At 44.4% G+C, this 288,358-nt stretch overlaps 3 protein-coding genes across 3 annotated transcripts in view; 2 read left to right on the top strand and 1 right to left on the bottom strand.

The window, feature by feature from the left end:
- LOC137438237 (ATP-binding cassette sub-family C member 2-like) overlaps positions 1 to 45,023 on the top strand; it is a 94,549-nt gene extending 49,526 nt beyond the window's left edge. Inside the window, exons 17-28 of the mRNA XM_078766242.1 lie at positions 5,525 to 5,651; positions 6,756 to 6,960; positions 14,859 to 15,013; positions 15,725 to 15,880; positions 16,354 to 16,553; positions 33,081 to 33,207; positions 39,495 to 39,596; positions 40,715 to 40,858; positions 43,013 to 43,171; positions 43,315 to 43,481; positions 43,598 to 43,792; positions 43,943 to 45,023. Of these exons, the coding sequence (XP_078622368.1) occupies positions 5,525 to 5,651; positions 6,756 to 6,960; positions 14,859 to 15,013; positions 15,725 to 15,880; positions 16,354 to 16,553; positions 33,081 to 33,207; positions 39,495 to 39,596; positions 40,715 to 40,858; positions 43,013 to 43,171; positions 43,315 to 43,481; positions 43,598 to 43,792; positions 43,943 to 44,072 (1,867 nt within the window). The 3' untranslated portion in view covers positions 44,073 to 45,023. The remainder of the gene's footprint in view (positions 1 to 5,524; positions 5,652 to 6,755; positions 6,961 to 14,858; positions 15,014 to 15,724; positions 15,881 to 16,353; positions 16,554 to 33,080; positions 33,208 to 39,494; positions 39,597 to 40,714; positions 40,859 to 43,012; positions 43,172 to 43,314; positions 43,482 to 43,597; positions 43,793 to 43,942) is intronic.
- A 59,158-nt stretch (positions 45,024 to 104,181) lies between these two features.
- Positions 104,182 to 228,951, top strand: LOC137438238 (ATP-binding cassette sub-family C member 2-like). Its single transcript, XM_078766457.1, has 26 exons — positions 104,182 to 104,373; positions 105,462 to 105,586; positions 106,252 to 106,429; positions 115,527 to 115,781; positions 125,742 to 125,807; positions 125,937 to 126,074; positions 126,299 to 126,445; positions 133,983 to 134,067; positions 134,172 to 134,238; positions 134,420 to 134,546; positions 160,299 to 160,475; positions 160,593 to 160,760; positions 161,233 to 161,428; positions 162,037 to 162,091; positions 172,176 to 172,302; positions 173,414 to 173,618; positions 194,963 to 195,117; positions 195,924 to 196,079; positions 196,584 to 196,783; positions 213,274 to 213,400; positions 224,271 to 224,372; positions 225,419 to 225,562; positions 227,707 to 227,865; positions 228,009 to 228,175; positions 228,292 to 228,486; positions 228,637 to 228,951. The coding sequence occupies exons 1-26, from the start codon at positions 104,182 to 104,184 to the stop codon at positions 228,764 to 228,766; spliced, it is 3,843 nt and encodes a 1,280-aa protein (XP_078622583.1). The 3' UTR covers positions 228,767 to 228,951.
- Positions 228,952 to 273,868: 44,917 nt separating this feature from the next.
- SYF2 (SYF2 pre-mRNA splicing factor) lies at positions 273,869 to 283,358 on the bottom strand. The gene is made up of 7 exons (XM_068133326.2): positions 283,305 to 283,358; positions 281,841 to 281,942; positions 281,236 to 281,361; positions 281,028 to 281,145; positions 276,261 to 276,351; positions 275,228 to 275,326; positions 273,869 to 275,069 (listed from the first exon to the last, which is right to left on the bottom strand). Exons 1-7 carry the CDS (start codon positions 283,320 to 283,322, stop codon positions 274,904 to 274,906), a joined length of 720 nt encoding a protein of 239 aa, XP_067989427.1. The 5' UTR covers positions 283,323 to 283,358; the 3' UTR covers positions 273,869 to 274,903.
- Positions 283,359 to 288,358: the final 5,000 nt, after the last annotated feature.

Here is a 288,358-nt window from a genome sequence, read left to right as displayed (position 1 = left end):
AGAGATGGGAGACCAGTCCAGATGATTGATGGCTGCTTGAATACCATGCCAGTTGGCCTGAGTGAAATGCCAGACTCGTCGATGTTGAGGAGGCTCTCTGAGAATGGTCAGAGAGATGTCCACTTTTACAAGCACTGGATCAGATGAGGCGATTGGAGCAGAAGAAGAGCAGCAGACATTTTCAGGGAAGTTAGTCATAACCAAGTCCAGAAGAGAAGATGCTCCGTTGACTGAGATCCGGGTCATGAAATTGACAGATTGTGTCAGTCCCAGTGAGTCACAGAAGTCCTTTGCTGAAGAGCCATGGCTGGTGAGAGAGGTACCCACACCCAGCCAACTGGCATGGTGACAATTGAAATCACCACATATGAGGAAGATAGAGTTGGGATGGGTAGATAGAAGTTGGTCCATATAAGACAGCGAGATGTAGATGGAGTCATCACTGTTTGGTGGACGGTACAACACACATATGAACAAAAGGTGGGAGCGAAGGGGAAGCCGTAGCCAAAGGTATTCCTGGGGGTGAGGTGGAGAGAGGGCAGTGCAGGGCGAGTGAGGAAGAGTTTTTTTATAAAGATAGCAACCCCACCTCCAGGACGAGGCTCAGGTCTATCATACCGGAGGAGGGAGTAACCCGCGAGAGATACTAAGGAATCAGAGACATCATGAAGGAGGAAAGTTTATGTTAAGCAGATCACATCTGGTTTGTCAGAAGCAACCTGTATGGAGAGATCAATCAAGTTTGAGCGAAGGCCCCGGATGTTTGAGGTCCATACTGTTAAAGAAGAGGAAGGGGAAGCATCGGATACAGAACGGGGGGGGGGGGGGCGGGGGGAGCGGTAGGGTAAGAGGAGGAAGAGGTAGGGAGAGCTGTTGAAGGTTTCAGAGATTTCAGAATAGCTTGGAGAAAGGGAAGAATGGGGCGGACAAAAGGTTTGATGGTGATTGGGTGAGGCCCAGTGAGGTGTTATTTGAGGAGGGGGAAGAGTGAGGCAGAAGGTTGGGGGAGATGAAGGTGAAAGTTGGAAGGGGGAAGAAGCGGGGAGGATGCTTTGAGGAGGAGGGGTGAGAGGGGAGTCCAGGAGGGGAGGAGCGAGGGAGAGTCTTGGAGGGGAGGGGTGTGGGGGAGTTTAGGAGGGAAGGGGCAAGGGGGGAGATTTTAAAGGGATGGGTGATGGGGAAGATTTGGAGGGGAGGGGCAAGGCGAAAGATTTAGAGGGGAGGGGTGATAGGGTAGTTTTGGAGGGGAGGGGTGATGGGGAAGTTTTGGAGGGAAGGGGTGATGGGGAAGATTTGGAGGGGAGGAGCAAGGGGGAAGATTTGAAAGGGATGGGTGATGGGGAAGATTTGGAGGGGAGGGGAAAGGGGGAATATTTGAAAGAGATGGGTGATGGGGAAGATTTGGAGTGGAGGGGCAAGGGGGTAGATTTGGAGGGGAGGGGTAAGGGGGTAGATTTGGAGGGGAGGGGTGATTGGGAAGTTTTGAAGGGGAGGGGTGATGGGGAAGTTTTGGAGGGAAGGGGTGATGGGGAAGATTTGGAGGGGAAGGGTGAGATTGCATTTTGAAAAGTGTACGATTAATGGGAAACGAACATTGATTGCAAAATGAGTTTCTTGAGACCTTCGAGTCAAAAATACGTTTGAGGATGCTGAAGGATGGGTGGAGTGCTGGAGAGTTTAGGGAATGTATGAAAGAGGCACTGTAAGAGATGGAATTTTTTTTTGGAATGAATAGATTTGGTGAGCAAGTCTAAAGCATCCTTTTATAGAAGAAGAAGAAAAAGGTGTTATAGTATACGACAGAATACAGTTCTTCAGGGGACAGTTTGAACATTTTTAACAACGTGATCACGAACAACGTTGTCGAAGAACGAACGAACGAACGAACAAATAAGAACGAACAAATGGATAAGAACAGAGAAGGAAAAAAAAATTTTTTTTTTTTTTTTTTTTGAAGACATTTTAAACAAGGAAGTATGGGGTGAAAAGACCGGGCAAAACAGAGACCGAAAGTAATTGCAGCGCAATCGAAGAACCGCTGAGACAAAAACAAAGCCTCAAGCCAAGGTCAGACATGGTAGCCTACTACACTAGGCCTCAGAATACGCGACACGAACTAACCGACGATTCTGTACACAGGTATGAAAAAGCAACACCGAGAATCCCATTAAAGACACACCAATAGGTACACACACCGAAAGAAAGATAGTTTTGACAAAAACACAATTGTGAAAAATTACTTAACTTCGAAAGCGTGAGCGCATGGACAGCTTTGAAGAGACGTGACCTCCAATCGATGTTGAAATATGTATGTTGAAAATGTCAAAACTTTACATGGGGTGTACTTACTTTTTCACGTGACTGTAACCCCACCCCTCGTCATCGGGACGAAGATACACTTACGCGACATCCGGTCTAACGGATTCCCTACTTATGGTACATGGGGGGGGAGGTTCTTCTTCTTCATCGTGACATTTGGAGCATGGTAATCTATACACTTCTACCCGGACTAAGGTATTTCATTGCCTAACCCCACTGTTGTGGAAAACCATTCAGGTCCGCACAACTTTAGTCCAACGGTTTGGTTTAATTGCATTTAGATCATCACATCATTCCTGTAAGTAGAAATACACAATAAGCATACGATGCGACATCTCATAAAGCCATTCATATCAGTCAATGCAAGCAAGCTAGTTATTCTATAAAGGCGTACCATAAACGAGGCTACAGATGTAACATGTCACAAGGGAGAAGTCTCGGAGCACTGACACAGCAACGGGTCTTATAGTCACGCCCCTAGCGGTGACAACAATGACAGCGAGCAGCGAGCATCCCCACCCGGGTTCAGTACGGATACGATTTCACTACATTCACCCCCCCCCCCGTCAGAATTATACGGCCGCGTGGCTAAAAGCGAGTGAGCGTCAGCATGAATAGGGCGCGGAGTATCAGTCGGCCCAACCGTAGCGGGCCGGGCGGCGAATTTCTCTGCCAGCACGCGTTCGAAACTCCCCGGGTACGGCGTCTCGTAACCCTGTATCCCCGGTGTCAGAGGCGTCAACAGGGTCGGGTGATGAAGGGGGTAACGCCAAGTCGTCGGACCCGGGCAGTCTCGACGGGGGGAGGGTCGGTGGACTGTCGGCGATGGGAGCGTCGGGAGAGGCCATAGTCTCATAGATGGGTTCGACCGGTTCGTCCGATTCCCTACTAAGGTCGTCGACCCCGCAAGGGGCAAGATGACGAACGGAGACAGTAGTCTCACGACCATCAGACGTCATCACACGAGCATGCTCAGGATTAGCCTGGAGAATCTGCACTTTGTCCACAAGGGGGTCGTACTTGCTCGCGCGAACCGCCCGTTTAAGGTAGGCCGGCCCGGGCCCAGCGAGCCAACTGGGCAAAGACCGTATACACCCCGAGCTCCTGGGGTGGTGGAAAAGTCGCTCGTGGGGAGTTTGGTTAGTTGCCGTACTCAGGAGTGCCCGGATTGAGTTCAACGCCGCAGGTAGCGACCAAGCCCATTTATCGAGGCCCCGGCCGTGGGTCCGGAGATGGAGCATGACGGCCCTCCAGATAATCCCGTTGAAGCGTTCGATCTGCCCATTAGCCTGGGGTCTGTACGGCGTGGTGTAACTAGACGCAATGTTGTTTTGGAGCAGATAGCCGCGCACCTCCTGAGACAAGAAGACTGCACCCCGGTCGGTATGGACATAGGCCGGGTAACCGAACATTGAGAACAAGTTCTGTAAGCATCGCATCACCGTGGCAGCAGTCATGTCCGCGCACATATAAGCAAAGGGGAATCGTGAGTACTCATCAACGATAGTGAGCAGATAGCGAGAGCCGCTCGACACCGGCAAAGGGCCCTTGAAATCCATCGCCAAGCGTTCCCACGGGCGTGTAGCCTTCACCAGAGTCCCCATAGGAGGGTTATAGAAACGCGGTTTGATTTCCGCGCAGATAGCGCAGTCGCGACAGATACGGCGGATATCGTCAATCGAGTAAGGGAGATTCCCACTCCGCACGAAATGAGCGAAACGCGTTACGCCGGGATGGCCCGCAGTAGCATGCAGCACCCGTAGGCCCTCCAACGAGGTGATACCAGCACATGTAGTCGGGCGTGATAAGGCATCGGCGGCCTGGTTATCCTTCCCTGGGCGATATTTGATGGTGTAACAGAAGTCGGCGAGTTCGATACGCCAGCGAGTGATTTTCTCGTTCTTAATGCGCTGGGCGTGTAAGGTGTCGTACATGAACGCAACGCTTTGCTGGTCCGTGATGATTTGGAAGCTCCGCCCGAGTAGGTACGGGCGCCATCGCCGAATAGACTCGACGATCGCATACGCTTCCTTTTCAACGGACGAGTGCCTCCGCTCAGCGGAGGTAAGAGTCCGTGAAAAGAAAGCCACGGGACGTCCCCCTTGGGAGAGGGTCGCCGCGATGGCCTGATCCGAGGCGTCACTTTCGAGGACGAACGAGCCGCTCTCGTCGATGGTCGCTACGGCGGCTCGGGCGATGTCGGTCTTAAGACCTTCAAAGGCCGTCAATGCGGCCGAACTCAGGGGAAAAATGTCGCAGGCCACAAGGGGGCGAAGTTTCGCGGAGAAATTTTGCACCCATTTGGAGTAATGGGCGAACAGCCCAAGGGCGCGTTTCAGGGACGCCCGATCGCAGGGAGGGGCCATGTCGAGCAAAGGTCGCAGACGTTCCTTATCCGGAGAGACAGAGCCATGGGTCACGGTGTACCCCAGAAGATCTATGGTGCGTAGGGAGTATCGGCACTTATCCTCGTTCATAGTCCCCACCCGGGTTCAGTACGGATACGATTTCACTACACCCACAAACAACAATATTTAATATCATGTCACCACAATCACCGTGTTTGAAGTTGTAGTACTTAGAACTTCCTTATCATTACTCATCAATGTAGAACCAACTCAGATATAATCAATATGGAATGTTATATTTTTTGTCACTTACAATCTCTCTAAAAGTAAATAAATCAAAAACCCACTTCCGCCAACAGTATAATCGTCGGTCGATTACCTCAGTCGTCTTCTTCCTCACTCCAATTTCTTCAGCCACAAACATTTCATACAACTTTCAAGAACACAGCAATGAACAATTGGTAAATCTGAAAGAAGAATGACAAATATTGCATTTCATCGTCCACGTATTAAATTTGTTATGAACAAAGTTTTTCGTATTCTTTAAATTTAAATATATACAGCAGTTGAAAACAAGTTAATTCACCTTAAATATACTTTATATATACTCCCTGAATAGGAAACGACATAATTAGATTACAGTTTCATCCATAAGTTCAGTTTTCAGTCTCCAAATGCCTTTAATATCGGTATACATGAATCTTCTCTTGTTCATCATAAAATGAAATCTGTTCACCGACCACTACGTATCGCATTTTAATGTGTGCATTGACAAGAACTGAACAAACATGTCTGAATTGATATTAAAAAAGAAACCAAATGTGTCTGATATGAGAACATGTCACTTACCTTTGCAGTGTCAGCAGCACTGAAAGCTCCGAGTCGAAATCGAGGAAGAAGTCTCTATCCAAGGATGTGGCAGGACACAAAAAGAACGTAGCGGGGCAAAAGTTGATTGAAAAAGAGACCATGGATATCGGAAATGTAAAAACAACAACTCCTTAAAACCTACCCTCTGTTTTCAACAATTACAAGGATAACAATCAAGACTATTCTTCATGTGCACACATCAGAAGCTTGTTCTTTTCCACATAATTATCAACTATCTCTATCTAAGATACAAAGCTCCATTTGTGTTTACTTATTTATTTATTTATATATGCTTCAAAAACTTTTTTTTAAAAGACTACTGAACCAAATCCAACCAACTTTTGCAGGTTGCCTCGGGGTACCCCAAGTATGGTTTCTGCAGGGTAGCTTATCTGAGGGAGTGGGTTCATGGTGGGGTCAAGACCCCAATTCTCTCTATGTAAATGTGTACCGTGTATCGCACCCCCGGGGGTATCCAGTATTACAAATCACCTTATATCAAGAAAGTTTAAACAACTTCACAAAATGCATTATGATATTATTGAAATCTGAATGAGAACAATTCGAAATTTTCAAAATGTTTCATTTCACTCATTTTAAGCGAAGGTTAAAACCAAAGAATCCAACACTGAGCTTCACAGTGAAGCAGATTTAATTTTTGTTCACGCTATTTATAATCGGCAAGGATTTCTGATGGTGATGTCAGCTGACTTCCAAACAGATGGAAGATCACCTCAGCAGATGGAAGATGACCTCGGGCAAAAGACAGAGTGAATAGAGCTCAATTTTTGTGACGTACAACATGTTTTTTTTTTATTTATTAAATCCGCCAGCAAAGCGATGGTGGGTATTTTTGATCATAGCTGATAAAGCTCAGCCATCCCACACTTCTTGAATAGTAATTGCCCAGCATGGCTTGTTTGCTCATATACCTCAGGAGCCATTGACAAGTGTTCATCATATGTTGGATTAGCTAGAAGAGGTTAACTATGTTCATTAACTCTTCGCAAGCTGAAAAGTGAAAATGACGAGCTCACAAAACATCTAAAAAGTATTTACTTTTCCAGGTTTATAAACATTACCTTTTATTGGGTAAACAGTTTATCCATTAGTTCACTATTTGCCCAGTTGTGTTGTGATCCACAAGGTATTTGGTACCTGTGTTCTACCTTGAGATGAACTCTGAAACCTGATATTGTATGACGATTGTTCCTGCAGGTGAAATTGACCATGTACACAAAATATTTTCGTACTTGGGGCTGGACATTCTCGTTCATGGTTCTGATTGGGATGGCAGGGCAGAGTGCAGCAACCTTGGGGCAGAACCTGTGGCTCAGTGACTGGACTAGTGAGTCAATGAACAATTCCAACTCAAACCTTGGCCTTCGCCTCGGAGTCTACACTGCTCTCGGACTTGCACAAGGTGAGGGATATTTAAATGGAAACATTTGGTGGAAGACATAATGCTCACCAGGCGAGGCAGAACTCGTACCAACCAAATTGCAGGTTACAGGTACCAACACCCACCCTTCAAATCATCCCTAAATCTTCCATGAAGAGGTTATTTATATATAATGGAGCAAATGTATGTATGTATGTATGTATGTCCGCACTTCACCCATTGGTTGGACAGCTGAATTGACGTCACCCACAATTGTAACCTGAAATACTTAACCTCGAGGACCCAAAAGACCCCCACCCCAGTCCCCCTGAGGACCCTGAGAACCAAAAATACCCCAAAGACTTAAAAGACCCTAAAGACTGGAAAGACCCAAACCAAAAGGCCCCGAAGACTCAAAATACCCCGAAGACCTAAAAGACTGAAAAGACCCGAACACCGAAAAGACCCCGAAGACCTAAAATACCCCAACGACTGAAAAGACCCCAACGACTGAAAAGACCCCAAAGACTGAAAAGACCCAAAATATTGAATGGACCCCAAAGACCCAAAATATCGTGAAGACCCCAAAAAGACCCCAAAGACCAAAAAGACCCTGAAGTCCTAGAATTTAAAAAAGACCCCGATGACCAAAAATATCCTGAAGAGCCAAAAAAAAAAACCCAAAAGCCCCCCAAAAAACCGAACACCGAAAATACCCCGAAGACCCAAAATATCCTGATGATCCTGATGACCCTGATGACCCTAAAGACCCAAAATATCCCAAATACCCTTAAAGACCCTGAAGACCAAAACACCAAAAAGACCCCAAAGACACCAAGACCCAAAAGACTGAAAAGACACCGAAGGCCCAAGAGACCCTGAAAGGGGAACCCAAAGGCAAGTTTTTTTTCTTCTGAAAACCATTGACCATCATTAATCACAGTCTAATTTGACGGGGATTTTATTTTATTTGTGAATCATAAAGTGCCAAAAAAAGCCCTAGAGTGTCGATTTACGAGTTTGCCAGTGACATCACATTGTCGACTCACTGTGATCCTGCCGGCGACAGTACATAGAGACAGTGCATTCTGAGCGGGATGTTGGAGGGGGCGGGGTGTGTGGGTCGGTCATGGGTATTGTTAGCTAGGGTGACGGTTGTTGGGGGGATGGTGTGGGGTGGTCGTGAGTATTGTTAGTTATGGTGATAGTTGATGGGGGATTGTGTAGGGGTGGTGAGGGGTGGTCGTGGGTGTTGTTAGCTCGGGTGACAGTTGATGTTTGTTTGTTTTCTGGAAAATTGAGATGCCTCAAAAACCAAGGCCCCCTAAGTTGAACAGAGAGCCAGCAATATTACCAAAGGAAATCATCAATAAATCAGTCAAGGCAATTGTATCAGCAGAAATTATCCTCAATAAGAGATGGCAGAAAATGTGTTGTACGCTTGGAACAAGATTGCCCATAGGGTCGCCCTTGGGGCGGCTACTCTGCTCGTATAATTCAATAATAATAATAAACAGTATCTCTCAAGGTATCACAAGGTGTTGAATAATCAATACATAAAAACAAGGTTAAAATTTACCAACAAAGGTTTGAAAAATATAGCTGAGATTTAAGTTTAATTTTAAAAGCAGGAAGGTACCTTAAGGAGCGAGTATTCAGAAGCAGATATTTCCAGAATCATGGGATGATCTTTGAAAACGCCCAATAAGCTATCTTATCTTCAATCTGGTTCTTGGCAATGTGAGAGGTTGGAGAGTTGCTGAATGAAGTTATAAGAGGGTGAATTCTCAGAGACCCATTCATTGATGTGCAGTATGTGGGTGCTAATCCTCAATGTATCATTAAAAATATGAATAAAACTTTGAAATCGCCACTTTCCAATATGGGAAGCCAGTGTAACTGAGCCAAGTCCAGGAAATACGATCGCATTTGAAACGTGATTTTTTTTTTCATCTCCACCAGCTGATACAGGCGGACAGGTCCTCGGTCCAATTAACATCCATCTAAGGCACTCTGCACTCTGCTCTGCTTTACCTGCCTGTAAAGCACCAGTGCAACGGTTTATAGTCAGGTTAAAAACAAAACCCAGACGAGACTGCTCAAAGTAATATGGGATTCCGTGAAGATTCGTGAGTCTGCACCGGTGGACAATTTGAATGATAGATTTTATCAAATATAAGTTGACAAACGCATGATACCTGTCGTGGGAATGAAAGTAATGGCAACTTAAAGAAAATCTACAAGAGCAAAGTTCAGTTGACAGTGGGATAACAGGGGAAATAATTGGGCACAACCAGCAAGGGAATAACCAACAGGAAATGAAGAGACAGAGACAGATACAGACAGACAGACACTGAAATGAGCAGATAGGAAGGACAAAAGGGGTAAAAATTATTTTTTCGGGATGGAGATGACACGAGGTTGTGGTACACTGCCTGCTTGAAGCCCTGGAGAGAAGAGTGAGACAGAAGAACCTATGGGAGGTGGTTCTATAGACTGGAGAAGCGCCGAACAAAGGAGTTGAGGTGAGTATATAGTCGGCCTGGATTTTGGAACTTTAACCTGGAGGGGGTCACTGGAAGAACACATGCACCCTGGAGTTGCTGGGGAGGGTCGGAGGACTAAGAGAGTCGAGGGAGCAATTTGGAGAATAGACAGTATCAAACAGAGAACCCGACTTGCCCGTGACTTGAGAGCAACACACCTTGTCCTTTGGAGACACACTCCACCAAAATTGGAGATTCCAATATCCATGAGAACTTTATCTTCCACAGAATCCAGAAGAGATATACAGTATGTGATTCTGGCGCACTAGTGCAAAGTGGAAAGCATTACTCCATTGAATTATGAACAAAGGCCGTGTAGACTAAGTCATTCTGATTTTCCAAGGAAAGACTTGGATCGACAGACGATGCCCAATCTGTGTCTGGATTTGGAGGCCAGCTTTGCTTTATGGTCAGGCCAGGAAAACTCATCGCCGATGATGAGGTCTAGAAATTCAAGAGACTGAACCTCTTCCTGTCGATGATCAAGGAAGTAGATAGGGGGGTTCATTCTTCATCTGTTTGACGACCTTTCCAGGGTAGACAAAGGGGAGGCAAGAACGAACGGTAGAACAGGATTTGAGAACATTGGCAGTGTTGCTATCTGGCCTCGTTGCAGAAGCAGGGTCAAGGCTGGACAGAACTTTCTCTACCTTCTCAGATGACAAGGACGCGGAGTCCCATACACAGTGCATACATTGGGGTAAGACTGGGACAGAGCAGGATGGGTTGGGTACATGATATTTGGAGGCAAAGACAGTTAAGACACTGCCTTAGAAATTCGGTATTTAGAGATGGGATGAAGGGGGAACAAACACCAGAGACAGACTTGACCAGGTGATACTATGACTTGGAGGAAGGAGACTGGTTAGAACGTTTGGCCCTGAGATTGCAAGATGTTTTATCTTTACTCGTGAGGTACCCGTGCTATGCACGGGTGGGAGGCCAGAAGCAAACAGACAATGCAGAAACGGCGAATGCTAAAGCATGTAACCAATAAATTCCACATTCCTGTAGCACCTTCAGTCGCACGTCAGACATGGACAGCAAGTTCGTGAAGGACTTCCATGAAAAACGTACCCGCACGCAAATAAACGGGTACGTTCACATACAGAAACATCGATCGTGGGGCCGTGGCGAATCTGCATATGGCGATCCGCGAAGTTCACGTTTAGAAAGTAGAAACCATCACGGCATTTCATCATTCACTTGAACTCGATATCTTTTTTTCATTCCAAACTACATAACTCCAATCACAAATTAAATAGCATTAATATAAAAAATAAACTTTTAACAACATTGTTAATGTTTCCTTCATTGTAAAAACTACCAAGTCAACAGTTAAAAGGATTTTGAGCCGATAGGTGTTACGGCCTCGGCAAGATCGATGAGACAGTGATCTGTTAGCGTATACACCGCCCAAATGGCTATGTGGAATTCTCTCATGTAGAGATTAAACCCACGTCGTTTGAACTTTGGCCGAGGTCATTATTTACTTTTAATGATGTTTACATACGAATCAAAAAGAAGATAATTGGTTTTGGTTCGTCCTTTCTGCATATCTCATGGGATTGTGAGTTGGAGAGACGATCGTGATGGCTGGGAGGGGGTTGGCATTCTCTCAAGCAGGGATTCAACCCATGTCCTCATAAAAGGTCTTTGTCCGAGGTCATTATTTTTAACTGTGTTTTCATTCGTCAGGTTGTGATTGTGCGGTACCCGTGTGGTACCCGCAGCCGTACGTGCGGTACCCGGGAAAATAACGTTTTGCGGGAGTCCAAACCTTAAAATGCTGGAGACCATTGATGAAATTGGAAAAACAATATAGCCTATTTTACTCCAGGGGGTCCCAGGATTATCCACCCAAAATATCGTTGCGATCGGTTCAGCCGTTTTTGCGGTACCTTCGAACGGACGAACAGTCGGACATTTGATGAATTATAGGCAGAATAGACACACTTGTTGCGAGCCTTTCGTCGTGAAAGAAAATTACCCTCATTCAGGTTAGTTTTCCTTGATGAGAAATCAAACTGATTGAGTCTTCTAACTGCCTCCCTTCAAGCTTCATTGTACCAGGGTTGAGGGAATGGAAAGTCACAGATGGGATGGGATGGGATAAACTGGTGCATGAGAGAAGTGGACTTTTGTGAAAGTATTCCAATGCAGTATCAATATTTGGTGTCTTGTAGATGGTGGTCCAAACCTTTTGTGAGAGGGTAGATTGAAGTCCCTGCAAATAGACCTGTGCAGAGAGCCATATCACATGGCAGATCCAAAAAATAATAGTGACCTGTCATCCTGCATCGTTGATGTTGCTGTCTTACAATAGCCAGAGAGATATGGGCCTTGACAAGGTGATCAGAAGAGCCAATGGGGGCAGGAGAAGAACAAGAGAGACTTTAAGGAAAGGTTGTCATTATGAGGTGCAGGTGGGAGGGGAAGTACCAGTAGGAGAAATAATTTTTGGGAAGTTTACAGATTGCACAACGACTTTAATGTATAAGCCACTCATCAGAGCAAGTGTCGACTCTGGATGTGATAAGGGTTAATCCCTGAAACGTCAACGTGATATTGCTTCACACAGCGGTTGGCAAACCGTCAACTTTCAGTACTGTGCTCAAGGGCAGGTATGCTACCTCTTCACCATCCTGGTGGATTATCAGTTAAATTGGTTGGATCATCCATGTTACAGTGAAAGGTGAGGAATATCTCTGCTGCAGGAAATGAGAGCTCGTCATCAGAGAGAGTGTGTGAGTGAGAGTTTGTGTTTGTGTTCCCGTGTGTGTGCATGACCACGTGGGCACAAAGCGTTTGGATGGGCCGCCAATGATTTATGATGGGAAACCTATGCTGTATGGTTTTGGAGCCTTTATTGCATACACGTGCCTCAGTGATATACATTATCAACCCAATGTCCTCTGTCCCATTTCCCTCTCTCTTGACCCTTTCCTTCCTGGACTCCCTTCCTTACTCCCCACCCTTTTTCCTCATACGGACACTCCTTCATTCACTTTTTCCCAAGGGTATATTTCCAGGATTAGAAAATGTGTCCAGCTTGGTCTCATTTAAAATCCACTCTGGTTGAATTGTCCGACCTCTGAGCCTTTGCTCTCAGTTAAAATTTAGAGTTGGTTAATTAAAGGTGAGACCTTTGCTGAAGTTCCATGGCTGGTGAGAGGGGTGCCAACACCTCATTTTTCATCATTTCAATTTGCAATATCTTTATTATTTCAATGAAAATTACATTATGGATGCAAACTAAATATACAATAAAAAGGAAGTATAAGTAAGTTGAGAGAAGACTTGTGTTTGAGCCTTAAGGAACACCAAGAGATAAAACATAAGTTTGGAATGAATGCTTAAAATCAGGCTGAAAATGAACTAGAATGGCACTCAGTAGAATGCATACCTTTGCCAGGATGAACAGTTTAACTTCAACCCCTCACTCTCGGTACCCATTTTTCTGTCGAACCCAACTGCTCCTGGACTCTGTGTGAATGTATTTTTGCATTTTTGTCCCCCGTCGCACTGTGTTTGTCCCCCGTCGCTCACAAGTCGTCGAAAGGGCGACTATGGTTTTCCCCTCTGTCCATGTGTGCGGGCGAACGTGCGTGCGTGCATCCGTGCGTGCGTGCGTAAGCGAAGGACCGAATTCTAATTTGGTGTGTGGGTGCAACCCACGTCAAAATCCAAGATGGCTGCCGCCATGTATGTCTGACGCCATGTATGTCTGAAAATTGTGAGCGGAATATCTTTAAAAATAAGCGCTGTACCAACTTCTAATTTGGTGTGTGGGTGTATCTCGGCATAAGGAAGAACCCTATTGAAAATTGGGTCGCCACGTCAAAATCCAAGATGGCCGCCACCATATATATTTCTGAAACTTGTGAGCGGAATATCTTGAAAAATAAGCGAAGTACCAACTTCTTATCTGGTGTGTGGGTGTATCGCGGCAAAAGGAAGAACGCTATTGAAAATTGGGTCGCCACGTCAAAATCGAAGATGGCCGCCACCATATATATGTCTGAACCTTGTGAGCGAAATATCTTGGAAAATAAACGAACTACTAACTTCTAATCTGGTGTGTGGGTGTATCTCGGCATAAGGAAGAAGACTATTGAAAATTGGGTCGCCACGTCAAAATCCAAGATGGCCGCCACCATATACTGTATATATGTCTGAACCTTGTGAGCGAAATATCTTGAAAAATAAACGAACTACTAACTTCTAATCTGTTGTGTGGGTGTATCTATGCATAAGGGAGAACGCTATTGAAAATTGGGTCACCACGTCAAAATCCAAGATGGCCGCCTTGAGTCTTCCACTTTGTCAACTCACATCACTTCAACGACAGGGGACCTAGGCGTAACGCTTGTTGCACCTGAGAAGGTGGGGTTGTTTCTTACAACCCTTGACTCTGACTCGACTACTGGACTGGATGCCATCAGCCCACGTGTCCTAAAACCTGCTCTTCCTCTCTCTGCCCTTTTCACCCTGTCATTTGTGTTAGGTCATCTTCACCTGCTTGGAAATCTTCCAACATCACTGCACTACATAAACTAGGATGGCACTCGGAATAGCGCATACATCCGTCTGGCTGAACTGTTTGTTTTGTAACCCACTGATAGGCCGGATCTGATCTGGACATGAACCAAAATCTTATCAGCCTGTCATTGTCACCTACCCAACTCACCTACCTAGTTTTGTCATAATCAATCCACAACTGTTTGAGATATTATGCTATTTTTCGTTTTTAGCCCTCTCTCAATGGTAAAGAAACACTTTTTAAAATATCATATGTAGATCCGGATTCAGATCTTCACCAACATCGAATCAATTCGTCCTTATCACACACCCAACCTGTCCACCAAGTTTTGTCCGAATCCGATCACAAATTTGAGATATTCTGCTCACAGTCAGACAGACGAGTATTTGTGAAATGATTCTAAAAATATAATAAAAGACAAACGGGTGTAAACATAACCTGCGGTCACCCTCGATGGCAGAGGTCATTATTGTTGGTTCCATTAACATGTCAACTTTTCCATAAACAGGTCTCCAATGCTAAAATTGCTTTGGCTGCTTTGGCTCCAGTTTTGTTGTTGTTGTTGTTGTTGTTGTTGTTGTTGTTGTTCAACAGTATTGACAGTGCAGACTTTTTTTTTATCAGGAACAGTTTGGATTCAATAAGGATTGAAATGTCGGTGATGATCAGAAAAAGGACATTGTCCGATGAAACCATGACTTTTGTGTATAAAGAATAGTTGGGAAGTCTACGTAGAAGTACCACTCTGCAGTAAACTATAAAACACCAAATACAGCTTTGTATAGTTTCAAAGTTCCCTCAACGATAATCTGAGTCATACATTTTGTCATTTCTCTTGTGGGGACATGCAGGTCTTTTTGTGGTCCTTTCAACAGTGAGTATAGTAGTTGCCGCAATCCATGCATCTTCCATTCTGCACAGCAGCTTGCTGGAGAATATCCTCCGGCTACCGCAAACCTTCTTTGAAACTACACCCATTGGGCGCATCGTCAACCGTTTCTCCATGGTAGCGTTGAAAGTGCCCTGTATTGAGCGACGTTTTATTTTTGCTGTAACATGACAATTATTTTCCTACAATGTAACAATCGCTATATTGGTTCACGAGTTATCAAGTGACCACGATATTCGTCGTGTGTGTGTGTGTGTGTGTGTGTCCACAGCATAACTACCCGATATCATCCTATCTTGATGAAACTTGGGTGGGAGGTTGATATCATGATCTAGTTGTGTCCTGCCGAGAGTGGGCGTATTGCGCCCATTGTGGGCGGAGCCACGCCCGAAAAAGATGTCTTTTTAGGGGGTAATCGAGTTCAAGCTACATGTTCTCCGAGGGGTTTGGTGGAATCTGACAGGGGTTTGAATATTTGGTCAGGCCAATGTCATGTGTCTATCCCCACGGAGCTCGATGTTTCATTTTTTTTTTTTTTTTTTTTCCCCTTTCTTTCTTTATTTATTCCATTTCATTTTTCAACCGAATTTTCGGTATTGTGCAGCCAACTAACCTCATAACTGATTATACATTATTTTCTATCTCATTTCAAGGTCAGTAACCTTCATTTTGACATTTCCAGGCCTGGCCTGTCCGGGCCTGTTTTGGTTATAGTCCGTCCTTTGTCATTGAATACCGCTCGCTCGTGAACCATCGTCGTCTCCTGACTTGTCATATGTCAAACCCCTTATATGGTTCTGTTTGCTGATAGGTTGACTCTCTGTGCAGGATATGGACACAATTGATCAGGTCATCCCCGTCGCCCTGCGCTCCTGGCTCAGCTGTGCATTTGGAGTGCTCTCCACCATCATAGCTATCACCATTGCCACACCAATATTTCTTGCTGTTGCAGTTCCCATTGCAATCTTCTACTTCTTTGTACAGGTCTTTGCAATCTTCTACTTCTTTGTGCAGGCCTTTGCAATCTTCTACTTCTTTGTGCAGGTCTTTGCAATCTTCTACTTCTTTGTGCAGGTCTTTGCAATCTTCTACTTCTTTGTACAGGTCTTTGCAATCTTCTACTTCTTTGTGCAGGTCTTTACAATCTTCTACTTCTTTGTACAGGTTTTGCAATCTTCTACTTCTTTGTGCCAGTCTTTGCAATCTTCTACTTCTTTGTACAGGTCTTTGCAATCTTCTACTTCTTTGTACAGGTCTTTGCAATCTTCTACTTCATTGTACAGGTCTTTGCAATCTTCTACTTCTTTGTACAGGTCTTTGCAATCTTCTACTTCTTTGTACAGGTCTTTGAATGCCATCGATCTGTGGCCTGTCTGTTTGGTTATTTTCTATTTTTGTTTTTATTTTCAAGATGGGCATAAATATTAACATAACTTGTTATCTCTGACCTTCCTCAGCGCTTTTATGTGGCGACATCACGGCAGTTGCGACGGTTGGACTCGGTAACCCGCTCTCCCATTTACTCCCACCTTGGAGAGACCCTCTCGGGGCTGCCTGTAATCCGGGCGTACGGACATGCAGACAGGTTCTTGGAGCACAACCGCAAGATTGTTGACACCAACCTGCTCAGCGTCTACCTGTGGATTGTTGCCAACAGGTGCGACTGATCATCACTAACGATGTATCTGATATTTATATTGCTTGGTACAACTGCTTCCTGCAGTGTCTGGATGCAAAGCAACGCTATCCATTAAAGCATGATGGACCAATCAAACAATTGCATGTTCATGGCACAGCCAACTCAAAATACTATAGAACCACCTTTCATGGCCATTTTTCCCCGCAGAGCAGGGGTTGGCCTTTTTTGGGCACCGTGGTCCCCTTTTTTGAAGCAATGTTTTATGGCCGGATGCACTTCCTACCACCATCCCTGTTGGTCGCCTCTTGCGACACGCACGGAATTACCAGTGAATTGGAACTCGATTTGCCGACCTCGGAAGGATGACAGGCTGAGTCAACCCCCTGGTGTTAATTCAGCGATCGACTGGGATTCAAACCCAGGATCCTAAGATCTCAAGCCGGCACCCTAACTGCTAAGCCAATACCAACTCAAAATACTATCCGGGGCTTAATTGAAGTCAATGTTTTTGACGGGGTTTTTTTTTTTAACACAAACCTAGAGACCAGCTCGTAGTTGCTCAAAGCTCGGATAGGTGTTATCCTGTGGATGAATTACTTATTTACTGGCAGATAAAATTTATCCACGAGATAATTTTCATTGCTCAAAGCCTAGATAACTTTATCTGCTGGATAATTGGTGAATTTCCGGAAACTTTATCTGAGTCTCTGGTCCAAGTAACGCCTTATCTGTGGTTACTAAGGTATATGTAGGTTTGTCAAATTAAAAAAGGCATGCAAGGCATTGTTGCAATCGCCAACTATGCCTTCCTTCCTCTTCTCATCATTTGTTGCGGTTTTAGAAAATGTACTCCTGATGACCGTTACATACTGTCGCGTCCTTAGCCGATGAACACCAGCCTTTGACGAATAGCCAGAACGGTCATTAATTTTGTGGTGCGTAGCCGAAATTGGCGGTTGGTCCATCGCACGCGGGTTGAAGGAAACAAGCACTTACCTGAACAGAATCACACGGGTTTAATCCGAAACCCACAATGAACAGGCACAACACGGCACGACAAATAAAATGCAAACAATAATGATTTAATGAAAATAGAAATCAAGGAAATGAAAGTGTCGGAATAAAAATTGAAGTAAAGACTAAAATTCTACTTTGAGTTATCTCCACTCGGTCACAAATACGACACACAGGGGAAAGATAAAGAAATAAAATGTTTTCCTTTTAATCGGCTGGCACTCTGCTTTGGTCCAAAATGGCTTTTAGGAGCTTGGTTGTTGTTGCAGCCGGTGTAGCCACTTGCGCAGGAAGCGCTCCAGAAATGGCGCCGGCACTGCGCGTCAAATGCCCAGGCGTGAAGCAAGTGATCAAGACAGCCCTCTTTCGCTCTCCACTCTGTCCGAAGCACCAAGAGACTCACAAACCGCCGCCAAGACCTCCTCCTCATGATCGAAATTGCCAAAGTTCCACCAGCTCCAAACAAAGCTCTCCTCACCAGCCCTCACAACAATGGCTGAACCTCCTCCTCCAGCACAAAAACCCAAGAGAGAAAGACTCTTCTTCCAACGGTCCTTCTCCCTTTAATTTTCTCGCTCTGATGTCGCACTGGCCAATTGTCGAGCCCCATTGAATCACCCCATATTCTTGCTCGACCAGTGACGAACTTCGGGGCGTGGCCTGCCGGCTTTGCTTGGCATGAGCATCATTAAGGCGTGGCTTACTTGCCAATCGGCAATGTTCGGGTATTGTCGGCATACGTGGAGGTCCAATGGAAGCCCTGCATGGCCGGCTTTGTTATAGTTGTAAAAACGAAGGGAAAAATCACTGAGGGCAATCACATACTGTGGGAAAACTAATCTTAATCCCTATCTAGTTAAGATTCAAGATTCAATTCAAGAGTCTTTATTATTACATGTCCCATACAAATATAAGGCAATAAAATTCTTAAATATTGGCTCCTCGACTTTGCAGTAACAATAAATAAAATAACAATATAAAATAAGAAATAGCAACAATAATAATATATAATAAGAATAAAAAGTAAGTAGCAGCTCTAATTATAATAATAAGTAGCAGTTTTTCATTAATAAAGTGATAACAGCAGCAATAACATAAGAATAATAATAGTAAGTAGAGAATAATAATGGTAAATAGCAGCAACAATAATAATAAGTAGCAGCAATAATAAAGTGATGAACAGTGATAAAGTGATAACAGCGGCAGTAATAGAAATATAAGTAGTGTGTAGCAGTCAAACAGGCAACAGGTCACCGGCAATCAGTGTTCATTGTTCATGAGCCTGGTTGCCTGAAGAAAAAAAACTGTCTCTTAGCCTGTTAGTTTGGGCCTTGAGGCTGCGATACCGCTTGCCAGACAGCAGCAGCTGAAACAGTCCGTGGTTGGGGTGGTTGGGGTCTTTAATAATCTTTACGGGCTTTTCTGACACACTGTCTATTGTATATATCCTCGATGGAGCTAAGCTCACATCCACTGATGTGCTGGGCTGAATGTACGACCCACCTCAGCGCTTTGCAGTTGAGGGCAGTGCAGTCCCCATACCAGGCAGTGATGCACCCAGTCAGGATGCTCTCTATTGTGCCTCTGTAGAAGGCCCGTAGGATATTCGGCCCCTTGCCGAACTTCTTTAGCCGTCTGAGGTGGAAGAGGCTTTGCTAAGCCTTTTTCACCACTAGAATCGTGTGCTCGTTCCAAGTGAGGTCCTCTGTGATGTGGACGCCGAGGAACTTGAAGCTGCTGGCTCTCTCAACAGCAGACCCGTTTATGGCGATGAGGTCCAGCCTCTCTCCTCTCTTCCTGAAGTCCACGATCAGCTCCTTTGTTTTCTCGACGTTGAGAGAGAGGTTGTTTTCCTGGCACCACTGTGTCAGGTTGTTGACCTCTCTCCTGTAGGCCGTCTCGTCCCTGTCGATGATCAGGCCTATCACTGTTGTCGTCGGCGAACCTATTCACTGAGTTGGAGCTGTGCGTGGCCACGCAGTCGTGGGTGTACAGGGAGTAGAGGATGGCAAGACATCTTCATCCCTCGTGTGAAGATGCATAAATAATCTTGAACTCCTGTTGCCCTACTTATATACATCAACATGTCTCATACGTGTCCATGAGCCATGCTATTACTATACAGTCCTATCTTTACTATGGTATTCCATCATCTACCCCCACAAACGTAACAATACTCTCGTCGTCTGACACAACATATCCCGTTTGGTAAAGTTTGCCTTCCTGTTTCTAGGTAGACTGTCTTCTGCCACCATGATTGTTTTGCCAGCAGTCGGCAGCAATGCTTTGTGGGAAACCATGTACCTATCAAAAGTTTATCCAGGCTTTAGCCTGCAGATAGCTATCCTACCATTATCCACCCTTTGAACAACCATCGTTTATCCTTCGGTTTGTTAACCCTCGGATAAGAATTTTATCCACAGGATAGCTCTTATCCAGTGATTACATAATCCGAGTTTTGATCAACTGGGGCCAGGAGGCAATTCCCTGATGACCTAGAACTGAGAAAGTGTGATCACCATGCAGTGCATAGGAAAAGGAGGCAATTCCAAGCATCTATATTATAATAGCTGTAGATGATTCTGTCTGTCTGTCTGTTGGGCGTCTGTACGGGGTGTGGCTTACTCGGTTTGCAGAGTAGCTCCACCCATTCTGGGAGAGGCTTCATATAATTATAAACAAATATCCACCATTTTATTAACTCGCATAGCTTTGAGGCCTGTTTTGTAGGCCCGTGGTGTCTTGCTCTCTCTCCCAGTTTTATTTCAAATCAAATTCGATTTATCATTTCATTTTTCACAGTCGCTAACATAGTTTTAGACTCGGTTGAAAAAAAACGGGAAGAAAATCCCATGAAAGTTGCCGTTTATAGAACGAAATGAATTCTCAAAAGCCTGTAACTTCAAGGCCATTGAGTCTCTCTCACGCCTTTATCTCCAATCTAACTCACCATGATTTCATTTTTATCGATGGTTTTGGACTCGGTGTGAAAATGCAGAGATATATATTTAAAAATACACCATATCACCGCCCAACCGCCAACAACCGCCCAATATGTATCATACACCGCCCAACATGTATCATACGCCGCCCAACATGACAGACGGCAACATGTCGACATTATCGCTTTTTCTTTAAACCGAGTGAACCGAGCCGAACCGAATAAACCGAGTGAATTCACCATTTACTTTTTTTTTTTTTTTTTTTTTGTATACTCAATCGAGGCTCGTGAAAGAGCTAACATTTATTTCACAAACAAATCAACAAGACAAACAAAACATACAAAAAGAGGGAGCGGAAGACAAGATGGGGAGAGGAGGGGAAGCACACAAACACAACACCTGAGAGCAGGGAGAAGCGCGGGAGGGAGAGGGCCTGGGGCGAGGAGGCGTGGGAAGGGGGGGGGGGGGGGAGATGTATAAAACACAAGGAGACCAAGGACCTCCAGGACAGAAGTTGGTATTTCAAAAAAGTGTAGGATTTGGGGTGAAATTAGCGGGGGTAGAAAAGATCAAGGTTTTGGATGGGGGAAGATAAGAGATGGTGGCGAACAGCTATTTTAAAGACCTGGAGGGTGGAGTGGGATTGAAGAGAGTGAGGGAGTTTGTTCGGGAGGCGGGAGAAAAGAGGAATGAAGGAGTGAAGGTGAGCAGAAAGTCTTGATTTTGGCAGTTTAACCATAAGAGGGTTGCAGGCAGATCTTGTGTGACCTGTAGGAATATTTGGGGGACAGAGCCCAGAGAGAGCTGGGGGAGCAAGGCCAGAGAGGAGTCGGTAGAAGACGGAAAGACCACCAACCTGTCTGCGGTGAGTGAGTGAAAGGCCCTTGGAGTTAGCTTCATCGCGGGAGATTCCAATGATTCTGAACGCTTTGGTTTCAACAGCGTGAAGACGAGCTAGGTGTGAGGCAGGTGCACCAGCCCAGAGGGGAGAGCAGTATTCCATTGAGCTGCGGATAAAAGCCTTGTATGTGGTGAGGAGCTCAGGTGTGCCAAGGAAGGACTTCGCACGACGGAGGATGCCCAGTCGGCGACTGGCTTTGGAGGCCATATTTGAAATGTGGTTTTCCCAGGAAAGATCATGGCAGATAGTGAGACCCAAAAGCTTGAGTGACAGAACTTCTTGGAGAGGATTATTCAGAAAGTGGATGGGAGGGTTGTCCAGTCGGTCTTTTTGGAGAGACATCGTAAGAGTGTGAGATTTGTCAGGATTGAAAGACATGTTCCACTTGTTTGCCCAGTCTGTGATTTTGTCCAGGTCTGCAGAGAGTGAGGAGGCTGCAGACTGCCAATCTGAGGGATGAGGAATGGAGCGACAGAGAGTAGAGTCGTCAGCAAAGAGATAGAGAGGATTTTCAAGAGAGTCAGAGCCCTCTAACCAGTAGTACAAATTTAACCCATTATGATCCATATTTACATCCACCACCGAAGGTGGATGGAGGTTATGTTTTCACCATTGTCTGTTTGTATGTCTGTTTGTGAACAAGATAACTCCAAAAATTTGTGGACGGATTCGAACAAAATTTGGCAGAGAGCTTGGGTGTGCGATAAGGACGAAATGATTAGATTTTGGTGAAGATCCGGATTCAGATCTGGATCTGAGAATTATTCAAATGACTCTTCACCATTGAGTGATGGGGCTAAAACCGACACATAGCACGATATCTCAAAACGTTATGGACAGATTTGTACGAAACTTGGTGGACAGGTTGGGTGCGTGAAAAGGACGAATCGATTCGATTTTGGTGAAGATCTGAATGTGGATTCGGAAACGAGAATTATTGAATTTTTAAGTGATTCTTCACAATTGAGAGCTCGGGTGAAAAGCGATATAGAACATGATAGGGCAAAGTGGAGCATTAAGCTCCAGGGGGCATTAGGCTCCACTACATTGTAAATCTTGAAGGTAAATATGCATTTACAATGTCGTGGAGCCTAATGCCCCCTGGAGCTTAATGCCCCCCTTTGCCCTATATAAAAAAGTTATGGACGAGTTTTGACTAAACTTGATGAATGAGTTGGATAGGTGACGAGAACAAACCGATTAGATTTTGCTTCAGGTCTGAATCCAGGTCCGGCCTATCAGTGGTTGATGACAGTCGTCACAAAACGACATATATTTCTTCGTTTTTATTTCATTCAACATTATTAGCCGGAAGTAAAATATGGTTCAGGAAATTACCGAGAGATATTGCTTCGTTTCTTTATTTATTAGATATTGCGCATACACTTTAAATAGGTTTATTTGAAATCTTTAATTTTCACAATGTAATATATTTGTCATTTGATGATGACGAGACACTTCCTCTTGACTCGTGACAATTCATGCATTGCGTGGAAACTTCCATTTCCAAAATGAATGACACAGTCGATGAAGAACGACTCGGTGTCAGCAACGCGGGAAAATGCAGAGATATATTTTTTAAAATACACCATATCACCGCCCACCGCCCAACCGCCAACAACCGCCCAATATGTATCATACACCGCCCAACAACCGCCCAATATGTATCATACACTGCCCAACATGTATCATACACCGCCCAACATGACAGACGGCAACATGTCGACGTTATCGCTTTTTCTTTAAACCGAGTGAACCGAGCCAAACCGAGTGAATTCACCGTTTACTTTTGATGACAGTCGTCACAAAACGACATATATTTCTTCGTTTTTATTTCATTCAACATTATTAGCCAGAAGTAAAATATGGTTCAGGAAATCTTCTTCGAATATTCCGCCACCATATGACCGCCCAACACCGCCCAACAGCCAACAAGTATCATACACCGCCCAACATGACAGTCAGCAACATGTCGACATTATCGCTTTTTCTTTAAACCGAGTGAACCGAGCCGAACCGAATACACCGAGTGAATTCACCGAGCGAATTTCATCCAATGCCACTGAGTTTCATGAAACCGAGAGATATTTCTTCGTTTTTATTTTATTAGTTACCAGCAGAAGTACCCAGTGTTGCCGGGCGGGGGAGGGGGGAAGGGCACGTACACTTTAAACATGTATATACATGTGGGATGTGGGATATATACATGTGGGACGTGTGTGTGTGTGTCTGTGTGTGTGTGCGTGCGTGCGCGCGTGCATATGTGTGTGTGTGTGTGTATATATGTGTGTGTATGTGTATGTAGGCTAACCCCTGCTCTCGCAGGGAAAATGGCCTTCAAATGCATGTTGTTGTTGTATGTGTATATATATGTCTGTGTGTGTGTGTCTGTACGTGTGTGTGTGTGTGTGTGTGTGTGTGTGTGTGTGTGTGTAGATGTATATATGTGTATACATATTTGCGTGTGTGTGCGTGTGTGTCGATGTACGTGTGTGTGGGTGTACGTGTGTGTGTATATGTAAACATGGGCCGGTGTGTGTGTAAAGTGTGAGGAGGTATTGGAGAGGAAAATGCAGAGATATATATTTTTAAATCGCGCCATGATGATAAACGAAAATACACCGCCTAAAATAACAGTCGACATATATTTAAAATTCGTCGCACACATCCATGTTGTTGGGAATGACATATATGACATATATGACATATATATATGACACATATGAATGACATATATGGGAATGACATATAATTCACCGAAACGTTGAAGCAACCGCATAATATTATGGTGATGTTTAACTCTGAGTGAGAATAGTTCTAAATTTTAAAAACTTTCTTCTGATATTTGTGATTTCTTTCAAACAAACTGTATTTCCCATCTACACGGGCATGTATTCCTATTAACGTTATGTAAAGTACATAAATTGTGTGGATTACATCATTTGTGGATGTGATCAATTGCCAGTAACCATTTTATATAACTGAATGTGCAGATGCAGCATCTAACTCAATATGTCGAAATGTCACACACATCCATGCCCGTGGGATTCCCACGGGTGACCCCGCAAGTCTATATAATAATACCGTAAGGACTCGACTTTGTTATCCCTTTACGCCGCACCCAGTGACCCGATGCCCACGGCACTAATGGATTTACGATCTACGAACCGCGCTCTTTGTTTATCATGTACAGCCATACTCGAAAAATCTGAATTCGCTGACGTTGGGGCCCAAAAGCATCCGATTAACTGCCGATACGACGCCATCTTACGATGCCATCGTATTGGCGTCTGCTGGGCGAAGGCGAAGCGAGCCGTCTGCTGATTGGACAGTCGAGTGGTGTGAACATGGGTGGTGTGAACCAAATTGTCCTTTTATTCCCTTGAACATTTTAAATTAGGATACATAAGGAAACGTCTTTATCATCATTTTAATAAAGTTAAATGGAGTGACGTTGCGATACTCGGGGTGCGTTGCATAAATCCTCGTAACTCAGAGAGGTGTAGCGGGTGGCGAGACGTAAGGAAGCTTAAAGATAACGAGCTGAAAACAGACGAACGATATGTCAATCTCTTTCTACACCGAACGGAAATAAAAGTATGAGAGCGGGAAGGCATGGCCTGAGCACTTCGAACAGAGAGGACTGATTGGACTTAACTTAAAGAGAAAAAATTGGAGCATAATGGAAAAAGAAGATCCCATGAGCCCTCCCCGATGCCATCCATAATGGTACACTCTATCCATACACCACATCCTCCCTTCCGTGGATGTTCCACGGGTTTCACGTCTTTATCGTCATTTTAATAAAGTTAAATGGAGTGACGTTGCGATACTCGGGGTGCGTTGCATAAATCCTCGTAACTCAGAGAGGTGTAGCAGGTGGCGAGACGTAAGGAAGCTTAAAGAAAACGAGCTGAAAACAGACGAACGATATGTCAATCTCTTTCTACACCGAACGGAAATAAAAGTATGAGAGCGGGAAGGCATGGCCTGAGCACTTCGAGCAGAGAGGACTGATTGGACTTAACTTAAAGAGAAAAAATTGGAGCTTAACGGAAGAAGAAGATCCCATGAGCGCTCCCCTATGTCATCCATAATGGTACACTCTATCCATACACCACATCCTCCCTTCCGTGGATGTTCCACGGGTTTCGGCTAGTCTATATAATAATAGCGTAAGGACTCGACTTTGTTATCCCTTTTACGCCGCACCCAGTGACCCGATGCCCACGGCACGAAGGGATTTACGATCTACGAACCGCGCTCTTTGTTTATCACGTACAGCCATACTCGAAAAATCTGAATTAGTCGACTTTGGGGCCCAAAAGCATCCGATTACCTGCCGATACGACGCCATCGTATTGGCGTCTGCTGGGTGAAGGCGAAGCAAGCCGTCCGCTGATTGGACAGGCGAAGGCGAAAGCAAGCCGTCCACTGAGTGGACAATCCAGAGCATGCATTTGTGCCGGTGTCGTCGATTGCGTTGTACGCTAACCTCATCAGGTGGGTTTACCATAATTTCTTCCATATACTGTGATTACAACGAAGTGAAACCGATCAGCAGCCCATCAGTATCATATAAAGCAATAAATACCAAGGCATCAGCTTCTGAAAGCTTAAAACAAAGTGTACTTCGCCGACGAAACTGACGAAAAGTAGGCGTAGGCGTAGGCCTAGGCCCCTACCTATCCAGTTGTGTTTCCATTGTGGCCATGATCTCAACAAATGGCGTAGGCCATGTGGCGTAGGGTAGGTCATGATCAGCCCCCCCCCCCCCTTTCGTTTCTTTTACATGTACCTGGGGCTTCCTGTTTCGATGACATTAAAACTGTTGGTGGTGTCATGGCATCTTCATTCAAGGATGCCTATTTTATGCGTCACCTTTTGTCAGACGATGATGAATGGGACAGTGCACTAACACAGGCTTCTTCATTCCGAATGCCTTGTGAATTGAGGTCCCTCTTTGCCACAATATGCATCCATTGTCAGCCACAAGATCCAGTGACACTTTGGCTAAAGCACAGAGAATCGCTCATTGAGGACTTTCGTCGTTCCAGTGATTTACAAGTGGCTGAATTGCGTGGTCTGCAACACGTTCAAGCAATATTGCTCGATGCTGGTCTTACTTGTGCTGCTTTAGGTTTTCCAAATCTCCCAGACGAAGCTGAATTAGACTACGAATCTGGTTCCTTTCCACATGCTGAAATGGCAAAAGCTCAGATACCCCTTCTGAAAACTGAACAGAAGGTGCTATTCGATGCTGTGTGTGCTGCAGTGGTGGAGGTTCAGAGTAAATCACCACGACCTCGCTGTTATTTTCTCGATGGTCCTGGCGGTAGTGGCAAAACTATGCTTTACAATACGTTGATTTCATTTCTCCGTGGTCAGAATCTCAGAGTTGCTTCAAGTGCATGGACAGGCATTGCCGCCACACTGCTCAACGGTGGTCGGACTGTTCACAATCTGTTCAAGCTTCCAGTCCCTATCATTGATACGTCTACCTGCAATATAGACCCAAACTCTGCCCATGCTGAATTGCTTCGATCAGTCACCATGTTTATTGTTGATGAAACATCAATGGTCCCCTGACATGCTTTCAATGCCATCGATATAGCACTGAGAGATATAACTGCTACAGACGTTCCCTTGGGTGGAAAAAAATTTCTTCTTGGTGGTGACTTCAGACAGGTACTTCCAGTTGTCCCGAGAAAGCCGCGTGCAGTCATTGTCAAAAACTGTCTGAAACGTTCTCATCTTTGGCACCATTGTACTGTTGTAAAACTGTGGAAAAACATGCGAGCCAACGAGGACCAACAAGATTTCGCTAAGTGGCTGATTGAACTTGGCAATGGTCAACTTCACAAGCCTTTGCCCGACACTCACCCGGAATGTATCGTACTTCCCTCCAAATTTAACATTGTAAAGGGAAATATAATTGACTATGTTTTCGATGATGTATCAGAAGCAAATCTTGCTCAAACGGTTATTCTGAGCCCCACCAACGAACATACTCTGAAGCTAAATGATGAGGTCTTGGACAGAATTCCTGGTCCAAAGACAGTCTACTACAGCACTGATTGCGCCATTTCTGATGACAATGAAGAGGCTCAGAGCTATCCAATTGAGTTTCTCAACAGCATAACACCTTCGGGGATGCCGCCCCACCGTCTAAGCCTCAAACCAGGGACTATTATAATGCTTCTCAGGAATCTCGATATTCGTCAAGGTCTTTGCAATGGCACTAGACGTCGCCTTCACCACCTTCATTCTCACGTACTTAATGCAGAAATACTAACAGGTGCCCACCAGGGACAACGAGCTCTTATACCCCGTATCAGACTCGCCCCATCTGATGCCAGTTTACCCTTCGTTCTACAGCGAACTCAGTTTCCTGTTCGCCTGGCATATTCAATGACCATAAATAAAGCCCAGAGCCAACCCCACCAGGGACAACGAGCTCTTATACCCCGTATCAGACTGGCCCCATCTGATGCCAGTTTACCCTTCGTTCTACAGCGAACTCGGTTTCCTGTTCGCCTGGCATATTCAATGACCATAAATAAAGCCCAGGGCCAAACATTCCGTAAACTGGGTATCTATTTGCCTGCTCCTGTCTTCTCCCACGGCCAGTTATATGTGGCATGTTCAAGAGCACGGTCGTTCAAAGATGTGTATATCAAGGTTGATAATACGAGTACGCAAGGAGTCGTCAGAGGCTTGACTATTACCCCAAACATTGTTTATCCAGAAGTTTTAAAATAATTTCAACCTCTGATACTGCGTTCATTGTATTATATTCCTCCTGCTCTGCCTTGACATTGACGCTTACCAATGCGCCAGTATGGGGCTAATTCCAGTCGATTTACTAAGCCGTTCATTTTTTTTTAAGTCTATGGTTCTACTGCTGTTCCTTTCCAGTGACACATACCACTGCGCCAGTGTGGCCAGAGTGGTGCTATGCCGATTCCTATTACGAATCCATTCATTTTTCAAAAGTATATCATAGCGTTGTCATTTAAGTAGATTGCAATAAATACGTTGTTCATATACGCACTCTTCATTCTCATCTTTCTTCCTAACTCTTACTCGGACAAGCAAATCCCCTATGCCATCCATAATGGTACACTCTATCCATACACCACATCCTCCCTTCCATGGATGTTCCATGGGTTTTGGCTAGTTCCAAGTAATAGAGGAAACAAACAAAAGTTTAATATGTGATTATTACGGGAATATTGTAGGAATAATGGAAAAAAGGAAAAGGTGAGAAGTGAAGAAGCAAGTATACAAAGCTTTTTGTCGTGTTGCTATTGTCCACCTTGAATGGTCACTGTACCAATGGAATTGAGCCTGACAATGATGAGTCTTCGTCGGAAGGAGAACGCATGTCGTGGGGTTAATAAGCACCTGGTCGAACTCGGACAGTGTACAAAAGATTTATTAATTATAAAAATAATACATGCATGTGAGATGCTGAAGTGGCGTGTAGGACAGTAACACTAGCCACCAGACAAAGCCCCCCTCACAGAGAAACAAAACAGTGTGTTCCCTGCCAAATCACACAAGATGCCCAACCGCACACGCAAGCTTGTTCATGATCTCAACAACTAACACATATTACTCGAAGGTCACCTTGCCCACCCTAGATTTAGAATGCACATGTTTACCGCAACTTCAATCTTTGAGTAGAAATCTCAAACCATCTCAAAATGTCTTGTCGGGGAGGAGGGGGGGGGGGGGGAGGGAGGGGATGGTCTTGTCCACCAGCTCACAATTCCGCACTCCAACCTCTATCACTCTAACTCGATAACATCAAATACTAACATGACCATGCATGAGAATCCCACAACATGTGTGAATCAAACCGCAGGCAGCCGCAATCTCCCCTGCAGGCACACCTGTCTAGACATTATCAGACTGTCCACAAAGTCACATTCATAATATTTTCACACCTTATGCACACTATGTGAACTGAATCACTTTACGCAAACATCAATACCACTCCAACCTCTCCCCACTTGGCATGATTTCCGCTCTCACATCCTGCCCCGACTGAACCAACCAACAGGAGACAGAGTGTTATGGAACAGGTTTTGGGTCTCTCTTGAACAGCTGGTGGTCTTTTGAGGGACTCGTCTTGATCATAAATCACTCAGCAAGTCGCTCCAGCCCACGAGAGTACTCAAGCTCAATTTCTCCTTCCTAAAAAATCGTGCCACAGAATTCGTGGTTTTGCAGCTTTGTCCCCCTCCGTGTCCCTGCTCCCGCCTTTCTGTACGCGTCCTCTTTGAAATCCGTGTTCCATCAACATAACTCCGTTGCCGGCTGCACGAACACAGCCGGACAGACAGACAGGGGCGAAATCATAACCACAATTAAACCACAATTACCTGCATTCCATTTTCTGCATAGGTGTTACAATTCTGACATTTCCCCTGTCACCTTCTGACATTGAAAGCGATCCAACACAATGACGTCATCCCCCTTCAAAAACTCAGCGCATGCGCACTCAGCACACATCAATGGTACATGTGACGAATCTCAACCCAGAGCATTCACAGGTCTAGAACCCAAAGTCTGGGTGTCACCATTTTAACCTCCTTCACACACCTTATGCACCCCACAATAAACTGTCATCCCAATGTTTCACAGGCAGGGCGACCCAACAATGTGTGATCCATCCCTCAGATAGACGTTAAATAGGCATCCCGTCTGCCAGCACTCGCCCCGCCGGTGTCCCTCACAAAGAGTAGGCGAGCTATCGCCGGCACCCTTGGCACAAATTGTAAATTCTGTCCTAACACGCAGGGGGCACTGCATCAGCGGCACAGCCGCACCCTTATAAAGTACCTTGGTATGTACGTTCCTGCAGTCCATCTATGTATTACATATGCTCGCCAGTGAACGACGGCTCCGAGGGAGACTGGCCCTTCACGTCTCTCCGATTTGCCACGTTCCTATTTTTGTATTCAACACGAAGCCAAAGCTGATCGCACCTTTATTTGACAAGTCCAGCAATCGCTGCATACAGTGCGTATGAGATCAATTCAAAACATAACTCGATGCCCGGGTTCAGGGCAAGTGATCGCTCCACTTCCGGTCCGAATACACAGCAATTAAATGCGCATTCCTTTCTTTTGTGATTCCCTGCTGGCTCGTGGCTCATTGCCAAGGGAACCAGACTGTCCACTCCGATCGCCTGCTGATCCGTGCGAGGGAGGAAGGTAGGGCCATAAACACCTCCCACCCGAGGGCTGCTCGCGACAATAATACTGTATTCAATACAATAATACGACAATGAATGAATGAATGATCGTTTTAAGGCCATTTTCCCTGCCTGAGTGGTGGTTAGCCTTGCGGGGCCCATGACAATCATGGTTCCCTGTTTGAGGCAATGTTTTTATGGCCGGATGCCCTTCCTGACACCAACCCTTGGTCACGCTCTTACGGTGCGCAGGGATACGGTGTACCTATTCTGAATCCGGGTACACACCGTGATCATTCATCCCAGCAAGCTGGGACTCAATTTCCCGACTTCGGAAGGATGACAGGCTGAGGCAACCCCCCTGGCATTAATTCAGCGATCGACCGAGATTCGAACCCAGGATCCTAGGATCCCAAGCCGGCACCCTAACCGCTAAGCCAACACCAGGCCTCCACAATTAATACCACAATATGACAATAATAGACAATAATATCCGATTGCTAATACTGTATTCACGAATCCATACATTAAGCTCACATTCATTAGAGAACGAGCTGGGTTCGGCTAACTTTGGTAGCCAGACACTCAACTTCACACGAATCATCCGAATCAATGTGTCGTACCTTGTTCCCAGATGTGGAGAGGCCTCCTTGGACTTCATGCTTCGTGGGGACTTCATGGGGAGGGATCTCATCTGTGTAGCACACGTCTCAGGAACATCATGTTTCCAAAATATCCAAAACCTACCTCACATTTCATTTGAGTGCCCGATCTGACTGAATCCCCTGTCCTACCTACCTATCATCTTCTCAACGGAGAAATTTCTCAGCCCACCAGCCGAATCGCTTCCAGTGTACCTTAGATTTGGTGATCATTTTTCTTCTCCTTTCACCAGATGTTCCTTGTTCATTCCCCATCTTACTGGCATTCTTCCCTTACTCCGCAACCCGTTAGGTTAAAGGAGGCTCCCCTTATCCGGCTTCCTCCACTGACGGATGCACGGCAATACCCGTAGAATGTTGCCGTCGTTCAGGTCCTCAAGGCAGAGTGCAGCGAGCGTCCGAGTGTACCGGTTCTACCTGTCCCTTTAAGAGACATTCGCAACACATCCAACTGTGACATTCCTGCCAGACCTCCCACACGTGCGAGTGTCCAGACTTTCTTTCAAGGCTGTCTCTTTGAAACACTCATAGTGTGTCCGAGTGTCCAGGAAGCCTGGAAACACTCAGGTGCTCAGGCCCCAAGCCACTTGTATCTTACCTCCTTATTTTAAACAAATAAATCTCTGCACCCTATCCGTTCCCCTTTAACTTTCATTTGAATCTGCGCCAGAGATAAAGCCAAGACAGGATCCTTCACTCAATTGCGGCAGAAGTTACCATTCTACCGAAAAAGTTCTCACCATTTGGTGGGCGCCCGGAAAACTTGCTGCCATCGAGAAACAACCCAGTCCCTCTCCCCTCCGGGCTAGATCCCATCCTCGTCGCCATCTGTTGTGGGTTTAATAAGCACCTGGTCGAACTCGGACAGTGTACAAGAGATTTATTAATTATAAAAATAATACATGCATGGGAGATGCTGAAGTGGCAGGTAGGACAGTTTTTTTGTTTGCCCTCCAATTTTTTGTTTATTTAAAGTCTGATGATTATGTTGGTATGATTGTACTTGCTGCCCTGCCTTCTAGCAAGCATTGAAATTGGTTTAAAATACCTTTAGTCAGTGCAGTATACTTTTTATTCTACCAGGTGAGTGCCAGGGGTATTGACCCTGTTTAATTGGAAAAAATCTACTTTGGATTATTCAACTTTTTTATTTTTTATAATTGCACTTTAACCCCCAACCTCAAGCCCACCTTCCAAATTTCCAGCTTTTCCTTCCTGAGAGTTTGCTTCTGGAGCCATTTTGTACACCCAATGCATCCTCCCTCAACCCCATTCCTCCCCACCCCATTGTTTGACCAAGTCTCCCCCTATTTTGTCCTTGAACCCTGTTGTTGGTGTTGTTGGTCCCCCCCCCCCCCCCTCCTTTCTCTCCCTTTCCTCCTACTTCTCTCTCTACTGTTCCTTTTGTCCTGTTACGTCTTGATCCGTTTAGTGTTCTATGTATACCTCTTCCACGAGCCTCAACTCTGTATACAAAATACCTGGCACCTATATTCTTCAAAAATAAATCTGTTGGATTATTTCAAATTTTCAAGTGGAGATGGTATTTCTCCCTGGAGCACAAATATCATATGTTGTATATTCCAAACTCTCACAAATGCATGATAACAGATATACAAGTACATCCGGCCAAATTATAACCTTTCCATGATCGGTAATGGTTGTCTTGGGGTTCCCTCCCCACTGATCCCAACCAATCAACATTCTGCTTTTTGTATATTTTAAGAAACCTTCCTTGATCATCCCTTAAGTGTTTCTTTAGTAATTGATACAACCCAATCACCATCATTTGATGTCATTGCATGTTGTTTTTCTATGCAGATGGCTGGCAATTCGGCTGGAGCTGGTGGGCACGCTGTTTGTGTTCTTTGCAATGCTCTTTGCTGTGCTGTCCCGTCAGAGCTTGATGGGTGGTATCGTCGGTCTTTCCATCTCTTATGCTCTCAATGTGCGTTTGTACATGTTTATGCCTCAGTTACCGAAGTCGCCAGAGGCATTATGTTTTCAGGTTGTCCGTTTGACTGTCCGTCCATGATAGGTTTTCGTTACCACGATAACTTGAGAAGGCTGCGGGGATCTTTGTCAAACTTAGTGCAGGTATGTATGAGGAGGTAAAGATGACAATGATGACATGGAAAGATGAAGAATGACAGAGATCTGTAATCTGGTGGTGAAAGAAGGCCGCATTCCAGTGGATTGGGAACTGAGTACCCTCGTCCCTCTATACAAGGGGAAAGGTGACCCTCTGGAGTGTGGCTCGGACCGAGCGATAAAGTTATTGGAGCATGGAATGAAGTTATTGGAAAGGGTGTTGGAGAGGAGGATAAAGAAGAAAGTGAAGATTGACGAAATGCAGTTTGGATTTATGCCAGGAAGAGGAACGACAGACGCGCTTTTCATTGTGAGGCAGTTGCAGGAGAAGTACATGGAGAAGAGGAAGAAGTTGTTTTTTGGGGTTTGTTGATCTGGAGAAAGCATTCGATAGGGTTCCACGCAAAGTATTGACATGGCCATTGAGGAAGTTAGGAGTGGAGGAATGGTTGATCAGAGTAGTGATGGCAATGTACAAAAGAGCGTGCACAGCTGTAAGGACGAAGGACGGGAACAGTGGTGAGTTTGAGGTGAAGGTGGGAGTGCATCAGGGGTCGGTACTAAGTCCACTACTATTTGTAGCTGTGATGGAGGTGCTGGCTCAGAACGTAAAGGAGGGTTTACCGTGGGAGTTGTTGTATGCAGATGATCTGGTGTTGATTGCGGAAAGTATGGATGGACTGAAGGAAAAGATGAACAAGTGGAAGGAATGTATGGAGACAAAAGGTCTGAAGGTGAATATCGGAAAGACGAAGGTGATGGCAAGTGGTAAAGCATGTGGTGAGGTGGAAAGAACTGGGAAGTGGCCCTGTGCTGTGTGTAGGAAGGGTGTCGGAGTGAATTCCATTCAATGTACAATGTGTGCTGAGTGGGTTCACCAAAAAGGTAGCGGTCTGAGAGGGTTATTAACCAGTGTGGCAGCTACATTCAAATGTAAGGTGTGCACAGAGGGAGCTGCAGATGGAGGAAATGCTGAGATGGATCTTGGAGACGGCGTGAAGCTGGAAGGTGTGAAAACATTTTGATACCTCGGAGACATGCTGAATGGGGAAGGTGGATCAGACTCGGCAACCGTTGCTAGAGTGAGATGTGCATGGAAGAAGTTTCGGGAACTGAGTGGCGTGCTGATGATGAGGGGAGTGTCGTTGAAGCTGAAGGGAAAGGTGTATGCTGCATGTGTGATAACTGATAAGTGTTATGATTTATGGGAGCGAGACATGGGTAATGAACATAGAGCAGCAACGAAGGTTGGAAAGGGTGGAAATGTGAATGGTTCGACGGATGTGCGGAGTATCGTTGAGAGAGAGGAAGACAAATGATGAATTGCGAAAGATGATGGGAAAAGAGCCTGTGATTGATGCTGTGAAGAGGAACAGGTTGAGATGGTTTGGTCATGTGTTGAGGAAGGATGAAAGTGACTGGTTGAGAAGAGTGATGGAAATGAATGTAGAAGGAAGTAGAGGACGGGGAAGACCGAGAAAGACTTGGCTAAAGATGGTCGAAGAAGAAATGCAGGCAAGGGGGTTAACAAGGAGAGATGCAGAAAGTAGGGCAAAATGGAGAAGATTGTCATGGGGACCGCAAGGCTAACCCCCGCTCGAGTCGGGAAAATGGCCTTTAAAATGCATGTTGTTGTTGTTGTACCGAAGTCGCCAGAGGCATTATTTTTTCAGGTTGTCCGTTTGACTGTCCGTCCATGATAGGTTTTCGTTACCACGATAACTTGAGAAGGCTGAGGGGATCTTAGTCAAACTTAGTGCAGGTATGTATGAGGAGGTAAAGATGAACTGATTAGATTTTGTGGTCATGAGGTCAGAGGTCATGTTAGGTAAAAATCCTGTAACCGTGATAACTTGTGAACCAGTGAAGGGATTCTGACCAAATTTGGTACACTTATGTAGAGTGATGTAAAGATGAACTGATTAGATTTTGGGGTCAAGAGGTCAAAGGTCAAAGTCTCTAATATGTCTATAACTTGAGAATGGCTAAAGTGATCTAATTCAAACTTGGTACAGGTATGTATGATGTAAAGATTAACTGATTAGGATTTTCGGGGCAAAGGTCAAAGGTCAAGGGTCAAAGTCCGTAATAAGTCTATAACTTGAGAACAGCTGAAGTGATCCAATTCAAACTTGGTACAAGTATTATAATGATGTAATAATGTGGGCGGAGGCATATCGGTCGATGTCCTGACGTCGAAGAGTACCGTTCTTGTTACCTCCACCACCAAAGGTGGATGGAGGTTAGGCCGAGAAAAATATATTTCCGGTCTCTGGTCAGCGCGCGCATCAATTTTGGCCTTGCGCGTCAACAATTTTTTTTTTTTTCAAATTTCCAATGGTGCCGACAACAGTGCGCGCTGTCTATATAATATAGAGCACATCATAAATTATATAGCACATTAAACATAAACAATGCCGCGCCACCTCAAGTATTCGCGTATACTTGAGGCGGCGCCAAGATGAGATAATTGCCATTAAGTGAGCCGTGACGTCACGTTCTCGCCGAAAACGCGATTTCGAGAGTGAGGAGCCATATAATGTATGCATGTTGCCAGGCCGGCGCGCTATCTCGCGAAATACGGGTCTGTAAGGTCGCCATTGGTATCGACGTTCGCGCACGGTTCTCCCCTACAAAACTACGTTTAGTTTGTCCAAATCCAACCAGCGGTTCCAAAGATATGAGTAGTTTTGTGTGCCGTGACGTCATGAATCCAATCGGCTGGATATTGTCATTTATTGAAACGAAGACGTTCTTTGTCGGGTTTGTGTGAAGCAACCAGAAGGCCTAGAGAGCTGCAGGCTACACGATGACGTTTACAGCGTCAAAATCGATTCAGCGATTCGGCAGATAAATGACTAAATGTAATCCATTTACGCTATGATGTCATCACGTGATTCTGAAATGCGTGTCCTGCGTAAATACGGATCCATTTTTTTGAAAATAAACATCGTCTCGCGGTTCGTCCAGGATATCTCTACAACTACAACCACAAGGCCCCAACCACAAGGTCTTAAAATTTGTGCATTTATTCACACTACACGAAGACCTTTACGGCGTCGAAATCCGACCGGTGGTTCGGGATATAAATGAAGAAATGTGATCCATTTACGTTATGACGTCACCACGTGCCTCGTGTCATCCCGTACGCGAACAGCTTTCCAGCGGGTGTAGTCATTTGCGCATGCGTGGTTCTTTCAGCGTTGAAGTCATTCAGACCACTTGCACATGCGCAGTGTTGACGCGATCGACGCATTGGAATGTTTGACGGTACGGCGAGGCAAATTCAAGAACGAAATGGCAGTCTACCATATGCTTGAAGAACTCAATGATTTTCAGAATAAATACATTTTAAAATAACTTAAGCTTGTGTTCATTATTTACAAAAAGGCCTACCAGTCGCATTGCCTGTCTTAAATTTCTCTCTGGACGGCACCATGGCAGATGAGGAGGACCGCCAGGTATGAGGACACAAAAAACACCTTTATATGTGCAATCCATGCTTTTAAAAAAACCAAAAAAAAAACCATCGCCACATCAATTCTGGAACTTTGGTCTGGCCAGAGACCAGCAATATATATTTTTTGGCCTAATGTTTTCACCCCTGGCTGTCTGTTTGTTTGTCTCTGTCCGGTTGTGAACAGGATATCTCAAAAAGTTGTTGACGGATTCGGATGAAATTTGGCAGAGAGGTTGCATGTCTGACAAGGACAAATAGATTCGATTTTGGTGAAGATCTGAATATGGATCCGGCTACAATAATTATTTAATTTTTAAGTGATTCTTCACCATTGAGAGATCGGGTGAAAAGCGATATATAACATGATATTTTAAAAAGTGAGGTATGAGTTATGAATAAACTTGGTGAACGAGTTGGGTAGGTGACAAGAACAAGCCAATTAGATTTTGATTCATGTCCGAATCCAGATCCGGCCGATCAGTGGGATACAAAACATAAACTGTTCACCAGGCGGAGGTATGCTCTCTACTGAGTGCCGTTCTAGTTATTGCTTATAATCATACAGGGGAAAGTAATAATCACATTACCGTCTAAGTTGGTGTATTTTAACTTTCTACCTTACAGATCTGCCAGCACGTACGTAAGTGATTTCCTATGAATGTCAATGTACTTGATGCGACACATTCACTCAGACTACACTTATCTCTATATATAAAGGAGGAGTGTCTGTGTGTCTGTCTGGATGTCCGCTTATGACTCAAGAACTACACATCGGAGAAAAGTTTTAGACACAGATTCGGAATCAGCATAAAATTCCGGTGGTTATCGGCTACTTTTTATTTTAATATCAATGGTCTAAAAAACCGCGCCAGCTGCAATTCCATGGTGCAGTTTGTGGCGGCGCTATTGCCCCTTTCCGATCCCATGACGCATTGCTGTTCCGATTCGCGATAAGGTCTATGCGTTATCACCGACACTTTTCCACCTTTTCCATACCTTTTAATCAGATTTACCTTATCGTCCATCGTAACCACATTACGCTTGGAAACACTAGCATTATCCTTCTTCGGACCCATGGCTAACACAGACACAGTAAAGGAATACTGTACGTCGCCTCTGTTTTGAATGAGAATCAGCGGTTGTGCGCACACACAGTATACTGTACATACATACATACATATTTTAATGTGCTTTTTATTGTATTTTAAATTGTTTTTTAGCTTCTTTTATTGTTAATTTATGTACTATTTTATTTATTTTAAATATATTTTTAAGGAAAACAAATGTTTTCACGTCCGTAGGAGTGATGTAATGTCACACATAATGACGTTCGCTGCCCGGTCATGAAAGAAATTATGATTCTCTTGACAAAGTGACATGCAGATCAGGCAGGAAACCTCCCAACTGAGTTTCTCAATAGTCATCAGCCTCAATTCTAAAATCCTTAATTTTCATCCTATTGACTTGAACTTTGAATAGGATTTACATATCGGCTTACTGAATTAAACCACCAACTATTTTTGAGATCGGCGTAGGCCAAAAGGTCAACGTAGGCCAAAGGTCAACCACTTTTTTTTTTAGTTTCTAAAATCCTCAATTTTCATCTGATTCACTTGAAATTTGAATGGGATTTACATATCAGCAAACTGAATTCAACCAACAACTATTTTTGAGATCACCATAGGCCAAAAGAGCAACATAGGCCAAAAGTCAACAACAATTTCAAATTTCTAAAATCCTCAACTTTCATCTGATTGACTTGAAATGTGAAGAGGATTTGCATATCAGGTCACTGAAATTGAACCACCAATTCTTTTTGAGGTCAGCATAGGCCAAAAAGTAAACATAGGCCAAAGGTCAACAACTTAAGGTGAAGTTTTAAAAATCCTACATTTTCATCCAATTGACTTGAAATTTGGATAGGATTTGCATATCGGGTAACCTAATTCAACCACCAATTATTTTTGAGGTCTAAAGGTGAAAATATCAATATGGGCCAAATTTCTAAAATCGTCAATTTTCATCTCATTGACTTGAAATTTGAAGAGGATTTGCAGATCAGATCACTGAATTAAACCACCAATTATTTTTGAGGTTAACCTAGGCCAAAAGGTCAACAACTTATTTCAGGAATATTTCAAGACATATTTCTGGCGCAGGGGCAATCAATGAAGGTTGTAGGCCTGAACTTCACAGAACAAGTGTTTTCCCATGGCCAGCTGAACGTGGGCCGCTCGAGGGTTGGAAAACCAAGCAATCTTTATGTCTTGGCACCAAGTAAGAAAACCAGAAATGTTGCATACCCAGAGGTTTTGGAAAATTGAAAAAACGTCATGTAGGAAATGTACTGTGATATTGCTCTAAAATATACATGTTCTTTTCATCATATATTTGTATTATTCTTCTTCAACTCGGGCGAAGCGGGGTACCTCAACTAGTCTATATATAAAAGGAGCTCGGCCTGCCTTCGTCCGTGCGAACATCCACAATGGGTCTTGTATTCTATTCCTCATTAATTACTGATTTTTCAAAGTGAAGTCTTATTTACTCTTTACTATCTTTAACTTTGAAGACCCAAATCTGGAAGGCAGGAGAAATAACTCAAGTGAAAATAATCCAAGTAAAGTTTCCTACAGTCAACTACTTCCAATTCACCTGAGTTGAATATGCATGTTGCTGTGCAGGTGACCCAGACGTTAAACTGGCTGGTACGTCAAACATCAGAGCTGGAAACGAACATTGTCGCAGTGGAGCGTGTGGTGGAGTACAGTCAAGCCGAGACAGAGGCAAGTTCTGGATTAGAACGGTCATTGTCGACAAGCCTGAGTTTTGTGCATTGGGCTGACTGGAGTTTATCAAACCATATAATTTTTGAAAATAAAGTACCAACCTCCACCACCCCAAAACCCTCTCCCACTTCCTCCCCTCCCCCCACCCCTATCCCCCAGACAATGACCAGACACAAAAAAAAGTCAAACAAAATCTGCATTCACGACATTTTTGTGCCTGGAGTAAAACAGGAGTGGATGCTGCAACTAATATCTCAGTCAGGTGATCTGTTTTCTCTCTATCTTGTAGTTGTCGCTCCTTGAGTCCAGTCCCAGGTTCCTTCATCGTTGATGTTTGTCCTCTTCTCTCTCAGGGGCTGTGGCGAAGGCTTAGAATCCATGTTCCAGAATTGTCTTGTTTCACAGTTTTTGTTAATTGTCGGCGTTATGTATCGTATTTGCGCATCTCATTGAATGTCCTCACATGTACCTTTGTGCTGGGTCCATTTGTCCTTGTCCAGGCTCTTGTGGGCCTCGTCTGGGTCTGTTGCTGGGTTTCCTCCCTTTTCTCTTTTCCTGTTTGTTCATTCTCCGCTGGCAGTGCATTGCCCTTTTTCCCCTTTATCTCCTCACTGTTCCATGTGCCTCAATTTTCTTGCACATTTTCCTACGCACACTCACCTCTAGGCTATCTAACCTGGGTTTGAATCCCGACCCTGCTAAAAACTGTCATCCCGGTGTTTCACGGGCAGGGTGATTCATCAATGCGTGCGCTGTCCCTCGGATGGACGTTAAACGGATGTCCAGTCTGCCAGCATTCGATGGTGGACGTTAAAAATCCCATGGTGTCCTTAACGAAGAGTAGGCGAGCTATCCGCCAACACCATGAACAAATTACAAATTCCTGAGCTACCCACAGTGTTGCATACGCCCGAAGAAGAAGAAGAATTTAAGTTGTGAGTCTTTCAGAATTCAACATCCTTTGTGTTATATAGTTCCTCTCAACCCCCCACCATCCGCACTTGCCCAACCCAAAACAGACACTACAGGTGAGAATACAACTGTGTAAGTGTTGTGTTGAGGATTCCCACAGAAGGATACAACACAAGACATAACAGACTTTTGAACCCTTCTAGGCACCATGGGTACTGGAGAACCGTCCATCACCCGGATGGCCTCAACATGGAAGGATCACCTTTGAAAACTACTGCCTGAGATACAGGCCCGAACTGGAATTGATCCTTCAAGATATCAGTTGCCACATCTACCCAGGAGAAAAGGCAAGCGTGTTTTCTGTGTTTTGCTAAAGTGAAATTAGCAAGGGAAGAGCGGAAGTTTGATGAATAAGGTATTGCTGTAAAATTGAGATGGGTTTCTCAGGAAGAGATGTCTATGATGAAATGAGGAAGAAGATTCAGTCAAACCTTATGCCAATATGAACCAAGAAAGAAAATTGTGAAAAGAAAACTCAGTTATTTTTAACCTGTAATTCATCACCGAGTATTCAGAAGCCATAATAGTGATTTAACAAATTGTAAATATTTGTGGTTTCTCTGAACGCATTAACAGAATAATACATTTGTAAGGTTGTTGTAGAGCGGATACTCAAACTGCAGTTTCACAGCAAGTAAAATACGCTTCACATCAAATGACTTACCTGTGATGCCCTCAAAGGTAAAAATACACAAACATTTCAGTTTTTACCCTAACCTGTTTCTGAAACGTCATATTAAAAAGCAAATTGCAACCTGATGTCTAATCCCGATGTTTTCCGACTGGTAAGCTTCACGTATTCAAAAGTTTTAATTTGTTGCATCAGATTTTAAAGAAGTATGAGAAGCGTTAAAAATGTTCGACATTTGCTCACAATTGTCCAAGATATACCAAGAGTATAAATGAAGCATATTAACAGTGCGTCTCAATAAAATGTATTCAGAAGTTAATATATATAAAAAACGGGGGGGGGGGGGGCGGTGTTGAGTGAAACGACTTTGGACGATGGAGGATGCCCAGTCCAGGCTGGCTTTGGAGGCCAATTTTGAAATGTTGTTTGCTCAGGAGAGATTATGGCTGATAGTGAGACCCATGGGTTTGAATGACTGAACCTCAAGGGGATTGTTAAGAAAATAGATAAGAGGGATGCAAGACAGTCCTTTTGGAGAGAGTGAGTGAGAGTGTGAGATTTGTCAGGATTGAAAGACGTATTCCAAGTGTTTGACCATCTTATGATTTTTTTTTTAATGGCTGAGGAAAGGACTGCTTGTCTGAAGGATGAGGGAGATCATGGCAGAGAGTGGTCACCAGCAAATAGATAGAGGATTTTCCAGAGAGTCAGAGAGATCATTTTTTAAGATCAGGAATAGGACTGGGCCCAGAATACTGTCTTGGGACACTGCAGCATTGACAGGGAGGGCAACACGGCATTGACAACATGTCCCTGTTAACGGGAAAGGATCCTGAGAGAATCCTGAAAGGATCCTGAGAGTCTGAGAGAGTAAAGTCAGTAAGACACTTGTGGAGTTGGCCTTGATAATTCCATCGGCAGGAGTTTGGAGAGCAAGACAGGATGCCAAACTGTATCAAAAGCACTAGATATGTCCAGAGTGACGGCCCTCATATTGAGGGCCTACATCCATTGTTGGGCGAGTATAAGCAGCATCCCCAAGGTAGAGTGACCTCGTCTGAATCCAAGTTTGTGATCTGAGAGGAGGTTGTTGGAGGAAAGGAAGGATTTTATATCAACTGCGATGATGGATTCCATGACCTTGCTGATGATTAGAAGTAAGCTGATTGGACTGAAGTTGAGGGGTTCCGTTTTTGCACTTTTTACGTCATGCAGTGACGTTGGTGGGTTTCCAAGCAGATAAAAGATGATCTAGCGCAAACGACTGGTTGTAAAAGGGCAGAGAGAGGATGTGCAACAGCAGCAGGGTGGGGTTTTAGGACACGTGAGCTGTTACTGTCCAGTATCAATCAGTCGAGGGTTGAAAGAAATTTCTCCTTCAGGTGTAAAAGACAGAGTACAGGAGCAGTCAGGTATGACTGGAAAGGTGGATGTCGAGAGTGAGGGGTTGGGGACACAACATCTGGCAGCAAGCACAGAATTGAGGCATTTGGCCTTCTCAAATACTGCCGGGGGTTGCAGAATCTGGCTACCTGCTTGATTTATGTCAAGAAGTGTGAAAAGCATGTCAAGTACTTGCCGATACAAGTTCCAATTCATGAAGAAATGTGATTTGACATTACGTGACAACTAGCAAGTGCTCGGTTTAAATCAAGACAGGTACATGTGGGGAAAAAAATCCAGCCAAAACAAATAATTGTAAAAAATATCAAGAGGGGGAAGAAACGTAATCTCCTTTTTGAGTTTCCAATTTTGAGAACAAAGAAAGCAGAAATGCATCGACGTAAACCTGGTACGTCTTCTCGTTCAGGTGGGTGTGGTCGGGCGTACAGGAGCCGGGAAATCCTCGGTGATGAATGGTTTATTTCGTATCCTGGAGGCCGCTGCAGGAAGAATCCTGATCGACGGCATTGACATTTCATCCATCGGTCTACACGATCTCCGCAAGCAGCTCACAATCATCCCACAGGTCACCTGCTTCTCCCAAACTTTTTCTTGCTCACTTGATAGGTGTTCAAATTGCTCCAAAAAATCACTATCATCTGTGGTGAAATGTTAAAAACTTTGTCGAAATTGTTTTAAACGGCTTGAAGTGTTTTTTTGTGATATAAGGAACCGGTACTCTTCTCTGGCTCTCTACGTATGAACTTGGACCCACGAGGCCAATACTCCAGCATCCAGTTGTGGCACGCACTGGAGATGGCACATCTGCACCATCAAGTGCAGGAGATGCCTGGAGGACTCGATTGCCCAATCTCTGAAGGGGGTGACAATCTCAGGTGCTTGGGGAGAATTTGTTGCCGTTTTTATTTCAGGTCGGCTGGAGGTTAAGCCTCGGCTTACCCATTCCCGTAATGCTGAACAAGGCCATGAACTAACGGAGTGGTGCTTGCAGTGTGGGACAGCGACAGCTCGTTTGCTTGGCACGGGCGTTGTTACGGAGGAGTCGTATATTGCTGTTGGACGAGGCAACAGCTGCCGTGGACCTGGAAACGGACAGTCTCATCCAAGAAACAATCCGCAGCGAGTTCGTGACCAGCACCGTGATCACCATTGCTCACCGCCTGCACACCGTGCTCGACTACTCTCGGTTAGACAAGGCCATTGCAATGTTGCTGCAACTCTAATTGTACACCACTGCTGCGATTGTATTTCAAATGGCCGATTAGGGTTGCGGTAGCTGGATGTATTACATTCTTTTTTTTATTTTATCCTTGAGTGACCATTTTCATTATTCCAGAATTTTGGTGCTTGATCGAGGTCGGATCATGGAGTTTGACACTCCTGAGAACCTCATGGAAAGGCAGGGCCTTTTCTTCAACATGGCGAAGGATGCTGGCATCGCTGTGATACAGTCGACAGCGTTTTGACCCGAGATCATGGACGGCTGAGCTTCATTTGCTAAAATGTTGTCTCGCAATGCAGTTCAAACATTGTTTATTTGTTTTTTGTGAAAGTTTATCAACGATTATGTTTACTGTTATCGATGAACAGGAAGATGATCTGATTAGTGTAGAGGAAGTTGAGAAAGTGAGTAAATTTGATGGAAGGTGTATTATGGGAGTAAATTTGATGGAAATTACAGTTTGCATCCCAGGTCTTTGGTATGACTTGGGAGGTGTTGAAACCCTAGACCTCCCAAACCCAGAGCGGACGCCCCACCATTACGCCACAGAGGCTGATCAAAGGATGAACCACGTGTCTGGCACTTGCAGAATGAACACATGTGAAGCGAGTTCCAATTTTGAAAAAAATGTGATTTCACAGTTTGTGAACTAACAAGTGCCAAGTTTACTGGATGTGACTTTGCACGTTGTGGAATTATAGATAAATATATAATTCATATTTATAATACAATTTATAAATATTAGTTAAATTGTACTTCAATGTGAATCTTGTTCTTAAAGCATGCAAAGTAAATGTGCAGGGAACCTGGAGCAAGCAGCCGACCATCTGTGAAATGACCCAGTGACCTCTAAGGATGTGAACGGAGGGAAGAATGCTGATTCAGCTCGGAGTTGGAATGTACCACTTCATTAGTGGGGCTAGGGGAGTGACCTTATCAGCTTTTGTGTCCTCCGTAATGATAAACATATGGAGTTTGGCGCCAGAACGGCTGGCTCTAAGTGACCTCAGAATTCCGACCATTGTAGATCAGAGCAAATTAGTTTTGTATATAACAGGACACTCCGAGGCTGCGAGGAGAGAATTCTCCCCATGGAACGACGCGTCGTATTCGGTCTGTAATTTGTGTAAAGTATAACTGCAACAGTGTTGGATTCCCTCTCCGCAATATCTGAATAAATCTCGATTTGAACTGAGTGAGTCTCGCTGAGTCTGACTGAGTCTCGCTAAGAAAGGTGTCTGAAAAGCAGCCACAACAACGTGTAGTACATTTCTCCAGATATTCATCGAGAATATGCTCCCAGATTCTCAGTACGGGTTCAAAAAATGTCTAGGATGTGTTAAAATGCTTTAATACATGTCTTCATTGGGTAATGAGCATATATACGAGGCCACATGAAAGACTTAATATGTCACAAACATGAGTGAGATCTCCCCCTTCCACTGGCTCCACCCAGCCTCCTCCCCCTCACCCTTCCACCTACTCCACTCACCCTCCCCCTTCCACCTACTCCACCCACCCTCCCCCTTCCACCGACTCCACCCACCCTCCCCCTTCCACCTACTCCACCCACCCTCCCCCTTCCACCTACTCCACCCACCCTCCCCCTTCCACCTACTCCACCCACCCTCCCCCTTCCACCTGCTCCACCCACCCTCCCCCCTCCACCTACTCCACCCACCCTCCCCCTTCCACCTACTCCACCCACCCTCCCCCCTTCCACCGACTCTGCCCACTGTGGTGGATTTCAATTAATTAATTTAGCCTTTAAATGATTTGACAAGACTCAAGAGAATGAAATGTCCACACTCGTCTCAGAAGACAATTAATGATTTAATGACACATGGGAATACTTGATTCACTTTCACCAAAGGTATTTACAGAATACACTTCACTTTCAAGTTACACGAATAAAAGAAATCACCACGCTACATTCTACACACATTCAAACAAGAAAATGAACCAAGTTCTCGTCGAGGGTGCTGTGGCATGCCTTTTTATGGTCAGAGATCCAAGAGGGGGTCAGGTAAGGTTCAAAAAGATAGCAAGCATTGCGTGAGTCTTCAACTCCTCGGTCAGCTCTTTTCTTTCTTCATATCCAACTCTCCGAGCCATAAAATGTTATGTCATCGAGAAAACAGAGATTTCTAACATCTTACAAAATAAACAAAGCCTTCTGCTTCTGATCGATTAGCGTGACTGAGGACATCGGTTCTTTGTCAATCTCGAAGAGAAAAACAGGGTCGGAGAAAGTTCGAATCAGTGAGGGTTGCACATCATTCTTTTAAGTTCTATGTATTAAATCTTTTTACCACATATGTGTATATAGGTGTATGAAAAGTCGTATCACATAAATATACTATTTATACAATATCAGGCTAACAAGGGACTTTAACACTGATTAATATATGTATTAAGTTTACGTGTTGGCAAGGTCAAGGCTCAGGGAAATCCACTTGCTTTACACAAATTACGTACGCAAATTAATTTTCTTCTTCGACACCACCCTCCCCCTTCCACCGACTCTGCCCACCCTCTGCCTTCCACCAACTCTGCCCACCCTCCCCCTTCCACCGACTCTGCCCACGCTCCCCCTTCCACGGACTGACTCTGCCCACCCTCCCCCTTCCACCGACTGACTCTGCCCACCCACCCCCTTCCACCGATTGGCTCTGCCCACCCTCCCCCTTCCACCTACTCCGCCCACCCTCCTCCTTCCACCGACTGACTGCCCACCCTCCCCCTTCCACGGACTGACTCTGCCCACCCTCCCCCTTCCACCGACTGACTCTGCCCACCCACCCCCTTCCACCGATTGGCTCTGCCCACCCTCCCCCTTCCACCTACTCCGCCCACCCTCCTCCTTCCACCTGCTCTGCCTACCCTCCCCCTTCCACCGACTCTGCCCACCCTCCCCCTTCCACCGACTCTGCCCACCCTCCCCCTTCCACCGACTCTGCCCACCCTCCCCCTTCCACCGACTGACTCTGCCCACTCTCCCCCTTCCACCGACTCTGCCCACCCTCCCCCTTCCGCCGACTCTGCCCACTGTCGGGGATATTTTCCCTACAGTAGTATGTAATATATGAAACAAGAAATTCAATGTCAATCAACTTGTCAGAAGTCACAAATTTAATTCCCGAGGAGGACAACACTTTCTGTCTTCAAAAATACAATTCACAAAAACACACAAGGAAGATTTACAACAAATCTTCGATCAAAAGTCCAGGGTGAAAATCCTGGTACAGTAGGGATGCGCAAGGGAATATCATACCAAACACCAGCATGCCTAGAGTACAGTTAACATACAGTGCAAACATACAGAATCATAAGGATACAGTAGCATGCATAGAATACAGTTAACATAGTCTGAACATACAGAATCATAAGGATACAGTAACATGCATAGAATACAGTTAACCTACAGTATGAACATACAGAATCATAAGTACAGCAAACCAACATCCTACAGACCCAGTGCTAATCCTGGTCATTTGGTCATTCGTTCTGATTTTTAAACCATTTCAAGTGGGAGGAGCAAGAGGAGGGGGGAGGAGCGAAGAGGGGAGGAGAGCAGCCGGATTGGTTGGGTAAAAGTTTGGGTGGGAGGGCGCAAGGATCGGGGGATACAATGTGATTGGTCAAGTGAAATATTGGGATGAGAGTGCTCCCTGCTGGGAGCAGATCTGCATTTACAAATCCTTTAATGAGAAGAATGTGCTGCTCCAGACTCTTCGGCACCAAGCAATCATAACGATGCGTAAACGTTGCAGCGACGTTTTATAATGCCATTGCAGGGACATTATGATTTAATATTTTGAAAATATACAATGAGAAAGTCCTTATTTAATCACTCAGTAGCTCTGACAATCACATCCTTTTCCAATCTGCAAATCACCTTTTCCCTCATAAGTCAAAAGCATACTGCAATCCCACAAAAGATTTTACTGAGAGAGAGAGCTAGCCTACATGGATTTTATACTTTATTATTTCCGAACCGTTATTCAGTTTAGTTTTATTTTAATACTCAATACTGCACACAATTTTTAGTTCTATACATAATTTTCTCAAAACCTAGTTGTAACATTAAATTGAGAATGGACATCGGAACTACCATCCCCCAGAAGTCACGTAGGCGAAAGTGGGAGGGGACACACCCTACAAATATTTACATCTAATTTATTGAAACAATGGTAGTTTGTTAAGACTGAAACAATTTGTCATAATGACCATTTGTTTACCAAGCGCTTTGGCAAGTAAGCCTCGATAACCCAGCAAATCACTTCAAAGGGCCTCGGTAAACATTATGGCTCCAGTTGTATTATTATTTAATTTTTAAAAGAAAACAATACCCTTTTCTCCAATTGATAGACCTTTGGTTTGATGTTCAATTCAATCAATTTGATAGATTTTGATAGAAATACATATTCCCCTATTTGTAATAATGTTTCATCAGTCATTGATGGCAATATGTGCTCCGCCATTGCCTCCACTAAGAATTTTACTCTCCTCGAGCCACGATTCTGGGCAGTGCCAGAGATAACTTGTCAACTGCAGGGAGATCGCAAAGCTTTGCATGGAAACCATAAAAAACACCCGCAGACTAGGAATAAGGGTTGAGGCTCATAAAAGTTGCTTGCTTCATAAATGTACACTTCCACAATCACTCCTCTGGTCCTGTATCCAGGACCACAACATAGAAGTGTTCAATTTAGTCATCTGTCACAGGTTGACCCTGTTTTGAGGAACAATCATTCAGAATTTTAACCCTGCTCTACCTACGGCATGCATACACCATCCTGATGGAAAAGTTCGTTTGTTATTAGGCATCGTCTTGCTTGTTGAATCCCTCCATCGTTGAGAGTTCAGTCTGTTGCAGAGCTCTTTCCTTCAAGTGATCCTCTGTAGCAGGATGAACGCTGGAACTCTGTGCTCCTGTCATCAAGGAGTGATCCTTACAGGTCACAATTTTCTCTGTATCTTGCAATGCACAATCTGCCATGTTTCAGCAGCACACAAGCCATTGCACGTTGAATCACCAATATAGTTGTGGATGGGAAAGATCACAAAACGACCCTGCACAGCAGGCAGTATCACTGCCATTCTTGCAACAAGCATTAGCAGATCTTCACCAAGGCTGTCGTCCAGTTTCGTCTGACCTGCCCTCTCAAGAAGAGAGTGTGAGGAGCTGCACAAATCTAGCTCAAACAGCAGAATTGTGTGAGGTGAGGACCAAAGCTGGAGGTGCATCGATGAAGGCTCCAGGATCATGATGTCCAATTGATCCATGATGCACACCATAAACAGCCAGCAGAGCCATGAAGGCCCAGTGTCCAGCACGGTCCAGCAGTCCCTTCCAGGACTCACCCTCCTTTGGCAATCAGCAGCGTGATGTGATGTTGGAACATCAGGAGTGATGCACACCAGAAACAGCCAATGGAAGAAGAAACTTTGGCAGTTGATGTGAGCTCCAAAACAGGTGTGCACTGAAACAGGTGGTTGCTTTCAACCCACATATAACAATGTGGTTCAGGCAAATGGTCATCTTGAAACTCCAGCAAGGGTAGGTGAACCACAATTTTCCATTTTCCAAAGGAAATTGTCTTTCCATGTTTTGGAGGTACATGCCATAATAATTTCATCTTGAGCCAGCCAAATTCACGAATCAAAATCTCCAGTAACTCTTCCAAAGCCTCTTTTTGATTATTACAGGTGGGTTACTCTCCTCTTTCATTTAACCACACCAGAGCCTGTTTTCCAACACACTGGATCAAGCAAATCATTTTAAGAACATAGAATTAACACATTATAACTGACAATGCAATCAATATCCCGATTATGTCCAACCTTATAACAATTTACATTGGTTCACAAGTTCCCCTAGAACATTTGAAAGATTATATTTCATGTGTAACACCCGAACAAACATATTAAATCAGGGGTGTACATGTTTCCAGCATAACCAAAGTGCATATGAATGTATTCAATAAATCTTCAAAATTCTATTTCCCTTTTTCCTCACAAAAAATACCCAAAATTCAATCACCCAGAAATCTCAAATATCATGTATTTCATCACATTTGCACAATCATGTGGTCCTCTCAACAGAAGGTGAGAAGGAAATCAATCTTACTGTAATTTTAAATAATTCGTCTTCTTTCTTCAACCTTACTTTCACATTTTACTTCCAAAATGTCTCGTGTAATTCACAGGTGCTCAACCAAGCATTAGCAAATCTTTTTGCAAATCAAATCAAAGCAAGAATCCAAAATTAACCATTTATGTGTTATCATAATTATCACAGATCTCCTTCGTATCAATCTTCCAACAAAATAAAAAATGTCTGAAACACATAATTATATGATTCACATTACTTTCAGCACATAATTCCTTGAAATCATCATTACCTCTCCTTTTTTACTTTATTTTATAACAAATAAACAAAAAAAAATAATAATAAATACAATGGGCCTTAATTTCCCCATCCTTAACAATTTTCTTTCACATTATTTTCATTATCTCACATTCATTATTTTACAAATCTGTTGCCAAGATCTGTATTTTCCTCCTCTCCTTTTTATTAATATCAACCATTTTCTCTCGCCATGGAATAGTCCGTTATTCATATAAATAATCATAAGAGTTCTGTAGAACATCTTCATTTTTTTTTTAACTTAGCCAATTATTTAAACGACATGTTTTCCCAAAATAACAAGTCACATTCTTTGTATATTGTCAACATTGTTCATCGTTTTAGTATCATCCAGAACTAAAAATATTTTTTTATAAACCATCACCTTGTCGATGCATTTATTTATATCCCATTAACCCAAGAACTCTCAATTGCTTGGTTTCTTTTAGTAATGCCATATATCCATATTTCTTTTCAAAATGTTCCTAACATACACATTAATCCCATTAAACCTCAAATAACCTACAATCCGAAAAATAAATTTGTGACATTTCAGCAATGATTACAATATCATTGTACTTCTCATCCGTAACAGTTCATTCAAAGGACAGATAGTAGCTATGGAACAGGTGCATGTATATGTAACAGGTGCATGCCCCCAGGGCACCGTTTCCTTCCCTTTTCATCCACCTCATAAAACATCAACACCATTCATTAAAAATAATATAAATACCACATAATTCCACTCTTCCTTCAGTGAGGCCAGTTTTCCATCTGGTTCAAGATTTACATTTCATTCCATTAATTTGGAGCATTAATTCCATTAATTTATCATGGCTTGTGATAAACATTGATCATTTGAACAAATTTAATCAAACAAAACACTTCCATTAACTTGACATTCACTAAATAAAATGAATTTTATGACTTTTCTCATTATTCAAAAAGTTTACAAAATGTCCCAAATCTGTATATTATTTTATACTGTGGTTACATTGAACCATATATATGTTCATATCTTAATCCAATCAGAAAATTGTCAATTTACCCCTAATATATGTCTGTACCCACATATGTCTGTATATTTTTTTTTACAAAATCCAACTACCATTAAACTGAAAAATTGTTTTGCTGGACTCATGCAAGATCCCTTACAAATTTTGAAAATTTTCCAAAGATATAACTTCCATTTCCTTTGACAAATCCTAATAATTTTACCCCAAGATTAATAGCAGATATTTTCACATGCCAGATAACAACAACAACAACAACAACAACAACATGCCTTTTAAGGCCATTTTCCCTGCTAGCGTGGGGGTTAGCCTTGCAGTTTCCATGACAAACTTCTCCATTTTGCCCTATTTTCTGCATCTCTCCTTGTTAACCCCCTTTGCCCGCATTTCTTCTTCCACCATCTTTAGTCAAGTCTTTCTTGGTCTTCCTCATCCGTCCTCTACTTCAATCTACATTCATTTCCATCACTCTTCTCAACCAGTCACTTTTATCCTTCCTAAATGCATGATCAAACCATCTCAACCTGTTCCTCTTCACAGCATCAACCACAGGCTCTATTCCCATCATCTTTTGCAATTCATCATTTGTCTTTCTCTCTCTCAACGATACTCCGCACATCCACCGAATCATTCGCATTTCCACCCTTTCCAGCCTTCTTTGCACACACACACACACACACACCCTCACACATGCAGCATTCACCTTTCCCTTCAGCTTCATCCTATGACTTCCATGTGAGAGTCAAGTTATTATAAAATTTCATGCGACTTTCATGGCGTTCTCATTAACTGGTAAATCAATTGCTCCGAAAATTGTCTTTCAGTTCTATTCCCCATGATGCCCCCCCTAAACACACGTATTAGTCCAATACAGGGTCTTTTAATTTTAATTTTCCACAATTTCCAATTCAAATTTATTCTCTTCCTTCCTATGAAATCTTTTGTGAGAATTTTATGGAAAGTCACTTCTTTTTCCCAAATTTACTGTAAGTTCTCCAACGATCACGTCCGACCTTTAACATTCCACGAATCCTGCAACAAATTTTCTCATACACACTCACATTAGATCCATTTCACATATCTGTTCATGAAATTTCATAAATGATCACACAAGTAATGATCACATTGTAATGACCTCTAAACATTCCTAAACCAATAAACTTGCCTGGCGATGCCAAATACCCCACACTTCTGTCATCTTAGAAGTCACTGTTTGCTTTAGACAAGTATTTATCAAAGCCTTCAGACATATTATTAGCAATATTATTCCTAGGATTAAAATTATTCGGATTATTATCAAATATTTATCAAATATTAGGATTATCATCAAAACAATGAATGACTCAATTTTTAATGATTGCACATCCAAACCTATATATTTTGAGTTCTGTAACTTTAATACCTCAAATTTTCCATTTCTTCATTGGTTTTTCAACAAAACGACATGTGGAAAAACATGGAGATTTCATCAGGACTATATTCCTTTAAAAAACAATTTTTGTTTATGTTCTGTGCCTTATTAGTGACACAGAAAGATTAATATTATAAAGTCCCATTGGATACGAGTGAAATAATGTGATCCCCATTTCTTATTTCTTTCAACTTCCATTTGTCGAAGATTCCTATATGACTCTCCGAAAGTAGGTGTAGCCATGAAGTCTTGGAGGCGTAAAAACCCAACTTTGAAACCCTAAATCAACAAGCACCCAACAACCACTCCGCCATATTTTGCCTCATTATGTCCGTAAGTCTTCAGATATATTTCTTCTAGGTAACTACTGTCACACCAACACCGAAAATATAATTTCATCTCATAGCGATTTTATATTAAAATAAATAGTATGTCATTTCTCTTGAAGCAATCCAGCCATAAACATTATTTGGAAGTCTTTTGCTGTCGGAACACAATTTCTCTGCTGTCAAAGGCCAAAGCCCGGCCTCAGTGACTCCTCAGCCAATTGTCACTTTTTTCTTGACAAAAACAAACATCTTCTATATTTATCCCATTAAAATCCCATTACAATCCCATATCTTGTCACCCTTTGCATTGTTGAAAGCAATTAATTCCATAACTCAATCTTACCTCACATCCTTACATCCCTACACCCACTTTTGTCCACAAATTTTTTAGAAGTGAAACAAAATTTGTCTGTACTTTGTCTCATAGAATCCATAGTACCAGCATCGCAACCTCCCATCTGTCGAAACCTTGTCACAACTCCAATTCATTCTTCAAGTCACAACCCAGAGTGATTTGAGAACTATACCCAGAGTTCTATACTATACCCAGTTTCAGAGAGTAAACAATTATATACTTTTTCATTCTTTTACCATTTAACTTGTTCAAAGAACATTCATTTCGCAAAATCGAACCAACCACAACCCTCGCCATTAATATCTATTGTAAGCGTGCCGAATCAATAAGTATCAATTTTTCTATGAGCCTCGACCAGAGGGTGGTTGTTACTCACAAACACTCGTCGCTAGCTGTTCCATTGTCTGTTGATTTTCATTCTGCTGCCGATTTCAATTGAGCCAGCAGAGTGGAATTTGGAATTTTTTATTTCTCTGAGCTCATGAAAGTGGTGACATTGGTTGGTTTGCCATTGCCTTTCCACAAAAGCACTTAATTATTGTCTTTCATTAAGCGTGAAGCATGTCACAAAGCTTAGTGATGGACATAGACAAAATTTGGAAGACAGATTTTGGTGCTCAACAAAGATAATCGGAACATGGGTTTAGCCCATCATTTTGACAGCATTCCAATTCATTATATATACTTTCACCTTTCAATAAAAATATATGTACCAACCAAATCTGTTTTCCTGAGCCTGGACCTGCATATGTACCAAAAATATATATATATACCAACCAAATCTGTTTTCTTGATCCTGGACCTGCATACAAGCCACCTGTTCCTTCAAGGCACATAAAACATGCAGGAATTTACACAAACAACATCGTATCTCTCCCATTTCAAAAATTATGTACGCATTTTTTGCCTGTTCGTTAAATTCCCATCATTTGTCATGCAATAATCCTAGATATTTGATTTTGAACCAAAGGTCCCCATGCAAATCACACAGAAAAGCTGGCATCTTTAACATTGATCATGAATTTTGACATTTCTGAGTCGTCACTCAGAATGTCTGCCAGATCAAAAATACTCAGCCATTTCTGTTAGTGATGTCACCTTTTTGCATCCTTTTGTCATAAATAAATTCATTCATATGAAGGTCAGCTTCAACCCCCATCCGAGTGAATGTTAGTTGTCAGCCTGTCTGTAAAACAACAAAAGCATTTCACATTCACACTCAAGGTACACACAGCCTAATTTTAACAGGTGCACCTGTCTACCTGAGCAAATGTCATGCACACCTGCAAACACAATATTTTCACCCATATCTCTGACACACCATACCATTTCAAAGCACACTCTGCCACACACCAAAACTCACTCTTGATACTTCAAGACATGCACACAATCGTTTGAGCTCATGACAAAATACAGGGCACTCTTGATACTTCAAGACATGCACACAATCGTTTGAGCTCATGACAAAATACAGGGCACTCTTGATACTTCAAGACATGCACACAACAACGAACAAGTGTTCACCACCGCTTAAGTGAGTGAAGACAGTTGGAACCACCGCTTACAAAATGCGGACACCCGTGCAACATCACCACTCTTTCTGCAGAAGAGTGCGTGACTGTTCAGAACCACCGCTACAAAATGCGGACATCCGTGTTTTATCTAGTCAAATCTAGTGGCCAAACCCACATTGACAAAAACACTCCTGGGGTATTTCACGCGATCAACCGTCTGGTATACCCACGAACCATATAACCAACCAAATAACCAATTAAACTAAACCAACCAACAACCAATTAAACAATAACACACCACACTGCAAATTTATGCAAGAACAGACAGACAGATGAGGCAAATAGTTAACACAATACACCACCCTATGACCATAATACCATAATACTCGGGAATCAAATCTGTAATCGGTTCGTTAAAATGCGTTACCAGCGACAAGGGGAAGCGGAGAGTACAGCTTTGTGCTCGTCTTTATTTCCCAGGTCGTCCTAGATTAGCAAGAGGTCACGGTCGCCATCTTGTCGGGGATATTTTCCCTACAGTAGTATGTAATATATGAACCAAGAAATTCAATGTCCATCAACTTGTCAGAAGAGTCACAAATTTAATTCCCGAGGAGGACAACACTTTCTGTCTTCAAAAATACAATTCACAAAAACACACAAGGAAGATTTACAACAAATCTCCGATCAAAAGTCCAAGGTGAAAATCCTGGTACAGTAGGGATGCGCAAGGAAATATCATACCAAACACCAGCATGCATAGAGTACAGTTAACATACAGTGCAAACATACAGAATCATAAGGATACAGTAGCATGCATAGAATACAGTTAACATACAGTATGAACATACAGAATCATAAGTACAGCAAACCAACATCCTACAGACCCAGTGCTAATCCTGGTTATTTGGTCATTCGTTCTGATTTTTAAACCATTTCAAGTGGGAGGAGCAAGAGGAGGGGGGAGGAGTGAAGAGAGGGGAGGAGAGCAGCCGGATTGGTTGGGTAAAAGTTTGGGTGGGAGGGCGCAAGGATCGGGGGATACAATGTGATTGGTCAAGTGAAATATTGGGATGAGGGTGCTCCCTGCTGGGAGCAGATCTGCATTTACAAATCCTTTAATGAGAAGAATGTGCTGCTCCAGACTCTTCGGCACCAAAATCAATGTTTCATTCTCAATCAATGTTTCTCATTCTCGCAATCATAACGATGCGTAAACGTTGCAGCGACGTTTTATAATGCCATTGCAGGAACATTATGATTTAATATTTAGAAAATATACAATAAGAAAGTCCTTATTTAATCACTCAGTAGCTGTGACAATCACATCCTTTTCCAATCTGCAAATCATCTTTTCCCTCATAAGTCAAAAGCATACTGCAATCCCACAAAAGATTTTACTGAGAGAGAGAGCTAGCCTACATGGATTTTATACTTTATTATTTCCGAACCGTTATTCAGTTTAGTTTTATTTTAATACTCAATACTGCACACAATTTTTAGTTATATACATAATTTTCTCAAAACCTAGTTGTAACATTAAATTGAGAGTGGACTTCGGAACTACCATCCCCCAGAAGTCACGTAGGCGAAAGTGGGAGGGGACACACCCTACAAATATTTACATCTAATTTATTGAAACAATGGTAGTTTGTTAAGACCGCGAGCTGAAACAATTTGTCATAATGAGCATTTGTTTACCAAGCGCTTTGGCAAGTAAGCCTCGATAACCCAGCAAATCACTTCAAACGGCCTCGGTAGACATTATGGCTCCAGTTGTATTATTATTTAATTATTAAAAGAAAACAATACCCTTTTCTCCAATTTGATAGACCTTTGGTTTCATGTTCAATTCAATCAATTTGATAGATTTTGATAGAAATACATATTCCCCTATTATATTTGTAATAATGTTTCATCAGTCATTGATGGCAATATGTGCTCCGCCATTGCCTCCACTAAGAATTTTACTCTCCTCGAGCCACGATTCTGGGCAGTGCCAGACATAACTTGTCAACTGCAGGGAGATCGCAAAGCTTTGCATGGAAACCATAAAAAAACACCCACAGACTAGGAATAAGGGTTGAGGCTCATAAAAGTTGCTTGCTTCATAAATTTACACTTCCACACCACCCTCCCCCTTCCACCGACTCTGCCCACCCTCCCCCTTCCACAGACTCTGCCCACCCTCCCCCTTCCACCGACTCTGCCCACCCTCCCCCTTCCACCTACACCGCCCACCCTCCCCCTTCCACCTACTCCACCCACCCTCCCCCTTCCACGGACTGTCTCTGCCCACCCTCCCCCTTCCACCGACTGACTCTGCCCACCCTCCCCCTTCCACCGACTGACACTGCCTACCCTCCCCCTTCCACCGACTCTGCCCACCCTCCCCCTTCCACCGACTCTGCCCACCCTCCCCCTTCCACCTACTCCGCCCACCCTCCCCCTTCCACCCACTCTGCCCACCCTCCCCCTTCCACCTACTCCACCCACCCTCCCCCTTCCACCGACTCTGCCCACCCTCCCCCTTCCACCGACTCTGCCCACCCTCCCCTTTCCACCGACTGACCCTGCCCACCCTCCCCCTTCCACTGACTGACCCTGCCCACACTCCCCCTTCCACCGACTCTGCCCACCCTCCCCCTTCCACCGACTGACTCTGCCCACCCTCCCCCTTCCACCGACTGACTCTGCCCACCCTCCCCCTTCCACCGACTGACTCTGCCCACCCTCCCCCTTCCACCGACTCTGCCCACTCTCCCCCTTCCACCTACTCCGCCCACCCTCCCCCTTGCACCGACTGACTCTGCCCACCCCCCACCCCCCTTGCACTGACTGACTCTGCCCACCCCCCTCCCTTGCACTGTCTGCCTCTGCCCACCCTCCCCCTTGCACCCACTGACTCTGCCCACCTCCCCCTTGCACCCACTGACTCTGCCTACCCCCCCCTTGCACCCACTGACTCTGCCCAACCTCCCCCTTGCACCCAGTGACTCTGCCCACCCTCCCCCTTGCACCCGCTGACTCTGCCCACCCTCCCCCTTCCACCGACTGACTCTGCCCACCCTCCCCCTTCCACCGACTGACTCTGCCCACCCTCCCCCTTCCACCGACTGACTGCCCACCCTCCCCTTTCCACCGACTGACTCTGCCCACCCTCCCCCTTCCACCGACTGACAAATTTCAGTCATACAGTCATGTGAAAAAGTACGTACACCCCATGTAAAGTTTTGACTTTTTCAGCATATTTCAACATACAGCTATTTGATCTTCATTTCAACAATATTGATAGATAAAGGTGATATATCATGAAACATTTACATTTTGTAGTCCATTGTATAATTTAAATAAACATAAATGCAAATTTCGCATGTGGGAAAAGTAAGTACACCCTTGGCTCTAATAGGTGGTATTGCCCCCTTTGGCAGAAACAACCTCAAGTAGGCCTTTCTTTTCACTGTCGACCAGTCTGACATCGACTGGGAGAAATTTTTGCCCACTCCATGCAGAATTCTTTCAGCTGTGCGATGTTTGAGGGGTTTCTTGCATGCACAGCTCGTTTCAAATCCCCCCACAACATCTCGATGGGATTTAGATCCGGGCTTTGACTTGGCCATTCCAGAACCCTCCATTTCTTTCTTTTCAGCCATTCCTTGGTGGATTTACTGGTATGTTTAGGGTCATTGTCATGTTGCAAGGTCCACCTTCGGTTGAGCTTCAACTTTGTGACAGATGGCCTCACATTATCCCCAAGCACCCTCTGGTACAATGAAGAATTCATAGTGGAATCTATGATGGTGAGCTGCCCCAAACCATAATATTTCCACCACCATGCTTTACAATTGGTATCAGGTTCTTGTGGTCAAATGCTGTCTTTGGTTTTCGCCAAACATGTCTTATGGTACTGTGGTCAAATAGCTCTAGCTTTGACTCATCTGTACAGAGCACATTGTTCCAGAAGTGCTGGTCCTTGCCTCGGTGTTCATTGGCAAACTTTAGTCTTGCCCTGATGTTCTTTCTGGACAGCAAAGGTTTTCCTCCTGGCACACCTCCCATGTCGATCAAATTTGTGCAGCCTCTTTCTAATGGTAGACTCGTGCACTTTGACATCAACAGTGGCAAGAGCTACCTGTAGGTCCCGTGATGACATTCTGGGGTTCTTAGAGACTTCTTTCAGCATCTTGCGGTCTGCTCTCGGGCTGAACTTGCAGGGGCGGCCTGGCCTGTACAAGTTGGCAGTTGTTTGGAATCTTCTCCACTTGTGGATGATCTTCCGGACAGTCGAATGATTGATTTCAAATTGTTTGGAGATCTGTTTAAATCCCTTCCCAGACTCCTAGGCATCTATAACCTTCTTTCTGAAGGCCCCAGAGAGCTCTTTTGATCTAGGCATGGTGATGCCGCACACTTCAACAACAATGAGCAAACCAAACTAAATGTCTCAGGTTTAAATAAGACAGGTTCCTCCAAGATTCTCTCTAATGATGTTGTCATCATTTGCACCTGAGTTGGTGCACCTGATTCTAATTTTAGGTATTTGAAGTAGTGATAAATGTAGGGGTGTACTTACTTTTTCCACATGCGAAATTTGCATTAATGTTTATTTAAATTATACAACGGACTACAAAATGTGAATGTTTCATCATATTTGTTATATTATATCACCTTTATCTATCAATATTGTTGAAATGAAGATCAAATAGCTGTATGCTGAAATATGTTGAAAAAGTCAAAACTTTACATGGGGTGTACTTACTTTTTCACGTGACTGTATATGAAACTTTACAAAAGTTTAAATTTTTATTGCTTTTCAATCCTCTGAAAGGATAACGTTATTGCACTTATTTAAGGCTCTCGGACTGGGTCCGTGGTTCTGCAGCATGAAGCTCGAAACTATCGACCTTCTTACTATAATTCACCAAATGTCTGTCCGTCCGTTCGAAGGTACCGCAAAAACGGCTGAACCGATCGCAACGATATTTTGGGTGGGTAATCCTGGGATCCCCAAGAGTAAAATAGGCTGTATTGTTTTTCCAATTTCAGCTTTGGCCTCCAGCATTTTCAGGTTTGGATTCCCGCATAACGTTATTTCCCCGGGTGCCGCACAAACTGCTGCACCGATCCGACTCGGTGACCTCGGACAAAGACCTTTTATAAGGACACGGGTTGAATCCGTGCTTGAGAGAATGCCAACCCCCTCCCCGCCATCACGGTCGTCTCTCCAACTCACAATCCCACGAGATATGCGGAAAGGACGACCCAAAACCAATTATGTTCTTTTTGATTCGTATATAAACATCATTAAAAGTAAATAATGACCTCGGCCAAAGTTCAAACGACGTGGGTTTAATCTCTACATGAGAGAATTCCACATAGCTATTTGGGCGGTGTATAAGCCAACAGATCGGTGTCTCCATCGAACTTGCCGAGGCCGTAACAACTGTCGGCTCAAAATCCTTTTAACTGTTGACTTGGTAGTTTTTACAATGAAGGAAACATTAACAATGTTGTTAAAAGTTTATTTTGTGATTAATTTGTGATTGGAGTTATGTTGTTTGGAATGAAAAAAGAGATATTATCGAGTTCAAGTGAATGACGAAATGCTGTGATGGTTTCTATCTTCTAAACGTGAGCTTCGTGGATCGCCATATGCAGATTCGCCATGGACCCACGATCGATGTTTCTGTACGTGAACGTACCCGTTTGTTTGCGAACAGGTACGTATTTCATGGAAGTCCTTCACGAACTTGCTGTCCATGTCTGACGTGCTAATGAGGGTGCTGCAGGAATGTGGAATTTATTGGTTTCATGCTTTAGCATTCGCTGTATCTGCATTGCCTGTTTGCTTCTGGCCTCCCACCCGTGCGTAGCATGGGTATCTCACTAGTAATCATAATACACCTCTGGACCAGAAGAACACGTGGGAAACGGGAATAGACTGTGAACAAACACCAGCCAGGTGAGATGTTGAATCGAGGATGCAAGCTTTCTGCCTTTGATATCATTTATGGAGCATCAATGTGATGTTTCACTCCCATGTGTTTATTTGTGATCACCTGTCTGTATGACGGTGTGCTTTATACAAGATCCCTGGTGTTACAATTCCTGTTGTAATGGCTGTAAATTGTAATAGCTCATTAAAACAATTCCTGTTGTAACACCGACTCCACCCACCCTTGTTGTTAAAATAAATGGCTGTAAATTCTTCCTTTACTTGTATAAAGTCTTGTAAAAAGTCCAGATTGTATAAAAATGATAATTTAACAAGATCGGTTGTAAATAGTTATCTTCTGGATGCTATTATCCAACTTGTCATGGTTTACCACTTGTGTGATTAAGCCTCTTGGAATATAATATTATAAGCTCAACTGGAACGAAGTTCAGGTGAGCTTATGCGATGACACGTCGTCAGTCCGTTCGTAAACACTTGAAACTTCTCCGAAACCGCTGATGGGATTGCGACCAAATTTGGCACAAATGATATTAGTTGTGTTGTGACTAAAGTTTGTTCACGGCATTAAAAAAAAAACATCGGGATCTACTGGGGGTCAAATGCATCCAGGTTTAACCCCCCGAAATAGGAATTTGCTTTTTCTCTCTGAAACTACACACGCAATTTCGATGAAACTTGACAACAACCTTCATCACCCGTGATGCACCAAAGTTTGTTGACGTCACAAAGAAAAATCGAAGTTTAGAGGGGTATATTGGGGGGCGAAGTGGGTCCAGGTTTGACCCCCCCCCCCCCCCCCCCCAAAATAGATATTTGCTTTCTTCTCAAACTACACACACAATTTCAATGAAACTTCACCACAACCTTAATCACCCATGATGTACCAATGTTTGTTCAACGCATTAGAAAAATTGGGGTCTGAGGAGGTATACAGGAAGGGAAGGGGTGTGGGGGGGGGGGGAGGGAATCCAGGTGTTGCCCCCCAAAATAGGTATTTTTCTTGTTTGTTTAAAGTCTTGTGATTATGTTACTATAATTGTACATGCTGCCCTGTCTTCTAGAAACCATTCAAATTGGTTTAAAATACCTTTAGTCAGTGTCGTCTACTGTTTATTCTACCAGGTGAATGCCAGGGGTATTGCCCCTATGTTTATCCTGTTCACATCGGTGGGGACTGGTAGTGACAACACTGTGTGGATGTGCATGTTGTACACCTGGGTAAGACAGTTGTTGGGTATACACCTTGACTTTTTGCCAGTATGACAATCAAGAGGTAATGCAAGACTTTCAAAATGACATAATCCACCATAGAATGCTTGGTGCGCATGTGCAGAAACCTCAGGAACCTGCCATGTTCGGGGTGAAATACAGTACATTGTGTCCAGGTTTAGCATTCGATTTATTGGTTCATCATTTGGCATTCACGGTTTGCTCTTGGCTTCCTACCCATGCAGAGCACGGGTACCGTACCAATTGAGGGCGTATGTGCAGAGCACGGGTATCAATTGCAAAAACTCATTGGTCCAATAGTTGAAATCCATAATAACAAAACTCGGTGCTCATTAAACTCGGTGCACTCGGTGCATTACTCGGTACCGTCCACCAAACAGTGATGACTCCATCTACATCTCGCTGTCTTATAATATGGACCAACTTCTATCTACCCATCCCAACTCTATCTTCCTCATATGTGGTGATTTCAATTGTCACCATGCCAGTTGGCTGGGTGTGGGTACCTCTCTCACCAGCCATGGCTCTTCAGCAAAGGACTTCTGCGACTCACTGGGACTGACACAATCTGTCAATTTCCCGACCCGGATCTCAGTCAACGGAGCATCTTCTCTTCTGGATTTGGTTATGACAAACTTCCCTGAAAATGTCTGCTGCTCTTCTTCTGCTCCAATCGGCTCATCTGATCATGTGCTTGTCAAAGTGGACATCTCTCTGACCATTCTCAGAGAGCCTCTTCAGCGTCGACGAGTCTGGCATTTCACTCAGGCCAACTGGCACGGTCTTCAAACAGCCATCAATCATCTGGACTGGTCTCCCATCTCTACCGCCTCTGACATCAACTCATCCTGGGAATTCTTTCAAAGTAAATTGCTCTCTCTCATGCACAGATTTATACCATCTCGTCTTCAGTTGTCATACCCTTCCTCCCGTCCATGGTACACGGAATCTTGTGGTGAGGCTGTTGCCCTGAAACAACTTGCTTTCGTCTCCTGGAAAGCAAATCCAACGGAAGGAAATCTCATTTCCTTTCACAAAGCCCGAAACAAGTGTGTGTCCACCCTCAGGAGAGCCAGGAAACAATATCTCACCATTCTCAAGACCGAACTCTCTTATCTGTCTCCCTCTTCCAAATCCTGGTGGCGTCTAGTCAAATCTGTTTCTGGTGTTTGTTCCCCCTCCATCCCCTCCCTCACCTCAAACGGCTTAACGGCTGACTCCGCACGTGAAAAAGCTGAATGCCTCAACTCTGTGTTTGCCTCTAAATCTTGTGTCCCAAACCCATCCCTCTCTGTACCCACCGTACCCAGTCGTACCCAGCTGCTCCTGGACTCTGTGTCCTTTCCTCCTGACAAGGTGGAAAAGTTTCTGTCAACCCTCGACTCTGATTCTGCAACTGGACCTGACGGCATCAGCCCACGGGTCCTAAAATCCTGTTCTTCTGCTCTTTCACTCCCTCTCTCTGTTCTCTTCACCCTCTCTTTTGCTCAAGGTCATCTGCCATCTGCTTGGAAATCAGCCAACATCACCGCTTTGCACAAAAAAGGTGCAAAAACAGATCCCAGCAACTACAGACCAATCAGCCTTCTCCCAATTATCAGCAAAGTCATGGAATCCATCATTGCTTCAGATATTAAATCTTTCCTCTTCTCCAATGGCTTGATCTCTGATCATCAATTTGGTTTCAGACCTGGTCACTCTACTCTGGACATGCTGCTTCTGCTTTCTCAACAATGGATGGAGGTCCTCAACGCCAAACAGGAAATTAGAGCTGTCTCCCTTGACATTTCACGTGCCTTCGATACGGTCTGGCACCCTGCTCTGCTCTCCAAACTCTCCTCCTTTGGTATCCATGGAAATCTCCACGCATGGCTGGCGGACTTCTTCTCTGGTAGTAGTCAACGTGTGGCCCTGAATGGGTTTCTCTCATCTCCTCTTCCTGTTCAGGCTGGAGTTCCCCAAGGTAGTGTTCTGGGCCCTGTGCTTTTTCTGGTCTTCATCAATGATCTCTCTGCCTCTCTTGAAAATCCTCTCTATCTCTTTGCTGACGACTCTACTCTCTGTCGCTCCATTCCTCATCCCTCAGATCGGCAGTCTGCAGCCTCCTCACTCTCTGCAGACCTGGACAAAATCACAGACTGGTCAAACAAGTGGAACATGTCTTTCAATCCTGACAAATCTCACACTCTTACAATGTCTCTCCGAAAGGACCGACTGGACAACCCTCCCATCTACTTTCTCAACAATCCTCTCCAAGAAGTTCTGTCGCTCAAGCTTTTGGGTCTCACTATCTGCCATGATCTTTCTTGGGAAAACCACATTTCCAAGCTGGCCTCCAAAGCCAGTCGCCGACTGGGCATCCTCCGTCATGCGAAGTCCTTCCTTGGCACACCTGAGCTCCTCACCACATACAAGGCTTTCATCCACAGCTCAATGGAATACTGTTCCCCCCTCTGGGCTGGTGCTCCTGCCTCACACCTTGCTCGGCTTCACGCTGTTGAGGCCAAAGCTTTCAGAATCATTGGAATCTCCTGCGATGTAGTCAACGCCGAGGGCCTTTCACTCACTCACCGCAGGCAGGTTGGTGGTCTTTCTGTCTTCTACCGACTCCTCTCCGGCCTTGCTCCCCCAGCTCTCTCTGTGCTCTGTCCCCCCAATATTCCTTCAGGTCGCACAAGATCTGCCTGCAACCCTCTTATGGTTAAACTGCCAAAGTCTAGGCTCTCTGCTCACCTTCACTCTTTCATTCCCCTTTTCTCCCGCCTCTGGAACAAACTCCCCCACTCCCTTCAATCCCACTCCTCCCTCCAGGTCTTTAAAACAGCTGTTCACCACCATCTCTTATGGGATGGGATGGTTCATGGTTCACCACCATCCCCCATCGAAAACCTTGATCTTTTCTACCCCCGGTAATTCACCCCAGAGTCCTTGCAGTGTTCATATGTTTTAATCCTCTCCCACCTCCCCCCAAGTCCTCCCGATGTCCCTGCTCTCAAATGTTGTGTTTGTGTCCTTCCCCCTCTTCCCCCTCTCTTTTGTGTCCTTCCCCCTCTCTCCCCATCTTGTCTGCCGCTCCCCTTGTTTTTTGTGTTTTGTGTGTCGGTTGACTTTTTTTGTGATTGATGTCAGCTGTTAAACAAGCCTCGATCTTGTTTGCAAAAAAAGGCACGTTTCGAAAGGCCAAAACAAAATGGCGGCTTAAGAACCCAGTGGTGGGACAGAGGACTGACGAAGATGTCGGACTGCCATTTCAGTGAGGCTTTTTTTTTTGTGAGCACCTCGTAAATCATCTTAAAAAGGGGTGTTTAAACACACCCAAACACCCAGTTTTCATTCATGCATTCCCTTGGAGTTTGAGAAGTATGCATTCGTGGAGGTGTCAGAACAGAATTCGGAGTCGATACTGGACAGCAAAAAAGTCGTCCCTCTGTCCCCAAACAATGTAACAGAACGGCACGCTTTCGGCTCATAGGCCAAGCCTCACCAGCGGTGTCAATCACAAGTAAGTAGTTCTCAAACATTTTCTGCCAAGTCGGGAACGGAATCGCAGGTTTTCTCACGCAGGGGTAGAAACGGTGCAGATAAGGGAACAGGAACATCCCATCCTCATCGCCAATTTTGTTGTGTTTGAGAAGTATCAAGGTCCGGACCATATCCATCCATAATTTTTTGAGATATCCTGCTATATATTGTTTTTGGCCCTATCTCCTAATGGTGAAGAATCACTTTTTAAAATTCTAGTAGCCGGATCCGAATCCAGATCTTCACCAAAATCTAATAATTTCGTCCTTGTCACATACGCTACATCTCTGCCAAATTTCTTCCAAATCCATCCACAACTTTTTGTGATATCTTCACAGACAGACAGAGAGACAAACAAACAAGAAATATGTCGTGCATAGCACGATACTTGAGAAATCCCTAAAATAAGTTGTTGGCCTATGATGACCTCAAAAATAATTGGTGGTTGAATTAAGTGACATGGTATGAAAATCCTCTTAAAATTTCAAGTTAATTGGATGAAAATTGAGGATTTTAGAAACTTGGCCTATATTGACCTCAAAAAATACTTGATGGTTGAATTCAGTGACCAGATATGCAAATCCTCTTCAAATTTCAAGTCAATCAGATGAAAATTGAGGATTTTTTTTTCTTTTTCTTTTTGTATACAACATCGAGGCTCGTTTAAGAGCTTGCACATTAAACACGTATTAGCACATACAGTGCATTCAGAAAGTATTCAGACCCCTTCACCTTTTTCACATTTTGTTATGTTGCAGCCTTCTGCTGAAATCGTTTAAATTCATTTTTTCCCTCAACAATCCACACTCAATACCCCAAAATGACAAAGAGAAAACAGGATTTTAGAAAGTTTTGCAAATTTATTTAAAAGAAAAAATTGAAATATCACATTTACATAAGTATTCATACCCTTTGCTATGACACTTGAAATTTAGCTCAGGTGCCTCCCATTTCTCTTGATCATCTTTGAGATGTTTCTACACCTTGATTGGAGTCCACGTGTGGTAAATTCAATTGATTGGACATGATTTGGAAAGGCACACACCTGTCTATATAAGGTCTCACAGCTCACAATGCATATCAGAGCAAAAACCAAGCCATGAGGTCGAAGGAACTGCCTGCAGAGCTCAGAGACAGGATTGCGTCGAGACACAGATCTGGGGAAGCCTACATAAAAATTTCTGCTGCAATGAAGGTTCCCAAGAGCACAGTGGCCTCCATAACTCTTAAATGGAAGAAGTTTGGAACAACCAGGACTCTTCCTAGAGCTGGCCGTCCGGCCAAACTGAGCAATCGGGGGAGAAGGGCCTTGGTAAGAGAGGTGACCAAGAACCTGATGGTCACTCTGGTTGAGCTCCAGAGATCCTGTGTGGAGATGGGAGAAACTTCCAGAAGGACAACCATCACTGCAACACTCCACCGATCTGGGCTTTATGGCAGAGTGGCCAGACGGAAGCCAAACAGCTCAATCTTGGTTTCATACACGTTACAAAACAAACTGACACTACAAGGAATTTCAGGAATGAAGTCGGAGATTGAAAAATGTGGATTTGGGCTGTGTTCATGGGGGTAGAAAAGATCAAGGTTTTGGATGGGGGAAGATAAGAGATGATGGTGAACAGCTGTTTTAAAGACCTGGAGGGAGGAGTGGGATTGAAGAGAGTGTAAAAGAGTGAAGGTGAGGAGAGAGTCTTGATTTTGGCACTTTCACCAGAAGAGGGTTGCTGGAGTTGGGGAGGAAGCAGAGGGTGGACAAGATTTATTTATCGTCTCCTCTGATTTGATAGGCTTGAACCACACCCGAGCAGCATAGTTGCACTTTACATCAATAACTAAATTTCCCACTGTCCTTGTACTGAACTTACACCTCCCAAACCGCAGGACTGCCTCTGGCTACGACTTCCCTTCCGCTCCCACCTTTTGTTCATTTGTGAGTTGTACCGGCCTCCTAACAGTGACGACTCCATCTGCATCTTTCTCTCAGACAACATGGACAAACGTTTAACGACTCATCCAAACTAACTCTCTTTTCCTCATATGTGGCGATTTTAATGGTCACCACACAACTTGGCTAAGTGTTAGGATGGTGACCTTTGGTCTATGTTGACCTATTAACCTTTTGACCCCAAAAACACTAGGCTTCTTGCTTATGACGAACTCTACCATTTTGTGAAGCTTCGCGAAGATCGGTTGAAAATTGTGACTTGAAGGCGACAAACAAACAGACAGAATAACGCACAAGACCAAACAATATACTCGAACAATCTTCGATTTTCGCAAGTAAGAAACGGACAGGGGTGAAAACACAACTTCCATCCACCTTCGGTGGCGGAAGTAATAAAAATATGAACCGGACACCACATAAGTATAAGTAGTGTAAGTAGTATCAATAGTATGTGACGATCCACGGGTGAATGCAGAAACGAACTAGAACGGCACTCAGGTGAGAGCATACCTCCACCTGGTTGACCATATCAGATTATCACTCAATGGTGCAGAATCACTTAAAAACTTAAATAACTCTCATATCCGAATCCAAATTCAGATCTTCACCAAAATTGAATCGATTCTTCCTTGCCAGACACCCAACTGGTCCACCAAGTTTCGTCCAAATCCATCCATAACTTTTTGAGATATCCTGCTATGTATCGTTTTTGGCCCTTTCTCACAATGGTGAAGAATCACTTAAAACATTCGAGTAGCCGAATCCGGATCGTCACCAAAATCTAATCATTTCGTCCTTGTGACATTCGCTACATCTCTGCGAAACCTCGTCCAAATCCGTGCACAACTTTTTGAGATATTCTGTTCACAAATGGACAGACAGACAGACAGACAGGGGTGAAAACATAACCTCCATCCACCTTTGGCGGTGGAGGTAACCAGTTGGTCTCAAACCTTCGTGTGGGACATTACATTTAATGCAGTGCTTTTGTATATTACAAATCACAAGCATCATTTTATTCGTGAACATACGGTGCAGGGATAATTAATTCACTAACCTTGTTCCTTATTCACAAACTGACGCTCCCGACAAACTTTATGATGGGTGGGCGTGGTTTAAAAACAGGAGCAACCAATCAACTCCCAGTACCATATGGAGGGTTGATTGAGAGGAGGAAGAAGAAGAGGTTGTGCACGCGCGTGAGGATCGATGCGTGGAGGGTGAGTCTGCTCTTGGCGGGATTTCGACTTTAGAGCTTCAAGACACGTGTCGTGGAGTTAGATATCGGTACCGATACTCCACTGTTGTTTTTGCTTCCTGTGGAACCTCTGGGCGGAGTTCCCCGTTCTCCCCCACTCCCCCACGACCCGCGAGGTACTCACGTGGACCTGATGAACTTTTCTACTTGCCGGTATTTTCTCTCACGAGTCACGACGGACGTTACCGTGAGCGCGTTTATTGTATTTGTAATTGTTGGATTGCCTTTAGCTGGTGGAATATCCATCATGACCACCACACTTTTCACCACAACTGAATATTCATGTTTCCCACCGCTCGTTTCACTGGAACCCGCCCTGGGTGCCCTCATGATCCCATTAATCGAAAAAAAAATTTAATCGGAAAATCGAAGACATAGCGATCCTGCGGACTATCTAGTTACTAGTGGAAGGGCTGTGTCGGGTTTCAGAGCAATCGGTTGGTAATTAAGGGACAAGTAGGGATCTTGAGTTTCAGGGGGTAACCCTCCCTGGGGCTGGGAACCCCCATTAATCCAAGTTTCAGGGGGTAACCCTCCCTGGGGCTGGGAACCCCCATTAATCCAAGTTTCAGGGGGTAACCCTCCCTGTGGCTGGGAACCCCCATTAATCCAAGTTTCAGGGGGTAAACCTCCCTGGGGCTGGGAACCCCCATTAATCCAAGTTTCAGGGGGGTAACCCTCCTTGGGGCTGGGAACCCCCATTAATCCAAGTTTCAGGGGGTACCCCTCCCTGGGGCTGAGAACCCCCATTAATCCAAGTTTCAAGCGGTAACCCTCCCTGGGGCTGGGTACCCCCATTAATCCAAGTTTCAGGGGGGTAAACCTCCCTGGGGCTGGGAACCCCCATTAATCCAAGTTTCAGGGGGGTAAACCTCCCTGGGGCTGGGAACCCCCATTAATCCAAGTTTCAGGGGGTAACCCTCCCTGGGGCTGGGAACCCCCATGAATCCAAGTTTCTGCTGATATAAGAAAGTTTCTTCGATCTGACATTTGTGCAAAAATTAAGTTCAGCATATAAATGGACATGTTTCTGTGTGACCTGTAAACATTGCAGGTAACATCTCAAAAGTTAACATTTGTTTGTTAGGAGGCTGTTTGTTACTCGTATGGTAAATTAAGTGACATACAGGTATTTGCAGGTATACTGTCCCTTTGATGCACGGACTCGATGAACAACATTAGAGATTACCGGGACGGACGATTCTTTTTGTTTTTTCACAGTTACCTTTCCATGATCACTAACAATGATAAGCCCTTTGAAGATTTACTTTGTTTTAATCCAAAGTTCAGATTAAAATCCCACGTGATGTTCACCCATAATTCCAGTACTACAGGTACATCTATATCCATCAGGTATCGTTATGATTTACCTTTCATACAAATTGAACTTCATTAAATTCACTTGTATTTGCATTACGTAAAGACCCGTACCTACATTTTAAACATAAGGGCAATACCCCTGGCACTCACCTGGTAGAATTAACAGTATACTACACCGACTAAAGGTATTTTCATCAATTTCAATGGTTGCTAGAAGACAGGGCAGCATGTAGAGTCATACTAACATAATCATAAGACTTTAAACAAACAAAACAATACCTTTTGGGGGGCAACGCTTTCTCCCCCAACCCAATATACCTCCTAAGACCCCAATTTTTCTAATGCCTTGGACAAACTTTGGTACATCATGGATAATTCAGGTTGTGGTGAAGTTTCATCGGAATTGCGTGTGTAGTTTCTGAGGAGAAAGCAAATACCTATTTTGGGGGGCAACCCCCCCATAGACACCCAAAGGGGAAGGTTTTTTTAAACGCCGTGAACAAACTTTAGTACATTACGGGTGGTGAATGTTGTGGTGAAGTTTCATCGAAATAGTGTTTGTAGTTTCAGAGGAAAAAGCAAATTGCTATTTTGGGGGGTCAAAACTGGATCCACTTTGACCCCGGTAAACCCCCTTAGACCGCGTTTTTTTAATATATATATATATATATATATATATTATATATATATATATATATATATATATATATATATATATATATATATATATATATATATATATATATATATATATATTGTTACAGACACGACTTTGATGTTAGGGTGGGCCGAGCGGAATGGCCGCCGTGTCCGCACAAGTTACCCGATTATACTCGAACGTTGACTAAATCGCGCTATGCTAAATCAATGATGGAAAAGACACAACGGCTGGATTAAAATGACACGACACCAAGGGTTCAGTTCTCAAGACCTCCGGAGGAGGTTATATTAGGGCGGAAGGTCAGATTACAACTACAAGAGGGACAGCATAGAAAGACAGGCACTTAGACACACTTATCTTATTCCCTGACAGACGACAGATAAACAGGACAAAAACTGACTCACACGGGGATTGATGGCAAGGAAAGCGGGCAGTCGATGGCTCAAGGTGCACCGTTCTCGGAGGGGGTGCACCGTTCTCGGAGGTACTGCAATACCGGGTCGATGCGTGGAGCTCGCTCAGCGCTTGGAGGTGGTGACTGGCTCTTCTTCAAGCTGGGGGCGCATCTCACGTCACGTCCGGTAAGTGGCCGCGTATATCCGGCGGGGAGTGACACGCCCTCGGCTCGTTAGCTCCGCCCCAGATGGAATCGGCCCGTTGCTTCTCATTGGGTGCGTGCGGGGGGGGTTACCTGCTCCGCCCTTGACGAGGGGCTGACAGGGAGCCCCTTCGTGGTAACCCCGTCGGAGCGCACATGGGTAATGGCGGCTAACCGAGCCGGAGTGAGGACGCACACTCCCCGCGCGCGCCGTTGTTGTAGTTGTTGTAGTTGCTGTTGTAGTTGTTGTTGTGTTGTTGTAGTTGTTGTTTGGGGAAGAAGATGGGAGGAGGTATGGGAAGGTCCTAAACTCACTACTGGTGCCATATAATCACATTCTGGTGCAACGAAGAGTCAGAATTAATGGAAACGAGTCCTTAACTGACATAGACTAAGAATAACTAGCAAGATGTCCGAAAGTTGTCTACGTGAGATGCGGTGGACCTGGGCACGACATTTAATGGGGGAAAAAGGGGAAGGTCGGTTCTACAGAGTGTTATTTACAGGCAATGGGACTAGGGAATGGGGGATTGGGGATAGTTGGGGAGTATTGGGGAAATAGGGGAATATTTACAAGCGGATCTGGAGGCCAAATGCCATATCCGCAACAATATATATATATATATTAATGCCGTGAACAAACTGTAGTCACAACACAACAAATATTATTGGTGCCAAATTTGGTCGCAATCCCATCGGCGGTTTCGGAGAAGAAGTTTCATGTGTTTACGGACGACTGATTGACGGACGACTGGCGGACGGACGACTGACTGGCGGACGGACGACTGGTGGGCGGACGACTGACTGGCGGGTGGACGACTGACTGGCGGACGGACGACTGACTGGCGGACGGACGACTGACTGGCGGACGGACGACTGACTGGCGGACGGACGACTGACTGGCGGACGGACGACTGACTGGCGGACGGACGACTGACTGGCGGACGGTCGACTGACTGGCGGACGGACGACGACGACGACGACGACTGACGGACGACTGACTGACTAACGGACGACGACTGACTGACTGACTGACTGACGGACGACGACTGACTGACGGACGACGACTGACTGACGGACGACGACGACTGACTGACGGGCGACGACTGACTGACGGGCGACGACTGACGGACGATGACTGACTGACTGACGACGACTGGCTGACGGACGACGACTGACTGACGGACGACGACTGACTGACTGACGGACTGACTGACTGACTGACGGACGACTGACTGACTGACGGACGACTGACTGACTGACGGACGACGACTGACGGACGGACGACGACTGACTTACGGACGACGACTGACTTACGGACGACGACTGACTTACGGACGACGACTGACTTACGGACGACGACTGACTTACGGACGACGACTGACTTACGGACGACGACTGACTTACGGACGACGACTGACTTACGGACGACGACTGACTGACGGACGACGACTGACTGACGGACGACGACTGACTGACGGACGACGACTGACTGACGGACGACGACTGACTGACGGACGACGACTGACTGACGGACGACTGACTGACTGACGGACGACGACTGACTGACGGACGACGACTGACTGACGGACGACGACTGACTGACGGACGACTGGATGACTGACTGACTGGATGACTGACTGACTGGATGACTGACTGACTGGATGACTGGACGACCGACTGACGTACGACCGACTGACGTACGACCGACTGACGTACGACCGACTGACATACGACCGACTGACGTACGACCGACTGACGTACGACCGACTGACGTACGACCGACTGACGTACGACCGACTGACGTACGACCGACTGACGTACGACCGACTGACGTACGACCGACTGACGTACGACCGACTGACGTACGACCGACTGACGTACGACCGACTGACGTACGACCGACTGACGTACGACCGACTGACGTACGACCGACTGACGTACGACCGACTGACGTACGACCGACTGACGTACGACCGACTGACGTACGACCGACTGACGTACGACCGACTGACGTACGACCGACTGACGTACGACCGACTGACGTACGACCGACTGACGTACGACCGACTGACGTACGACCGACTGACGTACGACCGACTGACGCACGACCGACTGACGGACTGACGCACGACCGACTGACTGACGCACGACCGACTGACTGACGCACGACCGACTGACTGACGCACGACTGACTGACTGACGCACGACTGACTGACTGACGCATGACTGACTGACGGACCGTACAACTGACAACTGACGGACGGACTGACGGAGTCCTCTGGGTGGGAGTGCCCTTCTCGGCCCACCTTCGCTGGGCAAGTGAAAATGCACGTTATAATTTTAATCATTTTTTAAAGAATTTTTAATGATCACAACATTATACAGTACTCCATATCATAAGATAAAGGAAGATGATTTATAATATCGGCTACCAACAAAGATGGCGCTATTTCTGCCACATCAATTTGTGAGTTTTGGTGATGTCCACGTTTGCTCCATTATACTACGGGGGGATTTCTCCCGCATTCAGCACCTTCCTGTCCTTCCCTACACACTTTTGTCTCTATTTTCCCAATGTTTTCCTACCTTTCCCCATGCTTTGATTTTTCACATTTTCTCCTAATTCCTTCCCAATTGCATATTTAGTGGGAAGATGGCGCATGACGATGATCGGCAATAAGAATACAACATGAAATGGAGTAACCAACCTGTTTTATACTCGCGGATGATCAGAACAACTGATTTCAAATGTATCCATGGTAAAGAAAGATGTCACCAACTCTGAAGTTTATGTCATGTAAAGGTGGAAAGGTAAACAAGTCACCTCGTGTCTGGAATCACCTCCACTCGACTGCTTCAATCCCAGACTTCCCTGCATAATAGGAATGATAGCTCACAGATTATTGTTATTCTTCATGTACATCCAAGGCCTTGTTTAATAGAAACACTCCCTCCAATCCCATCTGCCTCTCATCCATCTTTCTGTTGAAGATAATCTTTTTGTTTTAACTCTTCCATGAGTCTTTACACCTCCAGAAATTATGAATAAAAAGTACTAACACAATTGTCTGGTTGTGTTGTTGTTATTGTTGTTGTCATGCAGACAAGTTGTCTCCTGGCATGCAGTTTATGATCTACAAGTACGTGTTTGTGTATATAATGGTTGGTTTGCAGGCTTTCCTCATCTATGGCACATCTCGTTATTATAAGGACGAGTTAACATGTACCCTATACAATGGGAGATGTGGGTTTGTTTGTGTGTGTTTGTGCAGGCGTGCATGGCACAACTTTTTTTTTTTCACCATTTGAGTTTTGTCATCACATTTTTAACAAAGCTTTATAACTCTCGCCAGAGGAGAGGGTAGTAGTGTAATAATGTTGATCCTGGACCCCCATTGACTTGCATGTTAATTTCCCTCAAAACAAACACCCCTATTTCTTCACCCTCATTTCCCCTGAACACCTTTTTTTTCCCTCCCACCCTATCCTCAATCCTCCTTCATTAGACCACTCAAACAATGATCCTTCTATATGATGAACCTATAATCCTTCTGGCCTTATGAACCAAGTATCAACGATCCTAGACCACCCTCTAATCCCCATTAACACCCATCCTTAATCCTCCTTCATTCGACCACTCAAACAATGACCCTACGAATATTTACCCCTACCCCCTATGATCCTTCTGGCCTTATGAACCAAGTATCAACGATCTTACATCTAATATATTTTAAATGAGTGTCTACACCTTTTTAACCTCTACTCTTTAGTCTGGTTGATAGGGAAAAAGGTGGCGGTAGCCCCTTAAAATCCCTAACCCATTATATATATATCTTATCCCTTATATCTTATCACTTGTATACTTATGACCATAAGGGAGACTATCAATTCCATTTTTTAAAATAAATCTCTTGTCATCAAAAGCCCCCAATGCTTTCTTATTTATCTCTTCTGAATATAATTTATGTTTATAACTTCTTATTCCATTAATCTTTCTAAACTCTTCTTTCTTTGTTGTTAAACATGTATAATAATTATTAAAAATTATAGTTTGTTTTATTACACTCTTTTTGATACCCTTCAATTTCTTATCCTTTAACTTCTTATCAATCTCTCCAATGTATTTATAAGCATAAGCCTTGGACCTCAATCCCACAAATTCATTCATAACACGTCCTCCTAATTCATCCTTGAACTTTCCAATCACCTTTTAATTATCTTTTGAGAACAACTCACTCTCTTCACTATAATTACTAGTGTCATAAGTATTAATGTCCTTTTTCATGTCTGAATAAACATCATCAGTATTAATTTTCAAAATAAAACTATCTGTATCCATATACAACAATGACACATTATCCTTATACTTTGGTTTTAGATTATTATAAAAGTAATTGTACATCAAGGACTTTGATAAATCAAGTATTGAGGTACCAATGTAAATAGGTTTGTCAATCTCAATGCTTTCTTTCATCAAATGTACCGCACAAAAGTTTTCTGTAAAAACTTCTACTCTCGAGAAGCTTGGTCTGTTGATCAATTTTGATGCTTGTTCCCATGATGTTGATATACGAATGTTTTGTCTCTTTCTGACATTCTCCATCGTTTTTCCAAATACAGAGTTAATCATCAGCTTATAAAAGTTTTTCTCAAAGTTATTTGTAGCATTTGTTCTCATTTTGGTGTTGTAGTCAATGTACTTTTTCAACCAATGACTGATTGAACTTGAGAATCCTATGTATCTTTTCAACACGGAGACCCTTTGAAAGACATTGTCTCAAATTTCTTTGATGGATAACATAATTTTTCTTTTCATAAAGTGTAGTAAGAAGTTTCTCTGTTGATTTACCCTTTACATTAAATGATTGTTGATAATCACTTAACCACTCCTTCTTTGGACTTTCCTTTTCACAAGCTAATGGGAGATCTTTGTGTAGGTTATGGAGTTCCTCTGGGTATTTCAAATCAACTTCAAAATAATAACCAACTTTTTCTTCGTCTAATTCAGCTTGTGTAGATACACATAGATTCTCAAAGACTTTTTAAAATTCTTTTCTTTAACCCATTTTAAACCACCACAAGGAAGTGCTTGAGACATTGCCCACCCATACAAGCTATTCGCATCATAATACATCAAGTAGGAGCTCTCTACCGATGGATCATAATTTGGAATGTAATTGTTATTTGCTTTAACATATCTCTTTGAACAGACTTGTGAAATTCCTCCTCTCTTTGCCTTCTCAATCATCAAGAGCATATCAACATCGATCATCAAATCCAATTTTTGTTTTGTCATTTTCAACATCGCACTCCAAGCCAATCCAGGAGCAGTGTAATAGTGAGCAGGATCCAATCCATATCCAGAATGACAGATTGTTCTGAAAGCCTCAGACACATCAGCCAACAAAAGCACATCGGTTTTTAGATACAAATCGTGATACTCACCAAGATTCTTGATGTTATATTTTTTCCAAACGTTTTGTGCATGTGCATAATTTTTATCTTTTAAATGTTTGTCATTTAATTTGTTGTAGAAATTTTCTTTTGATGGAAGCTTTGTCTCATTAAACTTCTCAAACGAATCCATTTAGTCATAGGGATAAATTCCCTTTTTTGTAAGTAAATCATTGTCAGGAAAATATTCGGAAAGACATGGAAACTCTTTGATATTTTTAACCAATTCCTTCAGTGAATCACCCATGAATTTAAATGTCAAGAAATCTAATATTAGTCATATCATAAGTATTTTTATTTTTTTAAATGTTAAATCCTGTTTTTATAAAGATTGTTTTTGTGAATGAAATGTATTTCTGATCCGTGGATGGAATGGCACTTATAGACCCAGGGGTCTTTGAAAGTTCATTAATAAATAGATGAGTATCATAATTAGCATTGTTATGAAGAAAGACATGGATGAAAGAGGGGAGTTTATAATTAATATTACAACTTTGATGAGCCGGACCTCTATATTTACCAGTGAGATGACAATGATCTCTAACCTTTGGACCTTCGCTAATTTCCTCCTCACAAATATGACAGGCAGCCTTTGGCTGTCTAAATTCCCTTTTCTCTTCACTCGTCAAGGACATTGGTTTATTGGTTTCTCTCATTATCTTGGTTAATCGAACAGTCTTTTTCTAGTCGTCGGACAAACTCCTCTGAGGTATTTGAGCCTCTATACGTCTCTAACTTGTTATATTCATCACCAACGGATGATTTGATATAATAACCAAAACTGCAAGGAGTATGTTTTTGATATTTATTTGTGTATGATTCTTTTGGATCTGGAGAAGCAGTGTCAATTTTTTCTAGGATACTTTAAAAAGCAGCATATATAACAAATGGATGTTTGATCGTTTTATTTTTGATCTTTGAATGAGATCTTTGAGCCTTTTTTAGGCATATTGATTACCGTTGATTTATGTTCACCACAATACTCTGAGTGTTTATCCAATCTTTCTTGTGAATGGAAAAAGTTAAGACAACGCATACAAACAAATATTTTATTTGTCCTTTTACATACTTGTGGTCTTATTAACTTCGCAATATCTTTGATGTATGCATAATGTGAATTTTCATCCGATTTAAAATATAAAAGATTAATATGAGTTTGTTTACAATTGTCAGAAAGCTTTAAAACCTGAATGTTGTTTGTTTCTGTTAGACCATAAACATTAACTGATAAATTATTTAACTTTTCGAATTTAGGAATATCATTTAAAGCCATAGGAAACTTTAGATCTTTCGTATTTAATGTATTCTCATATATTTCATAATGAGATACTCTTTCTACATGATTAGTTTGTGGGTGTAGATGTGCCAGGATAGACCAGAGAAAACATTTATTGTCTTTATTTTTGATATTGATAACTGCTTTTCTATTTTTGATAACATTGGGTAAATTAATGTAAGAAGCAGCTTTTAGTGGATCTGATTTAAGAATATGAATATCAATATATAGTATCTCATCTATATTCCAACCACTTCCAGTAATAGTATGCTCAAGTTTTTGTTCTTGTGCAATCAGTTGGCCGTAGACTCCTGATGTTTTAAAATCTTGATATGAAGATATAAAGTGTGCCTTAGTTCTCATGTAAGCCTCATCAATGTAATAATCACGAGTGATTGGATCTGCTTTTGAGATTTTCATTTTAATACCCATATAGAACTTGATTGGATTCAATTCTAGAAGAGTCTTTTCAATAAGGTCTTTCACAGAGGGTTTGATGATATCCACAGCCTCAACAATTGAGTTGGGGCCAGGAGGATGAAAGTTAAAGATTCGAATCCTGATATGTCTTTTGAAAGCACCATCAGTATTTTTAATAGTAAACAATTTTGACAAGTGTTTGTTTGTTTTAAGATGGGCTTTAAACCCCTTCTTGAGGATGGTTGTTTTACAGTCATTACAATATTTTTGTTTTAGGTGGAAGGGGGGAAAGTTTGTTAAGAATGTTGTATGTATGTTTTGCGGTGAGAATATGTTGTTTATAATATTTTACTTCCTTCTCGCAAGTATCGCAATAAACCATATTTATAGCGTGAGAAAACAGAGTGTTTTATATATGAAACTATACTTAAACTAAAACACCTTTTGACAGCTCGTTTTTATATATGAAGCTATACTTAAACTAAAACACTTTTTCACATAACTATCATTTGAACCTAATAGTTTTTTGAGGAGTTTCAAGTTTTTCCCTCAACCTACAACCCCCTTCACCAAGGCCCTGAAAGTATTCCTCCCACTCTTTCATACACCCAACAAACACCTTTCCATCTCCACCCCTTTTCAACCCCCTTATCCCATCTCCATCTAGAATATTTACAAACAAAACCCTAGAGGATCTATTCTTCTTTTGAGCTTCTATAAAATGATATACTTCTCTAAGTGATCTCGTTTGAGATCCACTTCTTCCACATATCATTTTCAAATTAAAATAAACTGTTAATCCATCAATTATTTGAAAACCATCAAAGTTCTCCGTCCACTCGTAATCCCTTTCATAACCAAAGAAACCAGTCTTAATATTTAACCTCATATATGTTTTAAGAATCTTTTGTTTCATTATCATCTCCAACTGTTTAATTTGGTACTTTTCACACTCATTATGTTTTCCATTAATATACCAATCCTGTCTCATTCTCCACTCCTTTGTTTGCTTCTTAAAGTGGATAACATCAACATTACAGGTATCACAATGTGTAGTTTTCTTAGGAAGTAGATGTGTCCAAGTCATCTCATGTCTGAGAAAACTTTTGAGTGTCTTAAAATCTATGTTGCATTTTGTACAATACATTGTATTTGGTGTGTAGGAAATCATACTGTTTTTTTTTTTTTTTTTTACTTAAACATAAATCGCAAGAAGCCCTTATTCTGATTCATCACTTTCTTCCATACTATTAACATCAGAGTCTGAATCATCAATAAAGCTACTCTCATAACTATCATTTGAACGTAAACTATTAGTATCATAACTTTCATCTAAGATCAATGAAATACTATCATCTGAGTTAAATGAAATAGTAAAATCTTTATAATGACTCATATTTAATTATCAGAAAAAAATATTCCCATCAATATCAATATACTTTCTTTCATTAGCGGATTCAATCTCTACATTTTTAATATCGAAAGTTATCTTTAAATAATCCCTAACTATCATAGAACGAAATAACATTTCACCAGAAATATTAACATCTTTCATTTTACTTAGATCTACACCCTTTGGATTATTAAAGTAAATACAAATTTCTCCACAAGTATTGTTGGTCTTATCATTCTTTTTCAAAGTATCGTGATCGATCACTTTTTCAAGCTTTGAATAAGTTGCCAGGAGTAGAGGAGAAACTTTTGTTAGATTTACTTTAATGGATGTCTTTCCAGGTATAGTTGGAGCTCTTCCTTTAAATGAAATAGAGGGGCTCATGTTATTTTCCATAACTGGTTTTACCCAAAAATTCCCATATTTATCTTTGTTCAATTTAACATCTTTGACATATTTTTCTATATCTTCCACCGAAGTAGAGATTGATTGACATTTGTCTTTTGTGTTTTGAAACATTGTATTTATTAGCTAAAAAACTTGCGTTTAGTTTAAGTAAAAATTTACTATATAAATATGATAGAAGGATATTTAGAATTTCCAGACTCTCCATATGATAATTTAGAAATCTGTCGTCGTTGTGATAGAATAGGGCTTAATAATGAGGGTTCATATAAACAATGTATTTTCTGTGATTTAATTTTAATTAATGATAAAATAAAAAATATATAAAAATATATAACTCTTTTAAATTAGAACCAAAAATGAATTACTTTACAAGATTAATAAGAGAGATGAATGTTAAGTATTGTGATGATAATACACCATTTCTTTCAAGGGAAGAGACTATTTGTATTGAGGAAATGTATAAGGGTTTAATGATATTTATTATTCAAAATAATTTTAATGGAAATGTTAATACAAGATACTATATAAATAAAATAATGAATTATTTTGAAATTAAACCTGAACTCAGGATAAAATATAGAGTTTCTAAAATAGCTCAAAAAAAGTGAGATGACTTGTTTTCCAAATATATAAATGAATGATTTTTTTACCCGTTTGGGAAAACAAGATAAAATTTAATAACCATAAAAACATTCCAAATTCATTGAGATGTTTAATAGTTGGTTCAAGCAGATGTGGAAAAACCTGTTTACTTTTAAAGATGCTCCTTAGTCCTAATTTTTTAGATTATAATAATTTAATAATTTTTACAAAGTCAAGTTTTCAACCTGAGTATCAACTACTCTCACAGGGTTTTAATGCGGGTCTTAAAAAGGAAGACATTATCGGTTTATTTAAACTTCAAAACAAATTAAATGATTATAACATTGAGGATATAATACAATTATTTTGTGATACACAGAAATCAAAATCGAAACCAAAACCCATAACTTGTATTCTCAGTGATAATACAGATGATATACCTTCACCTCAAGATTTAGATAAATCAAAAAAGAACCTCGTTATCTTTGATGATTGTGTTAATGAGAGAAACCAAACAGTAATGGATAGCTACTATACAAGAGGGAGACATTCTTCTTGTAATTGTATTTATCTTAGTCAGTCATATTTTCAACTCCCTCGACGCTCAATAAGAAACAATGCCAATACTTTTATTTTATTTAAGTTAAATTCAATAGATGTAAATAATTTTTGGAGAGATAATTGCTCTACGTTATGTAGTAAAAAAGAATTTGAAAATTATATGAAACACACGATTGGAAAATATAAATATATTGTTGTGAAACAAGATGAGATACTAACTGATATTTTACACACATAAATGACAACTATTATTAATCTTGTGGGTAAATCTGCTTCAGGATAGAACTTTCATAAATCTAAACTCTTGAATAGTAAAAATGAAAAGATTGTAAGTTTTTTTTTAAAAACACCCTATGATTCGTTTTGTGGGTACCACAACCAGAGCAATGCGACCAGGAGAAGTAGAAGGGAAAGATTATTACGACATTTCAATGGAGGAACATATGCGATTGAGGAACGAAGGTCAAATATTTGAGGAGGTCTCTCTTGGTTCTACAAAATATTCACATTGTAAGAGTGAGTTAAATAAAGTAAAATCTAATGGTCTTGGGATTTTAGAAACTAATCCTGAAGGAATGAGACAAATTATTAAACAATTGCGTGGTGATGGAGTTAAGATTTTATCATTCGGTTTTGATATCGATGGAGACAACGCAGCAGAGATACAAGTATTAGTGAAGAAGAAATAACAACTCGTATTAATACCAATGAAGAATTTGATGAAATATTTAAAGAAAAGGATTTATTTCAACACATTTACTATAATGATGAAGAAAAGGAAAATTTTCCCATTGACCTTGACAATTCATTAAATGATATTTTTCAATAAATAAATACAGAAAATGAATACCGAAGAAAGAGCAAGAAAGTTTAAAGAACATCAAGATTTGGTTTCAAAAGTTGTAAAGCAACAGGAAGAGATAAAGAAGAAACGGAGACAGAAACTAACTGGTGAAGAAGCCTTTGAAAGAAAACAAGAGAAATTTTTTAAACCACTTTTAAAAACTCAACAAACGATTTCACCTACAGTTCCCACGTTAGAATTTACTCCGAAAAAACTTCAAATGCTCAAAGATTTTAGTCAAATGACAGAGCAAGAACTTGGAGAATTAGAATATGATGAAGGATTATTTCGGAAACTTGATGAGGTAAATCAACCCCCTAATTATGTTGTGGAAGCTCTTCAAAACAATGAATATTCGGTGGGTTCAAAAACCAGAGCAGGTCTCATTCCAACAGAAGAACCAGCACAGTTCCATCTTGTGAAAGAAAAGTTATTGATATTTAATGATAAATTGGTGTTCTTAAGTTCTGCTCAACCAAATGTTGAATTAACTCCAAGATTAATGTTTCTTCCAACAAACTCCGGATTTAGCGGTTCAAAATATTTTGAGGAACCACTTCATATGGAAAGAGAGGAAGATAGAGAGTATATTGAGTTGCTAAATGCACTTGATTATGGAGTTTCTGTTGCTGGTAAAAGTAAGAAGAATGAGAAGGAGAAACATATTATTGATGCTTTAAGTAAGCTTGGTTCGGGTGTTAGCTTTCTTCCAAATGACCCATCACAATTAGTTAATAGACGATTATTGTTGTTAGGTAGTAAGAAGGCTGGAAACAACAATTGTTTTAATGAAACATCCGCCATTTTAGACCAGTTGATAAATATGAAAATAATTAATAAATATCAATACAAAGATATTTTATTAGATATTAAATAAGATGAGAAGCACAATTCTTAGTTTTAATTTCACGAGTGATTACACAGCATCATTCCCTGACCCACTACAACTTGACCCCACAAAAGAATTTGAGGCATCTTTATTGTCGATGGAAACTTATAATACCTTGTTGTTTTTCTCTGTGATATTAAACAAGTTTAGTTATAACCCAGGAAGTGGATATAAAACTATAACCGTTTCACCCGGAGCTTACGAGATTTCTCAAATATCTTCTGAAGTCTCTCGCCTTATGAAAGAAGAAGGTGATGAACCAAAAAATATGGTAATAGATATTCAAAAACACACTTCAAAATCAACTATTAAACTTTAAAATAATTATAAAGTTGATTTCACGATTGAAAATTCGTTTAGAGAGCTATTGGGTTTCTCTTCAAAAAAGATTGAAACTAACGGGACGTCTTACAGTGATAATGTCATTCAAATATCCTCCGGTATAAATTCAGTATTAATTCATTGTGATTTGATTGATGGTGCTTATAATGATGGAATAAGAACAAATACAATATTTTCATTCAGCGCATACTCAACCCCGATTGGTTATAAATTTAATATGGAACCAAAAAATCTTGTCTATTTGCCTGTCAGGAAAAACCATATACAGAGTCAATTTTAGGATAACCGACCAAGATAATCGTATGATATCCTTTAATGATGAAATTATATCCATCAGAATTCACCTATGTGAAGTTTTTCAATAAATAAATAATGGTTATTGTGAGAAAACACGAGTTGGGAAAATATAAAATAATTACAGGGGATGGAATGTTCCTTTCACCATACTATAAGGGTGAAGGTATGTTTCTTGGTAGAGGATACTATAAATCAGAGACAACGGGGTGTGGGACATCAATTTAGAAATAAAGGAGATGGGATAATTGATACTCTAATGGGTATTGGTTCAACCATCCTTAAACATAAAGACCTAATTGGTTCAACTGCTTCTGCCGTGGGCTCAGTTGCGGGTGCTATAAAGAGTATAAAAGATGCTCAAAAGGAGTCATAAATTACAAGCAATCAAAGAAATTAAAAAAGGTAAAACTCAACTATCTTCACAAGAACGACAAAAAATCATTAAAATACTTGGGTCAGGGTTTCAACAATTTTAATGCTATATAAATACAAGTATGGAAGCGATTGATAGTATCTATGATTTGGATGATACGATTATCATTTCAAACTCCACTAAAAAGGAAGACTATTTTAAGGTAAATGCTATAACAGGAACAGACTGGAATTCAAACGGAACAAAAAGTTTTGAAATAAATAATCAACAAACTTACTTGAATCTAGCTGATAGTTTCTTGCTGTGTAAATTTTAATTCACTAAGGCTGCGAATAATACTAATGCTACACTCGTAAATGATTTCTTCTGGAAAATGTTTGATAGTGTCCGCCTGTATATTGGAACACAAGAGGTTGAAGCGGTTGATTATGTCTCTGCTACATCTGAAATGATGAAATTTACACTATATTCGTTTAGTGATAGAATGGGTAAGGGAGCTGTTGAAGGTTTTATTCCTGATATGTCAACGGGAACAAATGCTGACCCTGGTTATAGTCAAAGGAAGGCAATGCATAATGATGAAACAAAAGCAGAGAATAGTTTTACCGTAGCAGTACCTCTTAAAGGTATATTTGGATTTTGTGATTATGATAAAGTTTTGTATGGTCTTAAAATTAGATTTCAAATACAAAGGAATGATAATGTAAATAGGTTGCTTTTTGGGGCTGAAAATGCTTTTGGAGACCATAATAAATTTGTTATTAATGATTTGTGTTGGTAATTAGTGAATATACTCCTAATCTTAAAATGGAAGAGATGTTAAATAGAAGACTTAACTCAAAGAAACCGCTAAATGTATCATACCTTAAAAGAAGATGTCAACACGTTAAACTGGAACACACCACCTACACTTGGAATTTGGGTGTTCTTCAAGGAAAGCCACGATACCTATGGCTCATTTTTAAAAAACCAGATGGAGAGGACGGTACTGATAATAATGCGCTGAGTGATAATGCTAAGGTGAAACAACTTCGGGTTTCTCTTGATGGTACATTTTATCCACGAGATAGATTGGAAATTGATTGGGAAAAAAATGATTATGCGGAAGCCTACAAGTCTTACCAAAAGGCATGTGAAAGCAACGGTAATAATGATCCTATTTTGGATATGGTTGCGTTTCAAAAACTTTATACAATCTACGCAATTGACCTGAGTTCTCAAAAAGAAACTATAAAGTCTAATAGAGTGGATACTTCTCTATACATTGAAAGAGGGGAGAGTGAAGAGGTTAATACATATTGTTTGCTTTTGGAAGAAACAGAATTACAGATTAATACAGATAATGGTGTTATGATTAATATCACATAGATTTTTTCTCATAAATAAATGAGTAGGAAAGAACCGGTATATGTTAATCAAATCAATCTTAATAAATTAACATCTTGTATTCAAAATCAAAAGCCTTGTATTATTAATGTTAATACAATTCAAAGAAAAGGAGCAGTAAGAATTGATGTTTTACTCACAAGAGAGCAGGTAAAAACACAATGATGCTGGATCACTTAAAATTAAAATGACAAAACCTATGTTAAAGAAATATTCAATACAAGAGGGAGGATTTCTCCCGTTTCTAATTCCTTTATTTGCTGGTTTAAGTGCGGCGGGAGCATTGACTGGTGGTATTTCAGCAGCGGTAAAAACTGCTAACGAAAGGAAGGCACAACTAAAATCTCAAAAAGAATTGGAAAGACAACAAGGAGTTGGAGAAACAAATGAGTGGAAGTGGTGTAATTGTGGATTTTGCTCAAAAACTTGAAAGTTTACCTGATAAAGCTAGATTGTTGGTTGGAGATATGCTTTCCTCTATCACTCAAGCGGGTGTTAAACTAACTAAAAGGGGGTAATGGGTTATAGTGTAGCAGCATAGCAAACCTGTTGTGCATTTTGTGATACAAGCACCAAATTTGGCACAAATGTACATTAATATGTTGCGAACATTTTCAGATATTGGGCCACTTGAAATTCCGTAATTTTTTGTTTCAATTTTTTTCAAATTTCGTAATTTCAAATTTTTCGGGTGACACCGTCACAATTTCGGTCTTCGAGGCCGGCCGATATAGTGGGGCGGCTTAGCCCAAATATTCAAAAGAATTGTGCATTTTGTGATACAAGCACCAAATTTGGCACAAATGTACATTAATATGTTGCGAACATTGTGTGGTCAGCAATGAAGACCAGAGTCTGAATTACATGTATGCAAAAGACCTTGTGAACCAGTGAAGCAAATACACAGGTAAGCATGAATTAAATCTAGGGCATGATATAATTTCCATGATGTTTACCTCTACACTCAATGGTGGAAGGAGGTAATGTTTTGATCCCAGCTTGTCTGTATGTCTGTTTGTCTGTTAGTCCACAAAATTCCAGACAAAGCTTGTAGTAGTGGTAGTTGTAGTGGTAGTGGTGATAACAGAAATTGTTATATAGAACTGAACTTATATTATTATTATATGCAGAAAATAACTTCATTTCTATATGCCCTGCAGTGGACAGGTTAATTGGTGTATGCACTGAAGGGGTCACACTGGTGTGCACTGCTGTGTTCTGCCTCACTGAGTTGTTCAGGTATGATGTACTCAGCACAAGCTTCCGGTCGGCCCGGAGGTGGGGGTGCGGGGCCTGTCACGGAACGTCAAAACAAACGGCCTGCCGGGGCCGCCCAAAAGTCGGGCGTGAGGGGCGCGTCCACTAATGGAACGCCTCTCGCTTCCCAGATCGAGGGCCACGTGGTCAGGAGAACCTCGTCCCTTCCGGTCACACTTTGCCTATCGGCCGGCCTCGAAGACCGAAATTGTGACGGTGTCACCCGAAAAATTTGAAATTACGAAATTTGAAAAAATTTGAAAAAAAAAATTACGGAATTTCAAGTGGCCCAATATCTGAAAATGTTCGCAACATATTAATGTACATTTGTGCCAAATTTGGTGCTTGTTTCACAAAATGCACAATTCTTTTGAATATTTGGGCTAAGCCACCCCACTATTATATCTTTCTCATAAATAAATGGATAAATGGTTTAAACAATTTGGAAAGAATACAACGTCAAATATAGAACTTGCTACGTATTGTAAAACACTAAAAATTGATAATGTGGCAATCTGTATGAGAGATGAATTAACAAAGTTGTCCAAGAATACAAAGAATATTATTATGAATTTAGACACCCAGAATGGTTCTCATTGGGTTTGTATTCATAATAGTCAGGATAAATATTATTTTGATAGTTATGGTATGCCACCACCTGTTGAAGTAATACAATTCTTACAGAATGGTGTTTATCAAACATTTCAAGTTCAATAAATTAATTCTAAATGTTGTGGTCAATTATGTTTATATGTATTATTTCAATTTAACAATAATGAAAATTTTTATGATATCATTTTAAATCTAATATAAATGACTTATGTCGGAAAAGATGGTTCTATCTTTGGAGAATCCTCTCAGGATATTGATTTATCAAATTATTATACAAAGGCACAGGCTGAACGACAAAAATATAGTATAAGTAAAAATATTAATATGAAGAATACTTATAAATTAATCAATTATCCAAACCCTACAGATGCGAATGATTGAATTAGATTCAGTGATTTATCACAATATATATCTTTAAATAAAACAGCACGTTTTGTTAAACAAGTAAAATTTACAACCACAACACCTGGTTATACTGACCATACACCTTTCCTCATTCAATTTAACTATCTGCTTACAATTGAATTTTATAAAGAAGGACATATAGGTAATATGCGAATTAATAAATGGGGGTATGATATGCCTGATTTAGGGTATAATTGGTCTTTTTCAATAAACTTAGAAGACTCACATGATTTTAATCAGTCTCGTAAAGAGGAATATTATCCGCTTGGTGAGGATAAGGATTTATGTGGAAGTACAATTAGTTCCCAACAAATACATGATTTTAAGAAAAGAAAAATATATGATAGTATAGCGATGGTTAGCATGACAAAAGGAAGGTAATGAGATAAGGATAGAAAGCCGAGGAATACATACCGATTTGGTAGTGGGAAGATGGGGTTACCTGTCATCTATCTATAATTCCAGTAATCTCTGTGTGTATGTGTGTGTGTGTGTCTGTGACCGCTGTTTCTCGACAACCACGGGTCCGATATACTTGAAACTTGCCAGGTATATTGCTGGGGACCCGAGGATGTGCCTTTTCAAGGTTTCATATTAATCGGAGAAGTAGTTACCGAGCTATGGCGATTTATTTACCAAACTCCGCAAGCCGTTCGCTTTGGACCAAACCATTTCATGTAAATAGAGGGGGGGGATTGTCACCGTACTCGCAAGCCGTTCGCTTTGGCTTTGCGAATGGACCAAACCATTTCATGTAAATAGAGGGGGGGGGGATATAATTTTAGATATATATATATAGTACGGGCATGCCCTAGTAATATTAATCTCACATATATTTCTGATACATAAATGGCAGGAAAAAGACTACAAGAGATTTATAATTTTTGTATTCAGGGATACCTACAAGAAAAGGGTGCTCGGTATTACATACCGTATGAATTGGAACATACACATGGAAATTTTATCATTAAAAACTGGCCTTATACTGATATTGTTAAACCCACAAATAGAGACTTGTTTAAAATGTTAAATAAAAATAAACTTCTCAAAGTTATGAAATATAAAACTCTTTTAGAAACCATCAACAAATCTTATTGGTATCCTATTATGAGAAAAATAATTACAGATACAAGAATATCTCAAAATCCAGGTGAGTATATGTATAATATTATTTGGGGTTCAAACCCAAGGGTAGCAAGGGATGAGGAAGGAGTTGAAGAAGAGAAGGGGGAAAGGGAGGAGAAGGAGGAAAGGGAGAAAAAGGAGAGGGAGAAAAAGGGGAAGGAGGAAAGGGAGAAAAAGGGGAAGGAGGAAAGGGAGAAAAAAGAGAAGGAGGAAAGGGTGGAAAGGGGGGAAAGGGAGAAGGAGGAAAGGGAGGGAAGAGAGAGGTGGGAGAGGGAGAATGAGAAGGAAATGAGTGAGATTCGTAAAAGATTTAGTGTATTACGGCAAATAGATCTATTTCAACGCACCGAAGAAGAAAAAAAAATTAATATCTCTTATGAAGATAATGAGGTTAAAAATAGCTGAGAGAAATTCAGGGAGGAGATTTAAGCGAGAAAGTGGGGAAGAAGAAGAAGGAAAAGATTATGTGATTGATGATGTTGGTGTTATTGACTTTAGTTAGTTTTATTTGTAAATAAATGGAGGAGAGAGTGAAGGCATTCCTTAGGATTCTTTATGTTTTAAAAATCAAGATAGAAATGTATATGTTGAAAACCAAAAAGGTTTTGATACTATGTAGGACTTTTTCTTATAAATAAATATGAGTTATTGCCTCAAATGTAAAAAGAGAACTAAATCTAAAAGTGTATTGTATGATAAAGCTAAAAATAATAGAGTTTATCAAAAAGGAATATGTCAAGTGTGTGGCTCTAAAAAGTGCCAATTCATCTCTCCTAAAAGTGGAGGAGACATACAAAAGTTTCTGCCGGGAAGTAGATTTACAACAACTGGAATTCCTGGGGAACTACATCTACCTGGATATTCTTTCTGTGGCCCTGGAACAAACTTGGATAAAAGATTAGATGAGGCTGACAATCCTAAACCTTGGTCTAAACCAAAAAATAAGGTTGATGAAGTGTGTATGAAGCATGATATTGCTTATGGGAATACCATGACATTGGATGAAAAAAATGAAGCAGACAGAGAAATGTTGTATAATTTGTCTTTGATACGAAATCCTACGTTGAGAGAGAAAGTTGAGAGGTTTATTGTAAAAAATATGATAAGTGCTAAATTGAAACTTGGTCTTGGTTATTCCCCAAAAAACTATTAGGCTCTAATGATGTCATCAAGACTGAGGAGCTTTTGGCTAATGAATTACACAAACCTATAATCACAAAGTTTAAAAGAAGGAAAGTTTATTCTAAATACACCGACCACATATGGTCCGCTGATTTAATCGAACTAAATAATGATAAGGGATACAGGTATGCTTTAACCGTTATTGATTTGAGGAGTAGATTTGCCTGGGTTGTTCCTTTAAAAAAATAAAAGGGGTGATACTTTAATGTTAGCATTTAAGCTAATATTTGATCGGGATAAAAGAAAACCAAAGAAACTGTGGACCGATGAGGGAACAGAGTTCTATAACAAAATATTTATGAAATTTCTTAAGGGGGAGGGTATTAAATTATACAGCACCTTTAATGAAGGAAAGGCAGTTGTTGTTGAACGTTTTAATCGTACTTTGAAAGAAATTATATTAAAAAATCACACAACTCGGTTTTCAACAGTGGGTATATTTAATTGAGGATATTGTAGATAATTACAATAATACAGTTCATTCATCAACAAAATCAAAACCATCGGAAACATTTACAAAATTAGAATATGAAAAGGAGATTAATTTGAGAAAACCTAAGTTCAAAGTTGGTGATATTGTAAGAATATACAAATGGAAAAGCCATTTTGAGAAAGGTCATGCACAAAAATGGACTCGTGAATTATTTAAAATTGTTGATGTAATGGATACAGTCCCTTGGACTTACAAATTATATGATATGAATGGGGAAGAAATCTTGGGTTCATTTTACTCAAAAGAATTACAAAAAACACAAGTAAACAGATAATAACAACAAAGAAAGAAGAGTTTAGAAAGATTAATGGAATAAGAAGTTATAAACATCAATTATATTCAGAAGAGATAAATAAGAAAGCATTGGGGGCTTTTGATGATAAGAGATTTATTTTATAAAAAGGAATTGATAGTCTCCCTTATGGTCATAAGTATATAAGTGATAAGATGTATATTTATATAATGGGTTAGGGGTTTTAAGGGGCTACCGCCGCCTTTTTCCCTATCAACCAGACTAAAGAGTGGAGGTTAAAAAGGTGTAGACACTCAGTTAAAATATATTAGATGTAGGATCGTTGATACTTGGTTCATAAGGCCAGAAGGATCATAGGTTTATAAGACTAGAAGAATCATAGGTTCATAAGGCCAGAAGGATCATAGGGGGTAGGGGTAAATATTCGTAGGGTCATTGTTTGAGTGGTCTAATGAAGGAGGATTAAGGATGGGTGTTAATGGGGATTAGAGGGTGGTCTAGGATCGTTGATACTTGGTTCATAAGGCCAGAAGGATTATAGGTTCATCATACAGAAGGATCATTGTGTGAGTGGTCTAATGAAGGAGGATTGAGAATAGGGTGGGAGGGAAAAAAAGGTGTTCAGGGGAAATGAGGGTGAAGAAATAAAGGTGTTTGTTTTGAGTGAAATTAACATGTAAGTCAATGGGGTCCAGGATCAACATTATTACACTACTGAGGGTGTTGCATTTGAGTCTGTCTGTTTGTCCGCAAAGAATAAATATGATTTTCTCTGCAACCGTTGGTCTGATTGACAGGAAATTTTCACCATCGGTGCACTTCCTCCTGTAGAATTTTAAAATAATTATGATGCCAGAGGTCACATGTTATGGGCACCATCTTGGAAAAACTGAAAAATTTGCACCTCTATATTCCCAAAAGCGCTGCATTGAAAAAAATTGGGCATTGCTCATTGTAAAGAACTCTCAATGGGGAATAACATATGTTAATGATTGTCATAGGTGTCTTCATTATGACATCATAATTCGACAAGTTAAAACTTCATCCAATAAAGATGAAATTTCTTGAGTGTCATCTAAATAAATGAATTGGAGGATAATAAATTGGAGGATAATTTTTTTTTTTATGATGTCATCAGTCACTTTGATCGGCCACCATATAAACCACTAAGAACATGTCCTGGTGAGGGTTTGCAATCTCTGTTTGCTCTTTCTTGTTATGAGAATGTGGAGAAGACAAATTCATAATTTGGTCAAAAGATCAAAGGTCGGTCAGCATCACCTAAAATTCTCAATTTTCATCCAATTGACCTTAAATTTTAAGAATTTGCATAGTGGGTCACTGAAGTGGTTCATCAATCAAAAGCTAATAGGCGATTGTTTTTTTTATTTTGTTTTTTAGGTCAAGGTTGCATAAAATATCAGTTACCTAATTGTCATATGACCTAATTCCTTAAGTGTAACCTGTGTTCTGTCAAGAAGGTCAATAGGTCAATGTCACAATCATCAATTTCCATCTGATTGACCAGAAATTTGAGCAGGGTTTGCATATTTGGTCACTGAAGCCTATTGCTTCTGAGGTCAAAAGGTCAAGGTCTCCTCAAATCGTCAATATTTTTGTATTTTTTTCTCGCTGCTTTCATCATGTTTAGCATACAGAAGAAGAAGTCTGAATACAAAGCTGATGGGCTTTGCATTTTCAGATGCTTTCTAGTTTTCTGTTGCATGTTTTTCATCTGTGGTAGTCGCAATTTCTGCCACTGTAGAAGCTCCAATGATTTGCAATGATTTTTATATTTATCACAGGTGGCAGCGTACTTTGCAGCAGCTAGACTGACATTTAACACCTTGCACAGTGAATCCAACAACATGGATGCATTTTGTGGTTCAGAATTTTGGGTAAGTCAGGGCAATAGTATGAATTGTCACATTTATTTGTACTGTATTTAAATAATCATGCGGTATTAAATTTTCCACATCTCCTTTGACCAGAATGGCTCTCTGCTGGACAGGGCAGACCCAGACCTAACTATCTGCTTCGAGCAGACCGTTCTAACCTGGGTGCCAATCGGCTTCCTTTGGCTTTGTTCGCCAGTCATGCTTATTCACCTCTGGTGCAGGAGGGTGCCTCCACCCCGCAACCCCATCTCTTGCCATTATGTCTTTCGCCAGGTGAAATGATGGTCTCTTATCATGCCACTCTTGTTCCACTGCTCTCTTTAATCTCTGCTCTACCACCTTACTTGCATACACCGCTTTTCCTTGTCAATGAAACGTCTGCAAATCCCCGTGACCCTTTGGTGTAAGGGTCTGTAGTAGTGACGTGTAATCATTGATGTCCTTTTGTGTTCATATATTTACCCCACGTGCACGAAACAAAAACCAGGGTTAAGCAATTGGTTCACTTTGTCTGTCTTCCCACAGACGGCAGTTTATGAACGAGGAACAACCTGATTTCAATTCAATGTTGTATATTTGAACACAAATCGGACCATGCATCCAAAAACGAACCTACCATTTAGCATAACTTTGTCTCCGAATTTGGCCCGATTAGCATGCACATACAACAACAACAACAACATGCATTTTAAGGCCATTTTCCCTGCCAGAGCGGGGGTTAGCCTTGCGGACCCCATGACAATCTTCTCCGTTTTGCCCTATTTTCTGCATCTCCCCTTGTTAACCCCCTTGCCCGCATTTCTTCTTCCACCACCTTTTGCCAAGTCTTTCTCGGTCTTCCCCGTCCTCTACTTCCTTCTACATTCATTTTCATCACTCTTCTCAACCCCCGGTGTGTACCCTGGTTAGAATAGGTACACCGTATCCCTGCGTGTCGTAAGAGGTGACAAAGAGGGTTGGCGTCAGGAAGGGCATCCGGCCATAAAAACATTGCCTCAAAAAGAGAACCATGACAACTACAACTACATATGGGCAGGGTACAGCCCGAAGTGGAGATCGGTTTCTGAGGTTTGGGACATGGAATGTAGGGACAATGACAGGGAGATCAGGAGAAGTGGTGTAAGTATTGGTCAGTAGAAGAGTGGACATATGTTGTGTGCAAGAGACGAGATGGAAGGGAAGTGGTGTGAGAATGGTGAAGGGTAGGCAGGGACAGAAATACAAGTTTGTGTGGCAAGGGTGCCCGGAGGGCGTGACTGGTGTTGGTGTCCTGTTTTCTGAGGAGTTTGTAGACAGTGTGGTGAGTGTGACTAGAGTTAGTGATAGGTTGATGAGGGTGAAAATGATGATTGGAAAGCTCTTGGTGAACGTCATCTCTGGATATGCTCCGCAGGTTGGTCGGAGCGATGAAGAGAAGGACAAGTTCTGGTGTGCGATAGAGAAGCTGATGGAAAACGTGAAAGATGAGGAAGTTGTTGTGGTAGGAGGAGAACTAAATGGACATGTGGGAAGGAGTATGGACGGTTTTGAGGGAGTTCATGGGGGTTACGGATATGGTGTGAGAAATGGAGAAGGTGAAAGGATTTTGGAGTTTGCTGATGGAGCTGATTTGTTGATTTGTAACACTCAGTTCCAGAAAGGGGATAATAAGCTTGTTAAATACATGTCAGGTGGGTCGACGACAACCATTGACGACCTGATGGTGCTTAGGCGAGATAGGGGGCACCTCCGGGACACAAAGGTGATCCCGGGGGAGGAGGCTGTTTCAAAGCACCACTAGGTTGTCTGTGACATAAGGGTGAAAGGTGCGAGGAGAGCTCGGCGGGTGAAGTACCAACCGAGAATGAAGGTGTGGAGGTTGAAAGAGGTGACAGTAAGGGAGGCATCAAAAGAGAGGCTGAGTAGGGTAGAGGATGATGTGGTTGAGCTTGAAAGTGGTTGGATGTCAATGAAAGCTAGTCTGTTGGGAGCCGTTGGTGAGGTATGTGGCTGGACAAAAGGACCACCGAGGCACTCGGAAACATGGTGGTGGGATGATGAAGTTCGAAAGAGGATTGACGAGAAGAGGAAGAAGTTCAAGGAGTGGCAGAAGGCTAAGGGTACGGGAGCAGAAAAAGCAGAGCATGAAAGTTATAAGGCAGCCCAGAAGGCTGCAAAGAAAGAGGTAGCAAAGGCACAGGAGGCATGTAGGAAAATGTTCGGAGAACACTTGGATTCGGAAGAGGGTCAGAGAGCGGTATTCAGGATTGCAAAGCAGATAGCGAAAGAGAGGTGTGATGTGATGGGGTGAGTTGCTTGAAGGATGAATTGGGACAAATCGTTGTGGACCCAGATGGAATTAAAGGAAGATGGAAAAGATATATGGAAATGCTGTTGAATACAGAGAATGAATGGGATGGCAACATAGAGACTAATCCAGTTTTAGGACCGGCAGAGAAGATAACTGAGGAGGAAGTTGAGGAAGCGATAAAAGCAATGAAGAGTAGAAAAGCGGGAGGGCGGACGGGAGTTGTGGGAGATATGTTGAAGGCAGCAGGAAGTTGGGGTGTGAAGAGAATGACAGAGATCTGCAATCTGGTGGTGAAAGAAGGCCGCATTCCGGTGGCTTGGGAACTGAGTACCCTCGTCCCTCGATACAAGGGGAAAGGTGACCCTCTGGAGTGTGGCTCGTACCGAGCGATAAAGTTATTGGAGCATGGAATGAAGGTATTGGAAAGGGTGTTGGAGAGGAGGATAAGGAAGAAAGTGAAGTTCGACGAAATGCAGTTTGGATTTATGCCAGGAAGAGGAACGACAGACGCGCTCTTTATTGTGAGGCAGTTGCAGGAGAAGTACATGGAGAAGAGGAAGAAGTTGTTTCTTGGGTTTGTTGATCTGGAGAAAGCATTCGATAGGGTTCCACGCGAAGTATTGACATGGGCATTGAGGAAGTTAGAAGTGGAGGAATGGTTGATCAGAGTAGTGATGGCAATGTACAAAAGAGCGCGCACAGCTGTAAAGACGAAGGACGGGAACAGTGGTGAGTTTGAGGTGAAGGTGGGAGTGCATCAGTGGTCGGTACTAAGTCCACTACTATTTGTAGCTGTGATGGAGGTGCTGGCTCAGAACGTAAAGGAGGGTTTACCGTGGGAGTTGTTGTATGCAGATGATCTGGTGTTGATTGCGGAAAGTATGGATGGACTGAAGGAAAAGATGAACACGTGGAAGGAATGTATGGAGACAAAAGGTCTGAAGGTGAATATAGGAAAGACGAAGGTGATGGCAAGTGGTAAAGCATGTGGTGAGGTGGAAAGAACTGGGAAGTGGCCATGTGCTGTGTGCAGGAAGGGTGTCGGAGTGAACTCCATTCAATGTACAATGTGCGCTGAGTGGGTTCATCAAAAATGTAGTGGTCTGAGAGGGTCATTAACCAGTGTGGCAGCTACATTAAAATGTAAGGCGTGCACAGAGGGAGCTGCAGATGGAGGAAATGTTAGTTTGGATCTTGGAGATGGCGTGAAGCTGGAAGGTGTGAAAACATTTTGCTACCTCGGAGACATGCTGAATGGAGAAGGTGGATCAGACCCGGCAACGGTTGCTAGAGTGAGATGTGCATGGAAGAAGTTTCGGGAACTGAGTGGCGTGCTGATGAGGAGGGGAGTGTCGTTGAAGCTGAAGGGAAAGGTGTATGCTGCATGTGTGAGAAGTGTTATGATTTATGGGAGCGAGACATGGGTCATGAATATAGAGCAGCAACGAAGGCTGGAAAGGGTGGAAATGCGAATGGTTCGGTGGATGTGCGGAGTATCGGTGAGAGAGAGGAAGACAAATGATGATTTGCGAAAGATGATGGGAATAGAGCCTGTGATTGATGCTGTGAAGAGGAACAGGCTGAGATGGTTTGGTCATGTGTTGAGGAAGGATGAAAGTGACTGGTTGACAAGAGTGATGGAAATGAATGTAGAAGGAAGTAGAGGACGGGGAAGACTGAGAAAGACCTGGCTCAAGATGGTGGAAGAAGAAATGCGGGCAAAAGGGGTTAACAAGGGGAGATGCAGAAAATATGGCAAGATGGAGAAGATTGTCATGGGGACCGCAAGGCTAACCCCCGCTCTAGCAGGGAAAATGGCCTTAAAATGCATGTTGTTGTTTCTCAACCAGTCACTTTCATCCTTCCTCAACACATGACCAAACCATCTCAACCTGTTCCTCTTCACAGCATCAATCACAGGCTCTATTCCCATCATCTTTCGCAAATCATAATTTGTTTTCCTCTGTCAACGATACTCCACACATCCACCGAACCATTCGCATTTTCCACCCTTTCCAGCCTTCGTTGCTGCTCTACGTTCATTACCCATGTCTCGCTCCCATAAATCATAACACTTCTCACACATGCAGCATACACCTTTCCCTTCAGCTTGAACGACACTCCCCTCCTCATCAGCACGCCACTCAGTTCCCGAAACTTCTTCCATGCACATCTCACTCCAGCAACCGTTGCCGAGTCTGATCCACCTTCTCCATTCAGCATGTCTCCGAGGTAGCAAAATGTTTTCACCCCTTCCAGCTTCACGCCATCTCCAAGATCCAACTTAACATTTCCTCCAGCTGCAGCGCCCTCTGTGCACACCTTACATTTGAATATAGCTGCCACACTGGTTAATGACCCTCTCAGACCACTACATTTTTGATGAACCCACTCAGCGCACATTGTACATTGAATGGAGTTCACCCCGACACCCTTCCTGCACACAGCACAGGGCCTCTTCCCAGTTCTTTCCACCTCACAACATGCTTTACCACGTGCGATCACCTTCGTCTTCCCGATATTCACCTTCAGACCTTTTGTCTCTATACATTCCTTCCACTTGTTCATCTTTTCCTTCAGTCCATCCATACTTTCCACAATCCACACCAGATCGTCTGCATACAACAACTCCCACTGTAAACCCTCCTTTACGTTCTGAGCCAGCACCTCCATCACAGCTACAAATAGTAGTGGACTTAGTACCGACCCCTGATGCACTCCCGCCTTCACCTCAAACTCACCACTGTTCCCGTCCTTCGTCCTTACAGCTGTGCGCACTCTCTCGTACATTGCCATCACTACTCTGATCAACCATTCCCCCACTCGTAACTTCCTCAATGCCCATGTCACTACTTCGCGTGGAACCCTATCAAATGCTTTCTCCAGATCAACAAACCCAAGAAACAACTTCTTCCTCTTCTCCATGTACTTCTCCTGCAACTGCCTTACAATAAAAAGCACGTCTGTCGTTCCTCTTCCTGGCATGAATCCAAACTGCATTTCGTAGATCTTCACTTTCTTCCTTATCGTCCTCTCCAACACCCTTTCCAATACCTTCATTCCATGCTCCAATAACTTTATCGCTCGATACGAGCCACAGTCCAGAGGGTCACCTTTCCCCTTGTATAGAGGGACGAGGGTACTCGGTTCCCAATCCACTGGAATGCGGCCTTCTTTCTCCACCAGATTGCAGATCTCTGTCATTCTCTTTACACCCCAACTTCCTGCTGCCTTCAACATATCTCCCACAACTCCCGTCGGCCCTCCCGCTTTTCTACTCTTCATTGCTTTTATCGCTTCCTCAACCTCCTTCTCAGTTATCTTCTCTGCCAGTCCTAAAACTGAGTTACTCTCTATGTTGCCGTCCCATTCATTCTCTGCATTCAACAGCATTTCCTTATATCTCTTCCATCTTCCTTTAATTCCATCTGGATCCACAACGATTTGTCCCACTTCATCCTTCAAGCAACTCACCCCCATCACATCACACCTCTTTTGCTATCTGCTTTGCAATCCTGAATACCGCTCTCTGACCCTCTTCCGAATCCAAGCGTTCTCCGAACATTTTCCTCCATGCCTCCTGCGCCTTTCCCACCTCTTTCTTTGCAGCCTTCTTGGCTGCCTTGTAACTTTCATGCTCTGCTTTTTCTGCCCCCGTACCCTTCGCCTTCTGCCACTCCTTGAACTTCTTCCTCTTCTCGTCAATCCTCTTTCCAACTTCATCATCCCACCACCATGTTTCCGAGTGCCTCGGTGGTCCTTTTGTCCATCCACATACCTCACCAACGGCTCCCAACAGACTATCTTTCATTGACATCAAACCACTTTCAAGCTCAACCACATCATCTTCCATCATATTCAGCCTCTCTTTTGATGCCTCCCTTACTGTCACCTCTTTCAACCTCTACACCTTCATTCTCGGTTGGTACTTCACCCGCCGAGCTCTCCTCGCACCTTTCACCCGTATGTCGCAGACAACCAAGTGGTGCTGTGAAACAGCCTCCTCCCCCGGGATCACCTTTGTGTCCTGGAGGTGCCCGCTATCTCGCCTACGCACCAGCAGGTAGGTCAACGGTTGTCGTCGACCCACCTGACGTGTATGTAACAAGCTTATTGTCCTCTTTCTGGAACTGAGTATTACAAATCAACAAATCAGCAAACTCCAAAATCCTTTCACTTTCTCCATTTCTCACACCATATCCATAACCCCCATGAACTTCCTCAAACCCATCCATACTCCTTCCCACATGTCCATTTAGTTCTCCTCCTACCACAACAACTTCCTTATCTTTCACATTTTCCATCAGCTTCTCTATCGCACACCAGAACTTGTCCTTCTCTTCATCGCTCCGACCAACTTGCGGAGCATATCCCGAGATGACGTTCACCAAGAGCTTTCCAATCATCATTTTCACCATCATCAACCTATCACTCACTCTCATCACACTCACCACACTGTCTACAAACTCCTCAGAAAATAGGACACCAATGCCATGCACGCCCTCCGGGCACCCTTGCCACCAAACTTGTATTTCTGTCCCTGCCTACCCTTCACCACTCTCACACCACTTTTTTTCCATCTCCTCTCTTGCACACAACATATGTCCACTCTTCTTCTGACCAATACTTCCATCACTACTCCTGATCTCCCTGTCATTGTCCCTACATTCCATGTCCCAAACCTCAGAAACAGATCTCCACGTCGGGCATCAGACGTTTTTTCGTCATAAATGGAATGATTTCCACCCTTGTTTCGATCGGGTTCCCCACCTTGAGTGTTTTGACGAGAGGGAGTGGGGTCCCCCACGGGGTACTTCGTGTTGTACCCTGCCCATATGTAGTTGTAATTGTCATGGTTCTCTTTTTTGAGGCAATGTTTTTTCTGGCCGGATGCCCTTCCTGACGCCAACCCTTTTAGTCGTCTCTTACGATACGCAGGGATACGGTGTACCTATTCTAAACCGGGGTGCACAACGGTACGCATGCACATAGAGGAATGATAAAAAATTTTACTCTGGCAGTCAAACCAAATTGTAAATCATTCCAAACAGGAAACCTATTGTTTGAAGGATGTCATTAAGGACACAAACAACAGGTATGAAGAACTAATGTTCCGTGTTAAATATGGTGGTGTAATAGATGCTGCATCGACAGCGGTTTTAACTTCCGAAAGTTCTTTATTTTTTTTATTTTTTTTATACGTCCTTTAAAATACTTATTTTGTTTAAATTGAATTATATACGTGAACACCATAGAACACAAATCACTTTATTAGCACTCTCAAACACCTTCCTTTAGCAGGAAAGTCGGATCCCGCTATTTGCGGGTTCTGCGTATTCACGGTTGATAAAATGCGACCTGTTTCTCTATTCACTGAAAAGTGTCCGGCGAATTCGCAGTTTTTTTTTTGTTCTATTCGCAGCCGTGTCCCACGAATTTTTGTTTTTTCTCTGGCGCAAAAATTTTTTTCCGCGAGTTGCTATCTTTACACATTTATAAAACACATCTTTTACCAGCCATGTGCAAAGCAGCTGGACGTACACAAAAATAAACCCTCCATTCGCGGCGCTGTGCTTCACATTTTCATGGCTTTTGCGGGATATTCTGCCATTCACACTGAACAGCTTCACGTGATATCCCACTGGCCACTGCCGTTCACAGGTAAACAATGTTTCATGGGATATCCCGTCATGAGCACTCTGAACAGCTTCACGTGATATTCCATCGCCGTTCACAGGTAAACAATGTTTCGTGGGATGTTCCGCCAGCTGCATAACACGTCATCCCCACAAGTTACTGTTCAGAATGAAAACACTCCACAGTACCTGTTAATGCAATTAACTGTCTCTCTTTCCGCATTGAAACAATGGCATGGCATGGCATGCATTCGTGGATTTTCATCGACATTCGTGGGTTTTGCCTCGCCATTTCCAGGACTTTCATCGACATTCGCTAATTATCGTAGCCATTCACATGATTTGCCTCGCCATTTGTGGATTTTTGTCTCGCCATTTGTGGTTTGTTCCTTGATATTCGTGGATTTTCACAATTCAGGAACCAATCCCCCCTTTTCCCATTGAAACAATGCCCCCCATTCGCGGTTTGTGGCATTTTCCAGGAACATATCCCCCGTGAATAGCGGAGTCCGACTGTACTTGGCCAAAATATTACGGCAGTTTACATCATCTCGACCAATGACATTTGCTGCACAGACCCTGCCCATGTCCTTTTTTTCCCCCCCCCCCAAGATTGTGAGGGAAAGTGTTCTGTGAACTCTAGTTATTGTAAGAATCACCTTTCCAAACTTTCTACAATTCACCTGTTTTCATTTGGTATTTCATCACCATTGAAAAAAGAAGAAGATTCTGGAAACTGAGGAATTTTATGATTCTAATAACCTCTCCTTTCTCACAGATATTGGTATGTCTGCTTCTGGCTTCAACGGTAGCTCAGCTTGTTATCACAATAATTCAACAAGTTGAAGACAACAGGAACATTCCACCTATACTGTACTTGAACCCGCTGTTGGACATCATCTCCTGGGTAAGAAAGTCACCATTTTCACCACAACTTTAACGGTGCCAGGACAACTCCATTGGAAGCATGCTCACTGGATGAAATCAAGAGGATGTCGATTGAAGTATGCGAACCGCCGTGGGAAGCAAGAAGCTGATGTTTCAAGCATTAGGCCTTTGTCGGAGCAAAAAAGGACAACAGACTAACGTTGTGGTGGAAACAAACCTCTTTTGCTCCAATGAAGGGTTAATGCTCGAAACGTCAGCTTCTCCTTGCTTCCCACGGTCGTTGGGTATACCTCGATTAATATCCTGTTGATGTCATCCATTGTTCTACCTGTCTGCCCAGGTAGATTGACCCTAGCCTTCACCAGCATGACTAGTTATTCATTTTCATGGCATGCTCACCTCTGACTTGCCTAGTTTTAACTTTGATGTTTGACTGAAATTGCCATCCAGTGTTAGTTCCCATTAGTTGGGAGCACACCATCCGAGGAGACATTAATCAAGCTGTCGACAAGCAATGGGGATCGTCTTTCACAATGACTGGGCCTTCTTCTTGCTGTACAGTAATGGCTTCTGTCTGACAGCTGCTGGTGTTGGTGATAAACAAACTTGGATGCCGAGCTGAGATGAAGACCTCGGGAGTTCTCTTCATCTTCTGGCTGTTGTCGGTTCTCACGGGGATTTTTCTATTTCAAACTCTTATTCGCAAAGCGTTAAATGAGGTATTTATTGATATTACAATTGGTGAACCTTGTGACTTCCATCATATCTTGTTTTGATTGCTTATCCAGATCGTGACCCTTCCGTTTGATGTGTACAGACAGCGGTGTATGAAACTGGGATGTTTTCCCTCTTCTTCATATCCTACGGGCTCCAGTTTATCAGCTTTATTATTTCAGCTTTTGCTGACGTACCACGCAAAGAGTCCCAGCAGCTACCTCATGGTCTCCACGTGAGTCCTCATTTTGTATTTTAAAAAAGGTCAACAGCTTTTTCAAGGAGTATGTTATGGATGAATAAAATTTGATTTATTTGAATTGCACAAAACTGGTTTCTTGTTCTTTGTTTGCTCCAACAATAAATACAATTGAAAAAAGTTTGTTTCAAAGGTGAGCTTTGGTATGTTTACAAGAATGATGTTTGAATTTTCTAGGTAACAGAGTAGGAGGGATGATCAGTTTGTTTGTGGCCCTACATACTTGTAGACATGGTAGGATGATGAAAATTATAGAATATAAAGATCTATCCTCGTTATTATCCCCCTCAATCACCTATACTAACAGGTAGACAAGATAAGAGCCACTCTCTACTCACCTGAAATGTATTAGATGTTAGTCTGACAAGTGGAGCATGTCCTTCAATCCTGGAATATCTCCCAATGTCACCCTGTCACTCAAGAAGGATAGACACATTAACCCTACCAACTAAAACTCGTGTGTGTGTGTGTGTGTGTGTGTGTGTGTGTGTGTGTGTGTGTGTGTGTGTGTGTGTGTGTGTGTGTGTGTGTGTGTGTGTGTGTGTGTGTGTGTGTGTCGGTGTGTGTGTGTCGGTGTGTGTGTGTCGGTGTGTGTGTGTCGGTGTGTGTGTGTGTCGGTGTGTGTGTGTGTCGGTGTGTGTCGGTGTCGGTGTGTGTGTGTCGGTGTCGGTGTCGGTGTCGGTCCTTGCATTTGCCCTTGCCCTTTCCTTGAGTCCCAAACCTGACCCCACTGCCCCTCTATCCATTTGTTGCATTTTTACCGTCTATCATCTCACCCATCCTTGATCCTCGATCTTGTATTATTAAATTACCTAGACTAACTGTTCACCTCAACTCTTTTATCAACCCCTTCTCTCCAACATTACATTGCCTCATCTAGTCCCTCCAATCGTGTTCTTTTCTCCTTTCCTTTAAAATGGCGATCCATCACCATTTCTTATGTATTCCTCTTTCTGTCACTGTGGACTCTCCTCCTGCACTTCTCCACACATACCTTGTTTGTCATATTTTCCAATCTACTTTCCCATTTCTTGTGTACTCAGCCGACTTGGTTCCCTTGTCCTATCTGTACACCCATTATTATGTCACCTGTATGTTTGTTCCTTCCACATCTCTTTGTCCTCTTGTATGTTAAGTCGTTGTGCTCCATCATAGTGTCAACATCACCCCTCTGTAACTCAGCTGTTCCACAAGCCTCAATCTCTAAGATACAAAAAGATGTGCTTGTATTTATCTTACCTCCATGGAAAACATCATGTTCTGCAATTTCTGGTTGTACAATTTCACTCATTCACCTGTTCTCTTTTCCCCTGCAGAAGAAAAGCCCTGAAGAAGATGCTTCATTCTTGAACAAACTTTTGTTTAGCTGGTTTGACAGGTGAGTAAAAATAGCTAATGGTTAAGTTTAGCCCAATCCACCAAGTCCAGAAGAGCTGAGTTTGATGATACAGGCCAGTGAGTGTGTTGAATCAAATTATTTTCTCAACTTCCTAGTTATTGTAACGTCACGCGAAAGCAATTTGAACAAATGCGCGTATATTTATGGGATTCATGATCCGTTGAAAGCATCTAACCCTTTGACATTTAGGATGGTCTACCTGGGTTACAAAAAGCGCCTGGAGATGGAGGACCTCTGGGAACTAAAGGCCAAAGATAAAGCCGATGCAGTCAGCCGAGCTTTTGAATGGAACTGGAAAGCTGAGAAAGTAATGAGCCGCAGAAACGGTGGCGGAAGAAATGTCGTTCGTAAAGCCAGCAACAGCAGCCAAATCCTCGATGTGGTAAGCGTTCTAGAAATAAAAATAGAACCGTGGGTCCTTAAGCTCACCTGGAAAAGGAGCAACAGTCACTCAAACCACCTGCAGACCCCCGCGGATTTTTTCTTTTTAATGCCGTGAACAAACTTTGGTACATCACGGGTGAAGGTTGCGGTCAAGTTTCATTGAAATTGTGTGTGTAGTTTCAGAGAAGAGAGCAAATACCTACTTTTTGGGGGGGTCAAACATGGACCCAATTTGAACCCGTTAGACCCCGTTAGACCACAATATATGTATTTTTTAAAAATTTTGTAATGTCGTAAACAAACCTGAGTTCCAACATACGAAATATCACTTTCGCCAAGTTTGGTCAAAATCCCATCAGCGGTTTTGGAGAAGTTGCAAGTGTTTACAGACTTCCGGACGGACAAAAGCCCCCAGGAACTACTTTCCAGGTGAGCTAAAAATATACCAAAATGAGAACGGCATTCGGTACAGCGCTTACCTCTGCAAGACAGAACAGTTTACCTTTTCTATCCCACTGATAGGCCGGATCTGCATCCGGACTTTAACCGAAATCTAAACGGCTTGTTCTCGTCACTTACCCAACTCTTCCACCACGTTTCATCTGAATCCATCCACAACTTTTTGAAGAATCATGCTATATATCGTTTTGGCCCATTTCTCAATGGTAAAGAATCTAGGCATCTATACAAAAAGCTACATATATCGAAGGGTTTCTAATGGAACACCTCACCGCTATTAGAACATTAAAATTGCATCAGATGTGGCAATAAATGTGATTTGTTGCTCCAAGCTTGCGGACTTGATGACAGAAGATGCCATTTGCATTTTTGCTGCCTTTATCCCTACCTCGTTTAGAATCCTGTGTGGGCATGGTCAACTTGCGGGTTGTTTTTTTAAGCTCCTGGAGATGACAATGCAACTCCTTTATACTTTAATTCATTACATTATACAATACTTTATATATTGATTTAAATCTCATGTCATTCATTTCAGTCTCTTTATACTTAAAAAAATAGTTTGTTAACCTTGTATTCATCTTTATGTGATGTCCCATAACATGTCGCGGTCCCGTGGTGATCATACAGAGGCCAGAAAAGAAGCCCAGCCTGTTGAAAGCGATGATTAATACGTATTATGCAGCATTACTTCATGGTGCTAGCTACAAAGTCATCCACGTCGTCCTGTCTTTCGCAAGCCCACAGATTCTCAAGTGAGTGACAAGACACATGCTCAATGGACCAGAATAGCTGGTACTCAATTTTATTCATTTCCTTGAAGCGAGTGTCGTTGAAGCTGAAGGGTAAGGTGTATGCTGCATGTGTGAGAAGTGTTATGATTTATGGGAGCAAGACATGGGTAATGAACGGAGAGCAGCAACGAAGGTTGGAAAGGGTGGAAATGCGAATGGTTCGACGGATGTGCGGAGTATCGTTGAGAGAGAGGAAGACAAATGATGAATTGCGAAAGATGATGGGAATAGAGCCTGTGATGCATGTTGTGAAGAGGAACAGGTTGAGATGGTTTGGTCATGCGTTGAGGAAGGATGAAAGTGACTGGTTGTGAAGAGTGATGGAAATGAATGTAGAAGGAAGTAGAGGACGGGGAAGACCGAGAAAGACTTGGCGAAAGATGGTGGAAGAAGAAATGCGGGCAAGGGGGTTAACAAGGAGAGATGCAGAAAATAGGGCAAAATGGAGAAGATTGTCATGGGGACCGCAAGGCTAACTTGCTCTCGCAGGGAAAATGGCCTTAAAATGCATGTTGTGTTGTTGTTGTACTTGAAGGTCTTAAGGCAGGGCCTGTAGAACGCTCAGGTGTTTTATTTTCTGTTGCTACCTGTTCTTGATAGTAATACATTTGGGTTCTTGTCCACAGGTTGATGATATCGTTTACCACAGACCTAAGTATTCCAGAATGGCGAGGGTACTTTTATGCAGTGCTTATGATGGCATCAGCCATCCTGCAGAGCCTGTTACTGCAGCAGTATTTTCATCACAGTTTAGGCCTGGGCATGAATATCCACACGACCATCATGGGAGCGGTCTACAAAAAGGTACAAACAGCCTCTGGAGATGGAATGGCTCGTTTGGCATCATTTAGGATGCATGGCTTTCTTGGCGTTTCCTTGATAGAAACTTGAAGCTGATTTGTGACAGGATGATGTGCTTATTACCACTTTGAGAAGTTAGCACAAATGGAACTGCAGTTTTTTACGGCGTAGCCCATAGGGCAATGCCATGTAGAACCGCGTTTCTGTCCGTATGTCCCCCACAGATGTACACCAATCAGAGCTGAGGATTTGGTCACATGACAGGGGGACAGTGTTAAGTAACCATTACAGTTGCATATTTTATTAAAAGGAAATATAATGACCTGTGGCACGTTTTGGGGTCACAGCAGATGTCGAAAGGTAGGTAGGAGGTTTCAGAAATTCCTCAATACAATTATGATTTTGAAATGTGATCGGCACGGATCTTGCTCACGAATCCGGAAGTTAACAGATGACGGTACGATGGTTTGATAAATATATCTATACAATTGCGATTTAACATTATATGTTGATATATTAATACCATCTTACTATAATTCACCAAATGTCCGTCTGTCCGTTCGAAGGTACCGCAAAAATGGCTCAACCGATCGCAACGATATTTTGGGTGGGTATTCCTGGGAGTAAAATAGGCTATATTGTTTTTCCAATTTTTTTTTCCAAGTTTTCCAATTTTCCATTTTTTCCAAACACGATGGAATAATATTTACCGACATGAACAGTGATGTGGCTTTTATTGAAATTCTACAAATACTGTTTAGATTTTGATGAGAATTATGAACTTGCCGCGAATGTGGAAGTGGACATATGACGGCAATGCACGGGTTTGATAATATCCCAATAAAACCGTCATTCTATCGTAATGTTAAATCGTTAAACGTTAATCCTGTTAATCGTTTTGTTGAAGTATCAATTGATGATTGGAATTGAGTGACTACAAGTACGATTTTGAATCCGTAATTGTATCCACCCAACCGTACGGAACTTCACATCAGCATTTAAATATTTGTTTGTCACGAATTTTGTTAAAAGTTTATTTTTTATCTTAATGTTATTTCATTTGTGATTGGAGTTATGCTGTTGGGAATGAAAATGGAGATAGCGAGTTCAAGTGAATGACGAAATGCCGTGACGGTTACTCCTTTCTGAACGTGAATTCGTGGATCGCCATATGCAGATTCGCCATTGACTGGGTATAGAACAAACGAACCAATGAGTATGTTTTTCATGGAAGTCCTTCACGAACTTGCTGTTCATGTCTGATATGCGACTGAAGGTGCTACAGGAATGTGGAATTTATTGGTTTCATGCTTTAGCATTCGCCGTTTCTGCATTGTCTGTTTGCTTCTGGCCTCCCACACGTGCGTAGCACGGGTACCTCACTAGTTGTATTAATTTGTGATTGGAATGATTGATGATGCTGTTTGGAACGAAAATATAGAGAGATTGAGTTTAAAGCAGAATGAGGAAATGACGTGAGGGTTTCCATCCGTGACATTCGCGGATTCCCCATTTGCAGTTTCGCCTTGACTGGATAGAGCAACATTCAGACGTTTTTTGTGCAAGTCATTCACGAATGTGCTGTCAATGCCTGACGTTCAACTGAAGGTGGCACAGGAATGTGGAATTTATTGGTTCATTGTTTGCCATTCGCTGTGTTTTTACCCAAGTCATTCACGAACCTGATGTCCATGCCTGAAGACAAAAAAAAACTAATACTTACATTATTTGTTAACTGGTATCTTCCCACCCAAGTCATATTATCCTTTTCATCTAAAGTATCAAACAAGCACGGATACGCCGTTGTTGAGACTATCGGTCTTTTTTTGTATGTATCCAAAGTCGAGGCTCGTAGAGGAGCTACATCAAAAAATGGACCAGGACGCTACAGAACAAAAGGAACAGCAGAAAGAAAGGGTGAAACACAACAACAGCACGGTTAAGGGACAAAATAGATGGGACTTGGACAAATAAGGGGTGTCGTGTATTGAAGAATGAGGGGTAGTGGGGGATGCATGTGGTGGACAAGATGGATACAGAAGCAAATACTCAGGAAGGGGAAATTGGAAAGTTTTCGGGGGGGGGGGGGGGTGGGGGGGGGTGTAGAAAAGATCAAGGTTTTGGATGAGTGATGATGTGAGATGGTGGTGAACAGATAGCTGTCTTCAATATCTGGAGGCAAGAGGAGCAAAGCTTTCCCAAGATGTGACAGGTAGGATGCAGGGGCTAAATTGTGATTTCATACACCAGAGGAATAACCTGAGTTTGCTGAGACACCATCTTCCCCTTTGGGGCGGACATCTTTACAAGTTTGATCTTCCCAGGACAGGTCTCGACGATAACAGTGATGCCAAGAAGCTCCAGCAACTGACGCTCTGTGAATGTATGGATAGGACAGACGATTGTGAGTTTTGAGATACGGTATAATCCTGCCTTGGAGATACTGTGACATGAGACTGGTTTAGGTCGAAGTACATTTTCCTTGTGCTTGGTTTCCCAAGGAGATGTAAAGGGAATTCAAATTAATTTGAAAAAGCACTAGTTCTAGAACATTACTTTGAGGAAGACCAAGGGAATAAGCCATCGCTGAACAATACGCTGCTGCTCGCACTTGGGAAGTATGATATTGGTTTACCATTACACTTTTGAAAAAAAAAAAAATCAGTTATCTTCGACTATAGAAGAAAAAAAACACTCGATAGTGCCGAAGCCTTTTAAAATTAATGACAGTTATATACAAGTTATATACAAGTTATGTACAAGTACACATTCGCATAAATACAAAACAATCACCAGACATTTGAACACAAATAAATCAAACAATTCCGGAAATGTACGAAGTTGGTAGTACGGCTTCTTCTTCTTCCTGATCGGCAACACACTTCACTCAGAAACGTGATGAACAACACATTCACTCACCAGCATATATATGAACCCCCTTCCTCTCCTGCCCCTCCCTTCCCTTTCCCCTCCCCTCCCCCTCCACTTCTCCCCCATTCCCCCCTCACCCACCCTCCCCCTCCCCCTCCCCCTCCTCCTCCCCCGCCCGGCAACGCTGGGTCTTTCTGCTAGTTTATGATAAGTGAATGGGAGAAGATTAATGACATCATGTTTGCAGTGATCGTTTCTATTGTTTTATCAATAATGGGGAGAGGGTTGACCTGTTAGTAGATGATAATATAATTAACACTACCTGCACTTTAAGACCACTCACCTCCAAGCTGTCTCACCTGGGTTCAAATCCCCACCCACCTATAAATGGTCATACAGGTGTTTCACAGGCAGGGCGATTCACCAATGTGTGTGCTGTCCCCTCGGATGGATGTTAAACAGGCTTCCTGTCTGCTGGAATTGGTTGATAAATGGTAAAGATCCCACGGTGTCCTTCACGAAGAGTAGGCGAGCTATCGCCGGCACCATGAACAAATTCTTGCCATGACCTACATAGGGCACTTGCAACAGCGGCATGCCCTCATCCAGGGATGGTGCCCTAGTACCTTGTGCTGCATATGAAAGAAGAAGAAGAAGCTGCACTTGGTGAGAAGGGAAAGGACGTGGGGTGGTGGGATGGGGGCTTGTTATCTCTTATAATAGCCGTAGATGATTCTGTCTGTTGGACGTCTGTCTGGGGGTGTGGCTTACTCGGTTTGCAGAGTAGCTCCACCCATAGCTCCACCCATTCTGGGAGAGGCTTCATATAAACAAATATCCACCATTTTATTAACTCGCATAGCTTTGAGGCCTGTTTTGTAGGCCCGTGGTGTCTTGCTCTCTCTCTCCGTTTTATTTCAAATCAAATTCGATATATCATTTCATTTTTCACAGTCGCTAACATAGTTTTAGACTCGGTTGAAAAAAAACGGGAAGAAAATCCGATGAAAGTTGCCGTTTATAGAACGAAATGAATTCTCAAAGGCCTGTAACTTCAAGGCCATTGAGTCTCTCACGCCTTTATCTTCAATCTAACACCATCTGATTTCATTTTTATCGATGGTTTTAGACTCGGTGTCAGCAATAATTGAGAACATTCCACACACGCGGGAAAATGCAGATATATTTTTTTAAATCGCGTCATGATGTATCATACACCGCCCAACATGACACCGACAGCAACGTGTCGACATATATTAAAAATTCGCTTTTGCTTTTCCGTTAAGATATATTACTTTTTCGTTTGATGACAGTCGTCACAAAAACGTCAACAATGATGCCGACATATATTTCTTCGTTTTATTTCATTCATCATTATTATCCGGAAGTAAAATATGTTTCAGGAAATTACCGAGAGATATTTCTTCGTTTTTTTTAATTAGTTATGTGCGCAAACACTTTAAATCGGTTTATTTGAAATCTTTAATTTTCAACAATATAATTTACTTGCCATTTATCATTTGATGATTACGAGACACTTCCTCTTGAGGATCGTGACAATTCATGCGCTGCGTGGAAACTTCTATTTCCAAAATGAATGAGACGATCGATGAAGAACGCAGACTTGAACAGGATGTAGCAAGAAAACGAATGAGACGGGCGAACGAGTCCATCGACGAACGTCAATGCAAACTTGAACATGATGGAGCAAGAAAAAGAACGAGACGGGAGAAAAACGAGAGAAACGAGACTGGGAAAAGCCGATTGGAGAGGAGTGTGAGGCGCGATTGGAGAGTGTGAGGCGCGATTGGAGAGGAGTGCGAGGCGCGATTGGAGAGGAGTGCGAGGCGCGATTGGAGAGGAGTGCGAGGCGCGATTGGAGAGGAGTGCGAGGCGCGATTGGAGAGGAGTGCGAGGCGCGATTGGAGAGGAGTGCGAGGCGCGATTGGAGAGGAGTGCGAGGCGCGATTGGAGAGGAGTGCGAGGCGCGATTGGAGAGGAGTGCGAGGCGCGATTGGAGAGGAGTGCGAGGCGCGATTGGAGAGGAGTGCGAGGCGCGATTGGAGAGGAGTGCGAGGCGCGATTGGAGAGGAGTGCGAGGCGCGATTGGAGAGGAGTGCGAGGCGCGATTGGAGAGGAGTGCGAGGCGCGATTGGAGAGGAGTGCGAGGCGCGATTGGAGAGGAGTGCGAGGCGCGATTGGAGAGGAGTGCGAGGCGCGATTGGAGAGGAGTGCGAGGCGCGATTGGAGAGGAGTGCGAGGCGCGATTGGAGAGGAGTGCGAGGCGCGATTGGAGAGGAGTGCGAGGCGCGATTGGAGAGGAGTGCGAGGCGCGATTGGAGAGGAGTGCGAGGCGCGATTGGAGAGGAGTGCGAGGCGCGACTGGAGAGGAGTGCGAGGCGCGACTGGAGAGGAGTGCGAGGCGCGACTGGAGAGGAGTGCGAGGGGCGACTGGAGAGGAGTGCGAGGGGCGACTGGAGAGGAGTGCGAGGCGCGACTGGAGAGGAGTGCGAGGCGCGACTGGAGAGGAGTGCGAGGCGCGACTGGAGAGGAGTGCGAGGCGCGACTGGAGAGGAGTGCGAGGCGCGACTGGAGAGGAGTGCGAGGCGCGACTGGAGAGGAGTGCGAGGCGCGACTGGAGAGGAGTGCGAGGCGCGACTGGAGAGGAGTGCGAGGCGCGACTGGAGAGGAGTGCGAGGCGCGACTGGAGAGGAGTGCGAGGCGCGACTGGAGAGGAGTGCGAGGAGTGCGAGGGATTGGAGAGGAGAGGAGTGCGAGGGATTGGAGAGGAGAGGAGTGCGAGGGATTGGAGAGGAGAGGAGTGCGAGGGATTGGAGAGGAGAGGAGTGCGAGGGATTGGAGAGGAGAGGAGTGCGAGGGATTGGAGAGGAGAGGAGTGCGAGGGATTGGAGAGGAGAGGAGTGCGAGGGATTGGAGAGGAGAGGAGTGCGAGGGATTGGAGAGGAGAGGAGTGCGAGGGATTGGAGAGGAGAGGAGTGCGAGGGATTGGAGAGGAGAGGAGTGCGAGGGATTGGAGAGGAGAGGAGTGCGAGGGATTGGAGAGGAGAGGAGTGCGAGGGATTGGAGAGGAGAGGAGTGCGAGGGATTGGAGAGGAGAGGAGAGGAGTGCGAGGGATTGGAGAGGAGAGGAGAGGAGTGCGAGGGATTGGAGAGGAGAGGAGAGGAGTGCAAGGGATTGGAGAGGAGAGGAGAGGAGTGCGAGGGATTGGAGAGGAGAGGAGAGGAGTGCGAGGGATTGGAGAGGAGTGGAGAGGAGTGCGAGGGATTGGAGAGGAGTGTGAAGGAGTGCGAGGGATTGGAGAGGAGTGTGAGGGATTGGATTGGAGAGGAGAGGAGTGTGAGGGATTGGAGAGGAGTGTGAGGGATTGTGAGGGATTGGAGAGGAGTGTGAGGGATTGGATTGGAGAGGAGAGGAGAGGAGTGTGAGGGATTGGAGAGGAGTGTGAGGGATTGGATTGGAGAGGAGAGGAGAGGAGTGTGAGGGATTGGATTGGAGAGGAGAGGAGAGGAGTGTGAGGGATTGGAGAGGAGAGGAGAGGAGTGTGAGGGATTGGAGAGGAGAGGAGAGGAGTGTGAGGGATTGGAGAGGAGAGGAGAGGAGTGTGAGGGATTGGATTGGAGAGGAGAGGAGAGGAGAGGAGTGTGAGGGATTGGATTGGAGAGGAGAGGAGAGGAGTGTGAGGGATTGGAGAGGAGAGGAGAGGAGTGTGAGGGATTGGAGAGGAGAGGAGAGGAGTGTGAGGGATTGGAGAGGAGAGGAGTGTGAGGGATTGGAGAGGAGAGGAGAGGAGTGTGAGGGTTTGGAGAGGAGAGGAGAGGAGTGTGAGGGTTTGGAGAGGAGAGGAGAGGAGTGTGAGGGTTTGGAGAGGAGAGGAGAGGAGTGTGAGGGTTTGGAGAGGAGAGGAGAGGAGTGTGAGGGATTGGAGAGGAGAGGAGAGGAGTGTGAGGGATTGGAGAGGAGAGGAGAGGAGTGTGGGGGATTGGAGAGGAGAGGAGAGGAGTGTGGGGGATTGGAGAGGAGAGGAGAGAAGTGTGGGGGATTGGAGAGGAGAGGAGAGGAGTGTGGGGGATTGGAGAGGAGAGGAGTGTGAGGGATTGGAGAGGAGAGGAGTGTGAGGGATTGGAGAGGAGAGGAGTGTGAGGGATTGGAGAGGAGAGGAGTGTGAGGGATTGGAGAGGAGAGGAGTGTGAGGGATTGGAGAGGAGAGGAGTGTGAGGGATTGGAGAGGAGTGTGAGGGATTGGAGAGGAGAGGAGTGTGAGGGATTGGAGAGGAGAGGAGTGTGAGGGATTGGAGAGGAGAGGAGTGTGAGGGATTGGAGAGGAGAGGAGTGTGAGGGATTGGAGAGGAGAGGAGTGTGAGGGATTGGAGAGGAGTGTAGTGCTAGGTGGAGAGAGGAGAGTGTCAGGTGGAGAGAGGGATAGATTTAATATGACTGCCTGATCGTATCTGTGTAGAAGACAACATTTCTTTAGCAGAGGCTGTTTTCGGTAATTTGAACGAAATCCATTCAAACTATGATGCGCTGGCACAACGAGCCGTGTTGTGTCCAAAGAATGAATCCACATTTGTGATCAACGATGAGATACTGGATGCATTTCCTGGGGAAGAAAAGACGTACTTCAGCGTTGATTCCATTGTCTGTGATGACCCTGAAGAGGCACTAAAAAATTATCCTATGGAATTCCTAAATCAATTAACTCCTGGAATGCCATTGCACAAACTTCGTCTCCAAGATGGTGCTGTCATCATGTTACTCTGTAACTTTGATCCGAAACAGGGACTGTGCAATGGTGCAAGATTGGTTGTTAAAAGATTGTTGCCAAACATAATAGACGGAGAAATAATTTCTGGCAGTCACAAAGAAACACGCACATTTATACCCAGGATTAGTATTGCACCTTCCGATACAACACTACCATTCATACTCAAACGCCATCAATTTCCAGTTCGTGTGGCATTCTTTCTCAATAAACAAGAGTCAAGGTCAAACATTACACAAAGTTGGGATTTACTTACCAGAACCCGTCTTCAGCCATGGCCAATTATATGTTGCATTGTCGCGTGCTAAACGATTTGAGGATGTCAAGGTAAAGGTAGTCAGTAATGACCAACAGGGAAAAATTGATGGCCACAGTGGAATCTTCACCCGTAATGTTGTTTACCCGGAGGTCCTGCAGTGACACCATTCAGGCAACAAAAGGAGGGCACGAAGGAAAATAGTTAATTACTCCGACACATTTAGTTGCGGTGATTGAAAAATCACCGGACCATTGTTGCTGTTTTGATGCTTTTTACTGCTGTTTTGATGCTTTTTACTGCTGTTTTGATGCTTTTTCACTGCTGTTTTTTCACTGCTGTTCTGATGCTTTTTCACTGCTGTTTTGATGCTTTTTCACTGCTGTTTTGATGCTTTTTCACTGCTGTTTTGACGCTTTCCACTGTTGTTTTGATAGTGTTTTGATGCTTTTTCACTGCTGTTTTGATGCTGTTTCACAGCTGTTCTGATGCTTTTTTGCCGTTTTTTTAAATATAAAAATTTCATTTCAAAAAAAAAAATTCCAAAAAAATCTCACAATGATGACATATAATTCACTGAAAACGTTGAAGCAACCGCATAATATTACGGTGATGTTTAACTCTGAGTGAGAATAGTTCTAAATTTTAAAAACTTTCTTCTGATATTTGTGATTTCTTTCAAACAAACTGTATTTCCCATCTACACGGGCATGTATTCCTATTAACGTTATGTAAAGTACATAAATTGTGTGGATTACATCATTTGTGGATGTGATCAATTGCCCGGAACCATTTTATATAACTGAATGTGCAGGTGCAGCATCTAACTCAATATGTCGAAATGTCACACACATCCATGCCCGTGGGATTCCCACGGGTGACCCCGCTAGTGTTTATATAATACAGGTAAATTGGTCCAAATGATCTTTACCTGTGCATTAGGACTGTCCGATGTTTTGTGCACTTTCACGTCGTCTTAAAGCTTTGTTAGAAAAGGCGTTTGACTTGTCTAAAGGTCACAACATTATCGATGGTTCTTTATTAAACCTGGAGTCATTAATTTAACTTATTTGTCTTCATTAGCAAGATGTTAAACATAAAAAGGAAATCGGATTTCTCCGTGATATCCTGACTGACGAAATAGTGCAGGGATCGTGGTCAATACCTGTGATTCTCTGGTCTTTCGCAGGCATTGGTGATGTCCAGTGCAGCGCACCGGGCCTCCACGATGGGTGAAGTTGTGAATCTCATGTCAACAGATGCACAGCATTTCATGGATGTGGCAGCCAACATACAGCTCATCTGGGCATCACCTCTGCAAATAATACTTGCATTGATCTTTCTCTGGATCGAGCTGGGTCCATCGGTCCTTGCAGGCTTGGCTGTAATGATCCTGCTTATCCCAATCAATGCTCTCCTCGCAAATAAGTCTCGTGGGTTCCAGGCAAGATTTTTGACTCCACTCAATTACACCGATATTGGTCATAATAGAAGGTTGCAGCATTCGTAGTGGTATTCAGAAAGAATTTGTCAGAAGTACTTGAATAACCATCATTATATTATGTGCTGGTAAAAGGCCCGTCAAAAATGATGGGTTGGAATGGTTTATTCGACGGTGCAGCCTCGTGAGCGTGCCAAAGTCTGAAGCCTCGGCCTAGTGTCAGGTGTGCTTAAAACCTCTTCATTTATGAGATATCCTATGGATGTAAATGAACACTCGTTTTACTCTTTAGGTGTTGCACATCACATGCAGCTAATTTCACCTCCCTGTACCTTGTATTTATTATTATTTATTTTAAAAAAACCCACTTCTGTACACCGCCCCTGAGGATCAGTTTGCAAGCCACCATCTACACTTCCAATAGAAGAGACATAATTACTCATTTATGGAAAATGTTTTTCGAGTTTTATCTTCAAAAATAGACCGTAGTGAACACACATTCATGGTAATAGATTGGCCTTCAAAACCTGCCCTTATGAAAGGGGCCAGACATCTGTACAAACACACAAACTGACAGTGTTTTATACAGCAGATATGACACCTTGTTTGGCTCCAACTATCTCTGGACGTGATGTCCTGTGACCTTTTTGGGGGATGGAGGTGGGACATTAAGGACAGAGTTGTACACCATGCAATCACAGAACTTAGATGATTCTGGATTCAGATCTTCACCAAAATCGAATCGATTCGTCACTGTCACATACCCAAACTGTCCACCAAATTTTGTTCGAATCTGTCCATAACTTTTATAACTATTTGAGACATCCTGCACAGACAGAAAAAACAAACACAAATGGGGGTGAACACATAACTGTCGTCCACCTTCGGTGGGAGGGAAGTTGGAGGGGGGGGGGGGGGTAGGGGAGGGGTAAAAATAGGTACTTATTTAAGGGACACACTGTATAACCAACAACACACACAACGTGCATTTTAAGGCCATTTTCCCTGCTAGAGCGGGGGTTAGCCTTGCGGTCCCCATGACAATCTTCTCCATCTTGCCCTATTTTCTGCATCTCACCTTGTTAACCCCCTTGCCCGCATTTCTTCTTCCACCATCTTTCGCCAAGTCTTTCTCGGTCTTCCCCGTCCTCTACTTCCTTCTACATTCATTTCTGTCACTCTTCTCAACCAGTCACTTTCATCCTTCCTCAACACATGACCAAACCATCTCAACCTGTTCCTCTTCACAGCATCAATCACAGGCTCTATTCCCATCATATTTCGCAATTCATCATTTGTCTTCCTCTCTCTCAACGATACTCCACACATCCATCGAACCATTCGCATTTCCACCCTTTCCAACCTTCATTGCTGCTGTTCATTACCCATGTCTCGCTCCCATAAATCATAACACTTCTCACACAGGCAGCATACACCTTTCCCTTCAGCTTCAACGACACTCCCCTCCTTATCAGCATGCCACTCAGTTCCCGAAACTTCTTCCATGCACATCTCACTCCAGCAACCGTTGCCGAGTCTGATCCACCTTCTCCATTCAGCATGTCTCCGAGGTAGCAAAATGCTTTCATACCTTCCAGCTTCACGCCGTCTCCAAGATCCAACTCAACATTTCCTCCATCTGCAGCTCCCTCTGTGCACACCTTACATTTGAATGTAGCTGCCACACTGGTTAATGTGTAGCTGCCACCTCTCAGACCACTACATTTTTGATGAACCCACTGAGCGCACATTGTACATTGAATGGAGTTAACTCCGACACCCTTCCTGCATACAGCACAGGGCCACTTCCCAGTTCTTTCCACCTCACCACATGCTTTACCACTTGTCATCACCTTCTTCTTTCCGATTTTCACCTTCAGACCTTTTGTCTCCATACATTCCTTCCACTTGTTCATCTTTTCCTTCAGTCCATCCACACTTTGCGCAATCAACACCAGATCATCTGCATACAACAACTCCCACGGTAAACCCTCCTTTACGTTCCGAGCCAGCACCTCCATCACAGCTACAAATAGTCGTGGACCTAGTACCGACCCCTGATGCACTCCCACCTTTACCTCAAACTCACCACTGTTCCCGTCCTTCGTCCTTACAGCTGTGCGCGCTCTTTTGTACATTGCCATCACTACTATGATCAACCATTCCTCCACTCCTAACTTCCTCAATGCCCATGTCAATACTTCGCATGGAACCCAATCGAATGCTTTCTCCAGATCAACAAGCCCAAGAAACACCTTCCTCCTCTTCTCCATGTACTTCTCCTGCAACTGCCTCACAATAAAGAGTGCGTCTGTCGTTCCTCGTCCTGACATAAATCCAAACTGCATTTCGTCGATCTTCACCTTCTTCCTTATCCTCCTCTCCAACACCCTTTCCAATACCTTCATTCCATGCTCAAATAACTTTATCGCTCGGTACGAGCCACACTCCAGAGGGTCACCTTTCCCCTTCTATAGTATAGAGCAGGGGTCAGCAACCTTTTTGACATGAAGTGCCAGTTTGAAATGTTCTTGTTAATTAGTGTGCCATATCAACATTAAGTTTAACATTAAGTTTAATTATGACACTGTGGCGGACACAAAAGCCCACTGGCGTGGTGACATCATTCCACGCACCAAGTGGGCGGTGGCCACGCCCGAGGGGTAGGCGTGGCCTCATGATATACACCGGGCGACCAGCCCGGAGGAGTTCAGTGTTACAGTGTAGTCTTACAATAAAGACGTTTATATGTTACCGCTTGTCCGCTTCCTCCTTGCTCACAAGCAGCGCGCGTAACGCCGCGCTTTACTGGTGACCCTCGACGTTGGATCTGCCGTAGCGATCCTTCCGAACACGACGCCATTGCAATGGCCAACGACAAGGCAATGGCGATTAAACTTCCCGAATTTTGGGAGGCCCAGGCCGAAGTCTGGTTCGTTCAAGCCGAAGCCCAATTTCAGCTTCGGCGCCTCACCAACGACGACCTGCGCTACTGCCATGTCGTCGCCTCCCTCGGGCCCGGCACGGCCGCTCGAGTTGTGTCCGTCCTTCGCCACCCACCGGACGGCCACAAGTACGAGGCACTCAAGCGGCTACTCCTAGCCACGTTCGGCCTCACGGACGACGCACGGGCCGATCGCCTCCTGGATCTCCCCGAGCTCGGTGAGACGCGCCCGTCGGTCCGAATGGACCATATGCTGTCACTGTTGGGCGACGAAGCCCCCGGTTCGCTATTCCGGGCGCTTTTCCGTCGCCAACTTCCAGCGCAGGTTCGCCTCGCGTTGGCCGGGACCGGGCTAACGGAACCCCGAGCATTGGCGGCCGAGGCGGACAAGTACTTCGCCGCTTCGGACACGCGGGCGAGCGTTGGCGTGGCCGTCACGGCCTTCGACGCTGATGTTCCACAGCATCATCTTCTACAGCACGCTGATGTTCCACAGCATCATCTTCTACAGCACGCTGATGTTCCACAGCATCATCTTCTACAGCACGCTGATGTTCCACAGCATCATCTTCTACAGCACGCTGTGGTTCAGCAGCATGCTGATACGCACCTCGTGAACGCCGCCACGCCCCGCCCACCGCCGCGGCGAAAACCGCCACCGCGGGGAAACCCGTCGACTCCACCGGCCTGGCGGAGCCAGCCGCGCTCCTCCAGCTCCACCACCTGGTGCTGGTTCCACGCCAAGTTCGGCCACGAAGCTCGGCGGTGTCATCCGCCGTGCTCCTTCAACGGGTCGGGAAACGCCCGGGCCGGCGCTCAATTGTGGCGATGAGCGCCGGCCGTTCGAGCAGCCTGCTGTTCATAACGGACACCTTCTCCGGGCGCCGTTACCTGTGCGACACGGGAGCACAGGTGAGTGTCATTCCCGCCGGCACGTCAGACAAGCACGCCGCGGGTGGGGGCCCCGCGCTGCTTGCCGCGAACGGGACGCCCATCCGTACGTACGGAAAACGCTGCCTCTCTCTGCGGTTTGGAGGGCAGGTTTTCCGATGGACGTTCGTCACCGCCGACGTGCCCATGGCACTGCTTGGCGCGGACTTCCTGTGCGCTAATGGGCTCCTGGTCGACGTCAAGCGCAGACGGCTTGTCCAGGCCGAGACGTTCAGCTCGCTCGCATGTGCGTTGCCCAGCTCAACGAGCGGCTTGCCAAGCGGCTTGCCGAACGATTCGGTTCCGGCCACGTTGGTCTGTACGCTTCTGGCAGCGGACGCATTCACCCGCCTCCTCGCCGGCTTCCCGGCCCTCACGCGGCCCACCTTCTCGGCGGGGGCCGTCAAGCACGGGGTGGCCCATCACATCCCCACCGTCGGGCCACCGGTCTACGCCCGGGCACGCCGCCTCGAGCCGACGAAGCTGGCGGTGGCAAAAGCGGAGTTCGCTACCCTGGAGCGACTCGGCATCGTTCGGCGCTCAGAGAGCGCTTGGGCGTCGCCGCTGCACATCGTGCCGAAGCCCGGCGGGGGATGGCGACCGTGCGGGGACTATCGCCGTCTCAATGACGCCACGACTCCCGACCGCTACCCCGTCCCCCACATTCAGGACTTTTCCGCCCGTTTGGCGGGCAGGTCCTTCTTCTCGAAGGTGGACCTCATACGCGGCTACCATCAGGTCCCCGTCAGGCCGGAGGACGTCCCGAAGACGGCGGTCATCACGCCATTCGGACTCTTCGAGTTCCTGCGCATGCCCTTCGGTCTGAAGAATGCGGCTCAGGCGTTCCAGCGACTGATGGACAGCGTCCTGCGCGACTTGGATTTTGTCTACGTCTACCTGGACGATATCCTCGTCGCCAGCGCGTCCCGCGAAGAGCACCTACGCCACCTCCGCACGCTCTTCGAACGCCTGGGCCAGCATGGCCTGATTGTGAACCCCGCAAAGTGCCGGTTCGGCGCCGCCACAATCGATTTTCTGGGGCACCGTGTCACCAGGCACGGAGCCGTCCCCCTGCCGGCCAAGGTGGAGGCGGTGAAGGGGTTTCCGCGCCCCCGCACGATCAGAGGGCTGCAGGAGTTCCTGGGCATGGTGAACTTTTACCATCGGTTCCTGCCCCGTATCGCCCAGCTCCTGCGCCCCTTGCACGAAGCTCTCCGAGGTAAGCCGGGCAAAGACGACGTTACCTGGACCGAGCAGATGGACACGGCGTTCACGGGCGCGAAGCTCGCCTTGGCTAACGCCACCATGCTCGCGCACCCGGCGCCCGATGCACCGATCGCCCTCACCACCGATGCCTCGGACTACGCGGTGGGCGCGGTGCACGAGCAATGGGTGCGTGGAGCTTGGCAACCGCTGGCGTTCTTTAGCCGGCAGCTTCGCCCGCCCGAACGCCGTTACAGTACCTTCGACCGCGAGTTGCTCGGACTTCACTTGGCGGTCAGGCACTTCCGCCATCTGCTCGAGGGCCGGGCGTTCACTGCCTTCGTCGACCACAAGCCGCTGATCTTCGCGATGGGCAAGGTCACCGAGCCGTGGTCGGCCCGGCAGCAGCGTCACCTCTCGGCCGTGTCCGAGTACACGACGGACATCCAGCACGTCGCGGGGAAGGACAACCCGGTTGCGGATTGCCTTTCCCGGGCCGTCGCCCACGCAGTCCACCTCGGCATCGACTATGCCCGGATGGCAGCGGACCAGGCCGCTGACCCCGACGTCCAGGCCTTGCGGACCGCCGTCACGGGCCTCCGCGTCACCGAGGTGCCGTTCGACGGCGCGGGCAGGGCCCTCTTGTGCGACGTCTCCCTCGGGCGTCCTCGCCCCATTGTGCCCGCGGGCTGGCAGCGCCAGGTGTTTGACGCCATCCACGGCCTGTCCCACCCGGGCGCGAGGGCCTCCCAAAGGCTGATCGCTGACAAGTTCGTCTGGCATGGCCTCCGGAAGGCCGTCCGCGGCTGGGCCAGGACATGCCTCGCGTGCCAGCGCGCCAAGGTGCACCGGCACACCCAGGCCCCGTTGGCCCCGTTCACGGTGCCGGAACGCCGGTTTGACCACGTCCACGTGGACCTGGTGGGACCTCTGCCCCCCTCGCGGGGTTTCACCCACGTCCTCACCATGGTGGACCGCACCACCCGGTGGCCGGAGGCCGTGCCCTTGGCGTCGACAACGGCGGCCGATGTCGCGCAGGCTTTCATCGCCACCTGGGTCGCCCGGTTCGGCGCCCCCTCAGACATCTCATCCGACCGCGGCCCCCAGTTCACCTCGGAGCTCTGGGGGGCGGTTGCGCAGGGGCTCGGGGTCCGGCTGCACCGAACCACGACCTACCACCCCCAGGCTAACGGCCTGTGTGAGCGATTTCACCGCTCATTGAAGGCCGCGCTCCGGGCCACCCTCCGCGACGGCGGCTGGGTCGACAGGCTCCCCTGGGTCCTGCTGGGCCTCCGGACGGCACCCAAGGAGGACCTGCGCGCATCCGCGGCGGAGTTGGTCTTCGGGCAACCGCTGCGGGTGCCGGGCGAGTTCCTCCCCGACTCCACGGCACCATGGTCCGCGGCACAGCAGCGCTCCGCTCTGCAAGAGACCGCCCAGAGGTTCGCCCCGGTGCCAACGGCATGCCACGGGCACCCACCGACGCACGTCGCCCCAGAGCTTCGCACGGCGGAGTACGTCTTCGTCCGCCACGATGCCCATCGGACACCACTGCGGCCCCCGTACGACGGGCCTTTCCGCGTGCTGGAGACCGGGGCGAAGCACTTCACCCTGGACATCGGCGGTACTCCTGACCGCGTTTCGGTAGACCGCCTCAAGCCGGCCCACCTCGATGTGGACCATCCACCACCAGTGGCCCGACCCCCACGTCAGGGCCGCCCTCCTGCGGGCAGACCCCCGGCACCGCCCAGCCCCGCCGCCACGGCGCCCCCCGGTCCTGCACCCATCCCAGGGGCAGCCAGGGGCATCCCACCTGGTATCCCTGCACCCCGGACGCCGCCGATCGCCAGGGGGCGCTTCGGCCGGGTCATTCGACTGCCCCACAAACTGGCCCTCCAGGTGCGCGGGAATTCTGGGGGGGCGCGTGTGGCGGACACAAAAGCCCACTGGCGTGGTGACATCATTCCACGCACCAAGTGGGCGGTGGCCACGCCCGAGGGGTAGGCGTGGCCTCATGATATACACCGGGCGACCAGCCCGGAGGAGTTCAGTGTTACAGTGTAGTCTTACAATAAAGACGTTTATATGTTACCGCTTGTCCGCTTCCTCCTTGCTCACAAGCAGCGCGCGTAACGCCGCGCTTTAACACCACATCAAAAAAATATTTCCAACAGACATGGAATTTTATTCCATCCATATAGGCTGCATGCATAGCAACAACATTTTAAAGAAACATTTATCTCTCATAAATCAGGACATTGTAATGATCATTTTATCATTGTAAAATTTGTTCCCAATGAGGTTACAAATTATTATATGCATGGACCCCATTTCAAAACACTGCTTTCAGAAACTCATTTACAAAGTATTGCATTGGAAACAAATGTCAAAAATCTTTGATTTCATCTTTCATCTTTCATAAATCATCCTTGATTATTATTCCAGTAAAATAATTTGGAATTGGAATGGTGACTCTGCTCTGATCCATCTACCTCATCACCCTGCACCATCACACCGGAATACTGTTATAGTGCAACACGCACAACAGCCATTGGCTGTTCAAGAGGCGATTTGGCATGCAGCGGAGAGGGCACTGCTTTCGCCAGTGTGCCAATGATTACGCTGCCGTGTGCCAATGGTGGCACGCGTGCCTAAGGTTGCCGACCCCTGGTATAGAGGGACGAGGGTACTCAGTTCCCAAACACTGGAATGCGGCCTTCTTTCACCACCAGATTGCAGGTCTCTGTCATTCTCTTCACACCCCAATTTCCCGCTGCCTTCAACATATCTCCCACATCTCCTGTCGGCCCTCCCGCTTTTCGACTCCATTGCTTTTATCGCTTCCTCAACTTCCTTCTCAGTTATCTTCTCTGCCGGTCCTAAAACTGGGTTATTCTCTATGTTGCCATCCCATTCATTCTCTGTATTCAACAGCATTTACATATATCTTTTCCATATTCCTTTAATTCCATCTGGGTCCACAACGATTTGTCCCACTTCATCCTTCAAGCAACTCACCCCCATCACATCACACCTCTCTTTTGCTATCTGCTTTGCAATCCTGAATACTGCTCTCTAACCCTCTTCCGAATCCAAGCGTTCTCCGAACATTTTCCTACATGCCTCCTGCGCCTTTGCTACCTCTTTCTTTGCAGCCTTCTTGGCTGCCTTATAATTTTCATGCTCTGCTGTTTCTGCTCCCGTACCCTTCGCCTTCTGCCACTCCTTGAACTTCTTCCTCTTCTCGTCAATCCTCTTTCCAACTTCATCATCCCACCACCATGTTTCCGAGTGCCTCGGTGGTGCTTTTGTCCATCCACATGCCTCACCAACAGCTCCCAACAGACTAGCTTTCATTGACCTCCAACCACTTTCAAGCTCAACCACATCATCCTCTACCCTACTCAGCCTCTCTTTTAATGCCTCCCTTTCTGTCACCTCTTTCAACCTCCACACCTTCATTCTCGGTTGGTACTTCACCCGCCGAGCTCTCCTCGCACCTTTCACCCTTATGTTGCAGACAACCAAGTGGTGCTGTGAAACAGCCTCCTCCCCCGGGATCACGTTTGTGTCCCGGAGGTGCCCCTTATCTCGCCTATGCACCATCAGGTAGTCAAAGATTGGCGTCGACCCACCTGACGTGTATGTAACAAGCTTATTATCCTCTTTCTGGAACTGAGTATTACAAATCAACAAATCAGCTCCATCAGCAAACTCCAAAATCCTTTCACCTTCTCCATTTCTCACACAATATCTGTAACCCCCATGAACCTCCTCAAAACCGTCCATACTCCTTCCCACATGTCCATTTAGGTCTCCTCCTACCACAACAACTTCCTCATCTTTCACATTTTCCATCAACTTCCCTATTGCACACAAAAATGTGTCCTTATCTTCATCGCTCCGACCAACCTGCGGAGCATATCCCGAGACGATGTTCACCAAGAGCTTTCCAATCATCATTTTCACAATCATCAACCTATCACTCACTCTTGTCACACTCACCACACTGTCTTCAAACTCCTCAGAAAACAGGCCACCAACACCATTCACGCCCTCCGGGCACCCTTGCCACACAAACTTGTATTTCTGTCCCTGCCTACCCTTCACCATTCTCACACCACTTCCCTTCCATCTCGTCTCTTGCACACAACATATGTCCACTCTTCTTCTGATCAATACTTCCACCACTTCTCCTGATCTCCCTGTCATTGTCCCTACATTCCATGTCCCAAACCTCAGAAACCGATCTCCACTTCGGGCTGTACCCTGCCCAAATGTAGTTGTAATTGTCATGGTTCTATTTTTTTTGAGGCAATGTTTTTATGGCCGGATGCCCTTCCTGACGCCAACCCTCGCCGTCGCCTCTTACGACATGCAGGGATACGGTGTACCTATTCTAAACCAGGGTACACACCGGGATGTTCGATGTTGGATGTTGGACCGGGATGTTCGAACATCCTCCAATGTTCAATGTTTTTAAGGTTGTCCAAAGTGGGATTACCACAATTCCTTTCTTCCCAATTTTTCCCACCTGTGAACTCACCTCCATGTATTTCTCCAGTCTTGATTTTTACCTCGATCTTGTAAGGTAAAGTTCAATGGCATTTCATATCATCTCTGATTTCTGCTCATCTTTTCCATGTGCACTTAGTCCACCTGCATATGCCATGTTCACCTGGTCTCCAAACTCTAAAATTTCCCAACGTTGAGGAATTTGTATAGGCAAGCCCATCATATCCCATTGCATACACCGGTAATCCTAATAAGATGCAGTTTTTTGGGGGATGCTGATAATGACAGTGTTAAGGTAACTCGTTTACATATCACAAGATGGGAGGTATTGGGAACATCGTGTTTAACATTTGTCCCTCCTCCTCCCCCAGGTAAAGAACATGGAAATCAAAGATGAAAGAATCAAAATGATGAATGAGATATTGAACGGTATCAAGGTAAAATATTTTGGTTGTTCGTCGAGGGGAAAATGTTATTGGAGAGATTGAAGAAGTTGGTTCCACAGTACATTAAAATTGTGCCGTTTCTAAATCTCATCACTTGCTATTTTCCAACCTGACTGTCAGATCCTCAAACTGTACGCATGGGAGCCTTCCTTTGGAGAACAGGTCACGAGTGTTCGGAATGCGGAGCTGGACGTCATGCGTAGCTACAACTACCTCAACTCGGTCTCCATCTTTTTCTTCACCTGTGCCCCTTTCTTGGTTAGACTTTATAATTCCTGTTGTTGACAAATATCACTCAATTTAAGGCCAATCAGGTGACGTTTCACTGTCAAATGTACACATCTCAAAAAGCTAAAATTTTGCAAAAGATTTGTTTCAATTGTTCTCTGAAATGCACGAGAATACGAAACGACATACGGTGTTTTAAATTCTAAACTGTTCATGTTTGGATTCACGTGACAAATTTTTTTCACCTCTGGCAGGTATCTTTAGCCAGCTTCGGCGTCTACTTAGCAGTGGACCCAAATAACATTCTGGATGCACAAAAGGCCTTCACTTCAATCTCCCTCTTCAACATCCTGCGCTTCCCATTGGCTGTGCTGCCCATCATCATCTCTTACCTCGTGCAGGTCTTGTCCCACATCCCTTTTCTCTTCTTTCTTTAACGTTTGCATACAGCAGAAAAGGAAGATGTCATTTATAAATATTTGGCAACACTAGCAACGCCCCTTGAAAACAAGTTGAGGATGAGGTGTTCGGGTTACCCTAACCTGACCTGAACATCATTAAAGGAAACTAGAGACATCTCCGTAATGGCGTCTCTATAAAAAATGAGGGCAAAAACAATGTGCATGTCACGTCGACACAAAACGGATGGAAACCCATTAGTAACAACAAATTAATATGATAAATGTTTTGACACCTGATACCAGGGTGGAATAAATGTGTGCACGCCAAGGAGATATGCAAGCAGGTAATGAATCCTAATGAGTTCATTAAATGCTGACTTGTAGGAACGAAATGATCGCATGCGCACCCTTTGCGACAGAAAATCAGGTTCAGGGATATGGAGCTGGGTAAGATTTCGATTATGCAATTTGCTTCGGCTGAATGTAACGGGGTAACCTAATACAGAGGGACTTTCCTCACAACAACACCACATACAAGGCTTTCATCCACAGCGCAATGGAATACTGCTCTCCCCTCTGGGCCGGTGCTCCTGCCTCACATCAAGCTCGGCTTCACGCTGCAGAAACCAAAGCTTTTAGAATCATTGGAATCTACCGCGATGAAGGTAACTCCGAGGGCTTTTCACTTGCTCACCGCAGGCAGGTTGGTGGTCTTTCTGTCTTCTACCGACTCCTCTCCGGCCTTGCTCCCCCAGCTCTCTCTCTGTGCTCTGTCCCCCAAATATTCCTACAGGTCGCACAAGATCTGCCAGCAACCCTCTTATGGTTAAATTGCCAAAATTAAGACTCTATTCACCTTCACTCTTTCATTCCTCTTTTATCCTGCCTCTGGAACAAACTACCTCACTCTCTTCAATCCCACTCCTCCTCCAGGTCTTTAAAACAGCTGTTCATCACCATCTCTTATCTTTCCCCATCCAAAACCTTGATCTTTTCTACCCCCGTTAATTCACCCCAGATCCACTTTTTTTGAAATACCGACTTCTTTCCTGGAAGTCCTAGCAGTATCCATGTTTTTTACCTCTCCCACCACACCACCCCCTTCCAACGCCTCCTCCCCCCAAGCCCTCAAACTCCCACAGATCTCCTGATGTCCATGCTCTCAAATGTTGTACTTGTGTGTGTCGTGAAAATCAAGCGCAGACACGACTTTCCTCTGGGTAGGCTTTAATATCATTTAGATCGGCAATATCTCCTGTAACAATACATGCAACAATAGGCATTAAATCAGAGCATTCAAGCACAGCAAAGGTAGCTTCGATATAACGATGGTTAACGCAGCGCAGCATTTGGGGGCGTACATACCATTCAACTACTGGATAATGTCACAGTGAGTCCCGCCTAAGTGTCCGCACGCCCCGAGTGTCCCGGGTCTTATAGACGGCCCCTTTCGTGGCGAGCACCCCCTGGGTTCACCTTGGTATAATTTCACTACATTCTCCCCGTCGTTAAAACTATACTACCGCTCGGCAGTTCGCAGGCAAGCATCAGCAATAAATGAAAGGGTTACGTCAATCCACGTCAGTCGGTCCACCCGTAGCGGTCGGGGCGGCGAACCTCCCTGCCAGTTCGTGTTCGGAATCTACCAGGCACGGCGTCCCCTAGCCCGGAGTCCCCCGCGTCGGAATAGCCGCCGGAGGTTGGAGTCGGAGGGGGCGCCCCTGCGCCTTCGGGCACGGGAGCGGGGGACGACGGGAGTAACAGTGGTAGTTCCATAGGGGAAGCTTCGATAGAGTCCATAGACTCGTAGACGGGTTCGTCGATATCCCTGTCGTCGTCCCCACATGGGGCGAGATGGCGTACGGAGACAGTAGACTCGCGGCCATCCGCCGTTAACACGCGGGCATGCTCGGGATTAGCCTGGAGGACCTGCACCTTGTCAACAAGGGGGTCGTACTTGCTAGTGCGAACCGCTCGTTTGAGATAGGCGGGCCCCGGTTCAGCGAGCCAGCTGGGTAAAGACTGGATACTGCCGGAGCTTCTAGGGTGGTGGAACAGTCGTTCGTGAGGAGTCTGGTTGGTGGCAGTACATAGGAGAGCCCGGATCGAGTTTAGAGCAGCAGGCAGCGACCACGCCCATTTATCGAGGCCTCGGCCGAGGGTCCGAAGGCTTAGCATGACGGCCCGCCATATAATCCCATTAAAGCGTTCGATCTGTCCATTAGCTTGGGGCCGGTACAGGGTGGTGTAGCTCGAAGCGACATTATTTTGGAGCAAGTAGCCCTTCACTTCCTGGGACAGGAACACCGCACCCCGATCGGTATGCACGTAGGCCGGATACCCGAACATAGAAAACAAATTCTGCAGGCACCGAATAACCGTGGCAGCCGACATATCCCCGCACGTGTAAGCAAAGGGGAATCGGGAATACTCATCGACGATAGTGAGCAGATAGCGAGAGTTGCTCGACATTGGCAGCGGCCCTTTGAAGTCCATCGCCAAGCGCTCCCACGGTCTAGTAGCCCTAACGAGTGTCCCCAGGGGGGGGCTATAAAAACGCGGTTTGAGTTCCGCACAGACCGCGCAATCACGGCAGATGCGGCGGATGTCCTCCATCGAGTACGGCAGATTGCCCGCGCGCACAAAATGCACGAAGCACGTTACCCCGGGATGACACATAGTGCTGTGCAAAGTGCGCAGCCCCTCCAAAGATACGACCCCCGCGCAAGTGGCCGGCCTCGATAAGGCGTCAGCGACCAGGTTATCCTTCCCCGGGCGGTATTTGATGGTGTAGCAGAAGTCGGCGAGTTCGATACGCCAACGGGTGATTTTCTCATTCTTAATGCGCTGAGCATGTAAGGTGTCGTACATAAACGCAACACTCTGTTGGTCCGTGATAATTTGGAAACTCCGCCCAAGCAAATACGAACGCCATCGCCGAATAGATTCGACGATCGCGTACGCTTCCTTTTCGACGGACGAATGCCTCCGCTCGGCGGAGGTGAGAGTCCGCGAGAAGAAAGCCACAGGGCGGCCTCCTTGGGAGAGAGTCGCCGCTATCGCATGATCCGAGGCATCACTCTCCAAAACGAAAGAGGCACTCTCGTCAATCGTTGCGACAGCGGCGCCAGCAATGTCGACTTTAAGGCCCTCGAAGGCCGCCAGGGCGGCCGGGCCCATGGGGAAAGTGTCGCAGGCCACGAGGGGGCGGAGCTTAGCGGAGAAATTTTGCACCCACTTCGAGTAGTGGGCGAACAGCCCTAGAGCGCGTTTCAGCGCAGCCCGATCGCTAGGCGGAGCCATATCGAGCAAAGGGCGCAGACGCTCCTTATCCGGAGAGACGGAGCCATGGGTCACGGTGTACCCCAGAAGGTCTACCGTGCGTAGAGAGTATTGACACTTCGCCTCATTCATGGTTAAGCGATATTTCCGCGCGACCTCGAGGAAGCGTTTTAGATTAGCGTCGTGATGCGCCTGGTCGTACCCACAAACCGTAAGATTGTCCAGATAGACAAAGACATCTGTCAAATGCTCCTTCGCAACGAGGTCATCCATAGCTCTCTGAAAACAAGCGACGCCGTTCGTTACCCCAAAAGGAAGTCTCGTGAACTGGTACAACCGCTGACCCGATTCAAAGGCTGTAAAGACGCGATCAGCCCTAGAGATGGGGACTTGATGATACGCACTACGTAGATCGAGAGTGCTATAAACGGAATACAGGGCCACCTGGCGAACCAGGGCGTCCATCCCCGGTAATGGGTAGGCATCCAGCTGTGTAAAGCGATTAATCGTTTGCAAATAGTCGATTACCATTCGCCTGCGGTGAGCCTCACTCCGCACCACTAAGACTTGGGCCCTCCACGGAGACCTACTGTGTTCTATGATACCGTCCTTCAAGAGCAGGGCCGTTTCATCCGCAATGAATTGCGCGTCCGCGCGAGAGTAGCGCCGCGATTTGATGGCTACAGGGGTACAATCAGTGGTCAGGTTGGGGAACAGTGAGAGTGGCTCCATGTCCATTTGAGCGAGGGCACACACAGCGAGCGTGTCCGGCCCTCCGAAGTCTATTTCTAAACGACCATGCCGCTTAAGGAAATCAAGTCCTAACAGAATGTCAGCGCATAAGGCCGGTAATACCATGAGATACACGTCCGGGAACGTGCGTCCATTTATCACAAGTTTCAATCGACACGCCCCTTTTGTGCTCAACCGAAGTCCCTGAGATGCCATGAAGATCCGGCGGGTTGTCCCGAGAACCGGCCACCCATGTTGATGCACGAGACGCTGATCAATAAAACTATCCGTGGATCCCGTATCAATTAAAGCTTGCGCAACAACGCCCGCGACCGTGAGCGGAATGAAGGCCGGCGCTAGGCCGGCAGACCCGGCAGGTATAGTTCCGGCCGGGCGAGAAGATCGCGCCTCGCGGGTGGATCCCACGCCGGCCGCAATCCTACGGGCCTCAGCAGGAGCATTGAAGTCAGTTGGCTCTTCGGTAGTTTCATTTGCCAGAGTGGGTGAGGGGTAGTCGTGAGAGCAGCCTCCAGATGGCGCTCGAGCCACGGGAGAAAGTTCTCTGCCATCTGCAGAGTCATATGCCAAAGCAGGTGCATGTAATTCGCAAGAGCTACCGCCAGATGGCGCTCGAGCCACGTGAGAAAGAATTCGGCCATCTGCAGATTGACATGCCAGAAGGGAAGCATGTAATTCGCAAAAGCTGTCATCAGATGGCGCTCGAGTCACGTGCTGCGTTTGCCGCACTTCGAGAGGCATTTCCAAAGTGGGTGCATGTCGCTTGTTTGAAGGAGGCGTTTGAAAGCCAGTCAAGGTTAGATGCTCTGTGACCGGTCGCGTTCGCGCCATTTGTTTCGGCGGCCCGACGTATCTCACCAAGGTCGGGCGAGAAGCCAGAGGCCCGCGAGGAGGAGAGCGGCTCATCAAAGCTGTGCAAGGCGCCCCGTCCGGTGCTCGATCCGTTGGCTCAGCGATGAGCACATTCAAGGTCGCTCGGGAATGCGTGCCCCGGGCGGCCTTTCTGCAGACTTTTGCAAAATGGCCTTTAGTGGAGCAGAGGTGACAAGTCGCCTCTCGGGCCGGGCATTCAGACCGGGGATGCTGCCGATTGCCACAAAAATAACATTTTGCATACCGGGCAGGCCGTGGCCGGGCAGCGGCAGCTGCAGTGAGGCCGGATGTGGAGTCCGCTTCCGGAGCACCCAGGGACTCGGCCGTCGTGGTGGTCGGGTCCTCCTCCGTATCCTCGGCGATGGCCCTCTCGGGTCGCGCGAGTTGCGAGGTCCCCGCCACGACTCGTGGGTGATCATATGCGGTCAATTGTTCTCGAGCATCTGCATAAACGCGTGCCAGCCGTAGTGCTTCTGTAAATGTCAGCTCCGCAACCTCCAAGAGACGCAGCCGCAAGACTCCAGAACTAATTCCGGATATGAATGCATCTCGGAGCAAATCGTCCTGCACTTGCTCGTGAGTCCGGACGTCCTGCACGCAATCTGCCAATAAGTAGCGCAGCTCCTGCGCAAAGCGATCGATCGATTCAGACGGTTGTTGCCGTCGCTGAGAGAGTTGATGCCGGCCGTGCACAGCGCTCCGTTTCTTTATGTAAAGGCGCTTCAGCTCGTCCAGGGCCGTATCATACGTCTCAAATCGAGAAATGGTCTTGTACACAGTGTGATGGACCTTGGACTGTAAGACGGACAGCTGTATCTCAGCGGTTGGCTCCGTCTCGTGAGCAGCGAAGTAATTCCGCAGCGTGTTGAGCCAGTGAGCAAACTCCGATGCAGATCCTTCAGCTTGAGGGTCGGCACCGAGAATCGGAACCACGATCATCTTGTGGTCAGCCATTTGGCGAACTAAATGATATTAAATGTCGTGAAAATCAAGCGCAGACACGACTTTCCTCTGGGTAGGCTTTAATATCATTTAGATCGGCAATATCTCCTGTAACAATACATGCAACAATAGGCATTAAATCAGAGCATTCAAGCACAGCAAAGGTAGCTTCGATATAACAATGGTTAACGCAGCGCAGCATTTGGGGGCGTACATACCATTCAACTACTGGATAATGTCACAGTGAGTCCCGCCGAAGTGTCCGCGCGCCCCGAGTGTCCCGGGTCTTATAGACGGCCCCTTTCGTGGCGAGCACCCCCTGGGTTCACCTTGGTATAATTTCACTACATTGTGCTTCCCCCTCTCTCCCCATCTTGTCTCCCGCTCCCTTTATTTCGTCTTATGTGTCCGTTTGGTTTTTTGTCATTAATGTTAGCTCTTAGATGAGCTTCGATCTTGTATGCAAAAAAAAAAAAATGCTGTGCCATGACAGCACGACTGAGCATACACGGTGGTGAACAGTCGACTGGAAATTACTTGGATGTTTGAATAAATTTTCAAAAATATATATTTTGGTTATTCTTAATGTCACAAAGAATACTTTCTCGATATCATATTCCTTGCAATGTTTGCCATGTTTATTATCCCCATGCTTTTCTTTAATGGGAGGATATTGTAATCGACTCGGTCCGTCTGTCCGTCTGTCTGCTATGCTATGTCCTAAACGGTTGTGCAGAAATTCCCCAAACTCGGTAGTTGTGATCACCACATGGCAATATGGTGCGAGACCAGTATTATTTTTGGCTCCGCCCCCGAGTGGCACTGGGGCGGGGTCAAATGGTCAAATACCCAAAATGCAATTAAAGTCCCATTTTAAGTCAAACTTTGTATACGCAATCAACAGTGGTGGACGCATTAAATATGTAACGATTTATTTTTGGATTTAACCCCTCATTCATGCCGCAGGTGGTGCAGACTCGCATCAAAGGGGTCAAAACGCGTTTTTGTTTGTTTGTTTTTTTTAACTCAAAATTTGATTATTGGGTCATTCCTCATCATCGTTTTAGCCTGGTGTTGGCTTAGCGGTTAGGGTGCTGGGTTGGGATCCTAGGATCCTGGGTTCGAATCCCGGTCAATCGCCGAATTAACACCAGGGGGATTGACTCAGCCTGTCATCCTTCCGTGGTCGGCAAATTTAGTACCAGTTCACTGGTAATTCCCTGTGTGTCGCAAGAGGAGACTAACAGGGTTGGCGGCAGGAAGGGCATCCGGCCATAAACATTGCTTCAAAAAGGGGACCAGGGTGCCCAAAAAAGGCCAACCCCTGCTCTGCGGGGGGAATTGGCCTATGCAGGTGGTTCTTTCTCCTTTCTTTCCTCGTCATCGTTTTACGGCCGCTTCCATGCTTGCATGTGTATTCCTGGTGGACCGTTTTGCCATCTTTCAACTTTGCTTTAGGTGGGAAGTGTGTGGATGTGCAATGGTGTGCCATCGACAACCGCTCTGGTTTTGGTTTAAATTGGTGAAATCTTACCTAAGTGCATGCTGCCATGATCCCTCAGTTCAAAGTTCCAAATCACCCTGGCATTCAAAGTAGCCCCAGTTGATGGTCCTATTGTTTCACCAAAACCGAGTTTATCAGAAGGTTGTGCCAGGTTTACGACTTGACCTTCTGTCCTTGTACTTGCAGGCCAGTGTGTCTCTAAACCGCTTGGAGTCCTTCCTCAACAACTCTGAACTAGACCAACATGCAGTCGGTAAAGAACCAAGTGAAGGTGAGTTGTCTCCGCTTTCTCCTTTTTTCTTTAGTTCAGACGGAGCATCTCAGAAGTTTATTTGAAAACCTCCTTTGAGTGGAAATTGAACGCATATGTTGCAGGTGTTGCTGTCGAGCTTCACGATGCCAGTTTTTCCTGGAACGATGATGAAATTCCTATCCTTAAGAAGTATGTAAGAAAGTTCCACGTGATATTTTTGTGCAGTTTGTATATTTTAATACAGCTTGAAATGTTTTTAAACCCAATTATTCATTTGGACAGGAAGTGCACGATTTTGGATTTCATTTCTCTCCGGACCAGTGTCGGGTTCGATCTTATCCATAGTAATTAACCCTTCTCCATTCCATAGACTGAATGTACAGATTAAGGAAGGCTCTCTACTCGCCGTTGTTGGAAAAGTTGGTGCGGGAAAGTCTTCACTGTTGGCCGCCATGCTGGGGGAGATGGAGCGGATAAATGGCAGTGTGGATATTCGGGTGAGCAACCTCAACCATCGTTTGCACCTCACATTGATCTTGTTGTGTTAAAATTATTTTTTGTCACCAATATTCTCATTATGCAGATTGGCTTCATTGGAATGTCTTTCAATCCTGACAAATGTCACGCTCTCATTCATTCTGTCTCTCTCTCTCTCTCTCTCTCTCTCTCTCTCTCTGTCTCTGTCTCTGTCTCTCTCTGTCTCTGTCTCTGTCTGTCTGTCTCTCTCTCTCTCTCTGACAGTACCGTCTCACAATCCCTCCTATCTACTAGACAAAGTAGATAGGAGGGTTCAGTCATTCAAACTCTTGGGTCTCACTATGAACTATGAACTATGATCTCTCTTGGATGAAGCACATTTCAAAGTTGGCCCCCAAAGCCAGATGCCGTGGGCATGCTCGGTCATGCAAAGTCTTTCCTTGGCACACCTGAACTCCTATCCACCTACAAGACTTTCATACGCAGCTTGATGAAGTACTGCTCTCCCATCTGTGCTGGTTCCCCTGCCTCACACCTTGCTCAGCTTGACGTTGTGGAAAACAAGGCCTTCAAGATCATTGGAATCTCCTGCGGTGAAGCCAAGTCTATGGGTCTATCAATTTGGCATCGTGGACAGGTTGGTGGTCTCTGTCTTCTTCCATATCCTTTCTGGTCTCACACCCTCTGCTCTTTCTGTGCTTTACCCCCACACCCCCAAGGTAAGGTCTCCGCAAGGCACACACTGTATAGTCTACCAGCAACCCCCTTTTCCTGAAATTCCCAAAATTCAGAATTAATGCCCACCTCCACTCATTTGGTCCTCTTCCCCCCCCCCCCCCCCCCCCCCACATATGGAACCAACTTCCACATCCTCTTCGATCTCATTCGTCATTCCAAGTCTTCAAGACAGCTGTTCACCACCATCTTGGTTCACCCGCCCCCCCCCCCCCACCCCTCCTCCCTCCCCCATCCAAAACCATGATCTTTTCTCTCCCTGTTAAACCACCCCCTCCCACTCTCCCCAAAATTTGCTTCTGTATCCATCTTGTCCACATCTTGTGTTCTGCCCCACCCCTCATCGTTGCCCGCCTCCCTTGTCATCCATCTCAGTAGATGAGAAATGTTGCTTCTGGGACACCCCAAATCCCCATTCACTTACATGTTAATTTTCCTCTCTCCTCATTGCCCCTAAACACCTCTATTTCTCGCACCCTGTTCTTTACGAACCTTCTAACCTTTTGACATGCTATCCTTATTCATTAGACCACTCAAACAATGGTCCTTCTGTGTGAACCCCTGTTCTTTATGAACCTTTTGTCTATAGCACCTATCCTTAATGTTGTTCATTAGACCACTCAAACAATGGTCCTTCTAGACTTGTGGACCTGTGATCCTTCTGACCTTATGGACCTTTTAACCTTTTGCTCTTAATATCATCTGGTGAATCATCTTTGACCCACTCAAACATTGATCCTACAAATATTTGTTTATGCGTGGGAAATAATATAATTCTCTTGCCACTCCCTTCACCATCTAATATATTAACAAAAAAGATGTTTGAGTTTGGTTCTTTATTAAGATATTTTAACTGAGTTAAGATAAAATGATAAACCTCCCTCAATGTTCTTGTTTGAGCGCCTCCAGTGCCACACACTTTTTGGTCGGCTCTGCCCACTTTTTGTTAAGCTCCGCCCACTTTTGTTAAGCCACGCCCACTTTTTACTAAGCCCCACACACTTTTGTTTGGTCACGCCCACTTTCTGCTATGCCCCCACCCACTTTGGTTAAGCCCCGCCCGTTTTGCTAAGCCCCACCCACTTTATAAACTCTGCCATTGTATCATTTTCAGTGAAGACATTACATCATTTTCAGGGAATTTTCATCACATCATTTCCAGTTAAGACATGCCCAGGGAATTTCCACAGGAAATGACACACCCAGTCCTTATAAAAGGCACCTACCACACAGGCTTTTTCAAACATGCTTTCTGCTTCACTTGAGAATGGACTACGATGCCGAAATGGAATGGGATAACTTTGCTATTCCTTGGAGTCCTACTACCTGTGTAGAACTCAACCTTCAGATTGATGAACTGGACTCGAACCTCTTATCAATGGAGGTAAGTTTGTTTTTATTTATTTATTTATTTATTTAATTAATTATTTATTTAATTGTTTATTTAATTTTTTTTTTTTTTTTTTTTTAGGTGAGACTCGTGTAAGAGTTAACAAAGTTAATTTTAATATTCATAGAGCTTGATTTATACAAATAAAAATATTGTATTAAATTAATACATTATTATTTTCTTTCACATGAAATTGTATCTGAGATACGAAATGAAAATTCTGCTTTTAACACAACTTGGGATGAAGTTATTTTTTTGTTTGAAGACATTTTGAACAACCAAGACCCCCAGAACGAGTTCTACCTTGATGACCCAGCCAAAGAGTTATACCTTGGAGATCCACAAAATCCTGAAAAAGAGTTTTACCATGATGATACTTGTTGTGAGTTATCAAAACAAAACCCACTGAACAAGTTCTACCTTGATGAGCCAGAATACAAGTCATACATTGGAGACACACAAATTTCTGAAAATTGGGAAAGGGGAGTTCTCCCTGATGGTCCGCAGTTATACTATGTGAGACACATCACAGAAACCCTAAAAAATTGGGCAAGGAGAGTTCTCCCTGATGGTCCGCAGTTATACTATGTGAGACACATCATAGAAACCCTAAAAAATTGTGTAACGGGAATTCTCCCTGATGGTCCGCAGTTATACTATGTGAGACACATCACAGAAACCCTAAAAAATTGGGCAAGGAGAGTTCTCCCTGATGGTCCGCAGTTATACTATGCGAGACACATCATAGAAACCCTAAAAAATTGGGAAACGGGAATTCTCCCTGATGGTCCGCAGTTATACTATGTGAGACTTATCACGGAAACCCCCAATATTTCTGAAAATTGTGGTTCTTCCTTGGAGACTTGGAAAGATGGTTATATTTTTGGAGACTCGGAATGGGGGTTTTGTTTTGATGACTCGGAATGTGATACCTATCTTGGAGGCTCAACAGGAATGTGGTTATACCTTGGGAACTTGGAAAGTTGGTTTTATTTTGGAGACTCTACCTGTGGGGTCCATCTTGGAGACTCTTTGCATTCTAAAGCAATGAACAATGTTCTTTGTTCAATGACGCTTGATTTAAGCAACATCAAGAAAGTTCGAGGAAGAAAATGCTGGAAAATTCTTTCTTCCCATTTCTACTTCTTCAAATTTGAAAGCCTTGAAAGACAGAATTGGAAGAAGAGAAGAAAAAAAATGAAATACGTATTTAAAAAAGAAGAAAAAAAAAGATTATGTTAGGGTTAGGGTGGGATTTTGAATGTGAGGGTTAGGGATGGGGTTGGGTTAGGGTGGGATTTTGAATGTGAGGGTTAGGTTTGGGGTTGGGTTGGGGTTGGGTTAGGGATGGGGTTGGGTTAGGGTTGGGATTTTGAATGTGAGGGTTAGGGATGGGTTGGGTTAGGGATGGGGCTGGGTTGGGTTAGGGATGGGGTTGGGTTAGGGATGGGGTTGGGTTAGGGATGGGGTTGGGTTAGGGATGGGGTTGGGTTCGGGATGGGGCTGGGTTGGGGATGGGGTTGGGTTAGGGATGGGGTTGGGTTAGGGATGGGGTTGGGCTAGGGATGGGGTTGGGTTAGGGATGGGGTTGGGTTAGGGATGGGGTTGGGTTAGGGATGGGGTTGGGTTAGGGATGGGGTTGGGTTAGGGATGGGGTTGGGTTAGGGATGGGGTTGGGTTAGGGATGGGGTTGGGTTAGGGTTTGTATATTATTATGACTCACTCACACATACACACACACACACAAGTTAAGCCCCAACTGAAAAGTTGAGGGATTCTGTGTTTGGGGTTCACAGATCTCAAGAACGTATCCCCATTGTACACACACACAAAAGTTAAGCCCCAACTGAAAAGTTGAGGGATTCTGTGTTTGGGGTTCACAGATCTCAAGAACGTATCCCCATTACATTTTATTTATTTATTTATTCTTTTCAAGGGTATTACCTGCTTACTTGTGTTTTTTGTAATTCTTGCGAGTAAAATGAACCCAAGATTTCTTCTCCATTTAAATCATATAATTTGTAGGTCCAAGGGACTGTATCCATTACATCAATGATTTTAAATAATTCACGAGTCCATTTTTGTGTATAACCTTTCTCAAAATGACTTTTCCATTTGTATATTCTTACAATATCACCAACTTTAAACTTGGGCTTTCTCAAATTGATCTCCTTTTCATATTCTAATTTTGTAAATGTTTCTGATGGTTTTTTTATTTTTTATTTTTTTTTTGTATACAAGATCGAGGCTCGTGAAAGAGCGAACATTAATCACACAGAAAGACAAACAGACACACAAAACAAATAACATCGGGAGCGGTAGACAAGATGGCGAGAGAGGGGGAAGGACACAAACACAACATTTGAGAGCAGGGACCGAGAGACATGGAGACATCGAGAGAACTGTGGGAGGGAGAGGGCTTTGGGGGGAAGGCATGGGAAGGGGGGGTGGGAGAGGTATAAAACATATGGACACTGCCAAGACTTCCAGGAAAGAAGTTGGAATTTCAAACAAGGTGGATCTGGGGTGAATTAGTGGGGGTAGAAAAGATCAAGGTTTTGGATGGGGGAAGATAAGAGATGGTGGTGAACAGCTGTTTTGAAGACCTGGAGGGAGGAGTGTGATTGAAGTGAGTGTGGGAGTTTGTTCCAGAGGCGGGAGAAAAGAGGAATGAAAGAGTGAAGGTGAGCAGAGAGCCGAGATTTCGGCAGTTTAACCATCAGAGGGTGGCTGGCAGATCTTGTGCGACCTGTAGGAATATTTGGGGGACAGAGCACAGAGAGAGCTGGGGGAGCAAGGCCGGAGAGGAGTCAGTAGAAGACAGAAAGACCACCTTACCTGCCTGCGGTGAGTGAGTGAAAGGCCCTCAGAGATAGCTTCATCGCGGGAGATTCCAATGATTCTGAAAGCTTTGGATTCAACAGCGTGAAGCCGAGCCAGGTGCGAGGCAGGAGCACCAGCCCATAGGGGAGAACAGTATTCCATTGAGCTGCGGATGAAAGCCTTGTATGTGGTGAGGAGCTCAGGTGTGCCTAGGAAGGACTTCGCACGACGGAGGATGCCCAGTCGGCGACTGGCTTTGGAGGCCAGCTTGGAAATGTGGTTTTCCCAAGAAAGATCATGGCAGATGGTGAGACCCAAAAGCTTGAGCGACAGAACTTCTTGGAGAGGATTGTTGAGAAAGTAGATGGGAGGGTTGTCCAGTCGATCTTTTCGGAGAGACATAGTAAGAGTGTGAGATTTGTCAGGATTGAAAGACATGTTCCACATGTTTGACCAGTCTGTGATTTTGTCCAGGTCTTCAGAGAGTGAGGAGGCTGCAGACTGCCGATCTGAGGGAAGAGGAATGGAGCGGCAGAGAGTGGAGTCATCAGCAAAGAGATACAGAGGATTTTCCAGAGAGTCGGAGAGATCATTGATAAAGACCAGAAAAAGCACAGGGCCCAGTACACTGCCTTGGGGAACTCCAGCCTGAACGGGAAGGGGAGATGAGAGAAATCCATTCAGGGCCACACGTTGACTACGACCAGAGACGAAGTCCGCAAGCCATGCATGGAGATTTCCATGGATACCATAGGAGGAGAGTTTGGTGGGCAGAGCTGGGTGCCAGACCGTATCGAAGGCACGTGATATGTCAAGGGAGACAGCTCTGATTTCCTGTTTGGCATTGAGGACCTCCATCCATTGTTGAGACGGCAGAAGCGGCATGTCCAGAGTAGAGTGACCTGGTCTGAAACCAAATTGATGATCAGAGATCAAGCCATTGGAGAAGAGGAAAGATTTCATATCCGAAGCAATGATGGATTCCATGACTTTGCTGATAATTGGGAGCAGGCTGATTGGTCTGTAGTTGCAAGGATCTGTTTTTGCACCTTTTTTGTGTAAAGCGGTAATGTTTGCTGATTTCCAGGATGCTGGCAGATGACCTTGAGCAAAAGATAGGGTGAAAAGAACAGAGAGAGGGTGAGATAGAGCGGCAGAGCAGGATTTTAGGACCCGTGGGCTGATGCCATCTGGTCCAGTTGCAGAATCAGAGTCGAGGTTTGACAAAAACTCCTCCACCTTGTCAGGAGAGAAGGTCACAGAGTCCAGGAGCAGTTTGGTTCGACTGGGAAAGGTGGGAACAGAGAGAGATGGGTTTGGGACTAAGGATTTTGAGGCAAACACAGAGTTGAGGCATTCGGCTTTGTCACGTGCGATGTCAACTGTGTGGCCATTTGAGGTAAGGGAGGGGATGGAGGGGGAACAAACACCAGAAACGGATTTGACCAGACGCCACCAGGATTTGGAGGAAGGAGACAGGTTTGAGAGTTCATTCTTGAGTGAGGAGAGATAGTGCTTCCTGGCACTCCTGAGGGTAGACACACACTTGTTCCGAGCTTGGTGGAAGGAACTGAGATTTCCTTCAGTTGGATTAGCCTTCCAAGAGGCAAAGGCAAGTTGTTTCAGGGCAACTGCCTCACCACAAGATTCAGTGTACCATGGACGGGAGGAAGGGTAAGACAACTGAAGGCGAGATGGGATAAATCTGTGCATGAGAGAGATCAGTTTGCTTTGGAAGAATTCCCAGGAAGAATTGATGTCAGAGGCAGTGGAGATTGGAGACCAATCCAGACGATTGATGGCTGCTTGAAGACCGTCCCAGTCGGCCTGAGTGAAATGCCAGACTCGTCGACGCTGAGGAGGCTCTCTGAGAATGGCCAGAGAGATGTCCTCTTTGACAAGCACATGATCAGAAGAACCGATTGGAGCAGAAGAAGAGCAGCAGACATTAGCAGGGAAGTTAGTCAAAACCAAGTCTAGAAGAGAAGATACTCCATTGGCTGAGATCCGGGTCGGGAAATTGACAGATTGTGTCAATCCCAGTGAGTCACAGAAGTCCTTTGCTGAGGTGCCATGACTGGTGAGAGAGGAACCCACACCCAACCAGGTGGCATGATGACAATTGAAGTCACCACATATGAGGAAGAGAGAGTTGGGATGAGTGGATAGAAGATGAGGTTGTTGATGAATGAACTGTATTATTGTAATTATCTACAACTAGGGCATGCCCGTACTATATATATGCCCGTACTATATATCTATCTAAAATTATATCCCCCCCCTCTATTTACATGAAATGGTTTGGTTCATTCGCAACGCCAAAGCGAACGGCGAACGGCTTGCGAGTACAGTGACAACCCCCCCCCTCTATTTACATGAATGGTTTGGTCCATTCGCAACGACCACAGAACCCCCCCCTCTATTTACATGCAATGGTTTGGTCCAAAGCGAACGGCTTCCGGAGTTTGGTAAAGCAATCGCCATCGCGTGCACAAACGCGTGGTTGCCCGTTCCTTGCCAAAAAAAAAAAAAAACGCTACCCGTACGCTCTACCCCGCCCGTACGCCCGTAAACAAAAAATACAACGCTCTTCGCTTCCGCCCTTCGCTCTGACTGAATTGGGAGAAATAATGCGCATAAGAAATCGAATTACGTACCGTAATGGCGGTCAGCTCGTAACGCGCTCAGCTCCGCTCGTCTCACATCGGCCACGCCTACGCAACAAAGCGTTCTGTGATTGGCTGCCGGAAAGCGTGCTGCCGGACAGTCTTCACTGTCCGGAAGTTCGCAAATCGCAGTTAGGATGAATCGTTTTAATTTAATCGCAGTTTGAATTCGTTTTAAAACATAGTTTAACGGCAACATAGTTTTCCAACGTGAAATAAATGAATACGCTGTCAAATGTGCCGTCCGAGGCAGAGTCTGATCGCCACGTTCGGCACACGTGATAGCTCGCTGCTCTCTGATTGGTTGAATCGTTGTTTGGACATAGCTCGGTAAGTAATTGTCCGATTAATATGAAACCTTGAAAAGGCACATCCTCGGGTCCCCAGCAATATACCTGGCAAGTTTCAAGTATATCGGACCCGTGGTTGTCGAGAAACAGCGGTCACAGACACACAGACACACAGACACACAGACAGACACACAGAGATTGCTGGAATTATAGATAGATATCCTGAATTAAATACACCCATTTTTGAGAACCGAGTTGTGTGAATTTTTTATATAGTCTCTCAAAGTACGATTAAAACGCTCAATAACAACTGCTTTTCCTTCATTAAAGGTACTGTATAATTTAATACCCTCCCCCTTTAGAAATTCCATAAATATTTTGTTATAGAACTCTGTTCCCTCGTCAGTCCATAACTTCTTTGGTTTCCTTTTATCCCTATCAAATATTAGCTTAAAGGCTAACATTAAAGTATCACCTCTCTTGTTTTTCAAAGGAACAACCCAAGCAAATGTACTCCTCAAATCAATAATGGTTAAAGCATACCTGTATCCCTTATCATTATTTAGTTCCATTAAATCAGCAGACCATATGTGGTCAGTGTCTTTGGAATAAACCTTCCTTCTTTTAAACTTGGTGATTATAGGTTTGTGTAATTCTTTAGCCAAAAGCTCCTCAGTCTTGATGACATCATTAGAGCCTCATAGTTTTTTGAGGGTGAATAACCAAGACCAAGTTTCAATTTGACACTTATCATTTTTTTTAACAATAAACCGATCAACTTTCTCTCTCAATGTAGGATTTCGTATCAAAGACAAATTGTATAACATTTCTCTGTCTGCTTCATGTTTTTCATCCAATGTAGTGGTATTTCCATAAGCAATAACATGTTTCATACACACTTCATCAACCCTATTTATTGGTTTAGACCAAGGCTTAGGATTGTCCAGCCTCATCTAATCTTTTATCCAAGTTTGTTCCTGGACCACAGAAAGAATACCCTGGAAGGTGTAATTCCCCTGGAATTCCAGTTGTTGTAAATTTACTTCCTGACAGAATCTTTTGTATGTCTCCTCCACTTTTAGGAGAGATGAATTGACACTTTTTAGAGCCACACACTTGACATATTCCTTTTTGATAAACTCTATTATTTTTAGCTTTAACATAAGAGATATTTTTAGATTTAGTTTTCTTTTTACATTTGAGACAATAACTCATATTTATTTATCAGAAAAATTCCGACAGAGTATCAAAACCTTTTTGGTTTTTAACATATACATTTCAATCTTTATTGGCGCTGAGGAAGCACCTTTAGCGATTGACTTCCAGCCAGTGTAACGCTAATTCCTGTCACAGGAATTCTGAGATCATATAAGTGGGCGTGGCAGTTCCTGATTGGTTCGTGTTGGGGAACGCCTTCTCGCTGCCGACGTGACGTAAATTCGCGCACGCGCACTGGTGATTGGCGCTGAGGAAGCGCCTCTAGCGAATGACTTCCAGCCAGTGTAACGCTAATTCCTGTCACAGGAATTCTGAGATCATATAAGTGGGCGTGGCAGTTCCTGATTGGTTCGTGTTGGGGAACGCCTTCTCGCTGCCGACGTGACGTAAATTCGCGCACGCGCACTGGTGAAGCTTACTCGATCTTACTCGATCCCATATTACATGTACTTTCATTGCATACAAATTATACTTCCTCCTAGAAATTCCATGCCCGAACCTCAGCGCAATCCAAGAGGATTCACTTGTTTTTAAAACATAAAGAATCCTAAGGAATGCCTTCACTCTCTCCTCCATTTATTTACAAATAAAACTAACTAAAGTCAATAACACCAACATCATCAGCTATATGACCTTTGTCTTCTTCATGTAAATCTACTCGCTGAACTCATCTCAACCATTTTTAAAATCATTATCTTAGTAAGAGTCGTTAATTCTTTATTTTCCTCTTCGGTGCGTTGAGATTGATTTATTTGCTGTAATACACTCAATCTTTTACGAATCTCACTGATTTCCATCTTTTTATATTTTTCCTCCCTCTCTCTTTGCTCCCTTTCCTCCCTCTCCTTTTTCTCTCTTTCCTCCTTCTCCTTTTTCTCCCTTTCATCCTTCTCCTCCTTCTCCTTTTTCTCCCTTTCCTCCTTCTCCTCCTCTTTCCTCTTTCTCTTCTTCAACTCCTTCCCTTGCTACCCTTGAGTTTGAACCCGAAAGAATATTATACATATACTCATCTGGATTTTGAGATATTCTTGTATCAATAATTATTTTTCTCATAATAGGATACCAATAAGATTTGTTGATGATTTCTAAGAGTTTTATATTTCATAACTTTGAGAAGTTCATTTTTATTTAATATTTTAAACAAGTCTCTATTTGTGGGTTTAACAATATCAGTATAAGGCCAGTTTTTTATGACAAAATTCCCATGTATATGCTCCAAATCATAAGGTATGTAATACCGAGCACCCTTTTCTTGTAGGTATCCTTGAATACAAAAATTATAATTCTCTTGTAGTCTTCTTCCTGCCATTTATGTATCAGAAATATATGTGAGATTAATATTATGACAGGTAATACCACCCCATCTTCCCACTACCAAATCGGTTTGTATTCCTCGGCTTTCTATCCTTATCTCATTACCTTCCTTCTTTGTCATGCTAACCATCACTATACTATCATATATTTTTCTTTTCTTAAAATCACGTATTTGTTGTTTACTAATTGTACTTCCACATAAATCCTTATCCTCGCCAAGCGGATAATATTCTTCTTTACGAGACTGATTCAAATCATGTAGGTCTTCTAAGTTTATTGAAAAATACCAATTATACCCTAAATCAGGCATATCATACCCCCATTTATTAATTCGCATATTAACTATATGTCCTTCTTTATAAAATTCAATTGTAAGCAGGTAGTTAAATTCAATGAGGAAAGGTGTATGGTCAGTATAACCAGGTGTTGTGGTTGTAAATTTTACTTGTTTAACAAAACGTGCTGTTTTCTTAAAAAATTTATATTGTGATAAATCACTGTATCTAATCAAGTCATTCGCATCTGTCGGGTTTGGATAATTGATTAATTTATAAGTATTCTTCATATTAATATTTTTACTTATACTATATTTTTGTCGTTCAGCCTGTGCCTTTGTATAATAATTTGATAAATCAATATCCTGAGAGGATTCTCCAAAGATAGAACCATCTTTTCCAACATAAGTCATTTATGTTAGATTAAAAATGATATCACAAAAATTTTCATTATTGTTGAGTTGAACTAAGACATATAAACATAATTGACCGCAACATTTAGAATTAATTTCTTGAACTTGAAATGTTTGATAAACACCATTCTGTAAGAATTGTATTACTTCAACAGGCGGTGGCATACCATAACTATCAAAATAATATTTATCCTGACTATTATGGATACAAACCCAATGAGAACCATTCTGTGTCTAAATTCATAATAATATTTTTTGTATTCTTGGACAACTTTGTTAATTCATCTCTCATACAGATTACCACGTTATCAATTTTTAGTTTTTTACAATACTTAGCTAGTTCTATATTTGACGTTGTATTCTTTCCAAATTGTTTAAACCATTTATCCATTTATTTATGAGAAAGATACAATCCATTACCCCATTTAGTTAGTTTAACACCCGCTTGAGCGATAGAGGAAAGTATATCTCCAACCAACAATCTAGCTTTATCAGGTAGACTTTCAATTTTTTGAGCAAAATCTACAATTACACCACTTCCACAAATTTGTTTCTCCAACTCCTTGTTATGTCTTTCCAATTCTTTTTGAGCTTTTAGTTGTGCCTTCCTTTCATGAGCAGTTTTTACTGCTGCTGAAATACCACCAGTCAATGCTCCCGCCGCACTTAAACCAGCAAATAAAGGAATTAGAAACGGGAGAAATCCTCCCTCTTGTATTGAATATTTCTTTAACATAGGTTTTGTCATTTTAATTTTAAGTGATCCAGCATCATTTAGTGTTTTTACCTGCTCTCTTGTGAGTAAAACATCAATTCTTACTGCTCCTTTTCTTTGAATTGTATTAACATTAATAATACAAGGCTTTTGATTTTGAATACAAGATGTTAATTTATTAAGATTGATTTGATTAACATATACCGGTTCTTTCCGACTCATTTATTTATGAGAAAAAACCTATGTGATATTAATCATAACACCATTATCTGTATTAATCTGTAATTCTGTTTCCTCCAAAAGCAAACAATAAGCATCAACTTCTTCATTCTCTCCTCTTTCAATGTATAGAGAAGTATCCACTCTATTAGACTTCATAGTTTCCTTTTGAGAACTCATGTCAATTGCGTAGATTGTATAAAGTTTTTGAAATGCAACCATATCCAAAATAGGATCATTATTACCGTTGCTTTCACACACCTTTTGGTAAGACTTGTAGGCTTCCGCATAATCATTTTTTCCCCAATCAATTTCCAATCTATCTCGCGGATAAAATGTGCCATCAAGAGAAACCCGAAGTTGTTTCACCTTAGCATTATCACTCAGCGCATTATTCTTATCAGTATCTTCATCTCCATCTGGTTTCTTAAAAATGAGCCATAGGTATCGTGGCTTTCCTTGAAGAACACCTAAATTCCAAGTGAAGGTAGTGTGTTCCAGTTTAACGTGTTGACATCTTCTTTTAAGGTATGATACATTTAGTGGTTTTTTTGAGTTAAGTCTTCTATTTAACATCTCTTCCGTTTTAAGATTAGGAGTGTATTCACTAATATACCAACACAAATCATTAATAACAAATTTATTATTATCACCAAAAGCATTTTGAGCCCCAAAAAGCAATCTATTTACATTATCATTCCTTAGTAGTTGAAATCTAATTTTAAGCCCATACAAAACTTTATCATAATCACAAAATCCAAATATACCTTTAAGAGGTACTGCTACGGTAAAACTATTCTCTGCTTTTGTTTCATCATTATGCATTGCCTTCCTTTGACTATAACCAGGGTCAGCATTTGTTCCCATTGACATATCAGGAATAAAACCTTCAACAGCTCCCTTACCCATTCTATCACTAAACAAATATAGTGTAAATTTCATCATTTCAGATGTAGCAGAGACATAATCAACCGCTTCAACCTCTTGTGTTCCAATATACAGGCGGACACTATCAAACATTTTCCAGAAGAAATCATTTACGAGTGTAGCATTAGTATTATTCACAGCCTTAGTTTCTTGCTGTGTAAATTTAAATTCACTATCAGCTATATTCAAGTAAGTTTGTTGATTATTTATTTCAAAACTTTTTGTTCCATTTGAATTCCAGTCTGTTCCTGTTATAGCATTTACCTTGAAATAGTCTTCCTTTTTAGTGGAGTTTGAAATGATAATCGTGTCATCCAAATCATAGATACGATCAATCGCTTCCATACTTGTATTTATATAGCATTAAAATTGTTGAAACCCTGACCCAAGTATTTTAATGATTTTTTTGTCGTTCTTGTGAAGATAGTTGAGTTTTACCTTTTTTTTTTTTTCTTTGATTGCTTGTAATTTATGAGACTACTTTTGAGCATCTTTTATACTCTTTATAGCACCTGCAACTGAGCCCACGGCAGAAGCAGTTGAACCAATTAGGTCTTTATGTTTAAGAATGGTTGAACCAATACCCATTAGAGTATCAATTATCCCATCTCCTTTATTTCTAAATTGATGTCCCACACCCCGTTGTCTCTTTGGTTTATAGTATCCTCTACCAAGAAACATACCTTCACCTTTATAGTATGGTGAAAGGAACATCCCATCCCCTGTAATTACTTTATATTTTCCCAACTCATGTTTTCTCACAATAACCATTATTTATTTATTGAAAAACTTCACGTAGGTGAATTCTGATGGATATAATTTCTTCATTAAAGGAGATCATACGATTATCTTGATCGGTTATCCTAAAATTTACTCTGTATATGGTTTTTCCTGACACAGGTAAATAGACAAGATTTTTTGGTTCCATATTAAATTTATAACCAATCGGGGTTGAGTAGGCACTGAATGAAAATATTGTATTTGTTCTTATTCCATCGTTATAAGCACCATCAATCAAATCACAATGAATTAATACTGAATTTATACCGGAGGATATTTGAATGACATTATCACTGTAAGACGTCCCGTTAGTTTCAATCTTTTTTGAAGAGAAACCCAATAGCTCTCTAAACGATTTTTCAATCGTGAAATCAACTTTATAATTATTTTTAAGTTTAATAGTTGATTTTGAAGTGTGTTTTTGAATATCTATGACAATATTTTTTGGTTCATCACCTTTTTCTTTCATAAGGCGAGAGACTTCAGAAGATATTTGAGAAATCTCGTAAGCTCCGGGTGAAACTGTTATAGTTTTGTACCCACTTCTTGGATTATAACTAAACTTGTTGTTTTTCTCTGTGATATTAAAAAGTGTATTGTAAGTCTCCATTGACAACAAAGAAGCCTCATATGAGACAAGGGGGTCAAGTTGTAGTGGGTAAGGGAATGAAGCTGTGTAATCACTCGTTGTGAAATTAAAACTAAGAATTGTGCTTCTCATCTTATTTAATATCTAATAAAATATCTTTGTATTGACATTTATTAATTATTTTCATGTTCATCAACTGGTCTAAAATGGCTGAGGCTTCATTAAAACAATTGTTGTTTCCAGCCTTCTTACTACCCAACAGCAATAATAGCTTATTAACTAATTGTGATGGGTCATTTGGAAGAAAGCTAACACCCGAACCAAGCTTTCTTAAAGCATCAATAATATGTTTCTCCTTCTCATTCTTCTTCCTTTTACCAGCAACAGAAACTCCATAATCAAGTGCGTTTAGCAACTCCATATATACCCTATCTTCCGCATTTTCCGTATCAAGCGGTTCCTCAAAATAAGGTGAATTCGTGTATCCATCTTTTGTTAGAAGAAACATTAATCTTGGAGTTAATTCAACATTTGGTTGAGCAGAACTTAAGAACACCAATTTATCATTAAATATCAATAACTTTTCTTTCACAAGATGGAACTGTGCTGGTTCTTCTGTTGGAATGAGACCTGCTCTGGTTTTTGAACCCACCGAATATTCATTGTTTTGAAGAGCTTCCACAACATAATTAGGTGGTTGATTTACCTCCTCAAGTTTCTGAAATAATCCTTCATCATCATATTCTAATTCTCCAAGTTCTTGTGCCGTCATTTGACTAAAATCTTTGAGCATTTGAAGTTTTTTTGAAGTAAATTCTACTGTGTGAACTGTAGGTGAAATCGTTTGTTGAGTTTTAAAAAGTGGTTTTAAAAATTTCTCTTGTTTTCTTTCAAAGGCTTCTTCACCAGTTAGTTTCTGTCTCCGTTTCTTCTTTATCTCTTCTTGTTGCTTTACAACTTTTGAAACCAACTCTTGATGTTCTTTAAACTTTCTTGCTCTTTCTTCGGTATTCATTTTCTGTATTTATTTATTGAAAAATATCATTTAGTATCTCTTCTTGTTTCACAACAATATATTTATATTTTCCAATCGTGTGTTTCATGTGAGCGTCAAATTCTTTTTTACTACATAACGTAGAGCAATTATCTCTCCTAAAATTATTTACATCTATTGAATTTAACTTAAATAAAATAAAAGTATTAGCATTGTTTCTTATTGAGTGCCGAGGGAGTTGAAAATATGACTGACTAAGATAAATACAATTACAAGAAGAATGTCTCCCTCTTGTATAGTAGCTATCCATTACTGTTTGGTTTCTCTCTAACACAATCATCAAAGATGACGTTCTTTTTTGATTTGTCTAAATCTTGAGGTGAAGGTATATCATCCGTATTATCACTGAGAATACAAGTTATGGGTTTTGGTTTCGATTTTGATTTCTGTGTATCACAAAATAATTGTATTACATCTTCAATATTATAATCATTTAGTTTGTTTTGAAGTTTAAATAAACCGATAATGTCTTCCTTTTTAAGACCCGCATTAAAACCCTGTGAGAGTAGTTGATACTCGGGTTGAAAACTTGACTTTGTAAAAATTTATTAAATTATCATAATCGAAAAAATTAGGGCCAAGGAGCATCTTTAAAAGTAAACAGGTTTTTCCACATCTGCTTGAACCAACTATTAGACATCTCAATGAATTTGGAATGTTTTTATGGTTATTAAATTTTATCTTATTTTCCCAAATGGGTAAAAAATCATTCATTTATATATTTGGAAAACAAGTCATCTAACTTTTTTTGAGCTATTTTAGAAACTCTATATTTTATCCTGAGTTCGGGTTTAATTTCAAAATAATTCATTATTTTATTTATATAGTATCTTGTATTAACATTTCCATTAAAATTATTTTGAATAATAAATATCATTAAACCCTTATACATTTCCTCAATACAAATATTCTCTTCCCTTGAAAGAAATGGTGTATTATCATCACAATACTTAACATTTATCTCTCTTATTAATCTTGTAAAGTAATTCATTTTTGGTTCTAATTTAAAAGAGTTATATCTTTTATTTATTTATTTATTATTATTAATTAAAATTAAATCACAGAAAATACATTGTTTTTATGAACCCTCATTATTAAGCCCTATTCTATCACAAGCTGGACAATTCTCTAATTTATCATATGGAGAGTCTGGAAATTCTAAATATCCTTCTATCATATTTATATAGTAAATTTTTACTTAAACTAAACGCAAGTTTATTAGCTAATAAATACAATGTTTCAAAACACAAAAGACAAATTTCAATCAATCTCTACTTCGGTACCAGCAGAAAAATATGTCAAAGATGTTAAATTGAACAAAGATAAATATGGAAATTTTTGGATTAAACCAGTTATGGAGAATAACATGTGTCATTTTATTAAATTTACAGGACAAGCTATGTTAATTAATAACTCTATTAAAGTAAATTTGACAAAAGTTTCTCCACTACTACTGGCAATTTACTCAAAGCTTGAAAAGATCATTGATAAAGAAATTTTGAAAATGAATGATAAGACCATCAACGATTCTAGAGGAAACATTTGTATATTCTTTAATCGACCCAAAGATGTCGGTGAAATTAATAATATGAATATTAGTGGTGAACTATCATTCCGTACCCTGATTATTAGAGATTATTTGAAAATAACATTTAATGTAAAAAATATTGTGGTTATTAGTTCTAATGAAAGAAAATATATAGATATTGATGGAAGTTTAATGGTATGTAAATGAGTGATATTGACAGTCAATACTCTGAGAGTCTAGGATCTGAATATGATACTGAGAGTCTAGGATCTAAAGATAGTTATGATACTAATAGTTTGTGTTCAAATGATAGTTATGAGAGTAGTTTTATTGATGATGATAGTGATAGTGATAGTGATTTTAGTGATGATAATTCAGTGTACACAAATGATACTGTGTTCTCATTGAACTTAGATGATAGTGATGATAATGATTTTAGTGTTGAATTTTGTGATTAAAAAGCGCTTTACTTTTAGTATACCTGTAAAAAGGTGTTTTACTTTAAGTATAGTTTCATATATAAAAAGCCTGTAAAAAGGCACTTTCTTCTATAAGTGTTTTACTTGAAGCACAGTTTCATCTTTAAAAAAGCCTCTAAAAAGGTGTTTTACTTTAAGTATAATTTTGCGATATAAATATGATCAAAGCAACGTATTGCGACGTTTGTGAACAAGAATATAAACAATACAAAAGACACCTTAAAACTAACAAACACACATTTAATCTACTTCACCTACTATCTCCTATTCAGAAGGAAACAAAACACTGTTCTGCCTGTAATAAAAATATCCAAGAAAGGCTTCGAAATACATCTAAAAACAAATCTACATTTATCAAATTTTATCACAACTAAAAACTCTGATGGCGCATTCAAAGGACATATTAAAATAAGAGTCTTTAACTTCAAACCTCCTGAACCAGAGTCTATAGTTGATGCTGTAGAAATAGTTAAACCTGCCGTTCAAACGTTGATTGAAAAAACCCTTAAAGAAATGAAGCCGCTTAAATTTTATATGGGAGTAAAATTAGAAATGACAAAGGACGAAGGAGTTATAGATACACCATACATGAGAACTGAGCCACACTTTATATCTTCATATCAAGATTTTAAAACATCAGGAGTCTATGATGAACTTATTAAACAAGAGCAAGATGTGGATAATTCAATCGTAGGAAGTGGATTCAATATAGGAAAAAATTTTTACATGGACATTCATATTCTTAAATCAGATCCTCTAAAAGCTTCTTCTTACATTGATTTACCCAGTGTTATCAAAAATAGAAAAGCAGTTATCAATATCAAAAATAAAGACAATAAATGTTTTCTCTGGTCTATTCTAGCACACTTACATCCTCCACATTTTCATGATGAAAGAGTATCTCATTATAAAAAATATGAGAATACATTAAATACGAAAGATCCAAAGTTTCCTCTGGCTTTAAATATTTAAAAAACCACCTTTAGAGGCCATTTTTCCCCGCAAAGTGGGGGTTGGCCTTTTTCGGGACCGTGGTTGTTGTTGTTTTTCGGTCCCCTATTTCAAGCAATGTTTTACGGCCGGATGCCCTTCCTGACGCCAACCCTTTTTGCCGCCTTTAACGACAAACAGGGAATTACCAGTGAACTGGTACTCAATGATATTCCTTGGCTTTAAATGACTTTAAATGACTCAATGGCTTTAAATGATATTCCTAAATTTGAAAAGTTGAATAATTTATCAGTTAATGTTTATGGTCGAACAGAAACAAACAACATTCAGGTTTTAAAGCTTTCTGACAATTGTAAACAAACTCATATTAATCTTCTATATTTTAATTCAGAGGAAAATTCACATTATACATACATCAAAGATATTGCTAAATTAATAAAACCACAAGTATGTAAAAGAACAAATAAAATATATATTTGTTTGCGTTGTCTTAACTTCTTCCATACACAAGAAAGATTAGATAAACATTCAAATTATTGTGGTGAACATAAATCAACGGTAATCAATATGCCTAAAAAAGGCTCAAAGATCACATTCAAAGATGAAAAGAAAACAATCAAACATCCGTTTGTAATATATGCTGATTTTGAAAGTATTCTAGAAAAAATTGATACTGCTTCTCCAGATCCAAAAGAATCATACACAAATAAATATCAAAAACATACTCCTTGTGGTTTTTGTTATTATATCAAATCATCCGTTGGTGATGAATATAACAAGTTAGAGGTGTTTCGAGGCTCAAATACCCCAGAGGAGTTTGTGAAACGACTAGAAAAAGACTGTGTTCGATTAACCAAGATAATGAGAGAAACCAATAAATCAATGTCCTTGACGAGTGAGGAGAAAAGGGAATATAGAAAAAACAATGTCTGTCATATTTGTGAGGAAAAAATTGGTAAAGGTTTAAAGGTTAGAGATCATTGTCATCTCACTGGTAAATATAGAGGTCCGGCTCATCAAAGTTGTAATATTAATTATAAACTCCCCTCTTTCATTCCTGTCTTTCTTCATAACAATGCTCATTATGACACGCATCTATTTATGAAATGAACTTTCAAAGACATCTGGACACATTTCAGCAATTCCTAACACGGATCAGAAATACATTTCATTCACAAAAACAATTCACACATTTCCGTATACTCATATCAGATTTCTTGATACATTTAAATTCATGGCAAGTCCATTGGCTACCTTGATTCAAAATCTAAAAGAGTTTCCATGTCTTTCAGAGTATTTTTCAGATAAAGATTTACTAACACAAAAGGGAATTTACCCCTATGACTATATGGACTCATTTGAGAGATTCAATGAAACACAACTTCCTTCAAAATAAAATTTCTATAACAAATTAAACAACAGTCATATATCTGATAAAGATTATGTACATGCACAAAATGTTTGGGAAAAATATAACATCAACAATCTTGGCGAGTATCACGATTTGTATCTCAAAACTGATGTGCTTTTATTGGCCGATGTATTTGAAACCTTTAGATCTGTTTGTCGCACTGGATATGGATTGGATCCTGCTCACTACTACACAGCACCTGGATTGGCTTGGAGTGCGATGTTGAAAATGACAAAACAAGCTTTGGATTTGATAACCGATGTTGATATGCTTTTGATGATTGAAAAGGCAAAAAGAGGTGGAATTTCACAAGTCTGCTCGAGTAGATACGCAAAAGCAAATAACAAATATCTTTCAAATTATGATTCAACGAAAGAGAGTTCTTACTTGATGTACTATGACGCGAACAACCTGTATGGCTGGGCAATGTCTCAGGCTCTTCCTTATGGAAAACTTAGATGGGTAAAGGAAAAAGACTACAAAAAGGTTTTACAAGATGTATGTATCTCTACACAAAAATAATTGGATAAAGAAAAAGTTGGTTATTATTTTGAAGTTGATTTGAAATATCCAGAGGAACTCCATAACCTACACAAAGATCTCCCATTTGCTTGTGAGAAAGAAAGTCCAAAGAAAGAATGGTTGAGTGATTATCAACGATCGTTTGATATAGGTGAATCAACAGAAAAATTACTTACTACATTATATAACAAGAAAAATTATGTTCTACACCAAAGAAATTTGCGACAATATTTATCAAAAGGTCTAAGAGTAGAGAAGATCCATAGGGTTCTAAAGTTCAATCAGTCATTGGTTAAAGGGGTACATTGATATTAATACACAAAGAAGAACAGAGTCAAAAACAGATTTTGAGAAAGACTTTTATAAATTGATGAATAATGCGGTCTTTGGGAAGACTATGGAGAATGTGAGGAAAAGACAAAATATCAGACGAGCAACATCTTGGGAACAAGCATCAAAATTAATTAATAGACCGAGTTTTACTCGAGCTGAGGTGTTTACTGAGAACTTTTGTGCGATCCATTTGATTAAAGAGAGTATTGAAATGGACAAACCTATTTATATTGGAACATCAATTCTTGATTTATCAGTCATTAATGTACGATTACTTTTATAATAACTTGAGGAAGAAATATCAAAATGATGTTAATCTACTTTATATGGATACAGATAGTTTTATTTTGAAAATTAATACTAACGATGTTTATTCAGACATGAAAAGGGACATTAATATCTATGACACGAGTAATTATAGTCCAGAGAGTGAGTTGTTCTCCTCTAAAAATAAAAAGGTGATTGGAAAGTTCAAGGATGAATTAGGAGGAAATGTTATGAGTGAATTTGTGGGATTGAGGTCAAAGGCTTATGCTTATAAATACATTGTGAATAACGTTGAAAAGACTGATAAGAAGTTAAAAGGTATAAAGAAAAATGTTATTAAAGAAACAATAAACTTTAAGGATTATTATAACTGTTTAACAACAAAGAAAGAAGAGTTTAGAAAGATTAATGGAATAAGAAGTTATAAACATCAATTATATATACAGAAGAGATAAATAAGAAAGCATTAGGAGCTTTTGATGACAAGACGTTTATTTTAGAAAATGGAATTGATAGTCTCCCTTATGGTTATCTAAGTATATAAGTGATAAGATATATATAAGTGATAAGATATATATAAGTGATAAGATATACATAAGTGATAAGATATATATATAAGTGATAAGATATATATATATATAAGTGATAAAATATATAAGTGATAAGATATATATAAGTGATAAGATATATGTGATAAGATATATATAAGTGATAAGATATATATAAGTGATAAGATATATATAAGTGATAAGATAATGGGGTTAGGGATTTTAAGGGCCTACCGCCACCTTTTTTATGAATATATAAATGATAGAACCAAGTATCAACCAGACTAAAGAGTGGAGGTGTAATCAACCTTGATATATAAATGGAAAACATAACGAATGTGAAAAATATCAAATAGGTATAATTGAAGAGGCAACTGGTAAAAAAGTTCACAAAACAAATAAGAGAATTAATTTAAATACCGGTGAGTTGGGTAAAAAAGATGGAAATATTTTTGAGTGGACGGAAAACTTTGATGGTTGTCAGAAAAATACATACTTTAATTTTAAAATGGTGTGTGGCACAGGAGGCGCTCAGACAAGAACATTGAGGTAGGTTTATCATTTTATCTCAGCTCAGTTAAAATATCTTGATAAAAAACCTAACTCAAACATATACTTTGTTAATGTATTAGATGGTGATGGAAGTTGTCGGAGAATTAAATTATTTCCCACACAAAAACAAATATTTGTAGGGTCGTTGTTTGAGTGGGTCAAAGATGATTCACCAGATGATATTAAGAGCAAAAGGTTAAAAGGTCCATAAGGTCAGAAGGATCACAGGTCCACAAGTCTAGAAGGACCATTGTTTGAGTGGTCTAATGAACAACATTAAGGATAGGTGCTATAGACAAAAGGTTCATAAAGAACTGGGGTTCACACAGAAGGACCATTGTTTGAGTGGTCTAATGAATAAGGATAGCATGTCAAAAGGTTAGAAGGTTTGTAAAGAACAGGGTGCGAGAAATAGAGGTGTTTAGGGGCAATGAGGAGAGAGGAAAATTAACATGTAAGTGAATGGGGATTTGGGGTGTCCCAGAAGCAACATTTCTCATCTACTCATCTCCGTTTATCTCGCGTCCTGGTTCACTGTGTTCTAGCTCTTCCATGAGCTTTGACTTTGCAGCAGACCAATTTCGTTGCCCAACAATAACAAAAAATACTGCTTTCACATAAAACCGTCTCATTGAAGTTTTAGAAAGATTTTGATGTTGTGACAAGGTTTGTCGGCCTTCGGGTGTCAATTCATTAGGAAAGCATGATTATTCTGCTTTTAATTTTTTGCTCACCTGGAATGAAGTGCAGGAGAGCTTATGCGATGGCAGGTCGTCCGTCAGTCCGTCCGTAAACACTTGAAACTTCTCCAAAACCGCTGATGGGATTGTGACCAAATTTGGCACAAATGATATTTCTTGTGTTGTGACTAAAGTTTGTTCACCCATTTAAAAAAATGGGGGTCTTCGGGGTTTTACCAGAAGTCAAAGTGGATCCAGGTTTGACCTCCCCAAAATAGGTATTTGCTTTCTTCTCAGAAACTGCACTCACTCTTTCGATGAAACTTCACCACAACCTTCATCACTGGTGATGCACCAATGTTTGTTTAAGGCACTGGAAAAATCTGAGGAGGTATACGGGGTTTAGGGAGTGGGAGTGTGGGGGGGGGGGGGGGGCGTTTCCCTCCAAAATAGGTATTTATTTTTTTTGTTTGTTTGTTTAAAGTCTTCTGATTATGTTGGTATGATTCTAGATGCTGCCCTGTCTTCTAGAAAACATTGAACTTTGTTTAAAATACCTGTCTAAAAAGAACAGGACTTGGCAGTATTCTGTTTATTCTACCAGGTGAGCGCCAGCGGTATTGTCCCTATGTCTACATAAAAGTGTCTTAGAATGTACAAAATAAATTAATGGGACACCTCCCCCACCCAGACCCTCCTCCTCCCTCCTCCCCATCCCCCTCCTCGGTCGCTTCGCTTCCTCGCACCGCGTGTCCTTTCCATCTTCACGCTTATTCTTCTCTCAATGTTGGCAACTATACAATAATACCATTTATTGACAGTCAATATTTGCAATTTTTGTATTCCAGAAACATTTTGTTTATTGCTATAACAACCCATCGTTACTTTTAGTAATACACTTATTCACCAAAAAACAATATTTATCCCCACACTTTCTGTCCGTCCGTCACGCTATGTCTTTCGAAACGGTTGTGCAGAAATTTACCAAACCTGGTAGTTATGATCAACACATGGCACGAAGGTGCAAGACAAGTGCCATTTTTGGCTCCGCCCCCTGGTGCGCAATCAAATGCCGAAAAATGTAATTACGTGCATATTTTAACTATCTTTAATTAAAACTTTGCGCAATAAATCTTGAAGACGCACATTAAATATATAACGATTTGTTTGGATTTGACCCCCGGTTCATGTCCCCAGGGGTGGGCATTTAGTCACTGGTCGAAACGGGATTTTTTTTTTTTTTACCCAACATTTGATATTGGATCATTTCTGGTGGAACTTTTTGCCAACTTTCAACTTTGCTTTAGGTGGGAAGCGTGGGGATTTGCGATGGTGCCATCAACTTCGCTCTGGAATGAATTTGGTTTATGTTCCCAGGGATCAGATGTTGCATAGTCTTCTTTTTAAAAGTTGTAAAATGCAATTTTCATTGAGTCATGAATAATAAACCGCCATAAATGCCTAGCCAAGCACTGGATGTAACATCGTAATGACGTCCCAAACATAACACCGCCTTACTAAATCCATCATCCTGACGCCTAGTGTCTGCCATTCAGACCGTCGCCTATGGCCGCCAAATAGTCAGATATATGGGTTATGTTGTTCAACTGTGATCAGCGAAGCGATGGGACGGGTTGACCGGGATAACGTTCACGTCTGTAAAGTGTCACGGATTCGTCACTTCCGTTGTGGTGGTTTTCATCCACTGTAAACATTTTTGATTCCATGTACTATTATTGTTTTCAAAAGATTTATTGTTCATGAACTGTTTTCAAAAGGTGAAAAGTTAGAGTTAAAAGAAACAGGAAACTGGATCGGGAACCGGACGACGACGAAGAGGAAGAAGAGAGAAAGAAGGCGGAGCGAGTGGAGTCGGACAAGAAGCATAGTTGCTTTGCGGTCTGGAGCGAACGTTGGCGAGCAAGAGTCACGAATGAACTTTGGGTTTCCCAGGAAAGGGATTCCTGCGACAGAGTTGTTATCGCTGTGACAGATCAACCTGCGTGTCAGGATTTGCGGTCGATTCCGAAGAGAATCGGTGGACTGCCGTTACGTCTCGAGTACGGCCGTCGGCCATTTTGACTTGCGCGCTTTCTGCGTCGAGCAAGGTTTATTTGCTTCGCTTCAGCCTTTGCGCATCGCGCAAGGTTTTTCTTTTCTTCACGTCAGCCATTTTCACCGCATTCAGACGTATCTGGTGTGTGTGTGTGCAACGCGAATTGTGAAGGTAAATCGGAAGTTCGCCAACTGTGAGCTGTGGAACGTCCATACCCGAGGGTATGATTTCCCAGTCGCCTGGAGGGCGCCTTTGGATTTCCCAGTCGCCTGGAGGGCGCCTTTGCACAGCTTTGGCAGCAGGGACTGTAACTGCCAACCCAACGGGATTCTGGTCTCGATTGGACATTGATCTGACGATCACTGGAGTGAAGCCACTTTGGCTTGAAGCCGGGAATTAGAGACATTGGGAATCTTCTTCTTTCCGCTCACTTGGAGCACAGTGAGTTATATATTACGAAACTGATGGTACCATCATAGGATATATATTGATTGTACTTTTAATTAATAATTATTGTTGTACTGTTATTCTTGTGTGATCTTAATACAATATTTGTTTGTTGGTAACAATTGGTGTGGCTTCCCCATTGATCTTTGACATGCAGAATAACACATTTTTCTGCCGTGACTCCTCTCGGGGCTCGGAGGTACACTGTGTCCAGGGGTTTCGGGGAGGAGTACGTAACAAAAGGCCTACTCTATCACTAGACGTCATGCCGTAAAAAGGTTTCCCAGCGAAAAGAGCATGATAGAGGGGCGAAGGGAGAAATCCAGCTACTTTACTACAGTATATAGAGTGTACATTTTGTAGGGCCTATGCAACAATAACATGTATCTCCTTGATCGACCATGACCTTCAAGGTATGATTCTTATCCTTCAAACTCATTTTGCAGTAGTAGCGGTAGAAGCTCCTCCATGAGCCAGGCAATATATCTTTCAATACATCAATATCTTACAATATTGAAGTAATAAAAACATTATAAAAACATGATAGAGGATGCTGCCATTGTAACTTACTAAGACCATGCTTTCTCTAGGGCTCGATAGCTTACGTCCCACAGCAGGCGTGGATCCAGAATGCAAGCCTGCGAGATAATGTGCTCTTTGGAGCAACCTTGGAGTCTGTGAGGTACTGGCGTGTGCTCGAGGCATGTGCCCTGCTCCCAGATCTCGACACCCTGCCCGCCCGGGATCTCACCGAGATTGGAGAAAAGGTTTGACGCTCGCATCTGGTCTGAAGGATGTCAAATTCAGTGAAAGAAACCCATTTGATCTCCACTGAGTGTATCTATACAGGTATACATGCATGTAGACTCGATGTTGCTGTGCAGGGTATAAACCTGTCTGGAGGACAGAAGCAGCGGGTGAGTCTGGCACGTGCAATCTACAGCCAAGCAGACGTCTTCCTGTTCGACGATGCTTTATCTGCCGTGGATTCCCATGTGGGGCTGCACATATTCCAACAAGTACTAGGCCCTAAAGGTCTGCTTCAAAACAAGGTTAGAGGGATCAGACAGTTTGATTAATCAGTGAAAACGATCTTGTGATTATTAATCTCAGATTTAGGATTGATGGATGAAGCCTGTATTTCGATCCACATTTTTCTTTTGATCTTTCACTTTGGAAAATCGAGAACCGTGTCAAGGTTAGTGTTGGTGTTAGTGGGTGAATGATAGGAGAGAGAAAAAAGGTTAGGAGACTAGTAGTGGGAAGAGATTGATGTAAGAATATGGGACGAAACGGGCAGAGTATGGAGCTCATGTGGGAAGTCGAATATTCCATCATATTTGCATACATAATAAATAGATGGCTGCTAATTTGTTTTCAGACAGAATGTGACAATTTGTGATCCTCCTACTTTGCAATCTTCCAGAACCTGTTTAGCTTCATCTACAGAAATGCAAAGCAACTTGACTAACCTATCCTTTTGCCGTCTTGCTTCCCCGTCGTCTGTGTCGCTTGTCTCGCCAGACAAGGTTGCTCGTCACCCATGGGTTGAGCTTCCTGCCCCAAGTTGACTGCATCTTGGTAATGACAGAAGGCCTTCTATCTGAGATTGGCACATACCAGCAACTACTTCAGAATGGTGAAGCCTTTGCAGAATTTTTACAAATTTACTCCAGGGAACAAGACAATGAGGGCTCAGAAGATGAAGAACAGGATGATGGTGGGTTACCTATAAAGTGGAGTAAGGTGGAATTTTATATCCGTAACACAGTACATCCCTCTTCGAAAATGGCATAACTCAATGGAAGTTGGCTTTGACTTTAGTTTTTAAAACTGATTCTGGTAGAACAGGTACAGTTGCGAGACTTATTCGTTCAGGCTAAAAATCCATAGGCCTGTTCTCACCTGGTAGGAAATCTTTTACATTTGTACCCCTCTCCCCACCCCCTCCCCGCCCTCCCCCCCTCCGGTCCCCTTGCCATCCCCCAGTTGTCAATAGGTGAGATATATACCAGCTGCAGCTGTCATCATGAGTGAGACTGATAATTGACATTGATAATCTGAAGTCCATTTTTTTCTAGGGAGAAAAAAATATATATAAAAGAAACGTTTTTGCTTGCACAGATCGTTTATATTTAATTTTTTAAATTTCAATTTCACAGGACTTCTTAATCGATGCAGAATCAAAAGAATGAATTCAAGTTTGATCAAGAATTATATAACCATATTTTTTTTCTTTATTCTGTATACGAAGTGCTTCAGATCTTTTACATTTGCTTACATAAAGCCAAAGTATTTGTCTAATGTATAGTCATGATCCTTTAACAGAGGAAACCAACAGTGGCAAAATGAAGAATGGTCATCTGCTGAAACGTCTCAGGAGGTACATTTGTAATTGCCACGCACACGAAGCACAAAGCGGGGTTCAGAAATTGGTTCATTACCTCCGCCACCAAAGGTGGATGGAGGGAATGTTTTCACCCCTGTCTGTCTGTCTGTCCATTTGTGAACAAGATATTTCAAAATGTTGTGGACGGATTCGGACGAAATTTGGCAGAGATGAAGCACATGTCACAAGGACGAAATGATGCGATTTTGGTTTAGATCCGCATTCCGATCCGACTACCTGAATTTTTTAAGTGATTCTTCACCATTGGAAGATAGGGCCAAATACGATACATAGCAGGATATCTGAAAGTTGTGGATTGATTTGGACGCAACTTGGTGGACAGGTTGTGTGTGTGACGAGGAAGAATCGATTCGTTTTTGGTGAAGATCTGGATCTAGATAGAAGGATTTAAGTGATTCTTCACCATTGAGAGATGGGGCCAAGAGCGATTATATAGCAGGATGTCGCAAAAAGTTATGGGTGAGTTATGACAAAACTAGGTGCATATATTGGTTAGGTGACGAGAACAAGCTGATTAGATTTTGGTTCAGGTCTGGATCCAGATACGACCTATCGGTGTGATACAAAACATAAAATGTTCACCTGGATACAAAACATAACAACAATATATGTCCCATGAATCACTGACCCCAACTTAATGGGACACTGCAACAGAAGAAGGTTGCATGCTAGTCAAGGTGGATGGAGGGCATGTTTCAACACCTGTTTGTTTGTCTGTGTGTGAGAATGATATCTTAAAAAAGTTGTGGACGGATTCAGACAAATATTGGTGGACAGGATGGGTGTGTCAAAAGGACGAATTGATTCGATTTTGGTGAACATCCCGATCCAGATACTAACTAGAACGGCACTCGGTAGAGCGCACACCTCCGCCAGGCTGAACGGTGTATGTTTTGTATCCCACTGATAGGCTGGATCTGGATTCGGGCCTGAACCAAAATCTAATAGGCTTGTTCCTGTCTCGTCGCCTAACCAACCCGTCCACTAAGTTTAGTCATAACTCATCCATGACTTTTTTTGAATATGTTCTCTATCGCTTTTCGCCTGATCTCTCAATGGTGAAGAATCACTTAAAAAATAAATAATTCTCGTTTCCACATTCAGATCTTCACCAAAATCAAATCGATTAGTTCTTGTCACACACCCAACCTGTCCACCAAGTTTCGTCCAAATCCGTCCACAACCTTTTGAGATATCCTGCTATATGTCGTTTTTGGCCCTATCTCCCAATGGTGAAGAATCACTTTAAAAATTCTACTAGCTGGATCCGAATCCGAATCTTCACCAAAATCTAATCATTTCGTCCTTGTCACATGCACTACCTCTCTACCAAATTTCGTCCGGATTTGTCCACAACTTTTTGAGATATCTTGTTCACAGACAAACAAACAGACAGACAGGGGTGAAAACGTAACCTCCATCCACCTTCGGTAAAAGGTAAAAAATATTTTAAAAGTGTTTCTTTACCATTGAGAGATGTGAGAGAAGGCCAAAAGCGATATATAACATGACTGGTGAGGTACCCGGGCTACACGCACAGGTGGGGGCCCGAAAGCAAACAGACAATGCGGAAACGGCGAATGCCAAACCATGAATAATATTCGACATCCCTTTGACGCCTTCAGTCGCACGTCAGGCATGGACAAGCCGGTTCGTCAATGGTGGGCAAAAACTTACTGCAGCTGCCCCCACCAATCTGCGAATGTGGGTGAAGAATTGCAGTATCCCAACCATGGGTGGGAACCCTCACATCATTTCCTCCTCCTTTAAACTCCTCTCCTCCTTCGCTCATAAAAGTGAAAGACAATTCATACATGGATCATTACATATTGTCGTGTTCCTGGGGTGAACCCCCGGGGACGGATAGCCGAATGAGCTTTACACTTCGAGGCGTTCAGTCAACAATGGCGGACCTTCTTTATACGCGCTGTGGAGGGCAGCGGAGCTCTTACCTTCACGGACCCCAGGATGTCTTCAAACCTGGATAAATCAATTCAACCGACATGGAATTAAAATGTACAATTACCGGCTTTATTGAAAGGAATGCCGATAACAAAAGAATGCATGGTAAAATAAAATTCCTAATCGAGGGATGCTCCACACGAACTCGTATACAACACAAGGGGAAAAATAAAGGTGAAAATAATGTGTGGTGTTTGTGAGGTGCGTTTGCCTGCACTCCGCCTGGCGTCCGGGGCCGTCGAAGGTCCTGCGTCCCGACGCGGGAAGCACACGCCCTGGTGCGAGGTTCGTGAGTGGGAAAACAGGCCTTGGTGCACCGCTCGCCCACTCCAGCCGCGCTTGCGCTTGTCCCCGTTGTCCTCTTCTCGCGCACCGACGACGCTCAGCCAGCACTGACGAGCCAAGCAAAAGACAATGTGGTAGCTCTAACTGATGAAAGCCAGGCACCACGAGACAAAATGTCGGGACAGGACTGTTCGTGATGAAATGTAGATGCCAGGAGAGATGTATATGTGGCCGTTCGTAAAGACTGCCCCAGTGCAAGAGCGATAATGAATCCGACTGCTCGTGATGAAATCCCAACGCAAGAGACTGTACCTGTGACCGTTCATCCCCAAAGCCAGGAGCCAAGAGGGCCAAAATGTCAGGGCTCCAGTCTTTTGTTCTCAAGGCTCTGACGTCATCCGACGATCCCCGTGCATGCTTCAATCAGCGAGTCCCTCTCATCGCTCTATGGTACCCTAACTAATCGTTCTTCAGGGCGTGGCCTCGCGGACCTGCCTGCTTGATGTTGCGATGTGGCGCAGCACCAGCGGTATTGTTCAATGTCTTGTTCCGGTTACTTTTTATTTAATGTTTAATGCACGATTGCTTGGCTTGGCTGTGTGTGTGGGTGTGTCGTAAAGAACAGAGAAGAAAAGTACAGAGGCGTTTACATATAGGGGATTTACCATTAATGCCTAACTAATTAACATACAGCCACGTGAAAAAGTAAGTACACCCCATGTAAAGTTTTGACTTTTTCAACATATTTCTATTTGATCTTCATTTATTTTGATCTTCATTTCAACAATATTGATAGATAAAGGTGATATAATATAACAAATATCATGAAACATTTTCATTTTGTAGTCCATTGTATAATTTAAATAAACATAAATGCAAATTTCGCATGTGGAAAAAGTAAGTACACCCTTGGCTCTAATAGGTGGTATTGCCCCCTATGGCAGAAACAACCTCAAGTAGGCATTTCTTATAACTGTCTACCAAACTCTGACATCGACCGGGAGAAATTTTTGCCCACTCCATGCAGAATTCTTTCAGCTGTGCGATGTTTGAGGGGTTTCTTGCATGCACAGCTCGTTTCAAATCCCCCCACAACATCTCGTTGGGATTTAGATCCGGGCTTTGACTTGGCCATTCCAGAACCCTCGATTTCTTTCTTTTTAGCCATTCCTTGGTGGATTTACTGGTATATTTAGGGTCATTTTCATGTTGCAAGGTCCACCTTCGGTTGAGCTTCAACTTTCCGACAGATGGCCTCACATTATCCTCAAGCACCCTCTGGTACAATGAAGAATTAATAGTGGATTCTATAATGGTGAGCTGCCCAGGCCCTGATGCAGCAAAGCTGCCCCAAACCATAATATTTCCACCACCATGCTTTACAGTTGGTATCAGGTTCTTGTGGTCAAATGCTGTCTTTGGTTTTCGCCAAACATGGCTTCTGGTACTGTGGCCAAATAGCTCTACCTTTGACTCATCAGTCCAGAGCACATTGATCCAGAAGTGCTGGTCTTTGCCTCGGTGTTCATTGGCAAACTTTAGGCTTGCCATGATGTTCTTTCTGGACAGCAAAGGTTTGCTCCTGGCACACCTCCCATGTAGATCAAATTTGTGCAGCCTCTTTCTTATGGTAGACTCGTGCACTTTGACATCAACAGTGGCAAGAGCTACCTGTAGGTCCCGTGATGACATTCTGGGGTTCTTAGAGACTTCTTTCAGCATCTTGCGGTCTGCTCTCGGGCTGAACTTGCTGAGGTGGCCTGGCCTGAACAAGTTGGCAGTTGTTTGGAATCTTCTCCACTTGTAGATGATCTTCCGGACAGTCGAATGATTGATTTCAAATTGTTTGGAGATCTTTTTAAATCCCTTACCAGACTCGTAGGCATCTATAACCTTCTTTCTGGAGGCCTCGGAGAACTCTTTTGATCTAGGCATGGTGACGCCGCACACTTCAACAATAAAGAGCAAACCAAACTAAATGTCTGAGGTTTGAATAAGAGAGGTTCCTCCAGGATCCTCTCTAACGATGTTCTAATCATTTGCACCTGAGCTGGTGCACCTGATTCTAATTTTAGGTATTTGAAGTAGTGATAAATGTAGGGGTGTACTTTCTTTTTCCACATGCGAAATTTGCATTTATGTTTATTTAAATTATACAATGGACAACAAAATGTAAATGTTTCATGATATTTGTTGTATAATATCACCTTTATCTGTCAATATTGTTGAAATGAAGATCAAATAGCTTTTTTTTTTTTTTTTTTTTTTTTTTTGTATCCTGAATCGAGGCTCGTGAAAGAGTTAACATTTACTTCACAAACAAATCAACCAGACAAACAAAATATATAAAAAGAGGGAGCGGAAGACATGATGGGGAGAGAAGGGGAAGCACACAAACACAACCTTTGAGAGCAGGGAGATGTGTGGGAGGTAGAGGGCTTGGGGGGAGGAGGTGTGGGAAGGGGGGGTGGGGGGGGGGGGAGAAGTATAATACACAAGGACACCAAGGACTTCTAGGAAAGAAGTTGGTATTTCAAAAAAGTGGAATTGGGGTGAAATTAGCGGGGTAGAAAAGCTCAAGGTTTTGGATGGGGGAAGATAAGAGATGGTGGTGAACAGCTGTTTTAAAGACCTGGAGGGTGGAGTGGGATTGAAGAGAGTGAGGGAGTTTGTTCCAGAGGCGGGAGAAAAGACGAATGAAGGAGTGAAGGTGAGCAGAGCGTCTTGATTTTGGCAGTTTAACCATAAGAGGGTTGCAGGCAGATCTTGTGCGACCTGTAGGAATATTTGCGGGACAGAGCCCAGATAGAGCTGGGGGGGGGCAAGGCCAGAGAGGAGTCGGTAGAAGATGGAAAGACCACCAACCTGCCTGCGGTGAGTGAGTGAGTGAGAGGCCCTTGGAGTTAGCTTCATCGCGGGAGATTCCAATGATTCTGAACGCTTTGGTTTCAACTGCGTGAAGACGAGCTAGGTGTGAGGCAGGAGCACAAGGACAGAGGGGAGAGCAGTATTCCATTGAGCTGTGGATGAAAGCCTTGTATATGGTGAGGATCTCAGGTGTGCCAAGGAAGGACTTCGCACGATGGAGGATGCCCAGTCGGCGACTGGCTTAGGAGGCCAGATTTGAAATGCGGTTTTCCCAGGAAAGATCATGGCAGATAGTGAGACCCAAAAGCTTGAGTGACAGAACTTCTTGGAGAGGAGTATTCAGAAAGTGGATGGGAGGGTTGTCCAGTCGGTCTTTTCAGAGAGACATTGTAAGAGTGAGATTTGTCAGGATTGAAAGACATGTTCCACTTGATTGCCTAGTCTGTGATTTTGTCCAGGTCTGCAGAGAGTGAGGAGGCTGCAGACTGCAAATCTGAGGGATGAAGAATGGAGCAACAGAGAGTAGAGTCATCAGCAAAGAGATAGAGAGGATTTTCAAGAGAGTCAGAGAGATCATTGATGAAGACCAGAAAAAGCACAGGGCCCAGAACACTGCCTTGGGGAACTCGAGCCTGAACAGGAAGAGGAGATGAGAGAAACCCATTCAGGGCCACACGTTGACTACGACTAGAGAGGAAGTCCACCAGCCATGCGCGGAGATTTCCATGGATACCAAAAGAGGACAGTTTGGTGACCAGAGCGGGGTGCCAGACCGTATCGAAGGCACGTGATATGTCAAGGGAGACAGCTCTAATTTCCTGTTTGGCATTGAGGACCTCCATCCATTGTTGAGAAAGCAGAAGCAGCATGTCCAGAGTGGAGTGACCAGGTCTGAAACCAAATTGATAATCAGAGATCAAGCCATTGGAGAAGAGGAAAGATTTCATATCTGAAGCAATGATGGATTCCATGACTTTGCTGATAATTGGGAGAAGGCTGATTGGTCTGTAGTTGTTGGGATCTGTTTTTGCACCTTTTTGTGCAAAGCGGTGGTGTTGGCAGATTTCCAAGCAGATGGCAGATGACCTTGAGCAAAGGAGAGGGTGAAGAGAACAGAGAGAGGGAGTGAAAGAGCGGAAGAACAGGATTTTAGGACCCGTGGGCTGATGCTGTCAGGTCCAGTTGCAGAATCAGAGTCGAGGGTTGACAGAAACTTTTCCACCTTGTCAGGAGGAAAGGACACAGAGTCCAGGAGCAGCTGGGTACGACTGGGTACGGTGGGTACAGAGAGGGATGAGTTTGGGACACAAGATTTAGAGGCAAACACAGAGTTGAGGCATTCGGCTTTTTCACGTGAGGAGTCAGCCGTGTGGCCATTTGAGGTGAGGGATGGGATGGAGGGGGAACAAACACCAGAAACGGAATTAACCAGATGCCACCAGGATTTGGAAGAGGGAGACAGATAAGAGAGTTCGGTCCTGAGAACGGAGAGATATTGTTTCCTGGCTCTCCTGAGGGTGGACACACTTGTTTCGGGCTTTATGAAAGAACTGAGATTTCCTTCCTTTGGATTTGCTTTCCAGGAGACGAAAGCAAGTTGTTTCTGGGCAATAGCCTCACCACAAGATTCCATGTACCATGGATGGGAGGAAGGGTATGACGACTGAAGACAAGATGGGATAAATCTGTGCATGAGAGAGAGAGAGCAATTTACTTTGGAAGAATTCCCAGGATGAGTTTATGTCAGAGGCGGTAGAGATGGGAGACCAGTCCAGATGATTGATGGCTGCTTGAAGACCATGCCAGTTGGCCTGAGTGAAATGCCAGACTCGTCGACGCTGAGGAGGCTCTCTGAGAATGGTCAGAGAGATGTCCACTTTTACAAGCACTTGATCAGATGAGCCGATTGGAGCAGAAGAAGAGCAGCAGACATTTTCAGTGAAGTTAGTCATAACCAAGTCCAGAAGAGAAGATGCTCCGTTGACTGAGATCCGGGTCGGGAAATTGACAGATTGTGTCAGTCCCAGTGAGTCACAGAAGTCCTTTGCTGAAGAGCCATGGCTGGTGAGAGAGGTACCCACACCCAGCCAACTGGCATGGTGACAATTGAAATCACCACATATGAGGAAGGGAGAGTTGGGATGGGTAGATAGAAGTTGGTCCATATTATAAGACAGCGAGATGTAGATGGAGTCATCACTGTTTGGTGGACGGTACAACACACATATGAACAAAAGGTGGGAGCGAAGGGGAAGCCGTAGCCAAAGGTATTCCTGGGGGTGAGGTGGAGAGAGGGCAGTGCAGGGTGAGTGAGGAAGATAGTTTTTTATAAAGATAGCAACCCCACCTCCAGGACGAGGCTCAGGTCTATCATACCGGAGGAGGGAGTAACCCGCGAGAGATACTAAGGAATCGGAGACATCATGAAGGAGGAAAGTTTATGTTAAGCAGATCACGTCTGGTTTGTCAGAAGCAACCTGTATGGAGAGATCAGTCAAGTTTGAGCGAAGGCCCCGGATGTTTGAGGTCCATACTGTTAAAGAAGAGGAAGGGGGAGCATCGGATACAGAACGGGGGGGGGGGGAGCGGTAGGGTAAGATGTGGAAGAGGAGGAAGAGGTAGGGAGAGCTGTTGAAGGTGTGTCAGAGATTTCAGAATAGCTTGGAGAAAGGGAAGAATGGGGCGGACAAAAGGTTTGATGGTGATTGGGTGAGGCCCAGTGAGGTGTTATTTGAGGAGGGGGAAGAGTGAGGCAGAAGGTTGGGGGAGATGAAGGTGAAAGTTGTAAGGGGGAAGAAGCGGGGAGGACGCTTTGAGGAGGAGGGGTGAGAGGGGAGTCCAGGAGGGGAGGAGCGAGGGAGAGTCTTGGAGGGGAGGGGTGTGGGGGAGTTTAGGAGGGAAGGGGCAAGGGGGGAGATTTTAAAGGTATGGGTGATGGGGAAGATTTGGAGGGGAGGGGTGATGGGGAAGTTTTGGAGGGGAGGGGCAAGGGGGGAATATATGAAAGAGATGGGTGATGGGGAAGATTTGGAGGGGAGGGGCAAGGGGGTAGATTTGGAGGGGAGGGGCAAGGGGGTAGATTTGGAGGGGAGGGGTAAGGGGGTAGATTTGGACGGGAGGGGTAAGGGGGTAGATTTGGAGGGGAGGGGTGATGGGGAAGTTTTGAAGGGGAGGGGTGATGGGGAAGTTTTGGAGGGAAGGGATCATGGGGAAGTTTTGGAGGGATGGGGTGATGGGGAAGATTTGGAGGGGAGGGGTGAGATTAGATTTTGAAAAGTGTACGATTAATGGGAAACGAACATTGATTGCAAAATGAGTTTCTTGAGACCTTCGAGTCAAAAATACGTTTGAGGATGCTGAAGGATGGGTGGAGTGCTGGAGAGTTTAGGGAATGTATGAAAGAGGCACTGTAAGAGATGGAATTTTTTTTTGGAATGAATAGATTTGGTGAGCAAGTCCAAAGCATCCTTTTATAGAAGAAGAAGAAAAAGGTGTTATAGTAGACGACAGAATACAGTTCTTCAGGGGACAGTTTAAACATTTTTAACAACGTGATCACGTGATCACGTGATCACGAACAACGTGGTCGAAGAACGAACGAACAAATAAGAACGAACAAATGGATAAGAACAGAGAAGGAAATTTTTTTTTTTTTTTTTTTTTTTTTTTTTTTTGAGTTGAGATTTTAAACAAGGAAGTATGGGGTGAAAAGACCAGGAAAAACAGAGACCGAAAGTAATTGCAGCGCAATCGAAGAACCGCTGAGACAAAAACAAAGTCTCAAGCCAAGGTCAGACATGGTAGCCTACTACACTAGGCCTCAGAATACGCGACACGAACTAACCGACGATTCTGTACACAGGTATGAAAAACCAACACCGAGAATCCCATTAAAGACACACCAATAGGTACACACGCCGAAAGAAAGATACAGTTTCGACAAAAACACAATTGTGAAACATTGCTTAACTTCGAAAGCGTGAGCGCATGGACAGCTTTGAAGAGACGTGACCTCCAATCGATGTTGAAATATGTATGTTGAAAAAGTCAAAACTTTACATGGGGTGTACTTACTTTTTCACGTGACTGTAACCCCACCCCTCGTCATGGGGACGAAGATACACTTACGCGACATCCGGTCTAACGGATTCCCTACTTATGGTACATGGGGGGGGGGGGGTTCTTCTTCTTCATCGTGACATTCGGAGCATGGTAATCTATACACTTCTACCTGGACTAAGGTATTTCATTGCCTAACCCCACAAACTTAACAATATTTAATATCATGTCACTACAATCACCGTGTTTGAAGTTGTAGTACTAAGAACTTCCTTATCGTTACTCATCAATGTAGAACCAACTCAGATATAATCAATATAGAATATTATATTTTGTGTCACTTACAATCTCTCTAAAAGTAAATAAATCAAAAACCCACTTCCGCCAACAGTATAATCGTCGGTCGATTCCCTCAGTCGTCTTCTTCCTCACTCCAATTTCTTCAGCCACAAACATTTCATACAACTTTCAAGAACACAGCAATGATCAATTGGTAAATCTGAAAGAAGAATGACAAATATTGCATTTCATCGTCCACGTATTAAATTTGTTATGAACAAAGTTTTTCGTATTCTTTAAATATATACAGTAGTTGAAAACGAGTTAATTCACCTTAAATATACTTTATATATACTCCCTGAATAGGAAACGACATAATTAGATTACAGTTTCATCCATAAGTTCAGTTTTCAGTCTCTAAATGCCTTTAATATCGGTATACATGAATCTTCTCTTGTTCATCATAAAATGAAATCTGTTCACCGACCACTACGTATCGCATTTTAATGTGTGCATTGACAAGAACTGAACAAACATGTCTGAATTTATATAAAAAATGAAACCAAATGTGTCTGATATGAGAACATGTCACTTACCTTTGCAGTGTCAGCAGCACTGAAAGCTCCAAGTCGAAATCGAGGAAGAAGTCTCTATCCAAGGATGTGGCAGGACACAAAACGAACGTAGCGGGGCAAAAGTTGATTGAAAAAGAGACCATGGATATCGAAAATGTAAAACAACAACTCCTGAAAACCTACCCTCTGTTTTCAACAATTACAAGGATAACAATCAAGACTATTCTTCATGTGCACACATCAGAAGCTTGTTCTTTTCCACATAATTATCAACTATCTCTATCTAAGATACAAAGCTCCATTTGTGTTTACTTACTTATTTATTTATTTATATATGCTTCAAAAGCTTTTTTTTTTAAAGACTACTGAACCAAATCCAACCAACTTTTGCAGGTTGCCTCGGGGTACCCCAAGTATGGTTTCTGCAGGGTAGCTTATCTGAGGGAGGGGGTTCATTGTGAGGTCAAGACCCCAATTCTCTCTATGTAAATGTGTACCGTGTATCGCACCCCCGGTGGTATCCAGTATTACAAATCACCTTATATCAAGAAAGTTTTAACAACTTAACAAAATGCATTATGATATTATTGAAATCTGAGTGAGAACAATTCGAAATTTTCTAAATGTTTCATTTCACTCATTTTAAGCGAAGGTTAAAACCAAAGAATCCAACACTGAGCTTCACAGTGAAGCGGCTTTAATTCTTGTTCACGCTATTTATAATCAGCAAGGATTTCTGATGAAGGTGATGTCAGCTGACTTCCAAACAGATGGAAGATGACCTCGGCAGATGGAAGATGACCTCGGGCAAAAGACAGAGTGAATAGAGCTCAATTTTTGTGACGTACAACATGTTTTTTATTTATTTATTAAATCCGCCAGGAAAGTGATGGTGGGTATTTTTGATCATAGCTGATAAAGCTCAGCCATCCCACACTTCTTGAATAGTAATTGCCCAGCATGGCTTGTTTGCTCATATACCTCAGGAGCCATTGACAAGTGTTCATCATATGTTGGATTAGCTGGAAGAGGTTAACTATGTTCATTAACTCTTCGCAAGCTGAAAAGTAAAAATGACTAGCTCACAAAACATCGAAAAAGTATTTACTTTTCCAGGTTTATAATCATTACCTTTTATTGGGTAAACAGTTTATCCATTAGTTCACTATTTGCCCAGTTGTGTTGTGATCCACAAGGTATTTGGTACCTGTGTTCTACCTTGAGATGAACTCTGAAACCTGATATTGTATGACAATTGTTCCTGCAGGTGAAATTGACCATGTACACAAAATATTTTCGTGCTTGGGGCTGGACATTCTCAATCATGGTTCTGATTGGGATGGCAGGGCAGAGTGCAGCAACCTTGGGGCAGAACCTGTGGCTCAGTGACTGGATTAGTGAGTCAATGAACAATTCCAACTCAAACCTTGGCCTTCGCCTCGGAGTCTACACTGCTCTCGGACTTGCACAAGGTGAGGGATATTTAAATGGAAACATTTGGTGGAAGACATAATGCTCACCAGGCGAGGCAGAACCCGTACCAACCAAATTGCAGGTTACAGGTGCCAACACCCACCCTTCCAATCATCCCTAAATCTTCCATGAAGAGGTTATCTATATATAATGGAGCAAATGTATGTATGTATGTATGTATGTATGTCCGCACTTCACCCATTGGTTGGACAGCTGAATTGACGTCACCCGCAATTGTAACCTGAAATACTTAACCTCGAGGACCCAAAAGACCCCCACCCCAGTCCCCCTGAGGACCCTGAGAACCCAAAATACCCCAAAGACTTAAAAGACCCCAGAGAACTCAAAGACTCAAAAGACTCAAAATACCCCGAAGACCTAAAAGACCCTAAAGACTGGAAAGACCCAAACCAAAAGGCCCCGAAGACTCAAAATACCCCGAAGACCTAAAAGACTGAAAAGACCCGAACACCGAAAAGACCCCGAAGACCTAAAATACCCCAAAGACTGAAAAGACCCCAATGACTGAAAAGACCCCAAAGACTGAAAAGACCCAAAATATTGAATGGACCCCAAAGACCCAAAATATCCTGAAGACCCCAAAAAGACCCCGAAGACCAAAAATATCCTGAAGAGCCAAAAAAAAAACCCCAAAGCCCCAAAAAAACCGAACACCGAAAATACCCCAAATACCCCAAAGACCCAAAATATCCTGATGACCCTGATGACCCTGATGACCCTAAAGACCCAAAATATCCCAAATACCCTTAAAGACCCTGAAGACCAAAACACCAAAAAGACTCCAAAGACCAAAAAGACCCAAAAGACTGAAAAGACACCGAAGGCCCAAGAGACCCTTAAAGGGGAACCCAAATGCAATTTTTTCCTTTTCTTCTGAAAACAATTGACAATCATTAATCACAGTCTAATTTGAAGCTTTGATTTTAGATTATTTTTGATTTAGAAGATTTTATTTTATTTGTGAATCATAAAGTGCCAAAAAAAGCCCTAGAGTGTCGATTTACGAGTTTGCCAGTGACATCACATTGTCGACTCACTGTGATCCTGCCGGCGACAGTACATAGAGACAGTGCATTCTGAGCGGGATGTTGGAGGGGGCGGGGTGTGTGGGTCGGTCATGGGTATTGTTAGCTAGGGTGACGGTTGTTGGGGGGATGGTGTGGGGTGGTCGTGAGTATTGTTAGTTATGGTGATAGTTGATGGGGGATTGTGTAGGGGTGGTGAGGGGTGGTCGTGGGTGTTGTTAGCTAGGGTGACAGTTGATGTTTGTTTGTTTTCTGGAAAATTGAGATGCCTCAAAAACCAAGGCCCCCTAAGTTGAACAGAGAGCCAGCAATATTACCAAAGGAAATCATCAATAAATCAGTCAAAGCAATTGTATCAGCAGAAATTATCCTCAATAAGAGATGGCAGAAAATGTGTTGTACGCTTGGAACAAGATTGCCCATAGGGTCGCCCTTGGGGCGGCTACTCTGCTAGTATAATTCAATAATAATAATAAACAGTATCTCTCAAGGTATCACAAGGTGTTGAATAATCAATACATAAAAACAAGGTTAAAATTTACCAACAAAGGTTTGCAAAATATAGCTGAGATATAAGTTTAATTTTAAAAGCAGGAAGGTACTTTAAGGAGCGAGTATTCAGAAGCAGATATTTCCAGAATCATGGGATGATCTTTGAAAACGCCCAATAAGCTATCTTATCTTCAATCTGGTTCTTGGCAATGTGAGAGGTTGGAGAGTTGCTGAATGAAGTTATAAGAGGGTGAATTCTCGGAGACCCATTCATTGATGTGCAGTATGTGGGTGCTAATCCTCAATGTATCATTAAAAATATGAATAAAACTTTGAAATCGCCACTTTCCAATATGGGAAGCCAGTGTAACTGAGCCAAGTCAAGGAAATACGATCGCATTTGAAACGTGATGTATTTTTTTTCATCTCCACCAGCTGATACAGGCGGGGACAGGTCCTCGGTCCAATTAACATCCATCTGAGGCACTCTGCACTCTGCTTTGCTTTACCCGCCTGTAAAGCACCTGTGCAACGGTTTATAGTCAGGTTAAAAACAAAACCCAGACGAGACTGCTCAAAGTAATACGGGATTCCGTGAAGACTCGTGAGTCTGCACCGGTGGACAATTTGAATGATAGATTTTATCAAATATAAGTTGACAAACGCATGATACCTGTCGTGGGAAGGAAAGTAATGGCAACTTAAAGAAAATCTACAAGAGCAAAGTTCAGTTGACAGTGGGATAACAGGGGAAACAATTGGGCACAACCAGCAAGGGAATAACCAACAGGAAATGAAGAGACAGAGACAGATACAGACAGACAGACACTGAAATGAGCAGATAGGAAGGATAAATGGGGTAAAAATTATTTTTTCGGGATGGAGATGACACGAGGTTGTGGTACACTGCCTGCTTGAAGCCCTGGAGAGAAGAGTGAGACAGAAGAACCTATGGGAGGTGGTTCTATAGACTGGAGAAGCGCCGAACAAAGGAGTTGAGGTGAGTATATAGTCGGCCTGGATTTTGGAAGTTTAACCTAGAGGGGGTCAGTGGAAGAACACATGCACCCTGGAGTTGCTGGGGAGGGTCGGAGGACTAAGAGAGTCGAGGGAGCAATTTGGAGAATAGACAGTATAAAACAGAGAACCCGACTTGCCTGTGACTTGAGAGCAACACACCTTGTCCTTTGGAGACACACTCCACCAAAATTGGAGATTCCAATATCCATGAGAACTTTATCTTCCACAGAATCCAGAAGAGATATACAGTATGTGATTCTGGAGCAATAGTGCAAAGTGGAAAGCATTACTCCATTGAATTATGAACAAAGGCCGTGTAGACAGTCATTCTGATTTTCCAAGGAAAGACTTGGATCGACAGATGATGCCCAATCTGTGTCTGGATTTGGAGGCCAGCTTTGCTTTATGGTCAGGCCAGGAAAACTCATAGCCGATGATGAGGTCTAGAAATTCAAGAGACTGAACCTCTTCCTGTCGATGATCAAGGAAGTAGATCATTCTTCATCTGTTTGACGATCTTTCCAGGGTAGACAAAGGGGAGGCAAGAACGAACGGTAGAACAGGATTTGAGAACATTGGCAGTGTTGCTATCTGGCCTCGTTGCAGAAGCAGGGTCAAGGCTGGACAGAACTTTCTCTACCTTCTCAGATGACAAGGACGCGGAGTCCCGTACACAGTGCATACATTGGGGTAAGACTGGGACAGAGCAGGATGGGTTGGGTACATGATATTTGGAGGCAAAGACAGTTAAGACACTGCCTTAGAAATTAGGTATTTAGAGATGGGATGAAGGGGGAACAAACACCAGAGACAGACTTGACCAGGTGATACTATGACTTGGAGGAAGGAGACTGGTTAGAACGGTTGGCCCTGAGATTGCAAGATGTTTTATCTTTACGAGTGAGGTACCCGTGCTATGCACGGGTGGGAGGCCAGAAGCAAACAGACAATGCAGAAACGGCGAATGCTAAAGCATGAAACCAATAAATTCCACATTCCTGTAGCACCTTCAGTCGCACGTCAGACATGGACAGCAAGTTCGTGAAGGACTTCCATGAAAAACGTACCCGCACGCAAACAAACGGGTACGTTAACGTATAGAAACATCGATCGTGGGGCCGTGGCGAATCTGCATATGGCGATCCGCGAAGTTCACGTTTAGAAAGTAGAAACCATCACGGCATTTCATCATTCACTTGAACTCGATATCTTTTTTCATTCCAAACTACATAACTCTAATCACAAATTAAATAGCATTAATATAAAAAATAAACTTTTAACAACATTGTTAATGTTTCCTTCATTGTAAAAACTACCAAGTCAACAGTTAAAAGGATTTTGAGCCGATAGGTGTTATGGCCTCGGCAAGATCGATGGAGACAGTGATCTGTTAGCGTATACACCGCCCAAATGGCTATGTGGAATTCTCTCATGGAGAGATTAAACCCACGTCGTTTGAACTTTGGCCGAGGTCATTATTTACTTTTAATGATGTTTATATACGAATCAACAACAACAACAACATGCATTTTAAAGGCCATTTTCCTTGCTAGAGCGGGGGTTAGCCTTGCGGTCCCCATGACAATCTTCTCCATTTTGCCCTATTTTCTGCATCTCTCCTTGTTAACCCCCTTGCCCGCATTTCTTCTTCCACCATCTTTAGCCAAGTCTTTCTCGGTCTTCCCCGTCTTCTACTTCCTTCTACATTCATTTCCATCACTCTTCTCAACCAGTCACTTTCATCCTTCCTCAACACATGACCAAACCATCTCAACCTGTTCCTCTTCACAGCATCAATCACAGGCTCTATTCCCATCATCTTTCGCAATTCATCAATTGTCTTCCTCTCTCTCAACGATACTCCGCACATCCGTCGAACCATTCGCATTTCCACCCTTTCCAACCTTCGTTGCTGCTCTACGTTCATTACCCATGTCTCGCTCCCATAAATCATAACACTTCTCACACATGCAGCATACACCTTTCCCTTCAGCTTCAACGACACTCCCCTCATCATCAGCACACCACTCAATTCCCGAAACTTCTTCCATGCACATCTCACTCGAGCAACCGTTGCTGAGTCTGATCCACCTTCTCCATTCAGCATGTCTCCGAGGTAGCAAAATGTTTTCACACCTTCCAGCTTCACGCCGTCTCCAAGATCCAACTCAACATTTCCTCCATCTGCAGCTCCCTCTGTGCACACCTTACATTTGAATGTAGCTGCCACACTCGTTAATGACCCTCTCAGACCACTACATTTTTGATGAACCCACTCAGCGCACATTGTACACTGAATGGAGTTCACTCCGACACCCTTCCTACACACAGCACAGGGCCACTTCCCAGTTCTTTCCACCTCACCACATGCTTTACCACTTGCCATCACCTTCGTCTTTCCGATATTCGCCTTCAGACCTTTTGTCTCCATACATTCCTTCCACGTGTTCATCTTTTCCTTCAGTCCATCCATACTTTCCGCAATCAACACCAGATCATCTGCATACAACAACTCCCACGGTAAACCCTCCTTTACGTTCTGAGCCAGCACCTCCATCACAGCTACAAATAGTAGTGGACTTAGTACCGACCCCTGATGCACTCCCACCTTCACCTCAAACTCACCACTGTTCCTGTCCTTCGTCCTTACAGCTGTGCGCGCTCTTTTGTACATTGCCATCACTACTCTGATCAACCATTCCTCCACTCCTAACTTCCTCAATGCCCATGTCAATACTTTGCGTGGAACCCGATCGAATGCTGTCTCCAGATCAACAAACCCAAGAAACAACTTCTTCCTCTTCTCCATGTACTTCTCCTGCAACTGCCTCACAATGAAAAGCGCGTCTGTCGTTCCTCTGCCTGGCATAAATCCAAACTGCATTTCGTCGATCTCCACTTTCTTCCTTATCCTCCTCTCCAACACCCTTTCCAATACCTTCATTCCATGCTCCAATAACTTTATCGCTCAGTACGAGCCACACTCCAGAGGGTCACCTTTCCCCTTGTATAGAGGGACGAGGGTACTCAGTTCCCAATCCACTGGAATGCGGCCTTCTTTCACCACCAGATTACAGATCTCTGCCATTCTCTTCACACCCCAACTTCCTGCTGCCTTCAACATATCTCCCACAACTCCCGTCGGCCCTCCTGCTTTTCTACCCTTCATTGCTTTTATCGCTTCCTCAACTTCCTTCTCAGTTATCTTCTCTGCCGGTCCTAAAACTGAGTTACTCTCTATGTTGCCATCCCATTCATTCTCTGTATTCAACAGCATTTCCATATATCTTTTCCATCTTCCTTTAATTCCATCTGGGTCGACAACGATTTGTCCCACTTCATCCTTCAAGCAACTCACCCCCATCACATCACACCTCTCTTTCGCTATCTGCTTTGCAATCCTGAATACTGCTTTCTGACCCTCTTCCGAATCAAAACGTTCTCCAAACATTTTCCTACATGCCTCCTGCGCCTTTGCTACCTCTTTCTTTGCAGCCTTCCTGGCTGCCTTATAACTTTCATGCTCTGCTGTTTCTGCTCCTGTACCCTTCACCTTCTGCCACTCCTTGAACTTCTTCCTCTTCTCGTCAATCCTCTTTCCAACTTCATCATCCCACCACCATGTTTCCGAGTGCCTCGGTGGTCCTTTTTTCCATCCACATACCTCACCAACGGCTCCCAACAGACTAGCTTTCATTGACATCCAACCACTTTCAAGCTCAACCACATCATCCTCTACCCTACTCAGCCTCTCTTTTAATGCCTCCCTCACTGTCACCTCTTTCAACCTCCACACCTTCATTCTCGGTTGGTACTTCACCCGCCGAGCTCTCCTCGCACCTTTCACCCTTACGTCGCAGACAACCAAGTGGTGCTGTGAAACAGCCTCCTCCCCCAGGATCACCTTTGTGTCTCGGAGGTGCCCCCTATCTCGCCTACGCACCATCAGGTAGTCAACGGTTGTCGTCGACCCACCTGACGTGTATGTAACAAGCTTATTATCCTCTTTCTGGAACTGAGTATTACAAATCAACAAATCAGCTCCATCAGCAAACTCCAAAATCCTTTCACCTTCTCCATTTCTCACACCATATCCGTAACCCCCATGAACTCCATCAAAACCATCCATACTCCTTCCCACATGTCCATTTAGGTCTCCTCCTACCACAACAACTTCCTCATCTTTCATGTTTTCCATCAGCTTCTCTATCGCACACCAGAACTTGTCCTTCTCTTCATCGCTTCGACCAACCTGCGGAGCATATCCCGAGATGACGTTCACCAAGAGCTTTCCAATCATCATTTTCACCATTGTCGTGGAAGTGGTTTGGGACTCAAGACCAATGACCGGAAAACAGGTTTACAAAAGATCCAGACTTTATTAACTGGTTGTTCACTTTCATTCCAATACCAAATAACTACCGTTTAACTCAATGGACCAGGTAACTCTATCTGCATAGTCCCTCTTCCTTGGCCGATGTCTTCTCCGCAGCGCCATACTCGTGGTACGCGTTCATTCCATCGGGCAGAGCTTCTGAGGACAAGTGTGTTGAGTCAAGGAGATGTTCACTCTTTTATGGGCACCGCAGTATTAATCCTTCCTCCGCTAATCCTAATCCGTTCTCCGCAAACGTTACTCGGTCGCCTCACTGGCACCAGCTCGCTCCCCTCCTGCTGCGAGTTCCATTTACCTCACAATAGGGGGGTGCTCTAGCCCGGGGCTGTCACCAGGTGAACAAGAGCTCACCACGTTCGTGCACATTCCTGACATTCATTTACGAAATCGTCTATCTGCTTCGTTACCAGTCCCAATCAATGAGTTACCAGTCCCAATCAATGAGTTACATTTCCACAATTCCCTCATCTTTTTGTTTTTGTTTATATTAACCATTAATCTAAACATCACTATAAGTAAACAATCAATCACTGCAAGTAAACATCAATACAAGTATAAGTAAATAATCAATATCTACAAGTAAATATCCATACAAGTACTCAAACCACAACTTTGGTAATTAAATTCCCTTAGGCATTCACCGTCATCCTGCAAGAATCACAAAACATTTCGTTGGTCATTGACTCCTTCCATATTGTTCAATCTATTGCATTTGCATCACAAATATCTTTTCAAAACAACACTTCACCATCACCAAGATACAACAATTTCACTTCATTTTCAAGTTTTGTAAAGCATCTGCACCATCTGGCAAAAACGTTTGCCTCCACACAAATGTTGACTTTGTTTGAAAGGAAGGGCTGATCACTTGTGTTTGAATCCAGGTATGAAACATTTTCTGTCTTCATAACACCTGCACTACTTCGTGTAGGATTTCGCTGTTGTGGTAACAGTGCGGAGTCATAGACTGACCCTGCTCTCCATGTAGCATTCTTGCCACTTTTGCGGTAAACCATAGTAATTCCTGAACAAGGCCTTCACCCAGTTGTAGTCGACTTGCCTCCTCCCTCATTATGAGTGGGCAGCAAGTTTGGTGTGACGTTGATTGGCCAGCAAGATGTGGAACAGGGATGCCGGATGCATCCACAATTATGTTGGGACCATGGTGTTCAGGTCATCCATGGTCCATACCAGGAGTGGCCCGCAGAATCGTGCACAGCTGTTGTGAAAAGGCACAGCCATTGGTTTGCAGCTCCATGCTGGCTCCCCGGAAGTTGGTGAAGTAATAACATATGTCCCCGCATTTCGCAGAGGTTGCAGGTAAAATGTCGTTGTCCTGCAACTTCTGATGTGATGAATGTTCGAAGCCTTCAAACAAGAGTAAGTGATCGCCTTTCCTTCATATGTTGCAGTGTGATCCAGGCAAATGGTCACATAAATTTCCTTGGTGAAGGTAAGCATCCATCTCCAAGTTATACAGGAGAATGTCTTCATCATTCTTTGAGAAAGAGGGTGTATGCCACGATTAACTTCCTTTTTAGCCACAAATTTTCTTTTTCGAACTTCTTCCCAATTCTGTTAGCACCCCCTTCAAATGTGATCTCGTCTTATCCTTATGCTCAGTCACATCTGAATCTGCTTTCCACACACACTGAATCAGATAGGGTACAGCTTACTATGAAATCAGCATAATCATGTATGTCTTCCGACAGTTTCACATTCAACAATTTGTTGTTTTTTCTAAAAACATTTAAAAGTTATATTCATTTATATGCGTCACACAAATAATATTCAATCAGGTATGTATTTCACTACTCAACTAAGAATAGCATCCACAAATGCTTTCAGGTTAATATAGTTCAAAAATTAACTCATGCAGGTATTTTAGCACTACTCTAAGAAAATAAATTGTATATGATTACAATCACAAACGGGAATATCTAATTCCCAACAACAATTTTCCCAAACCAACAAATTAAGCATAATGTATTATTACCATAATTCCTCTCCACTTTTTCTTTTCCCCTTTTTTTTTCTTTTTTTTTTCTAACAGTGTGTCACTCGTGGTGATATGAGTTCACTGATCTTGTAATTGACACAACTCATAACATTGTCGTTATGCCATTATCTTAATTCTACTGTATTCATTTGCAACATCACTTGATTTAATCTTTTAATCTCAGTATTTATGTCACCATAAAAGTCTTCCTCTTGTGGTTCCACATTTCTTTCCTCATTTGTCACTTCATGCGTTATCATCGTGTTGTTGGTTACTTTATTCAAACACACCGTCACTAAGGCTTTCAAGCAAGCCACCACTAAAACAATTGTCAATATAACTACTAAACCAACAAACAAGTATTTGAGTATCTTAGCTGCTACTCCTCCAAATGTGTTTCCCAACCATGCAAAGGCACCCCCTTTTATATAATCGTGGTATCTTGCTCCCTCTTGTCCCACCTGTAGCCATCTGTAAAACATGTGAGCTACCCCTTGTATATGTTCATACCTATAACATAATTATATGTCAATGACATTCAACATTATATACCAAACTAACAAGCTTCCTAAAAGGTAAATAAAGAAAATCCCTTAATATGTAACATAAATCAGATTATTTGTCTTACCCTGATCCCCCTATCCCCCTATCTCCCGGGGTCGAACTAAATCCCCTAATCATGAGTGTAGTTGTGATACATTATCCCTCATGTTGCGTGAATATCAGTAGATAATGGTATGTCATGTAGGCAAATAAATGTCACTATCTTCCCTAATTCAAGTAGGGATATTAAATGTTGAAATTGTAATGTTTATCAATGCAAGGGGTGTTAAAATGTAATTCAAATGAATGTAAATCACGACTATCATTTATCCGCCACTGAATGTTCTGCTGGGCTGCTAGGTGCAGCCTCATTTTCTGTGGGATCGTCCACCTTAGCCCCATGTGCTTGCTTGCAATGAGAGGTATGAATCCAACTTTCTATTTTGGGTCCATATTTGTTTCTATTCTTATCAATCTCCTATGGTTTATCAATTCGTTCCAAGATACCGCAACCAAAGGTTTTAACCAATGCTCTACCAAACTATTTCCAATGTGAACAAAAATGCCAGTGAAACAATGATTCGAAGAATTAACTTCAAGGGGTCAATAAATTTATTCTATAACCAGATCTAATTTTCCCATCCAATAGTTTGCTTTGCCACATGTCATATTATAACACTTTAATAAACCTTCGAAAAATGTTTCCCATCTCAACAAATTTCCTTTTTTACAAATAGCCATGTGTAACTTACGTATTTAACTACAATTTCCTCTCAATTTGTTTGGCCTAACTGGCCGCAAAAGTGGCTGCCAGCATGCAGTACCGTTTTTTATCTACCAAGGAAGTGCTCGTCCACACAAGACCTCTACCAAAATGTTGTTTGTAAAAACAAATCTGGGATTTCTGATTACATGGATGCACACTCTCAGGACATTTTCAGGCTGCTGTTAACAATTCACTACGATAAATTAATTCCTTTACCCACAATCAAATAATTAGTACAAATTGAGGGTATTATCCCTATCACATTCATTTATAGATTCATTATGTTGGATCTAATTTTTTTTTTTTTTTTACAATAATTTTCCGCTGCTGTAAGGAAGAACAATAGCTCTCATAAGTCTTAGTAATATCGTACTTGATTTACCCAGCATCGATGAATTTATTTACTATCCATTCTCATCTGTTAACCAGTGACTTTGTTTGAACTCCAGAACTCAAAACTCTCAATAGTTCAAACCAGCAAAATTTCCTTTACTATTTTCCCATATCATTTATGCCTTATACACATCCATACATACAGCCCAATTTATATTCTGATAAAATTTAAGTTTATATATATATATAATCCGTGAGCAGAGTACTCTGGGAAGTCAGTGTAAGACCTCTCCAAAATTTGGCTAATTTTGTACTCCCACATTTTTATGAAGCTCATATCCATAAATAGCTTTGATTCTCATATAAATTCTATCACAATGGAATCCCAAGATTACTCCCAATTTTTACTATTAATGAATAGCTGCTCATAACTCAGCAAATCAAATCTTTATTCTCCATCTCCCTTGACGAAAGTGATAATTTTCATAATCAAATTATATTTCTATTTTTTTATTTTACGAATTCTCTCGATATGCGATCCCATCCCCATGGAACTATCTATTTTCAGACAAGGCACACTGTCGGTGTCAACAATCTTGTAAGATTGATACACAAAAACAAAAACACTAACATTGACACACAAAATACCCACACACGCATGCATTATGCGTATTTGTTTGCATTGGAACCCTTATTTACAGATCAGGATGGGTGTCAACTTTATTTCAATTTCTCAAAATTTGTCCTTCAATTTTATAAACACTAATACACAAATGGACCAAAAAGTTTATTCTTAGACAACCCCTATGATGTCACATTGAAATTACCCTAACAGTTCCCACAATAATTTATCCAAATTTGACTACCCACCCATTTGTATGTCAGTCGACCACTGACCTATCAATCATGCGGAACAATAGTCCGAAATTCCCACCTGATCATCATGTGACTCTTGTCACTTGGTTTGCCAAAAAAATTGCAAAGCAATTGTTCCAAACTTTGTAAATTTAAAATTTTGTGCCCAACATAAAAGATCCAATTTCGGCATTTGATCAATTAATTATCAATTTGCTTACAAGCAAAAGAAAAATGAATAATTCTTGCTCCGAAAAAACTTTTCAGACACAAGAATCATCGACAGTTATTCATGTTTGTCCAGTAATCTAATTTGTTGAGGCCAATCGTCATTTGGGATTTGCCACAATGAAGGCCTAATCGTTGTCTGAGGTATTGGTCAGCACTGGTACCCTTGATCTTGGTTTACCCTATGAACTTGTCTTCCTGTTGGTATACGGACATCCTCTTTTCCAATGTCCCATCCGTCCACACTTGAAACACCGGTTTCTGTCGTTGCCTGGTCTGTGCACCTGTGCACTTGTATTGCTGGGCTGCATCTCTACATCCCTGACTTGCCACTGCAATCTCTCGTTATCTTCTGAAACACGAAAAAAATTCTCTGTACCGTCCTTTTTGGGGAGACAACTGGAAATCAGATGGGACAACTGTCACTTTCATTCCTAATTTCGAGGGCAGTTGTGCATTTGTCTCCTCCACTGTATCCTGTATCCTTTTTATTTTAAGTTCTAGATCCGTTATCCGTTCTTGCTGTTCCCGTTGTCTGGATTCACTATCCCAAAGATGGAATGCAAGCCAGTCTACCGTTAGATTCTGTCTCTTCCTGGCTTTCAATCTTTGGCCCAATCTTTCCAATCGACTTCGCTCAAATGTACCATCTCTTGGAAACTCCTCAGCATTTCCCTTTGTCCACAAATACCAATTCTCGACCTGCCTTATAGCTTCGGCACCATAACGGTCGTACATATGATATGTACAAGTATCTTTTTTTGTGGAATCTCTGGTTGTCCTTGTGTATTCTTGCAGGCTCCATTTCCCATTCCGCCTTTTATCAAAGTAGCGTTGGATGTGTTGTAGCTTGTTCCTCTAAAGCTTCACTCGTACCTCCAGGAAGGATCTCTCCACCTGTTCAAACGGTGATTTCCAGAGAATCTCTCTCACCTGTGGCTTTTGCACAATCCAATCTCACAGATCAGTATTTGCAGATGAGCCAAAGGGTCAGTATGAAATGGGTGAATCCTCAGGTGTCCGCTCTGTTGAAGGGGAAATCACACAATGGTAACCGCACATATATATCTATATATAAACTCACCACCTTGCTCAATTTTCCAAGGTTGTCTTCACATTGATAATATCTCACAAAGATATCAAAGCTTCTTTCTTGAGACCGCATTTTCATCAATCAAACAATCAATATATTCAATTCAATTTATTCAGTTCAATTTATTCAGTTAAATTTATTCAATTAAATTTATTCAGTTCAATTCAATTATTCAATTTCAATTAATTTATCAATATTCATCAATAAATCAAATTAATCATTTTGGATGACTCCTTGCGTAAGCCCTTTCCCCAATGATGTCAGGACAGGTCCATCTATTGACTGAGATTGAAGATCATTGGTCGTCACCTCTGGTTCATACCTCATGTCAATTGACGAATCACTGTTCTGTCCTCGGGTCATATCTGACCTTTTTTTTTTTTTTTTTTTTTTTTTTGCCTGGTCTCCACAAATTTTCTTTGCAACCACTAAAGGCAACTCATCCTTCATTCGTGAGACAGCCAAAATGGATGGCAGATATTAAAGTTCTTTGGGAAAAATATCTCATCATTTTTCTTTTAATAGTACCCAAATCTCTTGGCAATATAAATTTCGTAAACGTCCTGAAATGGGACTGTCAAATTCCTTCAATCATGCTAAATTTTGAAACTCCATCACTTGTAATACCCAATTTATCCCATAGGGCTTGAAAGTTCTTTCCCAAGTTCGTGCAATCATTCTGCATCGGAACCCTATGATATCATTCATAATAATAATCATGATTTTATAATCATGGTCATATCATAATCATCTCTTTGAAAAACAAACATTTCCTTTATCACCACAGCTATGTGGTATACTCAACAATAAATAACCTGTACATAGCAAAAGGCTACCTCCTGACCACTGAGTATTAATATTGACAATAAGTCATCACAATATCGAATAATCATTAAACAATTAAAAGAAAAATCGCTTCTACTCCTCCAGCCGCAGCATTCGTCATTTTGTCTGCTCATTCGCGTGACCAAAACGAAATAAAGGGAGCTCAACCATTACACGGCACTTTTAATGGCGCATGCCATAGGAATTCAACGCAATTTCGACTCGGCCAGAAAAACGAGCAAATTTTGCAGGATGTTAACTGGAATTTGTCGTGAAAATATATACAAAATACACAAAAATATATACCCACAAAAATAAACAACAAACCCAAACAAACCCAAGGTCGACCATATTACACAATATTACACCATTCCAGGTGACATGAGAAAATCGTCATTATTGCTGAAATGTTCCAGGGTTTATGCACACCTTAAAAGAGGTATACTTTGTGGTGTTGCCCACCTACCACATTGAATTAAATTACCACATTGAATTAAATTACACCATTTCAGCATCGTATTGATTGCTGGAATGTTCCAGGGTTTATACACAACCTTAAAAGAGGTATGCTTTGTGGTGTTGCCCACCTACCACATTGAATTAAATTACCACATTGAATTAAATTACACCATTTCAGCATCGTATTGATTGCTGGAATGTTCCAGGGTTTATACACACCTTAAAAGAGGTATGCTTTGTGGTGTTGCCCACCTACCACATTGAATTAAATTACCACATTGAATTAAATTACACCATTTCAGCATCGTATTGATTGCTGGAATGTTCCAGGGTTTATACACACCTTAAAAGAGGTATGCTTTGTGGTGTTGCCCACCTACCACATTGAATTAAATTACCACATTGAATTAAATTACACCATTTCAGCATCGTATTGATTGCTGGAATGTTCCAGGGTTTATACACACCTTAAAGAGGAATGCTTTGTGGTGTTGCCCACCTACCACATTGAATTAAATTACCCATAAACATTTCTTCCGTTCAACAGAACAAACATTTCCTATATCATGACATGCATGTCTTCAAAAAATTGTATGACCAAGAGAACAATGAACAGAAAGAGTGAAAGGTAAAAGTAAAACTAATTAAAACTGCGGGCAGTGATGATCCGGGGACCATACCGCTCCATCCTGATTGGACGGGTGCATGCCAGAGTCGTTAACAACGACAGTCCAGATCCGATTGTTCAAAATTTCAACTCAATCGATTGGAAAATGAACGCAGGGATGCATTTTAAAGGTTTTCAAGAAATCCACCATGGCCACCATGTCACGTGACTTATGATGTCATAATTAATATATGCATCCAATCAAGTGACTTACGATGATTGGTCAAGGTATCGAGCTCATCTGACCAACGGTTTGGCCTGCAGGTCGACACCAAGTTCATGGTCAGAAGAGAAAGAAATGTAATTAATTAAATAAGTACTTCATTAATTTCTAATAATTAAATAACTCGTGAATTCTCATCCGATTCACTTAACATTTGAGTGTTCCCAAAACGTTGAAGCAAAACGTTGCAACAACGAAAGTGAAACGTTGTAGCGATGTTGTGGAAACGTTAGCAAAACCCAACATTTGAATGTTCCCAAAACGTTGGAGCAAAACGTTGCAACAACGAAAGTGAAACGTTGTAGCGACGTTGTGGAAACGTTAGCAGAACCCAACATTTGAATGTTCCCAAAACGTTGGAGCAAAACGTTGCAACAACTAAAGTGAAACGTTGTAGCGACGTTGTGGAAACGTTAGCAAAACCCAACATTTGAATGTTCCCAAACCGTTGGATTTACTTATCAGTAAACTGAAATTGAACCAACCACTATTTATTCAACTTACATTGCCAAAGTCAACAACAATTTCAAAAATCCTCAATTTTCATCCGATTCACTTGACTTTTGAATGGGATTTATATATCCGTCAACTAGTTCAATCAACAACTATTTTATTCAACATAGGCCAAAGTCAACAACAATTTCAAAAATCCTCAATTTTCATCCGATTCACTTGACTTTTGAATGGGATTTATATATCCGTCAACTAGTTCAATCAACAAATATTTTATTCAACATAGGCCAAAGTCAACAACAATTTCAAAAATCCTCAATTTTCATCCGATTCACTTGACCTTTGAATGGGATTTATATATCCGTCAACTAGTTCAATCAACAACTATTTTATTCAACATAGGCCAAAGTCAACAACAATTTCAAAAATCCTCAATTTTCATCCGTGTCACCCATGCTATCTGTCTGACAAATTTCGTCAAAAAAAAAACAACAGCACTGGTTTTGCTTCCTGGAAGCTTCCTGCAAAACGCTTTGCTTCTCGCAAAACGTCCGCCAATGGGAACTAGAGGGAGGGGAAGGAGCGGGAGCAAGAGACAGGTAGCCGGAATGAACATGAGGGACAGTGAGGGAGTGTCGGTATGCAATTTTCATCCAATCGCCATATTTCATAATAATTCTGGACCGGCATGAGATGGCGTTGTCTGTCATTAATTTATATGTTGATCGAACGAGTTTTAGGTGTTTTAGAAAATGGCGGGAAACCTTGTACCCACGGCTTTGGTCCTACACAATTTCGTTTAATTTATCTAAATCCCACTAGCCGTACCACAGATATGAGCACATTGGAATAGGGGAAAAAATATAAAGTGCGATTTTCATCCAATTTGAATGAGAGAGAAAAAAATAGCTGTATTCCAAGTGCTAAACAAATGTACCGGCCTCACAAGACTTGGGAGCAAATGGCCGCATGGTGCACTCATGCTCCGTTTGCTCCCAGGTCACAGTAAGGCCCTTGATGACCAGCGTCGACCTGGCACATTTTATTTAGACAGCGCAAAAAATACGTATTTACAAAAATCATTTTCCGATTGGGTAATGACAAATGGCATTATCACAGACAAATCAAGCCCCACACCACCTCCTCCACCATGTATGTACAAGAACTAAACGCAGGTTCGTAGATCATATTTTGGACAAGGATAACAAAGAATAACTCTTACCTTTTCAGATGCTGTATCCAAATTGACCCCTATCTGGCTTGCCAAATTGTCGTGGAAGTGGTTTGGGACTCGAGACCAATGACCGGAAAACAGGTTTACAAAAGATCCAGACTTTATTAACTGGTTGTTCACTTTCATTCCAATACAAAATAACGACCGTTTAACTCAATGGACCAGGTAACTCTATCCGCATAGTCCCTCTTCCTTGGCCGATGTCTTCTCCGCAGCGCCGTACTCGTGGTACGCGTTCATTCCATCGGGCAGAGCTTCTGAGGACAAGTGTGTTGAGTCAAGGAGATGTTCACTCTTTTATGGGCACCGCAGTATTAATCCTTCCTCCGCTAATCCTAATCCATTCTCCGCAAACGTTACTCGGTCGCCTCACTGGCACCAGCTCGCTCCCCTCCTGCTGCGAGTTCCATTTACCTCACAATAGGGGGGTGCTCTAGCCCGGAGCTGTCACCAGGTGAACAAGAGCTCACCACGTTCATGCACATTCCTGACATTCATTTACGAAATCGTCTATCTGCTTCGTTACCAGTCCCAATCAATGAGTTACCAGTCCCAATCAATGAGTTACATTTCCACACCATCATCAACCTATCACTCACTCTAGTCACACTCACCACACTGTCTACAAACTCCTCAGAAAACAGGACACCAACACCATTCACACCCTCCAGGCACCCTTGCCACACAAACTTGTATTTCTGTCCCTGCCGACCCTTCACCATTCTCACACCACTTCCCTTCCATCTCGTCTCTTGCACACAACATATGTCCACTCTTCTTCTGACCAATACTTCCACCACTTCTCCTGATCTCCCTGTCATTGTGCCTGCATTCCATGTCCCAAACCTCAGAAACCGATCTCCACTTCGGGCTGTACCCTGCCCACATGTAGTTGTAATTGTCATGGTTCTCTTTTTGAGGCAATGTTTTTATGGCCGGATGCCCTTCCTGACGCCAACCCTCTTAGTCACCTCTTACGACACGCAGGGATACGGTGTACCTATTTTTATCCAGGGTACACACTGGGAAACGTTTAAAACATGGAAATTCTGGGGGTGGGGCGGGGGGGGGGGGATTGGCGTCAGCATCACGGCTGCGGTTTAAACATATTTAAATAATGTACGAATACGAATTATATACGAATCAATAAGAAGATAATTGGTTTTGGGTCGTCCTTTCTGCATATCTCATGGGATTGTGAGTTGGAGAGACGATCGTGATGGCGGGGAGGGGGTTGGCATTCTCTCAAGCAGGGATTCAACCCATGTCCTCATAAAAGGTCTTTGTCCGAGGTCATTATTTTTAACTGTGTTTTCATTCGTCAGGTTGTGATTGTGCGGTACCCGTGTGGTACCCGCAGCCGTACGTGCGGTACCCGGGAAAATAACGTTATGCGGGAGTCCAAACCTTAAAATGCTGGAGACCATTGATGAAATTGGAAAAACAATATAGCCTATTTTACTCCAGGGGGTCCCAGGATTACCCACCCAAAATATCGTTGCGATCGGTTCAGCCGTTTTTGCGGTACCTTCGAACGGACGAACAGTCGGACATTTGGTGAATTATAGGCAGAATAGACACACTTGTTGCGAGCCTTTCGTCGTGAAAGAAAATTACCCTCATTCAGGTTAGTTTTCCTTGATGAGAAATCAAACTGATTGAGTCTTCTAACTGCCTCCCTACAAGATTCATTGTACCAGGGTTGAGGGAATGGAAAGTCACAGATGGGATGGGATGGGATAAACTGGTGCATGAGAGAAGTGGACTTTTGTGAAAGTATTCCAATGCAGTATCAATATTTGGTGTCTTGTAGATGGTGGTCCAAACCTTTTGTGAGAGGGTAGATTGAAGTCCCTGCAAATAGACCTGTGCAGAGAGCCATATCACATGGCAGATCCAAAAAATAATAGTGACCTGTCATCCTGCATCGTTGATGTTGCTGTCTTACAATAGCCAGAGAGATATGGGCCTTGACAAGGTGATCAGAAGAGCCAATGGGGGCAGGAGAAGAACAAGAGAGACTTTAAGGAAAGGTTGTCATTATGAGGTGCAGGTGGGAGGGGAAGTACCAGTAGGAGAAATAATTTTTGGGAAGTTTACAGATTGCACAACGACTTTAATGTATAAGCCACTCATCAGAGCAAGTGTCGACTCTGGATGTGATAAGGGTTAATCCCTGAAACGTCAACGTGATATTGCTTCACACAGCGGTTGGCAAACCGTCAACTTTCAGTACTGTGCTCAAGGGCAGGTATGCTACCTCTTCACCATCCTGGTGGATTATCAGTTAAATTGGTTGGATCATCCATGTTACAGTGAAAGGTGAGGAATATCTCTGCTGCAGGAAATGAGAGCTCGTCATCAGAGAGAGTGTGTGAGTGAGAGTTTGTGTTTGTGTTCCCGTGTGTGTGCATGACCACGTGGGCACAAAGCGTTTGGATGGGCCGCCAATGATTATGATGGAAACCTATGCTGTATGGTTTTGGAGCCTTTATTGCATACACGTGCCTCTGATATACATTATCAACCCAATGTCCTCTGTCCCATTTCCCTCTCTCTTGACCCTTTCCTTCCTGGACTCCCTTCCTTACTCCCCACCCTTTTTCCTCATACGGACACTCCTTCATTCACTTTTTCCCAAGGGTATATTTCCAGGATTAGAAAATGTGTCCAGCTTGGTCTCATTTAAAATCCACTCTGGTTGAATTGTCCGACCTCTGAGCCTTTGCTCTCAGTTAAAATTTAGAGTTGGTTAATTAAAGGTGAGACCTTTGCTGAAGTTCCATGGCTGGTGAGAGAGGTGCCAACACCTCATTTTTCATCATTTCAATTTGCAATATCTTTATTATTTCAATGAAAATTACATTATGGATGCAAACTAAATATACAATAAAAAGGAAGTATAAGTAAGTTGAGAGAAGACTTGTGTTTGAGCCTTAAGGAACACCAAGAGATAAAACATAAGTTTGGAATGAATGCTTAAAATCAGGCTGAAAATGAACTAGAATGGCACTCGGTAGAATGCATACCTTTGCCAGGATGAACAGTTTAACTTCAACCCCTCACTCTCAGTACCCATTTTTCTGTCGAACCCAACTGCTCCTGGACTCTGTGTGAATGTATTTTTGCATTTTTGTCCCCCGTCGCACTGTGTTTGTCCCCCGTCGCTCACAAGTCGTCGAAAGGGCGACTATGGTTTTCCCCTCCGTCCATGTGTGCGGGCGAACGTGCGTGCGTGCATCCGTGCGTGCGTGCGTAAGCGAAGGACCGAATTCTAATTTGGTGTGTGGGTGCAACCCACGTCAAAATACAAGATGGCCGCCACCATATATATGTCTGAACCTTGTCAGCGGAATATCTTAAAAAATAAGCGAACTACTAACTTCTAATCTGGTGTGTGGGTGTATCGCGGCACAAGGAAGAACGCTATTGAAAATTGGGTCGCCACGTCAAAATCGAAGATGGCCGCCACCATATATATGTCTGAACCTTGTGAGCGAAATATCTTGAAAAATAAACGAACTACTAACTTCTAATCTGGTGTGTGCGTGTATCTTTGCATAAGGGAGAACGCTATTGAAAATTGGGTCACCACGTCAAAATCCAAGATGGCCGCCTTGCGTCTTCCACTTTGTCAACTCACATCACTTCAACGACAGGGGACCGAGGCGTAACGCTTGTTGCACCTGAGAAGGTGGGGTTGTTTCTTACAACCCTTGACTCTGACTCGACTACTGGACTGGATGCCATCAGCTCACGTGTCCTAAAACCTGCTCTTCCTCTCTCTGCCCTTTTCACCCTGTCATTTGTGTTCGGTCATCTTCACCTGCTTGGAAATCTTCCAACATCACTGCACTACATAAACTAGGATGGCACTCGGAATAGCGCATACATCCGTCTGGCTGACCTGTTTGTTTTGTAACCCACTGATAGGCCGGATCTGATCTGGACATGAACCAAAATCTTATCAGCCTGTCATTGTCACCTACCCAACTCACCTACCTAGTTTTGTCATAATCAATCCACAACTGTTTGAGATATTATGCTATTTTTCGTTTTTAGCCCTCTGTCAATGGTAAAGAAACACTTTTTAAAATATCATATGTAGATCCGGATTCAGATCTTCACCAACATCGAATCAATTCGTCCTTATCACACACCCAACCTGTCCACCAAGTTTTGTCCGAATCCGATCACAAATTTGAGATATTCTGCTCACAGTCAGACAGACGAGTATTTGTGAAATGATTCTAAAAATATAATAAAAGACAAACGGGTGTAAACATAACCTGCGGTCACCCTCGATGGCAGAGGTCATTATTGTTGGTTCCATTAACATGTCAACTTTTCCATAAACAGGTCTCCAATGCTAAAATTGCTTTGGCTGCTTTGGCTCCAGTTTTGTTGTTGTTGTTGTTGTTGTTGTTGTTGTTGTTGTTGTTGTTGTTCAACAGTATTGACAGTGCAGACTTTTTTTTTATCAGGAACAGTTTGGATTCAATAAGGATTGAAATGTCGGTGATGATCAGAAAAAGGACATTGTCCGATGAAACCATGACTTTTGTGTATAAAGAATAGTTGGGAAGTCTACGTAGAAGTACCACTCTGCAGTAAACTATAAAACACCAAATACAGCTTTGTATAGTTTCAAAGTTCCCTCAACGATCATCTGAGTCATACATTTTGTCATTTCTCTTGTGGGGACATGCAGGTCTTTTTGTGGTCCTTTCAACAGTGAGTATAGTAGTTGCCGCAATCCATGCATCTTCCATTCTGCACAGCAGCTTGCTGGAGAATATCCTCCGGCTACCGCAAACCTTCTTTGATACTACACCCATTGGGCGCATCGTCAACCGTTTCTCCAAGGTAGCGTTGAAAGTGCCCTGTATTGAGCGACGTTTTATTTTTGCTGTAACAGACAATTATTTTCCTACAATGTAACAATCGCTATATTGGTTCACGAGTTATCAAGTGACCACGATATTCGGTGTGTGTGTGTGTGTGTGTGTGTGTGTGTGTGTGTGTGTGTGTGTGTGTGTGTGTGTGTGTGTGTGTGTGTGTGTGTGTGTGTGTGTGTGTGTGTGTGTGTGTGTGTGTGTGTGTGTGTGTGTGTGTCCACAGCATAACTACCCGATATCATCCGATCTTGATGAAACTTGGGTGGGAGGTTGATATCATGATCTAGTTGTGTCCTGCCGAGAGTGGGCATATTGCGCCCATTGGGGGCGGAGCCACGCCCGAAAAAGATGTCTTTTTAGGGGGTAATCGAGTTCAAGCTACATGTTCTCCGAGGGGTTTGGTGGTATCTGACGGGGGTTTGAATATTTGGTCAGGCCAATGTCATGTGTCTATCCCCACGGAGCTCGATGTTTCATTTTTTTTTTTTTTCCCCTTTCTTTCTTTATTTATTCCATTTCATTTTTCAACCGAATTTTCGGTATTGTGCAGCCAACTAACCTCATAACTGATTATACATTATTTTCTATCTCATTTCAAGGTCGGTAACCTTCGTTTTGACATTTCCAGGCCTGGCCTGTCCGGGCCTGTTTCGGTTATAGTCCGTCCTTTGTCATTGAATACCGCTCGCTCGTGAACCATCGTCGTCTCCTGACTTGTCATATGTCAAACCCCTTATATGGTTCTGTTTGCTGATAGGTTGACTCTCTGTGCAGGATATGGACACAATTGATCAGGTCATCCCCGTCGCCCTGCGCTCCTGGCTCAGCTGTGCATTTGGAGTGCTCTCCACCATCGTAGCTATCACCATTGCCACACCAATATTTCTTGCTGTTGCAGTTCCCATTGCAATCTTCTACTTCTTTGTACAGGTCTTTGCAATCTTCTACTTCTTTGTGCAGGTCTTTGCAATCTTCTACTTCTTTGTGCAGGTCTTTGCAATCTTCTACTTCTTTGTACAGGTCTTTGCAATCTTCTACTTCTTTGTACAGGTCTTTGCAATCTTCTACTTCTTTGTGCAGGTCTTTGCAATCTTCTACTTCTTTGTACAGGTCTTTGCAATCTTCTACTTCTTTGTACAGGTCTTTGCAATCTTCTACTTCTTTGTGCCGGTCTTTGCAATCTTCTACTTCTTTGTACAGGTCTTTGCAATCTTCTACTTCTTTGTACAGGTCTTTGCAATCTTCTACTTCATTGTACAGGTCTTTGCAATCTTCTACTTCTTTGTACAGGTCTTTGCAATCTTCTACTTCTTTGTACAGGTCTTTGAATGCCATCGATCTGTGGCCTGTCTGTTTAGTTATTTTCTATTTTTGTTTTTATTTTCAAGATGGGCATAAATATTAACATAACTTGTTATCTCTGACCTTCCTCAGCGCTTTTATGTGGCGACATCACGGCAGTTGCGACGGTTGGACTCGGTAACCCGCTCTCCCATTTACTCCCACTTTGGAGAGACCCTCTCGGGGCTGCCTGTAATCCGGGCGTACGGACATGCAGACAGGTTCTTGGAGCACAACCGCAAGATTGTTGACACCAACCTGCTCAGCGTCTACCTGTGGATTGTTGCCAACAGGTGCGACTGATCATCACTAACGATGTATCTGATATTTATATTGCTTGGTGCAACTGCTTCCTGCAGTGTCTGGATGCAAAGCAACGCTATCCATTAAAGCATGATGGACCAATCAAACAATTGCATGTTCATGGCACAGCCAACTCAAAATACTATAGAACCACCTTTCGTGGCCATTTTTCCCCGCAGAGCAGGGGTTGGCCTTTTTTGGGCACCGTGGTCCCCTTTTTTGAAGCAATGTTTTATGGCCGGATGCATTTCCTACCACCATCCCTGTTGGTCGCCTTTTGCGACACGCACGGAATTACCAGTGAATTGGAACTCGATTTGCCGACCTCGGAAGGATGACAGGCTGAGTCAACCCCCTGGTGTTAATTCAGCGATCGACCGGGATTCAAACCCAGGATCCTAAGATCCCAAGCCGGCACCCTAACTGCTAAGCCAATACCAACTCAAAATACTATCCGGGGCTTAATTGAAGTCAATGTTTTTGACGGGGTTTTTTTTTTAACACAAATCTAGAGACCTGCTCAAAGCTCGGATAGGTGTTATCCTGTGGATGAATTACTTATTTACTGGCAGATAAAATTTATCCACGAGATAATTTTCATTGCTCAAAGCCTAGATAACTTTATCTGCTGGATAATTGGTGAATTTCCGGAAACTTTATCTGAGTCTCTGGTCCAAGTAACGCCTTATCTGTGGTTACTAAGGTATATGTAGGTTTGTCAAATTCAAAAAGGCATGCAAGGCATTGTTGCAATCGCCAACTATGCCTTCCTTCCTCTTCTCATCATTTGTTGCGGTTTTAGAAAATGTACTCCTGATGACCGTTACATACTGTCGCGTCCTTAGCCGATGAACACCAGCCTTTGACGAATAGCCAGAACGGTCATTAATTTTGTGGTGCGTAGCCGAAATTGGCGGTTGGTCCGTCGCACGCGGGTTGAAGGAAACAAGCACTTACCTGAACAGAATCACACGGGTTTAATCCGAAACCCACAATGAACAGGCACAACACGGCACGACAAATAAAATGCAAACAATAATGATTTAATGAAAATAGAAATCAAGGAAATGAAAGTGTCGGAATAAAAATTGAAGTAAAGACTAAAATTCTACTTTGAGTTATCTCCACTCGGTCACAAATACGACACACAGGGGAAAGATAAAGAAATAAAATGTTTTCCTTTTAATCGGCTGGCACTCTGCTTTGGTCCAAAATGGCTTTTAGGAGCTTGGTTGTTGTTGCAGCCGGTGTAGCCACTTGTGCAGGAAGCGCTCCAGAAATGGCGCCGGCACTGCGCGTCAAATGCCCAGGCGTGAAGCAAGTGATCAAGACAGCCCTCTTTCGCTCTCCACTCTGTCCGAAGCACCAAGAGACTCACAAACCGCCGCCAAGACCTCCTCCTCATGATCGAAATTGCCAAAGTTCCACCAGCTCCAAACAAAGCTCTCCTCACCAGCCCTCACAACAATGGCTGAACCTCCTCCTCCAGCACAAAAACCCAAGAGAGAAAGACTCTTCTTCCAACGGTCCTTCTACCTTTAATTTTCTCACTCTGACGTCGCACTGGCCAATTGTCGAGCCCCATTGAATCACCCCATATTCTTGCTCGACCAGTGACGAACTTCGGGGCGTGGCCTGCCGGCTTTGCTTGGCATGAGCATCATTAAGGCGTGGCTTCCTTGCCAATCGGCAATGTTCGGGTATTGTCGGCATACGTGGAGGTCCAATGGAAGCCCTGCATGGCCGGCTTTGTTATAGTTGTAAAAACGAAGGGAAAAATCACTGAGGGCAATCACATACTGTGGGAAAACTAATCTTAATCCCTATCTAGTTAAGATTCAAGATTCAATTCAAGAGTCTTTATTATTACATGTCCCATACAAATATAAGGCAATAAAATTCTTAAATATTGGCTCCTCGACTTTGCAGTAACAATAAATAAAATAACATTATAAAATAAGAAATAGCAACAATAATAATATATAATAAGAATAAAAAGTAAGTAGCAGCTCTAATAATAATAATAAGTAGCAGTTTTTCATTAATAAAGTGATAACAGCAGCAATAACATAAGAATAATAATAGTAAGTAGAGAATAATAATGGTAAATAGCAGCAATAATAATAATAAGTAGCAGCAATAATAAAGTGATGAACAGTGATAAAGTGATAACAGCGGCAGTAATAGAAATATAAGTAGTGTGTAGCAGTCAAACAGGCAACAGGTCACCGGCAATCAGTGTTCATTGTTCATGAGCCTGGTTGCCTGAAGAAAAAAAACTGTCTCTTAGCCTGTTAGTTTGGGCCTTGAGGCTGCGATACCGCTTGCCAGACGGCAGCAGCTGAAACAGTCCGTGGTTGGGGTGGTTGGGGTCTTTAATAATCTTTACGGGCTTTTCTGACACACTGTCTATTGTATATATCCTCGATGGAGCTAAGCTCACATCCACTGATGCGCTGGGCTGACTGTACGACCCACCTCAGCGCTTTGCGGTTGAGGGCAGTGCAGTCCCCATACCAGGCAGTGATGCACCCAGTCAGGATGCTCTCTATTGTGCCTCTGTAGAAGGCCCGTAGGATATTCGGCCCCTTGCCGAACTTCTTTAGCCGTCTGAGGTGGAAGAGGCTTTGCTAAGCCTTTTTCACCACTAGAATCGTGTGCTCGTTCCAAGTGAGGTCCTCTGTGATGTGGACGCCGAGGAACTTGAAGCTGCTGGCTCTCTCAACAGCAGACCCATTGATGGCGATGGGGTCCAGCCTCTCTCCTCTCTTCCTGAAGTCCACGATCAGCTCCTTTGTTTTCTCGACGTTGAGAGAGAGGTTGTTTTCCTAGCACCACTGTGTCAGGTTGTTGACCTCTCTCCTGTAGGCCGTCTCGTCCCTGTCGATGATCAGGCCTATCACTGTTGTGTCGTCGGCGAACCTATTCACTGAGTTGGAGCTGTGCGTGGCCACGCAGTCGTGGGTGTACAGGGAGTAGAGGAGGGCAAGACATCTTCATCCCTCGTGTGAAGATGCAAAAATAATCTTGAACTCCTGTTGCCCTACTTATATACATCAACATGTCTCATGCGTGTCCATGAGCCATGCTATTACTATACAGTCCTATCTTTACTATGGTATTCCATCATCTACCCCCACAAACGTAACAATACTCTCGTCGTCTGACACAACATATCCCGTTTGGTAAAGTTTGCCTTCCTGTTTCTAGGTAGACTGTCTTCTGCCACCATGATTGTTTTGCCAACAGTCGGCAGCAATGCTTTGTGGGAAACCATGTACCTATCAAAAGTTTATCCAGGCTTTAGCCTGCAGATAGCTATCCTACCATTATCCACCCTTTGAACAACCATCGTTTATCCTTCGGTTTGTTAACCCTCGGATAAGAATTTTATCCACAGGATAGCTCTTATCCAGTGATTACATAATCCGAGTTTTGATCAACTGGGGCCAGGAGGCAATTCCCTGATGACCTAGAACTGAGAAAGTGTGATCACCATGCAGTGCATAGGAAAAGGAGGCAATTCCAAGCATCTATATTATAATAGCCGTAGATGATTCTGTCTGTCTGTCTGTTGGGCGTCTGTCCGGGGTGTGGCTTACTCAGTTTGCAGAGTAGCTCCACCCATTCTGGGAGAGGCTTCATATAATTATAAACAAATATCCACCATTTTATTAACCCGCATAGCTTTGAGGCCTGTTTTGTAGGCCCGTGGTGTCTTTCTCTCTCTCCCAGTTTTATTTCAAATCAAATTCGATATATCATTTCATTTTTCACAGTCGCTAACATAGTTTTAGACTCGGTTGAAAAAAAACGGGAAGAAAATCCCATGAAAGTTACCGTTTATAGAACGAAATGAATTCTCAAACGCCTGTAACTTCAAGGCCATTGAGTCTCTCTCATGCCTTTATCTCCAATCTAACTCACCATGATTCATTTTTATCGATGGTTTTGGACTCGGTGTGAAAATGCAGAGATATATTTTTTAAAATACACCATATCACCGCCCAACCGCCAACAACCGCCCAATATGTATCATACACCGCCCAACATGTATCATACACCGCCCAACATGACAGACGGCAACATGTCGACATTATCGCTTTTTCTTTAAACCGAGTGAACCGAGCCGAACCGAATAAACCGAGTGAATTCACCATTTACTTTTGATGACAGTCGTCACAAAACGACATATATTTCTTCGTTTTTATTTCATTCAACATTATTATCCGGAAGTAAAATATGGTTCAGGGAATTACCGAGAGATATTGCTTCGTTTCTTTATTTATTAGATATTGCGCATACACTTTAAATAGGTTTATTTGAAATCTTTAATTTTCACAATGTAATATATTTGTCATTTGATGATGACGAGACACTTCCTCTTGACTCGTGACAATTCATGCATTGCGTGGAAAGTTCCATTTCCAAAATGAATGACACAGTCGATGAAGAACGACTCGGTGTCAGCAACGCGGGAAAATGCAGAGATATATTTTTAAAAATACACCATATCACCGCCCACCGCCCAACCGCCAACAACCGCCCAATATGTATCATACACCGCCCAACAACCGCCCAATATGTATCATACACCGCCCAACATGTATCATACACCGCCCAACATGACAGACGGCAACATGTCGACATTATCGCTTTTTCTTTAAACCGAGTGAACCGAGCCGAACCGAATAAACCGAGTGAATTCACCGTTTACTTTTGATGACAGTCGTCACAAAACGACATATATTTCTTCGTTTTTATTTCATTCAACATTATTAGCCAGAAGTAAAATATGGTTCAGGAAATCTTCTTCGAATATTCCGCCACCATATGACCGCCCAACACCGCCCAACAGCCAACAAGTATCATACACCGCCCAACATGACAGTCAGCAACATGTCGACATTATCGCTTTTTCTTTAAACCGAGTGAACCGAGCCGAACCGAATACACCGAGTGAATTCACCGAGCGAATTTCATCCAATTCCACTGAGTTTCATGAAACCGAGAGATATTTCTTCGTTTTTATTTTATTAGTTACCAGTAGAAGTACCCAGTGTTGCCGGGCGGGGGAGGGGGGAAGGGCACGTACACTTTAAACATGTATATACATGTGGGATATGGGATATATACATGTGGGACGTGTGTGTGTGTGTGTGTGTGTGTGTGTGTGTGTGTGTGTGTGTGTGTGTGTGTGTGTGTGTGTGTGTGTGTGTGTGTGTGTAGATGTATATATGTGTATACATATTTGCGTGTGTGTGGGTGTACGTGTGTGTGGGTGTGTGTATATGTAAACATGGGCCGGTGTGTGTGTAAAGTGTGAGGAGGTATTGGAGAGGAAAATGCAGAGATATTTATTTTTAAATCGCGCCATGATGACAAACGAAAATACACCGCCTAAAATAACAGTCGACATATATTTAAAATTCGTCGCACACATCCATGCCCGTGGGATTCCCACGGGTGGGAATCCCACGGGCATGGATGTGTGTGACATTTTGACATATTGAGTTAGATGCTGCGCCTGCACATTCAGTTATATAAAATGGTTACTGGCAATAATTGATCACATCCACAAATGATGTAATCCACACAATTTATGTACTTTACATAACGTTAATAGGAATACATGCCCGTGTAGATGGGAATGACATATAATTCACCGAAAACGTTGAAGCAACCGCATAATATTACGGTGATGTTTAACTCTGAGTGAGAATAGTTCTAAATTTTAAAAACTTTCTTCTGATATTTGTGATTTATTTCAAACAAACTGTATTTCCCATCTATACGGGCATGTATTCCTATTAACGTTATGTAAAGTACATAAATTGTGTGGATTACATCATTTGTGGATGTGATCAATTGCCAGTAACCATTTTATATAACTGAATGTGCAGATGCAGCATCTAACTCAATATGTCGAAATGTCTCACACATCCATGCCCGTGGGATTCCCACGGGTGACCCCGCAAGTCTATATAATAATACCATAAGGACTCGACTTTGTTATCGCTTTTCCGCCGCACCCAGTGACCCGATGCCCACGGCACTAATGGATTTACGATCTACGAACCGCGCTCTTTGTTTATCATGTACAGCCATACTCGAAAAATCTGAATTCGCCGACGTTGGGGCCCAAAAGCATCCGATTAACTGCCGATACGACGCCATCTTACGATGCCATCGTATTGGCGTCTGCTGGGCGAAGGCGAAGCGAGCCGTCTGCTGATTGGACAGTCGAGTGGTGTGAACATGGGTGGTGTGAACCAAATGGTCCTTTTATTCCCTGGAACATTTTAAATTAGGATATATAAGGAAACGTCTTTTTCGTCATTTTAATAAAGTTAAATGGAGTGATGTTGCGATACTCGGGGTGCGTTGCATAAATCCTCGTAACTCAGAGAGGTGTAGCGGGTGGTGAGACGAGACGTAAGGAAGCTTAAAGATAACGAGCTGAAAACAGATGAACGATATGTCAATCTCTTTCTGCACCGAACGGAAATAAAAGTATGAGAGCGGGAAGGCATGGCCTGAGCACTTCGAACAGAGAGGACTGATTGGACTTAACTTAAAGAGAAAAAATTGGAGCATAACGGAAGAAGAAGATCCCATGAGCCCTCCCCGATGCCATCCATAATGGTACACTCTATCCATACACCACATCCTCCCTTCTGTGGATGTTCCATGGGTTTCACGTCTTTATCGTCATTTTAATAAAGTTAAATGGAGTGACGTTGTGATACTCGGGGTGCGTTGCATAAATCCTCGTAACTCAGAGAGGTGTAGCAGGTGGCGAGACGTAAGGAAGCTTAAAGATAACGAGCTGAAAACAGACGAACGATATGTCAATCTCTTTCTACACCGAACGGAAATAAAAGTATGAGAGCGGGAAGGCATGGCCTGAGCACTTCGAGGAGAGAGGACTGATTGGACTTAACTTAAAGAGAAAAAATTGGAGCTTAACGGAAGAAGAAGATCCCATGAGCGCTCCCCTATGCCATCCATAATGGTACACTCTATCCATACACCACATCCTCCCGTCCGTGGATGTTCCACGGGTTTCGGCTAGTCTATATAATTATAGCGTAAGGACTCGACTTTGTTATCCCTTTTACGCCGCACCCAGTGACCCGATGCCCACGGCACTAATGGATTTACGATCTACGAACCGCGCTCTTTGTTTATCACGTACAGCCATACTCGAAAAATCTGAATTAGCCGACGCTGGGGCCCAAAACATCCGATTAACTGCCGATACGACGTCATCTTACGACGCCATCGTATTGGCGTCTGCTGGGCGAAGGCGAAGCGACCCGTCCGCTGATTGGACAGGCGAAGGCGAAAGCAAGCCGTCCACTGAGTGGACAATCCAGAGCATGCATTTGTGCCGGTGTCGGCGATCGTTGTTCATATACGCACTCTTCATTCTCATCTTTCTTCCTAACTCTTACTCGGACAAGCAAATCCCCTATGCCATCCATAAAGGTACACTCTATCCAGACACCACATCCTCCCTTCCGTGGATGTTCCACGGGTTTCGGCGAGTCTATATAATAATAGCATAAGGACTCGACTTTGTTATCCCTTTTACGCCGCACCCAGTGACCCGATGCCCACGGCACGAATGGATTTACGATCTACGAACCGCGCTCTTTGTTTATCATGTACAGCCATACTCGAAAAATCTGAATTAGCCGACGTTGGGACCCAAAAGCATCCGATTAACTGCCGATACGACGCCATCTTATTGGCATCTGCTGGGTGAAGGCGAAGCAAGCCGTCCGCTGATTGGACAGTCGAAGGCGACAGCAAGCCGTCCACTGAGTGGACAATCCTGAGCATGCATTTGTGCCGGTGTCGTCGATCGTGGTGTACGCTAACCTCATCAGGTGGGTTTCCCATAATTTCTTCCAAACGCGCTCTTTGTTTATTACGTACAGCCATACTCGAAAAATCTGAATTAGTCGACTTTGGGGCCCAAAAGCATCCGATTACCTGCCGATACGACGCCATCGTATTGGCGTCTGCTGGGTGAAGGCGAAGCAAGCCATCCGCTGATTGGACAGGCGAAGGCGAAAGCAAGCCGTCCACTGAGTGGACAATCCAGAGCATGCATTTGTGCCGGTGTCGTCGATCGCGGTGTACGCTAACCTCATCAGGCGGGTTTACCATAATTTCTTCCATATACTGTGATTACAATGAAGTGAAACCGATCAGCAGCCCATCAGTATCATATAAAGCAATACATACCAAGGCATCAGCTTCTGAAAGCTTAAAACAAAGTGTACTTAGCCGACGAAACTGACGAAAAGTAGGCGTAGGCCTAGGCCCTACCTATCCAGTTGTTGTGTTTCCGTTGTGGCCATGATCTCAACAAATGGCGTAGGCCATGTGGCGTCGGGTAGGTCATTATCAGCCCCCCCCCCCCCCCCTTTCGTTTCTTTTACATGTACCTGGGGCTTCCTGTTTCGATGACATTAAAACTGTTGGTGGCGTCATGGCATCTTCATTCAAGGATGCCTATTTTATGCGTCACCTTTTGTCAGACGATGATGAATGGGACAGTGCACTAACACAGGCTTCTTCATTCCGAATGCCTTGTGAATTGAGGTCCCTCTTTGCCACAATATGCATCCATTGTCAGCCACAAGATCCAGTGACACTTTGGCTAAAGCACAGAGAATCGCTCATTGAGGACTTTCGTCGTTCCAGTGATTTACAAGTGGCTGAATTGCGTGGTCTGCAACACGTTCAAGCAATATTACTCAATGCTGGTCTTGCTTGTGCTGCTTTAGGTTTTCCAAATCTCCCAGACGAAGCCGAATTAGACTACGAATCTGGTTCCTTTCCACACGCTGAAATGGCAAAAGCTCAGATACCCCTTCTGAAAACTGAACAGAAGGTGCTATTCGATGCTGTGTGTGCTGCAGTGGTGGAGGTTCAGAGTAAATCACCACCACGACTTCGCTGTTATTTTCTCGATGGTCCTGGCGGTCGTGGCAAAACTATGCTTTACAATACGTTGATTTCATTTCTCCGTGGTCAGAATCTCAGAGTTGCTTCAAGTGCATGGACAGGCATTGCCGCCACACTGCTCAACGGTGGTCGGACTGTTCACAATCTGTTCAAGCTTCCAGTCCCTATCATTGATACGTCTACCTGCAATATAGACCCAAACTCTGCCCATGCTGAATTGCTTCGATCAGTCACCATGTTTATTGTTGATGAAACATCAATGGTCCCCTGACATGCTTTCAATGCCATCGATATAGCACTGAGAGATATAACTGCTACAGACGTTCCCTTGGGTGGAAAAAAAAATTCTTCTTAGTGGTGACTTCAGACAGGTACTTCCAGTTGTCCCGAGAAAGCCGCGTGCAGTCATTGTCAAAAACTGTCTGAAACGTTCTCATCTTTGGCACCATTGTACTGTTGTGAAACTGTGGAAAAACATGCGAGCCAACGAGGACCAACAAGATTTCGCTAAGTGGCTGATTGAACTTGGCAATGGTCAACTTCACAAGCCTTTGCCCGACACTCACCCGGAATGTATCGTACTTCCCTCCAAATTTAACATTGTAAAGGGAAATATAATTGACTATGTTTTCGATGATGTGTCAGAAGCAAATCTTGCTCAAACGGTTATTCTGAGCCCCACCAACGAACATACTCTGAAGCTAAATGATGAGGTCTTGGACAGAATTCCTGGTCCAAAGACAGTCTACTACAGCACTGATTGCACCATTTCTGATGACAATGAAGAGGCTCAGAGCTATCCAATTGAGTTTCTCAACAGCATAACACCTTCGGGGATGCCGCCCCACCGTCTAAGCCTCAAACCAGGGACTATTATAATGCTTCTCAGGAATCTCGATATTCGTCAAGGTCTTTGCAATGGCACTAGACTTCGCCTTCACCACCTTCATTCTCACGTACTTAATGCAGAAATACTAACAGGTGCCCACCAGGGACAACGAGCTCTTATACCCCGTATCAGACTCGCCCCATCTGATGCCAGTTTACCCTTCGTTCTACAGCGAACTCAGTTTCCTGTTCGCCTGGCATATTCAATGACCATAAATAAAGCCCAGGGCCAACCCCACCAGGGACAACGAGCTCTTATACCCCGTATCAGACTGGCCCCATCTGATGCCAGTTTACCCTTCGTTCTACAGCGAACTCAGTTTCCTGTTCGCCTGGCATATTCAATGACCATAAATAAAGCCCAGGGCCAAACATTCCGTAAACTGGGTATCTATTTGCCTGCTCCTGTCTTCTCCCATGGCCAGTTATATGTGGCATGTTCAAGAGCACGGTCGTTCAAAGATGTGTATATCAAGGTTGATAATACGAGTACGCAAGGAGTCGTCGGAGGCTTGACTATTACCCCAAACATTGTTTATCCAGAAGTTTTAAAATAATTTCAACCTCTGATACTGCGTTCATTGTATTATATTCCTCCTGCTCTGCCTTGACATTGACGCTTACCAATGCGCCAGTATGGGGCTAATTCCAGTCGATTTACTAATCCGTTCATTTTTTTTTAAGTCTATGGTTCTACTGCTGTTCCTTTCCAGTGACACATACCACTGCGCCAGTGTGGCCAGAGTGGTGCTATGCCGATTCCTATTACGAATCTATTCATTTTTCAAAAGTATATCATAGCGTTGTCATTTAAGTAGATTGCAATAAATACGTTGTTCATATACGCACTCTTCATTCTCATCTTTCTTCCTAACTCTTACTCGGACAAGCAAATCCCCTATGCCATCCATAATGGTACACTCTATCCATACACCACATCCTCCCTTCCGTGGATGTTCCATGGGTTTTGGCTAGTTCCAAGTAATAGAGGAAACGAACAAAAGTTGAATATGTGATTATTATGGGAATATTGTAGGAATAATGGAAAAAAGGAAAAGGTGAGATGTGAAGAAGCAAGTATACAAAGCTTTTTGTCGTGTTGCTATTGTCCACCTTGAATGGTCACTGTACCAATGGAATTGAGCCTGACAATGACGAGTCTTCGTCAGAAGGAGAACGCATGTCATGGGGTTAATAAGCACCTGGTCAAACTCGGACAGTGTACAAAAGATTTATTAATTATAAAAATAATACATGCATGGGAGATGCTGAAGTGGCGTGTAGGACAGTAACACTAGCCACCAGACAAAGCCCCCCTCACAGAGAAACAAAACAGTGTGTTCCCTGCCAAATCACACAAGATGCCCAACCGCACACGCAATCTTGTTCATGATCTCAACAACTAACACATATTACTCGAAGGTCACCTTGCCCACCCTAGGTTTAGAATGCACATGTTTACCGCAACTTCAATCTTAGAGTAGAAATCTCAAACCATCTCAAAATGTCTTGTCGGGGAGGAGGGGGGGGGGGAGGGAGGGGATGGTCTTGTCCACCAGCTCACAATTCCGCACTCCAACCTCTATCACTCTAACTCGATAACATCAAATACTAACATGACCATGCATGAGAATCCCACAACATGTGAGAATCAAACCGCAGGCCGCCGCAATCTCCCCTGCAGGCTCACCTGTCTAGACATTATCAGACTGTCCACAAAGTCACATTCATAATATTTTCACACCTTATGCACACCACGTGAACTGAATCACTTTACGCAAACATCAATACCACTCCAACCTCTCCCCACTTGGCATGATTTCCGCTCTCACATCCTGCCCCGACTGAACCAGCCAACAGGAGATGGAGTGTTATGGAACAGGTTTAGGGTCTCTCTTGAACAGCTGGTGGTCCTTTGAGGGACTCGTCTTGATCATAAATCACTCAGCAAGTCGCTCCAGCCCACGAGAGTACTCAAGCTCAATTTATCCTTCCTAAAAAATCGTTCCACAGAACTCGTGGTTTTGCAGCTTTGTCCCCTCCGTGTCCCTGCTCCCGCCTTTCTGTACGCGTCCTCTTTGAAATCCGTGTTCCATCAACATAACTCCGTTGCCGGCTGCACGAACACAGCCGGACAGACAGACAGGGGCGAAACCATAACCACAATTAAACCACAATTACCTGCATTACATTTTCTGCAAAGGTGTTACAATTCTGACATTTCCCCTGTCACCTTCTGACATTGAAAGCGATCCAACACAATGACGTCATCCCCCTTCAAAAACTCAGCGCATGCGCACTCAGCACACATCAATGGTACATGTGACGAATCTCAACCCAGAGCATTCACAGGTCTAGAACCCAAAGTCTGGGTGTGTCACCATTTTAACCTCCTTCACACACCTTATGCACCCCACAATAAACTGTCATCCCAATGTTTCACAGGCAGGGCGACCCAACAATGTGTGATCCATCCCTCGGATAGACGTTAAATAGGCATCCCGTCTGCCAGCACTCGCCCCGCCGGTGTCCCTCACAAAGAGTAGGCGAGCTATCGCCGGCACCCTTGGCACAAATTGTAAATTCTGTCCTAACACGCAGGGGGCACTGCATCAGCGGCACAGCCGCACCCTTATAAAGTACCTTGGTATGTACGTTCCTGCAGTCCATCTACGTATTACATATGCTCGCCAGTGAACGACGGCTCCAAGGGAGACTGGCCCTTCACGTCTCTCCGATTTGCCACGTTCCTATTTTTGTATTCAACACGAAGCCAAAGCTGATCGCACCTTTATTTGACAAGTCCAGCAATCGCTGCGTACAGTGCGCATGAGATCAATTCAAAACAAAACTTGATGCCAGGGTTCAGGGCAAGTGATCGCTCCACTTCCGGTCCGAATACACAGCAATTAAATGCGCATTCCTTTCTTTTGTGATTCCCTGCTGGCTCGTGGCTCATTGCCAAGGGAACCAGACTGTCCACTCCGATCGCCTGCTGATCCGTGCGAGGGAGGAAGGTAGGGCCATAAACACCTCCCACCCGACGGCTGCTCGCGACAATAATACTGTATTCAATACAATAATACGACCATGAATAAATGAATGAGCGTTTTAAGGCCATTTTCCCTGCTAGAGTGGTGGTTAGCCTTGCGGGCCCCATGACAATCATGGTTCCCTGTTTGAGGCAATGTTTTTATGGCCAGATGCCCTTCCTGACACCAACCCTTGGTCACGCTCTTACGGTGCGCAGGGATACGGTGTACCTATTCTGAATTCCGGGTACACACCATGATCATTCATCCCAGCAAGCTGGGACTCAATTTCCCGACCTCGGAAGGATGACAGGCTGAGGCAACCCCCCCTGGCATTAATTCAGCGATCGACTGGGATTCGAACCCAGGATCCTAGGATCCCAAGCCGGCACCCTAACCGCTAAGCCAACACCAGGCTTAATACCACAATACGACAATAATAGACAATAATATCCGATTGCTAATACTGTATTCACGAATCCATACATTAAGCTCACATTCATTATAGAACGAGCTGGGTTCGGCTAACTTTGGTAGCCAGACACTCAACTTCACACGAATCATCCGAATCAATGTGTCGTACCTTGTTCCCAGATGTGGAGAGGCCTCCTTGGACTTCATGCTTCGTGGGGACTTCATGGGGAGGGATCTCATCTGTGTAGCACACGTCTCAGGAACATCATGTTTCCAAAATATCCAAAACCTACCTCACATTTCATTTGAGTGCCCGATCTGACTGAATCCCCTGTCCTACCTACCTATCGTCTTCTCGACGGAGAAATTTCTCAGCCCACCAGCCGAATCGCTTCCAGTGTACCTTAGATTTGGTGATCATTTTTCTTCTCCTTTCACCAGATGTTCCTTGTTCATTCCCCATCTTACTGGTATTCTTCCCTTACTCCGCAACCCGTTAGGTTAAAGGAGGCTCCCCTTATCCGGCTTCCTCCACTGATGGGTGCACGGCAATACCCGTAGAATGTTGCTGTCGTTCAGGTCCTCAAGGCAGAGTGCAGCGAGCGTCCGAGTGTACCGGTACTACCTGTCCCTTTAAGAGACATTCGCAACACATCCAACTGTGACACTCCTGCCAGACCTCCCACACGTGCGAGTGTCCAGACTTTCTTTCAAGGCTGTCTCTTTGAAACACTCATAGTGTGTCCGAGTGTCCAGGAAGCCTGGAAACACTCAAGTGCTCAGGCCCCAAGCCACTTGTATCTTACCTCCTTATTTTAAACAAATAAATCTCTGCACCCTGTCCGTTCCCCTTTAACTTTCATTTGAATCTGCGCCAGAGATAAAGCCAAGACAGGATCCTTCACTCAATTGCGGCAGAAGTTACCATTCTACCGAAAAAGTTCTCACCATTTCGTGGGCGCCCGGAAAACTTGCTGCCATCGAGAAACAACCCAGTCCCTCTCCCCTCCGGGCTAGATCCCATCCTCGTCGCCATCTGTTGTGGGTTTAATAAGCACCTGGTCGAACTCGGACAGTGTACAAGAGATTTATTAATTATAAAAATAATACATGCATGGGAGATGCTGAAGTGGCAGGTAGGACAGTTTTTTTGTTTGCCCTCCAAATTTTTGTTTATTTAAAGTCTTATGATTATGTTGGTATGATTGTACTTGCTGCCCTGCCTTCTAGCAAGCATTGAAATTGGTTTAAAATACCTTTAGTCAGTGCAGTATACTTTTTATTCTACCAGGTGAGTGCCAGGGGTATTGACCCTGTTTAATTGGAAAAAATCTACATTTAGTGTAGCAGCATAGCAAACCTGTTGTGCATTTTGTGATACAAGCACCAAATTTGGCACAAATGTACATTAATATGTTGCGAACATTTTCAGATATTGGGCCACTTGAAATTCCGTAATTTGTTTTTCAAATTTTTTCAAATTTCGTAATTTCAAATTTTTCGGGTGACACCGTCACAATTTCGGTCTTCGAGGCCGGCCGATATAGTGGGGCGGCTTAGCCCAAATATTCAAAAGAATTGTGCATTTTGTGATACAAGCACCAAATTTGGCACAAATGTACATTAATATGTTGCGAACATTGTGTGGTCAGCAATGAAGACGAGAGTCTGAATTACATGTATGCAAAAGACCTTGTGAACCAGTGAAGCAAATACACGGGTAAGCATGAATTAAATCTAGGGCATGATATAATTTCCATGATGTTTACCTCTACACTCAATGGTGGAAGGAGGTAATGTTTTGATCCCAGCTTGTCTGTATGTCTGTTTGTCTGTTAGTCCACAAAATTCCAGACAAAGCTTGTAGTAGTGGTAGTTGTAGTGGTAGTGGTGATAACAGAAATTGTTATATAAAACTGAACTTATATTATTATAATATGCAGAAAATAACTTCATTTCTATATGCCCTGCAGTGGACAGGTTAATTGGTTTATGCACTGAAGGGGTCACCCTGGTGTGCACTGCTGTGTTCTGCCTCACTGAGTTGTTCAGGTATGATGTACTCAGCACAAGCTTCCGGTCGGCCCGGAGGTGGGGGTGCGGGGCCTGTCACGGAACGTCAAAACAAACGGCCTGCCGGGGCCGCCCAAAAGTCGGGCGTGAGGGGCACGTCCACTAATGGAACGCCTCTCGCTTCCCAGATCGAGGGCCACGTGGTCAGGAGAACCTCGTCCCTTCCGGTCACACTTTGCCTATCGGCCGGCCTCGAAGACCGAAATTGTGACGGTGTCACCCGAAAAATTTGAAATTACGAAATTTGAAAAAATTTGAAAAAAAAAATTATGGAATTTCAAGTGGCCCAATATCTGAAAATGTTCGCAACATATTAATGTACATTTGTGCCAAATTTGGTGCTTGTTTCACAAAATGCACAATTCTTTTGAATATTTGGGCTAAGCCGCCCCACTAATTGGATTATTCAACTTTTTTATTTTTTATAATTGCACTTTAACCCCCAACCTCAAGCCCACCTTCCAAATTTCCAGCTTTTCCTTCCTGAGAGTTTGCTTCTGGAGCCATTTTGTACACCCAATGCATCCTCCCTCAACCCCATTCCTCCCCACCCCATTGTTTGACCAAGTCTCCCCCTATTTTGTCCTTGAACCCTGTCGTTAGTGTTGTTGGTCCCCCCCCCCCCCCTCCTTTCTCTCCCTTTCCTCCTACTTCTCTCTCTACTGTTCCTTTTGTCCTGTTACGTCTTGATCCGTTTAGTGTTCTATGTATACCTCTTCCACGAGCCTCAACTCTGTATACAAAATACCTGGCACCTATATTCTTCAAAAATAAATCATCTGTTGGATTATTTCAAATTTTCAAGTGGAGATGGTATTTCTCCCTGGAGCACAAATATCATATGTTGTACATTCCAAACTCTCACAAATGCATGACAACAGATATACAAGTACATCCGGCCAAATTATAACCTTTCCATGGTCGGTAATGGTTGTCTTGGGGTGCCCTCCCCACTGATCCCAACCAATCAACATTCTGCTTTTTGTATATTTCAAGAAACCTTCCTTGATCATCCCTTAAGTGTTTCTTTAGTAATTGATACAACCCAATCACCATCATTTGATGTCATTGCATGTTGTTTTTCTATGCAGATGGCTGGCAATTCGTCTGGAGCTGGTGGGCACGCTGTTTGTGTTCTTTGCAATGCTCTTCGCTGTGCTGTCCCGTCAGAGCTTGATGGGTGGTATCGTCGGTCTTTCCATCTCTTATGCTCTCAATGTGCGTTTGTACATGTTTATGCCTCAGTTACCGAAGTCGCCAGAGGCATTATGTTTTCAGGTTGTCCGTTTGACTGTCCGTCCATGATAGGTTTTCGTTACCACGATAACTTGAGAAGGCTGCGGGGATCTTAGTCAAACTTAGTGCAGGTATGTATGAGGAGGTAAAGATGACAATGATGACATGGAAAGATGAAGAATGACAGATCTGTAATCTGGTGGTGAAAGAAGGCCGCATTCCAGTGGATTGGGAACTGAGTACCCTCGTCCCTCTATACAAGGGGAAAGGTGACCCTCGAGTGTGGCTCGGACCGAGCGATAAAGTTATTGGAGCATGGAATGAAGGTATTGGAAAGGGTGTTGGAGAGGAGGATAAAGAAGAAAGTGAAGATTGACGAAATGCAGTTTGGATTTATGCCAGGAAGAGGAACGACAGACACGCTTTTCATTGTGAGGCAGTTGCAGGAGAAGTACATGGAGAAGAGGAAGAAGTTGTTTTTTGGGGTTTGTTGATCTGGAGAAAGCATTCGATAGGGTTCCACGCAAAGTATTGACATGGCCATTGAGGAAGTTAGGAGTGGAGGAATGGTTGATCAGAGTAGTGATGGCAATGTACAAAAGAGCGTGCACAGCTGGAAGGACGAAGGACGGGAACAGTGGTGAGTTTGAGGTGAAGGTGGGAGTGCAACAGGGGTCGGTACTAAGTCCACTACTATTTGTAGCTGTGATGGAGGTGCTGGCTCAGAACGTAAAGGAGGGTTTACCGTGGGAGTTGTTGTATGCAGATGATCTGGTGTTGATCGCGGAAAGTATGGATGGACTGAAGGAAAAGATGAACAAGTGGAAGGAATGTATGGAGACAAAAGGTCTGAAGGTGAATATCGGAAAGACGAAGGTGATGGCAAGTGGTAAAGCATGTGGTGAGGTGGAAAGAACTGGGAAGTGGCCCTGTGCTGTGTGTAGGAAGGGTGTCGGAGTGAATTCCATTCAATGTACAATGTGCGCTGAGTGGGTTCACCAAAAATTTAGTGGTCTGAGAGGGTCATTAACCAGTGTGGCAGCTACATTCAAATGTAAGGTGTGCACAGAGGGAGCTGCAGATGGAGGAAATGCTGAGATGGATCTTGGAGACGCCGTGAAGCTGGAAGGTGTGAAAACATTTTGATACCTCGGAGACATGCTGAATGGAGAAGGTGGATCAGACTCGGCAACGGTTGCTGGAGTGAGATGTGCATGGAAGAAGTTTCAGGAACTGAGTGGCGTGCTGATGATGAGGGGAGTGTCGTTGAAGCTGAAGGGAAAGGTGTATGCTGCATGTGTGATAACTGATAAGTGTTATGATTTATGGGAGCGAGACATGGGTAATGAACGTAGAGCAGCAACGAAGGTTGGAAAGGGTGGAAATGTGAATGGTTCGACGGATGTGCGGAGTATCGTTGAGAGAGAGGAAGACAAATGATGAATTGCGAAAGATGATGGGAATAGAGCCTGTGATTGATGCTGTGAAGAGGAACAGGTTGAGATGGTTTGGTCATGTGTTGAGGAAGGATGAAAGTGACTGGTTGAGAAGAGTGATGGAAATGAATGTGGAAGGAAGTAGAGGACGGGGAAGACCGAGAAAGACTTGGCTAAAGATGGTCGACGAAGAAATGCGGGCAAGGGGGTTAACAAGGAGAGATGCAGAAAATAGGGCAAAATGGAGAAGATTGTCATGGGGACCGCAAGGCTAACCCCCGCTCTAGTCGGGAAAATGGCCTTTAAAATGCATGTTGTTGTTGTTGTACCGAAGTCGCCAGAGGCATTATGTTTTCAGGTTGTCCGTTTGACTGTCCGTCCATGATAGGTTTTCGTTTCCACGATAACTTGAGAAGGCTGAGGGGATCTTAGTCAAACTTAGTGCAGGTATGTATGAGGAGGTAAAGATGAACTGATTAGATTTTGGGGTCACGAGGTCAAAGGCCAAAGGTCAGAGGTCATGTTAGGTAAAAATCCTGTAACCGTGATAACTTGTGAACCAGTGAAGGGATTCTGACCAAATTTGGTACACTTATGTAGAGTGATGTAAAGATGAACTGATTAGATTTTGGGGTCAAGAGGTCAAAGGTCAAAGTCTCTAATATGTCTATAACTTGAGAATGGCTAAAGTGATCTAATTCAAACTTGGTACAGGTATGTATGATGTAAAGATTAACTGATTAGGATTTTCGGGGCAAAGGTCAAGGGTCAAAGTCCGTAATAAGTCTATAACTTGAGAACAGCTGAAGTGATCCAATTCAAACTTGGTACAAGTATTATAATGATGTAATAATGTGGGCGGAGGCATATCGGTCGATGTCCTGACGTCGAAGAGTACCGTTCTAGTTACCTCCACCACCAAAGGTGGATGGAGGTTAGGCCGAGAAAAATATATTTCCGGTCTCTGGTCAGCGCGCGCATCAATTTTGACCCTGCGCGTCAACAATTTTTTTTTTTTTCAAATTTCCAACGGTGCCGCCAACAGCGCGCGCTGTCTATATAATATAGAGCACATCATAAATTATATAGCACATTAAACATAAACAATGCCACGCCACCTCAAGTATTCGCGTATACTTGAGGCGGCGCCAAGATGAGATAATTGCCATTAAGTGAGCCGTGACGTCACGTTCTCGCCGAAAACACGATTTCGAGAGTGAGAAGCCATATAATGTATGCATGTTGCCAGGCCGGCGCGCTATCTCGCGAAATACGGGTCTGTAAGGTCGCCATTGGTATCGACGTTCGCGCACGGTTCTCCCCTACAAAACTACGTTTAGTTTGTCCAAATTCAACCAGCCGTTCCAAAGATATGAGTAGTTTTGTGTGCCGTGACGTCATGAATCCAATCGGCTGGATATTGTCATTTATTGAAACGAAGACGTTCTTTGTCGGGTTTGTGTGAAGCAACCAGAAGGCCGAGAGAGCTGCAGGCTACACGATGACGTTTACAGCGTCAAAATCGATTCAGCGGTTCGGCAGATAAATGACTAAATGTAATCCATTTACGCCATGATGTCATCACGTGATTCTGAAACGCGTGTCCTGCGTAAATACGGATCTGTGGCGGACACAAAAGCCCACTGGCGTGGTGACATCATTCCACGCACCAAGTGGGCGGTGGCCACGCCCGAGGGGTAGGCGTGGCCTCATGATATACACCGGGCGACCAGCCCGGAACATTTCAGTGTTACAGTGTAGTCTTACAATAAAGACGTTTATATGTTACCGCTTGTCCGCTTCCTCCTTGCTCACAAGCAGCGCGCGTAACGCCGCGCTTTACTGGTGACCCTCGACGTTGGATCTGCCGGAGCGATCCTTCCACACGCGACGCCATCGCCATGGCCGACTTCGTCAAACTTCCGGAATTTTGGGAGGCTCAGGCCGAAGTCTGGTTCGTCCAGGCCGAAGCCCAATTTCAGCTTCGGCACCTCACCGGCGATGACACGCGCTATTGCCACGTCGTCGCCTCCCTCGGGCCCGGCACGGCCGCTCGAGTTGTGTCCGTCCTTCGCCACCCACCGAAAGGCCACAAGTACGAGGCACTCAAGCGGCTACTCCTAGCCACGTTCAGCCTCACGGACGACGCACGGGCCGACCGCCTCCTGGATCTCCCCGAGCTCGGTGAGACGCGCCCGTCGGTCCGAATGGACCATATGCTGTCACTGTTGGGCGACGAAGCCCCCGGTTCGCTATTCCGGGCGCTTTTCCGTCGCCAACTTCCAGCGCAGGTTCGCCTCGCGTTGGCCGGGACCGGGCTAACGGAACCCCGAGCATTGGCGGCCGAGGCGGACAAGTACTTCGCCGTTTCGGACACGCGGGCGAGCGTCGGCGTGGCCGTCACGGCATTCGACGCTGATGTTCAGCAGCGCGCTGATGTTCAGCAGCGCGCTGATGTTCAGCAGCGCGCTGATGTTCAGCAGCACGCTGATGTTCAGCAGCATGCTGATACGCACCTCGTGAACGCCGCCACGCCCCGCCCACCGCCGCGGCGAAAACCGCCACCGCGGGGAAACCCGTCGACTCCACCGGCCTGGCAGAGCCAGCCGCGCTCCTCCAGCTCCACCACCTGGTGCTGGTTCCACGCCAAGTTCGGCCACGAAGCTCGGCGGTGTCATCCGCCGTGCTCCTTCAACGGGTCGGGAAACGCCCGGGCCGGCGCTCAATTGTGGCGATGAGCGCCGGCCGTTCGAGCAGCCTGCTGTTCATAACGGACACCTTCTCCGGGCGCCGTTACCTGTGCGACACGGGAGCACAGGTGAGTGTCATTCCCGCCGGCACGTCAGACAAGCACGCCGCGGGTGGGGGCCCCGCGCTGCTTGCCGCGAACGGGACGCCCATCCGTACGTACGGAAAACGCTGCCTCTCTCTGCGGTTTGGAGGGCAGGTTTTCCGATGGACGTTCGTCACCGCCGACGTGCCCATGGCACTGCTTGGCGCGGACTTCCTGTGCGCTAATGGGCTCCTGGTCGACGTCAAGCGCAGACGGCTTGTCCAGGCCGAGACGTTCAGCTCGCTCGCATGTGCGTTGCCCAGCTCAACGAGCGGCTTGCCAAGCGGCTTGCCGAACGATTCGGTTCCGGCCACGTTGGTCTGTACGCTTCCGGCAGCGGACGCATTCACCCGCCTCCTCGCCGGCTTCCCGGCCCTAACGCGGCCCACCTTCTCGGCGGGGGCCGTCAAGCACGGGGTGGCCCATCACATCCCCACCGTCGGGCCACCGGTCTACGCCCGGGCACGCCGCCTCGAGCCGACGAAGCTGGCGGTGGCAAAAGCGGAGTTCGCTACCCTGGAGCGACTCGGCATCGTTCGGCGCTCAGAGAGCGCTTGGGCGTCGCCGCTGCACATCGTGCCGAAGCCCGGCGGGGGATGGCGACCGTGCGGGGACTATCGCCGTCTCAATGACGCCACGACTCCCGACCGCTACCCCGTCCCCCACATTCAGGACTTTTCCGCCCGTTTGGCGGGCAGGTCCTTCTTCTCGAAGGTGGACCTCATACGCGGCTACCATCAGGTCCCCGTCAGGCCGGAGGACGTCCCGAAGACGGCGGTCATCACGCCATTCGGACTCTTCGAGTTCCTGCGCATGCCCTTCGGTCTGAAGAATGCGGCTCAGGCGTTCCAGCGACTGATGGACAGCGTCCTGCGTGACTTGGATTTTGTCTACGTCTACCTGGACGATATCCTCGTCGCCAGCGCGTCCCACGAAGAGTACCTACGCCACCTCCGCACGCTCTTCGAACGCCTGGGCCAGCATGGCCTGATTGTGAACCCCGCAAAGTGCCGGTTCGGCGCCGCCACAATCGATTTTCTGGGGCACCGTGTCACCAGGCACGGAGCCGTCCCCCTGCCGGCCAAGGTGGAGGCGGTGAAGGGGTTTCCGCGCCCCCGCACGATCAGAGGGCTGCAGGAGTTCCTGGGCATGGTGAACTTTTACCATCGGTTCCTGCCCCGTATCGCCCAGCTCCTGCGCCCCCTGCACGAAACTCTCCGAGGTAAGCCGGGCAAAGGCGACGTTACCTGGACCGAGCAGATGGACACGGCGTTCACGGGCGCGAAGCTCGCCTTGGCTAACGCCACCATGCTCGCGCACCCGGCGCCCGATGCACCGATCGCCCTCACCACCGATGCCTCGGACTACGCGGTGGGCGCGGTGCACGAGCATTGGGTGCGTGGAGCTTGGCAACCGCTGGCGTTCTTTAGCCGGCAGCTTCGCCCGCCCGAACGCCGTTACAGTACCTTCGACCGCGAGTTGCTCGGACTTCACTTGGCGGTCAGGCACTTCCGCCATCTGCTCGAGGGCCGGGCGTTCACTGCCTTCGTCGACCACAAGCCGCTGATCTTCGCGATGGGCAAGGTCACCGAGCCGTGGTCGGCCCGGGAGCAGCGTCACCTCTCGGCCGTGTCCGAGTACACGACGGACATCCAGCACGTCGCGGGGAAGGACAACCCGGTGGCGGATTGCCTTTCCCGGGCCGTCGCCCACGCAGTCCACCTCGGCATCGACTATGCCCGGATGGCAGCGGACCAGGTCGCTGACCCCGACGTCCAGGCCTTGCGGACCGCCGTCACGGGCCTACGCGTCACCGAGGTGCCGTTCGACGGCGCGGGCACGGCCCTCTTGTGCGACGTCTCCCTCGGGCGTCCTCGCCCCATTGTGCCCGCGGGCTGGCAGCGCCAGGTGTTTGACGCCATCCACGGCCTGTCCCACCCGGGCGCGAGGGCCTCCCAAAGGCTGATCGCCAACAAGTTCGTCTGGCATGGCCTCCGGAAGGCCGTCCGCGGCTGGGCCAGGACGTGCCTCGCGTGCCAGCGCGCCAAGGTGCACCGGCACACCCAGGCCCCGTTGGCCCCGTTCACGGTGCCGGAACGCCGGTTTGACCACGTCCACGTGGACCTGGTGGGACCTCTGCCCCCCTCGCGGGGTTTCACCTACGTCCTCACCATGGTGGACCGCACCACCCGGTGGCCGGAGGCCGTGCCCTTGGCGTCGACAACGGCGGCCGATGTCGCGCAGGCTTTCATCGCCACCTGGGTCGCCCGGTTCGGCGCACCCTCAGACATCTCATCCGACCGCGGCCCCCAGTTCACCTCAGAGCTCTGGGGGGCGGTTGCGCAGGGGCTCGGGGTCCGGCTGCACCGAACCACGGCCTACCACCCCCAGGCTAACGGCCTGTGTGAGCGATTTCACCGCTCATTGAAGGCCGCGCTCCGGGCCACCCTCCGCGACGGCGGCTGGGTCGACAGGCTCCCCTGGGTCCTGCTGGGCCTCCGGACGGCGCCCAAGGAGGACCTGCGCGCATCCGCGGCGGAGTTGGTCTTCGGGCAACCGCTGCGGGTGCCGGGCGAGTTCCTCCCCGACTCCACGGCACCATGGTCCGCGGCACAGCAGCGCTCCGCTCTGCAAGAGACCGCCCGGAGGTTCGCCCCGGTGCCAACGGCATGCCACGGGCACCCACCGACGCACGTCGCCCCGGAGCTTCGCACGGCGGAGTACGTCTTCGTCCGCCACGATGCCCATCGGACACCACTGCGGCCCCCGTACGACGGGCCTTTCCGCGTGCTGGAGACCGGGGCGAAGCACTTCACCCTGGACATCGGCGGTACTCCTGACCGTGTTTCGGTAGACCGCCTCAAGCCGGCCCACCTCGATGTGGACCATCCACCGCCAGTGGCCCGACCCCCACGTCGGGGCCGCCCTCCTGCGGGCGGACCCCCGGCACCGCCCAGCCCCGCCGCCACGCCGCCCCCCGGTCCTGCACCCATCCCAGGGGCAGCCAGGGGCATCCCACCTGGCATCCCTGCACCCCGGACGCCGCCGATCGCCAGGGGGCGCTTCGGCCGGGTCATTCGTCTGCCCCGCAAACTGGCCCTCCAGGTGCGCGGGAATTCTGGGGGGGCGCGTGTGGCGGACACAAAAGCCCACTGGCGTGGTGACATCATTCCACGCACCAAGTGGGCGGTGGCCACGCCCGAGGGGTAGGCGTGGCCTCATGATATACACCGGGCGACCAGCCCGGAACATTTCAGTGTTACAGTGTAGTCTTACAATAAAGACGTTTATATGTTACCGCTTGTCCGCTTCCTCCTTGCTCACAAGCAGCGCGTGTAACGCCGCGCTTTAGATCCATTTTTTTGAAAATAAACATCGTCTCGCGGTTCGTCCAGGATATCTCTACAACCACAAGGCCCACAAAGTCAGGAGTGGTCTTAAAATTTGTGCATTTATTCACACGACACGAAGACCTTTACGGCGTCGAAATCCGACCGGTGGTTCGGGATATAAATGAAGAAATGTGATCCATTTACGTTATGACGTCACCACGTGCCTCGTGTCATCCCGTACGCGAACAGCTTTCCAGCGGGTGTAGTCATTTGCGCATGCGTGGTTCTTTCAGCGTTGAAGTCATTCAGACCACTTGCACATGCGCAGTGTTGACGCAATCGACGCATTGGAATGTTTGACGGTACGGCGAGGCGAATTCAAGAACGAAATGGCAGTCTACCATATGCTTGAAGAACTCAATGATTTTCAGAATAAATACATTTTAAAATAACTTAAGCTTGTGTTCATTATTTACAAAAAGGCCTACCAGTCCCATTGGCTGTCTTTAATTTCTCTCTGGACGGCACCATGGCAGATGAGGAGGACCGCCAGGTATGAGGACACAAAAAACACCTTTATATGTGCAATCCATGCTTTAAAAAAAACCAGAAAAAAAACCATCGCCACATCAATTCTGGAACTTTGGTCTGACCAGAGACCAGCAATATATATTTTTTGGCCTAATGTTTTCACCCCTGTCTGTCTGGCTGTCTGTTTGTTTGTCTCTGTCCGGTTGTGAACAGGATATCTCAAAAAGTTGTTGACGGATTCGGATGAAATTTGGCAGAGAGGTTGCATGTCTGACAAGGACAAATAGATTCGATTTTGGTGAAGATCTGAATATGGATCCGGCTACAATAATTATTTAATTTTTAAGTGATTCTTCACCATTGAGAGATCGGGTGAAAAGCTATATATAACATGATATTTTAAAAAGTGAGGTATGAGTTATGAATAAACTTGGTGAACGAGTTGGGTAGGTGACAAGAACAAGCCAATTAGATTTTGGTTCATGTCCGAATCCAGATCCGGCCAATCAGTGGGATACAAAACATAAACTGTTCACCAGGCGGAGGTATGCTCTCTACTGAGTGCCGTTCTAGTTATTGCTTATAATCATACAGGGGAAAGTAATAATCACATTACCGTCTAAGTTGGTGTATTTTAACTTTCTACCTTACAGATCTGCCAGCACGTACGTAAGTGATTTCCTATGAATGTCAATGTACTTGATGCGACACATTCACTCAGACTACACTTATCTCTATATATAAAGGAGGAGTGTCTGTGTGTCTGTCTGGATGTCCGCTTATGACTCAAGAACTACACATCGGAGAAAAGTTTTAGACACAGATTCGGAATCAGCATAAAATTCCGGTGGTTATCGGCTACTTTTTATTTTAATATCAATGGTCTAAAAAACCGCGCCAGCTGCAATTCCATGGTGTAGTTTGTGGCGGCGCTATTGCCCCTTTCCGATCCCATGACGCATTGCGGTTCCGATTCGCGATAAGGTCTATGCGCTATCACCGACACTTTTCCACCTTTTCCATACCTTTTAATCAGATTTACCTTATCGTCCATCGTAACCACATTACGCTTGGAAACACTAGCATTATCCTTCTTCGGACCCATGGCTAACACAGACACAGTAAAGGAATACTGTACGTCACCTCTGTTTTGAATGAGAATCAGCGGTTGCGTGTACATACAGTATACTGTACATACATACATATATATTTTAATGTGCTTTTTATTGTATTTTAAATTGTTTTTTAGCTTCTTTTATTGTTAATTTATGTACTATTTTATTTATTTTAAATATATTTTTAAGGAAAACAAATGTTTTCACGTCCGTAGGAGTGACGTAATGTCACACATAATGACGTTCGCTGCCCGGTCATGAAAGAAATTATGATTCTCTTGACAACGTGACATGCAGATCAGGCAGTAAACCTCCCAACTGAGTTTCTCAACAGTCGTCAGCCTCAATTCTGAAATCCTTAATTTTCATCCTATTGACTTGAACTTTGAATAGGATTTACATATCGGCTTACTGAATTAAACCACCAACTATTTTTGAGATCGGCGTAGGCCAAAAGGTCAACGTAGGCCAAAGGTCAACCACTTTTTTTTTTAGTTTCTAAAATCCTCAATTTTCATCCGATTCACTTGAAATTTGAATGGGATTTACATATCAGCAAACTGAATTCAACCAACAACTATTTTTGAGATCACCATAGGCCAAAAGAGCAACATAGGCCAAAAGTCAACAACAATTTCAAATTTCTAAAATCCTCAACTTTCATCTGATTGACTTGAAATGTGAAGAGGATTTGCATATCAGGTCACTGAAATTGAACCACCAATTCTTTTTGAGGTCAGCATAGGCCAAAAAGTAAACATAGGCCAAAGGTCAACAACTTAAGGTGAAGTTTTTAAAATCCTACATTTTCATCCAATTGACTTGAAATTTGGATAGGATTTGCATATCGGGTAACCTAATTCAACCACCAATTATTTTTGAGGTCTAAAGGTGAAAATGTCAATATGGGCCAAATTTCTAAAATCGTCAATTTTCATCTCATTGACTTGAAATTTGAAGAGGATTTGCATATCAGATCACTGAATTAAACCACCAATTATTTTTGAGGTTAACCTAGGCCAAAAGGTCAACAACTTATTTCAGGAATATTTCAAGACATATTTCTGGCGCAGGGGCAATCAATGAAGGTTGTAGGCCTGAACTTCACAGAACAAGTGTTTTCCCATGGCCAGCTGTACGTGGGCTGCTCGAGGGTTGGAAAACCAAGCAATCTTTATGTCTTGGCACCAAGTAAGAAAACCAGAAATGTTGCATACCCAGAGGTTTTGAGAAATTGAAAATTGAAAAAACGTCATGTAGGAAATGTACTGTGATATTGCTCTAAAATATACATGTTCTTTTCATCATATATTTGTATTATTCTTATTCAACCTGGGCGAAGCCGGGTACCTCAGCTAGTCTATATATAAAAGGAGCTCGGCCTGCCTTCGTCCGTGCGAACATCCACAATGGGTCTTGTATTCTATTCCTCATTAATTACTGATTCTTCAAAGTGAAGTCTTATTTACTCTTTACTATCTTTAACTTTGAAGACCCAAATCTGGAAGGCAGGAGAAATAACTCAAGTGAAAATAATCCAAGTAAAGTTTCCTACAGTCAACTACTTCCAATTCACCTGAGTTGAATATGCATGTTGCTGTGCAGGTGACCCAGACGTTAAACTGGCTGGTACGTGAAACATCAGAGCTGGAAACGAACATTGTCGCAGTGGAGCGTGTGGTGGAGTACAGTCAAGCCGAGACAGAGGCAAGTTCTGGATTAGAACGGTCATTGTCGACAAGCCTGAGTTTTGTGTATTGGGCTGACTGGAGTTTATCAAACCATATAATTTTTGAAAATAAAGTACCAACCTCCACCACCCCAAAACCCTCTCCCACTTCCTCCCCTCCCCCCACCCCTATCCCCCAGCCAATGACCAGACACAAAAAAAAGTCAAATAAAATCTGCATTCACGACATTTTTGTGCCTGGAGTAAAACAGGAGTGGCTGCTGCAACTAATATCTCAGTCAGGTGATCTGCTTTCTCTCTATCTTGTAGTTGTAGCTCCTTGAGTCCAGTCCCAGGTTCCTTCATCGTTGATGTTTGTCCTCTTCTCTCTGAGGGGCTGTGGCGAAGGCTTAGAATCCATGTTCCAGAATTGTCTTGTTTCACAGTTTTTGTTAATTGTCGGCGTTATGTATCGTATTTGCGCATCTCATTGAATGTCCTCACATGTACCTTTGTGCTGGGTCCATTTGTCCTTGTCCAGGCTCTTGTGGGCCTCGTCCGGGTCTGTTGCTGGGTTTCCTCCCTTTTCGTGCCTCAATTTTCTTGCACATTTTCCTACGCACACTCACCTCTAGGCTATCTAGCCTGGGTTTGAATCCCGACCCTGCTAAAAACTGTCATCCCGGTGTTTCACGGGCAGGGTGATTCATCAATGCGTGCGCTGTCCCTCGGATGGACGTTAAACGGATGTCCAGTCTGCCAGCATTCGATGGTGGACGTTAAAAATCCCATGGTGTCCTTAACGAAGAGTAGGCGAGCTATCCGCCAACACCATGAACAAATTACAAATTCCTGAGCTACCCACAGTGTTGCATACGCCCGAAGACGAAGAAGAATTTAAGTTGCGAGTCTTTCAGAATTCAACATGCTTTGTGTTATATAGTTCCTCTCAACCCCCCACCATCCGCACTTGCCCAACCCAAAACAGACACAACAGGTGAGAATACAACTGTGTAAGTGTTGTGTTGAGGATTCCCACAGAAGGATACAACATAAGACATAACAGACCTTTGAACCCTTCTAGGCACCATGGGTACTGGAGAACCGTCCATCACCCGGATGGCCTCAACATGGAAGGATCACCTTTGAAAACTACTGCCTGAGATACAGGCCCGAACTGGAATTGATCCTTCAAGATATCAGTTGCCAGATCTACCCAGGAGAAAAGGCAAGCGTGTTTTCTGTGTTTTGCTAAAGTGAAATTAGCAAGGGAAGAGCGGAAGTTTGATGAATAAGGTATTGCTGTAAAATTGAGATGGGTTTCTCAGGAAGAGATGTCTATGATGAAATGAGGAAGAAGATTCAGTCAAACCTTATGCCATTATGAACCAAGAAAGAAAATTGTGAAAAGAAAACTCAGTTATTTTTAACCTGTAATTCATCACCGAGTATTCAGAAGCCATAATAGTGATTTAACAAATTGTAAATATTTGTGGTTTCTCTGAACGCATTAACAGAATAATACATTTGTAAGGTTGTTGTAGAGCGGATACTCAAACTACAGTTTCACAGCAAGTAAAATACGCTTCACATCAAATGACTTACCTGTGATGCCCTCAAAGGTAAAAATACACAAACATTTCAGTTTTTACCCTAACCTGTTTCTGAAACGTCATATTAAAAAGCAAATTGCAACCTGATGTCTAATCCCGATGTTTTCCGACTGGTAAGCTTCACGTATTCAAAAGTTTTAATTTGTTGCATCAGATTTAAAAGAAGTATGAGAAGCGTTAAAAATGTTCGACATTTGCTCACAATTGTCCAAGATATACCAAGAGTATAAATGAAGCATATTAACAGTGCGTCTCAATAAAATGTATTCAGAAGTTAATATATATAAAAAACGGGGGGTGGGGGGCGGTGTTGAGTGAAACGACTTTGGACGATGGAGGATGCCCAGTCCAGGCTGGCTTTGGAGGCCAAGTTTGAAATGTTGTTTGCACAGGAGAGATTATGGCTGATAGTGAGACCCATGGGTTTGAATGACTGAACCTCAAGGGGATTGTTAAGAAAATAGATAAGAGGGATGCAAGACAGTCCTTTTGGAGAGAGTGAGTGAGAGTGTGAGATTTGTCAGGATTGAAAGACGTATTCCAAGTGTTTGACCATCTTATGATTTTTTTTTAATGGCTGAGGAAAGGACTGCTTGTCTGAAGGACGACGGAGATCATGGCAGAGAGTGGTCACCAGCAAATAGATAGAGGATTTTCCAGAGAGTCAGAGAGATCATTTTTTAAGATCAGGAATAGGACTGGGCCCAGAATACTGTCTTGGGACACTGCAGCATTGACAGGGAGGGCAACACGGCATTGACAACATGTACCTGTTAATGGGAAAGGATCCCGTTAACAGGTCTGTGTTGTCTGAGAGAGTAAAGTCAGTAAGACACTTGTGGAGTTGGCCTTGATAATTCCATCGGCAGGAGTTTGGAGAGCAAGACAGGATGCCAAACTGTATCAAAAGCACTAGATATGTCCAGAGTGACGGCCCTCATATTGAGGGCCTACATCCATTGTTGGGCGAGTATAAGCAGCATCCCCAAGGTAGAGTGACCTCGTCTGAATCCAAGTTTGTGATCTGAGAGGAGGTTATTGGAGGAAAGGAAGGATTTTATATCAACTGCGATGATGGATTCCATGACCTTGCTGATGATTGGAAGTAAGCTGATTGGACTGAAGTTGAGGGGTTCTGTTTTTGCACCTTTTGACGTCATGCAGTGACGTTGGTGGGTTTCCAAGCAGATAAAAGATGATCTAGCGCAAACGACTGGGTGTAAAAGGGCAGAGAGAGGATGTGCAACAGCAGCAGGGTGGGGTTTTAGGACACGTGAGCTGTTACTGTCCAGTATCAATCAGTCGAGGGTTGAAAGAAATTTCTCCTTCAGGTGTAAAAGACAGAGTACAGGAGCAGTCAGGTATGACTGGAAAGGTGGATGTCGAGAGTGAGGGGTTGGGGACACAACATCTGGCAGCAAGCACAGAATTGAGGCATTTGGCCTTCTCAAATACTGCCGGGGGTTGCAGAATCTGGCTACCTGCTTGATTTATGTCAAGAAGTGTGAAAAGCATGTCAGGTACTTGCCGATACAAGTTCCAATTCATGAAGAAATGTGATTTGACATTACGTGACAACTAGCAAGTGCTCGGTTTAAATCAAGACAGGTACATGTGGGGAAAAAAATCCAGCCAAAACAAATAATTGTAAAAAATATCAAGAGGGGGAAGAAACGTAATCTCCTTTTTGAGTTTCCAATTTTGAGAACAAAGAAAGCAGAAATGCATCGACGTAAACCTGGTACGTCTTCTCGTTCAGGTGGGTGTGGTCGGGCGTACAGGAGCCGGGAAATCCTCGGTGATGAATGGTTTATTTCGTATCCTGGAGGCCGCTGCAGGAAGAATCCTGATCGACGGCATTGACATTTCATCCATCGGTCTACACGATCTCCGCAAGCAGCTCACAATCATCCCACAGGTCACCTGCTTCTCCCAAACTTTTTCTTGCTCACTTGATAGGTGTTCAAATTTCTCCAAAAAATCACTATCATCTGTGGTGAAATGTTAAAAACTTTGTCGAAATTGTTTTAAACGGCTTGAAGTGTTTTTTTGTGATATAAGGAACCGGTACTCTTCTCTGGCTCTCTACGTATGAACTTGGACCCACGAGGCCAATACTCCAGCATCCAGTTGTGGCACGCACTGGAGATGGCACATCTGCACCATCAAGTGCAGGAGATGCCTGGAGGACTCGATTGCCCAATCTCTGAAGGGGGTGACAATCTCAGGTGCTTGGGGAGAATTTGTTGCTGTTTTTATTTCAGGTCGGCTGGAGGTTAAGCCTCGGCTTACCCATTCCCGTAATGCTGAACAAGGCCATGAACTAACAGAGTGGTGCTTGCAGTGTGGGACAGCGACAGCTCGTTTGCTTGGCACGGGCGTTGTTACAGAGGAGTCGTATATTGCTGTTGGACGAGGCAACAGCTGCCGTGGACCTGGAAACGGACAGTCTCATCCAAGAAACAATCCGCAACGAGTTCGTGACCAGCACCGTGATCACCATTGCTCACCGCCTGCACACCGTGCTCGACTACTCTCGGTTAGACAAGGCCATTGCAATGTTGCTGCAACTCTAATTGTACACCACTGCCGCGATTGTATTTCAAATGGCCGATTAGGGTTGCTGTAGCTGGATGTATTACATTCTTTCTTTTATTTTATCCTTGAGTGACCATTTTCATTATTCCAGAATTTTGGTGCTTGATCGAGGTCGGATCATGGAGTTTGACACTCCTGAGAACCTCATGGAAAGGCATGGCCTTTTTTTCAACATGGCGAAGGATGCTGGCATCGCTGTGATACACTCGACGGCGTTTTGACCCGAGATCATGGACGGCTGAGCTTCATTTGCTAAAATGTTGTCTCGCAATGCAGTTCAAACATTGTTTATTTGTTTTTTGTGAAAGTTTATCAACTATTATGTTTACTGTTATCGAGGAACAGGAAGATGATTTGATTAGTGTAGTGGAAGTTGAGAAAGTGAGTAAATTTGATGGAAGGTGTATTATGAGAGTAAATGTTTTTTTTTGTTTGTTTTGTTTTGTTTTGTATACAAGATCGAGGCTCGTGAAAGAGCTAACATTAATCACACAAAAAGACAAACCGACACACAAAACACAAAAAACAAGGGGAGCGGCAGACAAGATGGGGAGAGAGGGGGAAGGACACAAAAGAGAGGGGGAAGAGGGGGAAGGACACAAACACAACATTTGAGAGCAGGGACATCGGGAGGACTTGGGGGGAGGTGGGAGAGGAATAAAACATATGAACACTGCAAGGACTCTGGGGTGAATTACCGGGGGTAGAAAAGATCAAGGTTTTCGATGGGGGAAGATAAGAGATGGTGGTGAACAGCTGTTTTAAAGACCTGGAGGGAGGAGTGGGATTGAAGGGAGTGGGGGAGTTTGTTCCAGAGGCGGGAGAAAAGGGGAATGAAAGAGTGAAGGTGAGCAGAGAGCCTAGACTTTGGCAGTTTAACCATAAGAGGGTTGCAGGCAGATCTTGTGTGACCTGAAGGAATATTGGGGGGACAGAGCACAGAGAGAGCTGGGGGAGCAAGGCCGGAGAGGAGTCGGTAGAAGACAGAAAGACCACCAACCTGCCTGCGGTGAGTGAGTGAAAGGCCCTCGGTTTTGACTACATCGCAGGAGATTCCAATGATTCTGAAAGCTTTGGCCTCAACAGCGTGAAGCCGAGCAAGGTGTGAGGCAGGAGCACCAGCCCAGAGGGGGGAACAGTATTCCATTGAGCTGCGGATGAAAGCCTTGTATGTGGTGAGGAGCTCAGGTGTGCCAAGGAAGGACTTCGCACGACGGAGGATGCCCAGTCAGCGAAATTTGATGGAAATTACAGTTTGCATCCCAGGTCTTTGGTATGACTTGGGAGGTGTTGAAACCCTAGACCTCCCAAACCCAGAGCGGACGCCCCACCATTACGCCACAGAGGCTGATCAAAGGATGAACCACGTGTCTGGTACTTGCAGAATGAACACATGTGAAGCGAGTTCCAATTTTGAAAAAAATGTGATTTCACAGTTTGTGAACTAACAAGTGCCAAGTTTACTGGATGTGACTTTGCACGTTGTGGAATTATAGATAAATATATAATTCATATTTATAATACAATTTATAAATATTAGTTAAATTGTACTTCAATGTGAATCTTGTTCTTAAAGCATGCAAAGAAATGTGCAGGGAACCTGGAGCAAGCAGACGACCATCTGTGAAATGACCCAGTGACCTCTAAGGATGTGAACGGAGGGAAGAATGCTGATTCAGCTCGGAGTTGGAATGTACCACGTCATTAGTGGGACTAGGGGAGTGACCTTATCAGCTTTTGTGTCCTCCGTAATGATAAACATATGGAGTTTGGTGCCAGAACGGCTGGCTCTATACTAAGTGACCTCAGAATTCCGACCATTGTAGATCAGAGCAAATTAGTTTTGTATATAACAGGACACTCCGAGGCTGCGAGGAGAGAATTCTCCCCATGGAACGACGCGTCGTATTCGGTCTGTAATTTGTGTAAAATATAACTGCAACAGTGTTGGATTCCCTCTCCGCAATATCTGAATAAATCTCGATTTGAACTGAGTGAGTCTCGCTGAGTCTGACTGAGTCTCGCTAAGAAAGGTGTCTGAAAAGCAGCCACAACAACGTGTAGTACATTTCTCCAGATATTCATCGAGAATATGCTCCCAGATTCTCAGTACGGGTTCAAAAAATGTCCAGGATGTGTTAAAATGCTTTAATACATGTCTTCATTGGGTAATGAGCATATATACGAGGCCACATGAAAGACTTGATATGTCACAAACATGAGAGTGAGATCTCCCCCTTCCACTGGCTCCACCCATCCTCCTGCCCCTCACCCTTCTTGCGACTCCACCCCCCTCCCCCTTCCACCTACTCCACCCACCCTCCCCCTTCCACCTACTCCACCCACCCTCCCCCTTGCACCGACTCTACCCACCCTCCCCCTTCCACCTACTCCACCCACCCTCCCCCTTCCACCGACTCCACCCACCCTCCCCCTTCCACCTACTCCACCCACCCTCCCCCTTCCACCTACTCCACCCACCCTCCCCCTTCCACCTACTCCACCCACCCTCCCCCTTCCACCTACTCCACCCACCCTCCCCCTTCCACCTGCTCCACCCACCCTCCCCCCTCCACCTACTCCACCCACCCTCCCCCTTCCACCTACTCCACCCACCCTCCCCCTTACACCTACTCCACCCACCCTCCCCCTTCCACCGACTCTGCCCACTGTGGTGGATTTCAATTAATTAATTTAGCCTTTAAATGATTTGACAAGACTTGAGAATGAAATGTCCACACACGTCTCAGAAGACAATTAATGATTTAATGACACATGGGAATACTTGATTCACTTTCACCAAAGGTATTTACAGAATACACTTCACTTTCAAGTTACACGAATAAAAGAAATCACCACGCTACATTCTACACACATTCAAACAAGAAAATGAACCAAGTTCTCGTCGAGGGTGCTGTGGCATGGCTTTTTATGGTCAGAGATCCAAGAGGGGGTCAGGTAAGGTTCAAAAAGATAGCAAGCATTGCGTGAGTCTTCAACTCCTCGGTCAGCTCTTTTCTTTCTTCATATCCAACTCTCCGAGCCATAAAATGTTAAGTCATCGAGAAAACAGAGATTTCTAACATCTTACAAAATAAACAAAGCCTTCTGCTTCTGATCGATTAGCGTGACTGAGGACATCGGTTCTTTGTCAATCTCGAAGAGAAAAACAGGGTCGGAGAAAGTTCGAATCAGTGAGGGTTGCACATCATTCTTATAAGTTCTATGTATTAAATCTTTTTACCACATATGTGTATATAGGTGTATGAAAAGTCGTATCACATAAATATACTATTTATACAATATCAGGCTAACAAGGGACTTTAACACTGATTAATATATGTATTAAGTTTACGTGTTTGCAATGGCAAGGTCAAGGCTCAGGGAAATCCACTTGCTTCACACAAATTACGTACGCAAATTAATTTTCTTCTTCTACACCACCCTCCCCCTTCCACCGACTCTGCCCACCCTCCGCCTTCCACCAACTCTGCCCACGCTCCCCCTTCCACCGACTGACTCTGCCCACCCTCCCCCTTCCACCGACTGACTGCCCACCCTCCCCCTTCCACCGACTGACTCTGCCCACCCTCCCCCTTCCACCGACTGACTCTGCCCACCCACCCCCTTCCACCGATTGGCTCTGCCCACCCTCCCCCTTCCACCTACTCCGCCCACCCTCCTCCTTCCACCTGCTCTGCCCACCCTAATACTTCCACCTGCTCTGCCCACCCTCCCCCTTCCACCGACTCTGCCCACCCTCCCCCTTCCACCGACTCTGCCCACCCTCCCCCTTCCACCGACTCTGCCCACCCTCCCCCTTCCACCGACTGACTCTGCCCACTCTCCCCCTTCCACCGACTCTGCCCACCCTCCCCCTTCCGCCGACTCTGCCCACTGTCGGGGATATTTTCCCTACAGTAGTATGTAATATATGAAACAAGAAATTCAATGTCCATCAACTTGTCAGAAGTCACAAATTTAATTCCCGAGGAGGACAACACTTTCTGTCTTCAAAAATACAATTCACAAAAACACACAAGGAAGATTTACAACAAATCTTCGATCAAAAGTCCAGGGTGAAAATCCTGGTACAGTCGGGATGCGCAAGGGAATATCATACCAAACACCAGCATGCCTAGAGTACAGTTAACATACAGTGCAAACATACAGAATCATAAGGATACAGTAGCATGCATAGAATACAGTTAACATAGTCTGAACATACAGAATCATAAGGATACAGTAACATGCATAGAATACAGTTAACATACAGTATGAACATACATAATCATAAGTACAGCAAACCAACATCCTACAGACCCAGTGCTAATCCTGGTCATTTGGTCATTCGTTCTGATTTTTAAACCATTTCAAGTGGGAGGAGCAAGAGGAGGGGGGAGGAGCGAAGAGAGGGGAGGAGAGCAGCCGGATTGGTTGGGTAAAAGTTTGGGTGGGAGGGCGCAAGGATCGGGGGATACAATGTGATTGGTCAAGTGAAATATTGGGATGAGAGTGCTCCCTGCTGGGAGCAGATCTGCATTTACAAATCCTTTAATGAGAAGAATGTGCTGCTCCAGACTCTTCGGCACCAAGCAATCATAACGATGCGTAAACGTTGCAGCGAGGTTTTATAATGCCATTGCAGGGACATTATGATTTAATATTTAGAAAATATACAATAAGAAAGTCCTTATTTAATCACTCAGTAGCTCTGACAATCACATCCTTTTCCAATCTGCAAATCACCTTTTCCCTCAAGTCAAAAGCATACTGCAATCCCACAAAAGATTTTACTGAGAGAGAGAGAGCTAGCCTACATGGATTTTATACTTTATTATTTCCGAACCGTTATTCAGTTTAGTTTTATTTTAATACTCAATGCTGCACACAATTTTTAGTTCTGTACATAATTTTCTCAAAACCGAGTTGTAACATTAAATTGAGAATGGACTTCGGAACTACCATCCCCCAGAAGTCATGTAGGCGAAAGTGGGAGGGGACACACCCTACAAGTATTTACATCTAATTTATTGAAACAATGGTAGTTTGTTAAGACTGAAACAATTTGTCATAATGACCATTTGTTTACCAAGCGCTTTGGCAAGTAAGCCTCGATAACCCAGCAAATCACTTCAAAGGGCCTCGGTAAACATTATGGCTCCAGTTGTATTATTATTTAATTATTAAAAGAAAACAATGCCCTTTTCTCCAATTGATAGACCTTTGGTTTGATGTTCAATTCAATCAATATGATAGATTTTGATAGAAATACATATTCCCCTATTTGTAATAATGTTTCATCAGTCATTGATGGCAATATGTGCTCCGCCATTGCCTCCACGAAGAATTTTACTCTCCTCGAGCCACGATTCTGGGCAGTGCCAGAGATAACTTGTCAACTGCAGGGAGATCGCAAAGCTTTGCATGGAAACCATAAAAAACACCTGCAGACTAGGAATAAGGGTTGAGGCTCATAAAAGTTGCTTGCTTCATAAATGTACACTTCCCCAATCACTCCTCTGGTCCTGTATCCAGGACCACAACATAGAAGTGTTCAATTTAGTCATCTGTCACAGGTTGACCCTGTTTTGAGGAACAATCATTCAGAATTTTAACCCTGCTCTACCTACGGCATGCATACACCATCCTGATGGAAAAGTTCGTTTGTTATTCGGCATCGTCTTGCTTGTTGAATCCCTCCGTCGTTGAGAGTTCAGTCTGTTGCAGAGCTCTTTCCTTCAAGTGATCCTGTGTAGCAGGATGAACGCTGGAACTCTGTGCTCCTGTCATCAAGGAGTGATCCTTACAGGTCACAATCTTCTCTGTATCTTGCAATGCACAATCTGCCATGTTTCAGCAGCACACAAGCCATTCCACGTTGAATCACCAATATGGTTGTGGATGGGAAAGATCACAAAACGACCCTGCACAGCAGGCAGTATCACTGCCATTCTTGCAACAAGCATTAGCAGATCTTCACCAAGGCTGTCGTCCAGTTTCGTCTGACCTGCCCTCTCAAGAAGAGAGTGTGAGGAGCTGCACAAATCTAGCTCAAACAGCAGAATTGTGTGAGGTGAGGACCAAAGCTGGAGGTGCATCGATGAAGGCTCCAGGATCATGATGTCCAATTGATCCATGATGCACACCATAAACAGCCAGCAGAGCCATGAAGGCCCAGTGTCCAGCACGGTCCAGCAGTCCCTTCCAGGACTCACCCTCCTTTGGCAATCAGCAGCGTGATGTGATGTTGGAACATCAGGAGTGATGCACACCAGAAACAGCCAATGGAAGAAGAAACTTTGGCAGTTGATGTGAGCTCCAAAACAGGTGTGCACTGAAACAGGTGGTTGCTTTCAACCCACATATAACAATGTGGTTCAGGCAAATGGTCATCTTGAAACTCCAGCAAGGGTAGGTGAACCACAATTTTCCATTTTCCAAAGGAAATTGTCTTTCCATGTTTTGGAGGTACATGCCATAATAATTTCATCTTGAGCCAGCCAAATTCACGAATCAAAATCTCCAGTAACTCTTCCAAAGCCTCTTTTTGATTATTACAGGTGGGTTACTCTCCTCTTTCATTTAACCACACCAGAGCCTGTTTTCCAACACACTGGATCAAGCAAATCATTTTAAGAACATAGAATTAACACATTATAACTGACAATGCAATCAATATCCCGATTATGTCTCACCTTATAACAATTTACATTGGTTCACAAGTTCCCCTAGAACATTTGAAAGATTATATTTCATGTGTAACACCCGAACAAAACATATTAAATCAGGGGTGTACATGTTTCCAGCATAACCAAAGTGCATATGAATGTATTCAATAAATCTTCAAATTCTATTTCCCTTTTTCCTCACAAAAAATACCCAAAATTAAATCACCCAGAAATCTCAAATATCATGTATTTCATCACATTTGCACAATCATGTGGTCCTCTCAACAGAAGGTGAGAAGGAAATCAATCTTACTGTAATTTTAAATAATTCGTCTTCTTTCTTCAACCTTACTTTCATATTTTACTTCCAAAATGTCTCATGTAATTCACAGGTGCTCAACCAAGCATTAGCAAATCTTTTTGCAAATCAAATCAAAGCAAGAATCCAAAATTAACCATTTATGTGTTCTTATCATAATTATCACAGATCTCCTTCGTATCAATCTTCCAACAAAATAAAAAATGTCTGAAACACATAATTATATGATTCACATTACTTTCAGCACATAATTCCTTGAAATCATCATTACCTCTCCTTTTTTACTTTATTTTATAACAAATAAACAAAAAATAATAATAATAAATACAATGGGCCTTAATTTCCCCATCCTTAATAATTTTCTTTCACATTATTTTCATTATCTCACATTCATTATTTTACAAATCTGTTGCCAAGATCTGTATTTTCCTCCTCTCCTTTTTATTAATACTAGGGCGTGCCCGTACTATATATATATCTAAAATTATATCCCCCCCCTCTATTTACATGGAATGGTTTGGTCCATTCGCAAAGCCAAAGCGAACGGCTTGCGAGTACGGTGACAATCCCCCCCCTCTATTTACATGAAATGGTTTGGTCCAAATCGAACGGCTTGCGAGTACGGTGACAATCCCCCCCCCTCTATTTACATGAAATGGTTTGGTCCAAAGCGAACGGCTTGCGAGTACGGTGACAATCCCCCCCCCCCCCCCCCCTCTATTTACATGAAATGGTTTGGTCCAAAGCGAACGGCTTGCGGAGTTTGGTAAAGAAATCGCCATAGCGTGCACAAACGCGCAGGAAAGCGAAAGAATCGTAAATTAGTTTTAATTAGTTTTAAAACATAGTTTAACGCCAACATAGCGGCAACATAGTTTGCCAACGTGAAATAAATGAATACGCTCTCAAATGTGCCGTCCGAGGCAGAGTCTGTTCGCCACGTTCGGCACACGTGATAACTCGCTGCTCTCTGATTGGTTGAATCGTTTTTTGGACATAGCTCGGTAACGACTTGTCCGATTAATATGAAACCTTGAAAAGGCACATCCTCGGGTCCCCAGCAATATACCTGGCAAGTTTCAAGTATATCGGACCCGTGGTTGTCGAGAAACAGCGGTCACAGACATACAGACATACAGAGATTACTGGAATTATAGATAGATCAACCATTTTCTCTCGCCATGGAATAGTCCGTTATTCATATAAATAATCATAAGAGTTCTGTAGAACATCTTCATTTTTTTTTTAACTTAGCCAATTATTTAAACGACATGTTTTCCCAAAATAACAAGTCACATTCTTTGTATATTGTCAACATTGTTCATCGTTTTAGTATCATCCAGAACTAAAAATATTTTTTATAAACCATCACCTTGTAGATGCATTTATTTATATCCCATTAACCCAAGAACTCTCAATTGCTTGGTTTCTTTTAGTAATGCCATATATCCATATTTCTTTTCAAAATGTTCCTAACATACACATTAATCCCATTAAACCTCAAATAACCTACAATCCGAAAAATAAATTTGTGACATTTCAGCAATGATTACAATATCATTGTACTTCTCATCCGTAACAGTTCATTCGAAGGACAGATAGTAGCTATGGAACAGGTGCATGTATATGTAACAGGTGCATGCCCCCAGGGCACCGTTTCCTTCCGTTTTCATCCACCTTATAAAACATCAACACCATTCATTTAAAATAATATAAATATCACATAATTCCACTCTTCCTTCAGTGAGGCCAGTTTTCCATCTGGTTCAAGATTTACATTTCATTCCATTAATTTGGAGCATTAATTCCATTAATTTATCATGGCTTGTGATAAACATTGATCATTTGAACACAAATTGAACAAATTTAATCAAACAAAACACTTCCTTTAACTTTACATTCACTAAATAAAATGAATTTTATGACTTTTCTCATTATTCAAAAAGTTTATAAAATGTCCCAAATCTGTATATTATTTTATACAGTGGTTACATTGAACCATATATATGTTCATATCTTAATCCAATCAGAAAATTGTCAATTTACCCCTAATATATGTCTGTACCCACATATGTCTGTATATTTTTTTTTACAAAATCCAACTACCATTAAACTGAAAAATTGTTTTGCTGGACTCATGCAAGATCCCTTACAAATTTTGAAAATTTTCCAAAGATATAACTTCCATTTCCTTTGACAAATCCTAATAATTTTACCCCAAGATTAATAGCAGATATTTTCACATGCCAGATAACAACAACAACAACAACAACATGCCTTTTAAGGCCATTTTCCCTGCTAGCGTGGGGGTTAGCCTTGCAGTTTCCATGACAAACTTCTCCATTTTGCCCTATTTTCTGCATCTCTCCTTGTTAACCCCCTTTGCCCGCATTTCTTCTTCCACCATCTTTAGTCAAGTCTTTCTTGGTCTTCCTCATCCGTCCTCTACTTCAATCTACATTCATTTCCATAACTCTTCTCAACCAGTCACTTTTATCCTTCCTAAATGCATGATCAAACCATCTCAACCTGTTCCTCTTCACAGCATCAACCACAGGCTCTATTCCCATCATCTTTCACAATTCATCATTTGTCTTTCTCTCTCTCAACGATACTCCGCACATCCACCGAATCATTCGCATTTCCACCCTTTCCAGCCTTCTTTGCACACACACACATACCCTCACACATGCAGCATACACCTTTCCCTTCAGCTTCATCCTATGACTTCCATGTGAGAGTCAAGTTGTCATAAAATTTCATGCGACTTTCATAGCGTTCCCATTAACTGGTAAATCAATTGTTCCGAAAATTGTCTTTCAGTTCTATTCCCCATGATGCCCCCCCTAAACACAAGTGTTAGTCCAATACAGGGTCTTTTAATTTTAATTTTCCACAATTTCCAATTCAAATTTATTCTCTTCCTTCCTATGAAATCTTTTGTGAGAATTTTATGGAAAGTCACTTCTTTTTTCCAAATTTACTGTAAGTTCTCCAACGATCATGTCCGACCTTGAACATTCCACGAATCCTGCAACAAATTTTCTCATACACACTCACATTAGATCCATTTCACATATCTGTTCATGAAATTTCATAAATGATCACACAAGTAATGATCACATTGTAATGACCTCTAAACATTCCTAAACCAATAAACTTGCCTGGCGATGCCAAATACCCCACACTTCTGTCATCTTAGAAGTCACTGTTTGCTTTAGACAAGTATTTATCAAAGCCTTCACACATATTATTAGCAATATTATTCCTAGGATTAAAATTATTAGGATTATTATCAAATATTTATCAAATATTAGGATTATCATCAAAACAATGAATGACTCAATTTTTAATGATTGCACATCCAAACCTAGATATTTTGAGTTCCGTAACTTTAATACCTCAAATTTTCCATTTCTTCATTGGTTTTTCAACAAAACGACATGTGGAAAAACATGGAGATTTCATCAGGACTATATTCCTTTAAAAAACAATTTTTGTTGATGTTCTGTGCCTTATTAGTGACACAGAAAGATTAATATTATAAAGTCCCATTGGATACGAGTGAAATCATGTGATCCCCATTTCTTATTTCTTTCAACTTCCATTTGTCCAAGACTCCTATATGACTCTCCGAAAGTAAGTGCAGCCATGAAGTCTTGGAGGCGTAAAAACCCGACTTTGAAACCCTAAATCAACAAGCACCCAACAACCACTCCGCCATATTTTGCCTCATTATGTCCGTAAGTCTTCAGATATATTTCTTCTAGGTAACTACTGTCACACCAACACCGAAAATATAATTTCATCTCATAGCGATTTTATATTAAAATAAATAGTATGTCATTTCTCTTGAAGCAATCCAGCCATAAACATTATTTGGAAGTCTTTTGCTGTCAGAACACAATTTCTCTGCTGTCAAAGGCCAAAGTCCGGCCTCGGTGACTCCTCAGCCAATTGTCACTTTTTTCTTGACAAAAACAAACATCTTCTATATTTATCCCATTAAAATCCCATTACAATCCCATATCTTGTCACCTTTTGCATTGTTGAAAGCAATTAATTCCATAACTCAATCTTACCTCACATCCTTACATCCTTACACCCACTTTTGTCCACAAATTTTTTAGAAGTGATACAAAATTTGTCTGTACTTTGTCTCATAGAATCCATAGTACCAGCATCGCAACCTCCCATCTGTCTATACCTTGTCACAACTCCAATTCATTTTTCAAGTCACAACCCAGAGTGATTTGAGAACTATACCCAGAGTTCTATACTATACCCAGTTTCAGAGAGTAAACAATTATATACTTTTTCATTCTTTTACCATTTAACTTGTTCAAAGAACGTTCATTTCGCAAAATCGAACCAACCACAACCCTCGCCATTAATATCTATTGTAAGCGTGCCGAATCAATAAGTATAAATTTTTCTATGAGCCTCGACCAGAGGGTGGTTGTTACTCACAAACACTCGTCGCTAGCTGTTCCATTGTCTGTTGATTTTCATTCTGCTGCCGATTTCAATTGAGCCAGCAGAGTGGAATTTGGAATTTTTTTTTTCTCTGAGCTCATGAAAGTGGTGACATTGGGTGGTTTGCCATTGCCTTTCCACAAAAGCACTTAATTATTGTCTTTCATTAAGCGTGAAGCATGTCAAAAAGCTTAGTGATGGACATAGACAAAATTTGGAAGACAGATTTTGGTGCTCAACAAAGATAATCGGAACATGGGTTTAGCCCATCATTTTGACAGCATTCCAATTCATTATATATACTGTTGTGGATATGAGGATTGTGTTTTTTATTGTGTTTTTTTTATTATTGCTTTATTCTGGACCCTCCTGCCTCCAGTCTGTGTATAAAGGTCAAAGTGCGTCCCGTAATTAGTTCATAAGCACTCACGTTAGCCAATAATAGATTTCCCCCTTGTTGACAGTTATTTCCTTATTCTGTGTATTAGGCTAAGGATTTGTCTTCCATTAATTTGACACTCCATTGCACTGCATTAAATAAAGTAGATCCCTCCGACATGGCATCTTCAAAGTGCCAGGTTTGCCAGGTTTGCTGCAATTGCCAACTGCATTTGGGCGGTTTTCTTCATTCGCCATTGCTGCCCTTTGGCTGGGGCTAGCTCGAATCGCCCCAAAACCACCATTGGCCACGAGGTAAGGTCGGGGAAGAAGGGCGTGTCTCCACCTCGTCATAGAGGGGGGGACTAAACCAGCCCTTGCCGACCAACCCAGAACGAGGGGTTGGCTTTAGGGGGCGGAGAGAGAACGTTTGGGGGAGGTTCGCAAAAGGGTCAAGGGTGAGGCTTATATAACCCGTGGCAGACGCCCCCAGGAGAGTCGAGGAGGGAGGAGATCAGATCACAGACAAGCCAAAAGAGAGTCCTGCGAGTTTGTGAGCGAGGGAGAGAGAACCCGTCACGCCAGACCCCCCACCAGCAGCGTTGGCTCCACCAAGCAGCTCCGACCCGTTACTCCGCGCACACGACAGGATCGGTGGCATCGGCGGCCGTCGAGGTCCAGCCCGACGTCCCGTGCGGGATCAAGCTCCAGCCAGCTCCGTGCCTTCCTCCCCCTCCAGCCACCCACCTCCTTCCAGCCAATCCACTCTGCAATTCCCCATGTGAGTCCGTCTTTGTTTGTTCTGTCCAGGGTATTAATTAAGCCTGTTTAGATAAGCTAGCGATTTTCACTGTGTCTCTTTGATTTCTTCTGTAAATTATTTTATTATCCTTCCTTCTCCTTGGTTACTTTTGGTTGTAAATAGCAAATAAATTATATTCGTATTCCCTACTTCTGTCTTCCTCTTCTTCACATCCGTGTCACCTTTGTCTTTTCCCCATTGAATATCTGTGGCACGATTTGGCCCACGTTTAAGGGATCGGGTCTAGTCATTGTAAAAACAGTTCGGGCCGCGGCGCCATCCGCTCGGCAAATTAACATCTTATCCGCGGTCCGTAACAATTGGTAGTCAGGAGTTGGGATTCGAACCTGGGACTAAATTTATTTAGCCCAAATTTTGGGACACCAATTGTACAATTGGCCGTAACAATTGGTGCCTGGGAGTGAGATTCGGACCTGGAGCGCGAATAGCGCGCTCAAAATTACGGGTGGCCCAAAAAGAAATTTTGTTTTATTTAAAATCTTAAATTTGGAAGTCGTGCCATGGACAATCAAGGTGATCGGAGGGGGTGAGTGAAATTAAGAAGAGACGGAGGGAAACAAAAAAAGAGATAAAGGAGGAGGTGATGGATTATGTACAAGGTCTGTGCTCAAATCATAATGATGTACTTGCTGACCAAATAAAAAGTTTGCAGATGGCAGAGGAGGAACGGGGACGAGGTGCCAAGGTGAGTGGCGATATAATCGGCAATGTATATGGTATGAGGGGAGAGGCAGTGGGCTTGGGGGTTGGTTTGGATCCGGGTGTTCGTGAGGGACCAATGGTGAGATGTATGACTGGTCCGGAGTGCATGGAGAAAGGATGTGTGCAAGGAGGTCTGGCTACGGGGAGTGAGGGGGGTGCTGGTGAGCAAGGGTGTGCGGGTATGGAGTGGGTAGCGGGTTGCGGAAGGGCGACCCAGGCATCGACACCAAGAGGGGTAGTGTTTGGAGGGACGGGGGATGCGTGGGAGCCCCCCGGGAATAGCGCACTGTGGGAGCCCGAACGGTTTGGTCCCGCGTTGATCCCGCCAGGAGTGACGTGTGGGGTCCGGCCTTCGGGCGCCCACAAGGTACCACTCGCGCCGTATGACGGCAAGAGTGATTTGAGGGCGTACCTGGCGCAGTTTGAGTACGTGTGCCGAGGCAATGGTTGGAGTCCGGACGAAGGTGGAGTACACCTGGTAGGGGCGCTGCGCGGTGTGGCGGCGGAGGTGCTGACAGCTTTACCACCGGGTGCTCTCACCCTGTCAGCTCTCCGTGCGGCTTTAATTAACAGATTCGGTATTGAGCAGCAAAGCGAGCTTGTTAAAGCTCAACTTGCGCAGCGAAAACGCAAGCCCCAGGAGACCATCGGGGAACTTGCTCACGACATTCGCCGCGCAGTGGGGATTGCACACGCGGACATGGCAGCGAGTTCCCAGGAAAGCCTGGCACTGGATCACTTTATCCAGGCCCTTCCGGATCTGGAGCTCCGACAACAGCTCGCCATGTGGCGCCCGCAGACCATGAGTCAGGCGGCCGACGCTGCGGCCCGTTGGGAGGCCCCTGGCCCGGGGGGGGCGAGCGCCACTCAGTGGCGGTGCGTCAGGTAGGACCCGTGATGGGGGTCGCCCCCCCCCCCCAGGGGGCTTGCCCCCGACGGGGGCCCTGACCTGGAGAGCATGGTTCGGAGGCTGGTGGATCGGCGTCTAGCGGGACCTGGACCATGGCAGGCGGCTCCAGTGGTGGCACCCGGTAGTCCCCGACAGAGTACCCCAATTCGGACATACAGGGGGGGAAATTTGGAATACCGGAGGCAAGCACCTTACCAGGTGAGGTGCTATAATTGTGCTCGGATGGGTCACCGTGCGTGGGAGTGCCGAGCTCTGCGCCGGGACGTTCCCCGTCAGCCGATGCCCTCAACTCCGCCCCGTATCAATCGGCCTAGCCGACCTCAGACACCCCCCCCCCCGCCAGGGCCCGGGAAACTAGAACGTGCCGGGCATGCAGGGTGGTGTTCGGCAGTAGGGGATGGAGAGGAGCCCTCATTGATGCGACAGGTCATTCATTGTGGCCAACTTGGTGCTGGTAGTTTAACAATTCGATGCAAAATTGCCGGCGTGGGGGTAGACGCCGTTGTGGACACGGGAGTCATCAGCCCCGTAATCCTTAATTCGAGTGCAGACGGCTGGGGTAAAATCCAGCGTCTGGAAAATCATAGTTTGCAGTTGGCTACCGGGGTAACGGCCCCGATCATAGGGCGTGGTTTTGTAACCCTCAAGTTGGGATCGGTAAAAAGAGAGATAGAGGTTTGGGTGGCGGAGGTGTGCGACCCGTGCTTAATAGGGTTGGATTTGTTGACTGCCAGCGGTTGTAAAATCGACTTGAGCCGGGGGATCCTGCAATGGGGAGTGGAAGAGCTACCATTGGAGGGGGTGAGCATGGCCGAGAGGGTGGAGCTGGAGGCTCCTGAGGCCGTGACCATCCCTCCGGGGGCCGAGGCCATAGTGCCGGCCCGATGGTCAACTCGCCGACATGGCAGGAGTCTTGCGGCCTGGTCGAACCGGTGGCAGCGCGATCCATACCTGGTTTAATTGTGGGCCGCACCCTTATAAAAACGGACGGGCCGGTGGTGGCCGTCCGAGTAATTAATATTAGTACAGAACCACGCACTATAGTGAGGGGCACGAAGGTAGCTGGCTGCACCCCAGTTAGAGAAGTCGCGTCGGTGAGGGGCGAGAACGTCCAGCCGAGCCGGCCCCAGGGGGAGCCTTCAATAAATACTAGGAATTGGCCCGATCCCATTTGCGAGATGGTAAATCGTAGTAGCGTAGAGTTGGGAGGTACCCATAGAGAGGCCTTACACAAACTGGTTGGGTCCCATTTGGACCTCTTCTCCTTGTCCACCGAGGATATTGGACATACGGGCCTGGTGAAACATCAGATCCACACCGGTGAGGCCCGGCCTATTCGTCAGGCCGCCCGACGGCTCCCTTGGAGCAAGAGGGCGGAAGCTGACGAGCAGATTGAAAAAATGCTCGACGCAGGCGTGATCGAGCCCTCGGGAAGTCCTTGGATGTCACCTGTTGTGCTGGTCAAAAAGAAGGATGGGACCACGCGGTTCTGCGTGGACTATCGCCAGCTAAACAACGTGACACTCAAGGACTCATATCCCCTGCCAAGGATTGATGACACCCTCGATGCCGTTGCGGGCTCAAATTGGTTCACAACTTTGGACCTCAAGAGTGGGTATTGGCAGGTGGAGATGGATCGGGCAGGGAAGGAGAAAACGGCATTTTCCACAGGTAAGGGGCTGTATCAGTTCACTGTGATGCCGTTTGGTTTGTGTAACGCCCCCGCCACCTTTGAGAGATTAATGGAGCATGTGCTAGGCGGCATGCCATGGCAATCATGCCTGGTATACCTGGATGACGTCCTGGTACATGCCAAGACCTTCCCCCTGGCGTTAGCTAATTTGGACCAGGTGTTCGGGTGCCTCAGACAGGCAGGATTAAAGCTGAACCCGAGTAAGTGCACTTTGTTTGCAAGAGAGGTGGCCTATCTAGGTCACGTGATCGGCTGCGAGGGGGTAAAAACGGACCCAGACAAAATTAAAGCGGTAAAGGAGTGGCCCGCACCACGTACCATCAAGGAGGTGCGGGGATTTTTGGGACTCTGCTCCTACTACCGGCGCTTTGTGGCGAAATTTGCGGAGTTGGCCCGTCCCCTCCACCGGCTTACGGAGAAGGGGACGCGATTTAATTGGACAAGGGAGTGCCAAGAGGCCCTCCTAAAATTGAAGGGGTGTTTAACATCCGCACCCCTTCTAGCTTACCCCACTAGTGACGGGATATTTACCCTGGACACGGATGCGAGCCAGGAAGGATTGGGCGCAGTTTTGTCTCAGACGCAGGAGGGCGTGGAGAGAGTGATTGGTTATTATAGTCGGGCCTTAAGTAGGCCCGAACGAAATTATTGTGTTACTCGCAAAGAGTTATTGGCTATGCTGGCTGCCATGAACCATTTCCACCCGTACCTGTACAGGCGGAAATTTTCGGTTCAAACTGACCATTCCTCCTTGCAATGGCTCCTTCGGTTCAAGGAACCAGGGTGCCAAATTGCAAGGTGGTTGGAAAAGTTGCAGCAGTACGATTTTGATGTGACCCATAGAGCCGGGAAGGCCCATGGTAATACAGACGCACTCTCTCGGTGTCCTTGTCTGGGGGAAAACTGCAAATTCTGTGCGAGACACGAGGAGAGGGAGCAATTGGGCGATTCTGCCCCGATTGTTGTCATCCGGGCAACCCAGGTGAGAGGGCCAATTTTGCCACTAACCGCAGATGAAGAATTTGGAACTTTGGCGTGGAGCACGGCCCAGCAGGAGGATCCCGTTTTGGGGCCGGTGTTCAAATGGGTCAGATTGGGGCAAAGACCAAAGGGGGAAGAGGTCACCCCCCTCGGGGCGCAAACCAAGGCGTATTGGGCTCAGTGGCAGACCCTGGAATTGAAAGGCAACATCTTGTATCGCAAGTGGGTGGAGGTTCCCTCTGAAAGAACTTCCTGGCTGGTGATAGTCCCTGACAAATTTAAGAACGTCATATTACAACAGGTGCATGGTACCCGCTGCGGCGGCCATTTGGGCAGGACAAAGACAACATCTCGGGTCCGGCGGAGGTTCTATTGGGTGAATATGGGGCGCGACATACAGGACTGGTGTCGGAGATGCGACGCCTGTTCTACCAAAAAGGGACCAGCACGAAGGATGAGGGCCCCCCTTCAATTACACCAGGTGGGGGCCCCCACTTGAGCGGGTGGCTATGGATATTCTAGGACCGCTGCCCCGCACCCGCCAAGGTAATAAGTACATCCTTGTTGTAATGGACTATTTCACCAAGTGGCCGGAGGCCTACGCCCTCCCCAACCAAGAAGCCGGGGTTGTAGCGCAGGCCTTCGTGGAAGGATTTGTATGTCGGCACGGGATTCCACAGGAGCTGCACACCGATCAGGGTCGAAATTTTGAAAGTCAATTGCTAAAAGATGTGTGCAGACTCCTGTCAATTCGAAAAACCAGGACCACGCCCTTGCGGCCACAATCTGACGGGATGGTGGAGAGGTTCAATCGAACATTGATCCAACAACTGGCATTGTTCACCACCACCTGTCAAGATGACTGGGACGAACATCTCCCGTACTTGTTGATGGCCTACCGAACCAGCCAGCATGGGGCCACCGCATGCAGTCCAGCGTTGCTTTTGTATGGGCGGGAGTTACGGGCTCCCGCCGGCTTGCTATGCGGTCCCGTGCCAGACACCACGGATACACCGCCGAGGGAGGGTTACGCACGTCACTTGGAGGAAGGCATGGAGCGGGTCCTTGCCTTCGCCCGCCGCCAGCTCCATCTGGCGGGGGCCAAGATGAAGCGCAGGTACGACGACCGGAGCCAGGGGAGTCAATACGCTCCGGGGATGAAGATTTGGTTATTTAATCCCCGGAGTCGGAAGGGCAGGTGCCCAAAACTCACCTCCCCCTGGCAAGGCCCGGGAGTCGTCCTGTCGCACGTCTGTGACGTGGTCGTTAAGATCAAAATGGGGCCACGGGCCCTCCCTCGGATCGTCCATGCCGACCGGATAAGACCTTATGCCGGCGAGCAGGCGCCCTCATGGATCGCCTCGGCTCTAGATGCCGAGGCAGGACCCAGTACCTCTTGCGACGGGGGCTCGTAGCGTCAGAGGACTGGGGGGGGGGGTGCTAGTGGGAGATACCCGATGTGAGGGGATGGCAACTCTGCCATCCCTCATAGCGGGGGCAAAGGAGCAATAGCGTTATGGGGTTTGGCAGTGAAAACTAGCCCGGGAGGGTTAGGATATAATGATAGGGACCTAGAGATGACCTTAGGTAACGGTAAGATTAGGTAGTGACAATGATACCTGTAGTGGGGACGCAGGTAGATTAGTTTGGATGATAATGACGTGGTATGTGCTTAGTTTAAAGGGAAGACGGGGAGCACTAAGTTAGCAGGGCAACAGGTAGTTCAGATGATGCCGTGTGTATGGTTAAAAGGTGTGATTGCACAGGTGTGCAACTGGACAGGTGTATGGAGCAGTGTTTGAGTGAGTGATAGTGATGTGAGTTGTGCTGACCAAATGGTCCAGGAAGAGGAGGAGGGTGCAGGTGGCACCAGATGTGATTGCACAGGTGTGCAATGACAGGTGTATGGAGAACAGGTGTATGGAATAAATGGTCTGGAGTGTATGGAGTATTGGAATGGATGGTTGTGGAGTGAGTATGGTGGAAACTGTGGAGTGGAGTGGATGGTGCGAAGGTGTGAATGGGGGAAGAATGGACCCCCATCACGAATACCCGGGGAGGGTAGTGTAAGTGTTAAGTAGAGGGTATAGGTAAATTGTGGTTGGATATTGGCATCTGTGGTGCGTGGTGGAAGAATGGTGATTGAATGGGTGCATTAGTGTTGTGGAAATGGCTGGGCGTGTAGCCTGTTAGTATGTGTAGTTCATTGGGCACTCCGCCACTGTTAGGATGTCGGCCAGGTGAGGCCGCAGGTGGGCTCTGGGAGCCGGTAGTTGTTGTGGATGGGGCCCGAGGATCCGGAGGACGGACCCGGGTAGCCCAGTGCCAGAGGGCACCAAGGGGTGACAGAGCCAGGAGGGGCCTTCCCCAATTAGATAGGTTAGGGTGAGGAGCTAGGTAAGCTCGGGTGGCAACTACAGTGGTGGAGGTGTGCAGGTGGGTAGACCTGCTGGGAGAGCTACACGACTTAGCCCGGACATTGTGCAAGGGCACCGGGAGATGAATCGGGGGAGTGAGACCCCAAATTGAGGAAGCACCACAGTTTGGTCAATGGGAATTTGGTTCTTAAAACCGCATGGAGTAAAATGGCCAATGGTTTGGCAGGGAAAGACCCCGGGGAGTGTAAAGTGTGTTAATGTCATTTAGAAGATAGTTAGGATTAAGAATCTCCTCGCACCATCTGCATCCACTCACCTGAGGTGACAGGACTCCACACCATGCCATGTTTTTGTTATTTTTATTTTAATGTGCAAATGTTTTGGATTGTGAGACGCATCATGACGTGGGTGTGACATTGTGCTGATGTTCCATCTCTTCCTCCTTATGAGGATTGATGATGAATTGGGTGATGGCAAATTTTGATTAGTGGGATTGTGGTGACGAATTTGGTGTAGGGGAAATATGGGGAAGACGTGACAGTAGTGACGAATTTGTAAAGGTGTAGATTGTTGTAAATATGGGGTAAGGGCATTGTAGAGTAGGTGACGGGGGGGGTGACGTACGGTAGGGACGAGCTTTCTCACTTCGCTCTCCGTACGCACTTCACCTTGCATTGCCTTATTGATGTGTACCCTTGTGACCTTACCCCTCGCTCATCTGTCTTTTCCCCCTTTTGTCTCCCACATGAGGACTGTGCGCCACTGGGCGCCGAGGGGAGCGTGCAGGAGTCCGCCATTGTGCGCCCGGAACTCCCAGAACCAGCTGTCTGCATCGATGCACCACATTATGGACCACATGTCTGTGGCTGAGCACCACTTATGGACCCCACGGGTTGGGGCATGGCCCCGCTGCTGGAACCGGCCATGAAGGCCCGAAATCTTGCTGGCGGACCTTGATCACAGGGCACCGATGCCCCACAGGTGAACCACACTAGTCGGCCCTGTGGGCCATAAATAAATAAAAACGGACACTGTTGGTGCATTTTATTTTATGTGCAAATAGGCCGCCAGCAAAGAAGATGACAACACCTGGAAGATAGCAATAGCCAGCAGAAGGAGCCGAAGAGCAAGAGACCACCAGCAGGGTTTGTTGGTTTTATTTTTTATTATTGAACAGTGATGACTGTGCACCGATTGGTGCTTGAGGGTGCTTTGGTGTGTTTTGGGTGCTTTCTTGGTGCATCGATGCAGGGCAGACTGTCTCCCCCCCAAAAAAGAACGATCACAGGTCCTGGGTTGCGTTTTGTAAATAAAGTAGAGTCATTGTAAATAATGCGCCCCCACCATAAATGTATAGTTTGAAGACCATCCCGCAATTCGGTTAGCTGTGGGCGTGAATCTGTTAGGCAGGGTGCAATGGAGCAGCGGGACATATTTATTTATGTTTTAAAACTGTCACACTCAGGGTCAGGTTAAATGTAGAGGGAACTACTCCTATGTGCCACACTAAAAGTTAAGGTAAGAGGCCCGGGATGTACCTAAGAGGAGGAGGGTGCAGTGTTGTGGATATGAGGATTGTGTTTTTTTTTGTGTTTTTTTTATTATTGCTTTATTCTGGACCCTCCTGCCTCCAGTCTGTGTATAAAGGTCAAAGTGCGTCCCGTAATTAGTTCATAAGCACTCACGTTAGCCAATAATAGATTTCCCCCTTGTTGACAGTTATTTCCTTATTCTGTGTATTAGGCTAAGGATTTGTCTTCCATTAATTTGACACTCCATTGCACTGCATTAAATAAAGTAGATCCCTCCGACATGGCATCTTCAAAGTGCCAGGTTTGCCAGGTTTGCTGCAATTGCCAACTGCATTTGGGCGGTTTTCTTCATTCGCCATTGCTGCCCTTTGGCTGGGGCTAGCTCGAATCGCCCCAAAACCACCATTGGCCACGAGGTAAGGTCGGGGAAGAAGGGCGTGTCTCCACCTCGTCATAGAGGGGAGGAGTGAACCAGCCCTTGCCGACCAACCCAGAACGAGGAGTTGGCTTTAGGGGGCGGAGAGAGAACGTTTGGGGGAGGTTCGCAAAAGGGTCAAGGGTGAGGCTTATATAACCCGTGGCAGATGCCCCCAGGAGAGTCGAGGAGGGAGGAGATCAGATCACAGACAAGCCTGAAGAGAGTCCTGGAGTTTGTGAGAGAGTGAGAGAGAACCCGTCACGCCAGACCCCCCACCAGCAGCGTTGGCTCCACCAAGCAGCTCCGACCCGTTACCCCGCGCACACGACAGGATCGGTGGCATCGGCGGCCGTCGAGGTCCAGCCCGACGTCCCGTGCGGGATCAAGCTCCAGCCAGCTCCGTGCCTTCCTCCCCCTCCAGCCACCCACCTCCTTCCAGCCAATCCACTCTGCAATTCCCCGTGTGAGTCCGTCTGTTTGTTCTGTCCAGGGTATTAATTAAGCCTGTTTAGATAAGCTAGCGATTTTCACTGTGTCTCTTTGATTTCTTCTGTAAATTATTTTATTATCCTTCCTTCTCCTTGGTTACTTTTGGTTGTAAATAGCAAATAAATTATATTCGTATTCCCTACTTCTGTCTTCCTCTTCTTCACATCCGTGTCGCCTTTGTCTTTTCCCCATTGAATATCTGTGGCACGATTTGGCCCACGTTTAAGGGATCGGGTCTAGTCATTGTAAAAACAGTTCGGGCCGCGGCGCCATCCGCTCGGCAAATTAACATCTTATCCGCGGTCCGTAACAATACTTTCACCTTTCAATAAAAATATATGTACCAACCAAATCTGTTTTCCTGAGCCTGGACCTGCATATGTACCAAAAATATATATATATACACAAAGAATTAAGTTAAGCACCCCCCCCCCCCCCCCCGTTTTTTTACAACCTCGCACATTACAAGTTTGTTGTCGTCAAAACAGTGTAATATACCCATGATATTGCTATATTTTCTGGAGAAGTGATATTATGGTCACATAAAAACATAACAATCATGCCGTTTTCAATATTTTATTCTGAATAATTTAAGGTGAAATTTTTTGGGAATTTTAGGCATATTTTCACCTCAATTTAAGTATGGAGCTATAGGTCCATCACGGACAGTGTGGATGACGTTTATGTTTTCTAACGTACAGTCATTGTTCTGAGAAGACCTCTAGCGATCTTTGCGTCAATAACGTGTGTAGGACCCACGTGATCGGATCACTGACTCAACCCTACGTCTCATAGACCCTGTAAGCCGTCGTATGCGTTGCTGTGGCAGGTTGTTCCATTCCCGATGTAATGCACGTTCCAATTCATCCAGATTGGCTATTGGAGGGACCATCTTCGCAATTTGTCGTCCCAACATGTCCCAAACGTGCTCGAGGGGGTTCAGGTCAGGACTGTACGCAGGCCAGGGGATGGTTGTCACAGCACCTTGCTCCAGCAAGGCTCGGACGCGTCTCGCACGGTGAGGCCTGGTGTTGTCATCCATGAAGATGGGTCTGCTGGCGAGGGTGTGGTCATCGAAGTGCGGGATTACGGTGGTATTCAGGATTTCCTCGGCATATCGCTCTCCGTTGAGGTTACCTCGCACAGTTATCAGGTCCAATTTACAGTCATGGGAGAAGCATCCCCAGACCATAATCGAGCCACCACCAAAGGGTACCGTTGGTTGAATGTTTTTAGGTGCATACGCGGTGTTTTTGTGGCGCCACACCCGAACACGCCCATCTGTCACGTACAGCAAGAACCGGCTTTCATCCGACCAATGAACTCGCCTCCAAGACCGGATGTTCCATCCACGTCGCGCTAGGCACCATGCCAAACGCTCCCTCTGATGTCGTTCGAGTAGCCTTGGACGCTTGATCACTCGTCTTGACCTTAAACCGGCCGATTTCAGGCGGTTCCTCACGGTACGGTGACATAGCCTTCTGTTGGGCAGCCAGTTGTCCTTCAGGAAATGGCTCGAGGCGAAGGGATATCGTCGCACCAGTCTCAAAAGCGCTCTATCTTGGCGGACTGTTGTCACGCGAGGTCTTCCAGACCTTGGGCGGTCCTTCACCGCATCCGTTTCCTGGTGTTTCTGCACCAACCGACTGATCACCGAATGGTGGTAACCAAACGTTCGAGCTACAGCTTTTCTGGACATTCCGGACTCGATCATGCCTATTATCCGCCATCTTTCTCCGTCCGACAACCGTCTACGAGCCACCATTACGAGAAAATGACCATGTAACCCCCACACGAGCTCAGGCGTGACTTGCAATAACCCGTGATGATAGTGCATTTACAGAAAATCACGACCACGTGGATGATAACACGTGCTGCACGAGCGATGGGCGTCACAGATGCGTGCACTCATCTGCATTTCATCAATGGATAATTGCTAATGTCATACCAATCATTATTTGATCTCACATACCTTAGAATATACGCCAATGTATACATATACACAAAGAATATATATTAGGGGGTGCTTAACTTAATTCTTTGTGTAGGGGTGCTTAACTTAATTCTTTGTGTACCAACCAAATCTGTTTTCTTGAGCCTGGACCTGCATACAAGCCACCTGTTCCTTCAAGGCACATAAAAGATGCAGGAATTTACACGAACAACATCGTATCTCTCCCATTTCAAAAATTATGTACGCATTTTTTGCCTGTTCGTTAAATTCCCATCATTTGTCATGCAATAATCCTAGATATTTGATTTTGAACAAAAGGTCCCCATGCAAATCACACAGAAAAGCTGGCATCTTTAACATTGATCATGAATTTTGACATTTCTTAGTCGTCACTCAGAATGTCTGCCAGATCAAAAATACTCGGCCATTTCTGTTAGTGATGTCACCTTTTTGCATCCTTTTGTCATAAATAAATTCATTCATATGAAGGTCAGCTTCAACCCCCATCCGAGTGAATGTTAGTTGTCAGCCTTTCTGTAAAACAACAAAAGCATTTTACATTCACACCCAAGGTACACGCAGCCGAATTTTAACAGGTGCACCTGTCTACCTGAGCAAATGTCACACACACCTGCAAACACAATATTTTCACCCATATCTCTGACACACCATACCATTTCAAAGCACACTCTGCCACACACCAAAACTCACTCTTGATACCTCAAGACATGCACACAATCGTTTGAGCTCATGACAAAATACAGGGCACTCTTGATACTTCAAGACATGCACACAACAACGAACAAGTGTTCACCACCGCTTAAGTGAGTGAAGACAGTTGGAACCACCGCTTACAAAATGCGGACACCCGTGCAACATCACCACTCTTTCTTCAGAAGAGTGCGTGATTGTTCAGAACCACCGCTACAAAATGCGGACATCCGTGTTTTATCTAGTCAAATCTAGTGGCCAAACCCACATTGACAAAAACACTCCTGGGGTATTTCACGCGATCAACCGTCTGGTATACCCACAAACCATATAACCAACCAAATAACCAATTAAACTAAACCAACCAACAACCAATTAAACAATAACACACCACACTGCAAATTTATGCAAGAACAGACAGACAGATGAGGCGAATAGTTAACACAATACACCACCCTATGACCATAATACCATAATACTCAGGAATCAAATCTGTAATCAGTTCGTTAAAATGCGTTACCAGCGACAAGGGGAAGTGGAGAGTACAGCTTTGTGCTCGTCTTTATTTCCCAGGTCGTCCTAGATTAGCAAGAGGTCACGGTCGCCATCTTGTCAGGGATATTTTCCCTACAGTAGTATGTAATATATGAACCAAGAAATTCAATGTCCATCAACTTGTCAGAAGAGTCACAAATTTAATTCCCGAGGAGGACAACACTTTCTGTCTTCAAAAATACAATTCACAAAAACACACAAGGAAGATTTACAACAAATCTTAGATCAAAAGTCCAAGGTGAAAATCCCGGTACAGTAGGGATGCGCAAGGAAATATCATACCAAACACCAGCATGCATAGAGTACAGTTAACATACAGTGCAAACATACAGAATCATAAGGATACAGTAGCATGCATAGAATACAGTTAACATACAGTATGAACATACAGAATCATAAGGATACAGTAACATGCATAGAATACAGTTAACCTACAGTATGAACATACAGAATCATAAGTACAGCAAACCAACATCCTACAGACCCAGTGCTAATCCTGGTTATTTGGTCATTCGTTCTGATTTTTAAACCATTTCAAGTGGGAGGAGCAAGAGGAGGGGGGAGGAGCGAAGAGAGGGGAGGAGAGCAGCCGGATTGGTTGGGTAAAAGTTTGGGTGGGAGGGCACAAGGATCGGGGGATACAATGTGATTGGTCAAGTGAAATATTGGGATGAGGGTGCTCCCTGCTGGGAGCAGATCTGCATTTACAAATCCTTTAATGAGAAGAATGTGCTGCTCCAGACTCTTCGGCACCAAAATCAATGTTTCATTCTCAATCAATGTTTCTCATTCTCGCAATCATAACGATGCGTAAACGTTGCAGCGAGGTTTTATAATGCCATTGCAGGGACATTATGATTTAATATTTAGAAAATATACAATAAGAAAGTCCTTATTTAATCACTCAGTAGCTGTGACAATCACATCCTTTTCCAATCTGCAAATCATCTTTTCCCTCATAAGTCAAAAGCATACTGCAATCCCACAAAAGATTTTACTGAGAGAGAGAGCTAGCCTACATGGATTTTATACTTTATTATTTCCGAACCGTTATTCAGTTTAGTTTTATTTTAATACTCAATACTGCACACAATTTTTAGTTCTATACATAATTTTCTCAAAACCTAGTTGTAACATTAAATTGAGAATGGACTTCAGAACTACCATCCCCCAGAAGTCACGTAGGCGAAAGTGGGAGGGGACACACCCTACAAATATTTACATCTAATTTATTGAAACAATGGTAGTTTGTTAAGACCGCGAGCTGAAACAATTTGTCATAATGACCATTTGTTTACCAAGCGCTTTGGCAAGTAAGCCTCGATAACCCAGCAAATCACTTCAAAGGGCCTCGGTAGACATTATGGCTCCAGTTGTATTATTATTTAATTATTAAAAGAAAACAATACCCTTTTCTCCAATTTGATAGACCTTTGGTTTGATGTTCAATTCAATCAATTTGATAGATTTTGATAGAAATACATATTCCCCTATTATATTTGTAATAATGTTTCATCAGTCATTGATGGCAATATGTGCTCCGCCATTGCCTCCACTAAGAATTTTACTCTCCTCGAGCCACGATTCTGGGCAGTGTCAGAGATAACTTGTCAACTGCAGGGAGATCGCAAAGCTTTGCATGGAAACCATAAAAAAACACCCGCAGACTAGGAATAAGGGTTGAGGCTCATAAAAGTTGCTTGCTTCATAAATTTACACTTCCACACCACCCTCCCCCTTCCACCGACTCTGCCCACCCTCCCCCTTCCACAGACTCTGCCCACCCTCCCCCTTCCACCGACCCTGCCCACCCTCCCCCTTCCACCTACCCCGCCCACCCTCCCCCTTCCACGGACTGTCTCTGCCCAACCTCCCCCTTCCACCGACTGACACTGCCTACCCTCCCCCTTCCACCGACTCTGCCCACCCTCCCCCTTCCAGCGACTCTGCCCACCCTCCCCCTTCCACCTACTCCGCCCACCCTCCCCCTTCCACCCACTCCGCCCACCCTCCCCCTTCCACCCACTCCGCCCACCCTCCCCCTTCCACCTACTCCGCCCACCCTCCCCCTTCCACCTACTCCGCCCACCCTCCCCCTTCCACCTACTCCGCCCACCCTCCCCCTTCCACCGACTGACTCTTCCCACCCTCCTCCTTCCACCGACTCTGCCCACCCTCCCCCTTCCACCGACTGACCCTGCCCACCCTCGCCCTTCCACCGACTCTGCCCACCCTCCCCCTTCCACCGACTGACTCTGCCCACCCTCCCCCTTCCACCGACTGACTCTGCCCACCCTCCCCCTTCCACCGACTGACTCTGCCCACCCTCCCCCTTCCACCGACTCTGCCCACTCTCCCCCTTCCACCTACTCCGCCCACCCTCCCCCTTGCACCGACTGACTCTGCCCACCCCCTTGGACCGACTGACTCTGCCCAACCACCCCCCCCCCCTTGCACTGACTGCCTCTGCCCACCCTCCCCCTTGCACCCACTGACTCTGCCCACCTCCCCCTTGCACCCACTGACTCTGCCCACCCCCCCCCCTTGCACCCACTGACTCTGCCCAACCTCCCCCTTGCACCCAGTGACTCTGCCCACCCTCCCCCTTGCACCCACTGACTCTGCCCACCCTCCCCCTTCCACCGACTGACTCTGCCCACCCTCCCCCTTCCACCGACTGACTCTGCCCACCCTCCCCCTTCCACCGACTGACTCTGCCCACCCTCCCCCTTCCACCGACTGACTCTGCCCACCCTCCCCCTTCCACCGACTGACTGCCCACCCTCCCCCTTCCACCGACTGACAAATTTCAGTCATACAGTCATGTGAAAAAGTAAGTACACCCCATGTAAAGTTTTGACTTTTTCAACATATTTCAACATACAGCTATTTGATCTTCATTTCAACAATATTGATAGATAAAGGTGATATATCATGAAACATTTACATTTTGTAGTCCATTGTATAATTTAAATAAACATCAATGCAAATTTCGCATGTGGAAAAAGTAAGTACACCCTTGGCTCTAATAGGTGGTATTGCCCCCTTTGGCAGAAGCAACCTCAAGTAGGCCTTTCTTTTCACTGTCGACCAGTCTGACATCGACTGGGAGAAATTTTTGCCCACTCCATGCAGAATTCTTTCAGCTGTGCGATGTTTGAGGGGTTTCTTGCATGCACAGCTCGTTTCAAATCCCCCCACAACATCTTGATGGGATTTAGATCCGGGCTTTGACTTGGCCATTCCAGAACCCTCCATTTCTTTCTTTTCAGCCATTCCTTGGTGGATTTACTGGTATGTTTAGGGTCATTGTCATGTTGCAAGGTCCACCTTCGGTTGAGCTTCAACTTTGTGACAGATGGCCTCACATTATCCCCAAGCATCCTCTGGTTCAATGAAGAATTCATAGTGGATTCTATGATGGTGAGCTGCCCCAAACCATAATATTTCCACCACCATGCTTTACAGTTGGTATCAGGTTCTTGTGGTCAAATGCTGTCTTTGGTTTTCGCCAAACATGTCTTCTGGTACTGTGGCCAAATAGCTCTAGCTTTGACTCATCTGTACAGAGCACATTGTTCCAGAAGTGCTGGTCCTTGCCTCGGTGTTCATTGGCAAACTTTAGTCTTGCCCTGATGTTCTTTCTGGACAGCAAAGGTTTCCTCCTGGCATACCTCCCATGTCGATCAAATTTGTGCAGCCTCTTTCTAATGGTAGACTCGTGCACTTTGACATCAACAGTGGCAAGAGCTACCTGTAGGTCCCGTGATGACATTCTGGGGTTCTTAGAGACTTCTTTCAGCATCTTGCGGTCTGCTCTCAGGCTGAACTTGCAGGGGCGGCCTGGCCTGAACAAGTTGGCAGTTGTTTGGAATCTTCTCCACTTGTAGATGATCTTCCGGACAGTCGAATGATTGATTTCAAATTGTTTGGAGATCTGTTTAAATCCCTTCCCAGACTCCTAGGCATCCATAGCCTTCTTTCTGAAGGGCACAGAGAGCTCTTTTGATCTAGGCATGGTGACGCCGCACACTTCAACAACAATGAGCAAACCAAACTAAATGTCTCAGGTTTAAATAAGACAGGTTCCTCCAAGATTCTCTCTAATGATGTTGTCATCATTTGCACCTGAGCTGGTGCACCTGATTCTAATTTTAGGTATTTGAAGTAGTGATAAATATAGGGGTGTACTTACTTTTTCCACATGCGATATTTGCATTTGTTTATTTAAATTATACAACGGACTACAAAATGTGAATGTTTCATCATATTTGTTATATTATATCACCTTTATCTATCAATATTGTTGAAATGATCAAATAGCTGGAGTCTCGCGAGATCTCGGAGACGGTGGGAGGGATTTTCGAAGCTCCACACGGTCTCCACGTTTTTCGAAGTTAAGTCTGTTCACAATTGTATTTTGTCGAAACTGTATTTATCTTTCGGTGTGTGAAGTTATTGTGTGCAACTTTGGTTGTTTCTCGGTGTTTATCTTTCATAAATTGATCGTCTGTTTGCCGTGTCGCGAGCAAGGCCTTTGCCGCGTCGCGAACGATTTGAAATCGAAGTTAAGTGATTGTTCCCATTTGTATTTTCGTTAAAACTGTATTTATTTATGGTGTTGTACGTATATTGTGTCCCGACGAAGATTTTTCGGTGCAAATCTTTCATACCTGTATTGAAAATCGTGTTAATTCGTGTCGTGTCTTGAGGCCTTGTACAGTGTGCACTGTACAACCTTGAGGCTTTGTTTTTCTCTCAGCGGTCCGTCGTTTGTGATCCAATAACTTTCGTTCTCTGTATTTCCAGTCTTTTCACCCATAGCCTTCTTCCTTGTATAAATCTCAACTCAAAAAAAAAAAAAAAAAAACATTTCCTTCTCTGTTCTCATTCGTTTATTCATTCTTATTCGTTCGTTCGTTCTTCGACCACGTGTTTCTCCCCCATTTCCCCAGATAGTTTTCACTCATTAACCTTCAATGTTTACACTTTCCCCTCAAGTTATGTATTCCGTCATATTTTATAACACCTTTTTCTTCTTCTTCTTTAAAAGGCTGCTTTCGACTTGCTCACCAAATCAATTCATCCCAAAAAAAATATCCATCTCCTATAGTGCCTTTTTTCTACATTCCCTAAACTCTCCTGCACTCCATCCTCCATCCAGCGTCCTTAAACGTATTGTTGCGGATATGGGATTTGGCCTCCATCCATATCCGCTTGTAAATATTCCCCTATTTCCCCAATACTCCCCAACTATCCCCAATCCCCCATTCCCTAGTCCCATTGTCTGTAAACAACACTCTGTAGAACCGACCTTCCCCTTTTTCCCCCATTAAATGTCGTGCCCAGGTTCACCGCATCTCACGTAGACAACTATAGGACATCTTGCTAGTTATTCTTAGTCTATGTCAGTTAAGGACTCGTTTCCATTAATTCTGACTCTTCGTTGCACCAGAATGTGATTGTATGGCACCAGTAGTAAGTTTAGGACCTCCCAATACCTCCCCACAACCTCATCTCCGCATCCTCCCATCATCTCATGGAACTACAACAACAACAACAACTACAACCACAGCGGGGGCGGCGCGGCGGCGCGCGGGGAGTGCGCGTCCTCACTCCGGCTTGGTTAGCCGCCATTGACCATGCGCTCCGACGGGGTTACCACGAAGGGGCTCACTGTCAGCTCCTCGTCAAGGGCGGAGCCCGGTAACCCCCCCCCCCCCCCCCCGCACCCAATAAGAAGCGGCGGACCGATTCCATCTGGGGCGGAGCTAACGAGCCGAGGGCGTGTCACTCCCCGCTGGATATACGCAGCCACTTACCGGAGGTGACGAGAGATGCGCCCCCAGCTTGGAAAAAAACGTCACCTTCTAGCGCTGAGAGAGACCTCCCGCATCTCTGGACCGGACCGGGTCGATTCTGCCCCTGAGCCAAGGTGCACCTTGAGCCATCGACTACCTGCCCCTCCTTGCCATCAATCCCTGTGTGAGTCAGTCTTGTCCCGTTTATCTGTGGTCTGTCAGGGCTAAGATAAGACCGTGTTTAAGTGCCCACCTTTCTATGCTGTACCTCTTGTCAGTGTAATCTAAACGTTCTGCAAATCCATATTATAACCTCCTCCGGAGGTCTTGAGAACTGTACCCCTGGTGTCGTGTCATTGAACCCAGCCGTTGTGTCCTTTCCTTCATTGATTTAGCATAGCGCGACTTAGTCAACATTCGAGTGTAATCGGGTAACTTGTGCGAACACGGCGGCCATTCCGCTCGGCCCAGCATAACATCTCAATAAGTCGTGTCCGTAACAATTGGTTGTCAGGAGTTGGATTCGGACATGGGACTAAATTCATTTAGCCCAAATTTTGGAACACCAATTGTACTATTAGAGTAACAATTGGTGTCGGGAAGTGGGATCGGTCCCGGAGCGCGTTTCACGCGCTCGAAATTATAACGGCGAAATTTAATTGTGTTTTACAAAAAAAATAAAAACCCGAATTTTGAAAGTCGCGCTATGGCAGACCAAGACGGCTGGGTTCCGGTAGAGGAGAGGGAGGCAGGGTCGATCCAGGACCAAAATGAGGGACAAGAGGAGAGCGAAGCAGTGAGGGTGGCAGGGTCGCAAAATAGCGTCGTCGCGCACGAGGTTACGGGCGCGCAAAATGGCGCCTCGCACATGGCCACGGCGTCCACGCCCGCGACCGTAGTAGCGCCACCGGTGGATTTGAACCTTTTTTTAATGCAAATGAAGGCCCTTATGGACAAGAATAATGAAGAAATGGAAAACAGAATGATGGGGGCCCTTATGGGCCAAATGGGGGTAATGAGGGACGAAGCGAGGGGTACCGGTGAGGGGTTAGACAATAATTTTAAGGGATTAGACAAGAAATTTGGGAAGTTAGACAATAATTTTGAGGAGTTCGACAAGAAATTTGGGAAGTTAGACAATAATTTTGAGGGGTTAGACAACGGGATAAAAGAGGTGAGAAATGGGTTAATGGGGGTAGAAAACAGAATGGCCGCTCAAGAGAATCAAATGGAAGGGATGCAAAAGGGGTTAGAGGGGTTAGAAAACAGTATGGAAGGCAAATTGAGGGACATGAGGGACCAAGCGGAAAGGGAAGTTAAACAAATGGGGCAGCAGATAGAGGGGGTTAGAATGGGGGTAGAAACTAAACTGGATGCTCACAGGGAGGAAATGGAGCAGATGAGGGTGGCATCTGGGCAGGAGATGCAAGTGATGGGAGAGGAGATCAGAAGAGGAGTGAGTGAGGAGGTCGGAGGAGTGCACGAGGAGGTGAGGCACTGTAAGGAGCGCATGGAGAAGGAGGTGAGAAAGGGGACTGTAAAATTGCAAGGGGGCATAGAGGACCTGACGCAGGAAGTAGAACAACTGACAGAGGGACAAAAAGAACTAACGGACCAGGTAAAGAAGAACACAGCGGTAATAGGAGGGTTAAAAGCGACACAAAATGACCTAAAAAATGACTTGGTAGCGACGAAGAGGGAATGTCAGATGGTACGTGAGGGACTGACAACGAGGTTGGACGAGGTGATAGAGGTAATGGAGACGAAGGACCGGCAGGTGAGGACGCACATGGAAACGGTCAAGGTAGCCTTAGAGGACGAGCTTGAGGAGACGTACCGGGACATAAAAGAGGTGAAGCAGAAATTAGAAGAAGTGGAAGAAGGGATGAGCGAAATTAAGAAGCGACGGAGAGGGGATAAGAAAGAGATAAAAGAGGAGATAAAAGAATTGGTCCAAAGTCTGTGTTTGGATCGTGATGATGTGCTCATTAACCGGATGAGGGATTCGCAGGTGATGGAGGAGAAGCGAAGAGGAAGAGGACCCGGTGTAAGTGGTGACCAATATGGTCGTGCGTATGATGCGCCAGGTGATTTAAGAAGCTTGGGGGTCGAGATGGACCCGGGTGTTCGTGAGAGGCCGTTGGTGAAGTGTGCGACAGGGCTGGTGTGCGAAAAAGGAGGTGTGCGAGAAAGTCCGACTCTGGGGTGTGTGAGGAAAAAGTGCGTGCCAAGGAGTGAGGGTGCTGGCGAGAGTGAGTCGGTCGTAGCGCGTGTGCGAGGGAGCACATGGAAGCGCGGTGTGGTAAGTGTTACAGAGGGTGTGACGGGAGAGTGTGCGCAAGAGTGTGCGCGAGAAAGGTGTGTGACGGACAGGTGCATGGGGAAAGAGTGCGCTGTCAAAAGTAAGGAAGAGTGTACACCTGTGGTGAGTGTTACAGAGGGTGTAACGGGAGAGTGTGCGCGAGAAAGGTGTGTAACGGACGGGTGCATGAGGAAAGAGTGCGCTGTCAAGAGTAAGGGTGAGTGCGCTGTCAAGAATGGAGGTGAGAGTAGTGAGAGTGACAAGGAGCGTGAGTTGGTTGTGACAGGTGAGAAAGGAAGCACACCTGGAATGGTAGAGCGTGAGTGGGAATGCACACTGGAATTGGTAGTGAGGCACGTGGTTGGGTGTGCGAGTGAGAGCACACCTGTGATTGTCACAGAGGAGGTGACAGAGGAGGGGGCGCGAAGAGGTGTGTTGGTGAGGTGTGCGACCAACGAATGTGTGCCAAAGTGTTCGGTGGTCAGGTGTGTGACCAAGGCTGTGAGTGGAATGAGTGTACCTGGGTGTGTAAGGAAAGGTACGAGGAGCATGGGAACGGCTGGATGTGTGAGCAAGGAACGGGCTGTGGGCTGTAAGCATGCAGGTGAAGCATCGACGTTAAACGGGTTAGCGGTTAGAGCGACTTTTAGCCGAATCGGGCCCTCGGTGCGTGCTGGGCCTCGCTTTGAACGGCCGCGTCCGTGCTCCACTAGGCGGAGCGGGCAGCTGGATAGGAAGGGTCGTCATGGCGACCACTTTTTGTTGAGGCATTCCGGCAGGTCGAGATCGAGCCATGGGATGGCTCCACGCCGAGGTGGTGCGTGGGATCTCGGCCCGGGTAAGCCCCCGTCCCTGCCCCGAATGCGGGACGTATCCAGCCGCTGGCACCAAACAACCCGCATTCATTGCTCGGCTTTACGAAGCCGGGCTTTGGACAGGAATTGGCGCACCGAGAGGCATTAGTGAGTAGACTGTGTGATGAGGTTAGTGTTTTGGCCCCGAAATTAGAAAAAAACAAAATTTGATGATTGGCAAAGGATTGGCAGTAATGATTGGCAAATGATGGGTAGTGATTGGCAAATTTTTGATTTGTTGAAATTTGATGTGCAAAATTGGTAGTGGGAGATGCCCGATGTGGTGGGATGGCAACTCTGTCATCCCTCACAAACGTGGGGCAAATGCGCTATAGCTTATGGGGTGTATGGCAGTGAAAACTAGCCCGGGTGGGTTAGGATATTGATAGGGACCTAGAAGATGACAGTAGGTAACGTTAAGATTAGTTAGTGACTGATACCTGTAGTGGGGACGCAGGTAGATTAGTGTGGATTATAATGACGAGGGAGCGCAATAGTTTAAAGGGGCGACTGGGAAGCGCAAGTTTCAGAGGGGAGTAGTTAGATGAGATGATGCCGTGTGGTTGAGAATTGAACAGGTGTGATTGCACAGGTGTGCAACTGGACAGGTGTGTGGAGCAGTGTGTGAGTAGTGAGTGTTGTGGATCAGCGCGAATGCGCTTGGGGAGAGAAGGGTGCAGGTGGCACCAGGTGTGAGAGCACAGGTGTGCAAGTACAGGTGTGTGGAATACATGGAGTATAGGAATGAGTGGTGTGGAGAGAGTTGGAGTAAGTGGTACGGAGTGGTGTGCATGGTGCGAAGGTGTGGATGGGGGAAGAGTGGACCCCTTTCACGAGTACCCGGGGTGGGTAGTGTAAGTGTTAGGTAGAGGGTATAGGTAAATTGTGGTTGGATATTGGCATTTGTGGTGCGGTTGCAGAATGGTATTGTGGATGGGTGCATTAGTGTTGTGGAAATGGCTGGGCGTGTAGCCTGTTAGTGTGTGTAGTTGGTTTGGGCACTCCACCACTGTGAGGATGTCGGCCAGGTGAGGCCGCAGGTGGGCTCTGGGAGCCGGTAGAGTTGTGGATTGGGCCCGAGGATCCGGAGGACGGACCCGGGTAGCCCAGTGCCAGAGAGGGCACTGAGTGGGGAGAGCGCCAGAGGGCCTTCCCCAGGTAGTTAGGTTAGGGTAAGGAGCAGGTAAGCTCGGAGGCAACTGCAGTGGTGGAGGTGTGCAGGTGGGTAGACCTGCGGGGAGAGCTACACGTCGCGGCCCAGAAATTGTGCGAGGGCACCGAGAGATGAATAGGGGGAGTGAGACCCCAAATTGAAAAGCGCCACAGTTTGGTCAATGGAAATTGGTTTTTAGAACCCATAGTGTAAGAGGGCCAATGGTTTGGCAGGAGAAAGACCCCGGGTAATGTAAAGTTGTTAAAGTCATTTAGGAAATAGTTAGGATTGATGAACCTGTCGCACCATACGCAGCCACTTACCTGAGGTGATGATGATGACTCCACACCTGTGTTTTCTTTGTTCTGTGTGCAGGAAATAAGAATTGCTGTTTGGATTTGTGAGACGCATCACGACGTGGACGAGACATTGGGGTGATTCCATCTCTCCCTCCCTAGGAGGGACTGATGATGAATTGGTGATGGCAAATTATGATGTTGAGTTGGAGATGGCAAATTTTGATGAGAGTTGAAAATGGCAAATTTGATTGGTTAGGAGGGAGAGAAGACGAATTTGGTTTATGGGAGGAACGGGGAAGACAGTAGGGACGTTTGTTGATTTGTAAAGTAGATGTTTATGGGTAGTGTTGTGTTTTGTGGATACAGTAAGGGGTAAGGGAGGGGCAATGTAGGTTACCTGGTGGGGGGGGGGGGGCGTACGGTAGGAACGTACCTGTCTCACCTGGTTCCCATGTGCCCCCAGTGTGCATTACCTTATGTTGCGTGCACTTTTGCGCCCTTACCACCTTACTCACTTGTCCTCTTCTTTTGTCTCCCACCTCCGAGGATCTGGCTTTGGGGCAGAGAGAGAGAGGAGGGAGAGGTGCTGGCTCCGCCGTTGTGGGCCTGCACTTTCGCTGCTTGCTGCCGGGATCGATACACCATATGGACCGCAATTTTTGTGGCCGCCCACCATGGACCGCAGTTCTCTTGCGGGCAAGCACCACCCGTGGATGGACCTATGGGTCAACGTGGCACCTATGCCATACAGGTGAACCACTTTTAGTTGGCCCCCTGACGGCCACAATACAGAAATGGACGCGGTTGGCGCCTTTCTTTATTTTTGAAAGAAGCCAGAAGGCCAAGTACACCACAGGAAGGCAAGACCAGCGGCAGAACATCGGCCGGCTGCGACACCACCGGTGATTGTTGAACACTTTATTGGTGCACCGGATGGTGCTGACTGTACATGATGGGGTGGTGCTTTTGGTGCTTGGAAGGGGTGCTCTGCACATTATTAAAGGCCGTAAGGCCACAGAGCACTCGTGGGTTGGTGTATCGATGCTGGCATGCGTGCTCTCTCTATGCATAACATCTGCATGTGTTCCTCCAAAAACAGGTCCTGGATCGTAGTGTAAATATCAGTGTAGTCTGGTGTAAATAATGCTCCCTACCGGCGGTGTGTTTAGTTTGAGAATTCTTTCCGCGATTCGGTTATCCTGTGGGTGTGTTTCTGTGAGGAGAAGGGTGCAACGTCGCAGGGGGACATATTTACTCATTTGTGCACATCTGTAAAACTGTCGCACTCAGGGTAGAGTTAATAGTAGAGGGAACTACATCTGAGTGCCACACTAAAGTAGGTAAAAATTTATCGGGTCGGGAAGCCCCGAGGTAGAGAAGGGTGCAATGTTGCGGATATGGGATTTGGCCTCCATCCATATCCGCTTGTAAATATTCCCCTATTTCCCCAATACTCCCCAACTATCCCCAATCCCCCATTCCCTAGTCCCATTGTCTGTAAACAACACTCTGTAGAACCGACCTTCCCCTTTTTCCCCCATTAAATGTCGTGCCCAGGTTCACCGCATCTCACGTAGACAACTATAGGACATCTTGCTAGTTATTCTTAGTCTATGTCAGTTAAGGACTCGTTTCCATTAATTCTGACTCTTCGTTGCACCAGAATGTGATTGTATGGCACCAGTAGTAAGTTTAGGACCTCCCAATACCTCCCCACAACCTCATCTCCGCATCCTCCCATCATCTCATGGAACTACAACAACAACAACAACTACAACCACAGCGGGGGCGGCGCGGCGGCGCGCGGGGAGTGCGCGTCCTCACTCCGGCTTGGTTAGCCGCCATTGACCATGCGCTCCGACGGGGTTACCACGAAGGGGCTCACTGTCAGCTCCTCGTCAAGGGCGGAGCCCGGTAACCCCCCCCCCCCCCCCCGCACCCAATAAGAAGCGGCGGACCGATTCCATCTGGGGCGGAGCTAACGAGCCGAGGGCGTGTCACTCCCCACTGGATATACGCAGCCACTTACCGGAGGTGACGAGAGATGCGCCCCCAGCTTGGAAAAAGAACGTCACCTTCTAGCGCTGAGAGAGACCTCCCGCATCTCTGGACCGGACCGGGTCGATTCTGCCCCTGAGCCAAGGTGCACCTTGAGCCATCGACTACCTGCCCCTCCTTGCCATCAATCCCTGTGTGAGTCAGTCTTGTCCCGTTTATCTGTGGTCTGTCGGGGCTAAGATAAGACCATGTTTAAGTGCCCACCTTTCTATGCTGTACCTCTTGTCAGTGTAATCTAAACGTTCTGCAAATCCATATTATAACCTCCTCCGGAGGTCTTGAGAACTGTACCCCTGGTGTCGTGTCATTGAACCCAGCCGTTGTGTCCTTTCCTTCATTGATTTAGCATAGCGCGACTTAGTCAACATTCGAGTGTAATCGGGTAACTTGTGCGAACACGGCGGCCATTCCGCTCGGCCCAGCATAACATCTCAATAAGTCGTGTCCGTAACAGTATTTTTAACTCGAAGGTCACAAGAAACTCATTTTGCAATAAATGTTCGTTTCCCATAAATCGTACACTTTCAAAAATCCAATCTCACCCCTCCCCTCCAAATCTTCCCCATAACCCCTCCCCTCCAAATCTTCCCCATCACCCCTCCCCTCCAAATCTTCCCCATCACCCATCCCTTTCAAATCTCCCCCCTTGCCCCCTCCCTCCTAAACTACCCCCTCACCCCTCCCCGCCAAGACGCCCCCTCGCCCCTCCCCTCCTAGACTCCTGCCTCACCCCTCCCCGCCAAATCTCCCCCATATCCCATCCCTTTCAAATCCCTCCCCTTGTCCCTTCCCTCCCAAACTCCCCCCTCACCCCTCCCCTTCAAATCTCCCCACCCTCATTGCTTCTCAATTTCCCCCCTCTCACTCCTCCTCCTCAAAGCGTCCTCCCCGCTTCTTCCCCCTTCAAACTCTCACCTCCATCTCCCCCAACCTTCTGCCTCGCTCTTCCCCCTCCTCAAATAACACCTCATTGTGGCTCACCCAATCACCATCAAACCTTTTGTCCGCCCCATCCTTCCCTTTCTCCGAGCTATTCTGAAATCTCTGACACACCTTCAACAGCTCTCCCTACCTCTTCCACCTCTTCCACATATTACCCTACCCCTCCTCCCCCCTGTTCTGTATCTGATGCTCCCCCTTCCTCTTCATTAACGGTATGGACCTCAAACATCCGGGGCCTTCGTTCAAACTTAACTGATCTCTCCATACAGGTTGCTTCTGTCAAACCAGACGTGATCTGCTTAACAGAAACTTTCCTCCTTTATGATGTCTCTGATTCCATAGTATCTCTCCCGGGCTACTCCCTCCTCCGGTATGATAGACCTGAGCCTCGTCCTCGAGGCGGGGTTGCTATCTTTATCAAAAACTCTCTTCCTCACTCGCCCTGCACTGCACTCTCTCCACCTCACCCCCAGGAATACCTCTGGCTACGGCTTCCCCTTCGCTCCCACCTCTTGTTCATATGTGTGTTGTACCGTCCACCAAACAGTGATGAATCCATCTACATCTCGCTGTCTGATGATATGGACCAACTTCTATCTACTCATCCCAACTCTCTCTTCCTCATATGTGGTGATTTCAACTGTCATCATGCCAGTTGGCTGGGTGTGGGTACCTCTCTCACCAGCCATGGCTCCTCAGCAAAGGACTTCTGCGACTCACTGGGACTGACACAATCTGTCAATTTCCCGACCCGGATCTCAGTCAACGGAACATCTTCTCTTCTGGACTTGGTTATGACTAACTTCCCTGAAAATGTCTGCTGCTCTTCTTCTGCTCCGATCGGATCATCTGATCATGTCCTTGTTAAAGTGGACATCTCTCTGACCATCCTCAGGGAGCCTGCTCAGCGTCGACGAGTCTGGCATTTCACTCAGGCCAAATGGCACGGTCTTCAAGCAGCCATCAATCATCTGGACTGGTCTCCCATCTCTACCACCTCTGACATCAACTCATCCTGGGAATTCTTCCAAAGTAAATTGCTCTCTCTCATGCACAGATTTATCCCATCTCGTCTTCAGTTGTCATACCCTTCCTCCCGTCCATGGTACACGGAATCTTGTGGTGAGGCTGTTGCCCAGAAACAACTTGCCTTCGTCTCCTGGAAAGCAAATCCAACGGAAGGAAATCTCATTTCCTTTCACAAAGCCCAAAACAAGTGTGTGTCCACCCTCAGGAGAGCCAGGAAACAATATCTCTCCGTTCTCAAGACCGAACTCTCTTATCTGTCTCCCTCTTCCAAATCCTGGTGGCGTCTGGTCAAATCCGTTTCTGGTGTTTGTTCCCCCTCCATCCCCTCCCTTACCTCAAACGGCTACACAGCTGACTCCGCACGTGAAAAAGCTGAATGCCTCAACTCTGTGTTTGCCTCTAAATCTTGTGTCCCAAACCCATCCCTCTCTGTACCCACCATACCCAGTCGTACCCTGCTGCTCCTGGACTCCATGTCCTTTCCTCCTGACAAGGTGGAAAAGCTCTGTCAACCCTCGACTCTGATTCTGCAACTGGACCCGACGGCATCAGCCCACGGGTCCTAAAATCCTGCTCTGCTGCTCTATCTCACCCTCTCTCTGTTCTCTTCACCCTCTCTTTTGCTCAAGGCCAACTGCCATCTGCTTGGAAATCAGCCAACATCACCGCTTTGCACAAAAAAGGTGCAAAAACAGATCCTAGCAACTACAGACCAATCAGCCTTCTCCCAATTATCAGCAAAGTCATGGAATCCATCATTGCTTCGGATATGAAATCTTTCTTTAGGCCATCAGCCAGACCCCCAAAATAGGGTCCATTGGTACCAAAATGAGGGAGTAAGCCTAATATTGATTTTTGGATAGGTCTTTACCCCTAGAATATGAAAATATGTGATAGCAAATTCAACCATGTAGCTAAATGGGTGTTATCACCTCATTTTCAAAATGGCCGCCAAAATGCATGTTTTTCTATTAAAAACACCATGTTTCATATTCTTGTAGGAATTTGTAACAAATAGCATTGCGTTTTGAGATGTTTAAGACTTTACAACTCTCTTAAAGTATGAAATACATCATCTGAACTGTAATCCAAGAAGATAGAATCCAATATGGCGCCCAATTTCACAAAATGGCTGCCATCATAGCAACAACTTTATGCACAAAATATGCACGAAAATAACTGGCATTCAGTAGATTTGCAAGTATACACATGGAAAAAAGTATCGCACCACCACGTATTTTCGACATAGTGGAAATGTATCAATGAATTGATACATTTCACCCATTGAAATGTATCAATGGGTGATAACGCACATTTAGCTACATCGTTGAATTTGCTATCACATATTTTCTTATTCTAGAGGTAAAAACCTTGTCAAAAATCATTATTAGCCTTACTCCCTCAATTTGGTACCGGTTGACCCCCCTAGCTGATAGCCTACCTCTTCTCCAATGGCTTGATCTCTGATCATCAATTTGGTTTCAGACCAGGTCACTCTACTCTGGACATGCTGCTTCTGCTGTCTCAACAATGGATGGAGGTCCTCAATGCCAAACAGGAAATTAGAGCTGTCTCCCTCGACATATCACGTGCCTTCGACACGGTCTGGCACCCCGCTCTGCTCACCAAACTCTCCTCCTTTGGTATCCATGGAAATCTCCACGCATGGCTGGCGGACTTCCTCTCTAGTCGACGTCAACGTGTGGCCCTGAATGGGTTTCTCTCATCTCCTCTTCCTGTTCAGGCTGGAGTTCCCCAAGGCAGTGTTCTGGGCCCTGTGCTTTTTCTGGTCTTCATCAATGATCTCTCTGACTCTCTCGAAAATCCTCTCTATCTCTTTGCTGATGACTCCACTCTCTGCCGCTCCATTCCTCTTCCCTCAGATCGGCAGTCTGCTGCCTCCTCACTCTCTGAAGACCTGGACAAAATCACAGACTGGTCAAACAAGTGGAACATGTCTTTCAATCCTGACAAATCTCACACTCTTACTATGTCTCTCCGAAAAGATCGACTGGACAACCCTCCCATCTACTTTCTCAACAATCCTCTCCAAGAAGTTCTGTCGCTCAAGATTTTGGGTCTCACTATCTGCCATGATCTTTCTTGGGAAAACCACATTTCCAAGGTGGCCTCCAAAGCCAGTCGCCGACTGGGCATCCTCCGTCGTGCGAAGTCCTTCCTCGGCACACCTGAGCTCCTCACCACATACAAGGCTTTCATCCGCAGCTCAATGGAATACTGTTCTCCCCTATGGGCCAGTGCTCCTGCCTCACACCTAGCTCGGCTTCACGCTGTTGAAACCAAAGCTTTCAGAATTATTGGAATCTCCCGCGATGAAGCTATCTCTGAGGGCCTTTCACTCACTCACCGCAGGCAGGTAGGTGGTCTTTCTGTCTTCTACCGACTCCTCTCCGGCCTTGCACCCCCAGCTCTCTCTGTGCTCTGTCCCCCAAATATTCCTACAGGTCGCACAAGCTCTGCCAGCAACCCTCTGATGGTTAAACTGCCGAAATCTCGGCTCTCTGCTCACCTTCACTCTTTCATTCCTCTTTTCTCCCGCCTCTGGAACAAACTCCCTCACTCCCTTCAATCCCACTCCTCCCTCCAGGTCTTTAAAACAGCTGTTCACCACCATCTCTTATCTTCCCCCATCCAAAACCTTGATCTTTTCTACCCCCGCTAATTCACCCCAGATCCACCTTGTTTGAAATTCCAACTTCTTTCCTGGAAGTCCTGGCAGTGTCCATATGTTTTATACCTCTCCCACCGCCCCCTTCCCATGCCCCCCCCCCCCAAAGCCCTCGCCCTCTCTCAGATCTCTCGATGTCTCCATGTCTCTCGGTCCCTGCTCTCAAATGTTGTGTTTGTGTCCTTCCCCCTCTCTCCCCATCTTGTCTACCGCTCCCGATGTTATATGTTTTATGTGTCGGTTTGTCTTTCTGTGTGATTAATGTTCGCTCTTTCACGAGCCTCGATCTTGTATACAAAAAAAAACAAAAAAAAACAAAAACCTGTATGCTGAAATATGTTGAAAAAGTCAAAACTTTACATGGGGTGTACTTACTTTTTCACGTGACTGTATATGAAACTTTACAAAAGTTTAAATTTTTATTGCTTTTCAATCCTCTGAAAGGATAACGTTATTGCACTTATTTAAGGCTCTCGGACTGGGTCCGTGGTTCTGCGGCATGAAGCTCGAAACTATCGACCATCTTACTATAATTCACCAAATGTCTGTCCGTCCGTTCGAAGGTACCGCAAAAACGGCTGAACCGATCGCAACGATATTTTGGGTGGGTAATCCTGGGATCCCCAAGAGTAAAATCGGCTATCTTGTTTTTCCAATTTCAGCTTTGGCCTCCAGCATTTTCAGGTTTGGATTCCTGCATAACGTTATTTTCCCGGGTGCCGCACAAACGGCTGCACCGATCCGACTCGGTGACCTCGGACAAAGACCTTTTATAAGGACACGGGTTGAATCCGTGCTTGAGAGAATGCCAACCCCCTCCCCGCCATCACGGTCGTCTCTCCAACTCACAATCCCACGAGATATGCGGAAAGGACGACCCAAAACCAATTATCTTCTTTTTGATTCGTATATAAACATCATTAAAAGTAAATAATGACCTCGGCCAAAGTTCAAACGACGTGGGTTTAATCTCTACATGAGAGAATTCCACATAGCTATTTGGGCGGTGTATAAGCCAACAGATCGGTGTCTCCATCGAACTTGCCGAGGCCGTAACAACTGTCGGCTCAAAATCCTTTTAACTGTTGACTTGGTAGTTTTTACAATGAAGGAAACATTAACAATGTTGTTAAAAGTTTATTTTGTGATTAATTTGTGATTGGAGTTATGCTGTTTGGAATGAAAAAAGAGATATTATCGAGTTCAAGTGAATGACGAAATGCCGTGATCGTTTCTATCTTCTAAACGTGAACTTCGCGGATCGCCATATGCAGATTCGCCATGGACCCACGATCGATGTTTCTGTACGTGAACGTACCCGTTTGTTTGCGAACAGGTACGTATTTCATGGAAGTCCTTCACGAACTTGCTGTCCATGTCTGACGTGCTAATGAGGGTGCTGCAGGAATGTGGAATTTATTGGTTTCATGCTTTAGCATTCGCTGTATCTGCATTGCCTGTTTGCTTCTGGCCTCCCACCCGTGCGTAGCACGGGTATCTCACTAGTAATCATAATACACCTCTGGACCAGAAGAACACGTGGGAAACGGGAATAGACTGTGAACAAACACCAGCCAAGTGAGATGTTGAATCGAGAATGCAAGCTTTCTGCCTTTGATATCATTTATGGAGCATCAATGTGATGTTTCACTCCCATGTGTTTATTTGTGATCACCTGTCTGTATTGTATGATGGTGTGCTTTATACAAGATCCCTGGTGTTACAATTCCTGTTGTAATGGCTGTAAATTGTAATAGCTCATTAAAACAATTCCTGTTGTAACACCGACTCCACCCACCCTTGTTGTTAAAATTAATGGCTGTAAATTCTTCCTTTACTTGTATAAAGTCTTGTGAAAAGTCCAGATTGTATAAAAATGATAATTTAACAAGATCGGTTGTAAATAGTTATCTTCTGGATGCTATTATCCAACTTGTCATGGTTTACCACTTGTGTGATTACGCCTCTTGGAATATAATATTACAAGCTCAATTGGAACGAAGTTCAGGTGAGCTTATGCGATGACACGTCGTCAGTCCGTCCGTAAACACTTGAAACTTCTCCGAAACCGCTGATGGGATTGCGACCAAATTTGGCACAAATGATATTTGTTGTGTTGTGACTAAAGTTTGTTCACGGCATTAAAAAAGAACATTGGGGTCTACTGGGAGTCAAAGTGCATCCAGGTTTAACCCCCCGAAATAGGAATTTGCTTTTTCTCTCTGAAACTACACACGCAATTTCGATGAAACTTGACAACAACCTTCATCACCCGTGATGCACCAAAGTTTGTTCACGGCACAAAGAAAAATCGAAGTTTAGAGGGGTATATTGGGGGGCAAAGTGGGTCCAGGTTTGACCCCCCCCCCAAAATAGATATTTGCTTTCTTCTCAAACTACACACACAATTTCAATGAAACTTCACCACAACGTTAATCACCCATTATGTACCAATGTTTGTTCAACGCATTAGAAAAATTGGGGTCTGAGGGGGTATACAGGAAGGGAAGGGGTGTGGGGGGGGGGGGGGGGATCCAGGTGTTGCCCCCAAAAATAGGTATTTTTTTTGTTTGTTTAAAGTCTTGTGATTATGTTACTATAATTGTACATGCTGCCCTGTCTTCTAGAAACCATTCAAATTGGTTTAAAATACCTTTAGTCAGTGTCGTCTACTGTTTATTCTACCAGGTGAATGCCAGGGGTATTGCCCCTATGTTTATCCTGTTCACATCGGTGGGGACTGGTAGTGACAACACTGTGTGGATGTGCATGTTGTCCACCTGGGTAAGGCAGTTGTTGGGTATACACCTTGACTTTTTGCCAGTATGACAATCAAGAGGTAATGCAAGACTTTCAAAATGACATAATCCACCATAGAATGCTTGGTGCGCATGTGCAGAAACCTCAGGAACCTGCCATGTTCGGGGTGAAATACAGTACATTGTGTCCAGGTTTAGCATTCGATTTACTGGTTCATCATTTGGCATTCACGGTTTGCTCTTGGCTTCCTACCCATGCAGAGCACGGGTAGTCGGGTACCGTACCAATTGAGGGCGTACGTGCAGAGCACGGGTACCAATTGCATAAACTCATTGGTCCAATAGTTGAAATCCATAATAACAAAACTCGGTGCTCATTAAAATGAAATAAAAATATTAAATTCATGAATTGACAAGTTGAGGCAAAAAAAGACAGGAATCCAAAAGTTCACATAAAATGTCATATTCGTTTTTGGTTTTTTTCCTTTAATGGCAAATAATTTGACTACAAGTTACATTTCACAGGAAAATAACAATTGTACATAGGTATGTGAAATTTGTCGGCGAGGGTGCCATAGGTATGTGTAAATTTGTGGGCGAGGGTGCCATAGGTATGTGTAAATTTGGGGGCGAGGGTGGCGTAGGTGTGAAATTTGGGGCGAGGGTGCCATAGGTATGTGTACATTTGGGGGCAAGGGTGCCATAGGTTTGTGTAAATTTGGGGGCGAGGGTGGCGTAGGTGTGACATTTGGGGCGAGGGTGCCATAGGTATGTGTAAATTTGGGGGCGAGGGTGGCGTAGGTGTGACATTTGGGGGGAGGGTGCCATAGGTGTGTGTAAATTTGGGGGCTAGGGTGGCGTAGGTGTGAAATTTGGGGCGACGGTGACTTAGGTGTGAAATTTTGGGGCGAGTGTGGCGTAGGTATGTGAAATTTTGGGGTGAGGGTGACGTCGGTATCTGTAAATTTGGGGGCGAGGATGACGTAGGTTTGTGAAATTTGGGGGTGAGGGTGACTTAGGTTTGTGAAATATGGGGGTGAGGGTGATGTAGGTTTGTGAAATATGGGGGTGAGGGCGACTGAGGTGTGAAATTTGGGGGCGAGTGTGACGTAGGTGTGTGTAAATTTGGGGGCGAGGGTGACGTGGGTGTGTGTAAATATGGGGTGACAGGTATGTGAAATTTGGGGACAGGTTAGTATGCATTGAAAGAAATCTTTTTTTTAATTTTTGCTTAAAATAAAGGTAAAGAAAAAGTAAACATTCGCAAAATGTTGGACCTTGGTGGGAGCTTCTAGTCAGAAACCACCAGTCCGATCCAATAACAAGGTTGAGCCAAAGCCAACTGCTAAGTATTCCACAAACTAGACCGAAGGAGAGCGAATGTTGGGACATATGCAGGATTGGGATAAAACCGAGATTCCAAGGCAAGAACCCGATTGTTCGTCGGTGGAACTTGTACAACAAGAGCAAAGTTGGAGGGACTCACACTGCAGTTCCACGTTCTAGGTTTTGCCGGATCTCGGCCGTGTATGCTCCGTAGAAGCGTGCAGCTTTGCGATTGAAGCTTGCGTTGCGTTCATTGATGTAATCAATGTCTGCATCATCGTGGAACCGTCTACGTCTGCTGTACTTGGAGCGCTTCTCGATCCTACGATGTACAAAATAGACGGACAAAGAGCAAGAGATAGACAATGCGATGAGAGGGGTGTGGAAAAAAAGAGACAAAGGTGGGAATTTGGGCACACTGAAAAGTGTGGAATGTTTAATTCCTTTTAAATAACCGGTGTGGAATATTTAACGACTCACTGCTTCTCAAGGTCTTCGACCATTCGATCCACACCATCAGTCGATGGCTCGTGTGTGCCATGTCGCAAACTGTGCGCCATCGGATACAAGGTCTCAGACCTGAAACAAAAGTGGTGCAGAGAAAGTTTAGTATTAATATGACAATATTTCATCAGAAACAGGATTGAATACCTTTTCTGTTTATAAATTTACTGAGAGATTCCAAGTCGGTTCGTTTGTTCCTTTTCTGTCATTTCCAGTTTCCCCTTTCTCTCCTTGTTTTGTTTCATTTATGTGCAGCTTCTTCACCCCCATGTGTCCTTCTCCCCCTCTCCTTGATCTCACTATTACCCCGCTGTTGGCATTTCCCCCTTTCCATTTTGTCCCTTCCATTCTGCTCCAACACTTCTACGAGCCTCGACCATGTGTACAAAAGAAACCGAGCACAATGGAGTACTGCTTATCCTTATGGCCTGGGATCCCAGCATCGGATCTGTCTTTCAAAGATTCTGTGCAATCTAAATATCAACATTATCACAATCTTCCGTGACGAGGTTGAAGCACAAGGCGCGTTGCTCTCAAATTGCAGGCAGGTCATTGGCTCCTGTTTCGCTTTTTAACGCCTCTCCTCCGTTCTAGCTCCCTCGGCTTGCGCTCTATCAATTGCGCTCTCCCCATCTGGGGCTCCAAGCAATTGGTGTATCACCATCTCACATCATCCCCAATCCACCTGCAATCTTTTCTACCAACCTTAACCATATCTAACCCAACCCTCTTACTTACAGGTAATTGCATTTCCTGCCCCTGCTCTATCCTTCACTATCCTCTTTTCCTTTTCATTCATTGCCTTGTGTGACGTGCCCATCCGTGCCCAATGTCCCAACGTCAATGTTGCCTTTTTACCCTCTATCACCTCGTTCTTCCATGAGCCTCGTTTCTGTATACCAAATATTAAAACCCTAATCACAGCAGAAGATTTTGTGTGCAATCGCGGTTCTTAAATTGCTGCATACTGAATGCAACAGTCCTTTGAGAACTGCAAATGAATACTCACTCCTCGGCCTTCTGCTTCTCATAGCTTTCCAAATCCGGCTTCACCTGTCGGATCAGCCGCTGGTACTGGCGCAGCTGAGCTGCGGCGTAGTCTGAGCAACAAAGACAACAAACAAGCATTTACTATTGATTTGTTAAAATGTTGAAAAGTCAAACAAGTCCAAGCAATGATATTAACGAGTAAGTGATTTCAAACCCAGATCCACCTCTCAATCATTTTGTTATTTAAATGTGACATACATGTTACGTGCTGAGCAGTGCATAGTGCCATTCACGTTCTCATCTTACATTGAGGGGTTTCAAAAGCTATCAAAATCATTGTAAATGGCTGCTTGTCGGGAGTTACACGAGTCATTCAAGGTTGTCCTCTAATATATAAGAGAGTCGCCATTTACATTGTCGAGTGTGTGTCGAGTGTATAATATAATAAGTATGTGTGTCGCCATTTTTCTGAGATGGCTGAACGGATCTTCGTTAAACTTTCAGAGGTTCATCAGTGAGTGACTGGGAGTGTTTCATGCAAAAAAAAAACTTTTGAAAATAATTCGTTTTTTGGGATATTTTCAAAATCGCTCGATAGTGCCGAAGCCTTTTTGATTAATGCCAGTTAATACAAGAACACATTCGCATAAATAAATACAAAGCAATCACCAGACATTTGAACAGAAATAATAATAAAAAAATTCCGGAAGCAGTCAAAGTTGGTCGTAAGGCTTCTTCTTCTTCCTGAACGGCATCAAACTTGACTCAAACGTGATGAACGGCACATTCACCAGCAGATATTCAACAAAAAGGTAAAATGATGATTTGACATTTGTGATGGATTCTGATTTGGATATAATTGCTTTCCCATTATATTTGCCCTCATTTCCAATATTTTAATGTTTCTTTTTCGCTTGAGCAATGCCAGGTACTCCAGCTATAAACACTTTTATACTTTACTCGGGGTACAAATACAATTTTGTCTGGGGGGTAACATAGGCTATGTGGCCGCGGCCTCATTCGGAGGTGTGGAGGACCGGGAGAGGGGCATAAATTAATCTTTGTAAATGTGTACCATGTAGCGCCACCTGGTGATGGTGGCAGAGGGTATTACAACTTCCTTTTTACCTGTACAACACTGAGGTTATGAAGCACTCTTTGCACGGGAAAATTTTTCCTTCTTCCCTTCCCCCCCTCCCACAAAACAGATTACCCTGTCAAAGCCACCCTCCCAAAAGATGTACATGGAGTACATCTTTTCCCTCCCCTCCCCCACTCCCTTCCTCACCACTCCCTCTCATGCTTCCTGCTTCCTACCCCCTCCCGCCACCAGCAATGCCAGGTACTCCTGCTAGTACTACATGAGAAAAAGCAATAACGAGTAAAACGGGACTGGTCTCTGCTCATATTCTTCGTTCATCACCTTGTTGCATACACGTGTTATCCCGCTGCTTACAATGTCAGTACATTACCTTGTAACCTTTGTCACCTCACCCTTCCAGGAGTCTAGATTTTGTATACAAACAAAATGAATGTAGATTCAAAAAGTTGGAGCAATCCTTCATAAAAAGTTAGGGCAATCCATAAAAAGGCCAAAACTTTGGGTTTCATAACATCTGAAACTAGAACGGCACTCGGTAGAGCGCACACCTCCGCCAGCCTGATTCGTTTACGTTTTGTATCCCACCGATTGGCCAGATCTGGATTCAGACCTGAACCAAAATCTCATCAGTTTGTTCTCGTCATCCAACAAACTCATCCACCAAGTTTTGTCATAAGTCATCCCCAACTTTGAGATATCGTAATATATGTCATTTTTTGCCACATCCCTCAATGGTGAAGATCCACTTAAAACAATTCTCGTATCCGGATCCAGATCTTCACCAAAGTCGAATCAATTTGTCCTCGTCACACACCCAACCTATCCACCAAGTTTAACGTGAATCAGCCCAAAGCTTTTTGAGATATCCTGTTCACAAACAGACAGAGGTGAAAACATGACCTCTGTTTACCTTTGGTGGTGGCGGTAATTAAAAAATAACGTTTTTTTTTTTAAAGCAGCATAGCAGATGTGTGCTTTTTTTTTTGGTTTGTTTACATAATCGAGGCTCGTGAAAGAGCTAACATTTATCAGACAAACAAATCAGACAGACAAACAAATCAGACAGACAAACAAAGTGTATAAAAAGGGAAGCGGTAGACAAGATGGGGAGAGAAGGGGAAGCACATAAACACAACATTTGTGAGGGACATCGGGAATGTGTGGGGGGGAGAGGGATTGGGGGAAGGCGGCGTGGGAAGGGGGGGGGGGAGGATGGGAGAAGTATAAACACAAGGACACCAAAGACTTTCAGGAAAGAAGTTGGTATTTCAAAAAAGAGGATTTGGGGTGAAATTAGCAGGGGTAGAAAAGATCAAGATTTTGGATGGGGGAAGATAAGAGATGGTGGTGAACAGCTGTTTTAAAGACCTGGAGGGAGGAGTGGGATTGAAGAGAGTGAGGGAGTTTGTTCCAGAGGCGGGAAAAAAGAGGAATGAAGGAGTGAAGGTGAGCAGAGAGTCTTGATTTTGGCAGTTTAACCATAAGAGGGTTGCTTGTGCGACCTTTAGGAATATTTGGGGGACAGAGCCCAGAGAGAGCTGGAGGAGCAAGGCCGGAGAGGAGTCGGTAGAAGACAGAAAGACCACCAACCTGCCTGCGGTGAGTAAGTGAAAGGCCCTCGGAGGTAGCTTCATCACGGGAGATTCCAATGATTCTGAACGCTTTGGTTTCAACAGCGTGAAGCCGAGCTAGGTGTGAGGCAGGAGCACCAGCCCAGAGGGGAGAGCAGTATTCCATTGAGCTGCGGATGAAAGCCTTGTATGTGGTGAGGAGCTCAGGTGTGCCAAGGAAGGACTTCGCACGACGGAGGATGCCCAGTCGGCAACTGGCTTTGGAGGCCAGATTTGAAATGTGGTTTTCCCAGGACAGATCATGGCAGATAGTGAGACCCAAAAGCTTGAGTGACAGAACTTCTTGGAGAGGATTATTCAGAAAGTGGATGGGAGGGCTGTCCAGTCGGTCTTTTCGGAGAGACATCGTAAGAGAGTGAGATTTGTCAGGATTGAAAGACATGTTCCACTTGTTTGCCCAGTCAGTGATTTTGTCCAGGTCTGCAGAGTGAAGAGGCTGCAGACTGCCGATCTGAGGGATGAGGAATGGAGCGGCAGAGATTGGAGTCATCAGCAATGTCAAAGTGTTATAAGTCAAAGTGCTTATTATTATCCAGCGTTTTTGTTGCTAGACCAGCACGTCGGATGGCTGTTTTTCATATTTCTTTTAGTCTCTATTTCAAAGGCATGAATTTTGAATTCAAGTCAAAGGCACGTAATTGCAACGGCTGATGAATGCAGCTTCCAATACAATGTGTGAAAAAAAAACAATCTATAAACAACATGGTGGCGATTTAAAAAATATTTCCAGGTCCGGCCCAGCGCCGGAGGGAACTGATCTGATAGGCTGTTGCCATAAACCCCGCCCTAAAAGGACGGATGGATGGAGACTGGATTTAGAGGCCAGTTCCTTTTATAGTATAGATTATCAACAGAACTTATACATGTTTACAGATTTTTGTAAACATTTATAATTATTTTCGTTTACAAGTACACAGGCTTAGTTTAAATATGTATAAATAAATAAATTCTGTGTTTTACCCAGTGTCTATTACACCACCATATATAATAACAACAACATGCATTTTAAGGCCATTTTCCCTGCCAGAGCAGGGGTTAGCCTCCAAGAGCTTTCCAATCATCATTTTCACCATTAACCAACCTATCACTCACTCTAGTCACACTCACCACACTGTCTACAAACTCCTCAGAAAACAGGACACCAACACCATTCACGCCCTCCGGGCACCCTTGCCACACAAACTTGTATTTCTGTCCCTGCCTACCCTTCACCATTCTCACACCACTTCCCTTCCATCTCGTCTCTTGCACACAACATATGTCCACTCTTCTTCTGACCAATACTTCCACCACTTCTCCTGATCTCCCTGTCATTGTCCCTACATTCCATGTCCCAAACCTCAGAAACCGATCTCCACTTCGGGCTGTACCCTGCCCATATGTAGTTGTAATTGTCATGGTTCTCTTTTTGAGGCAATGTTTTTATGGCCGGATGCCCTTCCTGACGCCAACCCTCTTAGTCGTCTCTTACGACACGCAGGGATACGGTGTACCTATTCTAATCCGGGGTACACACCGGGTAAATAACACGTTACATTATTTCTTTGTGCCTTTTATGACGTCCTTAAAAACACAGTTTCCTGTTTGGAATGATTTTCATTTTTGTTTGACTGCTGGCAAACAGACAGAGTAAAACTATTTTGTCACTCCTCTCTGCGCATGCGAGGTCGGCATGAATTCAGAGCCAAATTAAAGTAAAACAAGCAACTTCTGAATCATGTTCCGATTTGTGTTCAAAATACAACATTCAATTTCAATAATTTGTTCCTCGATTATAAACTTACATTACAGACAGACATGAACCAATTTTTTTCTTTTTCTCTTTCAAAACAAAAACAAAGAAAACCAATGTGTTTGTTCGCTTCGTGTGCGCAGGTCGAATTGTGACTCAAATGTAAATTACAATTATTGTAACTGACCCAGTCTAATCCAACAACTGTTCACAATCTCATCTGAACAAATAGCAGAAAAAAAATTAACCTGAAAGTGGGAAAGTTTGAATGTTGAGGATAAAAAAATCACAAAACAACATTGATGGTCCTGCCGCACTCACCAGAAAACCCTGGATCAGGATTTTTCTTCTTGCGTTTGCGTTCCCAGCGATCGGCGTTCTCAGCGCTCACGTCCAGGGCTCGTACTCGATCGTAGTCCTCCCCTCGCTTCTCGCACTCCTGTGGGGATTTTCTTTGTCAAATGAGGGTAAGGGGCTGCAAGAGGACGTTTGCTCGAGGGGCAAAGGCCATGACCACCTACGCCCGTACCTTCTTTTTGTGTTCCCGCTCCAGCTCCCACTCGGCTCGTGCCCTACGCGACTCCCAGTTGGCTGGAAGCTTCGCCTTGCGATCCTCCTCCACCGTCTCCTGACGGTTCAACTTCCGAGCCTCGTTCTACACAAAGGTGGAATGTGCGCACTTTGAGCTCACCGACCTGTCTCTGCATATACTTAATCTAAGGTTAGGCAGATTCGATGCATTTTAATTCATAACCTTAAGAGCGCAATCTCGACGTGATATTAACGTATAATCTAGGTGTGATGCAGAATAAGTCCATGTGTGATCGAGGAAGTGTTTTTACACGTCGACCCTGTATGGACGCAGCACAGCAACTAAGTCCAAGACCAATAAAGAAAAACAGAACCGCAGCGGGAGTTTGGGGAGCAAGGAAGACGTTTTTGCTTGGACCAGTTTTACATCTACCAATGACGGAGAGTTTCACATGGATGTTTACTGAAGGAAAAACAGACTTGAGCGGGGCCTTGGTTACTAAGAACAGCTTGGAAATACAATCTCGGCTTTTATTGTCTAAATGCCACCATTGTTCACTCTTTGGTACAGGTAAAAAGGTGAAGAGACCAGGTATTTCTGACCCTGCGTAGATGCAACTCTCGTAGACGATCGAGCCTGTCTGCTTTTCTTTGCGCACCGCTTGAAAAAGCACTCGCTCGATTCTCATCCTCCGCTGGCATCGTCTATAACGGGGAAGAGGACGTACACGATTGGGGAGACGAGGGGGGGGGGACAATAAAAATGAGTCACGGCATTCACGTTCAACACGTGCACATCCCAGCTTCCGGAATAATCTCCAAACGCATCCTTCAATCCTGCCATCCACATTTGTGTAATTATCTGACGGACAGGGCGGTGGTCTCGCTGTCTTCTTCCTCTTCCCTTCTGGTCTGCCACCCTACAAAACCCCACTGTGGTGCGATTCATTCCACTTATCATTGTTTCTCCGCTATTTGTAACATTCCGAATGAGATATTTCATTTTCTATCCATGAAACATTTACATCAAATCAAATCTTTACAATGTTGAGGAGACTACAAATGAATGACTCATTTAATTACTTTTCAGCCAGTGACGTAGTGGATGCTTCCATGAATTTTGACAATGATCTGTAATCACCTGTAAGTAAAGAATTCACTGGCAGTGACAGTAACAGGTAAATTGGAGCTTCATTTACATCTTTCAAAAAATAATAACTCACCGTTAAACTGCATCTTGTACACGCTTAAACACATGATATTCCCATCGTCTCCAAAATGGACACAGCATGATTCAGCAATAATACGAGGGGACAGATGGAGAGTAAAGGAAAGTTGTGTTCAGGTGGTTGCTATGGCAACGTAAGATTATTACTAGGCTGGCATCTTCTTCTTCGTTCGCATCATTGGCTGAAGGTGCACCTGTGTCCCCTGTAAGTTATAACAGGATTTCCTGATTGGGTTATGGTGCCGGAGATAGCTCGCCTACTTTTCACGAGGGGCACCGTGGGATCTATAACGTCCACCAACTAATTCAGGTAGACAGGAAGCCCGTTTAGGGACGGCACACACATTGATGAACCGCCATACCTGTGAAACACCTGGATGACCGTTTATACCTGTGTCGGGATTCGAACCCATGTCAGACAGCCTAGAGTAGAGACGAGTTTGCATACCTGTTGGCCAACCTGTCGGTGTCAGCCAGTAGGTTTGTCTGACGTAGTAAATGCGATTTAACACGAAAAGCCGAAAACCCTTTAAATCAAGAGGATTACAATCTCATGTTTGGGACATAAGTCCATAATTGTAATTGTCGATGAAGTTGTAAATGTTGATAACAGTTTATCAAATGTTTTAATCTTCGCTTCAGGTAGGCCTACTTCAAATCTGAAGATGAGCTTTTTACCTTTGGGGCCTAACTACGGCCTAAGCAACACAATCCACCTTTATCACCGTCTATAAAATAACTGTAACGAGAACACAATTAAAATATTCACAACAACAAGAAACGACATCGAAAGAGCTTTAAACGACATAAATCGCATCGTCGGTTCCAGGTAAACTTACGTCGACGCAGCTCGCCATAGCGACACTAGTTCCGGTTTAGGGTGTACTTCCGGGTTATTATAACTTCCGGTAACGTGCAGAATTTTTTACTTATTAATTTTAATACTTCCCCCAATCGATGCTTCCTGTTTACCTTCCTCTTAAATACGTATCGACAGCACGAGAGTCACGTGGGTTACGGTGTGCTATTCTCGCACCTCTTTTTGAGGGTGTTTATTTGCTTCCCGCCGAATATTCTCGAAGCCCTTGTAAATTGTTTGGCGTTACAATTCTTTTCCACACGGTTATCGATGTGTTTGTTGTTGTATTGTAGTCTACAATTTGCAGACACTGAAAATCGCGCCCAGAATATAATAAAACTAGAGCAATGCGACTGTGTCGCCAATATGCCTCCACAAAGTCCCACAACAGGTAGATGCCCTCGTTCACTGTCCTAAAAATAAACAAGTTTGAATTTAAATCCCTTCAGCTGTTTTCAAGTATCACATTTTCACCAGCCATGACAAGTTTCACATCGATCGGTGGAGCGGTTTCAGAGAAGTGATTTTTTTTAAATATCGACTTTCAAGCTAATATGGCTGCCATACCACATGGCATATCACCTTAAAAAATGTATACTATGCATATGTATGGGTAGGGGATCACATTTGTGAAGTTTCGTGTTTATCAGACAAGGTTAGTTTTTCTATCCAAGATGGCTGCCAAACCACGTGACCGACGACATCATCATTTTCAAACTATATGCAACAGTGGTGTTAGATCATATTTGGAAAATTTTGCATCAATAGGGTAAGCGGTTTCAGAGATATTATTTAATATTTTCTCTCAATCCAATATGGCTGCCACACCATGTGACCAATGATGTTTTCATGATCATTTTTAATTTCCATGCCTAGTCAATGACACACGTAAAGTTTCGAGTCAATTGATTTGATAGTTTGGGAAAAGTTGTTTTTTAAAGGTTTTAGATTAAATCCAATATGGCTGCCAAACCATGTGACTTATGATGTCATAAATTTAATATTTTAATACAAATGGGCCATACATAGATCATGTGCATGCAATTTCAGATTTTTAGGATAAGGAATTCGATGAATACATTTTTGGCTGGTATACCACTTTACCTATGATGTCATCATTATCATGCTTTTGTTCCCTATTGGGAGTACTTGACAATGTACCAAGTTTCAAATTTTTCCATTCAGCGGTTTCCGAGAAATAATTTTTAATTACTTGCGTTTAATCCAAGATGGCTGCCATACCACGTGACCTATGACGTTACAATTATCATAAAAACATTCTGCATGGGTTTCACTCCAACCCTGAAAGTTTCGTCGCAATCGGACTTGTGGTTGTTGAGAAAAACGAGGTTTAGCCCAGACGGACGGACAGACAGACGGACAACCCAAAACATAATGCCTCCGGCGAGCTTGGGGGCGCAGGCATAAAAAATACATGGACCCTGACGACATTTGGGCCAAGATTCCCCCAATACAAGAACGTGGGGGAAAAGGAAGAAGAAGAACAATGAACGGAAGAAGATGATGCAGAATAAGAGGAGAAGAAGAAGAACAAGGATAAGCAGTAGATTAATAAGACCAGGAGAAGAAGAAGAAGATTAATAAGACTGGGAGAAGAAGAAGAAGATTAATAAGACCTGGTGAGGAAGAAGAAGATGGACGAGAATAAGTAGAACATGAAGAGGAACAATAATAGAATGTGCAGCAGAAGATTAACATGATGAGGAAGAAGAAGCGGTCCCTGACAACGCAGGGGACAGGAACCATTTTAAATGTTTGTATTGTGGGAGCCGTGCTCGCACGATAAAGCCAGACAAAATGGACGACACAGGAACGAAGTTTCACAGAGCTATTTATTTAGCTCAAAACCAAAGAACTCAAAAGCACACTGAATCCGCCCCTCGAACGGGCGGCAATTTATATCGCAAACTCAACACACAAAAGCCACGCCTCTCAGGCGGGGCGTGGTATGCAAAATAGGTAAGTCACGCCTCTCGACGGGGCGTGGTATGCAAGGCAAGTGTTCGACCGAAAAGGGCAAGTCTGGACACGCCCGGGCGAGTCCGGACACGTGACCGCTCGCCGGTTGCGTCATCGGCCGGTGCACGGTAATTGTGTCATGCTACCGGTAACCGCTACAGTATGACTCAGCCGGGATTCGAACCATTGTTTATTTGTCCCTCGTTCCTGTACTGGAACCTCATTGATGAGGGCTTTACTTCATGGACGGTCAGCCCGTGTTTCTCGAGTGCGGATTTGAACCGTTTGACGGTAGTTGTACTGATGACGCATCCGGGAAGTGCATTGCATTTTTGACGGATCCGACAGAGAAAGCATTCTGTGGTCGTTGCTTTGTGCAATGCAGATTCCTTATATTCATGTCGTGTCCTCTAATTCTCGATCCCTCACCCATCATGGAGAATTTCCGAACCTCTCTTGATGATTGCACGTTGAACATTTGCTCTCTTGGACATCTTGTATCAAATAGAACAGCCAAGTCTCTTTCTTCATTCTCCGTTTTCACTTCACTCCAGCACTCACCTTTATTTATTTATTTATTTTTTAAAAACTTTTTTATACAAAGTCGAGGCTCGTGTAAGAGCTAACATTAATCACAAAAAAACAAACGGACAAATAAAATATGTAATAAAGGGAGCAGGAGACAAGATGGGGAGGGAGATAGACAACAACAGCAGATTAGAGAACAGGGACGTCGGTAGATCTGTGGAAGGGGGAAAGCTTGGGGGGAGTGAGGGGTACATGGTATAAAACAAATGGACACAACTAGGACTTTAAGAAATGAAGTCAGAGATTGGGGTGTATTAACGGGGGTAGAAAAGATCAAGGCTTTGGATGGGGGAAGATAAGACATGGTGGTGAACAGCTGTTTTAAAGACCTGGAGGGAGGAAAGGGATTGAAGAGAGTGAGGGAGTTTGTTCCAGAGGCAGGAGAAAGGAGGAGTGAAAGAGTGAAGGTGAGAAGAGAGTCTGGATTTTGGCAGTTTAACCATAAGAGGGTTGCAGGCAGATCTTGTGCGTCCTGCAGGAATATTTGGGGGACAGAGAAAAGACAGAGCAAGCGGAGCTAGGCCGGAGAGGAGTCAGTAGAAGACAGAAGGACCACCTACCTGCCTGCGGTGAGTGAAAGAAAGGCCCTCAGAATCAGCTTAATTGTGGGAGATTCCATTGATTCTGAAAGCTTTGGTTTCAACAGCGTGAAGCTGAGCGAGGTGTGAGGCAGAAGCATCGGCCCAGAAGGGAGAGCAGTAAGGGAAGGCGGGGCAAGTTAAGCATAGGGGTAAGTTGAGCCACCACCTCCCAGCCAGTTATGAATGAGTCAGACTTTGTGGTGGCGCCATCTATAGATGCCCCATTGCATAACTCCAAATTCTGCCATATTGTTTTCTAAATTGAAACAGAAACCAGTGTTGCAGAGGGAAAAATCCAATTTTCAGCCATAAAAGTAAAAAGGTGTAAAACAGGTAAGTTCACGTTTCTTCCATATGCAGCATAAATATAATATGGATGTCAGATGACAATTGTTAGTCCAGGTATGTGTCTCCATTCTTGTCATAGACTTTAATACGATGGATGCATAGAATATGTGTGTATGTGGAGACATCTCAGAAAGTTCAGACTGGGGCAAGTTGAGCCAGACCCTACGGGGCAAGTTGAGCCATGGCTCAACTTGCCCCGTAGGGTCTGGCTCAACTTGCCAACTCATGTTGGTGGAGATAATAATAATTAGCATTTATAATGCGCTTTTCCCCAAAGGCTCAAAGCGCTTACAGAATACCATATTATTACCCCGGTCATTGGATACATTGCGAGCCTGCACCACACTGGGTGTACCATCTCCACTCCCCGGGGAGCATTCCTTGCCGTGCTGCCATTTCAAGCGCTCCGAGCAAAGCTCGGGCAAATGTGCTGGCAAATCAAGATTTGTGCATTACATTGCTCGGGTTGATGTACTGAATGGAGAGGAATTTCAGTTTGAAGGTGTCTTCCTGCAGAAGGTTGCTGGAAAAGTTGGATCTGACAACCCAGTGTTTGTTCCAAACCCAAAGGATGAAGCAGGATTTGAACTGGAAGACATCGTGCGTAAGCTGCCACAGCCTAAGTGCGTTGGCAGTTCTGCCCGTTGTTCTGGACAGCTTGTGTTCAATTGTGACTTGTCAGTTTGGCAGCTTAATTGACTTAATTTCTGACATGTTTTAGTTTTAGTTCCAGATCCAAATGATGAAGCTGGCATTGATGAACAAGATATTGTGCCTTAATTGCCACAGTCTGACTGTTGGCCTTTCTGGGTGTATTTGGGACACTTTTGTTTTATTGTGACTTAAAACTGTGGCAGCTGTTTTCAACTCAATCCAGCTGCCACATTGAATTATAACCATGAACACAAGGTACATGTAAATATTTCGTTCAGTGTTGTAACAAGTACATTAAATATTTTTCAGGCAGACCAATTTTTGTACTTCAGTTATCTTTATTTGGGGCAATGATCAACTATTTGGGATACTTTTTGTTTAATTGTGACTTGAAACTGTGACAGGTGGATTGAGTTGACTTTTCTTACCACAGTTGACAATCTTGTTTTTCTATGAGAGTGACTCTATTTGTTCGTAACTGATTACTATAACCATGAACACAAGGTAATCATTTCGTTCAGTGTTGTAGAACTTTACAACATTAAATATTTTTCTGGCAAAACAATGGTTTTCTACTTTAGTTATCTTTATTTGGGGCAATGATCAACTTACCCCTATGTGGTACAACTTACCCCAGAGGTTGGATCAACTTACCCCTCAGGCGGGGCAAGTTGAGCCATTTGGCCTCCGTTTTTTCAAAGGTCACAGTGACTTTCAGTGTGGGGATAGAAAGTAAGAACTAGCTACAAAATGTTTCCCAAGGATTAAATTAGAAGGCAAGATACTCATTTGTGCAAGATCATCAGTAAGTTCAGTCCTAACATTCCAAGAACAAAAACTGGCTCAACTTGCCCCGCCTTCCCCTATTCCATTGAGCTGTGGA

Source organism: Myxine glutinosa, chromosome 12 (genome assembly GCF_964187855.1).
Source record: "Myxine glutinosa chromosome 12, kmMyxGlut1.1, whole genome shotgun sequence".
Lineage (NCBI taxonomy): Eukaryota > Metazoa > Chordata > Myxini > Myxiniformes > Myxinidae > Myxine > Myxine glutinosa.
Note: the sequence above shows the minus strand (reverse complement) of the source record. Positions and strands in the feature narration are given on the sequence as shown.

Coding starts and splice junctions, on each gene's coding strand:
- LOC137438238 (XM_078766457.1), top strand. CDS start 104,182: ATGGTCTACCTGGGTTACAAAAAGCGCCTGGAGATGGAGGACCTCTGG. Junction 105,587..106,251: donor GCAAGCCCACAGATTCTCAA/GTGAGTGACAAG, acceptor TCTTGTCCACAG/GTTGATGATATCGTTTACCA. Junction 195,118..195,923: donor TCGTCAACCGTTTCTCCAAG/GTAGCGTTGAAA, acceptor CTCTCTGTGCAG/GATATGGACACAATTGATCA.
- SYF2 (XM_068133326.2), bottom strand. Junction 281,146..281,235: donor AGCGGGAACACAAAAAGAAG/GTACGGGCGTAG, acceptor AAATCCCCACAG/GAGTGCGAGAAGCGAGGGGA. Junction 275,070..275,227: donor GTCGAAGACCTTGAGAAGCA/GTGAGTCGTTAA, acceptor TGTACATCGTAG/GATCGAGAAGCGCTCCAAGT.